Source organism: Dreissena polymorpha, chromosome 8, assembly GCF_020536995.1.
Source record: "Dreissena polymorpha isolate Duluth1 chromosome 8, UMN_Dpol_1.0, whole genome shotgun sequence".
In the NCBI taxonomy this organism is placed as follows: domain Eukaryota; kingdom Metazoa; phylum Mollusca; class Bivalvia; order Myida; family Dreissenidae; genus Dreissena; species Dreissena polymorpha.
The window spans coordinates 93,360,046-93,648,403 of NC_068362.1; the positions used below are offsets into that span (position 1 = coordinate 93,360,046).

The 288,358-nt window shown below is 36.0% G+C and overlaps 5 protein-coding genes and 1 long non-coding RNA gene across 12 annotated transcripts; 2 read left to right on the forward strand and 4 right to left on the reverse strand.

Annotated features, from left to right (window-relative positions):
- Positions 1 to 18,258: 18,258 nt before the first annotated feature.
- On the reverse strand, positions 18,259 to 19,082 carry LOC127840738 (uncharacterized). The gene is made up of 2 exons (XM_052369154.1): positions 18,997 to 19,082; positions 18,259 to 18,697 (listed from the first exon to the last, which is right to left on the reverse strand). Exons 1-2 carry the CDS (start codon positions 19,080 to 19,082, stop codon positions 18,259 to 18,261), a joined length of 525 nt encoding a protein of 174 aa, XP_052225114.1.
- Positions 19,083 to 23,179: 4,097 nt separating this feature from the next.
- LOC127840739 (uncharacterized) lies at positions 23,180 to 25,956 on the reverse strand. Its single transcript, XM_052369155.1, has 3 exons — positions 25,946 to 25,956; positions 24,702 to 25,530; positions 23,180 to 24,569 (listed from the first exon to the last, which is right to left on the reverse strand). Exons 1-3 carry the CDS (start codon positions 25,954 to 25,956, stop codon positions 24,441 to 24,443), a joined length of 969 nt encoding a protein of 322 aa, XP_052225115.1. The 3' UTR covers positions 23,180 to 24,440.
- Positions 25,519 to 79,711, reverse strand: LOC127840741 (NACHT domain- and WD repeat-containing protein 1-like). The gene is made up of 25 exons (XM_052369156.1): positions 79,683 to 79,711; positions 75,112 to 75,260; positions 72,840 to 72,925; positions 69,158 to 69,274; positions 66,347 to 66,580; positions 65,823 to 65,943; positions 63,728 to 63,838; positions 60,175 to 60,346; positions 56,710 to 57,899; positions 54,232 to 54,302; positions 52,086 to 52,322; positions 51,330 to 51,797; positions 50,315 to 50,495; positions 46,063 to 46,252; positions 44,984 to 45,141; positions 44,030 to 44,097; positions 40,947 to 41,067; positions 38,408 to 38,541; positions 37,632 to 37,819; positions 36,422 to 36,606; positions 35,307 to 35,429; positions 33,385 to 33,455; positions 31,357 to 31,673; positions 28,937 to 29,087; positions 25,519 to 27,634 (listed from the first exon to the last, which is right to left on the reverse strand). The coding sequence occupies exons 2-25, from the start codon at positions 75,212 to 75,214 to the stop codon at positions 27,407 to 27,409; spliced, it is 5,025 nt and encodes a 1,674-aa protein (XP_052225116.1). The 5' UTR covers positions 75,215 to 75,260; positions 79,683 to 79,711; the 3' UTR covers positions 25,519 to 27,406.
- A 699-nt stretch (positions 79,712 to 80,410) lies between these two features.
- Positions 80,411 to 92,038, forward strand: LOC127842881 (uncharacterized). The gene is made up of 8 exons (XM_052372641.1): positions 80,411 to 80,578; positions 82,594 to 82,804; positions 84,216 to 84,434; positions 85,392 to 85,517; positions 86,610 to 86,751; positions 87,238 to 87,518; positions 88,914 to 89,160; positions 91,221 to 92,038. The coding sequence occupies exons 1-8, from the start codon at positions 80,529 to 80,531 to the stop codon at positions 91,595 to 91,597; spliced, it is 1,653 nt and encodes a 550-aa protein (XP_052228601.1). The 5' UTR covers positions 80,411 to 80,528; the 3' UTR covers positions 91,598 to 92,038.
- A 10,260-nt stretch (positions 92,039 to 102,298) lies between these two features.
- LOC127842884 (probable tRNA(His) guanylyltransferase) lies at positions 102,299 to 158,829 on the reverse strand. 7 transcript variants are annotated; one of them, XM_052372654.1, is made up of 7 exons: positions 158,712 to 158,829; positions 124,150 to 124,292; positions 113,024 to 113,200; positions 110,235 to 110,404; positions 107,648 to 107,736; positions 105,455 to 105,562; positions 102,299 to 103,247 (listed from the first exon to the last, which is right to left on the reverse strand). In XM_052372654.1, the coding sequence occupies exons 2-7, from the start codon at positions 124,251 to 124,253 to the stop codon at positions 103,029 to 103,031; spliced, it is 867 nt and encodes a 288-aa protein (XP_052228614.1). In that variant the 5' UTR covers positions 124,254 to 124,292; positions 158,712 to 158,829; the 3' UTR covers positions 102,299 to 103,028. The 7 variants fall into 7 exon arrangements, with proteins under 7 accessions (XP_052228614.1, XP_052228616.1, XP_052228613.1 ...); XM_052372656.1 differs by lacking the exon at positions 158,712 to 158,829 and adding an exon at positions 150,655 to 150,673; XM_052372653.1 differs by lacking the exon at positions 158,712 to 158,829 and adding an exon at positions 142,526 to 142,685.
- A 68,610-nt stretch (positions 158,830 to 227,439) lies between these two features.
- On the forward strand, positions 227,440 to 228,287 carry LOC127842886 (uncharacterized). Its single transcript, XR_008031960.1, has 3 exons — positions 227,440 to 227,523; positions 227,773 to 227,882; positions 228,244 to 228,287. It is a non-coding gene; the product is annotated as an uncharacterized LOC127842886 (long non-coding RNA).
- The last annotated feature ends 60,071 nt before the right edge of the window (positions 228,288 to 288,358 follow it).

Consider the following 288,358-nt stretch of genomic DNA (forward strand, 5'->3'; position numbering starts at 1 on the left):
TGGACGGAAAATTATATCCATGGACAATGTCCATGATGAAAACTGATAGCAATTGTCCATGCTGCCCATGGTCATTATCCAGGCTGTCCAAGGTCATTGTTCATGCTGTCCACGGACATTGTCCATGCTGTCTAAGGACATGTCCACCTTGATGATGGACAATGGTCATGGACAGTGTCCATGCTGTACATGGACATCGTCCATGGATGGCATGGACAATGTCCATGCTGTCGGGAGGCGATGTGTGGGTGTCTTGCCTCTCTCAAAAATGTTTTCATCTACCCTTAATATTGAAGTCCCACTGGTAACTAAAATAAATGTAATTTTCATCTTATGTCACACTTATGAATGAGCAATTTAGGAGATAAAGTGATAGCTTAGTCTGTAGAGCACCAGCCAAGTTAATGAGCAGCTCAGGTTAGCTTAAAACTAAACAAAATTATGACAAAATATATTTAACATAGTATCTTTTTATTTTAACTTAATTTGTTGGTATGATTAATAAAAATTAAATGTTGCTACAATTAGAATGGTAATTGTATTGGTATGAAAATGCACAGTGAAGCCAAAAACATTATTTATTTATAAACATTAACATCATCAACCCATTTATGCCTAGTGGAATCTCCCATCCTTCAAAATTAGATCAATTTATTTCCAAAATAAGGGATGTCTAATATTTTTATATTTAGAATATTTCTTACAAGAATTCCTGTAAGCAAACAGCGCAGACCCAGATGAGACGCCGCATCATGCGGCGTTTCATCTGGGTCTACGCTGTGTGCCAAGGCCTTTTTTCTAGACGCTAGGCATAAATGGGTTAAATGAGCATTGAGTGCTCATCAGCACACTGCACAAAACTCCCTTTAAGCCTCAGTTCCCTGGCATGATAAACACTAAACACATAATAGGTCTTATTACTTTCTTTATCAAACTAGAAACTGCACTGAAAATGTGTGTGACAGCAGCATTTAAATTAATATTTGCCATACTATAACTTCAAATATCACATCCAAAAATTGTCTAAAATGATGCCATAAGAAGCATAGATTTTAAGGAATATTTAGAAATATGAAAAGCACAAACCTTCAGTTGTTGTTCCATTCCTAGACAGACTGCTGAAACACTGTATGCATCACTCTTTAACAACACTTCATGTCACTTTCCAAATGATAAGATTCAATACATTATTATTTTAAGAAATTGTTGGTTATGTAAAAACTCATCTCTACTGTTTGTGAAATTACTTTTGCTTCATTTTAACAACAAGTTTAACCTGTATATTTTCTAACAGTCATGTGTACTCCAGTATTTCAAACTAAGAGGTTAAAACCATCTGTGTTTGAATCCAGGCAATCAGAAAAAAGGCTGTTATATGTTATAACCAATTAATAGCTTAGCAGCAGACATCTGGCATACAGACAGTGCTTATCAGATAGTGAGTTAACCTCCATTGTAGTTTGATATTCAGAGAAATCAGAGTGTGTAGACAACTTAAACAGTGTAAAGACATTTTAACTTGTAGAAATTGCTTTGAAAGTTACTACTACTACTACTACTTCTTCTACTACTACTACTACTACTACTGCTACTGCTACTATTACTGCTGCTGCTGTTGCTACTGCTGCTACTACTTGTTACTACTACTTCTACTACTTCTTCTACTACTACTACCACCACTAACACCACCACCACCACTGATACAACAACAACTACAACTACTACTGCTACTACAACAATAACTATAACAATAACAACAACAACTACTACTACTACTGCTGCTGCTGCTCCTCTTGCTGCTGCTGCTGCTACTACTACTGCTACTGCTGCTGCTGCTGCTACGACTACTACTACTACTACTGCTACTGCTACTGCTGCTGCTGCTACTACTACTACAACTACTGCTGCTTCCTCTACTGCTGCTGCTGCTGCCACTACTGCTACTACTACTACTACTTCTTCTACTACTAATACTACTACTACTACTACTACTAAAAATGATTTTAATTTATATGAATTTCACATGTCATTTCCAGTAATTTGAAACCCAACATGAGCTTAAAATCCGAAGAAATAAGGCACGTATGATTTTTTTAAACTTTTTTCGTGTTTTGACACTTAACAGATTTTCTGCAAAAAATACACTTTCACATGATAGAAATACTCTAAGTATGAGAAATGAACTTGACCATGGACAATGTCCATGGTAAAATTGCTCCCTCTGGACAATGTCCATGCTATCCATGGACAATGTCCATGCTATAATTGCTTTCCCTGGACAATAACCATACTATCCATGGACACTGCCCATGGACAATTTCCAGTTACTTGCTTTATCCATGGCTTTCTTTGCTTTTACCATGGATATCCATGGATATCCATCCTAATTTCAGGACTGTCCATGGACAATCTGTAGCCGGGCATATACTTGAAAATTGAAATAAACAGTGACAGATATTGCCCAAATATAGCTCTTGGCATCTAGTAACACAGTTTATATTTAAGACATTAGAAGTTTATATGTTGTGTCCGGTATTTATAGTAAACTCTTCACTTGTCTGAAAACAAACAATTACGGGTGGTCTACAAGAATGGATCTCCCCATTGAGTTGAGTTTCTGGAGTTACATTTTCTTTAATAAGGGTCGATTGTTTGCGATATCACTAGTCTTTATAAAATAGACGTATTTCCTCTAAAAAAATCGTTCAAATACTTTAAGAGTTCATCACTAATTAAAGACATTTCGGGTAGTTTGTTTCACTCCATTGAGCCCATTAAAAGCATGAGTACTTATCATGTCGTTCCTTACTAGTGTATGGAATTCATGCAGTTTCCCGAAATGTTCATGCTTCAAGAATGTAAGTGAGTTATGTTTACTGGGCTAGTTCCTATTCAACTGAAGCCTTATTTGGAGTACTTTGGTTCACACTACGTTTTTTAAAGCAAATATAATAAATTCGAGTTATTGCAATATTGTCAGTGAGGTAAAACAAATTAGATGTCCAGCTGCACTATCCATGATAGATTCTATTATTGACGGGTGTCGGAAACAAAGTAGATAATAGTATTACACAATATGAACACACGTAAAGGCTGACTGGCATTTTTATCATCGGCTACCTTTTAACTGAAAAGTATAGCAACACCATTTAAAAGTTATACGATGTGTACTTATATTATCAGATGTCTATATTATATGTGAAGGCACTACAAACGGCTGTGTCTGTCTTGGGACTGTATTGTTTTGTATACAGTATTGTATATGTTTTGTTTGTCTTAATAACTTAGTTACAGTTCATACAACAGGGCTTTCTCTTCTGCCAGTGTCGTGATAGCTTGAATTCAACACAACAATTATTCAAGAAAAAAGGCGCAACGTTATTAATAGGTTAATGAGCTTATCTTATAGTTTGGAAATTTAACGAGGGACTCGATTCAACATAAAAGTGAAACAAGTATGAAATCAAATTGAGTTATCTGTATTAAGTGTTGCAATATTCTTATGAAATAAAGATGTACCATATGTAATATTGACATTGTTAATTTTGAATTTCGTGCTCACGGTATCTTTATTTTTATTTAAGTTTCACATTATTTTATTTATATTATGTGGCGGAACAATAAAATCAGTCTCAAAATAATGTTGCATGAAATTATTAATATACAGGGGCGTTACAAAGACAGTTTGGTTATATCTTCTTGAATTCGTTTGAGACTCGTCATGCGAAAATGGGGTTTTGCTGCATGCATTCGCACAGTCTCAGGGGCTTACATGTCTGCAGACCAGACTGAGCATTCGTACAGTCTCATGAGCTAACATGTCTGCAGACCAGACTAAGCATTCGCACAGTCTCAGGGGCTAACATGTCTGCAGACCAGACTGAGCATTCGCACAGTCTCATGAGCTAACATGTCTGCAGACCAGACTGAACATTCGCACAGTCTCATGAGCTAACATGTCTGCAGACCAGACTGAGCATTCGTACAGTCTCATGAGCTAACATGTCTGCAGACCAGACTGAGCATTCGTACAGTCTCATGAGCTAACATGTCTGCAGACCAGACTGAACATTCGCACAGTCTCATGAGCTAACAAGTCTGCAGAACAGACTGAGCATTCGCACAGTCTCATGAGCTAACATGTCTGCAGACCAGACTGAGCATTCGTACAGTCTCATGAGCTAACATGTCTGCAGACCAGACTGAACATTCGCACAGTCTCATGAGCTAACATGTCTGCAGACCAGACTGAACATTCGCACAGTCTCATGAGCTATCATGTCTGCAGACCAGACTGAGCATTCGTACAGTCTCATGAGCTAACATGTCTGCAGACCAGACTGAACATTCGTACAGTCTCATGAGCTAACATGTCTGCAGACCAGACTGAGCATTCGTACAGTCTCATGAGCTAACATGTCTGCAGACCAGACTGAACATTCGTACAGTCTCATGAGCTAACATGTCTGCAGACCAGACTGAGCATTCGTACAGTCTCATGAGCTAACATGTCTGCAGACCAGACTGAGCATTCGTACAGTCTCATGAGCTAACAAGTCTGCAGAACAGACTGAGCATTCGCACAGTCTCATGAGCTAACATGTATGCAGACCAGACTGAACATTCGCACAGTCTCATGAGCTAACATGTCTGCAGACCAGACTGAGCATTCGTACAGTCTCATGAGCTAACATGTCTGCAGACCAGACTGAACATTCGCACAGTCTCTGTGGCTAACATGTCTGCAGACCAGACTGAGCATTCGTACAGTCTCATGAGCTAACAAGTCTGCAGAACAGACTGAGCATTCGCACAGTCTCATGAGCTAACATGTCTGCAGACCAGACTGAACATTCGCACAGTCTCATGAGCAAACATGTCTGCAGACCAGACTGAGCATTCGTACAGTCTCATGAGCTAACATGTCTGCAGACCAGACTGAGCATTCGCACAGTCTCAGTGGCTAACATGTCTGCAGACCAGACTGAGCATTTGTACAGTCTCATGAGCTAACAAGTCTTCAGAACAGACTGAGCATTCGCACAGTCTCATGAGCTAACATGTCTGCAGACCAGACTGAACATTCGCACAGTCTCATGAGCAAACATGTCTGCAGACCAGACTGAGCATTCGCACAGTCTCATGAGCTAACATGTCTGCAGACCAGACTGAACATTCGTACAGTCTCATGAGCTAACATGTCTGCAGACCAGACTGAGAGTTCGTACAGTCTCATGAGCTAACATGTCTGCAGACCAGACTGAGAGTTCGTACAGTCTCATGAGCTAACATGTCTGCAGACCAGACTGAGCATTCGCACAGTCTCAGGGGCTAACATGTCTGCAGACTGGACTGAGAGTTCGTACAGTCTCATGAGCTAACATGTCTGCAGACCAGACTGAGCATTCGCACAGTCTCAGTGGCTAACATGTCTGCAGACCAGACTGAGCATTCGTACAGTCTCATGAGCTAACATGTCTGCAGACCAGACTGAGCATTCGTACAGTCTCATGAGCTAACATGTCTGCAGACCAGACTGAGAGTTCGTACAGTCTCATGAGCTAACATGTCTGCAGAACAGACTGAGCATTCGCACAGTCTCAGGGGCTAACATGTCTGCAGACTGGACTGAGAGTTCGTACAGTCTCATGAGCTAACATGTCTGCAGACCAGACTGAGCATTCGTACAGTCTCATGAGCTAACAAGTCTGCAGACCAGACTGAGCATTCCTACAGTCTCATGAGCTAACATGTCTGCAGACTGGACTGAGCATTCGCACAATCTCAGGGGCTAACATGTCTGCAGACCAGACTGAGCATTCGTACAGTCTCATGAGCTAACATGTCTGCTGACCAGACTGAGCATTCGCAGAGTCTCAGGGGCTAACATGTCTGCAGACCAGACTGAACATTCGCACAGTCTCTGTGGCTAACATGTTTGCAGACCAGACTGAGCATTCGCACAGTCTCAGTGGCTATCATGTCTGCAGAGTGGACTGAGAGTTCTTACAGTCTCAGGGGCTAACATGTCTGCAGACCAGACTGAGCATTCGTACAGTCTCAGTGGCTATCATGTCTGCAGACCAGACTGAGCATTCGTACAGTCTCATGAGCTAACCTGTCTGCAGACCAGACTGAGCATTCGTACAGTCTCATGAGCTAACCTGTCTGCAGACCTGACTGAGCATTCGCACAGTCTAAGTGGATTACATGTCTGCAGACCAGACTGAGCATTCGTGCAGTCTCATGAGCTAACATGTCTGCAGACCAGACTGAGCATTCGTACAGTCTCATGAGCTAACATGTCTGCAGACCAGACTGAACATTCGTACAGTCTCAGGGGCTAACATGTCTGCAGACCAGACTGAGCATTCGCACAGTCTCATGAGCTAACATGTCTGCAGACCAGACTGAGCATTCGCATACTCTCATGAGCTAACATGTCTGCAGACCAGACTAAGCATTCGTACAGTCTCAGGGGCTAACATATCTGCAGACCAGACTGAGCATTCGCATACTCTCATGAGCTAACATGTCTGCAGACCAGACTAAGCATTCGTACAGTCTCATGAGCTAACATGTCTGCAGACCAGACTGAGCATTCGCACAGTCTCATGAGCTAACATGTCTGCAGACTGGACTGAGCATTCGCACAGTCTCAGTGGCTAACATGTCTGCAGACCAGACTGAGCATTCGTACAGTCTCATGAGCTAACATGTCTGCAGACCAGACTGAGCATTCGCACAGTCTCAGGGGCTAACATGTCTGCAGACCAGACTGAGCATTCGCACACTCTCATGAGCTCACATGTCTGCAGACCAGACTGAGCATTCGTACAGTCTCATGAGCTAACATGTCTGCAGACCAGACTGAGCATTCGCACAGTCTCAGTGGCTAACATGTCTGCAGACCAGACTGAGCATTCGCACAGTCTCAGGGGCTAACATGTCTGCAGAGTGGACTGAGAGTTCGTACAGTCTCATAAGCTAACATGTCTGCAGACCAGACTGAGCATTCCTACAGTCTCATGAGCTAACATGTCTGCGAACCAGACTGAGCATTCCTACAGTCTCATGAGCTAACATGTCTGCAGACCAGACTGAGCATTCGCACAGTCTCATGAGCTAACATGTCTGCAGACTGGACTGAGCATTCGCACAGTCTCATGAGCCAACATGTCTGCAGACCAGACTGAGCATTCGCACAGTCTCATGAGCTAACATGTCTGGAGACTGGACTGAGCATTCGTACAGTCTCATGAGCTAACATGTCTGCAGACCAGACTGAGCATTCGTACATTCTCAGGGGCTAATATGTCTGCAGACCAGACTGCGCATTCGCACAGTCTCAGACACCACTTATACGTATATTTGTTGATAGCCAACGCTTATGCCATCCTGTTTGTACGTCCCCCTCTCCCTTTTCGAAGTATTGCACTCCCAGTTCGATTCATTAGCGATTTATCTGACAAATAATCTTGATATTTATGAGCAGTTGATTTGTCCTACCACACCTAGCTTAAGAACGTCTCCATGTCTGATGATGATTACTAACAGGGTAATACAATTGTTAGACAGATTGTTCTTCGTGTTTTTCAGTTATATCATTTAAATTGGTCGCCATGAATTTCAAAAATGTTTTTTTGCAGAGACGTTAAATTGTGACATTCGTTTTTTTTTACATATTGAAGAATGCAACTCGGCCATTCCGGTGTGTTTGTGTTAAAGTCATGGATCGCCCAACACACCATGTCAATGAAAATTAATGGCAACGAAAACTAAGTTTACAGTATATGTCGAAATGTTTGATATGTCAAGAGCTATGTAAAAGACACAAAGAACTATGTGCGCTGTTTAATTTTGTCATAAACCTCTTGCGTCTAGTCTAATAAAGTAGTTGAGTAAGCAAAGAATTCTACCTCGTTAAGATAATAATTCATTTAGCAATACAATTAAAACGATAACGCAATTTGTTTCATTTGAAATCATCTTAAAGTTCTGTTTTCCTTGAGAATGTATGTCTGTTTTTAATTATTTAAATATAAACTAATTAGAAAAATAAATGTACTTTGCCGAGTAATTTCATTAGAAATATATGTTTTGCATTTTTGTTTTATTTAAGCATTGTTTTGGAAATGAAAATAGGTTTCCTTTTTCGGATGTTTTGTATAAGATTGTTGGTGTGGAAGTTGTTTGTGTTGGTTAATGTAAATAGCAAATCGTTTTCAGAATGGCTTGCATTTCTTCAGTTACAGTAAATGGCATTATTGACAATGAATACGTCTCAAAATTGCCGAGCTAATATATTAATTTTAACATTTCAATCAGGCCAAATAGGTTTTGTTTATTTTCATATAATGGATTCTACTAAAATATGAAAACATTCAGCATATGCTATAGAATATTCGGATTTACAACATTATCAGATCATTCAACCAAGTGCGTTTAATTTATCATAAACTAGCACTTGTGTTCTATTGACGATTCTCTAAATTCCTCGGCGAGATGGACAATCGGTCAAATTCGATGCATGACTCTTTGCTGTATGGTATGAAATGAAGAAAAAAAGTTAAAATGATTACTAAGCAGGCAATTGTAATGTGTAATTTTTTATAGGTTTCATGAATTCATCTGACCATGCAAGCACATATTGTTTATATTGCTATTCCCACACCTAGTATAATATGTGTAATATTTTGCATCATCTGTTCATAATCATGCACTTATATTGATATTTATCGAATTATTCGAGTTTTCGCTATTAAATTGTTCTATGAATAATACATGTACTCGAACGCTTCTTAGTTAATGTTTCAACTTGAGAAAAACGAAAAACGACGGGAGCGTCTCATGTATGTTTGCACTTATACATGGTTCACACCAACGGCGCTTTGATGGCGCTTTAAAGCGGTGTGCAAAGCGGCATTAAAGCGTAACAAAGCTTGATTCATGCGTTAGTGTCGTAAAATATCGTGGGAAAGCTTGAAGAAAACCGGGACATCCGGCAAGAACGCCAACAAATTTTAAACTGTTTAAACATTTTGGGCGCTCTGTCACGAATTGATTAAAGCGCCGAGATCGTATCAAAGCATAAAAAATCGTAACAAAACGCAGCAAAGCTTGACTCAAATCGTAGGATAGCTTAACAGAGCTTTGTTCAAAGCAGGGACCCCAGTTTTCACGGTCTGTCACCACTTGACATGCTTCGTTAAGATGTCTCAAAATTTGCTACGATCTGACATGAAGATCTGACACGAGGTCAGACGCTTTCATCAAAATCTGACACGCTTTGTTATGCTTTGTTAAGTTTTCATGAAAGACTCTCCCGCTTTCCCACGAATTGAGGCGCTTTGATCTAGGATTTAACACGTTTTGTTAGGCTTTGTTACACTCGGCAAGTTTGCTCACGCTCTCTCATGCTCTTTCACGATCTTCTACGATACCCACGCTATGTCGTCATCCCGATCAATTAGCCTCTGACACATTCCTCTCTTCAACTGCAGCAGGAAGTACAACATCAGCCATTCTTTGCTGCCAGTCAACAACACCCACTGCCACTGGAGAGACAAAGTAGTCTCTGAGACGATCTCTCTGATGTCTGGCATCCACAGACGCGATGTCCCCCCCCCTCGCATGTGGCTGTGGAACATCTTCCCATTGACGTCCATGTCTCCATGCCCCTGGTACGAAGTTGTGCTCTTCATCCTAGTGGTCCACCTCATTGGCTGCCATCACCACCGTATGCCTCAACAGATTGTGCAGCACCACAGCAGTCTCCACCAAATTTCTGACGTTCTCTACATTCTGTTCCAGTGTTCCCAGCAGGCACTTGAACCTGTTGGCCAGGATGACAAAGGCATTCTCCACCACTCTTCTACCCCTTGAGATCATGTGGTTGCAGATTCTCTGTGCATCTGTTATTCCTCTTCTACTGTATGGCTTCATCATGTAGCTCTTTAGGGCAAAAACATCATCACCCAGAATGAAGTATGGAATATCTGGCTCAGTTTCCTCAGGGAGAGGGCATGGTGGGGGCAGCCCCTATGGACCCATCTTCTAGGCATTCAAAGAGCTCAGAGTCTGTAAATATCTGGGAGTCAGACATGTGTCCTTTACCTCCCAGCTCAATTCAGATGAACTTGTATTCTGCATCTACAAGGGCCAGCATTGGTATGGAGAAGAACCCCTTGTAGTTGCGGTAGAAACTGCCTGTGTTTGCTTGCTTCGTGATGGCAATGTGCTTTCCATCAAAGGCACCAACCCTCCTAGATCAACAACATTCCATCTCTGTTCAAACTGCTGGGAAAGGTGTCTCCGTGCTTCAGTGGTTATAGGTGCGTTGAAAAACTCATCTTTATACAACTGTACAATGGCCATGCACACTTCTGGAATCAGCTCTGATATGGTGGAGATACCACATCTGAATCCATATGCCAGTGACCTGTAGTTGTCCCCAGTGGCCAGATGTCTCAAGGTGATTGTCAGCTTGATGCCAGCTGAGAGGGGGTGCTTGTAGCGTGGACGAACCGGCTTTCGAACCCCTTAATATAAGATGCAATCAAATAATAGTTTTTATTACAACAACAACGAAATAAACAATTCCTCCAAAAAAATATAATATTTAATACATACCTGAATTGATTTAAGTGTGCATATCCCAAATCATAACATTGAAATATACTATGTAGTTTCCATCACCCTTTCACAAAAAATCCAATATGGCCGTCATCTAAGAACACCAGCTTTTGAACTGTGTACACTAATACAGTATAGTTCATAACTTTTGGTCCAAAACAATAAAATTTGAAACAGTTAATAACTTTAAACATTTAACAACTTAAACAGATCATGTTTATACTGACGCTTTTATTCTTTAGTGCTTGATTGGCCATGACAAGGGCAGATGAATATGTCATTGCGCCGAATGACTCGCTCCTTGCAGCAATATATGAGATGTGTCCAATGTTTGCAGCCAGTGAGGTCACACTGTGCCCATTTCGTGATCACAAGGGACACACAATTTTTCAGTTTTTCAGGTTGAAACTGCTTGCAAACGCAGCACTTATCCTCGTCAGCAATATCAGAGTCAGAGTCATCTGAATATGAATCTGACTTAAGGTTTAAGTTTATGTGTGATGGACCAGGAACAGGTTCTGGAATGAGGTAACAACAGGATTGTTTGTTTTTTGTGAGCTGACAGACGTTTTACAGATTTTCAGGTTGGAATTATTTTTGCGCTTCTTGGGTGCTGGCGGTTCACATAAAGGCTGGGACTGTGCTTTGCTGAAAATTTACTGACATATGTATGATCGGGTAATTTCTTGCCCGGAAACAACACTACTTAGTGTTTTATTGATCGCCGTTTTATTATATTCTTTCTTTTTATCAATAACAGACTCTGCAGCCTTGAAATAGGAGTCAACGTCAGACTGTTCAGCAGCTGAGACAGGTGTAGGGTCTAAACCGACATATGGCTCGGAGGGCTTGAAGTTGTCAACAGGGACTGCTGTTCTGTCGAGAGGATATATACCAGCTTTCTGAAAAGACACTTTTAGATTGCTGTTAGAAAGTGCTTTGACATATGCATTTGAAGCCAGTGCAGCTACATTGAATTTAGTGATTTTGGAAGATGGGTTGTCCCTCACAAAATTTTGACACATGTTATCATAAATCTTTTGTAATGGACCAAGGCATCCAATATCCAAGGGTTGTAGGCAATGGCTTGTATGGGCAGGAAGCACAAACAAAAGCACATTATTCTATTGTGCCCATTCTAGTACAGAAACATTGATATGTGACTTGTGTCCATCAAATATCAATAGGATTGGCTGACTTGCATTTTGCCTTTGAATGTAGCGTACAAAATGGCGTTCCAAGTACTCAAGGAATATGGTAGAATTCGACCAACCACTTTTAGACATAGTGCCAGCAAAGCCAAGTGTTGAACCTTGAAACAAGTCTTCATTCATGCGCTGCCCCTTGAAAATAAAAAATGGTGGAATTTGTGTTCCTAGCGCATTGCCACCACCAATGATTGTGGTGATTACTGACCTTGATGAGGTTATGGCCGGGACACATGCCTTGCCACTGACAACATATGGGGGAGAGTGTTCAGTTTGTATACCTTTCTCATCAATGTTGTATACACATTCAGGCTTATTTAGTAGATTATTATTTTTGATGACAGTTTCTAGATTGTATTTCAGGCCAACGTCGTCTGAAACCATGAAACCACTTGACTGACAATGGGTTGTCATGGGTTCGCTTCTTCAAGAACACTGCATAGTCAGTTGCCTTGGCTACAACCTCAGTTATTGTGAAACCATACCCAAGGTTTGCCATATATTTAACATGGTCGACAAGTTTCGCTTCCTCTTCAGTGGAGAATAATGGACCCTGTCCTGCGGATCTACTCTGCCCTTCACTCTATCTCTTAGGGTGTTATGTGGTACACTGTACTGTCTAGCAGCAGTTTTTACTGGTGCACCAGTTTCCATTACCATTTTATATGCATTCATCACAGCTGATGGTGAGTATCCTTTGTGTTTTGATACTCTTTTTTGTGGAAACACCTGAAACATAATTAAATTGCTACCAGAAAAGAGGAGAGAAAAAAAGAAATGTTTCTCTAATGTCAATTTTTGCAAAGTGGATCAGCTATGTTGAACTTCACACTAACTTTACTGTGGTGTAACCTATCGCAATGTGATTTACCATGGTCACGTGACACTTGACGCAGACCATAATGTGGGTCATCTGTCAAAAAATTAAGTTAAAAATCATTATGTATCTGACTTTATATATATATATATATATATATATATATATATATATATATATATATATATATATATATATATATATATATATATATATATTTATTTTTATTTTTTTTTTAATTATATTAAAAATGATATTTTTGTTTAAAATTTGTGAAAATTTACCTGTTTATATCGCATTTTAACGATCGATAGCTACGGTCGTCTGGTTTGTAAACAAAAGCATCGGTACACACAGATTGATGACGCGTACACGCTCGCGCATGCGCGGTAAACGGAAAATAGAAAGAGGTTCGAAAGCTGGAGGGGTTCGAAAGATGGTAACTGTACGATAGTTAGTCTGCTGCACCTCAGGGTTTGATCTGGTGAAGTTGCTGAAAGCAGCAGCCAGCAGGGTCTTCTAATCTGAGTTGTGTGTCCAGGAGGCTAGTGTTATGACCATGTTGCTGTCTTCTTTCTTCAGTGAGCCATCGCCTGGTCCAGCAGCTTCTGATAAATGGTATTCTCCCTCCTGCTGGTAGATCAACCCCCCTTGTCTTTGCTGTTCTTCCTCCCTCTCATCCGCCTCAAGGACTAGGATATAGTTATACAACAGGGAGACAAACGCCATGTCTTCTTCAGATAGATCATGCTCTGGTACATCTGGAATTTCTGAATCATGTTGTTCTGTCATCGTGTTCTGGAGTCAAAGATGCAATGATTGTGTGGATCTGCTGCATCTTTAGGATCAAGAGCGGCATAAAAAAAATCGGCGATCTTTACATTTTCCAATACAAACAGAGCGTAAAATGCACACCAGAGCTTGATAGTCGTATCTGAGCCTGATTTAAAGCGTCATAATCGACTCAAAGCGTAATAAAGGGTAATAAAGTTTATCAAAGCGTGATTTCAAGCGTAACAAAGCCTGATCAAAGCGGTATAAAAGCGAGAGGAATCGTAACAAGCCGGGAAATATTTCGTCCCCATAGCGGCAACCTATTCGTATTAGAGCGTATCAAAGCTAATCAGCGCGTTAGAAATCGTGCTATTTTTGGAAAAGTGAACAAAAATGACGGCGCTTTGCTCGCTGATTTAAAGCGCGACATTCGCCGTTGGTGTGAAGTAACCATTACCACCGTACTATGTGACTGGCTAGATGTAATATCAATTTTATTCGCACGATAAAATCAACAACCACACAATTGCGCGAACACTCACATATACATAGGCATTTAATTAATAATTTCCCAGCTTCGTATAATAACATATAAGTCCATTGGAATTTAACTAAAGAAGTACCGTAATCAAGTTTTCTTAGACGAGTAATTGGTATTCAGAGAAAATATTTTTCAGATAAAATTCTAAATATTTAATGAGAAAAATAATTTACATAAAGAACGTGTAAATGAAATTAGCGTCAACAGAGACTTAAAATTATTTCGAAATGTCATATTGCGTGTTATAACTTCCAACGCTACGTCAATATTTTAATTCAATTATGCAAGTGCTTTCTTCGAGTAAAACACTGTTACTTCAAAATTCCAAAAAGAACGCCAGTTTTAGTGATAAATCACACAGGATTTCGCCATGTGACTTGATAAAACGTTTAATGCTCCGACGAGTTTATAAAGGTGTTTTATGTTGTGTATGTCGATATTAATATTGTCAAGAATGGTAAGAAATTGACAATGATTTTGACAACCTTGTGTATTTACAATTCAATCTCTCTCTCTCTATTACATTGATTTTTTTTCAAAACCGTTTTTTTAGAATCAAGAAAAGATGCAGTTTACTAATATGTATTAATATTTTCAAACATTCAATTTTTAAGTAATGTAACATTAGCCGTAATGTTCATTTATCAATAGGGCTATTTATCTATATGTTTTGTGAGTAGTACGTACTTTACATAGGCAACACACAATTACTATTAGTATGACATATATGTTTACTTCTTTACAGCATTTTCGAAGAGAAATATGTTCACATTATAACTATATATTTACTTTAATTCACAGATTATTCGACGAGATATGTATTATGCGACTGTTTATGGGCAACAACTTTTATTTCATGAACATCAAGCGAGTTGTAAATAATTATCCCAGCTCTTGCAAACAAAAGTCGGATTCGTTCGTTATGATGTCAAACTGCATCCACATATTGATTTGTATGGTCCACATATTAGAGCTTTGTTTCAGATACAAGTAGGCTAATACCAACTTGAATTCTCCTTTTGCATATTATATATGTGTATCAAACGTTAAGGAACGCATCCAGTTAATTGGGCTTATAATTATTTCGTTAAAATTTCCATGTACAGAGATAACTAATAAATCGATTAATGATCGAAGTTAACCAATACGTCCACGTAACCAACACGCACTTTTACTATAATACAAGAAAACGTCATGGAAATCACTGACAACGACACGCTAATTCACAAATAATAGAAAGCATTCGCATCAGGCGAGTTCTTCTAAAACCATTATTGTTGTTAACGACCGACACGTCTTCGAAAATTCAGTGACTGTAAAAATAGTCGATCGTCGCTTTAAATATGTCTTTTCTACTCGACCTTAAAATACTTTGGCTTGATATCAACGTATTATCATCAGCTTAAAAACTAAATTTCATCATCATAATCATCATCAATCCCTTGACCGGTTTGGCCGTTGTGTGTGTGGGGGGGGGGATTAGAAACGATAATATAAAAATCCTCCTCCAGTCAGGTATGTTGTGTGCTGCGAGAGTAACTAAACCACGGGAAGGGATGTCCACTTTTTAAAAATGTCCACCCAGCTTTTCTTCTGACAGTCTCGACGTCGACCTCCCTCTAGAGTGCCCTGGAGAGCAGTCTTGCAAATAGAGTCTTGCCTGGTGACGTGTCAAAACCAAGCTAGCTTTTGTCGTTTAACGGTCGCCATTAGGGGCTTTTGTGGACCAACAAGTATGTCACCACTTGACACGCTTCGTTAAGATGTCTCAAGATTTGCTACGAAATGGCATGAAGATCTGACACGAGGTCAGACGCTGTCATCAAAATCTGACACGCTTTGTTACGCTTTGTTACGTTTTTTATGAAAGACTCTCCCGCTTTCCCAAGAATTGAGGCGCTTTGATCTAGGATTGACACGCTTTGTTAGGCTTTGTTACACTCGGCAAGTTTCCTCACGCTCTCTCATGCTCTTTCACGATCTCCTACGATACTCACGCTATGTCGTCATCCCGATCAATTAGACTCTGACCTATTCCTCTCTTCAACTGCAGCAGAAAGTACAACACCAGCCATTATTTGCTGCCAGTCAACAACACCCACTGCCACTGGAGAGACAAAGTAGTCTCTGAGACGATCTCTCTGATGTCTGGCATCCACAGTCGCGATGTTCCCCCCTCGCATGTGGCTGTGAAACATCTTCCCAGTGATGTCCATGTATCCAGGCCCCTGGTACGAAGTTGTGCTCTTCATCCTAGTGGTCCATCTCATTGGCTGCCATCACCACCGTATGCCTCAACAGATTATGCAGCACCACAGCAGTCTCCACCAAATTTCTGACGTTCTCTACCTTCTGTTCCAGTGTTCCCAGCAGGCACCTGAACCCGTTGGCCAGGATACCAAAGGCATTCTCCGCCACTCTTCTACCCCTTGAGATCCTGTGGTTGCAAATTCTCTGTTCATCTGTTATCCCTCTTCTACTGTATGGCTTTATCATGTAGCTCTTCATGGCTAAAGCATCATCACCCAGAATGAAGTATGGAATATCTGGCTCAGTTTCCTCAGGGAGAGGGCATGATTTTTTTTTATTTAATATAATACATACAATGTATACATGTGTATGATCATACAACATAGTGATTGTACAAAGCAATAAAGTTCAGACATGTTATACAAGATATGCTAATATATATATTTTTTAAAGAGAAAAGAAAAGTACAACAGAAGAATAGTTATGAAAAATGATGAGTTGTATAAAGTCGGAAGAAAGCATACTGCACTTGTGTGTTTTGTTGTATATTCACATTGATCTTATAAGATTGAAAAAAAAATATACAAAAATATTTTAGAAAGATAAACTAACATTAGAGTGAAATGTATATAAGTGGACAAACATTATGAGAATTTAATCCGATTCCATTTTTGTTCAAAGATTTGTAATGTGTTATTACTGAGGGCTATTTCTTTCTCAATCTGGATTTTTAGTTTAAGACTATGGACAAAACAATTAAAATTTGGTACTTGTTTTTTTGTACTTCATGTTAAAGATAAAATATTTCATCAATATAAGAATAAAATTCACAATATTATTACAGTCTATTGATTTCAATGAGTAGATTCCGAAACTTACATTTAAGAATGATAGTTTAACGTTAAGTTGTTGTTGTTCAAGAAAAGATACTAATTGTTTCCAAATAGGCTGGATGTGTTTTTACTCCCAAAAAAGATGTTCTATAGTTTCGATGTTTTCACCGCAGAAGTCACACAGATTTGAGTGAGATAATTTGCATTTAAAGAGATATTTATTTGTAGCTATAATTCTATGGATGCATTTATTTTAAATTTCTCAGTGTGCTTTCAATAGTTGCTTTATATGGCATGGTAAATATGTGTTTCCAATTAAGTTCATGTTCTCCGAAAAGGACTTGCCATTTATTATGGGTTTTGGAGATTTCTGTAGGGTTTTTAATTTGTAGTGTGTAAAATATTTTATTCGTTTTGTTTTTTCTTCCAAGTATGTTTTCTACGAATGTTGTTTGAGTACATGGTGTATTATTTGTATTGATTTCAGATTTAATATGTATGGGTATGCTTTTGATTAGTGTGTAGTACTTCAGAAAATTTTTGAAGGTATTCCGTATATGTAGCATATATCATCAAAAGAGTAGAAATCCTTAATTCTGTAGTCATATAATTGGTCGACATAGTTAATGCTTCGTTCAAACCAATCTTTATAGAAAAACGTCTTATTGTTTGAAGTTATGTTTTTATTGTTTCATAAAATAGTTTTACTGCTGGTTTGGGTTTCTAGGTTATGAGTGACATCACTCCATGCTGATAGAACATCAGACAGAAATATGTTTTCGTTTGCAATTTCATGTAAGATAGTATTGCTGATGTTACATTCAAAGAGTGAGGAGTCACCATATTTTTTAGGATTTTCTGGTAGAATAATTTCCATTTACTCGTATTGGTATAATCTAGGTATCTTTTAACCCAGCTGCATTTGATTGCATTCAAGAATGAGTCAATGTTCGTTAATTGGATACCTCCATTTTCTGCAGATTGAATTAACTGAGTTCGTTTTATTTTATCAGGCTTACCGTCCCATATGAAATTAAATATTGCTGATTTTATATCGTTAATAACATCATTTGGTGGATTTGGGAGAACTGTTAATACATAAATTAATAGAGGGCATGATGGGGGCAGCCCTATGGACCCATCTTCTAGGCATTCAAAGAGCTCAGAGTCTGTAAATATCTCGGAGTCAGACATGTGTCCTTAACTTCCCAGCTCAATCCAGATGAACTTGTATTCTGCATCTACAAGGGCCAGCATTGGTATGGAGAAGAACCCCTTGTAGTTGCGGTAGAAACTGCCTGTGTTTGCTTGCTTCTTGATGGCAATGTGCTTTCCATCAAAGGTACCAAATGAATGGGGGACATTCCACCTCTGTTCAAACTGATGGGAAAGGTGTCTCCGTGCTTCAGTGGTTATAGGTGCGTTGAAAACCTCATCTTTATACAACTGTACAGTGGCTGTGCACACTTCTGGAATCCGCTCTGATATGGTGGAGATACCACATCTGAATCCATATGCCAGTGATCTGTAGTTGTCCCCAGTGGCCAGATGTCTCAAGGTGATTGACAGCTTGGTACCAGCTGAGAGGGGGTGCCTGTTGTTAGTCTGCTGCACCTCAGGGTTTAATCTGGTAAAGTTGCTGAAAGCAGTAGCCAGCAGGGTCTTCTAATCTGAGTTGTGTGTCCAGGAAGCAAGTGAAATGACCATGTTGCTGTCTTCTTTCTTCAGTGAGCCATGGCCTGGTCCAGCAGCTTCTGATAAATGGTCTTCTCCCTCATGCTGGTAGGTCAACCTCCCCTTGTCTTTGCTGTTCTTCCTTCCTCTCATCCGCCTCAAGGGCTAGGATATAGTCATACAACAGGGAGACAAGCGTCATGTCTTCGACGTCGACCTCCCTCTAGCGTGCCCTGAAGAGCAGTCTTACAAATAGAGTCTTGCCTGGTGACGTGTCCAAACCAAGCTAGCTTTCGTCGTTTAACGGTTGCCATTAGGGGCTCTTGTGGACCAACAAGTCTTGCAGTCATATTCCGGACGTACTCGTTGGTATTGTGCTCCGTATAAGAGATGCGGATCAGTCTTCGGAGACATTTATGTTCAAATAACTGTATCATGCGTTCTGTTTCCGCGTAAAGCTTCAAGTTCTCGCAGCCGTAGAGTAAGATGGAGACTACGAGGAACTTGTACAGCCTGTAATTTGTGGAGATCTGATGGAACTGCGTATCCACAAACTGCTCAGTCTGGCCATAGCTGCGGTCGCCATGGCAATCCTTATTCGGTCCCCAGCGGCATTGACACCATCTTTTGACAAGGTTGCGCAAAAGTATTTGAAGCTGGTCACTTCTTTTAGCTTCTCGCCGTTCATGGTGATATCTGCACTGGTGTTGGTCGTGCTGTTCAACATGATCTTCGACATCTCCGTGCTGACTTCCATCCCGTATTCTCCTGCTCTTTCATAAAGTGTGTTGGTGACACCTTGAACCTCACTGCTAATGCCACTCATGAGGTGGTGTGGTCATGGAGAGTCACCTGTATTATGTTCATAAGGAAAAAGGTTGAACAGAGTCACCTGCATTATGTTCTCAAGGAAAAGGTTGAACAGAGCGAGAGGGACAGCAGACATCATGCCACACGCGGTCGAAAGCATTCTTAAAGTAAATGAAGTTGTGGAAGAGCTCACGTTGGTTTTGCATGTGTTTCTCAATGATAATTCAGCAGTTGAAGATATGTTCCACTGTGTTCCGCCCAGCTTTGAATCCAGCCTGCTCTTCGGCCATCAGTTCATCAGCCTTACTTTTCAATAGATTGGGAATGACGCGTAGCATGACTTTGCTCGGATGACTGATGAGGCTTATAGTGCGGTAATTCTCGCTAACTGTACAGTTTTTTATTCACGTCAGTATGATATTAATAAGCAACGATGGACACCATGCGATCGCAAACTAAGTGAATTGTTCTTATATATTAAAAACAAAAATAATGGCATGATTTACTCGCAATATTCTGGAAGCAAAATTGGACATCCAGTTGTTCTTCTCATTTATAAACTTAACAAAAATGCTTTTTTAACTGCAATACGTAAAATAATGGAAACAAATAAATACAGTGTGTTATGTTAAATGAGCTGGCAGAGGCAATAGAATATTTAATATTAAACAATGCATATTTATGAGACTTGAAACAATTACGCAACACTTATTCTGTAATTGTACACATACATTGAACAAAACTAACTTAATTTAAACATAACTTAATAATATTCCTCTCTTCGAAATTATCAAACTTAGGTATTTCATTAAGAATCGCTACGGATTTCGCAACTTTTATGTGAACGAAAAAGTAATCGTATACTCATTGTAAACAAATATGATGTTATATTTATTTAAAAAAACGTTATAAACGTTATTAAAAGAAAGTATTTTAATAAACACGTCATATGTTTAAAAAAAACAAGATCGCGTTGAAATTATTAATAAGATGGTATGCTTTAAACAAAATACAAGGGGTCCGAGATGATCGGTAATGCGACTTCTGTGATCGCAGAAAATGTGCTCAATTCAATCGGCGCTCAATATTGACGCTGCATAAACTATCGACAAAAATATGTATCAATAGTAAGCATCGGCAGCTGCACCAAATAAAAATAGATCATTATGCATTTATCGTCAAAATAATGTGTACAGTGTAACAACGTGTCCAACATGTGAACGAGAATTATGTAATGTTTTGTTTGGTTATAAGGCATGCCAGTACGTAAGTTGATATTAACTATTACATTCAAACAGGATAATACCAGTTAATTGATGCATAGTCTGCCATACCATGGCCCGTGTACTGCGTTCCCGAATGGATGAGTTCGTCTAAATCGGGCTGTTATTGACGACCGATACAATTTTCACAGACAGTTATGTCTGACATGGTACATCATTTACATATTGGTTTAATATATATGGACACTTTTTGACCTAATGACCTAGATTTGGGATGCACCTGATGATGACCCAGATTCTAAATTGACCACCATATTGTTGAGACAAAAGTGCGATGGGCTCTCATGCGCTTACCAGTGGCCCGAAGAAACTTAATAATTCTGAGAAGTCGAGTTGAGAAGAATAAAAGTACTTTTTGAAACGTGAATATTTAATTTCTGTGCATGTTTTTGAGGCATACTTTTGTTTGTCTAAACTAATTCAAACAATAATAACTAATTATTAATAGGGTACAACTCTACTGGAACAAGCCAGATTTGCTGGTTTTCTCTCCTGCAAAATATGTCGTCAAAAAAGGTCCACAAGGTTAAAAGAGGGATTGCAGTTAATTTACAAGACATACCCTTTAAATTTGATGGAAGAAGCAAATAATTTGATGGAAGGAGCGAATAAGATAAAACGGTGTTTATTGTTTTACTGTGTTTACCACTACAGGTTATTGGCGTAAGGCTATGATATTAATTAGTAAAAACATCATTTTGAATAAAAAAAAATATAAAATTATATTGAAAACTCAACTTCTCTGAAATTTTTTTTTCACTATATATATATTTGATAGTGATTTTTTTTCCCCAAAAAAGTAGATTTTTCGTTTTAATTTGATTATTTTTCATTCAAAATGATGTTGTTACTTATTAATATCATAGCAACACAGTCACCACCTTTGTTTACCAGTATGTGATTTTCTGGAAAAAAAATATAAATAAATTGAGGTTATGAAACTTTTTCGAGTATCTCACTTTTTTATGAATCCATTAACGGTATCATCCTCAACTTCAACATGACACTATCATGGTATCTCTTGTTGTAAGCATCTTTAGAAAGAAGCAACTTCAACCAGTGTTATAAGGTTGTACTTAAGCCAAAATTAAAAGCTAAACTATATCAAACTATATCATTTTCGACCTCAATTGCGATATCATTAAAACAAAAAAATTGAGCAAATTTCATGAACATAGGAAAACATGACACTTGAGAGAGTTTACTAGGTTTTGATATAGCTTTAATAAGGAACACTCTCCCGCCCCCTAGCGGCCATTTCATTCGACAGACTGAAACCATTTTTTACCTCGGCCCAGATATATTACAACTAATTTTCTAAGCAAGTTTCATGAGGTTTGAACAAAAATGGGACTTCAGTGTTGCCAATGTTTCACTCTATCCATATGATATCATGAAACTGCCCTCATGACCATGTATGTCAACGGATTGCAACAATGTTTGTACTCAGTCCAGATATCATTAGAACAAATGTCCCCACCAAGTTTCTTGAAACTTTGTACCATGCTGCAATTATTGCAAGATATATTGATATATACATTGTACAAACATATTCTAGAGACAAAAGCGTTTGTTTCCCATGTCATGCCAAATTGAGTTTCTAAAAGAAGTATCAAAATGACTGAATGGCCCATATTCCCAACACAATTCTTTGACTTAAGTCTAAAATAAGGAAAATTGGCATTTATAACCACCTGCATTTATATATTTTTTCCTGTACATGTATAACATTGTTTGCATGGGATATTCAAGTGGAAACATGTATGTACATATTCAAACGCTGAACATATTTGTATTACTTCTAAGTCGAGTGTTTATTCTTAAGTATAAGTTGTGAATCCTACCCCAGCAAATAAACTTAACAAGTTTGAATGTATAGTAAAAAGCATGTTAAATTATTATATATGTTAACTACTTTAGTGTAATGCCTTCGTTTGTAAATATAAACAAGAGGATAAGGAATGATCCTGCATAAAAGAAACAAGAGCTGTCTCCATAGGATGACATATGCCCCCAACAAACGCTTTGATAGAAGTTATGAACATTTTTCGAAACCTAAACGCATTTTTCGAGACCTAAATGCGGACCCTAAGTTAAAGGTCAAAGGGGTCAAAATTTGTGTGCGTATGGAAAGGCCTTGTCCATATACACATGTATACCAAATATGAATGTTACATCTGAAGCGACATAGAAGTTATGAGCATTTTTCAAAACCTAAACGCAAAGTGTGACGGACAGACAGACAGTGCGATCACTATTTGCCCTCCTTCAGGGGCATAAAAATATGAAATTCAGATATATATTTCCCCATGTATTAAACATAAAAGACCATACACTTCACATGAGTGCTCATTTTTTATTTGTGTAAATAAAACGGTTTACAAACATATAGTGTAAGTTTTCAAATAAATATATTATCATAAGCAACAGAAATGTAAATATATTGCAAAACAATTGAATAGAAAAAATTAAAATACATGTATAAAGAACAAAATAAATATTAATATAAAGAAAGATCATCGGGGTGTATAATCACAGGTTACACATAAACATAAGAACAAGCGATGTGTTTGTCAGAAACACAATGCCCCCTACTGCGCCGCTTTTAATATTATTTTTTTGACCATGAAGGATGACCTTGACATTGAATCTTTCACCACTTAAAATGTGCAGCTCCATGAGATACACATGCATGCCAAATATCAAGTTGCTATCATCAATATTGCAAAAGTTATGACCAATGTGAAAGTTTTGGTTAAAGTTTTGGACATACACACAATGACAGACACACACATACAATGACAGACAGGCCAAAAACAATATACCCCCGATCATTCGATCCAGGGGCATAAAAAACATGACATTGAGTAGCATTAACAGACCAGCCTCCCAATGTTGCAAGACAGCACTTCCTCTCCTTTACGTCCAACAAAGGTCACTGTCAAGGTCAAAGAGGATATAAGCAGTATGGGTAGACAGTATAGTTTAAAGCAACAATAGTTTTAATATATAATATGTGTTGTAAATAGTGATGGTTTTGCGAATACAACAATTAAATCTTGTTACCTCATATAAAATGACAATACAAGGCACTGGATACTGACATTGCAATTTCCAGGCAATAATCCAACAATAAAGCATCATTGGCATTCATTGTGAGGTAAGTCATAATGATAATTATTTTGTGTAAAAATTACCAAAATAACAAATAAAATCTAATGCCTGTTACGCTTATACATGTACGTGTATAGAAATTCACACAAACACTTAATGTGTAATTCGTACACTCCAATCGCATTACCTCACATTGGCTTAGGCATAATGTCTTCATATATATATCATTTTATAGATTAGATTTTATTGGTTAAATATCTTGTGTTGACACAAAAAGGTGTGTTTAAATATTGCCAATCAAATAAATCTATCACAATATGTAAACTATAAATTTAAACTGGCCTTGCATATGTTGATAGAAACAAATGCTGTCATAAACATTAGGTTACACAATATGTCAACTAACATACCATTGCCAGTAACCTAGCTAAATAAGGTATATTTCAAGCTAGACAAAGGTAAATAATCCGACAATCGTACATCTAACAACTGACAGACCTTTTACACAGGGTGAAAACACACTGTACTCGTAAACTTGACAGTAGATAGTATGAACTGACAGACCTTGTACACAGGGTGAAAACACACTGTACACGTAAACTTGACAGTAGATAGTATGAACTGACAGACCTTGTATACAGAGTGAAAACACACTGTACTCGTAAACTTGACAGTAGATAGTATGAACTGACAGACCTTGTATACAGGGTGAACACACACTGTACTCGTAAACTTTACAGTAGATAGTATAAACTGACAGACCTTGTATACAGGGTGAAAACACACTGTACTTGTAAACTTGACAGTAGATAGTATGAACTGACAGACCTTGTATACAGGGTGAAAACACACTGTACTCGTTAACTTGACAGTAGATAGTATGAACCCTTGTACACAGGATGAACACACACTGTACTCGTAAACTTGACTGGCCTTGTATACTGGGTGAACACACACTGTACTCTTAAACTTGACAGTATATAGTATGAACTGACAGACCTTGTACACAGGGTGAACAGACACTGTACTCGTAAACTTGACAGTAGATAGTAGGGACTGACAGACCTTGTACACAGGGTGAACACACACTGTACTCGTAAACTTGACAGTAGATAGTATGAACTGACAGACCTTGTATACAGGGTGAACACACACTGTACTCGTAAACTTGAAAGTAGATGGTATGAACTGACAGACCTTGTATACAGGGTGAACACACACTGTACTCGTAAACTTGACAGTAGATAGTATGAACTGACAGACCTTGTACACAGGGTGAACACACACTGTACTCGTAAACTTGACAGTAGATAGTATGAACTGACAGACCTTGTATACAGGGTGAACACACACTGTACTCGTAAACTTGACAGAAGATGGTATGAACTGACAGACCTTGTATACAGGGTGAACACACACTGTACTCGTAAACTTGACAGTAGATGGTATGAACTGACAGACCTTGTATACAGGGTGAACACACACTGTACTCGTAAACTTGACAGTAGATGGTATGAACTGACAGACCTTGTATACAGGGTGAACACACACTGTACTCGTAAACTTGACAGTAGATGGTATGAACCGCACTCTGGGAAACTACGGCTTGATGCGGGCTTTAAGTATGGTAAATTAAATAATGATTAGCCTATCCCTTAACCTAACCATTTTATGGATGGGTTTAATGAAAGTATAGTCTAGTCGGAAAGTGTCATCTCTGATGAGCCAATGCAGAATTCTTTATGCCATACTTAATGTACATGCATTAGGCCATATTGTCCAATAGAACTGCTCTGGTTATACGGAGATCATTTCAAAAGAAGATATAAAACTTATTACTGCACCTTAACACCAGCAAGATGTAAATTATGGACAGAAAAACTAAACAAACAGCGCACATGACCACAGCAAACTACTAACAGAGAAAACATGGAGCCAGTATCTCAAGAAATACAACTAATTTTTATTGTATTTTACTTCTAGTAAGCATTGAATATACCATTCACATGTCAAACATTATTTCTTATATACAATGTCGTGTTCAACACATAAAACATGCAATATTTTATTTTATCATATTTTGTATTAGGACACAATGTTCAATGAATCTTCATATCATTTTTAGCAAAGATTCTGGTTCAAATAACTGCAAAACTAAACAGTATGTCAGATCAAAGATTCAGATAATGTTAAACACATGTACACTGTCACATTTAAATATATGCTCAGGTAGAATTAATAATATCACATCCTCAACTTAAAATAGTGTACTTTGTCTGCAAAATGTTAGCAATGTTGAGAATTGTTTAAATACCATGCGAATGCATATGGACTGAGTATTAACAATAAAATACACATTCAGTAGACAATATTTGTGCAACAATAAACAAGGAAATGACATCAGTACAACTACTAAGCCTTTTAACCGAATATCAACAGGCTAAGTTGAGTAGAAGAACGAATAAGCCACATGAGAAACAAGAAATGTGTTTGTCAGAAATGTCCCCTTCTGTGCCGCTTTGATTTTTTTTATCATTTGGCAGGTTCAGATAATTATCTCCCTTTAAAGCTTATTACTTCCCTTGGATTTGTTTTTTTGACCTTTGACCTTGAAGGATGACCTTGACCTTGACCTTTCACCACGCAAAATGTGCAGCTCCATGAGATAAGCATGCATGCCAAATATAAAGTTGCTATCTTCAATATTGCAAAAGTTATGGCAAAATGTTAAAGTTGAAGCAAACAAACAAACAAACCAACCAACAGACAGACAGGGCAAAAACAATATGTCCCCCACTATAGTGGTGGGGGACATAAAAATTAGCCTTGTTCTAAAAAAACAGGCTTAAGGCCTGTGCATAAAGAGTGGTCCATGGTTAGCCTGTGCAGCCTCACTGTGTCTACACTGGATTTTCAGTGAGAAGAGTTTTCCTTAAAATGAAATCTGCCCTTCAAGCAGAAAGTCTCGTCCCTAATGAGCCTGCAGACTTCACAGGCTAGCTTTGATTACACATTATGCTTTGAGCCCAGTTTTCTCAGAACAAGGCTTGAATGATGAATGTTTAGGTCAGCCTCCTACACTGCTTGAACTTGTATTCTTTAATATGTAAGGAAGTGCATGTTTCTTACTGATTATAATCACTTAGTAGGCAAATTATTATCAGAAAAATATGGACAAAATAATAATATTTTAACACAAAAGAAAATCTGTGAAAAATTTTGTCCACAAAATATTTATTCTCATTAAAGTATTAACATGTCACGGGCATCATGATTTTTAACATTAAAAAAAAAGACTTACATGAATATCAATGTACATATGAAAAATTATTTTAATGTTTATACCTCTTTCCTAACTATTTTTTATAAACTCTCCGAGAAGGTAAAACACTACACAATATTCAATCTGCTTAAATATTTTTTTTTTTAAGTGTTTTATTCCGAAATAAAACCCCAAAATATATATTCTACATGATTTCACATGACTTGCTGGCTTTACCAGGACCATTAGCAGGTGAAAGATTGGAGAAAGTCTGAGCCAACGCCTGCATTTGTGTTGGAAGGTGTAGTGGACGGGGTTTTCCTGCCAGAGTTTCGAGGGTGGTGTGGTTGGGTTGGAGGATCGCCAGGTCTGATATTCCTTTGGGAATGTACGCAATCACAGTGGCTCCAGACGAGATGTCAACGGCTTGGACCTGGGTCAGATTGAGGAAAAAGATGGGTTTTTTAGACAGTTTTTTATCAAGAGAACATTATTTTCCATTACAGCAGCAGCATCTCATAATAATTTACTATTTAATTTGCCTGTATGAAGCCTGTATGATGCCTGTATGAAACCTGTATGAAGCCTGTATGAAACCTGTATGAAACCTGTATGAAACCTGTATGAAACTGGTATGAAACCTGTATGAAGCCTGTATGAAACCTGTATGAAACCTGTAAGAAGCCTGTATGAAACCTGTATGCAGCCTTTATGAAACATGTATGAAACCATTATGAAGCCTGTATTAAACCTGTATGAAATCTAATGAAGCCTGTATGAAGCCTATATGAAGCCTGTATGAAACCTGTATGAAGCCTGAATGAAACCTGTATGAAGCCTTATGAAACCTGTATACATCCTATAAGAAGCCTGTATGAAGCCTATATGAAACCTGTATGAAGTCTGTATGAAACCTGTATGAAGCCTGTGTGAAGCCTGTATGAAAGCTGTATGAAACCTGTATGAAACCTGTATGAAGCCTGTATGAAACCTGCATTAAGCCTGTATGAAACTTGTATGAAACCTGTATGAAGCATGTATGAAACCTGTATGAAGCCTGTATGAAACCTGTATGAAGCCTGTATGAAACCTGCCTTAAGCCTGTATGAAACCTGTATGAAGCCTGTATGAAGCCTGTATGAAACCTGATGAAACCTGTATTAAGCCTGTATGAAACCTGTATGAAGCCTCTATTAAACCTGTATGATGCCTGTATGAAACCTGTATGAAACCTGTATGAAGCATGTATAAAACCTGTATAAAGCTTTATGAAACCTGTATGAAGCCTGTATGTGACCTGTTTGAAGCCTGTATGAAGCCTGTATGAAGCCTCAATGAAACATGTATGAAACATGTATAAAGCCTGACGTATGAAACATGTATAAAGCGTGTATGAAACCTGTATGAAACATGTATGAAGCCTGTATGAAACATGTATGAAGTCTGTATGAAACATGAATGAAACCTGTATGATGCCTGTATGAAACCGGTAGCTATTGCCTATGAAATAGAATCAGGCTAATTTTAAATCAAAGGCATAAATAACTTGGCATTAACAGTTTTATATAAAAATAATTGCTCAACATATAACTATTTTGGCATCAGGTTTAATAGTTTGATTATAAATTTTTATGTTCCATTCAACATTTTGGATTCTTAATAACCAGTTGGCAAATTGGAAAGCTGTGAACATGCTAGTCTACAAGTTAAGGTTAAAACTCAATTGCTCACTTACCTGGCAGTTTGCTGGAAATGTTGCTATGGAAACACGTCTAGTGTAATCCCATAATACCACTTGCTTGTCACGTGATATTGTCACCAAGAACTGACCAGTTGTATCAAACTTCATGTCATTCACAAAGTCCAAGTGTCGGGTAAGCTTGTACCTGGCAGACAGGTAGAGGAAATATTTGAGCCGTGTTCTGTGAAAAATAGGCTTAATACAAGTGTGTTAAGTGTCGTCCCAGATTGGCACAGGCTTAGTAGGGACACCTTTCACTGTTTCATTTAAATGAAGTCTCTTCTTAGCAAAAATTTAGTTTAGTCGGAAAGTGTTGTCCCTGATTAGTTTGTGGAGAATGAAGAAGCTAATATGGGACAACACTTTACACACATGCATTTAGCCACTTTTCCCAAAACGTAGCTCATTTATTGTATTGGTGATGTATATGTGTTTTACTTTAATATTAATTTTATGTTGGAAATATAAAATATTGACATACTAAAATCATAAACTTCAGAAACATGATCAGAAGGCAATTTCCTTTTGTATAGTTGTGTCACTGTAAATTTATTTGTAAAGTTTTGATATCAGAGAAAATTGTGGTATAAGTATATGATAAAGAACAAGTCTATCATGGATCCTTGTATGTTGTTCATATAAATATCAATGATTAAATCTACAAACCATTTGAGATTGAGTATGTCATGTAAAATCAACTATTCAGGTTCAACCTGTAACAACCCTATTGCACATAATTGCTTTAAATGACCCAAATCATGTGAAGATGGGTCTTATGCCTTATGCAGCCAGTGTAGCTCCTATGGGTCTTATGCAGCCAGTGTAGCTCCTATGGGTCTTATGCAGCCAGTGTAGCTCCTATGGGTCTTTTGCAGCCAGTGTAGCTCCTATGGGTCTTATGCAGCCAGTGAAGCTCCTATGGGTCTTATGCAGCCAGTGTAGCTCCTATGGGTCTTATGCAGCTAGTGTCGCTCCTATGGGTCTTATGCAGCCAGTGTAGCTCCTATGGGTCTTATGCAGCCAGTGTAGCTCCTATGGGTCTTATGCAGCCAGTGTAGCTCCTATGGGTCTTATGCAGCCAGTGTAGCTCCTATGGGTCTTATGCAGTCAGTGTAGCTCCTTTGGGTCTTATGCAGCCAGTGTAGCTCCTGTGGGTCTTATGCAGCCAGTGTAGCTCCTATGGGTGTTATGCAGCCGGTGTAGCTCCTATGGGTCTTATGCAGCCGGTGTAGCTCCTATGGGTCTTATGCAGCCACTGTAGCTCCTATGGGTCTTATGCAGCCAGTGTAGCACCTATGGGTCTTATGCAGCCAGTGTAGCTCCTATGGGTCTTATGCAGCCAGTGTAGCTCCTATGGGTCTTATGCAGCCAGTGTAGCTCCTATTGGTCTTATGCAGCCAGTGTAGCTCCTATGGGTCTTATGCAGCCAGTGTAGCTCCTATGGGTCTTATGCAGCCAGTGTAGCTCCTTTGGGTCTTATGCAGCCAGTGTAGCTCCTATGGGTCTTATGCAGCCAGTGTAGATCCTATGGGTCTTATGCAGCCAGTGTAGCACCTATGGGTCTTATGCAGCCAGTGTAGCTCCTATGGGTCCTATGCAGCCAAAGTAGCTCCTATGGGTCTTATGCAGCCAGTGTAGCTCCTATGGGTCTTATGCAGCAAGTGTAGCTCCTATGGGTCTTATGCAGCCAGTGTAGCTCCTATGGGTCTTATGCAGCCAGTGTAGCTCCTATGGGTCTTATGCAGCCAGTGTAGCTCCTATGGGTCTTATGCAGCCAGTGTAGCTCCTATGGGTCTTATGCAGCCAGTGTAGCTCCTATGGGTCTTATGCAGCCAGTGTAGCTCCTTTGGGTCTTATGCAGCCAGTGTAGCTCCTATGGGTCTTATGCAGCCAGTGTAGCTTCTATGGGTGTTATGCAGCCAGTGTAGCTCCTATGGGTCTTATGCAGCCAGTGTAGCTCCTATGGGTCTTATGCAGCCAGTGTAGCTCCTATGGGTCTTATGCAGCCAGTGTAGCTCCTATGGGTCTTATGCAGCCAGTGTAGCTCCTATGGGTCTTATGCAGCCAGTGTAGCTCCTATGGGTCTTATGCAGCCAGTGTAGCTCCTATGGGTCTTATGCAGCCAGTGTAACTCCAGCCCAGCATCTGCATGCACACAGTCTAGTCAGGAGCAACACTGTCTCATAATAAGACAATGTAACTTTGAATGATATTACAGCAGACAGCATAGCTCCTGACCAGACAGCGTAATTGCGCAGGTTGGGCTGGATCTATACTGGACAAACACGGCACAAGAGTGACTTTTCGCATGATACAGGTCCATAAATACTTGTACAAAGTTATTGAATCAAAAGTAGCATGATTCACATATCAACAAACTGCATAAATATATATTGACAACTGACTGAACGTACATGCAAGTGCCATCCACAGTTGACCACACGTAAATTGTCCGATACCCGGCCGACAACAACTGCACACCGTCAGTAGCAAACACAAGGCACACAGCTGATGACTTTTGTTGCAATCGAAACAAGTACTTTCCTGTCTCCATGGCAATAACTCGTACGGCACCATCTGTTGCGCCCATAGCTGCCATTTTGTCATCATGGCTGATTGCACAACTGCATGCTCCAGTCATCATTATGTCCATACTTTCCATGTCAACTCCCTGCTGTGTGCTGTTATCAATGGAGACCACTATGGGGAACTCAAACATGGATGACACAATCTGAAATATAATATCAAGATAGACCATTATGGGAAACTCAACCATGGATAACACATTAAATATGGTATCAAGGGAGACTACTTTGGAAACTCAAAGGAGACTATTATGAGAAACTCAAACACGGAAGACACAACCTGAAATGTAATATCAAGATAGACCACTATGGGGAAACTCAAAAATGGACAACACAGTCTGAAATGTAACAAAAAGGGAAACTTATTTTTACTAATTGAACATTTTCAAGTCAGATTTGGACTTCAATTTATTTGTAGTCCTAAAGAAAATTAGTTTACATTAAAGAACTTTCTTACTAGATTCAAGTATTAAAGGCTCCATTTCCAACTCTGAAATAATCATGAGCAGCAAACAGCATAACACATGAAGAGATAGTGAGTTACTCGCAGGCTGTTCTGGTTTGATGCTGGTTAACTAAATGTGTTAATGAACTTTGAAGAGACATGTACAAAAAATATTTGTTAAAGGTTTTAACCTCTTAACATATACCAGTTATACCTGTCAGCATTGATTCAGTTTATAAACAAGAGCACCGCATAACAGGTGCCACCCTCGGCTGCAAAAGCTTGTCAGAATTTTTTAAAAGGTCACAGTGATCTTGACCTTTGACCTAGTGACCCAAAAATGGGTGTGGCGTGTAGAACTCATCAAGGTGAATCTCCGTATGAAGTTTCAAAGTTGTAGGTGGAAGCACTTTGATTTTAGAGCCAATGTTCGGCGGACGACACGATGAGCTGGCTATGATAATAGCTCGGGTTTTCTACGAAAACAGCCTCGCTAAAAAAAACATCTATCATTTTAAAGGTCTTCAAAATAGTTAATAACAATGTGTCAGTCAATTATTCAAACAAACGGTGTGTAAAAGCCTGATCAGTTTAGTCTTGAAGGAACTGAAGTCCACGGTGCATGATTGAAAGGTTTTCTTATTGTTCTACATTATTGTTCCCAAGATAATGTTGAAAATCATCAGCAATTTAGAAACAAAACTTCCAATCATGCACCATGGACCTCCGTTCCTACAAGACTATGTAGTTGTTTGCAGCAAATACTTAAAGCCAGTTCATTATAGAAACCCTAAAAGTGTGTCATTGCATCCCATCTTAAGATTTTGTTTCATTTTTTTCCATTTAAAACAACACAGTCAACTGATACATTGATACATGTTGGTGTGCTTACAGCATCCATGCTGAAACTAATCATGTTAACATCCCATGTTTAAATGCTCAGTTTCATATAAAATCATTTCCTCAGGACTTGTTCACAGTTTGGTAAAGTGACAATTCCAATATAATTGTTAAAAGTGTAAAAAAAAAATTATGCTTACATTATGTTAAAACAAGGGAAGCAAAACTCCTTACTACGAAAAATGTTTAAAATATTGGTTCATTTATTGATAAGCATCATAACAAAATCGGTAAAAAAACGCATTTGTGATGCTTTTTCTTGATAATTTGGAAAAAACTTGAAGTACTCACATAGCCTTTATTATTCATAGCTAAACTTTACAGCTAGCCAGCGTAGGGCACCAGTATCATGCTAGCTTTTGCATCAAGATGGCCCTGGTTTGAATCCCAGTGTGTGCAATTTTTTAATTGAACTTTTTTCCAAGCTGTTCGTTATTAGTTAAGAATATACTCAGAACAATAAAGATTTGTTAGCAAGATGGCTTTTTTTTAGATCTAAAACACTATATTACCTTTGTTCCAGAGCTATTGATGGCAACACAGTTCAATGAATACAGCAGCTCAAAGTCTTTTAGGATCTCACCTGCAATACAGATATAATGCGACTTCCTAGGTAAAAGTCATATATAAGAAATAGTGACCTGCAATACAGATATAATGCAACTTCCTAGGTAAAAGTCATATATAAAAAATAGTGACCTGCAATACAGATATAATGCGACTTCCTAGGTAAAAGTCATAAATAAGAAATAGTGACCTGCAATACAGATATAATGCGACTTCCTAGGTAAAAGTCATATATAATAAATAGTGACCTGCAATACAGATATAATGCGACTTCCTAGGTAAAAGTCATATATAAGAAATAGTGACCTGCAATACAGATATAATGCGACTTCCTAGGTAAAAGTCATATATAATAAATAGTGACCTGCAATACAGATATAATGCGACTTCCTAGGTAAAAGTCATATATAAGCAATAGTGACCTGCAATACAGATATAATGCAACTTCCAAGGAATATAGGTCAAAGTGATATTGAAGAAATAGTGATCCACATTCATTGAGACATCTTATCAGAACTACTTGTTGTTCTTTTTTATCTTAGGCACTGGACAATGTAACACGATGTTGGGTGAACTAACTTGTATTTTCACCTTTAAGAGCATGTGCAGTATACATTACACATTTTTTAAAGTATACCCACATTATAACCACATATTTTTTGTGCGATTTCTATACATAGATATTTTTCAAGTAAAAAATCAACAATTTACAGGATAATTTAATGCTATAAAAGCTTTCATTTAAGGTAAATATTTTTGCTTGGTACAAAAACATGATTAAGGTCAATTGTTGTTGTTAAGGTTTTCTACATTCTTTCATTATAAACTTGTTCAGGTTATCTGTGCCTTTCATAATAAACGCAATAGTTTTTGCAAAATGTTGTTTATCAGCTATAATAATGGTAATGGGCAAATCACTTAGAAATGTGAAGATAACTGGTAGAGAAAATATTTCTTTAAAATGTAAATTTCATGGTGATGACATTGTCAGAAATCACTTAACTTCATGGTGATGTAAATTATATTTAAAGTTTAATAAAAGTAGAGGTACATGTAATTTGCCCTTATATTTAGGAAAACCAACCAATCAACTTGTAAACCTACAAACTGAAAAACCTAACAACCTTCCAACACAGCTAAGAAAACACTGACAAACCAACAGACTGTAAAACCAGGCAACTTACTGACAAACCAACCAATCAACTGAAACACCAACCAACAGACTGATAAAAAACAATTGACTTAAAAACTAACAAACCAACAAACAGACTGACAAACCGACCAAAAGACTGTGCAACCAACAAACATACAAACCAACAAACAGACTGACAAACCGACCAAAAGACTGTGCAACCAACAAACATACAAACCTACCAACAGACTGACAAACCTACCGACTTATTGACCCAAATATACATTCCATATCTGAGAGATATTATAAAGAAAACCAATGAGCCTTGCTCTGGGAACACTGGGTTTGATGCATATGTGTAAAGACTTTTCCCAGATTAGCCTGTGAAGTCTGCACAGGCTAATCAGGGATGACACTTTCTACCTGAGCTGGATTTTAGCTAATAAGATACTGCACAGGCTTATCCGGGAAATACTTAACACACATACATGAAGCCCGGTTTTCCAAGAGCGAGACTAATATTATTCTTAGAAACAGAAGGACAATGCAAAAGTTCTCATACCCTATAAAAGGTCTATATGGCTTAGTGGATATGGTTATGGCCTAGAACCAACAGGTCACGGATTCAATCCCCACAGTAAGAGTTTTCTTAAGATGTCCCCTCAAACACTAGGAACTTGTTCTACCATGGACATTTACACAAGAGCTTTTATAAAGTATTTTCAATGCAGTTACCAGTGACGATGTTCCAGACACGAGCCTTGGCCTCCATCCCTGCACTTCCTGCAACCAGGACATGGTTGGCCTCTGCCATACAGGTCACCTCACCCCTCGCCTCCAACACCCGACGAGCTTGGGCTACAAATAAATATTTTAGCCTCATTTTGGGTAAATTTGGCAACATGCACTTTTTGCTTTAAAAGAATTTCGGGGAAGAAGAGCCTTCCTTTTAACCAAAAATACCATAAAGCAGAAAGTTTCTTCCCCTCTTTAGCCTGTGTTGACTGCAGAGGCTAATTGCCATGCTGCAACTTAATGTATCATTGAACATATTTAAGATAAAATTTCCTCAAAATATTTTACCAGGATAGATTAAATACATTGCAAACAGTACCAAAGTGTGATATTGAATCAACTCAATCTTGCAGAGATAGTGTTAATAAACAAATCAACAAGTTGATTGGCAAGGGGATAACAATTGTCGGATGGAATGATTTGAGGACTTGATATGTCAAAACATGTAACTCAACACTTTTTAAGCATTTGACTTGGTTATCAAACTTTGCTTCAATAGTATGCTTACATATATTCGTTGAATTTGAGACTGACTCAACAACATTAGACATAAAAATCAACCATCTTCAATGACCGATAATTGAATGATCACCACTGGATTTTTAAGCATTAATTCACATAGAAATCTCTCACACAAGTACCATTTACAGAGTTATAATGTGTCTTACAATATGTTTGACAACAAGTAACCAATGTGTCGACAGAACTTCAACTTTGGATGAATTTAATTATTTAATTGATTTAATTATTAATTTCAAATAAAAAGAAGTTTCACTGACAATCTGGATGAAGTTGTTTTCAAAATGTGCGTTTATAAACTATAATGTATGCACCATTCATAATAACCTCAAATCCATATATGGCTAGTATTTATGCACTTTTCGTTTATGTGCTACTGTTCATATTTTAATCACGTTTATATATTGATGGAAATAAGGTGATATTTAATTTTTAAGTTTTAGCTGCACTATTCATAATTATCTCAAATCCAAATATGACTAGAGCAGTTTGGATTTGATTTTTAAAAACATTCAAGACAGTTGTTTGCCTCATACAATATAAATCCTCCACATGGATATGTCGATTTCCCGCCACTATCATGTATCGTCCATCCCTCGACAGCTCCATCTTGGTCACATGACCAATCTCAAGTTTCAGGTCCAAAGACTGTTTACCGGTGTCTGTTTCATACACCTGCAGACGTCCGCCTTCAGTTCCCACATACACACTCTCGCCGGACCTATACAAAAGAAGTAAAATTTGTTGAATGGATATACCCAGCAAAATAAATTTTGTTAATTTATGGGTGCATAATATAGTTTTAAAAAAGTTCTTTACAAAAGAGCCTTAACTCTCATTCAAGAAAGTGTAAGGTTATGTTTTTTTGCATGGCACTTCTCTGCATTGATGTCTCTACAAACATGAAGTTTTATGTTGAAATCTTATATAGCATGTGAGAAATAGCGCTGAAGATTTTGTGACAGATGGACGGCCGGCGGACGCCAAAACTATATCTCTCCACCTTTGACGGGGGATAACACTAGTAATACTGGAAGTTTTATGTTGAAAACAACAGCAAGATTGAGCTTTGGGTCACAATTTTTTATTAATTACTGGAATAAATTTTGTTATTAAAGCTTTATAACAACAATTTTGCAACTAACCCACTTCTATGTTAGCCATGTTCAAGGGCAAATCACTCAGAAATGTGAGGATCATTTAGCATAAAAACAGATCTGCGCATCAAAACTTCAATTTCAAAGGCTCATGATGTCTAAAGAGTTTACATTGTCCTGAAGACACGTCAACACAAAAGCATATCTTAAAAATAATTATTTAATATATTTCTTGATTGCTTTTTTAAAGACGTCTGCCATTAAGAGAAAAGGATGTCTGAAACTCCATAGTGGCGTGAGAAGAGGACTGTCGCCGAAATCAGGCTGTTGAAATATTTTGTTTATCTATTTAAGTAAAAGACATGAGCCCTAGCTCTTATAAAATGGGGATCAATGCATGTTCCTAAAGGGTCTGCCAGAATAGCCTAAACAGTCCACACAGGCTAATCAGGGACAAAACTTTCGCTTTTATGGAATTTTATGTTTAAAGGAAGTGTCTTCTAAAGACAGTCAGGTTAAAGGGGAAAGTGCCGTCCCTAACAAGCTTGTTCAGACTGCAGATGCATAAAGCCCCATTTTGACAAAGCAAGGCCAAAGTTAACTAAAAGATTTGAAAACGTTCACAGTTGTTTAGAGCCAATTTTGTCACCTGTTTAGAGCCAGTGTTGTCGTCTGGTACTTCATGGTGGCAACACCTGTTGGCTGGTAGAGCGCCGCCACGTCACGTAGCGTCACATGGTCCTCACCGTTCTCTAAGACCGCAGATTGGCGTAGTGCCCTCTCAAGCACCTGCATCTCGCTACGGAACTTGTGCAGTATTGCCTTGAGGTCCCAAACCTATCAGATAAAGTGAAAGATAAAAAAAGTGACACCATAACTGATTTCCCATACCAATAAGATAAAGTCAAATATAATGCTTCTCGTTATGGAACTTGTGAAAAATTGCTTTCAGGTCCCAACCCCATTATATAAAATAAAAGATTTGCACCTGCATCTCCCTGTGGAACTTGTGCAGTAACTGCCTTGAGGTCCCAACACTAATACATGTAGTAAAGTGAAAGTTTATACCCTACTGAACGTGTGCAGATTCGCCTTCAGGTCCCAAACCTATCAGATACAGTGAAACATTTCCTAGAACCTGCATTTTGCTACAGAACTTGTGCAGAAATGCTTTGAGGTACCAATCCTATAGGCTAAAGTGAAAGATTTAATAAAAGTAACACAATTACACGCTTTTATTGTATGCTTTCCAGTGGTTTATATAGAAATATCAGGGATTTAAAACTGATTATTCACTTTTTCAAACAGATGTATGGTCTTTAGATATGTTTTGCTGTGTACGGTCCAGATAATTATTTGCATATATCCACTGATATATGAGGGCACAACACCCTTATTTAGGCCAGACTACATCCATAGTCTTACCTTCACTGTGTTGTCAGCTGATAGAGTTATTAACAGCTCCAGACTGCTGTCTACAAGGGTATCTCTCATTGGTCCATTATGACCAATCAGAACATGGATCACAACTGCCTCCTCTAATGGTTCATTTACTGTGCCTTTGAAATATAACAGTAAATCATAAATTCAAATATTCCGCTTGAATGGCAAAACCCAAATCCCAACAAGAGTTATTGTACGCAAACATTGACTAAATTTTCTTATTACAAAAAGTACATTTATGGGTATAATTCAGAGTTATTTGCTTGATGACCAAAAATGATGATCCTGAAGATGAATGTGAAGTTTTGAATGAATAAGTTACAGAGATATGTACTTTTTGTATACAAACTTTAACCTCAATTTCAACTTGCACAAAAACCTTAAACTGACCTTTTTGAGTTCAAAAAGAGGGCGTACTACTGCTAAAAGGCTGATCAAAACTTCAAATTGAATATCTGTAGTAGTTACCGAGATGTATTCTGAATCTTCAAACTGAATTTTAACTTGCTTGCAAACCTTAACCTGACTTGTTTAAGTACAAAAGGGGGCATACTCCTGCTCAAAATCTGGACACCATTATAGGCCATAGCCAGAGTTTTTAGAATATAATCCCCAGAGTTGTGGGAATATAAGCCCAAGAGGTGGTGGAATATAAACCCAAGAGGTTTGGGAATATGAGCCTAGAAGTGTGGGGATATAATTACCAAAGCTGGGGAATATTAGCTCTAGGAATATATAACGCAGGTATGTGGGAATAAATACCCCGAAGGTTTGGGCATATGAGCCTCAAAGGTGTGGAAATATAAACCGAACATGTTAGGGAATATAAGCCTCAGGGATGTGGAAATATAAACTCCAGAGGTTTTGGAATATAAACACCAGACAAGTGAAAGTATAAGCCCAAGAGGTGTAGGAATATAAGCCAAAGACATGTGGGAATATAAGCCCAAGTGGTGTGATAATATAAGCCCAAGAGGTGTACGAATATAAGCCAAAGACATGTAGGAATATAAGCCAAAGAGGTGTAGGAATATAAGCCAAAGACATGTGGGAATATAAGCCAAAGACATGTGGGAATATAAGCCCAAGAGGTGTAGGAATATAAGCCAAAGACATGTGGGAATATAAGCCAAAGACATGTGGGAATATAAGCCAAAGAGGTGTGGTAACATAAGCCAAAGACATGTAGGAATATAAGCCCAAGAGGTGTGATAATATAAGCCTAAGAGGTGTACGAATATAAGCCAAAGAGATGTGGCAATATACGCCCAAGAGGTGTAGGAATATAAACCCAAGAGGTTTAGGAATATAAGCCCAAGAGATGTGGGATTATAATCCACAAAGGTGTTGGAATATAAGCCCCAGAGGTATAGGAATATAAGCCCAAGAGGTGTGATAATATAAGCCTAAGAGGTGTATGAATATAAGCCAAAGAGATGTGGCAATATACGCCCAAGAGGTGTAGGAATATAAACCCAAGAGGTTTAGGAATATAAGCCCAAGAGATGTGGGATTATAATCCACAAAGGTGTTGGAATAAAAGCCCCAGAGGTGTAGGAATATAAGCCCAAGAGGTGTGAGAATAAATGCCCCAGATGTGTAGGAATATACGCACAAGAGGTGTAGGATTATAATCCACAGAGGTGTTGGAATAAAAGCTCCAGAGGTGTAGGAAAATAAGCCCAAGAGGTGTGGCAATATAAGCCTTAGAGGTGTGGGAATATAATCAACAAATGTGTTGGAATATAAGCCCAATATGTGAGGGAATATAAGTATAGAAGGTGTTCGAATAAAAGCCCCAGATGTGTGGGAACATATGCCATGGAGGTCTGGGAATACAAGCTCAGAAGTGTGGGAATATAAGCCCATATATGTGGGAATTTAAGCCCAGAGGTGTGGGAATATGTAGAGGTTTGGGAATATAGACCCCAGATGTGTAGGAATATACGCACAAGAGGTGTAGGATTATAATCCACAGAGGTGTTGGAATAAAAGCTCCAGAGGTGTAGGAAAATAAGCCCAAGAGGTGTGGCAATATAAGCCTTAGAGGTGTGGGAATATAATCAACAAATGTGTTGGAATATAAGCCCAATATGTGAGGGAATATAAGTATAGAAGGTGTTCGAATAAAAGCCCCAGATGTGTGGGAACATATGCCATGGAGGTCTGGGAATACAAGCTCAGAAGTGTGGGAATATAAGCCCATATATGTGGGAATTTAAGCCCAGAGGTGTGGGAATATGTAGAGGTTTGGGAATATAGACCCTAGAGATGTATGAATATATGCCCAAGAGGTGTAGGAATATAAACTGGGAAATAATAGCTCAAGGAGAGTGGAATATAAGGATCAGAGGTGTAGAAATATAAGCCCCACAGGTGTTTTATATAAAAGCTCCAGAAGTATGGGAATATAAGCTCCATGAGTGTGGGAATATAAGCCACAGAGGTGCAGAAATGGAAAGCCCAATTAAGGTTCTAAACTGACCTTAAGATGTAAGTGACCCATTCATGACCATCCTACCTGCATAGCAGATGGAAACATTGGGATTGTTCCATACACCTACAGCATAGTATATGTCCTCTGTACCGAACACTCTAGCGCTCGAGTAAGGACCTTTATAACCTTCTGGTACCTTACCAACCTGAAAAATGACAGTGTAGGGTAATGCGAGTGTCAGCACAAATAAGCCCGTGCAGTCTGCTTAGGCTAATCAGGAGAGATGCGTTGAAGATAGTCCATTCTTACTGAAAATGTTGTTTTGGCGGAAAGTGACTTCCCTGATTAACCTATTCGGATTGCACATGATAATCTTACACACCAATTTACGCACATGCATTAATAGACTTTTTAAATAAATAAAACATTGACAGTTTCAAAACTTAACAAGGGCTGTTTGTAAAATATGCATGCCCCCCATATGGGCTCTCAGTTGTAGTGACAGCCATTTTGTAAATATGTTTTTTGTCACTGTGACCTTGACCTTTAACCTAGTGACCTTAAAATCAATAGGGGTCATCTGCCAGTCATGATCAATGTACCTAACAAGTTTCATGATCCTAGGCATAAGCGTTCTTGAGTTATCATCCGGAAACCATTTTACTATTTTGGGTCACCGTGACCTTGACCTTTGACCGAGTGACCTCAAAATCAATAGGGGTCATCTGCGAGTCATGATCAATCTACCCATAAAGTTTCATGATCCTAGGCATAAGCGTTCTTGAGTTATCAACCGGAAACCATTTTACTATTTCGGGTCACCGTGACCTTGACTTTTGACCTAGTGACCTATAAATCAATAGGGGTCATCTGCGAGTCATGGTCAATCTACCTATCAAGTTTCATGATCCTAGGCATAAGCGTTCTTGAGTTATCATCCGGAAACCATTTAACTATTTCAGGTCACCGTGACCTTGACCTTTGACCTAGTGGCCTGAAAATCAATAGGGATCATCTGCGAGTCATGATCAATCTACCTATCAAGTTTCATGATCCTAGGATAAGCGTTCTTGAGTTATTATCCGGAAACCATTTTACTATTTCGGGTCACCGTGACCTTGACCTTTGACCTAGTGACCTCAAAATCAATAGGGGTCATCTGCGAGTCATGATCAATGTACCTATCAAGTTTCATGATCCTAGGCGTAAGCGTTCTTGAGTTATTATCCGGAAACCATTTTACTATTTCGGGTCACCGTGACCTTGACCTTTGACCTAGTGACCTCAAAATCAATAGGGGTCATCTGCGAGTCATGATCAATCTACCTATCAAGTTTCATGATCCTAGGAATAAGCGTTCTTGAGTTATCATTCGGAAACCATTTTACTATTTTGGGTCAGTGACCTTGACCTTTGACCTATGACCTAGTGACCTCAAAATCAATAGGGTCATCTGCGAGTCATGATCAATGTACCTATGAAGTTTCATGATCCTAGGCCTAAGCGTTCTTGAGTTGTCATCCGGAAACCACCTGGTGGACGGACCGACCGACCGACCGACAGACCGACCGACAGACCGACCGACAGACCGACCGACATGTGCAAAGCAATATACCCCCTCTTATTCGACGGGGGGCATAAAAATCCAACAATCTTGAAACACTATTATTCTGTTATGCACAAAATAAAACAATAGCTAGAAATCAATAGCTCTAGCAAAAGAAAATTATATTTGGCTACAAATTTGTCTGTATCAAATCCAAAGAAATAGCCAAAATATAAAAAATTGACATAGTCAAGTTAATTTACTGAGGAAAATGTAAAGCCAGGGAGGAGCCCTGATAAATAGACTTTTAAAATTGTAAAGTAATGACTTATCAATTATTTTATTATTGATATTTTCTGCAGTTTGGAATGCAGCTGATTTAATATTAAGTGTCATTAGTCGAAAATATCAATGTTAAATATTAATTATTAAATTTAAATAAGAATTAAAAATACCAAGCCCTTATTAAAAAATATATGAAGACTATTAGTAGATCTATTTTAGTTTAAGGTATTGATACATGGACATATAATAGTTTTCTGTTAGTTATTCAAACACTAGTTGAATGCACAAAAACATGATTTCAAACCATTTCTGCAACTTTTAAACCAAAAGTCAGTACAGGTACATTTTCTGTTCTGATATTAACAAAGCTATCGCTACTTTTATCTGCTGGGCTTTCCTTTCATGACAAAGTGTATTTTTGTATGTATTTGTTGTGAACTAATGTCACTTACAACAGCCTAGCTGTTGGGGTGGCTCTTAAAGTGAAACAGTTTGAGTGTCTGGTCATCACTAGGGAGACCCTAATTACTACCCATTGAAGCTCAGGATTGTTCTAATTGATGGAAACAAGGCAAACATAAACTGTTAATAAGTAAATGGGTCTGATATAAAGGTTGCCATGGCGTAGTGAATATGGTGTCTGCCTAGCAACCAGAAGGTCATTAAGTTCAATCCCCACAGTGCGAGTGTTCTTTAGATCACTCCCAAAGACACCAAGTACTGGTTCTAGTCCAAAGACACCAAGTACTGGTTCTAGTCCAAAGACACCAAGTACTGGTTCTAGTCCAAAGGCACCAAGTACTGGTTCTAGTCCAAAGACACCAAGTACTGGTTCTAGTCCAAAGGCACCAAGTACTGGTTCTAGTCCAAAGGCACCAAGTACTGGTTCTAGTCCAAAGACACCAAGTACTGGTTCTAGTCCAAAGGCAACGGACTCGAGAGTATTTCAAATAAGCCTTAGACTTTTGATGCAATCCAGCTACAATAAATAGGTTTAAACTGGGTCTAAGCTTGAGACATTAAGAGGGTGAGGAATGTAGTACAATAGGGTCACGTTGAACAGCCTTGCTCTTGAGGAAGCTCTTGAGCAATGCAATTAAAGTGTCTGATCATCACTCGGGAGACCCTGATTTAACCCCCAATGGAGCTCAAGAGTTTTCACATTCTATTCAAAAATATTGTGTAATCTTTTGGACATTTGCCATAAATAAGACTTGTTGATGGCAACAGATGCATCTTCTGACCACAATTATTGATGTTTTCACTATATTTTAAAATAAATCAATAAATATATTTAATAAAAACAGTTATTAAACGATCAGGACCATTTTCTTACCATTTTTCCGTTATTGATGTCAACCAGGCCAGCATACTTGTTTTCCACCCCATTAGTGATGCCTGTATCTGAGATGGAGATGAGGGCGTAGGTTTGTGAACAGTGTAGATAAAGATCAGAAATCTCATACATGCTGTTAGCCACTACTTCATGCAGAATTTCACCGGAACAAAGATCACAGACAAATATTGTCCCTGTGCTTTTGTAGTCAGCCCCACATGATAACATTATATTTTTTGTAGTAATAACAGAGGACCACCGAGTAATCTTCATCTTTTCTAAGTTGTGTAGTTTTTTCTTCGTTTTCATGCTGTACACAAACCCTTCTGGTTTTGCGTTGCTCCATAAATCCTTAGGCCCACCGCCCGTGACAAGATAGTTGTCATCAGGGGAGATAAGCAAGCAACTCACTGGATGCTCATGGTCCTTCATCATGTGAAGCAGCTGAAGAGTAGTTTCCCTTTTGTATATGAAGACCTCACAGTCTGTGTTAAATATAAATGTGTAATTTAAGAATGGTATCTCTGTTGGATAAGAATACCTCGCAGTCTGTATGCAATATTAATGTGTGATATAAGAATGGTCTCCCTTTTGTATATGAAAACGTCACAGACTGTACTCAATATAAATGTGTGATAAAAAAAATGGCTCCCTTTTGTATGTTAATATCTCAGAGTCTGTATGAAATATAAATGTTTGATTTCATACCATCTCTTACTTCACAAACTCTGATTTAAAGTTATATGCACCTAACCATGTGGTTAGCATGCATATAAATTCTTTACACATACACCAAACATTATCAGTAAAAGAAATGATAAATCTAACAACTTAACAAATTATCATGAAACACTGAACAACTTTAGCAACAAAATAACAATATCAGTATTTAACAAAGTAAATCATTAATTAAATAGTGTATCGATATATACATAAAGCCTTACAATGGCTTACCATTTGAGCAGACAATAAATTTCCCCTCGTTCGAGACCACAATACAGCCTACTGGGTGGGGAAACTGTATGGGTGCAGAAGTAGATCGTTCATACAACCGGTGTTCAGACTCAGGAGAATACCGGCTTACTTTTGTGTACACATCCAGAAGTAAATATCTTAAATATAATAGAGAACCGCTCTTAGAAAACTGGGCTTACTGTATGTGCATAACGTTATGTCATAGAATAGCCTGTGCAGTCAGCGAAGGCTAATCAGGGTCGACCCTTTCTACTTTCATGGTAGTGTTTATTTAAAAGAAGTATTTTCTTAAAGAAAATCCAGTTGAAGCAGAAAGTGTCGTACCTGATTAGCCTGTGTAAGCTGCACAAGATTATCTGGAACAACACTTTGTGCACATGCTAAAAGCTCCATTTTCACCAAGCAAGTATAGTATTCATAAATTAAGAAGAAATTAAACAAAATGTCAAACACAGATGTTTGACAAACATTTATATTATACAGCTTCACCCCATTTTTTCAAAGTTGACAGAGATGCCTTACCTAAAACCTAAATGTTACTCAACTGAGTTTTAGAAGACAAGCATACGTCTTTCATATGTCATGAGTCAGTATGTTCACCCGCATATTATTAAACTTAAAATAGTCTTAAAATAATACAAATATTACTAAATCTTTAATATCCTCATAAAAAAACAATTCAGTTGAGAATTAAATGACATAATTACATCATTTTTATGCGAACAATGTTTTTATGACAATTGAAACCCTGTATATATTTAAAACTCTGAGGTATTGGTTCTACAATCCAAGTCTATTCCAATTGAGACACACACTTGAAAACTAGGCTTCATGCATGAGCAGACTTATCGGGGATGACACAGTTAACATTGACTGAATGTTCTTTAAAAAGAGACTTCCTTTAAACCAAACTTTCCATAAAACCTAACATGTAATGTTGCCCTTAATGCACAAACTAATCTGAGAAAATACGCATATACATTGAGCCACATTTTTCCAGACAATGTCTCAAATTGTATGTGCAACAATTGGTTTGAAAATATGGGCCCAGTACATACTTGCTTCCCCCCACAAACTGTATATTTCTAATGAACATTCCAATATCGTCCTTGACGATGCAGGACCCGTTGTCATGGAGATCAAACACACAGATGCGGTCACAACGCTGCGATGACCTCTGTTCAACAACATACAACTGACCAAGGTCATCACGCAGGAACGCGGGTCTGTAGTGAGGATCTCGGTCCTCTGGAAAAAATATAGAAGTAGTCTTAGACAAGAGATGTGTTTGTCAGAATTACAATGCCCCATACTGCGCCGATTTTTTTTTAATTTTTTTTTCATTTGGCAGGTACAGATAATTATCTCCCTTTAAAGCTTATAAATTCCCTTTGATTTGTTTTTTGACCTTTGACCTTGAAGGATGATATTGACCTTGACCTTTCACCACTCAAAATGTGCAGCTCCATGAGATACACATGCATGCCAAATATCAAGTTGCTATCTTCAATATTGCAAAAGTTATGGCCAATGTTAAAGTTTTCGAACGGAAGCACAGACTGACAGACAGATTGACAGTTCAACTGCTATATGCCACCCTACCAGGAGCATAATAAATTGAGCATGCTCTGTGAATATTGGGTTTAAATGCATGTGCGTTAAGTGTCATTCCAGATTAGCCCAAATAGGCTACTCAGGGACAACACTTCCAGCTTGTATGGTTTATTTTGTTTGAAATATGTACCTTTGTAGTGAAAATTCCTGGTATGGCGGTAACTGTTGTCCCTGATTAGCCTGTGTGGACTGCACAGGCTTATCTGAGACAACACTTTAGGACCATGAATTAAACCCTGTAATCTCAGAGGTCATCACACAGGTACGCCTGTCTGAAGTGATGATCCCTGTCCTCTCCTATTAACCTCGTATATTATACAAGTTGCGTCATTTTTAAATGGGTTGTATGCCATTATGCTGTTATAGCTCCAGACGAGCCAGTGCAAACACAGAGTCTTGTCATGAGCTGTCATGTCTGCGACCAAGAAACCTTGCATGTCATAATAGTTGCCAGCGTAGCTCCTCACCAGACTGTGCGATTGGATAGGCACAACAATCTGGCCATGCAAGAATTGAAGAGATAATTGTATTGTGAACAATTACACAATATACACATTAATTCCATGATACTTATTAATGTGTAAGATGTCATAAATACACACAATTTAGACAACAGCTATAATTTAATTACAAAATACATTTAATGACATAAATTAAGATGTTGAATTCTTTCATTTAGTTTTAAATCATAATTCATTTTCCCAATTTATTGAAAATGTCGATAAAATTCCCGATTTCAAACCCATGGGCGATCTTCCCAAAAAACTGGAAAAAAAACTGAATTGAAATTTTCAACAATGCAAAAAACTGTGAAAAAGTCTCTTGCATGGGCGCTAAATGTCATCCCAGGATAGCATACAGTTCACGTAGTCTAATCAGGGACAACACTTTACCCTTAAACTGGATTATAGTTAAGAAGAGAAGAAAAAAATCCATAAAAGTGGAAAGTGTTGTTTCTGATTAGCCAGTGAGTGTCTTTAAAGTGGACAGCATAGCTCCTGACCAGTGTGCATGATTGTGGGGGCTTTAAAGTGGACAGCATAGCTCCTGACCAGTGTGCATGATTGTGGGGGCTTTAAAGTGGACAGCATAGCTCCTGACCAGTGTGCGTGATTGTGGGGGCTTTAAAGTGGACAGCATAGCTCCTGACCAGTGTGCATGATTGTGGGGGCTTTAAAGTGGACAGCATAGCTCCTGACCAGTGTGCATGATTGTGGGGGCTTTAAAGTGGACAGCATAGCTCCTGACCAGTGTGCGTGATTGTGGGGGCTTTAAAGTGGACAGCATAGCTCCTGACCAGTGTGCGTGATTGTGGGGGCTTTAAAGTGGACAGCATAGCTCCTGACCAGTGTGCGTGATTGTGGGGGCTTTAAAGTGGACAGCATAGCTCCTGACCAGTGTGCGTGATTGTGGGAGCTTTAAAGTGGACAGCATAGCTCCTGACCAGTGTGCGTGATTTTGGGGGCCTTAAAGTGGACAGCATAGCTCCTGACCAGTGTGCGTGATTGTGGGGGCTTTAAAGTGGACAGCATAGCTCCTGACCAGTGTGCGTGATTGTGGGGGCTTTAAAGAGGACAGCATAGTTCCTGACCAGTGTGCATGATTGTGGGGGCTTTAAAGTGGACAGCATAGCTCCTGACCAGTGTGCGTGATTGTGGGGTCTTTAAAGTGGACAGCATAGCTCCTGACCAGTGTGCGTGATTGTGGGGTCTTTAAAGTGGACAGCATAGCTCCTGACCAGTGTGCGTGATTGTGGGGGCTTTAAAGTGGACAGCATAATAGCTCCTGACCAGTGTGCATGATTGTGGGGGCTTTAAAGTGGACAGCATAGCTCCTGACCAGTGTGCGTGATTGTGGGGGCTTTAAAGTGGACAGCATAGCTCCTGACCAGTGTGCGTGATTGTGGGGGCTTTAAAGTGGACAGCATAGCTCCTGACCAGTGTGCGTGTTTGTGGGGGCTTTAAAGTGGACAACATAGTTCCTTACCAGTGTGCATAATTGTGGGGGCTTTAAAATGAACAGCATAGCTCCTGACCAGTGTGCATGATTGTGGGGGCTTTAAAGTGGACAGCATAGCTCCTGACCAGTGTGCGTGATTGTGGGGGCTTTAAAGTGGACAGCATAGCTCCTGACCAGTGTGCGTGATTGTGGGAGCTTTAAAGTGGACAGCATAGCTCCTGACCAGTGTGCATGATTGTGGGGGCTTTAAAGTGGACAGCATAGCTCCTGACCAGTGTGCATGATTGTGGGGGCTTTAAAGTGGACAGCATAGTTCCTGACCAGTGTGCGTGATTGTGGGGGCTTTAAAGTGGACAGCATAGCTCCTGACCAGTGTGCATGATTGTGGGGGCTTTAAAGTGGACAGCATAGCTCCTGACCAGTGTGCATGATTGTGGGGGCTTTAAAGTGGACAGCATAGCTCCTGACCAGTGTGCATGATTGTGGGGGCTTTAAAGTGGACAGCATAGTTCCTGACCAGTGTGCATGATTGTGGGGGCTTTAAAGTGGACAGCATAGCTCCTGACCAGTTTGCATGATTGTGGGGGCTTTAAAGTGGACAGCATAGCTCCTGACCAGTGTGCGTGATTGTGGGGGCTTTAAAGTGGACAGCATAGTTCCTGACCAGTGTGTGTGATTGTGGGGGCTTTAAAGTGGACAGCATAGCTCCTGACCAGTGTGCGTGATTGTGGGGGCTTTAAAGTGAACAGCATAGTTCCTGACCAGTGTGCATGATTGTGGGGGCTTTAAAGTGGACAGCATAGCTCCTGACCAGTGTGCATGATTGTGGGGGCTTTAAAGTGGACAGCATAGCTCCTGACCAGTGTGCGTGATTGTTGGGGCTTAAAAGTGGACAGCATAGTTCCTGACCAGTGTGCGTGATTGTGGAGGCTTTAAAGTGGACAGCATAGCTCCTGACCAGTGTGCATGATTGTGGGGGCTTTAAAGTGGACAGCATAGCTCCTGAGCAGTGTGCATGATTGTGGGGGCTTTATAGTGGACAGCATAGTTCCTGACCAGTGTGCGTGATTGTGGGGGCTTTAAAGTGGACAGCATAGCTCCTGACCAGTGTGCATGATTGTGGGGGCTTTAAAGTGGACAGCATAGCTCCTGACCAGTGTGCATGATTGTGGGGGCTTTAAAGTGGACAGCATAGCTCCTGACCAGTGTGCATGATTGTGGGGGCTTTAAAGTGGACAGCATAGCTCCTGATCAGTGTGCATGATTGTGCGGGCTTTAAAGTGGACAGCATAGCTCCTGACCAGTGTGCTTGATTGTTGGGTCTTAAAAGTGGACAGCATAGTTCCTGACCAGTGTGCATGATTGTGGGGGCTTTAAAGTGGACAGCATAGCTCCTGATCAGTGTGCATGATTGTGGGGGCTTTAAAGTGGACAGCATAGCTCCTGACCAGTGTGCTTGATTGTTGGGTCTTAAAAGTGGACAGCATAGTTCCTGACCAGTGTGCATGATTGTGGGGGCTTTAAAGTGGACAGCATAGCTCCTGACCAGTGTGCATGATTGTGGGGGCTTTAAAGTGGACAGCATAGCTCCTGATCAGTGTGCTTGATTGTTGGGTCTTAAAAGTGGACAGCATAGTTCCTGACCAGTGTGCGTGATTGTGGGGGCTTATCTTGGACAACACTTTACAAAAATGCATGAATGCCAGTTTTCTTAGAATGACGTTTCTAAATACTTGCCCCCTATAAGGGAGAGGTCCACAGATATTGAGTACTGTTGGTTCCCTGTAGGTTTTGACATGCACTCTAGAACCGGAACCAGCAGAGGAGAACGAAAACCGGAACACCAGTCCTGACAACGTCTGACAAGACCTTCAATGTATTCATTTCCGGAGTAGTCTGGTCCAAACTGAGCTAGAAGCTGGAAAAAAATATATCTACTGTATGATTTATTTCCTATAAATCCCTTCCACCTCTCAGATACGCATTTTCCACCAATTGCAATTGCTTAGAATATCTTAAATTCTACACTTTTCATAACAGATTCAAGTTTTAAAACCTTCATTTCCAACTATAAGATACTGATGAGGAGCAAACAGCATAAAACCAGAACAGATTCAACTTACCCAGGCTGTTCTGGCTTTATGCTGTTGCACATAGCCATTTTCACTTTATTTCTAAGTGGAAAGGTTTAAATAGATTGTTTTGAAAGGGTCCATTTATAAGGCTTAATATGTTGGGGTGGAGGGGGGAGGGGGGGTCTGAATAAGAATGAAACAAAATCTCAAATATGGAGTGATGGCATTTAAGAAATGTCCCAAGACATCTACTCAAATATTCTTCCCCTGTAATGGTATGATGTGCATTAATCTATTTTTGGCATTCCCATATTATCAGTGTGTATTTAAACAGCATTTATTTCATAGATAATGTAAATATAATATGTACTTTGATTATGTCATGGCCATCAAATGTTTCATGTTTTACCAATTTTAAAGGAAAATATAACAAGCCATTGTATCTAATTGAGCTGCAACCTGGGAAAACTGGGCTTAGGGCCAGGCTTATCAGGAACAACACTTTCCATCTAAACTTGATTTTTTATAAGAAAAAAAGTTGATTAAATTATAAACTCTATACAAGCTGAAAGGGTCGTCTCTCGTTTGCCTGTGCAGACTGCACAGGCTAATCTGGAACAACATTTTACGCCCATATAGTCACCACAGTTATCCCAGAATGCAGCTTAATTTCATACCATCACTGGCAGATTGACTGGATCCTTCCTTATACTGTCAGCTGCTAAAAGAATCATTCTTGACACCAAGCGAATTCCTTCCAGAACTTTCCTTTCCGTCTCCAAGACAACCTCATCTTGCGTATTTTTCTGCTTCCCTGAACTTGACGCTTTAATTCCTGCCATTTTGGATCTCAACAATTCATTGCAGAGTGCATCTGCAAGCTTCAAATCTTCCATGACAGAGGTCAAGGTCAGAATCAAGCACTTGGCATAGAGCCAATCTGGGTCACAAAAAAGCTCATTGAGGACTGTTTCAAACTGGCCACTGTTGATAAGATGGTGGGGTAGCTCGGTCAGCTTTCGCGTGTTGTACAGAGTCTCACTGATTTTGATTGGTTGGGATGGAACCTGTCTCACAGCTTTCGTGTAGCTGCCCTTTTTTCCTTTTATTAGCTGGAGGGGTTTACACTGTGTGCTCCAGATTCCCTTTAAGAAACACATACAATCACTAGCATTTTGGTCCACCACGAACACATCTGTTAAATGTTCATGTAAATTCGCTTGTAATGGCCATCATTAAACAAAGAGAAAGGACATAAAGAACTTTGATGAATCTGTGTTTATATGAGAAAATTAAAGGCTATTTCATTAATAAGCTTTAGGTAAAACAATTCAATTCCTCACAGTGATAAAAGAATTCACAAAAGCCATACTATGGAGGAAATTCTTAGCCCAGTTTAACTGAATGGGACACACGATGAAACCTTTGCTTACCTGAAAATATTCTGCGAGAGCCTTGTGTAGGTGTTGTCTCACATCTTTATTGCAGAACCTCTCGTACGCCACCTCCGAAAATTGCCTGTGGTACCAGCCAATCACCTTGCGCCCTCCAGACTGTCGCTCTACAACGTACTCTCGGATGTCAAACTGGACTCGTTTCCATAGTAATGGTGGAAGGCGTATCACCTCAGGGTCAGGGGGAAGATGGTAGATGTAGGTGTCTTGAAGAACCTGCAAGGATAGTTTTTTGTGACCAGTGAGATTCATATTATCACCGGCAAGGTGGGGCATTATCATCAATGGAAATGGAGATAAAAATATCATACAATGGCAAGGGATATAACAAATATCATCAATGGCAAGGGATATAACAAATATCATCAATGGCAAGGGATATAATAAATATCATCAATGGTAAGGGATATTTCAAATTTCATCATTGGCTAGGGAGGTAACAAATATTATCACAAGTAAGGGAGACAACAAAAATCATCACTGGCAAGGTATATAACATATCATTAATGGAAATGGATATAAAACAAGAGCACTACATAACGGGTGCCAAGCTCGGCTGCGAAAGGTTGTCATAATTTTTTTATTTTTTTTAGGTCACAGTGACCTTGACCTTTGACCTAGTGACCCAAAATGGGTCTTGCGTGTAGTACTCATTAAGGTGCATCTACATATGAAGTTTCAAAGTTGTAGGTGGAAGCACTTTGATTTAAGAGCCCATGTTAAGGTTTTATCACGACGCCGGCGGACAGCTGACGGCGGACGGCTGACAGGGGGCGGCGGATGACGAACAGGCTATGGCAATACCTTACTAAAAAGGTATATACTACCTCGCTAAAAATCATCACTGGCAAGGGATATAGCAAATATCATCACTGGCAAGGGAGATAACAAATATCACCGGCAAGGGAGGCACTTAATATCATAACTGTCAAGGGAAATAACAAATAGAATTACTGGCAAGGGATATAACAAGTATCATCACTTGCAATGGAGATAACAAATATATTCACTAGTAGGGAGATAACAATATGTTCACTAGCAAGTGAGATAACAAACATCATCATGGAAAGGGTAATAACATATATCACTGCAAAGATTGATAACTAATATCATCACTACAAGGGAGGCAATAATAATCATCACTAAGAAGGGAAATTACAAATATTATCACAGGCAAGAGAGAAACAAAATATCATCGTATTCAAGGGAGGCAACAAATATCACTGGCAAGGGCGATAACAAACATCACATTTAAGCAAAACTACAAATATCATCACTGGCAAGGGAGACTACAAATACAGTTACTGTCAATGGGGGAAACAACTATGTATCATCACTAGTAGGGGAGATAACAAATATAATCAATGGCAAGGGCAATAACAAACATCATCACATTTAAGAGAGGCTTCAAATATCATTACTGGCAAGTGAGATTACAAATTTCATCACTAGCACAGGAGGCAACATATATCATCACTAGTAGGGAAGATAACAAATAGCATAACTAGCATGGAAGGAACAAAATATCATCATATTTAAGGGAGGCGACAAATATCATCACTGGCAATGGAGTTAATAATTATTATTTCTGCCAAAGGAGATAACAAAAATAATCTCTTACAAGAGAGGCAATAAATATATCCGCTAATAAGGAAGATAATAAATATCATAACTAGCATGGGAGGTAACAAATATCATCACTAGTAAGGGAGGTAACTAATATCATAACTAGCATGGGAGGCAACAAATATCATCACTAGTAAGGAAGGTAACTAATATCATCACTGGCAAGAAAGCCAACAGTCTACACAGTCTAATATGGGATGAGACACTCCGCTTGGACTGGATTTTTGTTTAGAAGAGACTTCTTTCAAACATAATATACAATAAAAGCTGAAAGAGCAATCCTTGATTAGCAAGTGCATTAAGCATTAAACGAAAAATTCCATAAGAACCAAAAGTGTAATCTCTTATTAACCTGTGTGGACTGCACAGGCTAATCTGGGACAACACTTTTCGCACATACATTAAGCCAGTTTTTCCAAGCAAAAGGATCATAATAATTGTTTACAACTGAAATTTCTTATAGCCATTATATGATCTTTGTTTACATTGGCCCACATACCTCATCATCCAATGACAGGAGGTCTTCTATTTCGATCTCTGACAACCCATCTCTGGCCGCACACAGGTACCCTAGCAGTAGACACATAGAGTTAACCTATTTAAGGCTTATTAAAACGCTCAGGAGTCCGTTGCCTTGGCAAATACTTGGTGTCTATGGAGAGATCAAAAGAATGCTCTCACAGTGGGGATCGAACCAGTGAACTCTCTGTTGCTAGGCTGACTCCACAACCATTATGCCAAAGCAACCTTATAACAAGTAGACACATGCAGCATCATTACAAATAACTAGGATCTAGGGCTTAAGGTTTTAATGATTTAAAAGGTGAACATAATTACATAAAAGGTTGCATACAATTTAAACACGTGTACAAGGGCATTTGTGAATATAGACAAAGAATTCATGATATAATATGTAAAACATTTATATGATCATATATCACTGTAATCATAAATGTTGTATCTAATTTTTGTTAAATAAATATGAGCATCCCTCTGGGAAAACTGGGTTAATGCATGTGCAAAAAATGTCATCCCAGATTAGCCTGCACAGCCCATACAGCCTAATCAGGGATGAAACTTTTTGCCCTAAACTGACTTTAATTTTCCTTAGAAGAGACTTCCTTTCAATGAAAAATTCCATACAAAAGGAAAGTGGCATCCCTGATTAGTCTATGCGGGCTGCACAGTCTAATCCATGACAAAACTTTACGCACATGCATTAAGCAAATTACTCCCAAACACAGCTCAATCTAGGGTAAGGGTTCATTCATAACAAAGGTGAACATAATTATATGAAAGGTTGCATACCATTAAATACATGTACAAGTACGTTGGTGAATATAGATATAGAATTCATACAAGTGTATGTACTTGGACAATACATTTTTTATAGGATTAAAAATAACTGTACATATTGTAGTGTCCGTCAGGATGGGTTTATTGGTTTTCTTTGTGAGTTATATTCTTACAACAAGACTGGCGGCAGTTTAAATATATATATTTACTTAAAAGGTTAAATATGTTATTTCAAATATAGACAAGTTTGGGTGGACACTTTCTCAAAAGTACTTTTTAAAGTTATTTATAGTTACCCAAGATGTTTTACTTACTTTACTGCCCAGTCAAGTGGAGCTACCAAGATGGCATTTGTGCTAACAATTTTGAAATCTACCGCCCTTATATACTTTCTCAAAAGTGCCCACGTGACCTTAACTGACCAATGACCATATGACAGCCTGCCAGCATCATCCCAATCAGCCAATAGGATTCTGACAGCTCGTAAAATCAACCAATAACAATCTGTCAGCCTGAGCTGTCAGAATCCATCATGATGCTGGCAAATTCGGCGTCCTAGCGGCCACGACAGGTCAGATTTATTCATAACATTTACATACAAATGCAGAAATATGGCCTGTCTATAAACAACAGGAACAAATGGAAACAGTTAATGTCATACTTGGTGTTCTATTCATGCACTTTATAATTCGTTATAATGGAAAAGTAATGGAAAAGAGATGGATTATAGTGTTAAAGTGATGTAAACAAAGGACATAGCCAGCCTTACGTGAAAAACAAGGTAAGTGCAATTATTATTAGTATTATCATCATCATCATCATCATCATCATTATTATCATTATAATTATTAGTAGTATCACTATGAAACTGCATTCCACGTAAGTATAAACATGAAACAAATAGGCGTATAATGACCTGACTGGGTCATTACAATATAAATATTATGATGAAAGTTTCCCTCAAACAAATATGAGCCCTCTGGGAAAACTGAGGGCTGAATGCATGTTCTTAGAGTGTTGTCCAAGATAAGTCTGTGCAGTCTGCATAGAGTAATCAGGGATGACATTTTCTGCCTAGAGTGGATTTTGGCTAAGAAAATAATTTCTTTAAATAACAAGAGATGTGTTTGTCAGAAACAAAGCTTTGATTTATTTGATTTTTTTATCATTTGGCAGGTAAAGCTAATTATCTCCCTTTAAAGCTTATTACTTCCCTTGGATTTGTTTTTTTACCTTTGACCTTGAAGGATGACCTTAACCTTTCACCACTCAAAATGTGCAGCTCCATGAGATACATATGCATACCAAATATCAAGTTGATATCTTCAATATTGCAAAAGTTATGACCAAGGTTAAAGTTTTGGGACACACACATACAATCAATGAATAAATGATAAACAGACAGGCCCAAAACAATATACCCCCGATCATTCGATCCAGGGGCATAAAAAAACAATATTCCCCCAATCATTTGATCTGGGGGCATACAAAATTAAATAAAAGTGGAAAGTTTCGTCCTTGATTAGCCTTTGCAGACTGCATATGCCAAAGTGCGACGGAACTTAACTCACATGCATTAAGCCCTGTTTTCCGAGAATGAGGCATAAATATTTAAAGCCTATCCCATCAAAATTAGATTTGGTATTGAGATCCTGTACGCACATATTAATGAGGCACTTACCCAAGCTTTTTCTGACCAAAACCTCTCCATGAGCCTTCTCCAGATTGTTAAAAAGGAATTTGATCGCCTCTTTGATGCTTGAACCCAACGACCCAGGGTCTAGGTCAGTGTAGGAACGCCATGACAAGGACATATCTACCAGCACTTTCAAATACAGAGGCAGACAGCATTTGGCAAACTGCTCCAATACAAAATTCTTCTGTTTCTTTGACAGGTGGCGGTGTTGTGCCTTATTCGTCATGTTGATAATATTGTCTGCTACCCCTCTGTCTAGATCAGTTATCTCAACAAACCGATCGACAAATGGGAAAACCAGTCTGATATTGGTCAAGCAGTCAGTCCTATCCGTTACCAAGGAGACTATCATTCGCACAGTGACTGGTAGCTTGTGTGGCAGCCAGTTGAACAGGTGGGCGTGGTCGGCCACGTTCAACTGGTCGGCGGAGTCTAGAATTATCGTGAGTGGCCTGTTGGTGGTATTTATCCTCCAAAGCAGTGATGCGAAGTAGCGAACCAGAAACTGGTAGTCGGATTCAAAATCTAGACCAAACGGGTCCTGAACTTTGTAAAGGGTCCTGATTTGCTCGCACAGAGTTATCAGTGTCTCTCGTATGCTCGTACTCATTGTCGATGTCCCTAAAAAACGTACCATAGTAATGGATTTCAAAGGGGACAGAAAAGAAGGAGAGGTCTGAAAAAGTTTTGCCATTATGGCTGTCTTACCGGAGCCAGATTTCCCGATAATAATCAAAGGTCTATTAAACTTTGTGTGAACTGGAATCTCGGTAAAAGTATCTCGAGGGTTGTGTTTTGAATCACTCTCCATATCAGTATATTCGTCTCCAACAACATATGTCACCCCAATAGACTTTAAGTAGGCAGACATAGCCAGTTGTTGTTGTTTAACTGCCTCCTCCATTGCTTTATTCATGTTGAGAACTGCATCTTCTGTTTTAACCTCAGCAATATCATCATCTAAAGTAAAGGACTTGTTCACTTTATCATGGACTTCTTTAATGAGGTTGTCTCTGCCACAAAATGTTGTACATTTGGTTTTGGCAAAGCTGACATGATGAAGTATTTCCTCAAACAGTGGGGTCCTGAATCTAGCGGTCTCAGACTCATTTAGTTCATGTTTGATAATTTCTTCTAGGCTCGTAATAAAGTCTTCCCCTAGCTGATTGATGTACCTGAAGTAGAAAGAACATAATGTTTGATGTTCATGAAGTAGAAAGATCAGAATGTTTGATGTACATGAAGTAAAAATGATGGAATGTTTGATCTAAATGAAGTAGAAAGATAAAAATGTTTGATGTACATGAATTAGAAAGAATGGAATGTTTGATGTACATGTAGTAGAAATAATGGAATGTTTGATGTACATGAAGTAAAAAGAATGAAATGTTGTATGTACATGAAGTAGAAATAATAGAATGATTGATGTACATAAAGTAGAAAGATCGAAATGTTTGATGTACATGAAGAAGAAAAGAATGGAATGTTTGATGCACATGAAGTAGATAAATCGGAATGTTTGATGAACATGAAGTAGAAAGAATGGAATGTTTGATGTACATGAAATAGAAAGATAAGAATGTTTGATGTACATTAAGTAAAAAGATCGAAATGTTTGATAAACATGAAGTAGAAAGAATGGAATGTTTGATGTACATGAAGTAGAAAGATAGAAAAATTTGATGTACATGAAGTAGAAAGATCGAAATGATTTGATGTACATGAATTAGAAAAGAACGGAATGTTTTGTATGTACCGTATTAGAAAAATCATAATGTTTTATGTACCTGAAGCAGAAAGATTGGAATAATTGATGTACCTGAGGTAAAAAGGTTGACATACCTGGAGCAGAAAGCAGAAAGATCAGAATTATTTAAGGAATAACGCATTATTGGATTAGTCATTACATAGGCAAAAAGTTAAATTTTGCGTAAACTGTTTTAAAAACACCTTGAAAAATCTGTTAAGAACTGGCACAAAATTTTGGAATGTCAGAAAAGAAAGAAATATCAAAAGCTGTAATGGCGAGTTTATGAAGTGGAACCTCGTTCTAGGAAAACTAGTCCTTATATATGTGTGTTAAGTGTCCAACATAAGCCTGTGTGGACTACACAGGCTTATTAGGAACAAACATTTCCGCTTAGACTGGATTTGTGTTAAAAAGAGAATTTCTTTAAATGAAAATTCAATTACTGCGAAACTAATGTGGGACAACATTTTACACACACACATGACGCTCGTTTTCCCCAGAGCCAGACTTGATGCATTCAGTATAATAAGATGACTTTCATTCAAATTGGTGTTAAGATTAAGGGAGGTTGCATTGTTTTAATTTTACACATAATTCAATTCACATACGTATGCATACCTAATTAGAAAACCTTCATGGAGTGATTATGATGGCTATTTTGCCAGTGACACTAAAATTTCTATAAAAAAAATTATTAATAATAATAATAAAAAAAATAGATAAATACTGTTTATAAAACTGTTTTATCAAAATTTTGTATCTGAAATGTACATCTTTGCACCATGCATCTTATTAAAATAATTTACCATTACTAAACTTTTGATAATTACCAATAGTACCTTTACAGATATTTTTGAAAGTCATTTTTAGGAAATTACTGATAAATCAGTATAATTTGTGGAAAATTAAATTTCATTAAATGTGTAGGTAAACCAATCCTTGAATTAACACAAACACATTGGAAAATGACAGACGCAGCATTAATCATTTTTTCCTCCAAAATCAGAAATCCACAAATGTACGTGTGAACCAAAGGGTCTTTATTTAAAAGCCTACTAAATTTCATACTGACAAATATAAATCATTGTACAGTAAGAAACATGCAGAATTGGCCTAGTTATGCGCTCACCTCTGATGCTCCTCCTGTACATAGCTGACTTACCTGTTCTTTTGAATGAAAACCAAGCCTACGGGGAAAGTGTTGTCCCTGATTAGCCGGTGCAGACTTCACAGGCTTATCTGAGACAAAATTGTCCACGTTATTGGAAAATCCAGTATAGGCAGAAAGTGTGGCAGGCTCGTCTGGAGTGACAATTTACGCACTTACCTTTCATGCTCTTCCAGTTCCACGCTGACTCCCTTGTTCCCGTGCCATGGTAAGGTATATTAATAATAATCACATGTTCCTGAACATATGTTTTTGACAGTCATTTTAAGGCAATTACAGTGAAATCATATATACTTATTTATCAGCCTTACATTTTTGGGTTTTTCAAATAATGACTTTTTGGTGGACGCATAAATTATTCAATGTCCGATTCTGGAGAAAAAATGAGGACTTTGCGTCTGTCATTTTTGGATGTGTTTGCGTTAAATTCATTAATTGGCCTACCCACAAAATCAACAAAATTAATGTCCAATGAAAAATAATTATTTTGCAGTATATAACAGGAAGTGATAGCCTTGTAATGCCAGCTGACCTATTTTGATCTTCGTTTGCAGTGCTGACTCCCTTGTTCCCATCCCATGGTACGGTATAACGGTACAGCTGACTGGGCGGTATAACAGATGGTACAAGTTCCATACACAGCCTCTCTCTCAGTTCCTGGGCCTCCAAATCAACACCGCCATCTTTCAGGTCTGTGAACCGGCCTGCAAACATTCAATTTAGCCTCGCTCTGAGAAAACGGTATTAAATGTGTTAACCAGTTTGCAAACATTCCATTGAGCTTCCCTCTGAGAAAACAGGGTTAAATGTGTTAACCAGCCTGCAAACATTTAATTGAATCTTGCTCTGAGGAAATGCGGTTAAATGTATGAACCAGCCTGCAAACATTCAAATAAGCCTTGCTCTGAGAAAACGGGGTTAAATGTGTAAACCAGCCTTCAAACATTCAATTGAGCCTCACTCTGAGAAAATGTGGTCAAATGTGTTAACCAGCCTTCAAACATTCCATTGAGCTTTCCTCTGAGAAAACTGTTAAATGTGTTAACCAGCCTGCAAACATTGAAATGAGCCTTGCTCTGAGAAAACATAGTTAAATGTGTTAACCAGCCTGCAAACATTCATTTGAGCGTCGTCTGACAAAATTTGGTTAAATGTGTTAACCAGCCTGCAAACATTTAATTGAGTCTCCCTCTGAGAAATTGATTTTGTGTATGAACCAGCCTTCAAACATTCAAATGAGCCTCGCTCTGAAAAAACGGGGTTAAATGTGTTAACCAGCCTGCAAACATTCAAATAAGCCTTGCTCGGAGAAAATGGGGTTAAATGTGTTAACCAGCCTGCAAACATTCAAATAAGCCTTGCTCGGAGAAAACGGGGTTAAATGTGTTAACCAGCCTGCAAACATTCAAATAAGCCTTGCTCGGAGAAAATGGGGTTAAATGTGTTAACCAGCCTGCAAACATTCAAATAAGTCTCCCTCTGAGAAAACTGGGTTAAATGTATGAACCAGCCTGCAAACATTCAAATAAGTCTTGCTCTGAGAAAACAGGGTTTTACTCATTTCATACGAATTTCTTATCTCTAGAAAACCCTTATAAGTCAAAGTCTTATCTACCCCTAAATAGTCAGTACCCTTTTTAGCTCTGACAGCATGGTTATTGTTTGTAGAGAGAAATAGGATAGGGTGTTTGTAGGTATTTTATTGTTATTATGTTGACTGATTCTATTACACATGTTTGGCATTTTATTATTTTATTGCCAATTAAGAAAAAGAATATGGTAACACGTGAAAATCTTGTAAAACTTATTAATCAAAACAACAACACTGGAATATTTGCAAAACAATGTATCGATTATAATTATTATTTATATATACACATTTTACAAATAGAAAGTCGTTTTTACAAATATTAACAGTAATAGAAGTTTGTTACAAAACAAGAGGGCCTGAAAGGCCCAAAGTCGCTCACCTGAGATAAAAAGAAATGACCTGTTCTTTGCAGCCCAAGATATCAATGGAACAAATGTTCTAACCAAGTTTCATGAAGAATGAACAACAAATGGCCCCCTGGCGGCCATGTTTTTTAACAGACCTGAACCATTTTTGAACTCTTCCAAGATATGTCCAAATTTCATGAAAATTGGGCAAAAAAATTGTCTTCTAAACTGTTCACATGTTTTCACTATATACTAGTACATATAAAGAAAACTGCCCCACCCCCTGGCGGCCGTGTTTTTTCACTGATCACGACCATTTTCAAACTCATCCGAGACATCAACATAACTAATGTTTTGACAAAATTTCATGATGATTAGGCAAAAAATGTGACTTCTAGAGTGTTCACACGCTTTTTTACTATATAAATATAAGGAAAAAGACCCCCCTGGCAGCCATGTTTTTTTACCGATCCAAACCATTTTCAAATTCAATTGTCGTATCCAGGTGTGGTAGTGTGGTCTCGTTCGCTAACGCAGGTGAACCTGTCATGGGACGGTTACAAATTATGTAACTTTGTGAGCACTTACGTAATGCGGAAAAATTTATTCGACGATTATTTCCGGTCAGGATGACACCACTGACTGGTTGTAATTCAATTAACTAAAGGCATCCAGTCAGATATGCCTGAATACACACAAAGAATTAATCTATAAGTGAAAACCAAAGCAGCTTTTACGAAAATAACTAACTTTTATTCCAAGAACTCGGAAAATGAAGAACAATGACAGAGAATTAAGAACAGGTACAAGCCGAGTCTAAAGAATCTAAGTATCGTAAAAAAAATGAACAAAATACAGCAAATACCTTAATGAATGTAAAAAAAAGTTCACAATCTGTCAAAAAAACTGATATAAACATATGTTACTGTAAGCCTAGAAAATGCTTCAAAAATCTAGTTTAGAAAATAGGTCTAACTAATCTAAAGAACAATATTTATGGAGATGAGGAAACTTCAGTGAATCAAATGTAAAAATAAGAAGAATTTACTAAAGTTATTGAAATAAAATAGAGTCTTTCTAAATTTAGAAAATACCAAATAAAAATAATCTAAATAATAAGAATAATTTAGAAAATAATGCCAAAATGTCTTGATGCTGGTGTTACAATAATTTAGAGTTTAATTATTTCAAAATTCCAACCATTTTCAAGAGCTGTTACCTTTTCAAGAAAGCATCAAGAGGCGATTTAATCAGCCAAAACAACTTATTTTATACAGTTCTGAGAGCACTGGCAGAAGAGTCTATTTTCCCGCAGAACAGTCCATTTATCAATGATCAATATCTTCCCAAATTACAGAGCAGAACTAAAAATAGATTACTGAACCAGGTTAAACAAGGGAGATAAATACTGCAAAAAAAGTATGTACATGTTAAAGTTTTAAAATTTAAACGACATATTTTTAAGTCATTACGCATTAACAGCTATATCCAAAGTTAACGCATATTAACTACGCTAGAAATTCACACTGTAGATTATTGGACACATATATAAGACACTAGGAACTCCACTGTAGATTATTGGACCCATATATAAGACACTAGGAACTCCACTGTAGATTATTTTATGCATATTATATAAAATATATGATGCTAGGGCTGAATGGATTGTGTGTAAAGTGCCGTCCCTGATTAGCCTGTGTAGATTGGCGTGAGAATGTTCAGCAGATAAAACAGTTTTGCTCTTACCTCCAATAAGGGTCTACTTGAGCCAAACTCTGGGACACCCGTGATTAATGCATTTGTGTACAGTATCATCTCAGATAAGCCTGTGTAGTCCGCACCGGAAAATCTTTTATGAAAGTTTTCATTTAAAAAAAGTTTCTACTTGACTAAAATCCAGTCTAGGGAGAAAGTGCTGTTGTCCCAAATTAGCCTGAGCAGTCTGCACAGGCTTATCAGGGACGACACTTTTTGTTTTTATGATTTTTTTTGTTTAAAAATAGTCTCTTCTTCGCAAAAATCTACTTTAGGCTGAAAGTGTTGTCACTGATAGCCTGTGAGGACTACAATTTATGCACATCATTTAACCCCCTTTTCACAGAGGAAGGCTGAAATGTTTAAACTTAAGGAATTAAACAAGTACTCACCTGAAATATAGTGTGTTGGTTCAATGCCATCTAGCCTGCGTATAAAGCAGACTGCCTTGTGTTTAACCTCCACACCTGACAGAAGACCTTCCTGGACCTCGCTTTCTGTCACTGAAATGTGTTTGTTGTTTGTTTTCTATAGTTTTCATTTATTTCAAGATTGCAAACAAATACATGTTCAATGCACACATGAAAAATAACACTACAATGTAATGCAATATGTCACTGAAATATTGAATAGAAATCAGGTCATGAGCCGCCTTCTGAGAAAACTGGGCTTAATGCATGTGCATAAAGAGTCGTCCTTGATTAGCCTGTGCAGTACCCACAGGCTATCAGGGATGACACTTTTCACTTTTATGGAAAAAAAATATTTAAAGGAAGTCTCTTCTTAACGAATATCCAGTTTAGACGAAAAGTGTCAACCCTGTGTGGATTGACAGGCTACTCTGGAATGACATTGTACGCACACATTTTAAGCCCAGTTTTCCCAGAATGCTGAGGCTCATATCTCTTACATACTATCTGATAATCAAAATTTGAAGGCACTCCATTCAAGGCTGTAAAATACCTCTTGCCTACTCAAATCTGTGATTTCAGATTGCTCCTGGTATATAATTATGATGCGTAGATCATACTGTCTAACAGTAACCAGTCAATTTATGTTTCCTGTGGCTTTTATTTACATTGACACCATTCATTTTCCACTTCAAATATTACACAAGCTTGTTTAGCAATTTATTTCAAGAAAATAATGTAATGGTTATGTAATTATAAACAACAGATGTGTTTGTCAGAAACACAATGTTTGTTTGTTTGTTTTTGTTTTTTATCGAGTGCACCGGGATTGTTTCCATATGGCCATCGCCCCCAGAAAGACGTGCTAGTTGGTTACGGGGAATAGTGCAAGATACAGGAGACACCCCGTTCCAGAGGTGACCCTGGGTCTTTTTAGTGCCCGGTGTATAGCACCTAGTACACTGCACCTCGGTTTAACGTCTCATGCGAAAGACGAGTTAGTAGATTAGGTGCAGCGGGGGATCGAACCAGCGATCTCTGGATTGTGAAGCCAGTGTGTTACCACTAGACCACGGATCCGCTACCAGAAACGCAATGCCCCCTATGGCACCGCTTTGAAATAAAATTTCAATATATCATTTAGCAGGTTTATAAATTATCTCCCTTTTAAAGCTTATTACTTCCCTAAGATTGTATTTTGTTACTTTTGACCTTTCACCACTCAAAATTTGCAGCTTCATGAGATACACATGCATGCCAAATATCAAGTTGCTATCTTCAATATTGCAAAAGTTATGGACAATGTTTTCGGACGGAAGAATGGACAGACTGACAGACAGTTCAACTGCTATATGCCACCCTACCGGGGCCATAATAAAGTGTTGCAATAACAGAGGATGACCTGATTTTGTCATTTTGAAATGATTTGCATCACAATAATTATAAAATTAACCATAAATTTAACATCATTATAATTATCATCATCACTTATATTATTTATATATTTATATTATATATATATTACAAATTCAATGCTAATAAGATGTAAGAGATGAAACAAAACAAAGTCAAACTACATAACAATTACATATTGTAAAATTCATACATTACACATGTAAACATTTTCTTAATAACTCCTTTAAAGACAACTATAAAATATGTTATAAACCTGTGAAATATAGTGTAAACTCCAATACTAACATGGGTGAAATGTCATAGCTACACATTTGAACACTAAGATGATTATTTACTGATCAAGGTGAAAATGTGTTACTGATGAACAGCACTCTGGGAAAACATGGCTTAATGCATGTGCGCATAGTATCATCAAACAGTTAGCCTGTGCAGTCAGCACAAGCTTATCAAGGACAACCCTTTGTGCTTGTATGGTTTGTTTCGTTTTAAGAATGTCTCTTCTTTGCAAACCTCTAGTTGAGACTGAAAGTGTCACCCTGATTAGCCTGTGTGGACTGCTAAGGATTATCTGGGAGGACATTGTATGCATGTGCACGAATCCCAGCTTTCTCAGAGCACAATTCTGACACCAATTTGTTTGTTTCCAAGGAAGTCATGTTACCTGACATGAAATATTTGTGCCTCTGTGCAAAGGAAAGCTTCCCCTCAAAATGAAGGCTATCTGCGGTGTTACGGAGCAATCCAGTAAGTTTCTCCACTGTGTTCCACCAGTCTTTCTGTGCCTACAAAAAGACACCGGGATATATCTGGTGTGATTGGTATGAGTATTTCATGTATATCAATGAAGCTTCCTTATATCTCCAAATCTAACGCCAAAACAAACAGTAAGCTTTGTCAGTTGGTTTTGTAAAGGTAAGACGTTCATTGTGCTTCATTTACTCTCTAAATATTTGAAAGCAGTTCATGGTTGATTGCCTGCTACTTACCTGTTGTCTCAGAATGGAGTTGGCAGGGGTCATGTCAAAGTAATGTGAATATTGAGAGCTGATTGGCTGAAGGAAGTTCATGGTTGGTTTCCTGCTAATAACCTGATGTCTCAGAGTTGGCAGGGATTATGTCAAAGTAGTATGAATACTGAGAGATGATTGGCTGAAAGAAGTACTTGGTTGGTTCTCTGCTACTTACCTGTTGTCTCAGAATGGAGTTGGCAGGGCTCATGTCAAAGTAGTGTGAATATTGAGAGCTGATTGGCTGAAGGCAGTACATGGTTGGTTCCATGTTGTAGTCACACTTGAACCAGGTCAGCAACAATGCAGGATCTTGGCCCAGCTTCAATGCTGCGTTCTTCAATAGTTTAAACTCCTCCTCTTCTATCTCGGAGGGAAAGGGGCGGAAGCCATACTTGTCTCCCAGAAATGCCTGGACAATAAAGAAAACAATGTAATAGATTTATTTATTGATAGCCTTGAAAAACAATTGCCATCTTTGTATTGTAAGAATTAAGATTGACTCTGATATAACAAGGGCTGTTTGTAAAACATGCATGCCCCCCCATATGGGCTGTCCGTTGTAGTGGCAGCCATTGTGTGAATACGATTTTTGTCACTGTGACCTTGACCTTTGACCTAGTGACCTGAAAATCAATAGGGGTCATCTGCAGGTCACGATCAATGTACCTATGAAGTGTCATGATCCTAGGCAAAAGCGTTCTTGAGTTATCATCCGAAAATCATTTTACTATTTCCGGTCACCGTGACCTTGACCTTTGACCTTGTGACCTCAAAATCAATAGGGGTCATCTGCAAGTCATGATCAATCTACCTATGAAGTTTCATGATCCTAGGCGTATGCGTTCTTGAGTTATCATCCGAAAACCATTTTACTATTTCCGGTCACCGTGACCTTGACCTTTGACCTAGTGACCTCAAAATCAATAGGGTCATCTGCAAGTCATGATCAATCTACCTATGAAGTTTCATGATCATAGGCGTATGCGTTCTTGAGTTATCATCCGAAAACCATTTTACTATTTCGGGTCACCGTGACCTTGACCTTTGACCCAGTGACCTCAAAATCAATATGGGTCATCTGCGAGTCATGATCAATCTACCCATGAAGTTTCATGATCCTAGGCGTATGCGTTCTTGAGTTATCATCTGGAAACCATTTTACTATTTCAGGTCACCGTGACCTTGACCTTTGACCTAGTGACCTCAAAATCAATAGGGGTCATCTGCAAGTCATGATCAATCTACCCATGAAGTTTCATGATCCTAAGCGTATGCGTTCTTGAGTTATCATCCGGAAACCATTTACTATTTCGGGTCACCCTGACCTTGACCTTTGACCTAGTGACCTCAAAATCAATAAGGGTCATCTGTAAGTCATGATCAATCTACCCATGAAGTTTCATGATCCTAGGCGTATGCGTTCTTGAGTTATCATTCAAAAACCATTTTACTATTTCTGGCCACCGTGACCTTGACCTTTGACCTAGTGACCTCAAAATCAATAGGGATCATCTGCGAGTCATGATCAATGTACCTATGAAGTTTCATGATCCTAGGCCCAAGCCTTCTTGAGTTATCGTCTGACAACCACCTGGTGGACGGACCGACAGACCGACCGACAGACCGACCGACCGACAGACCGACATGAGCAAAGCAATATACCCTCTCTTCTTCGAAGGGGGGCATAAAAATGAAGAAGTAATAAAATAATAAAGTAAACACAATGTTTTTAACAGGTCTATGCCAAAGTTGAAGAGCAGTCACTAACACTTTTGAAAATAAACTTATCTAAGACATACATGACTGTAAGATGAAGTGTTGCAGTGTTTTTTTTAATTTCTTTTTGACATTAAAGTATTGAAAACACATTTATATCATATGTTGGAATCATTTAAAGATAATAAAAAAAAAGATTCAAAGCACAGCCTTTAGGGATGTAGTGGTAAGCAAATTTAATTCAAAGTGCAGCCTTTAAGGACATTGTGGTTAGCAAAATTGATTCAAATCACAGCCTGTAAGGATATTGTGGTTATCAAATTTGATTCAAAGCACAGCCTTTAAGAATATTGTGGTTAGCCAATGAGACGAAAAGCACATCCTTTAAGGACATTGTGGTTAGCAAATTCGATTTAAAGCACAGCCTTTAAGCATATTATGGTTAGCAAATTAGATTAAAAGCACATCCTTTAAGGACATTGTGGTTAGCCAATTAGATTCCAAGCACAGCCTTTAAGGACATTTTGGCTAGCCAATTATACTTTAAGCACAGCCTTTAAGGACATTGTGGCTAGCCAATTAGATTCAAAGCAAAGCCTTTTAGGACATTATGGTAAGCCAATAAGATTCAAAGCACAGCCTTTGAGGACATTGTGGTTAGCCAATTAGATTCAAAGTGCAGCCTTTAAGGACATTATGGTAAGCCAATTAGATTCAAAGCACAGCCTTCAAGGACATATTGGTTAGCCAATTAGATACAAAGTGCAGCCTTTAAGGACATTATGGTTAGCCAATTATATTTTAAGCACAACATTAAAGCAAGTTTCAATATAATATTATTTTAACCCAGTAAATAAGCAAACTTTTTAATGAACAAGCATACAATTTCTGTTTACTTACATCAGTTCCTTATGTATTGTCTCTGTTCAAAAACAATGTGTTCAAACCATAAAACAATAACATACATGGTATTGAAGAGGCACCAGCCAATTTGTTACACATGACAAAAAAAGTCTGCCATGCTATGAACATAAATTCTTGATTTTTGTCCAAGGGATTGAACATGTTTTTATGACATTATTGTTTAAGTAATATCTTTCATTCGGTTTACAAGGGGGAGGCGGTAGTAGTGGGGGGGATAGTGACTTTGTCTGGTGCTGAAAACATGTGGGTAAGGCATGTACCTACCACAAAGTTAGGCCCGCGTGATATTCTCTGACACTCATGGATGGCATGCAGACACATTTCTGTGGGTAAGGCATGTACCTACCACAAAGTTAGGCCCGCGCGAAATTCTCTGACACTCATGGATGGTATGCAGACACATTTCTGTGGTCCTGTGATCATCAATGGCATCTTCTCGAACACCCCACCGCATGTCAGCAATCTGTCAAGTGTCAGAGGAAAAACCAGGCTTGAGGACATGCGTAGTGTTGTCACAGATTAGCCTGTGAAGTCTACACAGGCAAATATAGCTTTATAATATTTTTTGTTTGAAAAAGTCTCTTCTTAACAAAAATCCTGGAAAGATGGAAACTGTTTGTCTCATTAGCTTAAGTTGACTGCACAGACTAATATTGGACAAAACTAGAAGAAAAACATTCTCAACGACCACCTTGTAATTACAATCAAATTGCTAAGATGACCAGCATTTTTCAGTCTATATTTCCTTCTGTATTTCAATTGTCATTATACTCACTTATCTGATCAACCTGTAAATCAGCTATTACGAACACTTGAATCAGTACCAATCAACAAAAATGTTCTAAACTGACACCCGCTAAAGGACCAGTAATTTTCACGCCTTAATTGATTCAGTGTTATGGTTCGATCGGGTTTGCGTACGAAGCCATTGTCACCCAATGAACGGCAACATTTGAGTTTGACTATTTACCATTTGTATTATCTTTCAATCAAAATTCATGAAAACTCAGCATTAAGACCACCTCACTATTAAGACCTCTTTTCCATAGTCCCACAGGTGATCTTGATAGCGAGCTTTCAATGTATATGAACATTCAATAAGCTAAGTTTTCCAAGAATGTCAATTGGTGTGGCTATTATAAAACATCAGGCAATCAAAAAATGTTGCTACTAAAAAATGCATTGTTTCCCTTTTTATGATACCATACGATTTGATACAATAACCATTGATTGCAGTTGATAATTTTAATAGCATATTTTGTTATACCTGTCCACAAAATGTCCATGATTAACATGCTTGACAAATCTGACTTCAAGATCTGATAGTACTCAGAAACATCTGATAAGATCACCACAATATATTGTGGTTAAGACCAAGATTTCAATCAAGGTGCCTTTCCTCACACTGGGTATGCGGATACTTTGATAACAGATGGTACTTGGATACCAGATAACAACAAAAGCCACGCGCGAGAGGTAAGTTCATCAGTTTTTTAAAAAGTTATATGATAAAGATTAGTTTTTTAGACAAGGCGCATGGTCGAGTTTATAAATGGTGTATCCTTTTCTATTGCAAAGAAAAACATCACGGAAGAATGGTAGATTTTTCCCCAATAAATAGAAAATTCGGTCGAAAAACAGCATAAATTGGATGAACAGTAAACATTTCAACAAAATAAAACTACTTAGAAATATTGCAAGAAATTGTTTGATATTCCAGCATGTAGAGTAATCACTGTGCTTCAAATACTGAAATTTTGATAGTATTCGATGAAATACAAACGAAGATAGATCATGTTTAAATAGGTGGTATTCATGAAGTTGCGGATACTTTGATTCCCGATATAGGACACTTCGGAGACTTTTAACAAATTGGGCACTCTGATAACCGAGTTTTATCTTCTACCTGAAATGCATTTATGCAGTGCTCCAGCTAGGATTTGAAAAGGGCAGGGGGCTTTTTTGTCAAAAGGGCTCTTTCAACGCGCAGTATTTTGTCAAAAGGGCACTTTCGACGCGCAGTATTTTGTGAAAAGGGCACGTACGAGCGCGCGGATGTTTCTGGAATGCTTTCTATTGCATGTTAATTTATATGTTAAAAATAATTGTATAATTCCCATTATTATTAAACCATTCAAATATAATGTCTACAATGAGGATTAAAGTAATTACAATGTAATAAGAGAGATTTATGAATAATCATGTTTTTTTGGGGGGGGGGGGGCAGGGCGGAGGTTCGGGGGGGGGGAGGGGGGGGGGGGCAGGGCGGAGGTTCGGGAGGGCAGGGCGCGGCGCCCTTCGATTTAGGCGTAGCTGGAGCTCTGCATTTATGTATATTATGGCTATTCTTACCAAACATTTTGAAGTACGAATCAATTTGCATTGTCAAGCCCGACACATGGGGAATCTATGCATAACGTAATTACATACACATGTTAAATATAACCAATGGCATTGTTCGTTTTCAAAAATCTTATTACTATTAATTTATAAAATTAATATTATAAGTGAAATTTTTTAATAAGATTCAAATGCTCATTTCTAAAGTAATATATTTCAAGTGACGACCAAAAATAATTGCTAAATAATTAACTTGTTTGTAAGTAGTAAATTGAGATTAAGAGAATTGAAAATACAACGGATCATGTGGATCAACACGACTGTGTTCAATTGAACTTATAGCAGGACTCAAGATAAAGGGAGCAAGGGGTATTAAAGCGGCCAATACACCTCATAAAATCCTTTGTCAATGGTGCTGATTAGAATCGCATCATGAAGACGATACTAATGCGTAGCCACAAAATTGAAGAGATTTGAAAACTCCCTTTATATTGAGCTCTACTTACAGGAAGCACTTCCCTTTACACTTCCCTTTCCCTTTTATTATCATATTCCAAAGGGATAAGAACATGTTTCGGTAATTCGTTTTTAATTTACGTCAGTACATATATTTGTATTTATTGCCTGCTTACTATAGCAGTATTCCACAGCGAATTCTGCATTTCTGATTCACTAAATAGAGTGTGTTATATCTGGTAAAAAGTGTCGAGTTATCTGGAATCGAAGTGCCATTGTCTTTAAGATGATCGGTAAAAGAAGTGTCCATGAAAATTTGGCATCCGACTCTTAAAACATTTGAATTTCCTCAAATACGTTATTCAACTAAAATGTAACTTGTTGTAACATTAATGGACACATTGATCTTTTATTTCGATTAGTTGCACGTTCTTGATTTAATTCCAAGTATTGTTATTTTGTTGAAATACGTACTGATCATCGAATTCATGACGATTATTGATGAAATTTTATCTCTTTTTCATAATCCACTGTTTTTTTCACGTCTTTCTTGCTCCGCAATACGAAGTACTATACCATTAATCGACCAAACAATGTTATATGTTTGAAAACCAAATTAACAGAACATAAATGCAAAAAAGCTGAAGAATTCAACTCCCGCGCGTGGCATTTGTTGTTATCTGGTATCTAAGTGCCATCTGTTATCAAAGTATCCGCATACCCAGCATGTTCCTGAAAGCAGGTAAGTAGCATAAGGTGCCATCTGTTATCAAAGTATCCGCATTCCCAGCGTGTTCCTGAAAGCAGGTAAGTAGCATAAGTGTAAATGAGCCATTCAGAATAGATATGTCTGTTCATAATTATATTCATTACAGATCAAAAGCATTATGATCAAACCATTCATTTAGTTTTCAAATATCGCTGGTATACAGTTCCATGAGTACAATAAGATAGACAATTAAACCATGTTCTGGGATAACTGACTCATATGCATGTGTGTAAAGTGTTGTCTCAGATTAGCCCATGGAATCTGCAGAGCCAAGTGTGGAAAACACTTTCTGCCTAAACTGGATTTAAGTTTTTAAAAAAAAAACTCTTTAAAAGAAAAAATCCATAAAAGCGGTAAGTGTTGTCCCTGATAATTGCCTTTGTGGACTGCACAGGCTAATCTTGGATGACACTTTATGCCCATGCATTAAGCACTGTTTTCCCAGAACGAGGCTTAATTCTACCTGAAAATCCAGTCCCCTTTCCTGACAAAATTTTCTCAGCCTTGGCACTGCATGTTTCATAATCCAATTTCGCTCTTCTTGAAAATCTATGAAAAATACAATAAGATGAATGCTAATTATATGACCATAAATAACAAGGGATGTTTGTTAAACACGCATGCCCCCCAAATGGGCTGTCCGTTGTAGCTGCAGCCAGGTCACTGTGACCTTGACCTTTGACCTAGTGACCTGAAAATCAATAGGGGTCATCTGCCAGTCATGATCAATGAACCTATGAAGTTTCATGATCCTAGACTTAAGCGTTCTTGAGTTATCATCAGGAAACCATGTACTGTTTCGAGTCACTGTGACCTTGACCTTTGACCTAGTGACATGAAAATCAATAGGGGTCATCTGCCAGTCATGATCAATGTACCTATAAAGTTTCATGATCATAGGTGTAAGCGTTCTTGAGTTATCATCCCGAAACCATTTTACTATTTCGAGTCACCGTCACCTTGACCTTTGACCTAGTGACCTGAAAATCAATAGGGGTCATCTGCCAGTCATGATCAATGTACCTATGAAGTTTCATGATCCTAGGCGTAAGCATTCTTGAGTTATCATCCCGAAACCATTGTACTGTTTAAGTCACCTTGACCTTTAACCTAGTGACCTGAAAACCAATAGGGGTCATCTGTCAGTCATGATCAATGTACCTATGAAGTTTCATGATCATAGACGTAAGCATTCTTGAGTTATCATCCGGAAACCATTTTACTGTTTCGAGTCACTGTGACCTTGACCTTTGACCTAGTGACCTGAAAATCAATAGGGGTCATTTGCCAGTCATGATCAATGAACCAATAAAGTTTCATGATCCTAGGCATAAGCATTCTTGGGTTATTATCCCAAAACCACTTTACTGTTTCGAGTCACTGTGACCTTGACCTTTGACTGAGTGACCTGAAAATCAATAGGGGTCATCTGCCAGTCATGATCAATGTACCTTTAAAGTTTCATGATCCTAGGCCTAAGCATTCTTGAGTTATTATCCGGAAACCATTTGGTGGACGGACCGACTGACCAACCGACCGACCGACGGACTGACCGACATGTGCAAAACAATATACCCCCTCTTCTTCGAAGGGGGGCATAATAAATAAAAACTGTTATTAACACGTGGTAGGTTAAGTATTCATCCTATTGAAGGTGTATTTAAAACAAATGTCTTTTAATTAAAGGGAAAACTCCTGTTAAAGTTTAAAAATTAACTATTTGTATTCAATTTATTACAATTGGAAAATTGTCCTAAGCATTTACCATTGAACATTGCCATATAAATCAAATCAAAGCTACCTAAATAATGAATCATTATAAGCAGTTTATCAATTGTAAAGCGATTTATAATCAATTGTGGTCTACAATAATACCAAAGAATGCAAAATGTTCATATTTTAAACCATTCATTTGCCTGCAAGGCTCTTTCATGTTTTCAACAAATATGGAAATGTGTGAGGAATTCTATCTTATCAACAAACAGATGCACTTTAAATAATTGCACAACATCATTGAAAAAAGTGTGCATGTTAAAACAGTGTGTTGAAACAGGTTTTTTTTTCCTCTTTCAAGGGCGTTATATAGGCCCCTTCCCTCAAGAGAAAGGCCTCTTTCCCATAGAGAATTTCTTACAATTTTTCCTATATTTCAACCTTACTTAGGAAGAAAAAAATCCCCTTGCTCAGTTTTTCGATATTTTTTCCCCCAAAATGGAAGGCCTGGCCCTTTCCCCAAATCAAGAAAAAGTCCTGTAAAATGGATTTCTTGTGTATTGGCATTCTAATTCTTGCAGACACGACAACATAATATTGAATACATGTAGAAAGTTCACAACTAATATGGTAAAGTATCAGGTCTAATCCGTATAAGAAACCGGGTCAGACATCAGACATTTTTGTAATACCACATTGTCGGCACATCAGTTTTAAAATCATTATTAAAACCAGTGATTTTATTGGCTTTACATTTTACAGCCTGTTACTCTCAGATTGGAAAAAAATAACGTGAAACGTAACGTTAACCATGAAATTGTGAAAGATGAAACATTAATATGATAATAAATAACAGTATTCCATTTGTTAATAAACAAATTAATTAAATTATTTAGTTTATTTGAAAGGTTTGGCATCTTTTAGGGTAATTTTGGTCTGACATTTGAGAAAAAAATATATATTGGGAAATAACCTGTAAGAGGCTGTCTTGGAGGCAAAAAAATTAACTGAGACTAGTCTACCTGTGAACGTTGAGCTGATGAAGACCTGAACCACATTGGACACTTGAGCAGGAAGATCCTCCATGGACCCAGAGAAAACCCTCTCTGTTACCAGTGCAGCCATGACTTTTCTGATGTACTTGGTTTATGACATGTTTCACATTGCTAAACTGTAAACAAAATCTTCAGGATTAGTTACAAGGTAGAATGAGAAGGATAACAAAAAGTCTGACACATTCAATGGAACATACTATCGGCCGAAATCTATAAAAAAAAGCAAGTTTGCATAATTATTTTAGATAACAACACAATATGAAACTATTTTTATTTAAATAAAACTTAAAGTTTACTACATTTGCCAGTTTTTACCTAAGACATTAAATCCCAATCTAAACTCCTGCATCATCTATTACATTTAAGTACAGGCCACTATTATTACTTCTTGCTTTCACCTACAGACTTCAGTTAAATGAATAAACATGATCCGGGGATAATTGTGTATATTCAAAGATTGAATCTGTTCAATCTCATCAATTAAAATGATGCATTTCCTCTGAAAACTAACTGACTGAGAAAGTTTTTAAAAAAGTTTTAAATTGAGAGGCTGTTGTAAATGGGTTTGAAATGAATATATTATGTGCTGGTTTAAGTCATGGATGCATCCAGAATTGAAGTGATATAGTTCAAATACTTATGAGCCGTATCAGTGATTTTTTTGGCTCAAAATTACCGCCGATTTTTGGCTGCTTTCCAATCGCAAAATTCCATGTTTTTTCCCAAAAATCTGACAAAAATTTCCAAAAAAAAAGCCCAATTTCGAAAAAAAAAAAAGTTCTTTTGAAGAAAGAAGTCTCTTATGATTTCTTAACTCTAGATCTCGACTTTATTTTTTAAACACCCTACAAAATATATCACTTTAATTTAGTGCTTTTTGTAGATTAATAATTCCCAAACTTGCCACTTTTATTGATTAAAATAAAAAAATCCCAATTTAACCAGACCTCTTTGCCCAAAACTGTTAGAAAACCCCCTGAACATGCACTCAAAAACAATATTAATTCTGTTACTTATAATCATATTTAGAATGCTTAATTTTTCCCAATTTCATTGTTAATCGCGCTATTTTTCCAAATTTCACTATTTATCTCGCTAATTTTCCCAATTCAAATGGCACAGGCTGTAACACATAAAAGCAAAAAAAACTAGAAATGGCGCGGCAGAGGCCGACGCGTATCCCCACGCCGAATGTTTGACCTAGGTGTGCCCCAGGGTTGGTAATGGGGCCATGCATAGCTGAGATTGACGGTATTGTCATAAGAGAAGTTCATCATCAATTAGAAGTGAATTGGTGTAGAAATGAAGAAGTTATAGTAAAAGGCAATTTTGGGTGGGTGTGACATATGTGGGCAGGGCGCCCCAGGGTTGGTAATGGGGCCATGCATAGTTGAGATTGACCGTATTGTCATAAGAGAGGTTCAGTATCAATTTGAAGTGAATCGGTGTAGAAATGAAGAAATTATAGTAAAAGGCAATTTTGGGTGGGTGTGGTCTATGTGGGCGGGGCGCCCCAGGGTTGGTAATGGGGCCATGCATAGTTGAGATTGACTGTATTGTCATAAGAGAAGTTCAATATCAATTTGAAGTGAATCGGTGTAGAAATGAAGAAATTATAGTAAAGGCAATTTTGGGTGGGTGTGGTCTATGTGGGCGGGGCCCCAGGGTTGGTTATGGGGCCATGCATAGTTGAGATTGACCCTAATGTCATAAGAGAAGTTCAGTATCAATTTGAAGTGAATCCATGTAGAAATGAAAAAATTATAGTAAATGGAATTTTTTGGTGGGTGTGGCCTATGTGGGCGGGCGCCCCAGGGTTGGGATTGGGGCCATGCATAGTTGAGATTGACCCTAATGTCATAACAAAAGTTCAGTATCAATTTGAAGTGAATCCGTGTAGAAATGAAAAAATTATAGTAAATGGAAATTTTTGGTGGGTGTGGCCTATGTGGGCGGGGCGCCCCAGGGTTGGGAATGGGGCCATGCATGGTTGAGATTGACCGTATTGTCATAGGTGAGGTCCAGTATCAATTTGAAGTGAATCGGTGTAGAAATAAAGAAGTAAATGTAAAATAACCTAAAAAAATGAGTGATAATTTCTGACGCGGCCCCACCCCAACCCCTATAACTTTTGACCCAGGGGTCAGATCAAAATTCCAAATAGTGCAGGGTCGCACATATGCTCATAGCTACCATGTGTGTAAATTTCAAGGTTCTAGTGCTTTTAGTGTAGGAGGAGATAGTGGCCAGGACGGACGGACAGACGGACGGACGGACGGACGGCGGAGATCACCACAATATCCCCACCTTTTTTTCAAAAAGCGTGGGGATAATCACTGCGTATGTAGAAATGGAGTATCTATACAGGTATGAAAACATCATCGAAAACTATTAACAGTAAACATGCTTTTCAGCGCTTGAAAAACCATTAAAATATTTAGGGCTGCAATATGCCTAATGAAGGAAAATGTTCCACCTTTTGATTTGATTCTTAGGCCGTAGGGACATTATAGTTATCAATAATATTGCTACTTGCAGTGCTACCTGTAAAAAGGTTAGAGAACTGGACCTCTTCATGCAAAAACTAATTCACTACACTTTTAAGCAAGCAGACTTTTGAATTTGAATATTTATTTAAATGTTATTTCAGAAATACATGTTTCTGCTTAAAATACGTCGAATGAAAAGTGTTTATTTGATTATTCAGCTTAATTATCCCCAAGCTTTTTGAAAAGTTGGGGATATTGTGGTTATCTCCGCCGTCTGTCCGTCCTGGCCACTATCTTCTCCTACGCTATTAGCACTAGAACCTTGAAACTTACGCACATGGTAGCTATGAGCATATGTGTGACCCTGCACTATTTGTAATTTTGATCTGACCCCTGGGTCAAAAGTTATGGGGGTTGGGGTGGGGCCGGGTCAGAGATTTTCACTCATTTCTTTAGGTTATTTTACATTAACTTCTTTATTTCTACACCGATTTACTTCAAATTGATACTGAACCTCTCTTATGACAATATGGTCAATCTAAACTATGCATGGCCCCATTACCAACCCTGGAGCGCCACGCCCACATAGACCACACCCACCCAAAATTGCCTTTTACTATAATTTCTTCATTTCTACACCAATTCACTTCAAATTGATACTGAACCTCTCTTATGACAATACGGTCAATCTCAACTATGCATGGCCCCATTACCAACCCTGGGGCACCCAGCCCACATAGACCACACCCACCCAAAATGGCCTTTTACTATAATTTCTTCATTTCTACACCGATTCACTTCAAATTGATACTGAACCTCTCTTATGACAATACGGTCAATCTCAACTATGCATGGCCCCATTACCAACCCTAGGACGCCCCGCCCACATAGACCACACTCACCAAAATTGCCTTTTACAATAATGTCTTCATTTCTACACTGATTCACCTCAAATTGATACTGAACCTCTCTTATGACAATGCGGTCAATCTCAACTATGCATGGCCCCATTACCAACCCTGAGGCACCCCGCCCACATAGGCCACACCCACCCAATATTGCCTTTTACTATAATTTCTTCATTTCTACACTGATTCACTTCTTATTGATACTGAACTACTCTTTTGACAATACGGTCAATCTCAACTATGAATGGCCCAATTACCAACCCTGGGGCGCCCTGTCCACATAGACCACACCCACCCAAAATTGCCTTTTACAATAACTTCTTCATTTCTCCACCGATTCACTTCTAATTGATACTGAACTTCTCTTATGACAATACGGTCAATCTCAACTATGCATGGCCCCATTACCAACCCTAGGGCGCGTGGGGTTACGCGTCGGCCTCTGCCGCGCCATTTCTAGTTATTTTTCAGATATGAATTGATGGTTTGCAATAAACAAAAACATATTTTTAACAATTTGTATAGTCAGCAGTTACTGTGCTTAATCAAATAAAACGCATACATTCATAATTTTAAATCTTTGATTATTTTTTTTATTGTCATTTTGAAAAACTGCGAGTCCCTTCATACATTGGGACATGTTTTTAACAGTGTTTTTAAATTCCTTTAATTGTTAGATTTTAACATATTAACTCGTAAGCTCCATTATAGAAGCATTATAATAACAAGAATAGGATATTTTTAAAGAAATTAAGACAAAGGTTTTTTCCCTAACAAGGAATTAATCAGTGTTATTTGGATTAAAACTTAAAGGAAACCACTTTAATCACTTGGCCAACTTATATTATAATAAAATATAATAAGTTGTCACATATTTATACGTTATTTAACTTTTTTCGGAAATTTCATTTTTTAGAAAGCATAAAATATTCGCATGACTTATCCGAATAAAATATCCGAAAATACATGCATGTTATAAAATTAAGTGTTTCAATTACATTTTCAAACTAGAATACAATCAAAACAAATGTTGATCAATAAAATGATTTCAACGCATTTGTATTGAATGATTGAGCTCATATTTCTGCTTTTAAGAGTAACAGTTATTTAATTTACTAAAAACATGTATTACTTTGTTTACCTTAGATATTGAAACAGCATTATTTTACAAGTACCGGCTACACTACACTACAAACATCTAAACCGTATTCAATCGGTTACCGCAGTAGTTGGCGCACTCTCAGTAGTTATCACACGTGCTTCTCACTTCAGGTGCATGTCAATTTGTGGTCATCATACCGGACAGAAGGAGTTTCCTCCGGTGAAACCACAGTATCGAACAAAGAAAATAGCAGTGAAAATGCAGCTATACTTAATCATTTGAAGTTGGTCTCGACTTTCATAAGTAAGGTTAATAATATAGGGCTACTGGAATACACTCAGGTCCGGTAGGATAAACATTCCTTCGACAAAACATTACGCTAGTTTGCAAAACGTTGCCATTGAAACACACCCAAAACATATACAAAGTGAAATAGGCGTTCCCTGAAGTTGAAAGATCGAAAAGAAAAAAATGGTATTTAACGAAAATGACGATTTCTGCGGGCGTCCATTCATAACAACAAAACAGCACGTATTTATGTTATATATACATATATTTCTGAATGATATTAAACGTGTATTAGGCGTTGAATCTTTTATTTTGTAAATAGGTAAATCAGTCTGTATTTATTGTATTTATTAATTGTATTTTTTACTTTCAAAATGTACGCAGTGACGCTTTAATTCATCACTTTTGACGCGTGGACCAGACAAACTACAACAAACGTCAACGTCATGAGAAATAATTACGCCAACAACATGCGCAACGTCTATGACGTCAACTGCGTTTGCTTCCAAGAGCAACGGGTAAACAAAATGGCGGTTATATTGTACACGGCTGTTCATTAAAAATAATTGATATAACCTTATTTCCTTGTACATTCAGATGACAATTAAAGGTCAGACGCTCGAATTGATAGCAAGATGCACTAACTGGTAGGTTTTGTTTACGATTTATTGCAGTAATTGTACAGCGTAAATGTTGTATGCCTAAAGAATTGCGAATAGTATCAATAGTATTTTATAGTAGCACCTTTATACGAACTTCGTCTGTATAGATGCTGTTCAGTCCATAAATATGTTTTATCATCATTGTATGAGTAAAAAATGTTTACTAAAATTTGATGAACGATTACAAAGTAAGTTGCTTATCGACCATTTATTTTCCTTAATGCACGTATCAATTTTATGTAAATTACCAGAAGTTAGGTTATTCATGTTAAACAAGTGAAGCTATGTTTTATTCACACAACAAATATGAGTGATTGTTATTAATGTTTAATCCTAGAAGGTTTCATAGTGTCTGAGAAGTCATCTCAGTGCGAATCGACACAATCTGGGTTTAGAGAAGTCGAATAAGCGAGTATCTTGTTCTTATCTATTAGATATTTACGGACGAAATTGTGATCTATAAATTTGAACGCCGATTTGTTTTAAAGAGGTTTCTTGTTCTTCATAATGTCAAACTTATGTAGAACTTTAACTATATCCACAGTTGTTGCAGCGGATGTTTGGTTGAATCTAAGCGCACATACTTAAGATATCGAAACTTTTTCAGAAGACTAATTGACGGGTCTTTCTGAACATCAAATATTCAAGATGTTCATTTTTAGAAGAACTTAAACAAGAGCAATACTCGAACTTTCGTTGCAGGTACATGATTCTTCAGATTGACTCATAATTCGGCATAATTTTATGAAAAACAATATGTCTCGCGAGTTTCCGACGAAATTTCTTCAGTCTATATATGATTGAATATTATGCTTTACCGCGCACAAGTTCTACAAATTATTTTCGAATCGACAGTATTTTATGATTAAATTTTAATTCGAAGTGGTCGTGGATTATTCTAAACGTGTAAGTAACATAGATTCACAGCACAAGACTTGTATGTATACAGACAGTATTATATTATAATTTATTGAAGTTTTATTTCAAAGATTTGGAATACTTTTCAATAGTCACACTCATCAAACGATATAGGAAATCACATGGCAAGTCATCAAGAGGGCTTTTAAAAGGCCATGGTTTCAACAAGACCTAGGGTGGCTCTCGACGGGCTTACTGGAACAAGCAGAACACCCTCAATCTGCGCTGAAAGCGTTAAAAATGTTTATAAAGTTTATTGTCTTTCATTTTAATGACAGTCTGTTGTTCATTATTGTAAATAAATCAATACATTGACATTTATTTCTAATACAAATGTTTTTCAATTGAAAGGCCACAAGTAGCGTTAAGTCGATATCTGAAGCGGTTATCTTTTGCCGCCTGGAAACTATTTAAGCGATGACATCTGAAGCGATTTATCATTATCAATAACATGATATCGGTGCATTTGAGTTTATATGTGTGTGAGAGAATTTCGATCTTATGATGTACTTCGGCGCCTTAAGAAGCGTTAATTATGTGCGATTTCCAGATTTTTAGTTTGTGTTGATAAATAGTAATATCTCGTGCGGTCTTGTACATAAGGGGGGGGGGTAGAGAGAGAAACCAGGTATACTTATGAATCCGAGATATTGGAAAGAAGTCCGAGCACCAACCGCTACGCTAATCGGGCAGCTATGTATTGCGCTCGATGGTAAATGGCCTGTAAACACGAACCCAGTTTTATTGCAATTCGCCCACCATCAGCATGTAATTTAATAATATGATAGTTGTTTGTAAAATAATATATTTGAGCATCGCTCTGGCAATGCCGGGCTCAATGCGTGTCCGTAAATTGTCGTTTAGTTAAGAATTGCAGTCCCCACAGGCTAATCAGTGAGGATACTTTCAGAATACATTTTCGCTAAGAAGAGACTCCTTTAAACGAACAATTCCTTAAAAGCGGGAAATGTCGTCGTGCGGACTGCACAGGCTTACCGGTAAATGTGGCGACAATTTCTTCACATGCATTAAGCCCAATTTTCCCAAAACGATACTCATATTTATGAATACCGTTTTTATAGTTACGGCGACAGTCCAAAGGCGTTCAAGCTCGCGGTGACACAGCCGATGGCCAAGTGCACCTCCGAGTACCAAGCCGCCTACAAATACACGACCTGGCAACCGCCTCCACAGAGTCTCAAACCGGAAAACGAGAAGGTGAAGAATTACAAGAAGCGGACCGCCTACATGGAGCGCAAGACGACGTACGGCTTGGACTTTGTCAATACCTCGGTTAGTATAATACTCGGTTGTGTGTTGATGACGTTATATATGTGGCGATCTCTGTGAAAACGGCGTTAAATACGTGTGCGTTAATTTCGTTCCCGATAAGCCCGTGAAGTCCGCTATCTACAAAGATTGACTTGTATGAACCCTGTTGATATGATAGACAACATGCGCGTCTCACAATTCACTAATGACGTAATGTTGAAAACACTCCCTAATTCTGTAATCACACACGACCTTTTGAGTGTTTCGTTCTAATAAAAAGATTTCGCAGTAAAATCTGTGGCAATTAAATTAGCCATTGAGACGAACGTAATTTGCACTTATGGTGAATATGAGTTTACCTGCTAGACGAAGCAATCGGATGGGGCCTTAACGCTATATATATTACTATTATACACGTGTTTTCCAATGGGTATGACACAATCTAGTAAGAAGCCCTTAGCTCACAAACAACTTGAATCACATAATGTGTAACCATAGTAATTGAATTGTTTGTTGAATCTCTATCATATCTACACATGTCACGGAGGTCGTACTTTTTCGAATGAAGAGCCCATGGCATTTGTCCTATTTTAAAAATACTTACTTAAGTCAAAACGTTCACATATTAATAATCTTTCACATTAAAAAAAAGACAATAACTGTGATTACTTGAATTGTTATAAATATAGGGAATGGATAACCCACTCATTGATAAAGAGAGGTATGTGTCCGTCTTGGGGAATGTTTTCGACTCGTGGGCGGATTAGATTGATACTGATAATCCTTTTTTTCAATGAAACTATGCTGAGATCCATAGTTATTTGAGAAAAGATTGATTGAATATGGTAATACAACTCTGTAGAAATGGGTCTCTGCTTTAAACCAAGAGTTTGTTATTATTGTATCGTTAACCTATCCAACTCAAGGGCGAGTTACCACAAGGATATAGATTTTCGACCGACAATATGGCAAATTCGGCCCGCCTCATATCATGCCATGATACCAGACATGTCCACCTGAATGTGTTACTTTTTATAGTGACACACGTAATACACATCAATATAAATAACCAAGATGGCCTTATGCCATGCATTTATGTTCTTCTTATTAACATTTACATATATTTCAGAATTGTTAATTGGAATTTTTCTATTAAAAAATTGCACTGTCCGACTTTAAAATCTTTAGAGAAGAACACGTGTTATTTTATTAAATAAATCGCTTTGAAAATTAACGGATAAATTATTAAACTTTTAATACGGAAAATGCCGGTATTGGTTGCTTGCTGAACAATATGTTGATTTGTTTTAACGAATGAACATACGTTACGTATGAATATTTATCAAGAATTGACCACAATATCTTTATTGAAACTTACTTACGTTTCTTGTACAAGTTGCAATCCGTCAATTGCTTGTTAAACTGTCTTAAGCCAACTAAGAAGCACGCGCACAGGAAGTCAAAAGCAACCGCCAACTCCGACGGCGACCAGAGATGTCCGGTGCACGAGTGTACGTGCGCCGTTGCCACGGAACCCACGCGACCCACCGCAGGCATCCGTCCCCGTCGACCCAAGAGTCCGCCGATTGAAAACTCCATGGTGATTCATCCAGATATGGACCAACGATTCGTTGACGATACTATCTACGGGGTAATTTTCGTTATTAAGTGTAAACCAATTATGTTAAGCTCGATTGGATCGAAATAATTATTAAGAAGTTATGAGTCCTTTTTGGGGAAAGAATCCGTCTGTCTGTCTGTCTGTCTGTCTGTCTGTCCGTCCGTCCGAGCGTTCGTCCGAGCGTTCGTCCGTCCGTCTGTCTGTCTGTCACGCAAAATGCCAAATGTCAACTATTTGAGCTTGCATTTAAATATCCACTTTATATATCCAATATACTTTGAAGATTTTAACATAATAAACTAACGTGCTTAGTGAGCAATAAACGGAACGTTCATGTGGCACTAAAATTTGAATTTTATAAAGTATTTTTTCTTAAAGTATTCTTTATTGTTCGTACTATTTACAAGATTTTTATCAAATGTGTCTTCAATGTTTATATTAACATTGTGGCATTGCACAGAATGTACAATTAAGTCACACTACCTGATTGCCAAGGTCACACTACCTGATTGCCAAGGTCACACTACCTGATTGCCAAGGTCACACTACCTGATTGCCAAGGTCACACTAACTGATTGCCAAGGTCACACTACCTGATTGCCAAGGTCACACTTGAATGTCAAAAGGATAACGGCAGAGTTTATAGCCTAACAGTTGATTAGACTTGTTGTAATTATTTTGGTATTGATTTTGTTCACATGAAGTTAGCCTCGTTCCGAGAAAACTGGGGCTAAATGCATGTGCGGAAAGTCATCCCAGACGACACTTTTCGTACTGTTGGGTTTTTTATTATAGAAAGTCTCTTCTTAACGAAAATCCAGTTAAGGCGCAAAGTGCCGTCCCTTATAAGCCTGTGCAGACTGAACAGGCTAATATAAGATGACACTTTACCCACATGTATTGACTCCTGTTTTCTCAGAACGAGGCTCAGTTGTTTTGTTGTGTTGTTATTTACATTGCACCATATGATGCACGTCTTTGCGCCAGGACTCGTACCCAGCGTACAGCCAGGCGGTGATGCAGACCTGCCGACAGCAGCCCATCAAGGCCAAGGACAACATCGAGGTTCCGGCAGTGAGCGAGCGCAGACCGTACGGAAAATCCACCGCGCAGGTCAGGACGCGGTGCCTGGGTTATATGAGCCGCGTACTTGGTAAACTGGGCTTAATGAATGTGCATAAAGTGTCATTCGAGATTAGTCTGTGCAGTCCGCACAGGCTAATCAGGCACGAAACTTTCCGACTAGACTGTATTTTGGTTTAGAAGATATTTCCTTTAAACGTAAAATTCTGAAAAGCGGAACATGTCTCCCTGATTAGCCTATGCGGACTGCACAGGCTAATCTGGGACGACACTTAACGCACATACATTAAGCCCTGTTTTCACAGAGCGTTACTCATACGTTTGAATTTTTGGCCGTAATTATATTGATCCGAATAAGTTACAGTTAAGTCATATAACGACGAATAAACATGATGATAAGTAGAAGATCTTTGTTTCGACCTAGCTGTCTTACCCAGGTTTTGACCTTTATCGATAGCCAATGGAATGTTGAAAAACATTCCCGCCAATAGACTCGAAATAATACATTCGAACAATTTATTATAGGGATATCATATCAAACATTTGCTACCTGTTGTTTTTTTAGACATTTGTTCACTATTTCCTAATGTGTTTCGCCTAATATAGGCTTTTCCAAATTTGTTTTTGCTAATTGACTACATTTTTTGTATGTAACTCACTCAAACAATTGTATATTTACTTCAATAAATTCTGATATAATAATATATGTCATCATGGCTTGTGTTATACAGTTGAGTGCGTCAGTTTCCAAAAATGTAATACGATTGATAATCGGTCAATGAAAAATAAGCCAATAAACAAAACTGTAATGGTATCTTAAACGTGACACCTGTACTCGTTATGGTTGAAATACGCGGGTATCATGGTCAATTGATAAAATACTTCACGAAGTTTCATAATTATTTCCTATCCATTGTTTTGTAATTTAACAGCTCAACCTCAGATTTAAGAATCAATAATGTTGGGTTCCAATTTCTTTCAGAAATTTGTTTTAGAACGGTGAAAGCTTTATTTTGAGTATATAAATACAAAAAAACAAAGATTAAGCTGAACACCATGTTGCATGTTCACAAGTATATAACAGTTCAATAAAAGTCTTTATTCCTACGTTGACCTGCCCAGACCGACTTTGTGCCGCATGAGAACGTCGAGCGACCAGAACTGGTGCGCCCCCACGAGAATTCTGTGCGCGCCACGGGGCCTATGGAGGGTCGCACGGAGTACACCGACTACTTCACCAGCAAGGCCAAGGACGCGCAATTGTGTAAGTCAATGTAGAATTATTCAATGTGTATCACATGGCTCTGTCGCAGGTCAAGGAGAACAAACACAATAAATAACATCGATTGTCACCGACATCAAACTCAAAATTTGTGACATGACGTTTTGACGCTAATATTCCAGCAAAATTCTCCCGTTAATCCATTTTAAAATGTTATCTAACGGTCTAATAAAAAAAATACATGTATAAATTCGAGAAATTTTTTATTTTCTAAAGTGTATCGATTTTCCATCCAGTTTTTTTATAATGAAATTCAATCTTGGATGAGAAACGGATAGAAATAATTATTGCTCTGATTATACATGAACATTTTATTATCTGAGGACCCAACATATATCGTCTTTATAATATATCATAAGCAATTTATAGTTTCACGCGACTGTTTTGAAGTCGTGTGACTTGATACAGATACTATTTACTAGATGCTATTTTAATAACCAAATCAAGTAAATAAACGAGCGTTTTCAGGCAAAAACAAAGATACGATGCACGAGGAACCCAAATTTGACGCAATATCCACCGCTATGGCCGACTTCATCACCCCCAAGAACGTGGAACGCCCGAGGGCCTGTTACCCGCCCGTTTCCGGTCATTTTGTGCCGCAGGAACCTGCCAAGTTCGACGGCGAGACGACCTCGAGCGCCGCCTACAAACAGTGGCCGGTGCAGCGGTACGAGCTGCCCATCTGGGCACAGAAGCCCCGATACAAGCGGCCCGAGGGGGGCATCCTCGTCACTAGCCTCTATATGGTATGTGATGGTGGCATAATCGCCAGTAGGCTCTATATTGTAAGAGAGAGTGGCATTATCGCCAGTAGGCTCTTTATGGTCAGCGAGGGTGACATTATCGTCAGTAGCCACTTTATAGTAAGGGAGGGCGGCAATATCGCCAGTAGGCTCTAAATGATTATGGTTATGGAGAGTGGCAATATCGTCAGTAGCCAATCTATTTTAAGGAATGAATGTGCTACGGCGGCATTAATTAAATTGAAAACAGACGACGGAAAAAAATTAACAAGTCATTCTGCTCTGTTATTTTTGCGGTCTATCAAACTGACTATGAAACTTGTATTACATAAAAAAGTAGTTCAATAAAACACTTAGTAAACTTCTCAAACCGTATCATTTCGATCATACACCGAAGGAAACACGTTTTTATGCATAAGTATTAACTTGACTGAAGTGACGCGAGAGTAGGTTAAACATCACACGTTTTGCAAATCGTAAGTCTTAACAATGACGTGATCAGTTGCTTTGTTTTCGTAAGTATATTAAGAAAAAAAGTTTAATATTTGTGCTGCGTAGAACTTTAATGATAAATGTGTATATTTTTTTCCATATAATATTTGGTAATTACTTGGTTGTGAATTTACTGTTACGGGAAGACCGATGTTGTTGATGGAAAAATATTACGATTGTGTTGGTGTTGTTTTTACGCGCGACTGAAAAATATATAGTGTTATATATTAATATATATCAATTTACTCATTTTCAATGAAATTATGATTTCAACTTTTAAGCATATATTAAAACACGACCATTTCACTCAGTGTAAAATATAAACAAAATTGCTTATAGTTTAAACTTATTTTTTAGTTTGATGAAATCAAATGCCTAAGGCTTATAGAAACGCTGTCGAGTGAGTTTCTGGGGTAGAACAAGTACCTCGTGTCTGTGGGGGAACGCTGTCGAGTGAGTTTCTGGGGTAGAAAATGTACCTTGTGTCTGTGGGGGAACGCTGTCGAGTGAGTTTCTGGGGTAGAAAATGTACCTCGTGTCTGTGGGGGAACGCTCGGCGGACACCATATCTATAACGCCACGGTGACCTTCAAGAGGTTATTCCTTTCCCTTTTCCAGAACGACTAAAATGATAAATTCTAATAAAAAGCATATAATAAAAAGCACCTGACCATTTTACTCATGATGAAATATATTTGAGCCTCGCACTAGGAAAACGGGACATTATGTAGTCCACACAGGCTAATTAGGAACGACACTTTCCGCTTTTAATGAATTTTTCATTCAAATGACGTTTCTTCTGAACGGAAATGAAGTCAGGACAGAAAGTGCCATCCCTGATAAGCCTGTGCGAATTGCACAGGCTAATATGTGACGACACTTAATCACATGTTTTCCATATGCAAGCATGACTACAAGAATCCCAAGGTCATCCAACCTCCGCGGAAGATCAGACCTCATAATAACAGCAGGAACGACATCATGCACTTGGACGAAGCGGCGGAGGCCGGATACTCCCCGCAGACCACCTACAGCCAGGACTTCCGGGTGTGGACCGGTTCGCACTGGCGCGAGTCGTACCGCACTATCGATATGTACCAGCCGCCCAAAGAGAAGATGGTCTTTGAAACGAACCATCGCTCGCAGTTCACAGGTCTGTAATGATGACGTACGGTTTCATTGCTCGCATTTCACAGGTCTGTAATGATGACGTACGATGTCTGTAATGACTGTAATGACGTACTGTTTATGTAATGAATGTAATGGCGTACTGTTTCTGTTATAACTGTAACGAAGTACCGTGTTTGTGGTGATGCAGGGTGTATGTGATGACCCTGCGTCATTATTGTTTACGTAGTGGCTTCATGATGCTATACTATCTATTGCGACGTAGTTTGTCTGTTATTACGTACTGTAACCGTAATGACAACGTGTATCTGTAAAGGCGTAGTGCGATTGATACCTCCTATAGATTTCAAGATTTTCAAACGATCGAATTGATTTTTTTATCGTTTTTGTTTTATATTTTCATGAAAGTGTGCATTCGCAATTATGCAATATTTGCAAACATTTTGTAATAAATAATGCTGAGGGTTAGACAAGTTTGCATGCATATATCAACCGTTTCCAAGTGAAATATTTTGCTATTATTGATTGAATGGAAAAATACAGTAAATGGTACCTAAATTATACCTGCATAAAGCAATATTTACATAATGAAGCACGATGAAGACGGTTGCATTGTAAATGAAAAAGGAATCAAAAGGAAGAAACAGTTTAATCAAGGTTGTGTTCGATAACAAATACTAGGTTCACATAATTATTTTACCACCGACCACGCGTTTGCGTCCTTTTCTGGAATTTAAAATAAAGTGTATATTCTTTAGGCAAAAATATAACTTTGTGGAAGGTCAGCATAGTGTGGAAGGATATTACATGTTTTAACAAATATCTATGTATAGTTGTTTTCACTTCGAGACAATATATTGGCCCCGGCAGAGCTATGGCAACGCCCCGGTTTCACCCCGTTCGTCACCGGTAATGCCCCGGCGGAGCCCCGGTGAATGCCGGTGGCGTTCCGGTAGAGCGCCGGTTTTCTTATATACCGTAGCTATGCCGGGACTCTAACGGCATTCACCGGGGCGTTGCCGTAGCTCTGCCGGGGTCTGTATGGGACCCGGTGGAGCTACGGTGCCGTCCCGGTTGTTCCCGGTGCCGTCCCGGTTGTTCCCAGTGCCGCGCCGGTCGTTGCCGGTCCTTCCCGGTGACTCCCGGAGGTATTAAACATTTTAATATTTTCCCGATCGATCCCCGGTTTTTCCCGGTTCATCCCGGTCGTCCCCGATGGAGCCCCGGTTCATCCCGGTAGAGCCCCGGTTAATCCCGGAGATCCCGGATCACGTCCCGGGGCTCCGCCGGCATCATAGTGAGACTGGGCCTTTACCCTGATAAAGAACGGTGTACAGGTTGTGTACGTTGTCTCACGTAGAACTTTTCGCGCTCGATTTGCGCGCTCGATCTGCGCAGTGAAATATCATATCCGGTAACTTCGTATATTTCCGAGAATGATAATGAATATTTGTTGTTGTTTTTTTTTCATTTTCTTTTTTCTATGTCGTAGCCAATGCTTAGCAATTTTGCTTCAATAATATGTTTTTACACGTTTTATGACTCTGTCATGTTATATAGTGATTTTCTGTATTTACAAGGCGGGTTATTGAGATCTGCGAAGAACTTCTTTGATTCCGCATGAATTACCGCCAAGTGGTAAATCGGACATGTGGGAATTCATTCATTCGTGGGTTTTGACAGCCAGCCAATTCTGACTGTCTCAGAAATTTGTATCATTGCTATGGCCTTAGGGCTACGCCCCAGGCCAAAAATCACTAACATTACGGACAAAACTTATTCAAGTAGAAGCAAAGTTACGATTTTGTAGAGCGTCGAAATGGTTGTAACAAGAAAGCGAGACTTCTATGCGATGGATTTAATCTGATCTTCCATAACGATATCTGATTTATCTACGTCTAGCATATGGATTAAACATAAACAGAAATTGAACCCTAAATCTCGATAAGACATTTTATTATTGTTGTCCGGATTTTAAAAAGTTAAAACAGAAAACTAAATTTTCACATACAGTATTCTTCATTTCGTTAGCAAGTATATTGAAATATAGGTCCAATAGCATTCACTGAAGAAACAATATTTCAGGAGAACGTGTGGAGAAACTCAAGCCGTGTCGCCACATTTCTGAACATAGAAAACTCAACACCGATAAGAAGATGTTGTTCTCTACCACATACACGGATAACTACAAGCACCAAAGACCTAAGAGCACGCCTTCCGCGGCGGTTTCAGGAACATCCGTTTCCGGTAAGGTTCGTTCCCAGTCCGCACACCCGGTGGTCAAAATATCTCCGTCCACGGTCCCTCTCGTTTCCGCCGGGAAAATTCCTATCCCAGACTTGACCGTCCCGGAAACACAGGCTCCGGCGAAGAACAATTCTGCTCAAGATTCGATTACATCACCGAAAATTGCGAACATCTTGACTTTGGAGAAGGGAGACGCTACCATGACACCTGCATAATAATTTGCTACCATTATTTATTATACGAAACGTTTGGATAAGTTTATTTTGATAATAATATATCTTTGAAAATTCACGTATATTTTACATTATATTTATAGCAATATATTTAATTTACACACTTGTTTCAATAAAGACGTGTTCTTATTTCCTGCTAGCCTGAAATCCGGTATTCTCGCGGTATTAAAGAAATACTTATTCGCGTCTATACAACATGTTTATATATCGGATGAATGATTGAATAGAATTGACATTACTGTATTTAATCATGACTAACAACACCACTGTCCGTCATTCTTATTTATTATCTGTAAGTGGTTTATTACGGGAATATGACATTGTTACCTGTAGGTTGTGTATGAGGGGAACATGAACTAGTTACTTGTAAACATTGTTACCCGTAAATGGTGTATGATTGAAATATGAAATTGAAACCTCTAAGTGGTTTTGAAGGGAATATGAGAATTTTACCTGTAATTGGTGTATGACTATGAGGGGAAATAAGATTGTGACATGTAAATGGTTTATGTGGGGAACTCAAGATTACTACCTGTAAGTGGTTGATGAGGGGAACATTATATTGTTACATCAAAGTGATAGTTCAGGGAAACGAGATAATTTTACCTGTAAGTTATGTATGAGGGGGACATGAGACTGTTATCTGTAAGTGATATATGGGGGGAATGTTTTCATTGAGCACGGGTAAGCTCCCCTTACATATTTCTTGTTTTGTTTTTTTTTGCATGAGACGTAAAACAAAACAAAAACTATCGATGTCATCTATGCAACTTTACGTTTCATTTCATCCACATTATCCATTACAATCTATAAATCAAAACTTATGGGGGCGATGAATATATTCGAGAATCCTGGTGTACTTCTCATTCAGCTGTAATTGTTGTTTAAAGGTCTGCTATTTATTAGACACACTAGATAGAGCTACCATTCTTCTTAGCAAGCACTTTCAAAGGAGGTATGAGATGACGCAAGACGAGATTGTTGAGCACATTTTTCTACATTTCTCAGGCGATGAATTGAAACTTGACATGTACATATGTATCACTATCTTTAAATGACCTTGCGTACTTGAAGTAAACCATGGACATGGCTTCTATGACATTAACTGTTAAAAAAGGGATGGAAACGCATGTTCCAAATTCGAAAATCGGCCCTAATATTCAAATCCATCTGTCGTCAACTATCAAAAGGATAATTGACATACATGAGAGTGTCTGGAAAGGGTAGTACATTTTGTATCTTTAATGATTTTATCTGTCAGTTAATGCACCATGTCCAATATCATTGACACGCTTTTTACACAGTTCATCATCTCGCTATTAAGACAACCGAGAAGACCTGACTAGCGTTACATTCACTTAGAAATTTATTTTAACTTACAACCATTGTAAAAACCATGATATTTTAGTCAGAATTGAGTTACTCAAATATTAAAATATCAAATACTCAACTACATGCTTGCAATGAGAATCAATTTATTTAGGCTCGAGAGCGCTCATTTCAAACTAGCTAAATCTTCTAGATACATCTAAAATGAATATTGTCACTTCAATTTAGTTAAAGGGCCCTTCTCACAGATTTTGGAATGTATTGAAGTTTGTCATTTAATGTTATATTTATAAATGTAAACATTGGATCTAAAAAGCTCCAGTAAAAAAGGCAAGAATAAAATTAAAGAAAGAAAAAAGTAACCCTCAACTGGGCTTGAGCCACTGAACCCTGGAGTAAGTATATTGCTTAGACCACTCGGCCACCCGCGCTCATACAATGAGTGGTTAATTTTATACTATATATAAGCCATTTTCGTAGTATCACAATATATAACGACAACAACAAAACTCTCGAAATTAGTCAATAATTTCGCGTTGCAACGCTTTAAAATTTTCAGGTTTTTAAATCATTAAAAGATGCATATAATGGATATTTTAGAGCATGGCAAATGTTTTCTCACAAATATTTGCGAATCTGAAACAATTTTTTAATTTTGTCAATTTACCGAAACGTGAAAAGGTCCCTTTAATACTACATCGACCAAATCGTGTTTCATACCGGGTAAAATACCTAGATAAAACATTTATAATACAAACTTCACAAAGTCTCAACATAGCAGGTAAGTTTCTACATGTCATTTTTGGAGGACCGAGGGCCAGTTGACCCTCTTGATGTTTTTTTTTTATATAAAATAGCTACCATGTCAACTATATAAATTAAAAATTAATGTTGATTAACACAACATGATTTAAAGAACAATTTACATTTTATACGAAAAACTATATGTATATAAACAAAGGCATATTGCTGCAATTATACGTGTTTTAATGCTCATCAGCATATTGGCAGTGTACTTGATTAACAAAACAAGTATACAAGTACAAGGTAATGCACAAATCACCAAGTTGTTGTTAATATCATGTCGATCCACACTAATGGAGGCTCTATTGCTTTAGTAGCCCCTTCCGACTCTGATTGACCGGCTTCCTCCTTTATTCAGTCTCAGTTAATGTAGCCGTATCTAGCCAAGGTATTGGTAGCCGCTTGTGATTGGTATTGTTTGAAAAGTACTATTGTCTCCTCTGGCACTAACAGTGTATATGTTGACTGCAAAACAGAGTAATAACAAACTATTTAATTACTGCAAATGTTAAATATTTTAATAAATATACTGCAGGGATATTATGTAACAGATGTGATGTCATTAATTATAGACAAGTTGTTTGGTAAGTACATGTGTTCCCCCACCCTGGTGCATACAGCACACATTTGCTATGAACAAACAGAGTAATAACAAACTATTTAATTACTGCAAATATACTGGAGGGATATTATTTAACAGATGTACTGTCAATAATAGAGAATTACTCGTCATACATATAGAAATGGAATCGACTATTGCTAAATATGTTGGTGTCCTGAAGGTTCTGTATCAGTTTATTGTCTCAATAATAGACATATTCATATGCCCGCGGTGAGCCTAACAACATGTACATACATGGGAACCAGTCCACAAAACAACATGCATTGACATGTTTACGTATTATTAGAAAGTTGTTAAATCTTCATTATTAAATAACATACATAATTTTAAACATTTCTTTGATTTAAACGTTAACACTTTAAACTAGTAATTATTGTTTACTGTTATGAAAAAAAATCCATATGTAAAACGTATTATAAATTAATAATTATTGCAGTACCACAAGATTTTTAAAACCTGGTAAAAAATGTGTCTTTCGCAGGAACTCAGTTTTGAATTATAGAAATGTATCGATTGTCAAAATACATGATTTATATAATGGTTTTTATTGATAAGCAGCACTGATTATCCTCCCTTTGCTGTAAAGATAAATTAAAACATGTAAAATCTATTTTATATATTGATATATGGTGTTCTATTAATTAATACTACATTTTATTAATGCTATCATGATGTAAGCCTTAAAGTAGAGGAATCCAGCATGATTCGTACCTGTTAAACCTCCTGATGGATCCGCAGTTAGTTTGCGACGTAAATAACAAAACGCAAACACGCTGTGGGCATATATATTTATACGCACGAACTTTTTTACGAACCGAACAGAAACTTTTACATTAAATGACAAAGTGACATATGTTGCCAAACACTTTCAAATGGCCTTTTCGACTTTTCCCATCACGCAAGCATATACTAGTAAATAGAGCCCGCTCGCTTACATTTCCCAATGTTGCACAGAATCTTTGGACAACAATAGTGAAACGGTCGGACATCATGCTGTCTAATATCGCAATGTGCCTAGGTATTTGTTTGATTGCTGTGGTGGTTGTGATACCGACAGCCGAAGCTGCCTGCTACAAAACTGACGGATCAGGTGAGTGGAATATTTTATTTTAAATAATTCAATAGCTTGCTTGATGTTATCCCCTATAACGTTTGGTATATGTTCGAACTATGGATTTAACTCACGAAGATGATGTTTCTATTGTTAGGACTTTATTATTTTATGATAGAGTGCTTCTTGTAATTTCTACATGTAAAATAATGTGCACAACATAAAAATACGAAAAAAATGTTTTTACTTCACCTGATATGAAATATCAATTACTGTAAATATTTGTTTTATAATTCAATTGGTTTACATATGTATTTACTGTCAGTTAGTTTGGGTGTTCTGAAAACCATTCTATCAAACTTAATAAGTATTAGTGATATTATCATGAATGTACCAATATGTATTAAGAATAATTTTGTAATTATTGAAATCTTATAACTTTGGATTTGGGTATGTGTGCTTCACTCGAATAAATGACTAATCCTTTAAGGGACCGATCTTGTTATGTTATTACTTCGCTTTCAAAATTGCGTGAAATGCTTGCATGTACATGTATAAGCACAGTTTTACATCGTTTAAACGGTTTCCATGTTTCCATAGGTTATGATTCAAGCTGTTTTATTGACGGTGTCGTAAGGCAATCGGGCGACACGAAGAAGACCGCGGCCCCTGACTGCATGGAATGCACGTGTTTCAATGGGGTTGTGGGTAAGATATAGCTATATGACAGAGTGACGATAACTTGCTGTGGGTAACGTATCGCTATATGACGGAAGGGTGATTCTATTTTGCAGGTAAGATATCGATAGATGGCGGAGGAGTGATTCTATTACGTGGGTAAGATATCGATAGATGACGGAGGATAATTATATTTTGCGGGTAAGATACCGATAGATGACGGAGGATAATTATATTTTGCGGGTAAGATATCGATGGATGACGGAGGATAATTATATTTTGCGGGTAAGATACCGACAGATGACGGAGGATGATTATATTTTGCGGGTAAGATACCGATAGATGACGGAGGATAATTATATTTTGCGGGTAAGATATCGATGGATGACGGAGGATTATTATATTTTGCGGGTAAGATATCGATGGATGACGGCGGATAATTATATTTTGCGGGTAAGATATCGATAGATGACGGAGGATAATTATATTTTGCAGGTAAGATATCGATGGATGACGGAGCATAATTATATTTTGCGGGTAAGATACCGATGGATGACGGAGGATAATTATATTTTGCAGGTAAGATATCGATAGATGACGCAGGATAATTATATTTTGCGGGTAAGATGTCGATAGATGACGGAGGATGATTATATTTTGCGGGTAAGATACCGATAGATGACGGAGGATAATTATATTTTGCGGGTAAGATATCGATGGATGACGGAGGATTATTATATTTTGCGGGTAAGATACCGATGGATGACGGTGGATAATTATATTTTGCGGGTAAGATATCGATAGATGACGGAGGATAATTATATTTTGCGGGTAAGATACCGATAGATGACGGAGGATAATTATACTTTGCGGGTAAGATATCGATGGATGACGGAGGATTTTTATATTTTGCGGGTAAGATACCGATGGATGACGGTGGATAATTATATTTTGCGGGTAAGATATCGATGGATGACGGAGGATAATTATATTTTGCAGGTAAGATACCGATAGATGACGGAGGATAATTATATTTTGCGGGTAAGATACCGATGGATGACGGAGGATAATTATATTTTGCGGGTAAGATATCGATGGCTGACGCAGGATAATTATATTTTGCGGGTAAGATGTCGATAGATGACGGAGGATGATTATATTTTGCGGGTAAGATACCGATAGATGCCGGAGGATGATTATATTTTGCAGGTAAGATACCGATAGATGCCGGAGGATGATTATATTTTGCGGTTAAGATACCGATGAATGACAGAGGATGAGTATATTTTGCTGTTAAGATACCGATAGATGACGGTTGGTTATTATATTTTGCGGGTAAGATGTCGATAGATGACGGAGGATGATTATATTTTGCGGGATATATATAGCCATGTGACGATGGGGCGATGACATGGTGTCGATAAGATATCGATACGTGACGGACAGGTGACAACAAAGTTAAGTATAAACGATTGTAAAAAACATCAATCACAATTGCTCTGACATCTGCTAAAGAGTATCAATTTCAACCAATGTAATAGATTTAAATTTTGAATACTTGTTATAGATTCTAATCCTTTAATGACCGGCGTTCTCAACTGGTGGCAAATGCTGGCTTTCACTTGACGTAGTTTCAGCAAAATCTTATAAACAATCCAACCCGTTTCAGACAGTCCCAGTGCACAGACCTGGGTGCACGAAAGGCATTACGTCGACGCCAATGATCATTACTCGTCCTGTTCCTCCTACTTAAGTGTATACTGCAGTAAGGAGTGCCACCTCACCGTAATGATGACCAGAGACCTCTTCATATATTATTATTATCAAGCGCAATAGTATTTTAGACCACCGAAAAGCACTCAATTTCTCAATAGATATACATGAGGTAGTTTGCCAACACAATGAATATGTTGCCCAGCTCTTACCACGTGGAGGCCACCACTTGTAAGAGCCAAATGTTGAATTTCATATTACAAATAACAATACGCCATCAGCGGCCGAGCGTAGAATACGCTACAAAAATGGTGGATTGCTTCAAATTAAAGGTCAAATTCCGAATGCGCTTTATATATAACAATGTTTTATTATTTCTTTCTGGTTGAGAAAAAACACAAGAAAAAACCAATATATAATAAATAATACGTGTACGTAATTAATAAAAAGAAATATAATGATACGGGTTATGTTTTATAATTTTGTTAAGTGCGCGTGCCATCGAACGTTGAGCTAAGCGAAGAGATGCGAACACATTATTAAAAACTGATAAAAATGACATCTAACATAACGCCAGCAGACCCGAATTAATACACTGTGTATTAGCAACCTGCTGTGGTGATCCCTATCTTATCAGATTAATACACAGGCACCTGGCTACTGTATTGGAACAATGGGATTTACGGCCAAAATAAATGATTTCCTTTTTTGCCTGAACAAATCCGTTGAATAAAAAAATACTTACTGATTAACTTTGTATTCCGTTTGATGTACCATATATTATAAATAAGACACATTTAAAACATGGATACAATATATGACATATTTGAATCTTTCATTTCATTAAAAAAACAAACAAGGGCGTAGTGATAACATAGTTGATAACATACCCCACTCTCAATATTTAACAAATTATTAAGGCATATCAATGTTAACTTTTATATTAAAAAGTGTGTGTGAATGTCAGAGTTTATCTACAGGTCTTTTTTTTCCATTGTCATAAAATTTTGCAGGTCTTCACGACTACCTTATGTGCTGACCTGCTTGTAGGAAAAAGAAGCGAAAAATTTATGAATATAAGAAGCAAATATATTGGATAAAATTATTATTATTATTATCTGATACACTTTAATTAAGGTTTTTCCAACTAATTGTATAAAAACATACATTAAAAACAAAAAAAATCATGACCTAAAGATACACTTTTAAAATATAAATTACCTCCCTTGATTAGAATATTAATAGGTTGCAAGCTTGAATATTTAATATTAACACTTTGCAAACATCTCCTTATTGATAACATCAACTCCGTACATTTTAATCAGGTAATTTAATTAGTGCCAAACAACTCAATTAATGTACATGCTTATCGACTAAAGGTGCGATAATCCCTATTTATACCAATTTACCAAAACCTCCACGGCATTGACTATATAAATCCAATTTACCGAACTCGACATTTACCGAAACCTCCATAACTCAATGGTACCACAAACTGCGACACCTGTTATTCAAATAACCACATTGATTACATCAAAGCAAACGAAAGGATATCGCATCTTATTTATACCGTGCCTTCATGTTTACATTTAAATATAACAGCATTACGTTGATATTGAAAATAATCATGTAATTTGAGACACACCTACATAAAATAAAATTTGACGCATTAAATAAATATTAAATAAATCATAATGTCACAGGATAGTAAAAATACAAAACCTGGTACATACACATAGGAACCAGCACATACATGAAAGACACGACCCGCGGTTCTTTATATTATATTCACTTGGCATGTACTCTTTAATTTTGTAAGTTCACAACCATTTGAAAATATCTGTTAATTTTCAAGATTGTTGCTGATATCAACAATCACTCTGTTTTAGCACCTCTTTTCGTCAATTTCTCAGTTTTCTTACAATGTAATTGGAGATCTTAAGCTGATTTTATTGTTGTTAGAACCTTTAACTAAACGTGGCCGGATTTGGCTAGATAAAACAGCCAACAACGAAATATCTTGACAATCATGTTCAGCGGCATGTGAATTAACGCACCTGGGTATCTTGGTTAATATGTGTTTATAATAATTTTATATTTCTACTGCGCATAACTCGAGAAATATTACATATAGAAACTTTACAAACATGTAAGCCATATTGTAGTTTTGGTTCAGCTGTAACACAACTTTTTTCCTTTTTTTTGCAAGAATATAATTGTTTGCACTTGCGCCGTACTTAACTCTCAATGTATTTTTGATACAGTAGGAAAATGTCTCTACAATATTATTCAGCATGTAATCTGGATCATTTGAGTAAAAATGATTAGTTGAAGCAGTGTTATACCATTTGATAAGCCAAAATAAGACATCCTCAACCTGTGTCCACATAACTCCGCTACATTAAACACTTAAATAAAATACACGTTTACATACCAGTGTGTAATTTGTCATAAATGTGTAGACTGAACCAGTAACAAATTCAACAAGAAACCGTCGGAGATGGGCGATGCTCCCCAAAGTTTTTTTTTGTCACAATATTGCACTATATATTCAGATAAAAGGAAACGTGTTGAGGGGCATAACTTTGCACAAAATAATACGATGGATGGTTTAGCAACTTAAAAATTTCAAAGGGCCATAACTCTGTAAATAAATCATCTAATCAGAACCCACTAATAACATGCACATCTCCTCAAGGTAGTTAAGCTTCCCATAAAGCTTCATTGTATTCCAGTCAGTAGTTGGGGAGAAATAGCCCAGACAAGAATTGCACTATATGTAGTTTATAGAAAATTTCAAAGGGCCATAACTCTGTGAAAAATCATCCGACCATAACCGGCTGATAATATGCACATCTCCTCTTGGTAGTGAAGCTTCCCATAAAGTTTCATTGAATTCCTGTAATAAGTTGCTGAGAAACAGCTCGGACAAGAATTGCACTATACGTACAATGGAAAATTTTAAAGGACCATAACTCTGTGAAAAATCATCCGACCAGAACCCGCTGATAATATGCACATCTCCTAGTGAAGCTTCCCATAAAGTTTCATTGAATTCCGGTCATTAGTTGCTGAGAAATAGCCCGGACAAAAATTGTGCACGGACGGACACACAGACGGACAGACGAAGCGGCGACTATATGCCCCCCCCCATTTTTTTTGGGGGGGGAGCATAATAACAAATGCTTTACCAGTAAAATAACTGAATTCAATTTGAGATGGCTAAACAAAAGGAATTCAATGTGATGAGATTGAAAATCAAGAAAGCCAACATTTTGTTAAGAAACCATTACATAATTCAATGCCATACGATTTCAGATACAGAAAGGAATTCAACATGAGTTGCCTGAACAGCATAGCTGTCCTTTGTGATGTGATTGAGCAATGAAGTAATTCAATAACAAGAGCACCGCATAACGGGTGCCACGCTCGGCTACGGGTGGAGTTTTGAACAAGGGCTGTTTGTAAAACATGCATGCCCCCCATATGGGCTCTCCGTTGTAGTGACAGCCATTGTGTGAGTATGTTTTTGTCACTGTGACCGTGACCTTTGACCTAGTGACCTGAAAATCAATAGGGGTCATCTGCCAGTCATGATCAATGTACCTATGAAGTTTCATGATCCTAGTCATAAGCATTCTTGAGTTATCATCCGGAAACCATTTTACTATTTCGGGTCACCGTGACATTGACCTTTGACCTAGTGACCTGAAAATCAATAGCGGTCATCTGCGAGTCATGATCAATCTACCTATCAAGTTTCATGATCCTAGGAATAAGCGTTCTTGAGTTATCATCCGGAAACCATTTTACTATTTCGGGTCACTGTTACCTTGACCTTTGACCTAGTGACCTGAAAATCAATAGGGGTCATCTGTGAGTCATGATCAATCTACCTATCAAGTTTCATGATCCTAGGCCTAAGCGTTCTTGAGTTATCATCCGGAAACCATTTTACTATTTCAGGTCACCGTGACCTTGACCTTTGACCTATTGACCTCAAAATCAAAAGGGGTCATCTGCAAGTCATGATTAATGTACCTATGAAGTTTCATGATCCAAATGCTTCTTGAGTTATCATCCGGAAACCACCTGGTGGACGGACGGACCGACAGACCGACATGTGCAAAGCAATATACCCCCTCTTCTTCGAAGGGGGGCATAATAAATGAAAGCTTGTCAGAATTAATAAAAATAAAGGTCACAGTGACCTTGACCTTTGACCTAGTGACCCAAAAATGGGTGTGGCATGTAGAACTCGTCAAGATGCATCTACATATGAAGTTTCGAAGTTGTAGGTGGAAGCAATTTGATTTTAGAGCCAATGTTCAAAACCCTAACAAAATGTTAAGGTTTTAGCACAACGCGGACAGCGGACGACGAAGTGGCTATTGCAATACCTCAGGTTTTCTCAGAAAACGCCGAGCTAAAAATTGCTTTCGAAGTTTCAGCTCATCAACAACACTATCACTACAAATTGAACAACTCTATTTTATGTTTCTTTATTGCCATTAATTATAATTAAACATTACAAAAGAGAAATCAGAAACAAATAAATCAGAAATAATATTGCAAAGCAATCATATAAGTGAAATAATCCGATACCATACATTTAATTTTTATGTATAACTGCAAACATTCATATGTAATATCATTCAAATGGAATACATGAATTGTACATCTATTAAACACATATATCATACACCAAAAGTGACTGCTGTACCTTACCATAAATTATGCACAACAATGTACAATTCGCATCCAATTTTGTAATGCAAAACATTGCTTCTATGATTAATGTTAAGGATAGCCCAATGATTTCTTTGGAAATAAGCACTCCAAATAGCATTGTTTTAATGTATGACATGCATATTGGGATTAAATACATGGTATACACAGTATCAGTGTACTATTGCTAAGTCTTTACTTCCCCGCATGTGCTTAAAGCGTCTTCCCATGTTAATCTGTGCAATCCACACATGCTAGAATATCATTGGGACGAATCTTCTGACCAAATTTCATGAAGATCATACAATCAATGTGGCCTCTAGAGTGATCATAAGGCAAATGTTGACGCCGCACAACAAATAAAAGGTGATCACAAGAGCTCACCATGAGCACATTGTGCTCAGGTGAGCTAAAACATTAATAATCAAAGGTATCACAGTCCACCGTCAATTAAAGATCCCCGACACTCAAAACGCATGACCTTCAAGCTATCTTTTTGGTGGATCTAAAATTTCTGGGAAATCGGTCCAAAACTGGTCGCCTATAAGATCTATGTGCAGTCTGTCAATGTTTGGTCGCGAGTTTTTACCCGCCCTGAGGTTTGAAACCACTCTCTGTGACTTTGCACTTTGACCTCCGCGAGCTGTGGAAGACCCTGATGGGATCAACTGTAAACCAAGGTCTAGGTCACCATTTATTTGGTCGTTCTAAAACAGAATAGAAATATATTTTTACAGTTTACATACAATCAACATTGTGCTGTTAAAGAGCTTTATATTTGAATGATTTTAACAATATTGAACAAGAGTACCCTGAGGATCCTTAAATGCTCACCTGATATCAGTGGTATAATACCAAGACCTCTGGTTTGGAGCTACTTTTGATAACAGGGTGAGGAACATAATTATCTTGCTATCGCTATACAAGACATTCAATACTATCACACGGGTGTGGCAAAATTTAACCCCAGAGACATAATTTGAACAAACTTATGACCACAATCAGATGTTACATATGAAATATGACACCTTTGTGCCTTGTTCCTTAAAACAAGAAAATTGTTAAGTCATTTCTCTTATATAGTCTATCTTAAAAATACGACGTCTTGAGCATGGCCAGTTTTGACCCCATGGAGATAATTTTTAACAAACTTTGTAAAGAACTGCCACTGTTACATACTTTATAAAAGCGTTCTAGAACTTCTTGATGCAAAAAAACATTTTAAAAGTTGTGGCTTACAGTGTCAATTTAATAAATGTGACCCATGTCGCATGGTCAGCTTTGACACCTGGTTTATGTGATGATCTAACTTGGTAAACAATTCTACTTTCTAAACATGAAATCCATTGGTTGAGAGGTATTTACACAATATTTTTTAAGATTTTCCCAATATACGTCAAGACAAAACTGATGAATCCGAGGGCAAGGCAAATGTTGATCCCAGGAGCATCATGAACAAAGTAAAGTTTGCAGAGAAACTCTTAAGTATACCAAATACCAAGTATGAAAAGTCATTGGCTTTGCAGTTTCAGGCAAGAAGATTTTAATGTTTTCCTTCTGTAAGTCTTGGTAAAACTCATAATCCCTTGGTGGTGCCAATTTAACCAATGGCGAAATTTAAAAAACTTTGTAGAATACCTCTAAATGTGTTACACATTATATATAAAAACCTTTTGGCTTCAGAGTTTCAGACAAGATTTTTAAAGGTATTCCCTATATAGCCTATGTAAAGCTGGTGACCAAAAGATCATTATGAACAAACTTTGCAGAAGACCTATAGATGATATCAAATGCCAAATATGAAAACCATGCTTGGCAGTTTCAGGCAAGAGTTTTTAAATGTTTTCCCTACATAAGTCTACTTAAACTTGTAACCCCTGGGGCTGGGCCAGTTTTTGCCACTGGGGAAAAATTTAAAACACTTTGTAGAGGACCTCTTACTGATGCTACATTTTAAATATAAAAGCCTTTGGGCTTATCAGTTTTAGACTGATGACGGACATCACTGTGTTCCACAAGCTCACCATAAGCATGTTTAACAACAAACTGAAAAGTCACATCAACATTCATGATTCAGCACCCTGTTTACTGTACTTGTCAGTTAACCGATATTTATTGAAACTGAAATACCATTAACTTGCATGATTTGTTCTCTGTGTTAATCTTTATAGCAGGCAATGGTGTCTTCTCCTGATCCAACAAGATTTGATTGGTCAGATTGAATAAGCTCTGGTATTGTGATGTGGTCATTCAATTAGGGTAAAGTGTTGTCATTTATAATTGAAACATTAAGGCACTTTGCATTCAAAGCCAATTTATATGTACTGCATTTATTATAAGTGTAATGTATATTATAAGTGTAGCGTATATTATAAGTGTTCTGTACATCTGTATATTATATCTGTAATGCATATTTTAAGAGTAATTAATATTATAAGTGTAATTAATATTATAAGTTTAATGTATATTATAAGATTATTGTATATATTATAAAAGTAATGTATATTTAAGTGTAATGTATATTATACATGAAATGATTATTATAAATATAATGTATTTACACTGTAAATCCAATATAACACACTCTGTTGCAATGCAGAATCAAATATAAAGCAAGCAGGTTATTGCTCCTGTTTATTTCTTCAAACGTTCTATTTCTGTCTGAAATATTTTCTTGAAATTCCATTATTGTGGTGCCCACCACACCGAGAGATTTATTACTCTCATATAATCGCTTAGAGCTAACCCATACAAGGGCATTCAACATTAAAAAGGTCATAAACTATTCTTTGATGCAAATAATGGTGTGAACAATAGTGTTGCGTTTATCAATGTTTCACCTGGGCATTACGGACAGCTTTGTGCATGATTGGTATATGGTACATGATTGGTATTGTGAAAGTGTCCAGTGTACCTTGGCTCGCAGTAGGATTGTTCCCTTGCGATGTACAGCACTGAGGTTGTTGTAGTTAATCTCAAATTCCTTGAAGAGTAGCTCATTCTTGTCACTGGACATGGTACCCTGAACATAGAACGTGATCCACTAAACACAGAACATGGTACCTGCACCCTGAACACAGAACATGAAACCCTGAACATAGAATATAGTACTCTGAACATAGAACAAGATCCATTGATCACAGAACATGGTTCCCTGAACATACATTTGGATACTTTTCTAACACAACACTTTTTAAACTTGAATATCTCTGTTATGAGTTAAGATTTTGATTTAAAATTTTAAATGTGATCATTTGACTACATTTTGAGCAACTCACGACAAAATCATCTGTGACGATTGGACGCTTTAGCACGTGGGGTATGTATAGTTTCATCTTTTTGCACATGGAAATGCGGAAACGCAATGTTATTATAAATTTATTCTGATTTCATCATTTAAGGTGGGTTCTTACACCAGAAAAACATAAATTTAATTTAAAAAAATGTACAGCTCATATGAATATTCAGAGGCGAAACCGAGCATTTTGAAAAATTGCATGATACCCACCCCTGTGATAAAGTGTCTGATCATCACGGATGAATGATTTTATCGTTTGCTTGCGCAGATTGTAGTCAAATGATCACATCTACAATTTTGAATGAGAATCTTTACTTATCACAGAGATATTAACAGAGATATTAAAGTTTGAAAAGTGTTGCGCAAGAAAAGTGTCCAATACACTTGCAGGTAACCTGCAATAGGTCATTATGCCCGGTTGCGCTCTAATTTATTCATATGAGCCATACATTTTTAAAAACTAGTTTTATGTTATCCTGATGTAAGAACCCACCTTAAAAGATATTATTCTATATCCAATAAATTCATCCAATCGGCATTCTTCATATGTACCACGTGACCGTCCAATATATTCCGGTATTGGATCAAAAAAGTCAATTATAACATTTTAAGATAAAAATTAAAATGAAACAAAGAGCTGAAGAAAGGGATATAGAATAAAAACTAATAAAAAGCATATTAGACGTTTAAACTGTACAATACGTGATATATTTGGACTCGCACACAGTTTGAAGTCATATTGGACTCGCCTAACGGCTTGTCCAATATGACGTCAAACTGTGTGCTCGTCCAAATATATCTCCGTATTGTACAGTGAAATGTCTAATAACCTATAATTATTCTATATCCAATAAATTAATCCAATCGGCATTCTTCATATGTACCACGTGACCGTCCAATATACATGTATTCCGGCATTGGATCCAAAAAGTCTGTATTTTATCCATATTGGACAGTTGAGTACAAGTGCACTAAGCAATTGTTTTATAACGATAAAAGCTGTTACCGAGAAAAAGTATCCGAATGTACTATAATCGACTCACACAGGCGCATGTCTTGAAAATAGCATAGATGCAATTAAAGCATTTTAAAATCAAAATTAAAATGAAACAAGATCTGAAGAAAGGGATATAGAATGAAAAGCTTATTAGACGTTTAAACTGTACAATACGTGATATATTTGGACTCGCACACAGTTTGAAGTCATATTGGACTCGCCTCACGGCTCGTCCAATATGACGTCAAACTGTGTGCTTGTCCAAATATATCTCCGTATTGTACAGAGAAACTTCTAATAACCTATAAAAATTGAAACAAATTTAGAATAATATTGCGTTTCACCATTGCCATGTGCAAACAGATGAAACCATACATACCCCACGTGCTTAAGCATCTGATCGTCAAGGATGAATGATTTTACTGTGAGCTTGTTTAGAATGTAGTCAAATGATCACACGTAAAATTTTAAACCAAAATCTTAACTCATAACTGAGATATTCAATTTTGGAAAGTGTTGTGTTAGAAAAGTCTCCAAGTTTAGAACATGGTACCCTGAAAATAGAACATGGTCACTAGACAAAGAACATCATCATTGGACATAGTACCATTAACATTAAACATGGTATAAGTGGAACATAGAAATAGAACATGGCTATTGAACATGCCACTCTGAACAAAAAATATGGTCATCATACATCCCTGAGCACAGAACATGGGAACATGGTATTCTGAACATGGTATGCAGCAACATAGTCACTGACCATGATAACCCTCAACATACACAGTAGTAACTGACCATGTTACCCTTACCTTGAGTCTCTCCTGTGACTCTGCAGGTGTCAACCCCTTCTCATGTATAAGCTTCCAAAAGCATGTGTTGTACAAGTTGTTAATGTGACCTGAAATCACACCATGTGTTCACTTACAATAACAGCATGTTAATTTACAGTAACAGTGTGTTTATTCACAGTAACAGTGTGTTAATTTACAGTAACAATGTGTTTATTCACAGTAACAGTGTGTTTATTCACAGTAACAGTGTGTTTATTCACAGTAACAGTGTGTTTATTCACAGTAACAGTGTGTTAATTTACAGTAACAGTGTGTTTATTCACAGTAACAGTGTGTTAATTTACAGTAACAGTGTCTTAATTTACAGTAACAGTGTTTATTCACAGTAACAAAGTGTGTTAATTTATAGTAACAGTGTGTTTATTCACAGTAACAGTGTGTTTATTCACAGTAACAGTGTGTTTATTCACAGTAACAGTGTGTTAATTTACGGTTACAGTGTGTTCAATTACAGTTATTCACTTACAGTGTTTTTCCCAGGAGGGCAAAGGGGCATGGAGCAGTACATTCAAAAAGGGCATTTTAACGCGCAGTTAAGGCAAAAAAATCAGTGAAAACCTGGTTTTAGGAGGAACATTAAATCTCATCAGTGGCAGTTGTGGGAAAAACATAAAAATATGAACAAGCACACTGAAGTGTAATTGATGTATTTAACTTACTTCAATTAATTTTAATATATTTAACTTGCAATGTCTTCCATTTAAGTTCCATGCTGTTTCAATTAACTGTACAGCTTAGCAAACATAACAAGAAACCGTCGGAGACGGGTGATGCCCCCCAAAGGTTTTTTTTGGCACAATTTGCACAAGGATTACATTCGGTTTTCATCATTAGTCTCCTAAGTAACTCTCCATGATTTAATGTGGAGGAGTACACATTACCGACCGATTAGTGTGCTTGGTATACTAAAGCTACTACAAAGTCATTGAAATTATCATCTGAAATTGAGATGGGGTTATAAACGCATTACTAATTCACAACCACTTGCACCTTCGCTGCCATGACGCCATACTCTGATACTATAAGGCTTAGAAGGTTGGTCAAGGGGCAATTAAGATGTTATCAATTAAGGCTCATGAAAGGGCATAGTGGTGGTTCAGAACTGCGGCATGCCGCAGTAAAAAAGTGTTTATTTACAGTAACAGTTTGTTCATTGGAACCACTGGGTGCCACTTATTGACACTGTATATTCACTTACAACAGCAGTGTCAGCTTATGCTAAAATTGTGTTCACTTATGCTATTAGTGTACTCATTTATGCTAAGTGTGTTCAATTATGCTAATTGTATGTTCATTTATGCTAATAATGTGTTCAATAATGCTTTTATTGTTTTCACTTGTGCTAAAAGTGTGTTCACTTATACTCATTGTGCAGTTGCATATGCTAATAATGATTTCCCTGTGCCAATTGATTGTTCACGAATACAAATATAATTTTACTTATGCTTGCATTGTATTTACTTATGCTAATTGTATGGTCACACTGTTTAAAGAGTTTTCACTTATGCTAATAGTATGTTCATTTTTTATCCCATCATCAGACGTGCATTGTCGAAATAAACCACTGTGGAATAAATTTTCCTCTATTTCGGCAGTGCTGAAATATAGCTGTCACGCGCGGCGGAGAATGGTCATATTACTCGGAATCAACTATAAAGTAATCATTTTTAGTAAAATCGAATCAGATTCAACAAAACAAACAATTTGATACCAAGATGTAATACACATAATGCAACTCAAAAAGCAAAAAAACATTATTTACAAATATTAAGTGCGCGTACTCGTGACGTCATTATTAACACGTCATACGACACAATGCACGTTCTTTCACGCGTAAGCTGCAGTTGTTTAGTGTTGTTTTTTTCATTGTTTCTTTAAAAATAGGGGACGTCGAGGTATGATAAACAGGAAAACAGGTTAGTTACTGATCTTTTTGTAATGTATTAGGCTCGGCACAATTAAAATAATGAAACAATGTTTGCTTAAAATAACTTTGGGATTTTCCGTGAAGTTCGATTTTCCTATTCTATTTTTAAAGAAATAATTTACGACTAAGAAAATTGATGGGATAAATCGAATACTAGGTCGGTGCCGAATAAAGCAAAGTTTATTTTGCTCTGCACGAAAATCTGAACCACTCGCCAAGGCTCGTGGTTCAGATTTTCTAAGCCTCGCAAAATAAACTTTGCTTTATTCGGCACCGACCTAGTATTCTCTATTTGTTATTACAAATGTATTATGTTTATTTGTGCTAAAAGTGTGTATATTTATCCTGATAGTGTGCTTACTTGTGCAAATACTGTGGTGTTCACATATGCTTAAAGTGTGTTCACTTATGCTGATAGTTTGTTCACTTAGGCTTGTAGTGCATTCACTTTTTCCAACAGCACGTTCACTTTTGCTTGTAGTGTGTTCACTAATGCTAATAATATGTTCACTTATGCTTAATGAATGCTACATGTGTAAAAGTGTGTTCACTTATGCTGATAACATGTTCACTAAGGCTTACAGTGTGTACACTTATGCTAATAGTACAATCACTTACAGTCAGCCTGTCTCCAGCTGAGGTAATCTCGCAGGTTCTTGTCTGAGGGGTAGAGGACTGTGCGCGAGTCGAAGGCAGGAGGGTATTGCATCATCTGCGTTCCAAAGTATCGCGGCCAGTAGTAGACAAATGATGAGGCAAACAGGCTCACTACATTGGTGGCCAACTTGCTGTAAAGTAAAGTGGAAGCAGAGTGCAGGTAAGTTTTATTGAGTCTAAATGCATGTGCATAAAGTGTGGTCCATGATTAGTCTGAGCTGACTGTCAAAGAAAGAATCTTTTATCAAAGATTATGCGTTGGATTCCATCGTTGTTATTTTCGATTGTGTCAGTTAAAATCTGCACACAAATTTAACCAATAAAACTTGTTTTTTAACACAGATGTTTTAATACTTTAATGCATGCGTGTAAAGTATCAAAACAGAACAGAAAGTGCGGTCCACAGCCACTAATTAGGGACAACACTTGCCTCCCAGACTAGATTTTTTTTATATAAGAGACTTCTTTAAACTAGAAATAAATCCATATAAGGTGAAAGTGTAATGTGTGTCCTGAGCAAACTGCACAGGCTAATCTGGGATGAAACTTTACGTAAACACATAAATCCCAATTTTCACAGCAGCCGGCTCATTTATCTTTCACATACTGTTACTGTAAACTAAGGACCCCCCAAATGGATGACCTGTAATTGACTTTGATTTATAGAGAGCAGTGAAAGGACACGATGATATGAGTCGCGTTCTGAGAAAACTGGGCATAATGCATGTGCGTAAAGTGTTATCCATCCCAGATTAGCCTGTGCAGTCCGCACAGGCTAATCAGGGACGACACTTTCCACCTTAATGGTATTTTTCGTTTAAAGGAAGTCCCTTTTTACAGAAAATCTAGTTTAAGTGGAAAGTGTTGTCCCTGATTAGCCTGTGTGGACTGCACAGGCTAATCTGTGGTGACACTACACACATGCCTTAAGCCCAGTTTTCTCAGAACATGACTCATATAAAACTGAGATACCTAATGAGGAGGAGGCATATAGTTTTAAGAGCAACAACTGTCAATTAAGGGATCAAAGTGGTGTTGGCCTAAAACAAAAAAAGCCAAATGGAATCATTTATGAAATTCTCAATCTAACACAAATCAAATATACAGCCAATTATGAACATATTAAAATATAGGGGAGCTACAATGTATATGGGTGGAAACATTTTACAACAGATTATCATCTATTAAGTATATAGTTAATCTTTTTTTTCATTCTTTATGAAGTACTGGAAAACAACATTTTCAATATGGGGGAAAAACTAAAAATTTCCAAATTTCTCTCCAAAAAAAATCCCAATTGAAAGTATCCAAAGAAACAAGAGATGTGTTTGTCAGAAACACATGCCCCCTATTGCGCCGCTTTGAAATAAAATTTCAATATATCATTTGGCAGGTTTACAAATTATCTCCCTTTTAAAGCTTACTACTTCCCTTGAATGTATTTTTTGACTTTTGACCTTGAAGGATGACCTTGACCTTTCACCACCCAAAATGTGCAGCTTCATGAGATACACATGCATGCCAAATATCAAGTTGCTATCTTCAATATTCAAAAAGTAATAACCAAACTTTAACGAAGGTTAAAGTTTTGGGACACAACACATACAATGAATGAATGACAGACAGACAGGCCAAAAACAATATACCCCCAATCTTTCAATCCAGGGGCATAAAAAGAAAACAAGAGATGTGTTTGTCACAAACACAATGCCCCCTATTGCGCCACTTTGAAAAAAAATTTCAATATATCATTTGGCAGGTTTAGAAATTATCTCCCTTTTAAAGCTTATTACTTCCCCTGGATTGTATTTTTGACTTTTGACCTTGAAGAATGACCTTGACCTTTCACCACTTAAAATGTGGAGCTTCATGAGATACACATGCATGCCAAATATCAAGTTGCTATCTTCAATATTGCAAAAGTTATCGCAAAACTTTAACCAAGGTTAAAGTTTTGGGACAGAATGACAGACAGACAGGCCAAAAATCAAGTTGCTATCTTCAATATTGTAAAAGTTATCGCAAAACTTTAACCAAGGTTAAAGTTTTGGGACAGAATGACAGACAGACAGGCAAAAAACAATATGCCCCCGATCATTCGATCTGGGGGCATAGAAAAAATTGTAAATAAAATGCAACATGTAGTCAATTTCCCTATGTAGCACAATGCTTGAATATGGGTAGTAGTTTTTATCCCATTATTTTTTAAGAATATGTTTTAAAACATATATTACAAGCCACACCTTTGATTTTTAATCTCACAGACATTTTTCAGAATAAGTCTTGTTCTGATAGAACTGGTCATAATGCAAGTGCAAAAAGTGTATTTCCAGAAAAGACTGTGCAGTTAGAACCTAATTAGGGAGGACACTTTTCGCCTACACTGGATTCTTAATATGAAGAGACTTCCTTTAAATTTAGCCCTGTTTTCCCAGAAAAAGGCTCATTTTATAAACATAAATTGCAAGCCTCACCTTGAATGAATCTCACAGACATATTTTTATATATAATAAAATTATATTCACTACAAAGTGCATTCTTAGACCTTGCCTTGATGTTATGTAATGGATATGGTGTTTGCCTAGCGACTGAGGGATCACTGCTTCAATCCCCACTGTGGGAGCTTTCTTTAGATCTACCCCCGTGACACCAAGAACTACCCAGGAGACAGACACGGGGATGTTTCAAATAAGCCTTAGATTTTTGATGCAAATGAGCTAAAACAAAATAAAGTGCACTCCCAGCCTAACCTGGCCCGTCTATTGTAGACGTTGGTGTTCTTCTTGAACACAAAGCTGTACTCGTCGCTCTGTCCATACGCGAGCACAATGTCCTTGAACTCTTCCATGATGGCCTCCGCAGCTCTCGACATCAGGTCAAGCGCGCGATCATCGTTGGGCTTGATGTAGTTGTGCTGCTCTGAGAATCTGGGGACAGAGTTTGATATCATTAATTCCTGAGCCTTGCCCTGAGAATCTGGGGACAGAGTTTGATATCATTTATTCCTGAGCCTTGCCATGAGAATCTGGGGACAGAGTTTGATATCATAAATTTCTGAGCCTTGCCATGAGAATCTGGGTACAGAGTTTGATATCATTAATTCCTGAGCCTCACTCTGGGAATATGGGGCTCCATGCATGTTTATTAAGTGTCATTCCAGATAAGCATGTGCAGTCTGCACAAGCTAAAGAGGGACTTCACTTTCTGTGTGTATGATATTTTTCGTTCAACAGACTATTGTCCTTAGCAAAATCCAGTAAAGGCAGAAAGAGTCTTTGATAATCCTGTAAAAACTGTTCAGGTAAATCTGTTACGCCACTTTACGTACATGCATGATGCCTTGTTTTCCCAGTGAGAAACCAAGAACAACTTTTTGTTGTTGATGTTTATTTCCTGCATATATAATAATGCAGGGCTTCCCTATGAGCAAACCAGACATACATGTTCGTACAATGTTGTCCCACCTATAGCCCGTGCGGCACTATGATACAACACTTTACGCCCATGCACTGAGCCCAGTTTTTCCAGAGCAAGGCTCATTTGTATGCAGGGATATTTTTCTTTCCTTATCAAGTACCCGTAAAAAGTACTTTCCCATTCAGAAAAACTTCAAAGTTCCCAATTGCAGTCTGAACAATTCCAAAAAGGAAGGAATATTTCATCAATTTCATTCCAAAGTGAATTATCTCAAAAGTGAACGAATGCAATTAGGACTGAAACTGAAAATTTCAAGCCAAAATGCATGCAAACGCAAATTTAATTGGCTTTTGCAATTTATACAAAGCACATGTAATTTAAAGACCCATCATTCCTATACTGAAGATTTCACGACGCAAATTTTGCTTATTTCAGGGTTTATCACGCTAATTTTTCCCAATCGATATATATAGTACCTGTTTTTTTTTCTATTAGGCAAAACATAACACTGGTATGTATAGGATCTGACATTATGTTGTTTCATAAAATTTTCTTATAAAAAAATCAGCAATTTAGTAATGATGCCAGCCTTTGTTGAGGTAAGCAATTTTCTGCAGAAATTTAATACAATACAGATAATGTTAAGGAAGGTCACACACAGATAATGCTACAATATTTAATTGGACGAAAATGTTATAAAAGTGTTATTTATGTAAACCATTTATACAAAATGTATGTACCAGTCCTTCATAACTCTTGCTACATATGAAGACTATATCAAATACAAGTATGTGAGATTGACCTTTAGGAAAGCGCCATGTTTCATCCGACATGTCTTCAAAACATGAAAGATTTTCCCAATAAACTATAGATAGAACTGTCAGCCACAAGAAAATCTATTATAACTCTAACCATAGAGACACATTGTCCAGATTTTATTTGTGCTCATTTATTTCAAAACCCTTATTGACAATATAAGGAATAAGCACAAACTCTAGCACCATGGTTTTTGCATGCCACACATTGTTTTGATATGATGACCACTTGCACACATTTATAGTGTAGTCCTTTCATACATTATAAAATAATGGCCAGGATACAAACAAGTATACAGTATATGCCAAAACTTCTTCAAATGTCCACCCTGACTATGACCTTGAAGCAAGTGACATGGTTATGCATGCGACATGGTTTGAAGATCATTTGTAACAATGTATTTTTACAGCCACATCCCATCATGCACAACAAAGGTATGAGCCAGACACAAACATGTACTTTAATTAATACATATATAAGATTTATGCAAATCTCAAAAAGCACTACACAATTATGAGCGGATATGAAAAATCCAACACAAAAAAAACAACACACAAACACATGGAGGGGGAAACACAACATGCCTTACTGCCATTATTATGTCAAGGGCATAGCAATGTCAATTAGGAAGATGGTTGCAACTTATGATAACTTATTGCAAATGCACAGAGTGGATGGTGAAAAATAAATGCTTTTGAAGAGTTATGATTCTAAGACATTAAAACAACACAGGTGGGATTTCTGTTGGATCTATATAAACATATTGCTGACAGTTCTACATGAAATTAAATTTACCAATATTTACTTACTTTTAAAAGTTTGTGTTGAGCAAAAATCTATAAATGACAAATTTACCATCCTGTTATTGATAAAAAAAATAAAGGAATAACAACCTTGATTAGTGAAAAGTGCACTTCACACAAACAACATCTTGAAAATAATAACACATCATCATGAATGTTAGCCTTGCCACTTTAATTTTATGAAAAGTGCATTAAATGTCAATGTTACTGACAGATATTAAGAAAAAGAATATACACTAAACAATATTTTTATAATAAGTTGAAATGTTAAATGGTATTTAATAACTTTTAAATAAAACAATTTAATTCAATCTTTGTTTTGTATGGTGAACTACAATTTACCTCAATAATATTTACACGTGTTAATATCAATTTTGTTGAATGTTAATTGTGTTTGACAGATGGAACCTAAATCACCCGCACAATCACCCCCACAATCACCCAAACAACCACTCGCACAATCACCCTCACAACCTTCCGCACAATGAACCACACAATCACCCGCACACTTGAATCACCCACACAATCACCCACATAATCACCTGCACAATCACACACACAATCACCCGCACAATCACCCACACAATCTTCCGCACAACCATTCACACAATCACCCACATAACCATCCGCACAATCACCAACATAATCATCCGCACAATCACCCACATAATTACCCACACAATCACCCACATAATCATCCGCACAATCACCCCCACAACCATCCACACAATCACCCGCACAATCACCCGTTCAATCACCCGCACAACCACCAGCACAATCACCACACAACCACCCACACAACCATCCGCACAATCACCCGCACAACCAACAACCATCCACACAACCACCCACACAATCACCCGCACCATCACCCACACAATCACCCACATAATCACCCACACAATCACCCACATAATCACACACACAACCATCCGCACAATCACCCACATAATCACACACACAATCACCTGCACAACCATCTGCACAACACCCGTACAATCATCCGCACAACCACCCACACAATCACCCGCACAATCATCCGCACAACCATCCACATAACCATTCACACAATCACCCGCACAACCATCTGCACAATCACCAACATAATCATCCGCACAATCACCCACACAATCTCCCTCACAACCATCAACACAATCACCCACACAATCACCCGCACAATCTCCCACACAACCATCAACACAATCACCCACACAACCATCTGCACAACCATCCGCACAATCACCCACACAATCTCCCACACAACCATCAACACAATCACAAACACCCGCACAATCTCCCACACAACCATCAACACAATCACCCACACAACCATCCGCACAATCACCCACATAATCACCCACACAATCTCCCACACAACCATCAACACAATCACCCGCACAATCACCCGCACAATCTCCCACACAACCATCAACACAATCACCCACACAACCATCCGCACAATCACCCACACAACCACCCGAACAACCACCCGCACAATCACCAACACAACCACCACTGGCATATTCACCCTCAAAACCACCCGCACAACCACCACAAAACCACTGGCACATTCACCCACACAACTACCCGCACAACCACCCACACAACCAACATACAACCACCCTCACATTTTCCAACAAAACCAACCGCACAACCACCCACACAACCATGGTTCCACCCACAGACAGTACAATAATAGTTTGTGACATCCTTTAGGAACATGCTTATAGATTTAAACCATGTGTACTTGTATAGTAGTATGAACCTCGTTCTGGGAAAACTGGGCTTTATGCATGTGTCATCCCAAATAAGAATGTGCAGTCCCCAAATGCTTATATAGGACAACACTTTCTGGCCATACTAAATTTTTGTTAAGACTTTCTTTAAACAAAAATAATCTAACAACAAAAAGCAGAAATTATTCCGTCCTTACAGGCTAATCTGGGATGATCCTATATTCAATAGTATGAGTCTAGTTATTTGAAAAATGCATGCACACAAAATGTCCCCACATTCTAATCAGAGACCACACTCTCGCTTGCACTGGAATTTTGTTTTGAAGAAACTTTCTTTAAACGAAAAATCCCATAAAAGTGAAAAGTGCCCTCTTTGATTTATCTGGGACAACACTTTACGCACATTCATTAAAACCAGTTTTCACAGAATGTTGCGTCTATAATAATGCCAATAATTACATTTCACACGTACCAACCCAAACCAAATTGTCATTGAGTTACAAACCATTGGAAGTTCATCAGCCAGCTGGCCATCGTGAAATTTCCTCATAACTTTGACAAATTAAATGTCTGAACAAATTCAAACTGTCAACATCTTGCCTGGCCGAATGACACATATTTCTAGTAGGATAGAAATCTCGCATAATTAAATAATTAATGCAAGGATTTATGTTTTTGCACTAAAAATCTGATTTTTTTAACGTTTTGTGGTCTTAAATGTATTTTTCTTTAATGACTCAGCCATTGTTTGTGGGTCATAACAAACTGCTTATGAAGACTATTAACCTATCCTTATGTCATTTTTGTTAACTGTTCAGTCTAAAGTATTAACAAATATAAGTAAGAACCCATTAACAACACAATTCTGAAATCAACAGTGAATTGTAACACAAATTTTATAAACACTATTATACTACTATAGTAACATTACAAATCTATTCCAGGTCCATACCATATATTAATCTAAAAAATGAATAATGCTGTATTTAAATATTTGACAAGTTTTTTAAAACCATAGTTATGTTTAATTTGTTAGTTGCTAAAAAAATTTTTTTTAAACAAACCCCAAAGATCAGCCACTTTGATTCATATGAAGATATTATTGCAATTAAATAAGAAACAAGAACATGCATTCAATAAAATGCCAGAAATAGTGACATTGCTTTCATGACAATATAATATCTTTTTTGTATACTGAATATATGGCTGAACTTATGCCTGAAAGTAAAATATTGTCTGATGGGTGCATTTCCTGCAAAAATCGGTAGAAGAGTAACAGCATCAACTAATTATTTCTAGTTGGATTTTTTCGCCATTATAAACAGTGTTTCAGCCATAAAATAACCAAAAAAAAACTGAACAATATACATGTAGGTAACTAATTACAGGATATAGTTCTAATATAAACAATATTTTTGTCTCAAGTTTTGTAAAGAAAATAAGTTCTCTCTACCCATTTAACCTATTTTAACTTAAAGAAATTTAAAAAGAATGATTTAAACACCCATACATCAGTCAATGTTGACATTTTTAATATCACTTCAACTAGTGGAATGAATAAAGGACATGCATTGACAGAGGTTTTTTGTACTACATCATGTATATCAAACTTCAGTATATGTTGTCTTTCTTTAACTCCGAATTCGGCATTGTAACAAATATTATATGAAAAGAACCTTCAAATCCTTTACATCAAAACTATAATAATTTCTCGAAACAAAACTAATGTTTAGCAATGTGTTTAAACCAATTAACTTTCAACACAATAACACAATTTTAACACTTGTAAGCTTTGATATTATCTTGGCCAATACAGTGTAATAAAAAATTACTTAAATAACAAGTAGCAGTGGTCTAATGGTAGTACGCTGGCTTAGGTATTGAGAGGTCCCGGGTTCGAATCCCACCCTGGCCACTGGAATTTCCTTGAGCAAGAAATTTATCCCACATCTGCTCGTCTCCACCCTGTGTATAAATGGGTACCTGTGAGGGAAATAAGCCAATGTGCCGCGGCTGCATACTGCGCCAAGATGTTAACGGACGACTTATGACCCAGTGATCAGGGAAAAAAACACAAATGTAAAGCGCCTTTGAACGCACATCTCGAGTATGAAAAGGGCGCTATATAAATGTGGTATAAACAAACAAAAGGAACCAGTGGCTTGTGTTTTTACAATATAAATAAACCTTTATGCAATCAGAAGCAAGTCAAACCAAACAAAAAAAAACAACATGACTTTTAGGAAGATTGTGACCTGACCTGTGAAAACATTTCTAGCCATCTGATAATGCAATCCTTGAGAATTTGAGCCATCCAAAATAAATTTATATGAATATATAGCAATACAAGAGGGCCTGAAAGGCCCGAAGTCGCTCACCTGAGATAAAAAGAAATGACCTGTTCTTTGCAGCCCAAGATATCAATAGAACAAATGTTCTAACCAAGTTTCATGAAGAATGAACGACAAATGGTCCCCTGGTGGCAATGTTTTTCAACAGACTGAAACCATTTTCGAACCCGTCCAATATATTATTGGGAGAAATCTTCTGACAAAGTTTCATGATGATCCAACAATAAATGTGACCTCTACAGTTGATAACAAGGCAAATATTCATGACGCACAACGCACAACGGACAAAAGGCGATCACAAAAGCTCACCATAAGCACATTGTGCTCAGGTGAGCTAAAAACATCTTTGCTTAAGGCAGAGTTTCAGCCAACCCAAATGTCTAGCCACGATTCGAGCCATTGGGTTTTAACTGTATATAATTGAATACCACTTTCTATGACTCCTTGAATTTAATAATGATGTCCTTTTCCTAAAGTCATTCACATTTATTTATTTCAGGATTATATTGTATATATTATTATTAATTTATATTGTTAATAAATGCCAAACACTTCTTTTTATGTTCAGTCCAGTTGTAACTTAAATTTGTTGTAAGACAAGGCCTTGGTTCTCAATTTATTTGGAGACCAACTAATCTGATGTGGACCTCACTGCTTCCCAACACATTGACAATACATGCAACAAATTTTCTGGCAAAATTTTAAGATTTTGTTACAAGAAAGGCCCAAAGTCGCTCACCTGAGATTCAAAGCAACTGACCTGTTGTATGCAGCCAAAGATGTCATAAGAACAAATGTTCTAACCAACTTTCATGACTAGTGAACACCCTGGCAGCCAGGTTTTTCAACAGACCAGAACCATTTTCATACACATCCAAGATATCATTTAAACAAATATTCTGACAAAGTTTCATGAAGATTAATGAAGCCATATAGGGAAAAATGCCTCGCCCCCTAGTGGCCATGTTTTTTTCAAGCAACTGGAACCATTTTCAAACTTGTCCAAAATATTATTAGGACAAATCTTTTGACCAAGTTTCATGATGATCGGACAATAAATGTGACTTCTAAGAGTGTTAACAAGGTTTTACTATAGCTTTATAAGGAAAAATGCCACGCCCCCTTGGCGACCATGTTTTTCCACCAACCGGAACCATTTTTAAACTCATCCAAGATATCATTGGGACAAATTGTCTGACCAAATTTCATGATGATTGGACAATAAATGTGGCCTCTAGAGTGTCAACAAGGCAAATGTTGACGCCGCACGCAGCACAACGGACAACAGACAAAAGGCAATCATAAAACCTCACCATGAGCACATTGTGGTCAGGTGAGCTAAAAATAATTGGAATATGTGACCTTGATTTGGGGAACAACTAAAAACTGATCTCTCATTTCATTCCATAATGATAATTTTAAGACGAACTGACAATGAATTTTTTTTTTTTATTCATAAATTTCCCCTATTTCTGAAGCAACCAGTAGAGTGAATTGTGAGATAAGATTCTATATGCTATTTAAAAAACTGAAGTAGTTGACGTCAAATCAGGACATAAGTTAGACATAAAATCCAAATTGTTTTTTTAATGTTCTTTTTTTTTAACAAATCCAATCAACTAAGGAATATAATAATAAGTTGGATGCAAAATATTCAAACTATTTTTTTAAGTATGATTCATAACATCATAATTATTTTTCCAAGAACAATCAGTTGTTTTTCAAATTAATAAAAGACTGGAAAAAACGTAGTTACATCAAAATGATAGACAACCGGCATACAGGCCCTGAAGCTTGTAAAACATCATTATGAGACAGGTTCACATAAAATGGTTTTGAATATAAAGGGAAGTTCGTCATTTAACAACATCAATGTCACAACATGAAAAAGAATAAAGAAACATTGTACCTTAGTATACATTCTTTTGCATAACAAAATGACAATTACTCAAGAGTGAAAACATTTAACAAAACTGAGCCATCACCTAAATCTCACTAAAGGACATTTATATTGGTTATGTTGATTCCATTGTTTGGCAAAACTTACAAAGTTTGTTAAAAATATTGTAAGGTCAATTTATTGGTGCTCTTTCTGTTTTGCTGCTCTACTTATTTACCACACACACAAAACAGTTTTATATAGGTGTAATTATATGTGGGCCTGAATGTAACCAACTGATATCACCTCACTTATCCCTGGATCTCAGTCATATTCACAATATGACCAGTCATGCAAAAATGGGTCTTAAGCAATATCTGGCAAGCGTCTAAGCTTCAGAACTATACCATGGACCACTGTACAATTTTATGTACCAAATACTACACCTAGCACATTGTGGTTTCGGTTAAGATGTGTATTGTCATTTTTGATAGACAAGGCTTTTGATTTAATATTTCATATACAGTCTAATACAATCATTTGAGGCCTGACACATCTCTGGTTATGATGTCTGAGGAATGATTTCAACAAATGGGCCGTGCTCTGTGAAAAAGTGGTGTAATGCATGTGCGCAAAGTGCTGTTCCAGATTAGTCTGTGCAGTTTGCACCGGCTTATCAGGGACAACACATTCCGCTTTTATGATATTTTCATTTAAAGAAAGTCTCTTCTTAGCAAAAATTAAGTTTAGGCAGAAAGTGACGTCCATGATTTACCTGTTGACTGCACAGGTTTATCTATGATGACACTTTACGCACATGCATTAAACCCTCTTTTAAACAGAGCGCATCTCAAATATAGTAGAGGAGAACTTTACACTGCTCATTCTACTGTTATAAGTCTGGTCCCTGTGGTTTCAATGTTATGTTTGCGATATTTTGCCAATAACATCTACATCAACTGAAATCATGTTACAGAAATTCAAAGTTGAGAAAGGTCCAAAACAGTATGTAATGCAGGATAATAAACAAAAATCCATGCACAAATTCAGATTATTCCTTAAAGTTCAATCAATTCTGCACGCTTATAACTGGAGGAGAATTTCTGACGATATGGTGTCAATAAGGGGGTTGTCAATAAGTGGGTGTGTCAACAAAGGGGGCATAGAAATTACTTTTTTTTTAGCAGCAAATATGATTTCTGCAATTTTTGATTTTTTTAAATGTCTTTTACAAACTATGTTAAATTATGAAGCAATATTTATAATGTAAATTAATATCACTCATAAGATTATAATTTAAATGTGATCAAATAAATTTATTTAAATTTCCATTTGATAACTTCCTTTAAAATTATATTTAACATTCATTGTGCATTTACATATTTGATAATCTATTCAACATATCCATCATACAATAATGATCAAGTATTCATTTAACAACAGTTTAATTGAATATTTGACAAGATCAGCAAATATATATATAATAGAGGAATATGTAATCAGATAATAGAAATGTCAACATCTAATTAAATTGCTGACAGACAATGTGCAGGTTTAAGATCATAAATACCAGTACAGTTTTCACAATGCACCTTTTGTTGTTGAAGACACTTGTTGATTGAATAAAAAATCAAACCCTATTTGCATCATCAGATTTGAGAAATGATAAAATTTTATTATCACCATTAAGTATCTTTGTTTAGCTGAACCATCATGATAACAAGGATTGTTTCACCATGTTTGTTATGTGGTCTTAAGCCCCTCAATTTGTGAACAAAATGAGTCAAGAACTTTAAAAAATTATGAAACAAGAGCTGTCAACATAGGACGACTTATGTCCCCTATAAACGCTTGATAGAAGTTATGAGTTTTTTTCGAAACCTAAATGCAGATTTCGAAACCTAAACTCGGACCCTTAAGTTCAAGGTCACAGGGGTCAAAATTTGTGTGCGTATGGAAAGGCGACAAACAGTGCTCCAGCTAGGCCTAAATCGAAGGGCGCCGCGCCCTGCCCTCCCGAACCTCCGCCCTGCCCCCCCGAACCTCCGCCCTGCCTCCCCCCCCCCTTAAAAAAAAAAAAAAAAATTTTTTTTTTTTTTTTTTTTTACATATGATAATTCATAAATCTCTTACTACATTGTAATTAGTTTAATCCTCATTGTAGACATTATATTTGAATGGTTTAATAATAATGGGAATAATACAATTATTTATAACATATAAATTAACATGCAATAGGAAGCATTCCAGAAACACCCTCGAGCTCGAACGTGCCCTTTTTACAAAATACTGCGCGTCAAAAGTGCCCTTTTGACAAAATACTGCGCGTCGAAAGTGCCCTTTTGCCAAAAAAGCCCCCCTGCCCTTTTCAAATCTTAGCTGGAGCACTGCTTGTCATTATACACATGCATGCCAAATATGAAATTGCTATTTGAAGCGACATAGAAGTTATGAGCATTTTTCGAAACCTAAACGCAAAGTGTGACGGACAGACTGACAGAGGGATGGACGGACGGTCTGATCACTATTTGCCCTCCTTGGTGGGCATAAAAATGAGTCAAGAACTGTTTTATATGGTGAAAATTTGTGCCATGAATTTCTCAAAATTGTGAAGAAAAATAAATTCTCTAAGAAGGAAAAAAGTCCTGGATACAAATATTAAGAATGATAAGAAGGCAAAGGAGGACTTAATAGAATTTAGGCATTTTCCCTTGCCTTTTTCTCTTACTTGTAAATCCCTGGCCCATTTTCTCTTACTTGCAAATTCCTGGCCCATTTCTCCTTACCTGTGAATCCCTGGCCCATTTTCCCTTACCTGTAAAATCCCTGGCCCATTTCTCCTTACCTGTAAATCCCTGGCCCATTTTCCCTTACCTGTGAAATCCCTTGCCGTCAATTCTCACAACGATCCAGCAGTTGGGCAGCAGCCTGTCCTCCGTCTCAAACTGCTTCACATACTCAAACTTGCTCTTAGCCATGGTCGCAGTCCCTCTAGCTGGCCAAGGAATACCTCAACTCTAGAAATACAAGCAAACAGTCCCTCTAGCTGGCCAAGGAAAACCTCAACTCTAGAAATACAAGCAAACAGTCCCTCTAGCTGGCCAAGGAAAACCTCAACTCTAGAAATACAAGCAAACAGTCCCTCTAGCTGGCCAAGGAATACCTCAACTCTAGAAATACAAGCAAACAGTCCCTCTAGCTGGCCAAGGAATACCTCAACTCTAGAAATACAAGCAAACAGTCCCTCTAGCTGGCCAAGAAATACCTCAACTCTAGAAATACAAGCAAACATGAGCCTCGCTCTGGGAGAAATAAAGGATTTATGCCTGTGCATAAAGTGTTGTCCCAGATAAGCCTGTGCAGTCAGGAAAGGCTAATCAGGAACAACACTTTCCACATAGACTGGAAATTTGTTAAGAAGAGAATGCCTTTTAACGAAAAATCAAAAATATTTGTCCCCGACTACCCTTGGCAGACTGCACAAGCCAATATGGGACAACAATTTGTACACACGCATTAAGCCCTCTTTCCCAGAGCTGTGAGGCTCATACTGCTGTTTTTGTTGGGATTGTGTTTGAATGATTGAATGTACTATAACTTGCTCTAATCCCTCTAAATGCCCACAGCATTCACTGAATACAATCACTCCCTATCCAGTTATCATTATCAGGCATAAAATACACACAGTTTTTCATATTCATTTTAGAAAATAATAATTTGCAGTTTTTGCATAACAGGATACAGTTTTTACCAATGAAATATTATTAAAAAACCTTTAACTAATGTACAGTATTATGTAGCAACTTTACACAATATATGCAATAACTGCATTACAAATAAAATAATAAATTTTATTTAATTACATTAAGTATCTATTTATAATCCATATTCACATAAGAATCAATGGAATTCAAATCAACACATCATTTTTTATCATTTCCAATTTGTTTCCCTTTCAATATCCACCATATATAACATATTCAAAACTTATCAAGTGTTTTCTACAACACTTGGATCTATTCAATAGCAAACAATCAGATTTCAATTTTACTTGCCGCACACTTACAGATATATGGACAAATCATTTGCGTTTATGGTACACGGTCCACTTATGAGATATAACTTCACCATATAGATCGGCTAATAAATGGTATTTGGTGGCAATTATATTGACACTAAAACAGGATGTGGGCATGGAGAATTTTCAAATTAAAATTCCAAACATTTTTTATAGAAACATTCTCATGAATTGTTCACTCATCACTAACTATAAGTATAGTGACATTCAACACTAACTATAAGTATAGCGACACCCATCACTAACTAAATGTATAGTGACACTCATCAATAACTATAAGTATAGTGACACTCATCACTATCTATAAGTATAGTGACACCCATCACTAACTATAAGTATAGTGACACTCATCACTAACTATAAGTAAAGTGATACTCATCACTAACTATAAGTATAGTGACACTCATCACTAACTATAAGTATAGTGACACTCATCACTAACTATAAGTATAGTGACACTCATCACTACCTATAAGTATTGTGACACTCATCACTAACTATAAGTAAAGTGGCACTCATCACTAACTATAAGTTTAGTGACACTCATCACTAACTTTAAGTATAGTGGAACTCATCACTAACTTTAAGGATAGTGACACTCATCACTAACTATAAGTATAGTAACACTCATCACTAACTATAAGTATAGTGACACTCATCACTATCTATAAGTATAGTGACAGTCATCACTAACTATAAGTATAGTTACACTCATCACTAACTATAAGTATAGTGACACTCATCACTAACTATAAGTATAGTGACACAAACGATGCCCAGAGTCTGTGCTCCGAGTTGATGTAGTTTCCGTATCAGTACTATTAAAGATTTAGCCATAGTTTCAATCACAAATAAAACTTTTCTAGTCAATTTTTAAATGTCCGCTTATAAAATGTATTGTTTAAGATTATATCACTGTGATTGATGTTTTTTTTTATTAGCTGACATTCAGATACATGCAGTCTTTGAAATTAACATTTAACAAGGGCTGTTTGTAAAACATGCACGCCCCCCATATGGGCTGTCCATTGTAGTGGCAGCCATTGTGTGAGCACGATTTTTGTCACTGTGACCTTGACCTTTGACCTAGTGACCTGAAAATCAATAGGGGTCATCTGCGAGTCACGATCAATGTACCTATGAAGTGTCATGATCCTAGGCAAAAGCGTTCTTGAGTTATCATCCGAAAATCATTTTACTATTTCGGGTCACCATGACCTTGACCTTTGACCTTGTGACCTCAAAATCAATAGGGGTCATCTGCGAGTCATGATCAATCTACCTATGAAGTTTCATGATCCTAGGCAAAAGCGTTCTTGAGTTATCATCCGAAAACCATTTTACTATTTCAGGTCACCGTGACCTTGACCTTTGACCTAGTGACCTCAAAAACAATAGGGGTCATCTGCAAGTCATGATCAATCTACCTATGAAGTTTCATGATCCTAGGCGTATGCGTTCTTGAGTTATCATCCGCAAACCATTTTACTATTTCGGGTCACCGTGACCTTGACCTTTGACCTAGTGACCTCAAAATTGATAGGGGTCATCTGCGAGTCATGATCAATCTACCCATGAAGTTTCATGATCCTAGGCGTATGCGTTCTTGAGTTATCATCCGGAAACCATTTTACTATTTCGGGTCACCGTGACCTTGACCTTTGACCTAGTGACCTCAAAATTGATAGGGGTCATCTGCGAGTCATAATCAATCTACCTATGAAGTTTCATGATCCTAGGCGTATGCGTTCTTGAGTTATCATCCGGAAACCATTTTACTATTTCGGGTCACCGTGACCTTGACCTTTGACCTAGTGACCTCAAAATCAATAGGGGTCATCTGCTAGTCATGATCAATCTACCCATGAAGTTTCATGATCCTAAGCGTATGCGTTCTTGAGTTATCATCCGAAAACCATTTTACTATTTCGGGTCACCGTGACCTTGACCTTTGACCTAGTGACCTCAAAATCAATAGGGGTCATCTGCGAGTCATGATCAATCTACCTATGAAGTTTCATGATCCTAGGCGTATGCGTTCTCGAGTTATCATACGACAACCACCTGGTGGACGGACTGACCGACCGACCTACCGACCGACATGAGCAAAGCAATATACCCCCTCTTCTTCGAAGGGGGGCATAACAATAACATGCCAGTGGCAACATACATGTATACCTGAAGATAAATCTCACTTTCCTGAAACAATTACATCATGGACCTTTTGTACATCAAAATTTAAATCACACAACAATCACTTCATTCCCTAAAATAACAACACATTAGTTTCTCCATACTACTTTCATTGATATTTCACACTTTTTATTTAAATAACTACAACACAGAATGATCAATTCTTTGGCATTATTTGTTTTTCAATTGAAGTCTTGATAGTATGTATTTGAAGAGGTTTACCAAATGTAGCCCGATCAACATACTTTAAAAATTGATGAATTAGTTGTCATTTATTGACTGATATGATGTGAAAAATAAAAGAGTGTATGTACTTGATAAAGTTAATTAGTTCATTCAAAATAAGAACAAGACACTAAGCTTAAAAATGGAATAAATTAAATGTACAAGTAGTCAATTATGATGAATGATCATAACAGGCTTAAAAAAAAACATATACCATACCGTAGTTGTTCTCTAGGACACTTGGTAAAATTGTATGTGCAAATATTGCATTACTACCCAACTCTTGGTCCTTTTTCATTAAACAGTAAACACAGATTAATTGATCAAATCCAAGACACCATTATTTGCTATGTATAACTGGATGCACTGGGTAAATTTTCATTGCATTTTTGTTCACTGGAGCTTGTGGAAACAGGGCTTAATGCATGTACAGTGTTGTCCAAGACTAGCCTGTGCATTCCACATAGGTTCATCAAGGACTACACTTCGGCTTTAATGGTATTTTTTATAACATGAGGTCTCTTCTTAGGCTAAAGTCCAGTTTAGGCAGAAAGTGTTATCTGTGATTAGCATGGGCAGATTGCACAGGCTAATCTGGGACAGCATTTTAAGCACATGAATTGGGCAAGGCTTACCTAGAGCAAGGCAAAATTATCATTTGTTAATACAGAGAAAATCAATTGTGTCCTATATGGATCTCTTTTATGCAAAAAATTAAAAACTAAGAGATAACATTACTTCAGGGCTTTAGAAAATTAAGTATACACAAGTTATTTAAGATAAAAGAAATCCTTAAATCATAAATAACCTGTATTGTTAATATAAAGCATGATGCTTTAGATAACAAGAGATTAATATTCAAACACTTCAATATCTGAGTTTGTACAAAATCACTTTCGCAGTTTTTGATTTCTTGCACAAACTCTTGATAAATCCTAACTAAAATATTGCCCACTCATACTGTAATGATTAAACATCTGGCATAAATAGCCGCTATATACAAACACATCATTACTTCAATGAAATTGCTTCTGTCAAAGTATTATAAGAACAAACTCACTGATTTACAAACTTCATTAAGGTTATTTCAACTTGTTCATGATACATGACTTGTATAATTGTTTTTTAATTAAAGGTGTCTGAGTCCAGATGTTCATGTATATCAAGCATGTATATATGTTTTGTGTGTGTCTTATTTATGACCTTGTTATGTTTAGTATGGTTTTTTTTCTATTGAGAAAAAAACATGGTCACCTTAAAGGGACCTTTTTACAGATGTTGGCATGTATTGAAGTTTGACATTAAATGCTTTTAATATGTTAAATGTCAACATTGAAACTATTGCAATAGCTGCAGCAAAAACAAACAGGAAAAAACTTAATGAAACATAAAAGCAATCCTTAACAGGGCTCAAACCACTTACACTTGTAGTAAAAGTCTAGCACTTAAACCACTCGGCCACCTGTGCTCATTTAATGATTGGTGTATTTTATAGGTCATATAAGCAATCCTTTTAGTGTCACAAAATATAACGATAACAACAGAACTCTCCAAAACTTTCAATTGATATGCGTTTTAACACTTTATACTTTTCAGGCTTTTCAATTGTCAAAAGATGCAAATAATGGATATTTTAGAGCATGGTAAATGCTCAGTATCATGTTTCCTCACAAATATCGGTCATAACTACAACGAAAATTTGCGATTGTGAAACTTTTTTTAATTATTTTGTCAATTTATCAAAACGTGAAAAGGCCTCTTTAAATAATTACAAAATCACTAATTTAGTACAGGAACTTCAACTGAAATTAAACAGAAAGAGCCTGCTGGACCACATGCCAAAGCAATGTGGTTTATCTGCAAGTCATGAGTTTACAATGATGATGACATTACTGAGTAATAGTAGATAAACAAGTTATTGATCATATTTAGGATTTACAGTGCATGGAAGAATAAATATGCATTAGTAATGCATTTTAGTGTATGGAAAATGTATTCGATATTTTTTTCAAAACAATTTGTGTGAAAGTGGTCTGTGTGGCAGCACGAACTCAATATGCTGCCTGCCTGACTATACTGTAGTGAGTATATATCAGGAGTTCAATTGTTATATCAACAATCAGTAATCTTCTGGGTCTTTATCTACCCTGTCCACTTAATTCACTGGTTTTTGTCTCTCCAATACCTGTCCAAAGTGAATGAAGTATCAATATTTGTTGTGGGATTCACATTAAAAGATCATGGATATAAATGCATTTGACATTTCTCAATTCTGTTTCAATATCAAGATATCGTAATACTCTAGGATACAATATTCCAAAGCAGGATTGCCTGAGTTTACTATAGACTTATCATTTCTTACTAAATTGAACGGTTGAAAGGTTGTCCTCGGTTCTACACTGATGTTTAATGTACTAAACAGGATTAGCATGATAATCAGGCAACAGCAGCAGTAACAGCAGCATCAACATGATCAATATCAGCATTATCATCTGAAGAACAAGCAAATTTATTGAATTGATATCCCCCGCCAATATACTTCTGGACACAAATATTTCTAGACTGATGGATAACGCCAACATGCATCATCCTCTTATCCATTTATATACTCATACCAAGTTTCAATGAAATCCGTCAAAGCTTTTCAAAGATATGGCTCCGGACACAAAAGTGCCGGACGGACTGACGAAAGGACGGAAAGATGGACGGATGATGGACGGACAACGCCAAAACAATATCCCTCCACCTATGGCAGGGGATGATTAACAACAGTACAATTACTATCGGCAACATTATTATAATCACTGTCATTGCCGTCATCATGATCATGGTGGTGGCATTATCATAAGCAATAGCATTTTCATCATCATGTTCTTAGTAATAACATTTACATCATCATTATCAGCAGCAGTAACAGAAGCATAATCACCATCACCATTAATATCAGTAGAATAACAAGAGATGTGTTTGTCAGAAACACAATGCCCCCTCATGCGCCGCTTTGATTATTTTTTTTTACCTTTGACCTTGAAGGATGACCTTGACCTTTCACCACTCAAAATGTGCAGCTCCATGAGATACACATGCATGCCAAATATCAAGTTGCTACGTTCAATATTGCAAAAGTTATGAAGAAGGTTAAAGTTTTGGTTAAAGTTTTTGATTTTTTTTTTTACCTTTGACCCTGAAGGATGACCTTGACCTTTTACCACTCAAAATGTGCAGCTCCGTAAGACAGTACAGCCAAGGCGGTACAAACATAATCCGCGGCTACACAACAGCCAGATTATTAATACGCGGCGGCCGAATCGTGTGTTCACGCGGCGTATTGCTGTGGCACTCGGCATTGATACGCGCAACGATGCCGAGTCTGTTTTAACCTCGCATACTTTCGCAGAGTAAGTCCGCCGCATACGTACGCGGCGGATCGAGTGAAAAGATATCCACCTACATGTACATACATGTATGTGTAGCGTAGAATTAATTACGCGCAACTGTTAATGTTTCGTTAGATTATCATTATTAAATTTGTAATCCGAAACACACTTGCGAATTTTAATGCTAACGAGACCTTTGGCAAATTCTAGCGTCAAATAAACTGTACTAAAAGATCCTTTGTTTCATAAAAAGCGCGCGAAAATTATGCAGACATGTAGAACGTCGTTTGGAAAGTTTGGGTGTATTTTGTGTTGTATAAATACATGAACATCACGTCAGGCGTAAATCGTGTGTTCAGTGGGGAAAAAAAAACGCCCCGATTAGACGTTATTTCATCATCTCTATAAATAGTTACGAATGCCAAAATGTATTTGATACTTAAGGAAATATCGAGAATGTTTGTGTATCTTAAATATTTACCAGCATTTGCTTTAAAACTGGAATATACGGGATTTTTGGGTAATTAGTAGCGATATTAACTGTATAATATGAACAAAATAAAACGTGTTTATATACGCATATTCAAACAATAGTAATAATGAGCTGATAATTAACAAAACAACAAATACGTCGTCACCGTCTCGATTATTGATGTGGTTTCAAACTGCTAATTTTCTCAGCTTAAATATAAAAGCAAAATCAACATGCAATTAATTTATAAATCCACCATATGCTGGAGCCTTGACCACTTGTATGTGTGAAAACATAATTACGTGACCTTGTTTATGTGTGAAATACATACACTACAGGCGGGAAACAAACTTAATTGGCCAGACACATTAACTATGCTTACATGTATATGCTAATACAATCCGCGCACAATACATTTATTATGATTTTAATTATTATTATAATTGTTCTTTCAAAATTTCAAAACTACATGTAACTAATCATTTTTAAATAATTGTTTAATTCATGATGCGCATCGACTCTGCATCATGTCGCAGATCGCGGCATGCCTCGGCGGACAGATGCAAAGTTTCGCGGCGAAATGCGACCGCATACTGACACGGCTTCAACGACTGACGCGGCATCGACTCGTTTCGCCTTGCTGCGGCGGATCGCAAAATACATTTGTTCCGCTTTGGCTGTACTGTACACATGCATGCCAAATATCAAGTTGCTATGTTCAATATTGCAATAGTTATGAAGAAGGTTAAAGTTTTGGTTAAAGTTTTGGGACACACACACACACACACACACACACACACTGACACATACAATGACAGACAGGCCAAAAACAATATACCCCCAATCTTTCGATCCGGGGGCATAAAAACAAGACAGCGATATCAAAACCTTCAAACCCTCATTACCATCATTATCATCATAACTATGATTCACATTTATCTTGTACAGTCATGAAAACAACCACCACTTCGTTCAAACCCTATAATCAACCAATGACGTGCCATAAGCCTATTATTGAAATCATATACTCATTATAATTGTATGATTAACAAAAGTCATTGTCATCCTGAAAGCAACGTGAAAACAAATTCCACTATTATCAATATCATATTTATCTTAACATGATACTGATATGAAAACAGCATTAAGCTACATGTACCTAACCCATTAAATGATATAAGCGAAGACTTGCAAAAATGATCTCATTCCATATAAGCGACCAGCATAGCTCCATTCCACACTTTGGTAAGGAGCTATATCTTATTTTGCTAGCTAAAGAAGGAAAAACAAGATGTGTTTGTGAAACACAATGTCCCCCTAAATAACGTTTGACCTTGTAGGATGACCTTGACCTTGACCCTTCACCACTCAAAATGTGCAGCACCTTGAGATACACACGCATTTCAAATATAAAATTGCTAGCTTCAATATTGCAGAAGTGACATTACATGCGCAATTTTGACCCATATATTTGACCTTGAAAGATGACCTTGACCTTTCACCACTCAAAAAGTGCAGCTCCATGAGATACACATGCATGCCAAATATCAAGTTGCTATCTTCAATATTGCAAAAGTATTCATACAATAAGCGATTTGGGCCATATATATTTGACCTCTGACCTTGAAGGATGACCTTGACCTTTCACCACTCAAAATGTGCAGCTCCATGAGATACACATGCATGCCAAATATCAAGTAACTATCTTCAATATTGCAAAAGTAATCATAAAATAGGCGATTTGAGCCACATATATTTGACCTCTGACCTTGAAGGATGACCTTGACCTTTCACCACTCAAAAAGTGCAGCTCCATGAGATACACATGCATGCCAAATATCAAGTTGCTATCTTCAATATTGCAAAAGTATTCATAAAATGAGCGATTTTGGCCACATATATTTGACCTCTGACCTTGAAGGATGACCTTGACCTTTCACCACTCAAAATGTGCAGCTTCATGAGATACACATGCATGCCAAATATGAAGTTGCTATCTTCAATATAGCAAAAGTTATTGCAAAATGTTAAAGTTGGCGCAAACCAACCAACCAACCAACAGACCAAAGATGACCTTGACCTTTCACCACTCAAAATGTGCAGCTCCATGAGATACACATGCATGCCAAATATCAAGTTGCTATCTTCAATATTGCAAAAGTATTCATAAAATAAGCTATTTGGGCCACATATATTTGACCTCTGACCTTGAAGGATGACCTTGACCTTTCACCACTCAAAATGTGCAGCTCCATGGCATACACATGCATGCCAAATATCAGGTTGCTATCTTCAATATTGCAAAAGTATTCATAAAATAAGCGATTTGGGCCACATATATTTTACCTCTGACCTTGAAGGATGACCTTGACCTTTCACCACTCAAAAAGTGCAGCTCCATGAGATACACATGCATGCCAAATATCAAGTTGCTATCTTCAATATTGCAAAAGTATTCATAAAATGAGCGATTTTGGCCACATATTTGACCTCTGACCTTGAAGGATGACCTTGACCTTGACCTTTCACCACTCAAAATGTGCAGCTTCATGAGATACACATGCATGCCAAATATGAAGTTGCTATCTTCAATATAGCAAAGTTATTGCAAAATGTTAAAGTTGGCGCAAACCAACCAACCAACCAACCAACAGACCAACCAACAGACAGGGCAAAAACAATATGTCCCCCACTACTATAGTGGGGGGACATAAAAAGCCCTGCAGTATACTGTGAAGTATTTACCTATTTTATTTTATTTGAACAATATATTTAAAACTTTAGTAGCTTCTAAGTAACACACACAAACCTTGCACAGTTCAAATATTTTACAAAATATTTTCAATCAACATATTTAACAAATTTCATAAAAGGTAAAATGGCTATGAAATACCAGCTGACCAGAAATGATCACAGTCAATTAAAAGTTGTTTATATTCTGAAACATATTGATAACATTATTTATTCAATCATTCACATATACTATTCAAACCTTTATATGAACATTAATTACTAAGATTGCCAAATTAAACTACCAACAACAAGCCAACAAAATAAGCCCTACTGTCTTTTTTGCTTTTCCTGTAAGTTCCTGTTAAATTAAACTCAACTTGTATTCCGTCAAAATCAACAAAATTCAAATTGTTTGCAATCAAAATCAACAAGTTGGCACTTCAGATTATTTCACAGATACACACCCACTATGGTAACGATCGCATATCCATGTGCTAAAATCAAGTCAAACATTCTTGAACCACGATCAAATATCCATTTTGCCTATTGGATGATTTTCAGGCATTCCACAACAGTGTTAAATCATCAGTTTAAAACTGAATAAAAATATCTAGTTATCAGAATTTTCATCTCAAATGACATCGTGCCAACTTAAGCAAAAAATGTCATTAACTAGTGTGCCCTTGGGAATACCATTAAGCAGAGTACTTATATCTATAATAGATTTCTCACAACCATTTGCCAAGTTTATTAATTATCTTTAACAAAACAAATTGGATAAGTGTCTATAGATGGCTATACCCTGATTATGTAGAGCAGCCTTACAATTACAGGCTTCAATACTTAGCACTCGTAATTACAAACATTATTACAATTTTTTTTTTAAGGTCAAACTTATTTGCATGAGTTTAGTGTATTTGCTTTTAATGAAATCTTTTATTAATAAGAGATTCTTTATATTCACTCAGCCATACAAACCTATATAAAAATGTTTTGGTAGCAGTTACAATATTAGGGTGAGACTTTTTTGTGTCCTTCAGTGCTCACACTGGCCTTCAGAAAATAACAGCCATCATTTTTTCCTTAAAAAAAAAAATAGCCAAAACAGACGCGGACTTTTCCGCAAAATGGTACTGAAGGCAAAAAGAAACAAGAGCACCGCATTGCGGGTGCAGACCGCTCATCTATTTTCTTTTTAAAGGTGAAGGGACTCTCATTTTCAATCACAAAGGAGGGAGGGGTGGAGTGAAGAGGGGTGCATTGTGTGGGGGTGTGGACATTTATTACATTATGTTCCAAAAATGCAAAAAAAAGGAAAAAAAAAATCGGGGGGGTGGGGGGGGTGGTGGGGGGGTGGGGGGGGGTGGGGGTGGGGATTCTTGGGTGCGATGGATGGAGGGTATTTCAAACATAAAATAATAAAAATAAATATTTGTGTTTTTTAACAGTTTCAAAAAAAAATTGGGGGGGGGGGGGTGAGGTGGGGGGGTATAGTGTGAGGGTGTGGTGGTAATTTGTGAGATGATCTTACAAAAAAAAAAAAAAAATTAGGGGGGGGGATTTGGGTGGGGGGTGGGGGGAGGGGGGGTGGGATTCTTGGGTGCGATGGTTGGACGGTATTTCAAACATAAAATAATCAAAATAAATAGTTTTGTTTTTTAACCGTTTAAAAAAAAAAAAAATTGGGGAGGGGGGTGGGGTGGGGGGGGGGTATAGTGTGAGGGTGTGGTGGTCATTTGTGAGATCTTAAAAAAAAAACAAAAAAAAAAAATAGGGGGGGGGGGATTCGGGGGGGGGGGGGGGGCATGGGCGATGGTTTGGGTGGAGTCTATTGTGGTATGTCAGGTAAGAGTAGTTTTGTCAAAGTATCAATCAAATCTAATCATAAATAAAGAAGTTATGGCAATTTTAGCAAAATTTAATAATTTGACCTTGAGAGTCAAGGTCATTCAAAGGTCAAGGTAAATTCAACTTGCCAGGTAAAGTAACCTCATAATAGCATGAAAGTATTTGAAGTTTGAAAGCAATAGCCTTGATACTTAAGAAGTAAAGTGGATCGAAACACAAAATTTAACCATATATTCAAAGTTACTAAGTCAAAAAAGGGCCATAATTCCGTAAAAATGACATCCAGAGTTATGAAACTTGTCCTTTTACTGTACCCTTATGACAGTTTGCGAATGTTCCAAGTATGAAAGCAATATCTATGATACTTTAGGGGTAAAGTGGACCAAAACACAAAACTTAACCAAACTTTCAACTTTCTAAGTATAAAGGGCCCATAATTCCGTCCAAATGCCAGTCAGAGTTACATAACTTTGCCTGCACAGTCCCCTTACGATAGTTAATAAGTGTTGCAAGTATGAAAGCAATAGCTTTGATACTGTAGGAATAAAGTGGACCTAAACACAAAACATAACCAAATTTTCAATTTTCTAAGTATAAAAAGGGCCCATAATTCTGTCAAAATGCCAGTCAGAGTTACATTACTTTGCCTGCACAGTCCCCTTATGATAGTTAGTAAGTGTTTCAAGTATGAAAGCAATAGCTTTGATACTTAAGGAATAAAATGGACCTAAACACAAAACTTTACCAAAATTTTCAATTTTCTAAGTATAAAAAGGGCACATAATTCTGTCAAAATGCACGCCAGAGTTATCTAACTTTGCCTGCCCAGTCCCCTCATGATAGTAAGTAAGTGTACCAAGTTTGAATGCAATAGCATTGATACTTTCTGAAAAAAGTGGACCTAAACGCAAAACTTAACCAAAATTTTCAATTTTCTAAGTATAAAAAGGGCACATAATTCAGTCAAAATGCACGCCAGAGTTATCTAACTTTGCCTGCCCAGTCCCCTCATGATAGTTAGTAAGTGTACCAAGTTTGAATGCAATAGCATTGATACTTTCTGAGAAAAGTGGACCTAAACGCAAAACTTAACCGGACGCCAACGCCGACGCCAAGGTGATGACAATAGCTCATAATTTTTTTTCAAAAAATAGATGAGCTAAAAAACAATGAATCTCATTTTGTCTATGTGTTATCAAATGTATATCTATTGGATTTAAGTTCAAATATATACTTAAAAACAAGCATAATATCAGTGTCATTTTCTTATAAAAATATTATCATGGCTTTACAATAAAGAATACAATCAAGGTTGTGGGTGTGACTTAACAAACCAGACATCAGCTACAGTTACATACATATATACTTTAAAACAAAAAGATGAATACTTTTATTAAAGTACTTTTAATAAAATAAGAAAACTGCCCTTTCAAATTGTTAAATTTTTAAAGTCTGTCTAGGTGCAAGTTCTGGTTAGTACAATACAAAATATTGTCAACCAGACCATCCGTAACACCGCATTTGTATTCATCATTCTATAAAAATGTTATAAAGAACGCCGAAAGTAAATTAAAATCGACAAACCGTACCGTATCCGAAAACGACTGTCCCAAAACATGTCAAGATACCTATTTTGCACATGAAATAAAATATGCATATCGTTTGACTGCAGAAAATAAAAATCCGTAACCTTGCGAATACACAATCAATATGGGTTGAAATATTGTTTTAAATTGTTATACATAATTAAACATGCGTACGGTTTTCAGAAAGTAGAAAAAACGTGAATAATTGCAACATTGCAAAACTCAAATTTTTATACTACTTACCTTTGAGAAGTGTCAAATGTTTTTAACAATAATTAGTATTTTGAGCAACAAAAACACATGAATTATCGAAAATTGACAAAATCGGTTTCTTTATTACAAAGAAACATTAAAGCAGACAACAATTAGCGCCTGCTGACTTTAAAGCAATTACGTATCATTTGAGCAACGAAAACAAAATCATTAAAAAAAAAATGGAAATCATTATCACACATCAAGAAATGTTGAAGCAGACGACAAATAGCGGTAATGACGGGGATAATTAGTTGATGCTGATTTAATCAAGAAATGTTCAATGTAATCTAATTGCAGAAAAAAACAGCGTGAAAATACTAATTTATTACTATACCAGCCGACAATATTCGCGGCGATTTTAAGTAATGACGCTTAAATAATAATTGGCGAAAAAATAACGAAAATCTAACAGTTACCGATAATTGGTAAAGCACTGGGAGGTAAAAGACGTTTTTTTCCGAAATATATCACTTCTGTCAGACACCGATTCAGAAAAACGCTCTTGGCCACGATGTCACAGAAGTTATTGACGCGTGTATGACAATACACGGGGTCGAGTGTGTACACAGGTAATCTCATTATCCATTTTTCCTGCTTGATGGCCCGATTTACAGGCGTTTCGCATTCGCCGGAAAACTTGTAGAGGCAAATTTATTTTTGATGTACATGTAGGCCGATAAAATAATCGCCATTTTTTCTAGAGAATTTTAAGAAATAATAGCCAGTTGGATTAAATAATCGCCAATGGCGATAATGTCTGGCAGCAGCGTGAGCACTGGTCCTTTATTGGGTAGTGTAATGACAAGGATGACTTTGTTGTTTTGGCATTTTGTAAAAAGAAAAATCAGAAATAGCATGAAAGCAATTCGATTAACTTAGTAAGAACGAACACTTCTAGCAACATCTGTAAATTAAATGGACCTAGCACCTTTTTACTTTGTTGTGCAACTCACAAATGCATTTATCTATAAATAAAATATTTTACATTTAAGAAAACTCTTCCAACACAGACGATTCGCATTGATCAGTAAAATAATCTTTGAAAACATTATTAATTTATTGTTGGAAGCACTTTAATGGAAGCTGTTGCACTGTGCTTCATAGATATTACAAATAAGTTTAATGTTCATAGCTGATCCTGTCTATTTTTCAATCATGTATTTTTATTATTTTTTTTTAGAGCTTAACAAATGTTGAGGATTATAACTATAGACTCTGCCTAGTTTGATTACATATGAGCCAATTTTTGCCGTCCAGCACTTTTTAGTTACATCTAAAAAAAACATGTAAAATATAAATTTCAATATTATCAATTAAGGTTATTTCTTGGATATATAAAACTTAAAAAAAAGGCACAAACCTATACAATTTTCAGTCAGACAATCATTATTTTTTATGAATGGTGACGTAACAGTTCGTGTGCAATATGTTACATCTTGAATTCAGATCTCAAACTGTTTTTACATAACTTGTGAAGGGTCTACAAATGTTTTTATACAAACAACGATGAGGTTGAAACGCCGTGATGAAGAATCAATGCCGTTTATTTCAACGAGAATATTTAAAAATTTCGTATACAAATCATGTTTGCTATGTGGCGTCCAATCTGTTACATCATTGACTTTTAACCAATATAAATAGTCTGTTTTTGCAAAATGCATTAACATATTTTTTTCTTCAATTTATTAAATCGTAGGCATTCCTTCAACTCAGCACTGAACAAAAAATTTGTGGTAAACACACCAGCCTAAAATTCACGAAATGTTGGACATCAAGCTATTTATGATGTAACCAAAAAGTGCTGGACGGAAAAACCGGGCTCATATAACTCAAATCATAACAGATGTACAAAACTTATTACAGTAGTTCTTGTAGACTTCAGCAGTACATATTCAAATCTTTATATATTGCCAATATTGAAATCTTAAATACAATAATCGGGCCCAGTTTTCATCCTTGACTTGACAACTTTCCATGACTTTTGCCTATATGGAGATTCTACTGTCACTCATGGTGGACAAAATAAGGATTAAGTATACATAGATTTTGAATGATTTCAGGTTGTTGTGGCATAATAAGGTTCGATTTCAGGCCTTTTTCTGGCATATCTAAGTGTCAAACAGCCCCTTTCCCAAAGCAAATTTTATAAAAACAAGGATATCAGTAAAACTGATGGATGCTCCCCAATCATGCTTTGTCGATGTATGGGTTAATTGTGTGGAAAAAAGTGGGACCTTGAGAAAATCTTATATTAGCCTCAGTGACCTTGACCCCAGTGACCTCAAACCTCATCAAAAGGTAGAGGTCCATGCAAGGTACCTACATGCCAAATATGAAAGAGATCAGTAAAGTATTGAAGGTGCTTTGAGAAACTGTAACAAAAGTGTGACGGAAAAATCTATTATTACCTTGGTGACCTTAACCCCAGTGACCTCAAACGTCAAAAAAAGGTAGAGGTCCATGCAAGGTACATGTATCTACATGCCAAATATGAAAGAGCTCGGTAAAGTATTGAAGGTGCTATGAGAAACTGTAACAAAAGTCTATTTTTAGCCTTGATGACCTTGACCCCAGTGACCTCAAACGTCATCAAAAGGTAGAGGTCCATGCAAGGTATCTACATGCCAAATATGAAAAAGATTGGTAAAATATTGAAGGTGCTATGAGAAACTGTACCAAAAGTGTGACCGTAATGAAGTATGGAAGTGCGGAAGGAAAAACTGGCAACTATATGCTCCCCATATATATATATGGGGAGCATAAAAAGTTCCCCAGATTTTTTCCAATAATAAAGAATAAATTGTTACAGGAAAAAGCTCTGTCTGATGAGTGTTATACCTCAATTTTATTTCAAATAAACCTACATACAGTACACTCCACGCGTTTTCCCCAAAAAACGCGCTCCCTCCGCGTGTTTTTTCTGCTAGTGAGTGTTCACGCGGTGTTGAGAGAGCGAGGTGAACTCGATAAAACGCTCCGCATTACGCTGCGTTCGCTAATTCAAGCGGCGTGTATTACTTTAGCCTAGTCGGTAAATGCAGACAATATCCGTTCTTATCAGTGACCGCCGCGCAACGCCGCGTTAGCAGTGTGCTACTGGGCATGCCAAAAAATAAAAACATTGTTATAATAAATTGTTTAAATACTGTAGTACATGTATAAAAAAGATAATTGTATAGAAAATTAATACGTATAAAAATTATGTTTTTTAATTCACAGGTACATCTACAATATGAATGAATATAAGACATTTGACAAATTAATATTTAAATCATAACACATATAAGACAAGAATAAATGTTCCGTAAAATTTCCAAATAAGAATAATAATTAGTAATCCGAAACACACTACGATTTTTAATGTTAACACGACGTTTACAAATGCTTCCAATATACATTCATCTTGTATATTTCCCGACAAAAGCGTGCGAAAATTATGCTGCAATGTACAAGGTATACTCCTGCAAAGCGTGCGTGTATCGATTTGTTTGATACAAACTTTATAGCGCAGAGAACATTGAATTTTGTTGATTTCCGTTAAAAGTTTTTTTGGTATTTTTTAACAAAATGATATCGCGAATAAGTTGATATTTCCTCCAAAATAATTTCAAATCATACACTCCGAATCTTTATCGTTACGGTATTTTAGTAGAGTAATTATTTTAACAGTAATTGTACTGTAAACTGATTAAAGAAGACATCTGGGTGGAACTGGATTTTAAGTGTTTGACGTTATGAAAACACGCAAAGCTTGTCTACTGACCTATTGTGTAGACTGCTGTCTGCGGTGTTTTGACAAAAGGGATTAACATGTGTGAATGTCACTCTGCCGATTTGGTCCATAATTACTGGTAAACATTGTTTTGAATGTCGACGCAACAAGAATACAACAGTGAATATTAAATGCAACTATCAACTCAATAGTTACCACCTTCTTTTAGCAATCAATGGAATAACCTAACTTCAAAGAGAAAATAAATGCATTAGCGAGCAGAGAATTGACTTTGTTCCGACAATTAAAACCATTTCTTATGCATTCGTTGAACGTGTTTACTTGAGTAAGTTATGCCTTTAGACAGGAAGCGGCTTTTCTTTGATTACGTCAAACTGTCAATTCACCCAGATTTGCGAGATTTTTAGGGTCCTTGGTCATTTGTTTACATGTAAAGTATAGAAAATCACCTACTAACATGAAAACTTTGGATTAAATTATCAAAATAAAAACAATGTTGCAAACTGTGTTTATATTAATTGGTAAGTATAAGTTAAAAGACGACGTTTTGTTTGTCGTAAATCAACGAGTTTTCTATACAACAACTACTTCTACAACCACGTCGGGATGGATTGTTATGCCGTATAACAAAGAAAACAAAGGTTATAAAAGTTTCTGTACTTTTACTTTCAGTTTCATCATTATGATCATTGTCATAACAAAATCATATATCAAAATATCGTATACAAACAATAATACAAATATTCGTACCTGCATCTCACGACTTTTCAAACCCTTTTAAAATGTTGATATTAATCTGAAGTAGTTAAAGTATCTTTTTAATTTTGATCTTTCTCCGTTTAAGCTGTATTCGAAAGTGAAACTTGTTTACGTTTGACCCCGCTATTTATACTAAAACCGTCGTGACGTCAATGACATGTGACGACCGTTAAAGTAAAAATACCTACCAATGAACGTCATACGAAATGGCGGATTTTAATGAATGAATAGGATGCAAGCGCGAACAACAATAATAAGTTAAATCGTTGACAAATACACAAGTTTAACAATGGTATGACTTTAAATAAATTAATAAGATATTTATCTTTAATGTTACATATAAATTCTTACTTTGATTATTATATTTAATGGAAACGAACCTTATTTAAATTACGCAATACAATAACAACTGGGTGGGGTAACGGCCTAGCAGGATCTATCTTGGTTGTTTGTTTTTTTTATTGTAAATATTATACTACATGTACATGTATGTACTTGTAATAAATGTAATTTTATTTGAAAATCAGGAAGTCAAACAAAATTAAATTGATCGTTATCTCGTAAAACGCGGAGTTTCCCCCGCGTTGCCAACACCGAGGGCCCCCGCGTCGGCTTATCAGTTTTGCCGATCGTTAACCACCGCGTCCAAAATCATGCAAACGCCGCGTATGGCGGGATTTTCTTAATCTCCCTCCAGGTCAATCACAGCGGAGGGAAATTGGGGAAAACGCGTGGAGTGTACTGTACTATATTAGTTTAAATGATAACATTCTGTTATAATGTTATTAAAATTTGAATCATACTAAAGAGTAAAATTGAAGTAGTTTTTCCCAAATCAGTCTACTTTTTGCGTGAAAAAAATCCCAATCTTGATTACTTGTAAAATTTGCAACATCTCAATGTTTAATACCCAAATAATTACGAAAGCGAATTCTTAAAAGGTTATAATGAGAAATACACAAAATATATAAATAAGTTTTTGTTGGTAACATAATTTTTATTTGGAAATATCCATCAGCATATGAGTATAATATAATTCATGAGACTTTACCTTGCCATTTATTTTCTTGGCTTTTTAACTCCTTTGTAATTTTGAAACAATAATGAGCCACCATTAGAACACAATTCTTGCGGGGCCAAGTGAAGGCATAAGCATTGTTTTTTCTCACCCTCATGGGAATGGGGCCAGATCCTTTAAGATTTGGAAATATAGCGCCCTTTTGACTAAAATTGGGAAATTAATGTTGTTGATTTTATGCTTACAAATACTTTAAATTGATAATAAAAGTGATTCCAATATTATTTTTTCTTAGGTTCAACTTATATAGCTGGATTTGGAGATTAACAACATGTTTAGACTTTAATATTAAACAAACAAACAAAATTTGGAAACCTTTAATTGGGATTTATTAGGTCACATTTGAGACAAGGGCTGTTTGTAAAACATGCATGCCCCCCATATGGGCTGTCAGTTGTAGTGGCAGCCGTTGTGTGAATATGTTTTTTGTCACTGTGACCTTGACCTTTGACCTAGTGACCTGAAAATCAATAGGGGTCATCTGCCAGTCATGATCAATGTACCTATGAAGTTTCATGATCCTATGCGTAAGCTTTCTTGAGTTATCATCCGGAAACCATTTTACTGTGTCAAGTAACCGTGACCTTGACCTTTGACCTAGTGACCTGAAAATCAATAGGGGTCATCTGCGAGTCATGATCAATGCACAATGTACCTATGAAGTTTCATGATCCTAGGCGTAAGCGTTCTTGAGTTATCATACGGAAACCATTTTACTGGTTCGAGTCACTGTGACCTTGACCTTTGACCCAGTGACCTGAAAATCAATAGGGGTCATGCAAAAGACAAAAAAATCTTACCGGACATGAGGTCCTATAACTTTTAAAATTTACAGGACCTCACCAGATTTTATCGGACCTTGTTTTTCTTTAACCAAACACAAGAGAATACCTTTTATAGAATTTACTTTTATCATTATTTCGTTCGCAATGTTAAACCATTCAAAATACAGTAATAAAACAACTAAATGTAGACCAGTTCTTTTTAACACTGGATACAATGTGAATGATCAATGCAAAAACAAACCACATTACAAGTTCACATCATAACGTCACTATTTTATGCATGTAAATTCACTATGAATCGTATTCGGAATCTGTTTCATCCGAGTCCAACTGCTTTTCCGCACATCCTGTAAAGGAATATTTAAACATTCAAAAGAAATTAAGAACAAGAAATTTAAATCATGTAAATTGATGCTTAAGTTTTATGTTATAATAATCAGTCAAACATGATAAATAATTTGTTTTTGTTATATTTTTTGTGTCAGTTAATAATGATTAAAAGCTTATTACCTTCTTCCTCAACATCAGAGCCTTGGCCATCACAACTAAGTTAAAGAGAGACACCGTCTTGAATATGTTAGCCTTCTGTGACCATGAGGTTTCATAGCATCACCCTAAAATAAGTATAATAGGATTATATGTCATGCATTTAACCTCTGAACATTTGGTATAAAGTAAAAATTTGGAAAATAAAATACCACATTAACAGCTTAATCGTCATACCAGCCACTTCTCAACAGCAGGCTCAGGATTAAAATCCTTTATAGCTGGCAGGGGTTGAAGAATCCACTCGACCGCTCGCATATGCGAGTGAAGTTAACGGTCGGGCGAGTAAAATTTGTTAAATACTCGACCGACCGGACGAGTGCTGTTTTTCAAGTTTAGAAATATAAATTCAGTTCCAGAACTCCTTCCACATCGATACCAATTGCGAACAATTTTTCGAACTAACAAAATATACGTTTAGTACACAAAGAAACTGCACTTTCGTTTTGACAATGAAAAATGACGTCACGGGCACAGTAAAATAATTCTCGAAATTGGCTGCGCTCTTTTCGTCGTTGTCAGTGCTCTTAGCTAATCGATTAAAAGTGAATAAAACTGTTAAATATATTGCAGTCCTTTTCGGTTACTCCTTTCTCCATAGATTCAACAAGAATAGGGCTAATCTATTTGACTGTTCAGGGGTCATTATCAAAGTGGTGTGAAACGCTGATCACTGTAAGAAGTGGTAACATGATGGTGGCCATATCTAATTACAAGATATTGGTGTAGAATGCTGAGAATTCAGAGGGTTAAACATTGCTCACACACTAAATGAATAATTTGATTGTAGAAAAATACAGGGGCATGCATTTTAATAGGTATCAAAGAGTTAATATTAATTAACTAAAGCACATTTTAATAAAGAGCATCGTGCTTGTATTTGAATGATGGATTAAAATATAAAGAACAGATCAGAACTTGTACATAGTTTATTATTGAATTGAACAACATATTAATTAATGTTAATTAAACTATGTTATGGAAAGTATATATATACACACTTGGGGACTTTTCTAACGCATCACTTTTCAAACTTGAATATCTAAGTTATGAGTAAAGATATTGATTTAAAATTTTACATACGATCATTTAACTATATTCTATGCAAGCTCACGATAAAATCATTCATCCGTGACGAATGGACGCTTTAGCACGTGGGGTAGGTGTGGTTCCATATTTTTGCACGTGGAAATGTTGAAACGCGATTTAATTCTAGTTTTATTTCAATTGAATTAATTTAAGTGGGTTCTTACACAAGGAAAACATAAAATTAATTTACAAAACAATATAGCTCGTATGAATTTTCAGGAGCGCAATCGCGCACTTTGCATTTTACAGACTACCTTTCCCACTTGCTAAAGCGTCCGATCGTCACGGATGAATGATTTTATCGTAAGCTCGCACATATGGTAGTCAAATGATCACATATGCAATAAAAATATTTACTCATTACTGAGATATGTAAGATTTAAAAGTATTGCGTTAGAAAAATCACCAAGTGTAGTAAAAGGCGATATACATGTTATTCCAATTTAATTTCAATGTCATAATTCTAGGTAAGTTTTTACACATGAAAAACATAACATTAATTAAAGATAAACAATATGGCTCGTATGAATATTCAGGAGCGAAACGGCTCAATCGGCATGTTGCAAGCCGGTCAGTTATTAATACATGTAAGTTTATGCGTTTTACTTTTCACATTGTTATTATTTAAAGTTGTACGAGTTTGCGAATTTGACTTTTGAAGTGACGTATTTAATTTGTTAAGTTTTATATTTTGTTGTTTTTCAATTTCAATTAAATTTCCAGGAATAATCAGATACATGTATGTGTTGAATTATTCTTGGTCCAAATTTCAACACAAGCCGTTCAAATTTAAGGGAGCTATAATATTGATCTGATTAGGTGATGCGTTAGAAAAGTCTCCAAGTGTATGCGAACAGTATGTAATGATCTCAGAGCATAATTATAATTATGTTATATATTATCAAATTATTCAGAAGAAACAAATGAATATTCCTTATTTTTTCAATGTACAGCTATTAATGTTCATATAAACAAGTTTAAATCGCATAAATAGTATGCCACATAAACTTTATAGAATTCTTGTCAATTTATAATAGAAATTTATAATTTTTATAGAATGATAAGCTGCTATATACATGTATATTTAGTACTGTCATGATTGTAACCCAAACTTTTCTAGCAAGGAAATTTCATGGAAAAAACATAAATTTTTACTCCAAATACTTCACCTTTGTAATTCACATAACAAATGTTCACATAATATACATACCGGGTAACTATCTTACTAATTGTAAATTAAAAAACAATTTTTTTAACAATCAACTTTACAGGAATTATCAACATGAGTATCCAGCATGATATTTGCTAGTGGAGTGTTGAACTGGTCTTAAATTATTTAATTAAATGAATTAATGAGATGTAGTCTCCTGTGGTTGATACATATTAAATACCAAAATGTCATCAACATGAATTTTCCAGATATAACACCTGGGTTCATTTATTATCGCCAAGCAGGTTGTTGTCAGCCTGACAGGGGAGTGTGCTTTATGACCACAGAACAGTTCACACTCATTAGTTCTGCTGATAAGCCGATGGCTAAAATCTAGCCGTCCTTGGAGTAACTTGGTAGGGGTGATTGGTCATTCTGTGAATTTCAATGTAAATATCAATAAAACAATAATACATCACGGTTAATTATAATACTTCTTATATTAAATTAAAAATAAACAGAAAAAATAATTATTAATAAACATAATAATTCCGAATTTTGTGATCAGAAGCCTTAGGCAAAATTTACCATATTGTAACCGTTTGTCAATCAAGCGTGTCTTTCAGTAAAAGTTCGTCTGAAATATTAAAATGGAAAAGGGTTCTATTTTAAAATATCTGCAAACAGGTGGCGACAGGGAACAGAAAGAATTAGAAAGGTTGTCAAAACAAGGCGGAAAAAATTGAGAAAAGGAAAGAGGTGCAGAAAACGTAAGGAAAGCAAATATAATCCATCAGATAATGTAGTTAATTTGTTCGCAGTTTAGTGTCACTATGTAAAGTAGGTTTAAAAGGTTCTGGTTGATCATAACAATAAATATAGATATCTATTTTTTTAATGCAGGGCGAGTAGATTAAAGTGAAGGGCGAGTAAATTGTCAGGCCTACTCGCCCTGCAGGGCAAGTGGCTCTGGAAAAATTCTTCAACCCCTGGCTGGGGAACACAGTTAGCCCCGTCAAAATAACGTAGCAATGAAAATGACATCCTGAGTAGGAGTCTGACAGTGACACACTTAACAGCTTGTTGATATTTTACTAAAACTTTGAGTGTTTAGTTAAACAAATAATAATCGGGCTCTGAAATTAATAGATTAGGACTTTACACAAATAAAAGGTACTGCAAAAATGTAAAACAGTTACAATATGAAACAAAATCACCTGATCAAAAATTCACGTATTCGCAATCAGTTGAAGTGCTGATTTTCGCTTTCAATGTTGACACGGAACAGGCAAAGGTCGTATGGTTCCCCGCTTTCGCTTTACGATCATCACGAGGATTGAAACCAATAAAAATCATTTCTACCAATCAAAAATTTGTTGTGTCGCCTACGTCACGAAACAACGCGCAGTATTTGACAGTTCAAAGAATAGTACTATGAGTTTGTTACGTCACAAGCAAAAATAGCAAGCTCCACTGGTTTGTAACAAACCTTTTTATTTCATCGTCAAACCATATATCAAAGTAAATCAGTTCATGCCAGTCATTATTTGTGTTGACATATGAATTCGTAGTTTCGTTTTTATTTCCAACCAAAACATAGTTTAACTTGTTTTTTTTCTTGTTGGAGGAACGCCAGTTTCGGGAAAGATACTGGACCTCAGCAAATTTTATCGGAAATGTCCGAGGTCCGACGTCTTTCGCATGCGTTGGTACCTATGAAGTTTCATGATCCTAGGCGTAAGCTTTCTTGAGTTATCATCCGGAAACCATTTTACTGGTTCAAGTCACCGTGACCTTTGGCCTAGTGACCTGAAAATCAATAGGGGTCATCTGCAAGTCATAATCAATGTACTTTTGAAGTTTCATGATCCTAGGCGTAAGCGTTCTTTAGTTATCATCCGGAAACCATTTTAATGGTTCAAGTCACCGTGACCTTGACCTTTGACCTAGTGACCTGAAAATCAATAGGGGTCATCTGCGAGTCATGATCAATGTACCTATGAAGTTTCATGATCCTAGGCATAAGCGTTCTTGAGTTATCATCCAGAAATCATTCGGTGGACGGACCGACATGTGCAAAACAATATACCCCCTCTTCTTCGAATGGGGGCATAAAAATATATACTTTTCCATTGGGAATGTGTCCACATATCAGACCCAAATTTGAACAACAACAAGAGATGTGTTTGTCAGAAACACAATGCCCCCTATTGCGCCGCTTTGAAGCCATAAATTTGACCTTTGACCTTGAAGGATGACCTTAACCTTTCACAACTCAAAAATGTGCAGCTCCATGAGATACACATGCATGCCAAATATCAGGTTGCTATCTTCAACATTCAAAAAGTTATGACTGAACTTTAACAAAGGTTTAAGTTTTAGGAAAGAAAAATACAATGATATTTGACCTTTGACCTTGAAGGATGACCTTGACTTTTCACCACTCAAAATGTGCAGCTTCATTAGATACATATACATGCCAAATATCAAGTTGCTATCTTCAATATTAAAAAAGTTATGACCAAACTTTAACGAACGTTAAAGATTTAGGAAAGAAAAATACAATGATATTTGACCTTTGACCTTGAAAGATAACCTTAACCTTGACTTTTCACATCTCAAAATGTGCAGCTCCGTGAGATACACATGCATGCCAAATATGAAGTTGCTATCTTCAATAATGCAAAAGTTATCAAACTTTAACCAAGGTTAAAGTTTTAGGACACACACAATGAATGAATGACAGACAGACAGGCCAAAAAATATACCCACGATCTTTCGATCCGGGGGCATAAAAAGTCCACATAGTTGTCCAAAAAAATCCCAAAACAAAAGTTGCATCAATTTTGTTTGAAAATCACGAAATCTGCAAGTGAACAAATAAAATAATTAGATGCTGTTAACCACAAGCACTTTTAGTTTGAATAAAGCAGTTTAAATGAAGTGTGTTTGATCAATGAGGGAATTTCTGTTTTAATCAATCTTTCCATTCCAAGTTTTTATCTTTTTTACTTTAAAAGAATGTATTGCTGAAAATGAGTCACACTACTGTTTATTTATACACTGTAACTCCAATAAAACACTGACAATGGGATCCAACCCACAAAACAGCAATATATAAAGATCCGCATTATGATAAATTAAGCATAAGATCTGAATTCGTTTATTGCCATATTGCGTTGTCTTTCACAAATACATGAATATAAACCAAACCATATTGATAACTATATACTTATCGCTTTTCTAATGTGCATATATATCTGATAATCCAATATATTACACCTCAGAGATATTGGTCCTTCAGGTTTCAGTCTGTAAAATGCGATAGAGAAACCTAAGAGTATGGACTGTTCGGGTTTACACACCACTAAATGTGCACTGTGTTGAAGCATATTGAACAGCATTGACACTTTTTCAGCTTTAACAAGAGTAAAAAAAAAAAAACTTAATTTAGAATAAAAGACAGGCTTACCTCAATGCCAACCTTTATCCAATGTTTAAAACAATAAAGTCTAAAAGATATTCACTTCCATTTTCTATTCTTCCATCCCTTTATCGAAACTTAGTTTAAACCACACTATTTTATGGTATTCTTATCGAAGTTTACATTTATGCATGATAAACCTGCAATCCGAAATACTTTTTGCATTTGTTCGATGCTTTAAACAAAAAGTTTAATGTTAAGAAACACCTCGTCCAACATGTCCTTAAATTCCAGATAGTTTACATAAAACTTTTGCGTTTCGTCACAGAAATGACGTCACACTATTTACTACGTAATACATTTCAACACTGTATTATGTGAATTGGAAATAAGACATCAAACTGGGAATGGGCATCATTTTGGTGATTTTCTCAAACAAAACTATTCATTTCATGATCTGAATTTATTTTTGTACTATTTAGTATTTGATCTATAGTTCAAGCAATAAGCAATTTACTATGACTTTTTCATTAACAGTGATTTTTTTAAATAATTTTTACTGTATTTTTAAACTGTGTTCATGTGCCGCATGGACACAGTTTCCTTTTATTAGGATTTAAAAAAATCAATAAAAAATCCAGTTTTGTAGTAAAATCAATTTAAATGATGTTATTATATATGCAAGTTTATATTTTAATAAAAATTTGTAAAACTACCGGGTAAATACAACTTGTAAAGCTGCATATTATGCGCTGTTGAAAAAACTCAATTTATGACCAAATTGATGTCTTATTCCAACTTCACATAATACTGTGTTATTTCGTATTATGAAATCAAAGCACTGAAGGCATTTCAAAATGATTTAAGCACTATCTTATGCAATCGTATGATGATGTTTCTATTAAAATTAAATACAAAGAAGTTTGTAAATACAGAATAGGGCTTTATGTTATTCTATTGTATTTTGGCTAAAGGACAAATTGCAGTTGTTTGCTCTTTTCACCTTTGTTAATATTATAGTAACGGGAAATGAAGTTCTACTTTTTAAGGACGCTTATTGAGCAGCCACAAAAATAAAAAAAAATATGCAAGCATTATGGTAACCATCAAATCATGCACATAAAGAATGGGCTTTCAATTTGATTTGATCTCCCCACTCATTCCATCCCGCGAAACCTTTAATTTTCCTAAGCAAGGTACAGTACACTCCACACGTTTTCCCAAAAAAACGTGCTCCCTCAGCAGGGTTTTTTCTGCTGGCAAGTGTTCATGCGGCGTTGGAGAGCGAGGTGAACTCGATAAAACGCTCGGTGTTACGCCGCGTTCGCTAATTACCGCGGCGTGTATTACTTTAGCCTAGTCGGTAAATGCAGACAATTTCCGTTCTTATCAGTGACCGCCGCGCAACGCCACGTTAGCTGTGTGCTACTGGGCATGCCAAAAATAACAAGAGGGCCTGAAAGGCCCAAGGTATCCCCCGCAACATATGCTTTGTTTGAGGATGGGTGCAAATTGGACGGATGAACATAATGATAGATGGACGGACGGAAGACAATAACACAAAACTAAGACAAAGGAAGGTTCTTAAGCCTTCACTCTGGCGCGGATATATATTCATACCAAGTTTCAAAGAAATCCGCCAAAGCGCTTCCAAGATATGGCTCGGAAACAAAAATGCCTATAGTAAAAAGCATTTTTTCAAGATACAAAGGGCCATAAGTCTGTTTTTAACAGATGGTGTACAATGCTATTTGGCGTGCATCATCCTGTTATGCATATATATACTCATACCAAGTTTAAATGAAATCCGCCAAAGCACTTCCAATATATGGCTCCGGACACATAAGTGCCTATAGTAAAAAGCATTTTTTCAAGATACAAAGGACCATAAGTCTGTTTTTAACAGATGGTGTACAATGCCATTTGGCGTGCATCATCCTCTTATGCATATATATACTCATACCAAGTTTCAATGAAATCCGCCAAAGAACTTCCAAGATATGGCTCCGGACACTAAAAAGCATTTTTTCAAGATACAAAGGGCCATAAGTCTGTTTTTAACAGATGGTGTACAATGCCATTCGGCGTGCATCATCCTCTTATGCATATATATACTCATACCAAGTTTAAATGAAATCCACCAAAGAACTTCCAAGATATGGCTCCGGACACAAATGTGCCGGACGGACGGACAACGCCAAAACAATATCCCTCCGCCTCTGGCGGGGGATAAAAACAATGTTATAATAAATTGTTTAAATACTGTAATACATGTATAAAAAAGAAAATTGTATAGAAAATTAATATATGTTTTAATTCACAGGTACGTCTTCAATATGAATTAATACGCCAGGTGATCGTTTAAAGTTTATAAGGATAAATGTTCTGTAAAATTTCCAAATGAGAATAATAATTAGTAATCCGAAACACACTACGATTTTAAAAGTTAACACGACGTTTACAAATGCTTCCAATATACAGTCATCATGTATATTTCCCGACAAAAGCGCGCGAAAATTATGCTGCAATGTACAAGGTCAAGGTATACTCCTGCAAAGCGTGCGTGTATTGATTTTTTTATACAAACTTTGTAGCGCAAAGAACACTTAATTCTGTTGATTTTAATTAAAAGCTTCTTTGGTATTTTTAAACAAAATTATATCGCGAATAAGTTGATATTTCCTCAAAAAAAATTTCAAATCGAGCACGCCGAATCTTTATCGTTACGGTATTTAAGTAGAGTAATTATTTTAACAGTAATTGTACTGTAAACTGATTAAAGAAGACATCTTGGCGGAACTGGATTAAGTGTTTGACGTTATGAAAACACGAATAGCTTGCAGTGCTCCAGCTAGGATTTGAAAAGGGCAGGGGGCTTTTTTGTGAAAAGGGCACTTTCGACGCGCAGTATTTTGTGAAAAGGGCACTTTCCACGCGCAGTATTTTGTGAAAAGGGCACGTTCAAGCGCGCGGTTGTTTCTGGAATGCTTTCTATTGCATGTTCATTTATAGGTTATAAATAATTGTATTAATCCCATTATTATTAAACCATTCAAATATAATCAGGGTCTTCCCCAGGCAATTTAAGCGCCCCTTGCCGGGGCGCTTGAATTTCGAAATCAGAGTCCCCGGGGCGCTTGAAATTTTCCGATCAGTGTATTCTTCAGTAAAAGAAAGTGGAGATTGTCCAAAAAAATCAAGGTTTCCCTATCAGTGTATCAATATTCCCTGTTTTAAAAGAGCACTCGGTACCTACTTTCACAAGTAATCGCCATAAACACCACATGGGGTAATGGATAATCCACTGATAAGAGAATAGCATGACGCGCCTATCGATTATTCTAGCCACATACACGGTCATTTAAATGATGACAAGGATGTATCTGGTAACTTTCCAGTCGTCAAACTGTGAAGTTCATCGTCCAATCGGTTACGCGAATGCTTATGAGGGCGGGGTTAACTATCGACCATTATTTTTGATTGACGTCGGGCATGAAGTAAGAGTTTATCGCAGCTTGATTAGCAAGAAGTTGTACCATTTCAGTAATATAAAACCGGTAATTAGTACAGTACAGAACATTAAAGACGGTTTCGGGCATCATCATCACACCTTTTTACTGTAAACAAGTGTTACCTATGACTCATAATTAATACGTGAAATTAATTGCAAGTGGTAAACAAGTAATTATTATAGCGGTTACAATTATGTGATAACAATTTATTTAATTCCAGTACATGTATATTTCAACATGTCCATTTATAGAACTGATTCACCTCGTTTTTCTGACATTTATTCGACACGTAATGCGCTTTAACAAATTTTCGTTGAATTAATTACGCACACTTGTAAATGTTTCGTCCGATAATCGATAGTTAGAAGACTGATGATGGCAACCGGCCGTGATCCTCGTGGACAACGTGAATTTCATGCATAATTCCGTCAAAACATTTATTTGACTCGTAAAGTGTGTAAACAAATTATCGTTGAATTTATCACGCAACGGTTAATATTTGTTGAAATCTCAAATGGGAATAATTAAATTTGTAATCCGAAACCCATTACCGTAAGTCGATGTTAACGCGTTTTTAATCCGAAACACACTTCCGAATGTAAATGTTACCGCAACGTTAAATATTTTTGCTTCAAATTAGCAGTGCAAATTTATTTTGTGTCGAATCTTTTTCTCAATTAAAAAGAGCGCGAAAATTATGCAGCATGTACAACGTCGCGTCTATTGCATACACATGGCGTGTATTGAGCGTTTTAACAAGCACACAACAGGTCAGGGGATTGACGCATTTTCAGAGGCAATATTTCATGAAATCTATTAAAAGCCACTTAAAAAATGGCAAGGTTTGTGTTAAAGAAATAACTGAAAGCTTTTATCGTAAATATTTACCAGAAAGAGATTGATAAAAACGGAATAAACGGGATTATCGGGTAATAAATAGAAACTTGAAAAATAGTAAGTATACAGTAATAGAGTCGGGTTGAAACGGATGTATTGGGGAATCGTTCGAGTCGGCATTTTACTATCTGTGCGGAAAAGTTTTAAAACAATTAAACAATATAAAAAAATATATTTTTAAATGACTGGGGGATTTTTTTTTAATAGTCATAGCGCACCAAATGACGTCTTTTGACGCTGTTTTTCTTTGAGTTATAACGCACCACAGAACGTGAATTGACACGTTAAATTAAACAAGAAATATCTTTAAAAAAGATATACGGCGTTGATAGTTCAATGAATGAGATCAAGGATAGCGAATGTCTTTTTTTCTGTGCAGTTCTTAGCTGCATCACACGCAGTACGGGATGTTACGCGGAGTTTTCGCGGCTTATTTGACATTATTACGTATTGCTGGTCATAAACCTATAGATACAAAACAGAAAACCAAAAGAAGAATGGAAGTGAAATTAACACATACGAGTCAACCGGCCACACGAGAAGTATCCGTATTTATAGGCGCGTTCTTCGAACAAACCTGTTTTAGTGGTTTGTCGGGCATTGCTATTTGATTCGATTATTAACAGTATCGATAATCATCGCGCTCATGCTTAATACATTGGTCAATATGGTGGAATAATTATTGTTAAATTAATCAAAAATAATATTTATCATTGTATTGTTGAAAACCCATTAAGAATCTACATATTTCTGGTCTAAAGAAAATTCCAGGTCACCTAGTTCACGGATAGCGTATTTATTATATAACTATTATTTTACTGGCCGCGAACTCCGGTGATGACCTGTATATAAACTCTGACATCCATACACTGGCCGCGAATTGACCCGGGTTGAAATGCAATGTATTAAAGTGAGGCCTCGCTTCCACTGCTCTTTATACTTTTACATGTTAACATGTTGACAAGAATATGGAAGTAAGTACTAAATATGAGAACATAGCCTTTAAATATAAACGCGTTGCGCTGGTAATTCTCTGAAAATAAAAGGTGTACGCACAAACTGTATTGATGTCGAGAATTGAGTGTAAAACTGTTCTATCTATTAAGCCTTTTCATTAGGAATAAAATTGTTTCATGCAGTTAAACAGTGTTACAAAGACGCGGATATGTTTCCAATGTTCTGGTGGAATACTCAAATCAGCCAATGGAATAAATGAAGTGTATTCATTCGTACCTAGCCGCGGGAAATTTTATTTGAATTTTATTGGACACTTACAAAGGTCAGGAGAGGTGAAAAGCTGGCTTAATACAGCTTACGCCGAAAAAAAATCCACGTCGGGAGGGGACATCCCTCCCGAACCCACCCCCGGGGCGCCTGAACAAATTCCTGGGGAAGGCACTGATAATGTCTACAATGAGGATTAAACTAATTACAATGTAATAAGAGATTTATGAATTATCATATGTAAAAAAAAAAAAAAAATTGGGGGGGGGGGGGGGGGGCAGGGCGGAGGTTCGGGGGGCAGGGCGGAGGTTCGGGAGGGCAGGGCGCGGCGCCCTTTGATTTAGGCCTAGCTGGAGCACTGGCTTGTCTACTGACCTATTGTGTAGACTGCTGGCTGCAGTGTTTTGACAAAAGGGATTAACATGTCTGCCGATTTGGTCCATAATTACTGGTAAACATTGTTTTGAATGTCGACGCAATTAGAATACAACTGTGAATATTTAATGCAGCTATCAACTCAATAGTTACCACCATCTTTTAACAATCAATGGAATAACCTAACTTCAAAGAGAAAATAAATGCATTAGCTAGCAGAGAATTGACTTTGTTCCGACAATTAAAACCATTCCTTATGCATTCGTTGAACGTGTTTACTTGAGTAAGTTATGCCATGAAAACTTTGGATTAAATTATCAAAATAAAAACAATGTTGCAAACTGTGTTTATATTAATTGGTAAGTATAAGTTAAAAGACGACGTTTTGTTTGTCGTAAATCAACGAGTTTTCTATACAACAACAACTACTTCTACAACCACGTCGGGATCTATCTATCTTGGTTGTTTTTTTTAATTGTAAATATTATACTACATGTACATGTATGTACTTGTAATAAATGTAATTTTATTTGAAAATCAGGAAGTCAAACAAAATTAAATTGATCGTTATCTCGTAAAACGTGGAGTTTCCCCCGCGTTGCCAACGCAGAGGGCCGGCGTGTCGGCTTATCAGTTTTGCCGATCGTTAACCGCCACGTCCAAAATCATGAAAACGCCGCGTCTAGCAGGATTTTCTTAATCTCCCTCCAGGTCAATCACCGTGGAGTATGGAGGGAAATTGGGGAAAACGCGTGGAGTGTACTGTACTTTAATGTATTAAATGACCATTGAACTACAACTTTCTTACAAGGCTCTGAGCATTCAGTTGCCGATTTTGTGATTGACGGCCCTGGTATTACTTCTGTTGCTGTTACATTTTGCTGCGTATCGTCCGAGCCTGTCTGTTCAGGGTTACTCGCGGCAGTAATTTCGGATTATTCTGAGCTTTTCGAAAACATCAATGATATCGTTACACATCCTTTAGCGTCTATTTTTGTGCTTTTTTAATGTAATATTTACTAATGTGCGAAGCCATGATTGAAAATAAGCGTCTACAGATATGGTATAGAATGTGTATTGTGCGGCTCTATATACTCTTGTATAATGCGGAACAGTTCGAACGTCATCGCTGAGAGTAAATGCATCCGGAAAATACACCAAAAAATCTGTGTCACTAAAGGCTTTATTACGACGCGAATGAAGGGAAGTCACTCTTTCGATATAAATTATTTTTACTTTTTACAATTTTGGAAGATTTTATTTTTTGAAATTGGGAACACTGCAATCAAAATTCGATTGGGAACGGGTCCGTTTGCTTTTGGAATGCCTCTGTTTCCAGGAGGCGCAGACAGTGCTGAAAAACCCCTGTTGTGCGACATTTTTTATGAGACACCTGACGCGAGCGTCAGAATAACACTGTAAACGGTGTAGACATACTTTATTCCCCTTCTGAAAAGTAGTATGAAAACATGGATCGATTTAAAAAAAATCCAAATATGGCTAAATTATGTTGTTTCACTGATTGTTTAAAATTTATTTTGAGGGGGAATTTTTAATCTCATTTGGAGGAAAAAACATACATTTTTGATGGGGGAATGCGGCCGAATTTCGGCCATGAATTATACAGATAGAGGGCCCTGACATTAAACCCTTTAATAAAGCCCGTTTGTTGTTTGATTGCTCATTAACAAAATATTCAAAAGTTCATTACCTTAATTTTTATACCAGTCTTTACAAACCCTACGTTTTTCTTCTAGGAAGAACCTTTAATAATTAATTTAATTCAAATATTATCGTTATTAAAGTTTTTTGTTAGTTTCTTCTATTAAACATTAATAGAGCTCGCTTTGAGGCTTTGCCTTATTTCATATTATTTGGTCGATTAGCTAAGATTTATCCGTTGAAAATACAAACATCACATAACGATAAAAATTCACCGTTAAAAGTGTAATATTAAAAAGCACTCAGCCTCGCGAAATCGTGTGATATTAAATCATTCAACGTGATTACAGTTGAAGTTAATAGTTGTAAAAATCAATAATTACGCTTACAAGATTGTGGTCGTACGGATACAAAAACATACAATCCAAGACTTACTGAAAGACGTTGCCTCTTAGACTGTAAGCGTCTGTAAGCATTTAAATCGCGAACACATTGGTTTGTTTACATCAGAAAAATAAACGAACATTTAAATCGGCATGGCGTGAGGTTACACTCCACTGACACTGCAGGTTAAATATGTCCTGTTCTGTTTTGTTCCTATCTGTGTCCCGTCCAATTCTGTCCCTTTGTCGGTATGTCGATGGGCTATTCTGACAATCCGTCCGTCCGTCCGTCCGTTCCTTCGTGCGCTCGTTCGTTCGCCCGCCCGTCCGTCCTTGTCTGTCTGTCTGTGCGTCCGTCCGTCTGTCCGTCAGTCTGTCTGTTTTACGTGCATGCATTTATCCACGTATACCCAGACCGAGGCTAAACAATATTAACAAGGGCATTATATTAGGTTTACAGACTGACGTTTTATCAATGTTCGCATACAGAATAACAACAATGACAATTTCGACTGGTACTACTGAACATAAAGTGGTTTTGTTAAGGCATATCATATGAGGACATTGCCCTTTGATTGTCAGGTATAATGACACGCAAACAAGCGTGTTGTAAATGATAACTTATATACACATTTGCAATTAACCGAAACATGACATGATATAAATCATATAAACAATTATTGTCTAGAGTTTTATTTATTGATAAAAATATTATTAATGTCATTTATAAAAAATAAATAACAAATAAAACACACACATTTAATTGAACGTCAATACAATACAATGTCGATGACAGGTTTCTCAGTTACATTTACCCAACCTAAACGATTCAATCTCTATTTGGTAAGAGAATTGTTGGTCTCCGTGTTCAGGTTCTGGTAAGGCGAACTAGATCAGCACAGGAAAAGAATAAAAAATGTTAAAACGGCGAAAACCGGTAAATGGTGCGTATTGTATGCATATTGACGTCACATTGACATATAAGTCGACGTACAGTTCATGAAAATTAATAACGTGCACTTACATGTACGACCTATAATTTCCTGTAACCGACAAAGTCATAACTGGTGCATTTATTTGCTGCATAATTAATTATACAAGAACTATGAAGTAGATGCCACTTATTTCCTTATTCGGATTCGAACATCAGATTGGAATTTTATGACTTTCTGTCAGTTTGAATCTTTTAACGCCAGTTTTTGTCATGTTTATCGACGCATGTTGTCATAGTTAAAAATAAATTAAACGCGATATCTAAATTTATTTTTCAATTAACAGTTGTTAACTCAAAAGCGCCTTTCTCTCAAATACACTGCCCATTTCATCGTTGCACATGCTCGCGTTTTTTGTTTTACAATACTAACACAAATAAAATTAGTGACTTAAAATCGCACTGAAATGGCAAGATAATCTCTTTATGACGGAGCTAAAACGGCGCGTGTTTAATTTACAAGAATTAATAAATAAAGAACATAATCCTGTACGATAATGAAAAATCTTGTCATTAGCTGTCAAGCTATGCTAACATTAATTAGCATGTTAGAATATTAATTCCCTGTACGTGTTTAACTACATGTATTCTTAACGTAATAAAACGTTAATTACTAGCATGCTTCGTTGCAGCATGCCAGTTCAACTCTCTAATAAAAAAATAATAAAAAAGGAAAATGGGCATAACTCACGCAAACAATGCCCGATTATAAATGCAATGAATCATATATTTAATTTTTTTGTTCTAAATTTCATAAAGCTGTTGTACGTTCTCTTAGAGAGAACTCTCGGTCTTTCGTGTTAGCTTGTCCTTTTAACGGACACACTTGGGCAGCTTTTTACTGAATCAATTTGGCGAAAGATGTGTCGCCACTCTGGATCAGCAGAAGATTTATTGCTTAAATGATGTTTCGCCTTCAACGACCAACCGTGATTTGTCGACTATCTCTAGAATCATCCGTAAGATAGATTGTTTTTTTGCAATTAATCGTCTGTTGATCCAGAGTACATCAACAAAATGTCTTGTCACATAAAAGATTTGGAAGCAACATAGCCTTCTCTTTATGCCTTTAAACACTTACGTTATTTTCTTTACGCCCAGTAGTTATTTTTTATATATAGAAAGTATGAGCTTATCATACAACAATGAGTGGTTTTGCACTGGAAATGCTTAAACATGAATAAAGTGACTATAACTGACAATTATTATAACATAGGTGCTTAGTCATGTATTGGATATAATTGTACAAAGGTACATGTAATGGCACAAAACATGTCTACCTGCGCAAACGATCCTTGAATTTCTGTATAAAACGTGTGAGTCAATATTTGACCGAATACCTAATTTGTGTTTTCTGTTTGTGTATGTATGTATGGACATCTTATGTCCTATAATAGAAACCAACTGAACATGTAATAAAATAAAAACTTACTGGACAAGCACACACAAATTATCATTTACATCACCTTCCACCTCTTTAAATTATTAAATTATGCACTTTTAATGTAAAAGGGCTAAACAATAAAGACAAACGCGTAATAATCGTCAAATGGTTAGACGAAAAAGTATATGCCTATTACAAGGAAGTCACTTGACACATACTTTAGCACAAACCTAAAAAGATGAATGGGACGGAGACATCTATCTAAGTGGACAACATACTAATAAACAAGGCATTGCCTTTCTGATAAAAAATAATATAGGGATCACAGTCGATAACTTTAACGAAATAATAATTGGCAGACAAGCAAGTATAGATATCAAAATACACGAAACACAATAAACATTAATCAACGTTAACGGCCCTAAAATTGATGATTCCAATTTTTACGAAACATTACAATCCTTTATAATTAATAACCAAGATAAAAACATTATAGTCGGTGGTGATTTCAATACTGTCCTTAACCCATTAATAGATAAAAAAAAATAGGGAAACCTTTATACTAATCCTAAAAATAGAAACATTTTAAACAACATAATTGAAAACTACAATATGATAGACATCTGGTGTACGGTATATCCAAACGAAAGCAAATTCACCTGGCACTCACACACGAAACCGACAATATTCTGTAGATAAGACTTTTTTTTAATATCTGAGTCACTTTGCAACATTATTGACACATGTAGCATAAAACCAGGATTTATGACCGACCACTCTCTAGTTGAACTTAAACTACACAATATACAACCTGAAAGAGGCCCAGGATACTTTAAAATAAACAACAGCATCTTATTAGATACACAACATCAAACGCAAATAAAACAAGAAATATTCAACACAGTTCAAAATAATAAAGATGCGAACCCAAACACCTTATGAAAAGTAGTTAAAGTAAATATACGTAACACAACAATTAGATACACATTATTCAAACATAAAGAAACACACAAACAGACTGAAACTATCAAAATCATTGAAACACTTGAAAAAACAATTACATGAAGCAAACACAAACGATACCAAAGCCATTGAAAAATAAAATAACATTTAAAAAAAAAACAAGTATTAGAAGGAATTTATCATACACATCTAAATGGAATAATACTACGGGCACGTGCACAGCATGTTGAACCCAATGAAAAAAATACAAAATACTTCGCAAACATAGAAAAACGTAGAAGTGAACAAAAAACTGTGCACAAATTAGTAGTCAATGGCGAAGATATAACAAATGGAACTCAAATACTAGAAGAACAACGCTTATTTTTTCGAAACCCTCTATAAACGAAAACATGTTGAAAATAACACCCTTTTAAAAAATACACATCACGCATTAAATCAAGAGGAAAAACTACTGTGCGACGGATTACTAAATGAATATGAATGTGGATTAGCACTAAAAGAAACGCAAAATAACAAAAGTCCAGGATCTGATGGCATCACAATCGAATTTTATAAAATATTCTGGAATGATATTAAAACACATTTAATTAATTCACAAAACTATTCATTTAACCACGGAAACTTAACTACGTTGCAAAAACAAGGCATAATATCACTCATTCCAAAACCTGGAAAATACTTAAAATCCTTATCAAACTGGCGCCCGATTAGTTTACTGAGCAAGGATTATAAAATTGCAACTAAAAGTATCAAACAGAATTTAAAAAAAATATTTCCATCAATCATTTCAAGATCTCAATCTGGTTTTATTAAAGGGATCTTTTCACGCTTTGGTAAATTGACAAAATTCAAAAAAGTTGTTTCAGATTCGTAAGTTTTCGTTTTAGTTATGATATTTGTGAGGAAACAGTAATACTGAACATTAACCATGCTCTAATATAGCCATTATATGCATCTTTTGACGATTTTAAAACCTAAAAATTATAAAGCGTTGCAACGCGAAACGATTGAATAATTTAGAGAGTTCTGTTTTTGTCGTTAAATTTTGTGAAACTACGAAGATTGCTTATATAAGGTATAAAATACGTCAAGAATGTGTACTCGGCGGAATAGCTCAGTAGGTTAAAGCGTTTTTACTTCAGGACTCTGGCAGGACTCCAGGGGTCACTGGTTCGAAACCTGCTCCGGGCAATGTTCTTTTCCTTTTTTTATTTTTTTTCTTGATTTTTTACTGGAGCTTTTACGATCCAATGTTTACATTTATCAATATAAAGCATTTAATGAATAAGTTAAAAAAATGCCAAAATCTGTGAAAAGGCCCCTTTAAAGGACGTTACATTGGTGAACACGTACGTCTGATACAAGAATGCATTAATTATTTCAACAAACCAAACAATTCTGGCCTCATTTTCTTTGCAGACTGCGAAAAGGCTTTCGATTCACTAGACCATTCGTTTATCTTCTCTTTCTTAGAAAATATGAACTTCGGTGAAAGACATATTAAATGGGTCAAACTATTTTATACCGATATTAACAGTATAATAATAAGCAATGGCTTGTTTCAAACAGTCTTAACATCGAACGAGGGATATGTTAAGGATATCCACTTTCATCCTCGCTATTTATTATATGCATCGAGTACCGTTCACACTATATCCAATAAAATAAACATATAAAGGGAATATCGCTAGAACCTGACGAAGAAATTAAACAGTCCCTATTTGCTGACGATGCAACTTATTTCTTAAATGACAGTAGTGACTCATTCAATAATCTTATAGAATCGCTAACCCTTTATGGAATGACATCGGGCCTTAAACTAAACAAAAGTAAATGCACTGTGCTACGAGTAGGTACATTTAAACAAAGTAATATTCATCTTAAAAAAGAAATGAAATTCAACTGGACATCAGATGAAGCAACAACGTTAGGAATAACCTTTACAAACAATGAAAATGAAACAATTCTAAACAAGAGATGTGTTTGTCAGAAACACAAGCCCCCTATTGTGCCGTTTTGAAGCTATAAATTTGACCTTTGACCTTTAAGGATGACCTTGACCTTTCACCACTCAAAATGTGCAACTTTATGAGATACACATGCATGCCAAATATCAAGTTGCTATCTTCAATAATGCAAAAGTTATTGCAAAACTTTAACCTAGGTTAAAGTTTTGGGACACACACAATGAATGAACGAATGACAGGCAGACAGGCCAAAAACAATATGCCCCCGATCTTTCGATCCGGGGGCATAAAAACATATTGCCTAAATTACCAAAAATAAAAAATTGTTTAAAATCATGGCAGCATCGTAAACTTACACTAATCGGAAAAAACACCGTGTTGAAAACGTTTGCACTTCCTAAATTTATTTATACACTAACACTTCTCCCAAACCCACCAAATGATATTATTGAATATATAAAATCAGAAATATTTAATTTCATATGGGACGGTAAACCTGATAAAATAAAGCGAACTCAATTAATTCAATCAGTAGAATATGGAGGTATCAGACTAACGGATATAGATTCATTCCTGAATGCAATCAAATGCAGTTGGGTTAAAATATATTAAGATAAAGCCAATACGAGTAAATGGAAATTATTCTACCAGAAGATTCTTAAAACATATGGTGAATCCTTACTTTTTTATTGTAATATTGAAAATAATATCTTAGATGAAATTTCAACCAAAACATATTTCTATCAAATGTTCTATCGGCATGGTGTAAAGTTACTCATAATTTAGAAACCAAAATAAACAGTGAAATCATTCTTTGGAACAATAAAGACATAACTACTTACAATAAAACGTTTTTCTATAAACATTGGTTCGAACGAAAAATAAAATATGTAGATCAATTGTACGACTACAGAATAAACTACTTCTATTATTTAGATAACTTATGCTACATATTCGGAATACCAACAAGTAATTTCCTGATGTACTACACATTGATCAAAAGTATACCCATACATATGAAAGCTGTTACCAATACAAATAAATAACACACCATCTACTAAAAAAACATTCGTAGAAACATAATTGCAAAACAAAACAAAACGAACAATATATTTTGTTATATATATATATATATATATATATATATATATATATATATATATATATATATATATATATATATATATATATATATATATATATATTACACACTTCAAATTAAAAACCCTGCCGAAATCTCTAAAGCTCAAACTAAATGGCATAACCTTCTTGGAGAAAAAGAATTAAATTGGAAACAAATATTTGTCATGCCATATAAATTAACTACTGATAGCACACTTAGAAATTTTCAATATAAATACATCCAGAGAATCATAGCTACAAATAAATATCTTTTTAAGTGCAACCTATGTGATATGTGTAGTGAACATATTGAAACAATAGAACACCTTTTCCGGGAGTGTAAACATATTCAATCTCTATGGAATTAGTTGACAACCTTTCTAAAGAAACAACAATCAAATGTTAAACTATCTCTCTTAGATATCAGATCAGGGGTAAATACCTTCAAAATACAAGTGGTTAATACGCCGTAAATTACATAATTATAAAAATGAAATATTTTATAGTCAGCATGAAATACAGAAAGCAAATACCTACAATGAACTGTTTTATCAATTATTCAAAACGGAAGATTCAAATTGAAAAAGAAATAGCCCTAAACAGTGATACACTTCATATATTTGAACAAAAATGGAAACACATTAAACAATTAAGTCCAGTATGCTTTCTACCCTATTTATGCAACTCATCCTTATTAATAACTATTATTTTTTTCTTTTCTTTTTTTAAACACCTATCACAAACAACGAAAGAAACAAAAATACATATTAACCCCTTTTTAATCTAAAGGAAACCACAAGGTCAAAAAAGTAAATATATCAGCATATCTTGTATAACATGTATTATTGCTGCTACATGGAACCGCTTTGTTGTATGATCATATACATGTATACATTGTATGTCTTATATCGAATAAAGTAATAAAAAGGAAAAAGGAAATTGACCGAAACGTCAAATTGACATCATGTTTGCATCTGATTAAAATATTACCACGCCGCCCCTTGGTCTCGGCCTTTTACTTGTAGTACTGGAAACAAACTTTTTACTAGCAATACAACACTGTCCTTGAATATGGCGTTGCAATTGTTTTGTTGACATTTATTTGGACCTTTTCATTTTGTGTTAATGTGCTTGTTCATATATTTCCTTTTAGAATCTTGATTTTGTTTTGCATTAATTTTGTTTATTCCAGATATTGCGCTACATATGTCATTGAAGCCATGGATCACGTTTGTCGTTTCTGCTCATGGTGAGCTTTTGTGATTGCCTTTTGTCCGTCGTTCGGCGTGCTGTGTCAACATTTGCCTTGTGAACACTTGAGAGGCCGAATTTAATGTCCGATCTTCATGAAATATGGTCAGAAGATTCGTCTCAGTGATATCTTAGAGGAGTTCGAAAATGGTCACGGATGTTTAAAAACCATGGCCGCCAGGGGGCGGGGCATTTGTCCTTATATGGCTATAAATGGCTACAATAAACAATTGTCAACAAATTAGAGGCCACATTTATTGTCGGATCGTCACGAAACTTGGTCAGAAGATTCGTCCAAATGATATCTGGTTTGAATCTGAAAACGGCGGGGCATTTTTCCTTATATGGCTATAGTAAAACCTTGTTACGACTCGAGAGGCCACATTTATTGTCTGATCATCATGAAACTTGGTCAAAAGGTTTGTCTCACTGAGAACTTGGACGATTTCAAAAATTCCAGTTGGTTGAAAAACATGGCCACCAGGGGGCGAGGCATTTTTCCTTATATGACTATATGGTTAGAGTAAAACCTTGTTAACATTCTAGATGCCACATTTAGTGTCCGTTCTTCATGAAATTTGGTCAGAAGATTATTCCCAATGATATCTTGGACGAGTTTGAAAATGATCCCGTTTGGTTGAAAAACATGGCCGCCATTTGGTTGGGCATTTTTCCTTATATGGATATAGTTAAACCTTGTTAACACCCTAGAGGCCATATTTATTGTCCGATCCTCATGAAACATGGTCAGAACATACGTCCTCACCTTTTCTTTGATAAGTTCGAAAATGGTTCTGGTCTGTCGAAAAACATGGCCACCAGGGGGCGGGGAATTTTTCTACATATATGGCTATAGTAAAACCTTGTTAACACTCTAGAGGCCACATTTATTGTCCTATCTTCATGAAACTTGGTCAGAAGATTTGTCCCAATGATATCTTGGAAGAGATCAAAAATGGTTTTGGGTGGTTGAAAAACATAGCCGCCAGGGGGCGGGGCATTTTTTCTTATAAAGTTTTAGTAAAAACTTGTTAAAACTGTAAAAGTCACATTTATTGTCCAATGTTCCTGAATCTTGGTCAACACATTTTTTCTAATGATGTCTTGAACGTTTTCGAACATGCTTCCGGTTGCTTGAGAAACATGGCCGAAATGGGGCGGCGCATTTTTCCTTATATGGCTATATTTTACTACAGTAAAACATTGTTAACATTCTAGAGGCCACATTTATTGTCTGATTTTAATGAAACTTTTTCAGAAGATTTGTCCAAATGATATCTTGGACGAGTTCGAAAATAGTTCCGTTTGGTTGAAAAACATGGCCGCCAGGGAGCGGGGCATTTTTCCTTATATGGCTATATTAGAAACTTGTTAACACTCTAATTGTCACATTTATTGTCCAATCTTCATAACACTCGGTCAGAACATTTGTTTTAATGATATGTTGGATCAATTCGAAATAGTTCTGTTGAAAAACATTGCCGCCAGGGGTCTGGACATTTTTCCTTATATGGCTATAGTAAAACCTTGTCGCACTCTAAAATTACATTTTTAGTTCACTCTTCATGAAACTTGGACGGAACATCTGTTCTAATGATATTTTGGGTCTGCACTGAGCAGGTCAGTTTCTTTGTATCTCAGGTGAGCGACTTTGGACCTTTCAGGCCCTCTTGTATAACATGACGAGCAAGTGTACTCATGTTTGTACCTTGAAGAGCATTTGTACTCATTTTTAATACGCGACGTTGAAGTGTTCTCAATTTGTTTACGTGACGAGCGAGTGTACTCATTGTTATTCCGTGACGAGCAAGCGACATCATTTTATTACGTGACGAGCAAATGCACTCATTTTTCTTCCGTGACGAGCAAGTGTACTCATTTTTGTTCCATGACGAGCTAATGTTCTCTTTTTTATTCCTCAACGAGCAAGATAACTCATTTGCATCACGTAACGAGCAATTAAACTCACTTTTATTACGTGACGAGCAAGTGTACTGATTTTGTATTCATTGAGGAGCCAGTGTCATCACTTTTATTCCGTGAAGAGCAAGTGTCCTCAATTTATTCCGTGACGAGCACGCGTACTCATTTTTATTCCGTGACGAGCAAGTTTGAACATATTTTATTACGTGACGAGCAAGTGTACTCATTTTTTTACGTGACGAGCAAGAGTACTTATTTTCATCTCGTGACGAGCAATTTTTCTCATTTTTATTTCGTAACGAGCAAGTGCACTCATCTTTACCACGTGACGATAAAGTGTACTCATTTTGTATTCCTTGATGAGAAAGTGAACCCATCTTCAAAATAGATTATGATTTTACGCCATACAATTCCAAATGTATGTCACCATTAATCATGCCCCACCCCGTTCAACGATATTGTTGTATATTAATTTGCAAATGTCCGTCAGTTGGTCGGTTAGTAGCGTTTCCACACTATTCACTATCTAGAGGACGCTGGACCTACAGGCATGCACTTTCTGACGATGGTTACTCGAGAGAAAAGAAAGAGGCTTATAGATTTTGAGGTCAGCGGGTCAACGACCAAGGAATTTGATAGGAAAACAGTCATTTTCATTTTAAAGGGGCCGTCCAACAGATTTTGGCATGTATTAAAGCTTGTCATTAACTGCTTTAAATGCTTTATATTGATAAATTTAAACATTTGAACTAAAAATCTCCAGTAAAAAATCAGAATACAATTTAAAAAAAGAAGAAAAACGTTAACCTCCACAGGGCTCGAACCACTGACCCCTAGAGTCATGGAAGCTTGGAGTAAAATGTCTCCCGACTTTACCACTCGACCATCCACGCTCATGTCAAATGAGGAGGTATTTTTAGCTATATAAGTAATCCTCGTAGTTTCCCAAAATGTCGATTCGCGTTGAACGACGCTTTAATCTGTTGGACAGTCCCTTTAAAGTACCGTTAGCATCCATAAAAATATCCCTTAAGGAAACTTGCAAAATTATGATGAAACACTATCTGGACATAGCTCAAATCCCGATTTTATTTTAAAGATTTAATGTAGTACTGATAGATGGAAAAGTTTCAAGAATTTTATCTTTATCATCTCCCTCTTAATACAAGGGCTGTTTGTAAAACATGCATGTCCCCATATGGGCTGTCAGTTGTAGTGGCAGCCATTGTGTAAATACGCTTTTGTCACTGTGACCTTGACCTTTGACCTAGTGTCCTGTGAAAATCAATAGGGGTCATCTGCCAGTCATGCTCAATGTTCCTATGAAGTTTCATGATCCTATGCGTAATCCGGCAACCATTTTACTGTTTCGAGTCACTGTGACCTTGACCTTTGACCTAGTGAACTGAAAATCAATAGGGGTCATCTGCCAGTCATGATCAATGTACCTATGAAGTTTCATTATCCTAGGCCTAAGCGTTTTTGAGTAATCATCCGGAAACCATTTTACTATTTCGAGTCACTTTGACCTTTGACCTAGTGACCTGAAAATCAATAGGGGTCATCTGCCAGTCATGATCAATGTACCTATGAAGTTTCATGATCCTAGGCCTAAGCGATCTTGAGTTATCATCCGGAAACCATCTGGTGGACGGACGGACCGACGGACCGACGGACCGACATGTGCAAAACAATATACCCCCTCTTCTTCGAAGGGGGCATAATAATGTCAAATTACTTTTTGTGGACATTCTGTCCTCTCTAAAGTTTGCATTCACTAATGCAGTCTGATGCAATAGTTGTCCAATCAAAAGCATACATTATTCCGAAGCAAGATTCTCATTGGTTATTACTACGAAGCCTGATAGAGATCGCAAAATTACAGAAAACGCTTGCTTTTGCCAAGGCCTTATAATTTATGCAATTCCATTAAATAGGATCGAACATAATTCCAACCTGGTTAGTTATAAAATTGTTGTCATTTATTGAAAAAAAAACACACTTATTTTGAAAACTGTTCAAATTAATGTAATTATTGTGATATTCATTTTATTCATATTTTATGCTAATTAAATGTTTGTTTTGTTTGTAAAATTATGATTGTTGGCATTGTATATGTCTTTTTGTTATTTGAATATATGTTCCCCCATCACACTCCCACTAAATAGTGTTAAAAAACCTGTTGCAGCCAGTTTCAAAATCATAATGATTTTTATTTATTGCTGATGATTAAAATCATTTGCAATCAATAAGGATAAAGCTTGGCAGAGGGGGGGGGCATTCAATTTCTTGCAAACACATCTTGTTATTATATATACATATATATAGATAGAATTTCAAAAAGAGTTCGTATACATATACAGACACTTGTTCAACAACACTTCGCATCATTAATAACACCACATAATGAACACTTATTTTTTTATTAAACGATTTCGCATTCTGGTCTCAATTCGGGTATACTTGGCAAAAAGGAATCAAATGCAAACCCTAACGTTTGTCATTCAACATTCAAACATGCAAACATCGACTAATTCAAGTTTTCGTTTAACAAGAACAATAAAATACATCAACTGCACAATAATAGCACTGGTTCACAATTCATACCCTCTCAAACACTGTTTAACACGTCTGGACTTGATTATATACTAAGTTTGTAAATGGACAAACGTCTTAAAGAATAATACTAGTTATACAAATGATGCATATAAATACACACATATAATACATGTTCACAATATTCAAAATATTTTAAAATCATGGAATAAATACATATAAGAAATGCAAGTCAAGTAATCGTTACACTTTTATTGATAATCCCATAGATGAGTTTCAAGCTTGCTGTATCATCAGGCGCTTAGTGCACAATTAAGTTCTATCAATCAAATATGTTTTTCAGCGACTATTATTTATCATTTTCGAAATTTAAAACTGTTTAGAAACCAACAATTATTTGTGCATTGATGTTAAACCTGTGAGTAAAACAGTTGCCATGTATTTTTAAGAGGGTATCGTAAGGTAGCCGCAGAAGAACGCGAGAGTTATTAGAATCGTAAGATAGCCCCAGAAGAACTCGAGAGTTATTGGTATCGTAAGATAGCCGCAGAAGAGTTATTGGAATGTAGCCGCAGAAGAACTCGAGAGTTATTGGAATGGAATTCCATGATGATTCGGGTCTATTTGTAGGTTAACTTAACTTGTAAGGCCTATGTATGTGCATATTCTTGTAGGTTAACTTAACTTGTAGGGCCTATGTATGTGCATATTCTTTTTAATAGACTGTGCTGCATATTCATGTATATTGTCGCACGTGTTCATTATTTGTTTGTAGCAGGCTTATTCATAAATATTAATTAGATCTTGTTCACATGTATTGAAATCATGGCAATTAATCTATACGATTATATTTATATATTCGAATTTTCAATTACTTTAATAACCATCTATACGAATATAAATTGTTTTAGGTAAACCATTTTAAAGTAACACATGTACAAGTCATGCATAATGTCCACCGGTAGACGACACGAACGTTTTTGCAGAAAAAAAAAACTGGTGTAAACAAATCTCATTATAATTCTGTGATTCCTGGCGCATACTGACACAATTTCCTTGGTAACAATAATTTATGTTCTTTCTCATCGGTAGCAATTTTGTATCTTCATTCTCCTTGGTAACAATATTGTATCTTCGTTGGCATTGGCCAGGCCTTTTCTTCGGACTAACGTGAGACTGTGTGTTAACCATCGATGTTGTAAGAGCAGTCGTTAACAATGTTGACAACTATGCGTCGTAGGGCCTTCCGAAGTCGACTTTAAATAAAGAAAACAAAAACATATCAATAATTGATTGACCATATCAAATATATCGAGAATTGATTTAACATATCAAATATATCAATAATTGATCGACCATATCAAATTTATCGAGAAGAATTGACCGAACATATCAAATATATCAAGAGTTGAGTTACCATATCAAATATATATATATATATATATAAATAAGTATATCGGGTGGATACAATAATTATTCTCCTGCCAATCTTGTTTCCCTGTATTTTGTACATATGTTTACTATGAATATGTACCAAATAAATGGGAACGAACTCCATGAGAGATACGTTCTTGCTAAATGTTATAGTTAAACACGTTTCCGTCGCGCTCGATCTACATGTATTACAGTTTGTTGTTGCATCGTTCGAAGACAAAACTTGCATTTAGGGAAAATGGATTTCAATAAATTAGAAAAACAGACAGTCAATTGACCCCTTGTTGAATTTTTTAGAGGTCAGATGAAATATTCAGGCGCTAAAATTCTGAGGCGCAGAGTTCTTTTGTTTGTGCGTACTTAATGTAGTTGAATTCTCTGTAATTGTTTCTTAATATTTTTAGTAAAGTACTGTGCATTTTGTATATTATAACATATATTGTTGATTAACGTTTTGGTAAAGTTTCCATAAAAAATTAAACAAGGCCGATAATATGAAAGCCGAAAATGGGAAAAATGCAACATGCTGGAAAAAAATGTATGGAGCTACGGTGGCCCCATATGACAAAGACCCATTTGAGCACAACGTGGCTCCTTTCTGGAAATCTCTGGATGTACATAGCGCTCATAAGTGGAAAAACGTGTAAGTAATTATCATAAGCAAACAGCAAAATCACAAGCTAAACGTGTTCACATATAATTAAAGTTTTACAAGTGTATGCAAGCCATGTGACAGGGTTTTTAAAATGTAACACGGACTGACAGTATTAAAATATTATTCGATTCATACTTGCGTTTGAACAAGCACAATTCTATCATAAAAATGACAAGCTTATGATTAGTGAAAATTTCATAATCGAAAGGCAAAAAGAAAACTCTGTACAAGATATCTGAAAACATTTCATTATTTTATTCAATTCAAACGTATACTTACTGTGCTATTTATGGCTATTGCTATTGCTGTTACTGTTGCTATTGCTCCAGTTAGATGTATTGTTTTTGTTCCTGTTCGCAGAACGGCCTCCAATGCGTTTTCCTATTGACGCGGGGATGCTCGAAACGCTTGCAGGAACATGTGGGAAACCATGTTGATCCGGCATGCTGAAAACCCCTATGACGTCGTTGGGCTGGACTTCAATCGAGCCGACGGGAGCGCCGACAACGCCGACCGGTCCGTGACCGCCGTGTGGCGCTGCATCGTGATGCGCTGCAGCGTGTGGCGGTGCGTCATGGCCACCAATAGCAACCTCTGTCTTGCTACTGGATGTTTTGGTCGTTTTCGTAGACGACGACTGTGAGGATTCCGATATGTCAATCTGAGTCGCTACCTCTGCAGCGGTTGCGGGAGCGGCGGCGGCTGATGCCGACGCCTTAACAGGCTGACCAGTTGTGCCGTCAATTACGAATATTTCGGGTATCGCAGCACTAGCGGTATTTGGAGCGCTTTGAGCCCCTGCGGCCAAAGTTGACGTGCTACTGCCGCGAATAATTTGATCTAAAAAAGACGGACTGATTTCTTGTCCGGAAGCAAGCGCTTGTTCCAACTTGGCATAAGCCGCGTTGTCTAATGTCAAGACATCGACATCGGCGGAATGTGTAGGCACATGTAAGTCATATGCGCCATTCGCCGCAGACCCGGTCCCGGATTTAGCGCCAACGTTGGGTTGGAACTGTCCGAAACCATCAATTATTACGACATCTCCATTTCCATTAGGTATAGGGGCATCAAAATGCGGTAGACTAGCCGCGTGTGCGTCAAGACCGGGCCCGATTAATTTTGCTGTCGCTGCTTCTCCGTTTTGCTGAGTACTTGCACTAGCATGCCCTGCCCAGCTCCCAGCACCCGCTCCAAGATCGATTGAAGTTCCCACTAATCCAGTTGGTTCTTTTAAGTTATTATTATTATTATTATTGTTATTATTTTTGTTATTGTTTTTATTATTAGCGTTCGAATGTACAATTTTCGACGCCCCGGCTGCAGCGCCAATTCTGTTGGGCGCCCCTACAGGATCCAGAATGGCATCAGGGTTTCTCCGCGGGAGTCCTGCATGTGCAGGTTCGTTGCTCACACCCTGAGTACCGACGCCCGATAAATCTATCGTGCTGGGTATTGCCGACGGTTCGATCCAGTCCGGTCTTAAGAGCGAACCGGAAGAAGAAGCTTGCGACGCAGCTGTTGGATTAGAAAAGTCAAGGGTTTGACCAGATAAATTCTTCCTTTGACCACGGTTGTTGTTATTGTTTGAGTTTCTGTTATTGTTGTTTCTATTACTATTGTTGTTGTTGTTGTTGTTGTTATTGGAAGCAGGATTTCCACCTCTACCAATATTAGTTTCCCCAGTATTTCCTGGAATTGGAACTCGATTATTTGAGTCGACAACCTCCCTCAAACGTGGAGCACCGAATGCATCACCACCTCGTCCAATCCCTCTATGACCTCCTCCATTATTATTGTTGTTGTTGTTGTTGTTGTTGTTGTGCCCAAAGTCTCTTGAGAATCCACCTCCGCCACCACCACCAATTTGTCCTTGCCCGGAGTCCATATGTCCCCCTCCACTTCCACTTGCGACGTCAATAAACCACCCTTGACCTTGTCCGAAGTTTCCGGCACCATTTCCACTTGAACCAGGTCCAGGGTTAATTGGTCCACCAACGCTTTGACCACCTCCGAAATGTCTGGCTCCACCACCACTTGAACCAGGTCCAAAATCGGTTAGTCCACCAACGCTTTGACCACCTCCGAAATGTCCGGCTCCAACACCACTTGAACCAGGTCCAAAATCGGTTGGTCCACCAACGCTCTGAACCCCTTCGAAATGTCCGGCTCCACCACCACTTGAACCAGGTCCGAAATCGGTTGGTCCACCAGCGCTTGAACCAGGTCCAAAATGTCCGGCACCACTACCACTTGAACCAGGTCCAAAATCGGTTGGTATACCAGCGCTTGGACCAGGTCCAAAATTTCCGGCACTACCAACACTTGGTCCCACGGCATCAGGGCGGCGTCCGCGCGATCCGCCACTACCAGAGCCCGGCCCAACGGGTCCTTGACCGCGGCCAAAATCTATAGGCCTGTCCGGAAATTGCCCACCGCGTATCTGATCAGCAAGCGGTCCTTCAATTACTATACTTTGCCCACCAACGAAATCCCCGCGACCTTGGTTGCCAAATAAATGAGCACCCGACATAACTTGTCCACCAGGTCCACCGACACTAGGGCCACTTCCGGCGCCTGGGCCTCCAATAGCTGGACGCGACAAAAACTGCCCGGTAGATACCGGAGTTCCTGATAAACCACCTGACATCATCCGTCGTATAACCAGTACTTTCCGCCTTTTTTTCTCCGCGTGGTTAAGAGTTGAGAGCATTTGACCGGAAATCGATGGCGCCAATTGAGACTTCTGCAATTGGTGATGCAACGCAGCCTTCGACATTGCTGGGTGTGTAAGTGGAAGGTAACCGCTGTGACCCACCTGCGGCATTAAAGGGTGCGGCTTCAAAAACATGCCGGGATGTGGGCCTGGCAGTTGACCAGGGTGAGGGCCAGGAGGGAACATTCCCTTTCTGATATGATGAGCAAACGGGTGACCCATTGGCGGCGTATGAGGTGGCAGGAATGGAGGTCCTACATGGTGCGCTGGATGGCCGAAATGAGGGTGAGGGGGAAAGAAGGCACTGGTCACTCCGAAGAGACTGCTGAGCGCAAATGCCAGAAGACAGACCATCATCTCTGCAATACTGCTGTGCAGTCGCTGTAATAGAAACAGTTTAAGTCGAAACCTATTTATCTAAGTTCGATTGCATCGGAATTAAAATTCTTATTGCAACGCTCTCAAGTCCATTTTCCTGGGTGGACCCAGTACGTGCTACATGTATGTTTGGGGAAGATATAAAGAATGCTCCCACATTATGGATCAAAATCGTGATCTCCCGCTTTCTAGACGGACACCATATCCAAGAATGATTAGATCGCGGTCTTTTATTTATCGCAATAGCTGACCAGACTGACGCAATAAGAAGGCACCAGAAATAGCATTAAACAAATGCACACAAACCAATACTGTACACTTATTTTAATCGCCGTAGCGTGGTGGATGTTGTGTCCGTCTAGCGACAGGGAGCGCACGCCTTCGATCCCCGCCGTGAGAGCGTTCCTTAAATGTCAATTTAAGACACCAAGTACTTGCCCTAACCAGGCAGCGGACTCGAGAAAATATTTGGGGTTTTAACCGGTTTATAATAGGCTCAAATACTCACACATTGCACAGAGTGATTCACATTTTAGTGTAAATAGAAACTTACCTTATATCGGAAGTATTCAAATCGAATACCGATTAGACATAAAACATGCATTAACTTCTCAATAGTCAAATGAATGCCTTATTTTTTAAATAAAAAATAAATGTGTATGTGTCAACAATCAATTTTCGGCAATAGATTCCAATTCTGTGAGGTATTTCTGATTTATCTAAATAGTTTTTTTTTTTGATTTTCAATCGTTTGTTGAAGTTTTATACAAACATTGTGTCACTGTTAGTACATTTAACTATATTTTCATTTTTTTTGGAGATGTGCTCATTCAATTCGTATATAAAAAAGCCTAATATTACAATTACTATTATTTTTCTATAATTATATTTTTCACACGATATGTTATTTATCTAATGCGTTGGATATTTTGGAAAATAAACTCTATTCGTTATACTTCAAATGAATTCATTTAAAATCATAACAATTTACATTATCACATAAACGGCTGACAAAGGAATGAAAAAGAAGTATTGAAGATCTTTGTTACCAAAAAACTAATAACATGTTCTAAAGCGATATAATAAAAATAGAATCCAATATCAATAAACAACAGTTGTCGCACATATCAGATGTTTCAATTTTCGAAAAATATAATTGGCGCACACAGGTTACGAGATTTCTTTTTGGCTTTTCACTGACACTATCGTAACTTACAATAAAACATCAATACAAACATTAATGTTCAAATTTGTTTTTTGGACAGGTTAAACTCATAAGGGAGGAAGTGAATTTAACAGCAAAGTACTCATTTAACGATGGCATGGCAAACAAAAGATACATATAAAAGTTAATACCCATGATGACATAACTTTAAATTATATCTTCTGAAGTTGCTTTGACTCACAATACCGATTAAATCAAAAGCCCAACTTAGACTATACTAGTATAGTAATCGACCAGTCATCTGTAGGTTTCACAAAACAAAATAGCTATCAGAAAATATGAGCCGCGCTAAGGGAAGATCGGGCGAATGCATGTGCAGAACGTATCGTACCAGACTAGTAGTTGGTGCAGTCCGTAGGTCTAATCAGGGACGAAAGTTTCCATTTTTTAACACTTTTTCGTTGAAAAAAGTCCCGTCTTTACAAAAACCCAGTCTAGGCGGAATATCTCCTTCTTGATTAACCTGTATTTGTTTAACTGTTTTCATGTTTATCATGCTTTATATGTTTGCGTATTTGCACAGCAATTTTATGACACGCCTTTGTCTGCTCACGTCCCAACATAACTCATTATGTCGACTTGCCACAACAAACTCGCTATTGTTTTACAAGATGTACAGTAATTGTGTTGTGATTAAAGATTACATATTAAGAATGTGAAAATCATGTATAAGTATTATGCAAAGCTGTATGCATAGCTTACTAAAAACATCTTACTTACATTAAGCACCAATTTTTTGTAAAACCTAGTTAAATGTATACCTTATACAATCCTATTAAAAGAATATTAGATATTTTGAACTAAAAATACATGACTAAAGGCGGCATTTTATTAAAGTAAAACACGTGTTCTTTCATTTAAGGGGTTTAAACACTAGTTTATACAAAGAAATATTCATTGTTATTATTGAAAAACAAATGTTGTTAAAACATAATCCAAATATGGTAACTAAAATAAAACAAATCCAGCAATCTTACGTATAGTGATTTTTGTTTGAATATTTTATTTAAAATTTCGTTTGCGTACGTCGACGCTTGTACTCAGTTTATTTGACATTTTTAAAAATTGACCTTAAAGTATTAAAAAATAATCCATTAACCAACCTAGTTGGTAATTTATTGTTCCCTATTGTTGATATTTTTTTTAAAGCGATTACTTGCAACAGCTTGTATATCGCAAGCATGGTCTGATTCTTACCTTCCAGTATAAAATAAGTCCTCGCAGTTTGGGATACAACCCACAAATGCGTCAACTGAGACGCGAGGAGAAGTGTTGAAACAACGACACCTTTAAGTAACGCAGACTTGACGTAATCTGCCACTTACCACCTTACGAACATGAATATTGATAGCTGAATAACGTAAGAAATTATAGTCAATTTAACGTTAATTAATTCCACACGATTTAATTTGACAAGAGAGTTTACTGTGTCATGACGTCTTGGCTTTACATCAACTGTCTAAGGGCAAAGTAGATATAGCTGCTTAATCTCGACCTGTTTAACCCTTTGCATGCTGGGAAATTTGTCGTCTGCTAAAATGTCGTCTGCTGAATTTCTAAAATTAGAATTTTCTTCGATTTCTTTCAAAGAAAAGTATCAGAATAACAAACAGTTTGGATCCTGATGAGAAGCCACGTTCTGTGGCGTATCATCTGGATCCAAACTGTTTGTAAAGGCCTTCAAAGTTCGGTTCCAGCACTGAAAGAATTAAAGTTTACTTAAAACATCTGCAAGATAAATACACTGATGAAACGGATTTCGATAACATGTTGCCTTTTACACAAAACAGTAACTGGACAAAGCATCAACAAGAAATAGAGGTAAGCAATAAAATATGTAAGATGTTTATCGAGCATTGCTGCTAGTATAATCAGTAAAAGCTGAGTTGTTCATATGTGAAATCTTATTAAGAGTACGAGGTCTCTTACAGTGGCAGGTGGTCGATTGCGCAAACACCACATACACTAACATTAAGGAATAAAATGTGGGGTCTCAGCCTTGGCAATGTTAAACGTTTTTAAAACGAAAATCAAACATAGCATGTAAACAATAAAGTAATTACCTTTTTTTTTACTGTACTGAGATTGCAAAATTAAGTAGGTTATGGAGCAATTTGCAATAAACCCAAAGATGTCTTATATTCAATTATTACTGTAAATTTCACACTCACTTACGGTACCTGGATATCATGATTATACTTTGTTAGAAAGACAGTAATTGTGATATTGACAATATTAATTTAAAATATTTAATGCCGCCACTAGTTACCAAACAGTACATTGATATGCCAAAAAATTGTGAGTTGTATTCAATAAGCAGCACCAAAATAATTAAATATGACGGAATGTTTACAAATGAATGATCATGTGGAAAATCGGATATGTGGTTGGCAGACGAATGCCGCGAAATGTGTACTTTTCCCGATGCTATGATTAATCTATCTTTTATCGGCACAATTTTAATGATTATCATAAAATAACGTTTAATAACATGTTACCGTTAGTGAACATGTGCTTGGCAGAAGTGGGCGCATAAGTGCATTTTCCTGTTGCGATAAATAAGTAGATAACAACAATGGTTTTTATTTGCCATATGACAACTTGATATATGAAATAGTTTCTGAAAATATTCAATTGAGCTAAGTGAATATGAAATTTGCAGCCATGTACTACCAAATTGAATAAATGATAGCATTTATGCATAATTAATGAACGATGGTCGCATATGATTGACAGGCTATAAGGGATACGCCTTCATGGTTTGTTAACCACAACATGCACAAAAAAACGTGTCCTGACATCACAAGAACGCTGCATGCGGCTAAACCTAAAATTGTATACAAGAAAATGTTTGTAAGAGTGTGTTTGTTCTGTCGGTTTGATTCCAGATATTTTCTCTTTGTGGGCAATTATGTCAAAATTGAGTATTACAACATCTTCGACGTGTTGGTTAAAACTGCGAATGCTTCTATACTTAATCAGCATCACAAATCAAAGTTTGATTTAAGAATAAACACATTAATCTGAATGACTTATATCGACAAGCGCAACATCCAATTAGAGCAAATATGATAAAACAAATGCTATCGAGGACAATCTGAATAACAAACTTGCGCACGCATGTCTCTTATATAGATTATTTCTTAAAACATTTTACATTCTTGTTTACATTCCTCTGCATCAACACGAGGTGTTCGCATTTGAATTTGATGACGTGAACAAGTGCATGCAACAAAATAACTGGAACTGAAAGGACTTAGGGACAATTTACAAAAAAGGCTTCATAACAGAGTTGTTATGGGGAGTAAATACTTACTAAAAGGTAGTCAAATGTGTTGTAACAAACTGGTAAAATGTGAATTACTGAGAGTTGGCTTTTTAAATTCTGTCACAGTCATTCCAGTTTCAATAAAAAATCATGACGATACGACGTTACCTTGAACAGAGTATTTTTTCTTCAAAATGAAACGGATTTCCAGCAACCGGCGCTATATTCCTTGCGGAAATGATAATTCCAAGCGTTCGAAAAGAGTCAACAAAGATCGTGACCGAATATCATTCACTAAATCACTAAATAATACCTTTATGACCTAGGTCGTATCTTGCTATATGCATTGACGTCTTTATATCCTTATTGTTCTGTTCATTTAATAAATCAACCATTTCGTTGAACATGCTTTTCCTGCGATAAATTATACTTTCAATTATAATTAAAATGTGGCAAAAGTGCAGTGTTTACCGTCTGTGGTTAAATCAATCACTGTGTCTATATAAGAACATATTGTTCTCCCGGTCACACATTTAGTTATTTACATAACGTTATTTTACTTGTATAAACGTTGTGGTATTGAAATGTGACAAGAATAGCATTTTACATAAATTGACTGAAACATAAATAAAACACCATACAGTTAACATGTGCTGGTTTTAGTAAATGTTAAGGTGGGTTGAAGGCACTAAACAAAGTAAATATTTTCGGTGGATCATGTAAAAGGTAAGTGGCGGACTTCATTCCATCGTGGCAGAGAAACAATACAGGTTTAATTGTATTAAATTATTTATTTCCTCTTTTATTTCTGATAAATTTAATAGCAATCTGTTAGGTTCTTGCTAATTGACAATTGCGTGTTTTTTAATAAATATTTGGCTGAGTGTGAAGTTCCGCGTGTAGTTGATATAGGTGTAAAACACCCGATGCTTTGCAGGGACCGTTCCAAGGCAGTGACCCTGGATGTGTTGTATTGTCTTGTCCTGTTTGTTGAAGGCAATTTAATTTTTCTAAACTGAATAATTTTCAAAAGGTGTCAAGAGATTTTCTACTGGAGACGTCTCCGGGTTTTCAATTTGTTGCACCATGTATAACAATATCATTAACATTTTGAAAAACATCATTAGGGATTTTAGTCGCATAATTAACCCCAGCACTAGACATTAATTTACGTAGCTAGTGCGTTATAAAACACATTCCTTTTTTTAGTTTTAATGCGAGGACAAAAAATTAAGCATATATTCAGTTTAGATGATAAACCACGAAGATCTACAGCTATATTTTGTGTTCAAATGCAGATATAAAACATCAAATGATAAGTTATTAATAAGTAACAGCGATTTATTCATGGGCTTTAAAAATAAACCTCACATAAAAAAAACTGTGCATTAAATTTTGCAGAACAAAGGAGAGTTTACAACTGCCGTAACTTTTCTGAGTGATTTAGGATTGTTTGGTTATACAACGTGAGTCAAGTGTCCTTTTCTAATGTCATCTTCAAATAAATAATAAATAACATCTTGTTGAAACAGTTACATTCGTTATAAACTTATTAATAGTGAATGTATTTAGCATAAGATATTCTGAATACGTCATAAAATTACGTTAACAATGTTAAAACTATTTTTAAAGAAATACAACGGGTTTTCGCCGTTTTTGGTCACCATATCATTTGGTCATCTCTCTATTGCAGAGCACTTTTCACATAAGTTTGTTTTGGTCATGCCCGGATAGAACATATTTCCCTAAATTTCGTTCACAAAATGCGTAATAGGAAATTAAAATATAAAACCACAAACAGAAATACAAAATTTTCGTCAAATATTGCGTTTTGAGTACTTCCTTATTTTAGTTAAGTAGGCATGAAAACCTGACGAAAGCTACGCAAAATTGCTAAATCTAAATTATATGGTTTAAAAGTGTACCAAACATCTCATGACTAGTTGTCAGGTTTTAACACACTTATCTGAGTACAGGAAAATACTACAGGAATTGACGTTTATACCATATGTCTAAATACGGTTTAAAAGGAAATGTCAAGTGTCAGCCAAGTACACAGTGCATTGCACATGTACTTTATTTATATATAGTATCTTGATTTATTCTGGTTGCAAAACAAAAGCAAGATGTGTAAGTGTATAATTTTGGCTATTAATGTCAATTCTGGCAATTCTGAAACAAATTAAATATTGGATACAATTATTCGTTAGGTAACCAACCGACAGAATCAACGAACGTTAAAGGGGCCTTTTCACGTTTGGGTAAATTGACAAAATTGCAAAAAGTTTCAGATTCTCAAATTTTCTTTGTAGTTATGACATTTGTGAGGAAAGATTAATACTGAACATTTACCATGCTCTAAAAGAGCCATTAGACAGTATGCATCTTTTGACGATTTAAAAACCCGAAAATTTTAAAGCGTTGCAACGCGAAACGAATTTCTAATTTGGAGAGTTCTGTTGTTGTCGCTATATTGTGTGGAACTACGAGGATTGCTTATATAAAGTATAAAATACATCTAACATCTGTATTCGGAAGGATTGCCGAGTGGTCTAAGTAGTAGACTTTTTACTCCAGGACTCCAGCGGTCAGTGGTACGAGCTCTGCTGAGGGTTACCTTTTTTCTTTTTTTTTTTTAATTTTGTTCTTGATTTTTTACTGGAGCTTTTTATATCCAATGTTTACATTTATCAATATAAAGCATTTAATGATAAACTTCAAAACATACCAAAATCTTTGAAAATGCCCCTTTAATATACCTCGAATAGAAATTGTTTTAAAGTAATATGCCCTGTGCCCAGCAGACTTGTTGCATGGAACTGTCTTAGTGGCGGTGCAACCGGGTCACTATGAACATTTTTCTTGCGATTTTATGTAATAATTCACTCTCTGGTTTGTATTTCTGAATAACACATTGGTTTTTCGGCGTGCTGTATTAAGCCAGCTTTTCACCTTAGCCTGACCTTTGTTAGCGTCCAATAGAATTCAAATAAAACTTCCCGCGGCCAAGTACAGATGAATACACTTCATTGACTGCATTGGCTGATTTGAGAATACGACCAGAACATTGGAAACATGTCCGCGTCTTTGTAACACTGTTTTACTGCGTGTTCAGCATGAAACAATTTTATATCTAATAAAAAGGCTTAATAGATAGAACAGTTTTACACTCAATCTCGACATCAATACAGTTTGTGCGTCCACCTTTTATTTTCAGAAGATTTTCAGCGCAAGAACGTTTGCACTTAAAGGCTATTTTCTCATATTTAGTACTGACTTCCATATTCCTGTCAACATGTTAACATGTTAAAGTATAGAGAGCAGTGGAAGCGAAGACTCACTTTAATGCATTGCATTTCAACTCGCGAGGTATATCGGGTCAATTTGCGGCCACTGTGTTTGAATGTCAGAGTTTACATACAGGTCATCGCTGCGTCTCTACCCTATGTGCTGATCGGAGTTCGCGGCCAGGAAAATAATCGTTACATAATAAAGACGCTATAGCGTGAACTAGGTGAACTGGAATTTTCTTTAGACCAGACAGATGTTAAATGAAGATACCCAGCGATATCATATGGTATGTCAATAATAGATTCTTAATGTGTTTTACAACAATACCATGATAAATATTATTTTTAATTAATTTAACAAGAGTTATGCCATCATATTGACTAATGAATTAAGCATGAGCGCAATGATTCTCGATACTGTTAATAATCGAATCAAATAGCAACGCCAGACAAACCACTAAAACAGGTTTGTTCGAAGAACGCGCGTATAAATATTTAAAATATATACGGATACTTCGCGTGTGGCCGGTTGACTCATATGTTTTAATTTCACTTCCATTCTTCTTTTGGTTTTCTGTTTTGTATCTATACGTTTATGACCAGCAATATGTAATAATGTAAAATAAGCCGCGAAAACTCCGCGTATCATCCCGTACTGCGTTTGCTGCAGCTAAGAACTGCACAGAAAAAGACATTCGCTATCTTTGATCTCATTCATTGAAGTCTTTACCTTTCATTAACTGCAACCACAATCAACGCCGTATATCTTTTTAAAAGATATTTCTTGTTAAACGTATGTTTATTGTTTGTTCAACGTATATGAAGATGTATACGCTTGTGCATCGTTCTAGTTGTCAAGTATATATTTTTCGTTTGATGTAGCATACAAATAAACTTCAACAATCAAAAAATATGGCATCTTACACCCACCGATACGATTTCTCCCAGGAATTACATAACTACATGCACTGCATGGCGATAATCGGACAATTTAATTATACACTCAAAAAAAATTCTAATCGGTCAACTGGTAATTAAATAATAGACTCAAAACCTTTTCTGATTAGTCAACATTTATTTTTATATTTTTTTCTCAAAACGAAATCGATGAAATAAAAGGATATTTTGCCATTTCAATGTATCGATGTATCGTATTTTTCGATCGCTACATAAAAATATTGCTGAATAGATTTATTCACTCTAAATTAAAACATGTAAATGTTTTATTAGGTACCTCACAAGCGTTATTTAGCTGCTCGGAATAAAAGAATTTCTCAGCTTTTTCGAAGACTTGACCATGTGACCTATTTTCTAACCTATACTGATCCTGACAAAAATTGTGCCAACATATTGTATACCGACTAAGTTTAATCAAGATTGATTTATAAATGTGACTGCTATAGTGTAAGAAGTTGATTTTAAGATTTGATCTGGTGACCTAGTTTTGGACCTCACTTGAACCAGATTCTATCTCGGCCTAGATACTGTTAAGATTAGGTTTCTGGCAAAGTATCATGTTAATTGTGTCATACACGTGTCACCAACAGTAGTTGTCTGTAACACTTCCTTACATCACTTTGAAATTTAACGTTTCCGATGGCCCAAGTTTCATTCATTTATGTTATTTTTTGTCTTTTGGTTTGTAATATGTCTTAATGAATGGAATTTGGTCACTTGTCTCAAATACCGAACCTTGCAGCTACGAAAAGCATGATCTTGCACTCGTTCAGCTTCAGTTTCACTTTGTTACCGTCTGGTAAAAAACAAGTTTAATGACCTAATAAACATTTATGTGGCATTCTTCAAGATTCAATAAAAACACCTGTTTGGATTCACTTTCCTCGATGACTTCAATATATTGTTTTGTATCGAAAACAAAACAAACATGTATCTTGCTTCACTCAAAATGCTCTCACTCGACAGTTTCATAGCGTCATTTATGTTATCGCGGACAATCACAATGACAAACTTGAACACATACTGCCTCAAAATCTTTAATTGTACATTAGACATTTGAATTATTATTATTTACAATGTGGTTGCTATTTAAGTGCTGTAGACCGTAATCACAAAAGAAAAACATATATCAACATGTATAAAATAAACTAATGACAATTGACAAACATGCCATATAAAAGCAGTTTTAACGAACTGCCATACAGCATTGCAAAAAGTTGTTTATGCATACATCATATATTGGGAGCCTGAACATAAGTGTCGATCACTACGAGTTGACTTAGATTTATTATGTAACTGGCATCCAAGGTTAAGCCTACAAAAAGTGACCAGAGGACACGCATTTATTAAAAGGCATTGTTTGACTCTATTATGGAATAGATGATCAATATATATTTTTCTAGAGTCTGTGCTAAAAAGTTTCAAGCGTCCTTAAAACGGTTAATTAATATACGTGAAACTGTACCGACCTTTCTGACCTTCGGAAACCTTTTCTTGCTATTAGCATGGCCTTATGTCATTATTTGTCTTCTAAATTTCAATTTATTTTGACAATAAAAGGGTTTTAATGTGGGAAACTTGTTGTTGCGACACACGATTATTGTTAATGGTCGTTAAACGACTCTGATTTAATCGATCATGGTGTATTTCATAAAACTTATTATTTGCCCGGTCGCTCCTATTTTTTTCTAAAATTTTAGTTTGCAACAAATGTGGTATTGAAATCTATCAGGTATCTCTTTCGAAGCGAAAACCAAACCAACCCGCATTTATTTATTTCAACATGTACATTTATTATGGTGCTGTCAACACGTTCTATAAAGAAGTACTCGATGGTGTGATGGCTCGTTGAATAGTCATGATTTGAGTCCTTCATACATTTTAAAATACTGTGGGAATATGTTTTGCTGGTTTTGTTTTCAAATCGTGTCAACAAGACGGAATTTAGCTATTACTTGGTTCGTTTAAATGGTTAATATAAAGCCTCTCTGTTGGTTGTGATGGATGTTATTTATCATTAGTTATTTAAAGAATAATAACATTGGTTTGATGTCCATGCCGTTTTGCATTGTTGTATGGTTAATGCATATTCTATACTTTAAACTTATTCATTCTACTATTGCAGCGCTCGTTCAAATGCGATTACATGAGTTAAAATCACTTTTGTGCGTTGAATTGATGCATGTCTTGTATTTGTCGGATCAAAAACACGCACATTTTAACAACTTTAGATAATAAAGCAATACACTCCACAGCTGTGATATATGTGCAAATGCAGAAATGACAAATTAAATGTAAGTTTTTCCACAATAACTGTGATTTATTTATTGAACACGTTATCATAAAATTAAAAAAAAACTAAGAAAACAAATTGTTCTTTAAATCTTTTAACACACAAAAAGGTTACCTTGTACCGTAAACGTTTTCGAGTGATTTACGATGTTTTGATTATGCAACATAATGCAAATGCCTAAAACCTATGCAATCTTCAAACAAATTTTAAATATAGTAAAATATGGTATCATGCACAAACGAAGAAATAATTAAGAACACTACAAGGTTGTTATACACTATCGTATGCAATTTAAATGTTATTAGTATTTAAGTATTTATGTAATTAAGTATTACTCATCATACTGTAAATTGAATTAAGTACATCTAACAGTCGTGTGAAGGCTTGGCATTTACTGGACTAATTTTATCAATTATTGAAATATTCTTAAAATTAGCCTTTTTGTGAATGACATTTACACTAACAAAAACACGGATGTGCTTTATCACTCAAAATGCTCTCACTTAGCAGTTGCATAGCGTCTTTTATGCTGTCGAAGACAATCACAATAACGAATTTAAGTTTATACGGTGTATAAACGCTTGTATCCTGCCTCTGTTGCAAACATTGACCAAATAAAGCAGAGTCGAATAAATTTTCCTATCTCCGGTCAACAGGAAGTAGTGTATTCCTACGCACGCTTTGACGATTAACACGTTCTAATATTTGACCTTTGAATTTTTGGGACGCATAATGAATGTTATCGTTATATTATATATCATCCTTTTTTCTTCAATAAATTATATTACCGAACCAGCTTTCCGTATTAATTTTATCATTTTCATTTACTTGATATAGATAATAATAGGTTGGTGACGTGGATGGAGAATGGTTATCTGGCAAGTCAGAGGAAGTTATCGGGTGAGCCGTAGGCGAACCCGATAAGATCCTCCGACGAGCCAGATAACCATTCTCCATCCACGTCACCAACCTATTATTCTATTTATCCTGTCACATTTACAACATTCGTTAAAATGTTTTTAAAATATCTAGTTTTCGTGTATTTTGTGAATAAATATTTAATATGGGAAAAAACACGCGCTAACAAACACACTGTGACGTCACGTCATGCAAAACACTTAGGCTAGCTTCTATCGTGTTAAACAACACAGAACTCAGTCAATCGTTATTAATTCAATACACAAAGACGAAATTATGCTTTTAAAATAATTATGTTTAAACAAACAGTACTTACATGTATTTTGTACTTTGAATTGTAATTTATATTTGTAATTGAAAACAAATATATTTTATTAATAGAAAATAGTACAGGCATGCGCATGCTCGGAGAGTAACTGATGGATATTCGAGGTCACGTGGTCATCTTGCCTCATATCTTTTGGGATATTAGGTTACCTGGTTATCGGGCTGATTTAAATGCATGTGACAGCATAATACGCAATTTATAACGTATCTAGTGTGACGTCATTTCTCAGACGAAACATATATCACCCCCGGAAACCCGACATGCTGTGAGAAGTTGGACATGCTAGGAGATGCAGCCGATATATTTCAAAGAATTTCGGTAGGGTAAGTAAATCCAGTTCTATAATTGTTTAAAGGCATTTTTGAAATAAAATATATTTTGGTGCATGCAAAGGAGGTATTACAATGTATGTTAGAAAAATCCTGGTTATTAATATTCAGGATTTATTGAAATATGGCTATTTAAAGTCGATTATGCAGGAATTTGTCCCATATTTAGCACTTTATTTACAAATTTCTTTAAAGGTATGCCACTGAAAAAGTTTTTTCACCGACAATTATATTAATCAATGTCCCCGAGTAACATATCCGCCAGGGTTTCTTAAAAAAGTTCGTATTGTTGAAAAAATTCGACTTTACATACAACGTGTTGATGAAAAAAGGATATGACATGGTGCTGTACAATGATGTCGAGATATGACATGTGTGAAGTTCATTTATAAACTTAAAAGCTCACTATTACAGCAGATTTATGCCCACTCTGACGCATTGTAGATCATTTTCATTGAACTTTGAGGTTTTATAATGATATCCGCTCTGAAGCTAAGTTAATTTCCAGCTTATTTGTATCTTTTGTTATTGTTTGAAAATCATTGTAAATGTAAAGCAATTGATTCATACAGGTAAAAATATACGTCCGGTAGGCAATCTAAACATTTATATTTTTTGCCTATAGTCCCAATTAAGCTCGATTGGTCATTGTCGGCTCGGGTACTACTTACAAGTACCTCGGGTACTCTTAAGTACCCCGGGTACGGTAAATATACTAAAACGTACCCGGTCGATATTAGACTGTACCTGAGTTGTATTCCCGCCTAAAATCCAATGTCGTAAAACGCGCTACCGATTACCGTAAAACGATTTTGTTTATCTAAAACAAACTTCTCTGTTAAAAAAACTGCTTCAACATGCTTTTTGAGTATGAGTTTCGATAATATAGAGGCCATTTAACAGAAAATTTGATATAAATGTGAACATAATTAGTTAAAAAAAAACAGCCGACAACGACCGATTTAGCGTTCAAATTCCCGGGTACGTTTTAGTATATTTATCGTACCCGGGGTACATGTAAGTATACTTAAGAGTACCCGAGGTACTTGTAAGTAGTACCCAAGTCGACAATGACCAATCGAGCTTAATTGGGACTATAGGCAAAACATATTATTATAAATGTTTAGATTGCCTACCGGACGTATATTTTGACCTGTATGAATCAATTGCTTTACATTTACAATGATTTTAAAACAATAACAAAAGATACAAATTAGCTGGAAATTAACTTAGCTTCAGAGCGGATATCATTATAAAACCTCAAAGTTCAATGGAAATGATCTACAATGCGTCAGAGTGGGCATAAATCAGCTGTAATAGTGAGCTTTTAAGTTTATACATGAACTTCACACATGTCATATCTCGACATCTTTGTACAGCACCATGTCATATCATTTTTTCATCAACACGTTGTATGTAAAGTCAAATTTTTCCACCAACACGAACTTTTTTAAGAAACCCTGGCGGATATGTTACTCGGGTACATTGGTTTATATAATTTTCGGTGAAAAAACTTTTTCAGTGGCATACCTTTAAAGAAATTTGTAAATAAAGTGCTAAGTATGGGACAATCCTTGCATCGTCGACTTTAAATAGCCATATTTCAATAAATCCTGAATATTAATAACCAGGATTTTTCTAACATACATGGTAATACCTCCTTTGCATGCACCAAAATATATTTTATTTCAAAAATGCCTTTAAACAATTATAGAACTGGATTTACTTATCCTACCGAAATTCTTTAAAATATATCGGCTACATCACCTAGCATGTCCAACTTCTCACAGCATGTCGGGTTTCCGGGGGTTCGGCCCGAAAAAGTAAAATAGGACTCGCCAAAGCTCGCCCTATTTTCTTTTTCTAAGCCTCACCGGATAAACTTTCTCCATCTCGGCACCAACCATGTATTCTCTATATTTATGCATAAGACTGTATACACATTTTAGTATATTAACATGTAGTGCCAATACGACATGGTTGCCTTTTCAGTGCTGCAAACTGTAACGTTCTCTGTTGAATAGTTACGAATGTCCGTTAAAAACGATTAATGAAGGTACTTGAATCATTAACGAGCATAATGCTAATTCAAGCTTCAGACTTCCGAAAACCTTGGTCGTTTCTTGCTATAAGCACTGATATATTATAATCATACACTTCTTTAATGGTTGAAGATTCACTTGCAATTTTGCAGTATTGCTGGGCCACCATGCTAAGATTAAAGTTGTGTTGTTCGTCTGTCGATTCGACGAGGTCCTCTCTTTTCATCTAAACCTTGGGTCTGGGACTTGTTTTGTCTGTGTGTGCGCAGATGGCTACTGATGCCGATCCTGGTACCAAATTTTCTTGAACAAAACGGACATGGAATAAGCGGTACGTTTCGATGAGGGTTGGTAGCACGTGACTTTCGGGCTTGCCTCTTTTTTCTCTGTGGGAGTTTTTCTTTTCTCCCCATACGTCTTTGCACTTATTGATGGAAGAACGCTATGTGTTGCGATACATTGTAAACGCTTTAAGTGAGGCTTTGAGTGTGTCTGTGAAGCGTTTCTTTTGCCTACCGTCGGGCAACTGGCCTTGTGTCTTGTGATCGTATAAAAGGAAGAACACGTTGTGTCTAGTTCTCAATCTATTTCAAATATAAATGTCTATAAACAACGAACTCACAGTTATGACGTTAACGTAACGTGACGTTCCGCGCAATGGCGCGAAAGCGTCGTAACATGTACAAATTCCCAACATACTCGGGGCCACAAAATGTGAATAAACATATAGAAATACATGAATATGCACTTAAAATATCGAAGCACTAAACAAATAATTTTATAAATTAAACATAAATGTTATATCTGGGACGAAAATACATTTTAAACAAAACGTTCTTAGCACGATTATTGTCTTTCGCAACAAGATTTATCAGTCAATTTATGACACTGTTACGTCTCCGACCTCCAATGGATATAGTTTGGTAATTGGGCGATTCGTAATTCCCCCGTCTGTCCGAATGTTTGCGGCTCGTACTCGTCCATCGTTGCCTTGGATGAGCGCCTCGACCCTTGCCAATTTCCATCGTGACCGTGGACCTTCATCGTGTACCATGACGATGTCGCCGACTTTAATCGTCTGTTCATTACGCCCGGAAATCCGCTGGTTTTCGCGTAAAGCTGTGAGGTATTCTCTTCTCCATCTGCAGCGGAAATCGTCGATGAGTTTTTGCTGCATTCGCGCTCGTTTGGAAATATTCTCTCTGGTGACGATATTTTGAGAATCCAAATCCACGTCACGGCTGAAGGGTAGCACTGTGATTCGGCGACCGGAAACAAGATGATAAGGTGTCAGCGGCTGCAAGTCACTCTGCGCGGTACTGATGTAGGTCAGAGGTCGATCATCTATAACAGCTTCTATTTCAGTGATCACAGTCGATAACGTATGGTAGTCAACGGCTTCTATAAATCCACGTTCTCGCTGTTCATTTATAATATCGTCGTATTTCTGGAACATGTACGGGTCTGTTCGTAGACGATTTATAATGTTCTGCGTACGACTGACGGCTGCATCGTAATTCGTTGGTAAAAGTGGGTGGTCTTTTTTCAATGGCAGTTTAACACTGTATTGGTTATCCTTGTAATATATGCAGGTATCCATATATGTCTGAAGTTCTTTCGGACCGGAAGTCACCTCCACTTCCGGCGTGTTGCCTATGGACTCTAATTTCCGAAATCGCTCGATGTCAACGGTGATCAAAGGTGACGTCATAACGTTCAGCATATGGTGTATTGTCCCTGCGCTTGTATTTGGCAGCGGGCCAGAAAGAAGATACCCAAGTTTTGATTGTACTGCCGTAGGTCCGTTGCCTCTAACAACGTGATTCTGAACTATCTTCCAGTAAGCATCTGCACCAATCAGCATTGCAATATCAAACGTCTCATGAGCAGTAACTGGGTGTGCTAATTTTAAACCTCGTAGGTATGATAGGGACGTGATGTTTTTCTGCAGATTCTGAAGCGGGACGGCTATGGTGGACGTAATTAGGACGTCAATCGGGATCCGTTCCTTCCAGTCAGTGATAACGTGCACTGTGGCGGTTTTCATTATCTGCACATTTTGAGATGAATGACCAAATGCTGCCAAGTAGATTGTCTCTGTACCAGTCTCTTTAACATTTAATTCATTCGCAAGTTTCTCTGTGATAAAAGATCTCTGAGCACCTTCATCGAACAAGATATTTGCTTCAATAATACAGTTGTCGGAACTTACTTTGCCAACGGCGGTCTTCAGGAGAACATTAGATCTTGCCTGTGTGGAAGAATGAAGAATTGTATGTGCCGTAGCGCTGCCTTGGAATGGAGAGGCATCAGGATTCAGGGAAGAGTGCGTATTCCTCTGCTCACAGATGGCGGTATGATGTTTTCGCTGACAGTTGCGACATCTGTTGTGGGATTTACACAATGCTACTTGGTGTGAGTTTGACAGACAGTTGAAACACAATTTCTTCTGTTTAACAATTTGAACCCTGTCGTTGGTTGTCTTGTTACAATTTTTTGCAAAATGTTCTCCATCGCAGAAATGACAGGTCACCTTCCGATGTTTAATGTCTTCGTTTGATCTTGACGGCATGAGTTTTTTCCTCGGATATCTACTTCCGGTATGGAATGACGCAGTCGGCATGTGTGCGCCGTAAACCGGAAGTTCCCGTGTGTCGCCTTCTCGCATGATGGCAATCTCTTTCTCGATGGCACATCTTAGGTCGGGAAGCTTCCAGCGATTGGTCCCATGATCACGTGCCATACTTTGACGTACTGCGGTCGGTAACTTGTCTCTTATGATAGGCACCAACAGATTCCCATATGTCTCTTGGCACTCTTCTAGTGATTCTAATCCTCTTATGCTGGTCTCTAGTCTATCATAAAATGCTTGAAGACTATCAGGAGTGTTCTTTGGTGGATCTAATTGGATCAGCGATTGCATCAGCGCCTCTACTATCTTTTCTGGCTGTCCGAATCGTTGTTTTAGTAGCTCGATAGCTTTCATATAGTTCACGTTTGTTAACTGGAATCCCGCTATACATGAACTCGCTGCGCCATGAACTAATGCACGAAGATATGCAAATTTCTGCACGTCTGATAGTGCCTGGTTTTGGTGTACAGAACATTCGAAACTGTCCCAGAACGTCTGCCACTCTACTATATCCCCGTGGAACGACGGCAGAGATAATTTTGGCAACTTTTGAAACGAAACACTCTGGTTGGTCATCTTCTTCGTGGTAGATACCTCAAGTGTGTGCCGATTCAATTCCGGAAGACCCGGCTGTATTTCGTCTAATGCGCAAACAATGTCTTTATCGGGTTCCGGTTGCCCACTGTTGTTTTCGTCTTGTGAAACGTTCGATGTAATTTCTTTTTTGTTTCCGATACGTTTATTCAGATTATCTCTAAGTCTTTGTATCTTTAACTCTAGGTCGAATGAATATGATTTTCCCTCGACCAGTTCCGATGATAAATCTTCGATATCGTTATGGTTGACGATCTTATCGTTCAGCGTTCTCACTTCTTCTGCTTCTTCCACAATCATGTGAAGTAATCTCTCGTACTCTGATGTCGTTAACTCGGTTGAGTCGAATCACTCTAGTTCTCTGGATATAAGGCGACGATGACCGTCGCGCATCGCAATGAGCTTGTTCAGCTGCATATTTCGACTCTTGACTAGTTTGTCACGGCACCAAAATGTCTTGTGATCGTATAAAAGGAAGAACACGTTGTGTCTAGTTCTCAATCTATTTCAAATCTAAATGTCTATAAACAACGAACTCACAGTTATGACGTTAACGTAACGTGACGTTCCGCGCAATGGCGCGAAAGCGTCGTAACATGTACAAATTCCCAACACCTTGCTTCAGCTCAACAGTGAAGTTGGGAATGTATCAAGAGGCGAAGATGCTGGAAAAGCCTGCCTTAGCCAATATTTATGTGACTGGGGTATTGTATTGCAACTTGATGCCGAGTCTCTTCATGAGTAATTACGTGTGAACATGGTTCATACCCGTAGCAAGGGGGGGGGGGGGTGCGTTTGGATTGTTCGCACCCAACATTTTTTGACAAATAAAAAATATGTTTTACTATAAGTTGCACCCAACTTTATTCGACACAAAAACGTTATTTATCTTTTCCCGGGACCCAGTGAGTCTTCACGTTTAAGTGTAACAATATTAATAAATGTTGAATTCAATAGGCTACCGACAGGTCACCATATAATTAATTTCTCGATGAAGTCATTTCCAAGATAGCGCGTGATTTTTAAACAATTTTTTAACTGTAGAATTGTTGAAATCAACAGATGTTTCGACATCAAAATGTGAGAAGATCTCAATCGACCGATCTTAACGAAGGTAGGTTAGCTTACATAGTTAAATAAGAATTAATGTTGTATTAATACATAGATGAAAAGGTAAATGATGATTTTCATATCAGTAATGTATGTTAGTGTTTTCTAGTTTTATGGAAATGTTTTACAAGTTTCAATAGGTTTCTTTGTCATTTAATTAGAAAACATTATACTGTTTATCCACTGAGTCAACTTCAAACTGCCTGAAAGCTATAATTGTAAATAAAAATTACCTGATTGTGGGTGCTATACATTTGCTGAGTTACTCTTCCTTGATATAAATTTGCCATAAAAACAAAAAATGCAGACACCAATGTCAATCGATTTTTTCATAGATAATTTCACCACCATATACATCTGAGTTTGGTAAGTATTTAACATATTTATTTATTGTTTGTTAAAATATTACATGTTATGCTTATATGTTTGAAATACTAAGATATTTTCTCAAAGATCATTTCAAGAACAAATCATCTGCAAAGCCATACAGTAGGTACTTATTCATCACAGAATTTTCCCCAAGGCAGTTCAAATAATGAAAAAAATATATTGTGCGATAATTTGAAACCCTTATCTGAAACCTTCTTTGAATTTAATATTCAAAGAAAGGAGTGCTAATTATGTTTTGTCAAGACTTGAGTAGTACTCGGATGAGTAGTACTCGGATGGGTACTAGTTAGCGGACGTTTTTCTTTCCTTTTATTCTCTTTTGAATTAACTATTTTAAAAAAAAAAGTAATATTTTTTCTGCTTGTTTGGTATATTTGTATAGGTATTGTAAAACTACAGAACTACATCAGTACAGTATATTGAATGGAACAAAGTCTTGGAAACACGAGGGCTACATCTAAAATTGTTCATTAAATATGATTGCTAGTAAGATTTGTTTCTTCTTTAAAGAGTTATTATGTTGATTCATTGTCAGTTATTATAGAGATGGTCAAATATAAATGTATCGAAATTAGTTCTATAAAAATATTATACTAACTAATCTCCCCCCCCCCCCCGATTGCAGGAGGTGGACACTCCCTCCCACACCGACCCCCTTCGCCACTTCGTTGCTCAATAACAATTGTGATGGGAAAATTCGCACTCCCTTTTCAAAACCCTGGCTACGATTACCTAACATGGTATTGATACACTGTCCATGTTTCAGATGCACAGAGCAGCGTAGAGAGCACCACTGCACTGCATACTTTCAGCTTGGTCTGGGTGGTGCTGCATCTTCTATTCCAAACATTTGCGTATAGATGCAACGTTAGGCTTTCCAGGCGCTGGGTGATTGAGGACTGATCGTAAGACCAAAGTTTATGGAGGCGCTGGAAAACTTAGGCATGCAGGCGTTGATTATCGACTTCTGAGAAAGCGTTAAGGGCGAGGTAATCAGCAAACAGCGGAGTTTTCTAATAACTGTATTAACCTTGTTTTTTTCTGATGCCTTCGAAGTTTAACAGTTTGCTATCTATGCGGCATCGCAGATTAAAACCGACATCCTGGTCTCAGAAGGCGTCTGTGCGCATGGCGTAAAGCATGCGGCTAAACAGTGTCGAGGCAAGGGCGCAGCTTTTCTGACCCCGTTTGTAACTGGGAATAGGTCAGATGATCCTCCGCTGTCCTGAACTCTTGCCTGTATTCCCGAGTTACTATAACGTACCAGGGTAATGAATTTCCTTGGGCATCCGTACTTAGCCTTGATCTTCCACAGACCCTGTCTGTTGACAGTGTCAAAAGCCTTGGTCATGTTGACGTAGGTGGAGAACAGATTAGTGTAATGTTCCTGATTCTCCTTTTTGAGCTGCCTCGTCCAAAGCACTGGCATCTTATAGACTAAGTTATCGTGAGAAAGGACAGGTAGGATGTACGGGTTACAAAGTCCTTGTGCGGTGCCGAATGCTGATCCTTACTCTGACGCTATCCTATGAGAAAGGTTACATGTGCATAAAATACCTAAATAGTCTTATAATCCGTTATAGCGTCAGTATGTTATATATTTTTTCTTATCAAAAAGACGTATTATTTTAAATGTTTAAGTAATATAACAATAAACATCGAAGCAAAAATATCAAGTGCACACGCAGCAATAACTAATTAAATGTTAAGTTATTCCAAAGCAACAACGATTTATTATTTGAACAAGTTAGCATAGAGTTAAAACGTTAACTGAGAAATACTACATACGCATTAAATCTTACAACAAACAAAAAAGGTTACTTTGCATGTTAAATGTTTTCGAGCGATTTACGATTTTTTTTTGGTTATGCATTACAATCCACATGTCTTTATCGCATGTCATCATCAAAGGAATTGTAAATAAAGTTAAATATTTTATTACATTTTGTATGTAAAAATCAATTTGTCTTTACAATAACATAACATGCAGACATTTTAATAAAATAGAATGTTTTATTTACATAAATTTTAAGGTTTATTTTGTAATTTTCAAATACTTCAACATATATCTACATCGCATAGTGTCAACGTGAATACACTTCGTGTAGCTCAATATCCACGGTGCCTATACCACGTGACTTTTTCGGATCTGTGTTGGGAGAATAATGCGCGACCTATTTAACATTTTTAAGGATCTCTTTTTGAATATTTCATCATTTTATTGGTATAAAGTGGAGAGCCTGCTCATTCGGAAGAATTTTCTATAGGTATCATGATCTTTATAAACAAATAAGTATTTGTTCAGTAAAATGCAACCGCAAGTTTGAACGGTTAGAAAAATTTCGGATCAGTGTGGGGACTTCATATTACAAACGCGCGGTTGCACTTTACTGAAAAAATACTTTTTTTTGTTAAAAAATATCATTATTACTATAGAAAACTCTCACGAATGAGCGGATTCTCCACTTTATCCCATTAAAAATTGTGAAATATTTAAAAATGTACATCATTCAAAAATGTTAACTCGGTCGCGCATTATTCTTCCAACACAGATCCGAAAAAGTCACGTGGTATAGGCACCGTGATATCATATGTATGGCGTTAAGTTTATCATTAATGCTATCATAATATGGTTGTCAATCATAAAATATAAAATATGCATTTATAATATAAGAGCTTTGCTCGACTTAAACAGATGTTGAATACAATTAATTTAAATACTAAATAATCCCAACAAATTCACTACATTGATGAAAAAAGTAATAAACATATCAAAGGTTGGCCCCGTACATTCCTGTAAATTGATTAATCTGTCAAATTTTTGTCGCGTTATGAGAATTTCCAAATTTTTGACTAGCATGACGGCCATAATTTATATGAAAGAAGATATACCTACGTTCTCACAAAGAGTTGGCAAGTTTAAGCACGTCGATGTGAGTCCCGAGAGACACTATATGGTATGTCGCTTATCCCATGAAGCGTAGAGATGTTTGAAGTCCAAAGTCCAGTACTATGGAACGCCATTACTGACTTCATATGACTGTTGTCGTTGTTTGCAGTACATTAATCATTATTTTCAGTGGAATATACATTATGCTTTGTGCAATTTTCTTTACGATTGGTACATTCGTCATTGTATGCAGTAGTTAAAGCATTACGCGAAGTAGTAACAACATTATGTTCTGTCCAAACTTCTTGACGTTCTGTACATTCAACATTATGTGTGGTAGTTTTATCATTATGCGCTGTGCAAACGTCTTTACGTTCGGTACATTTGTCATTAAGTGCAGCAGTTACATCATTATGTGCAGTAGTAACAACATAACGTGCTGTGCAAACTTCTTTCCGTTCGGTACATTCGTCATGACTCATTATGTGTAGTAGTTTTATCATTATGCGCTGTGCAACCGTTTTTCCGTTCGGTACATTCGTCATTACGTGCAGCAGTTACATCATTAAGTGCAGTAGTAACAGCATTACGTGCTGTGCAAACTTCTTTCCGTTCGGTACATTCGTCAGTATGTGTAGTAGTTTTATCATTATGCGCTGTGCAAACGTCTTTACGTTCGGTACGTTCGTCATTACGTGCAGCAGTTACATCATTTTGTGCAGTAGTAACAACATAACGTGCTGTGCAAACTTCTTTCCGTTCGGTACATTCGTCATTATGAGTAGTAGATGTATCATTATGCGCTGTGCAAACGTCTTTACGTTCGGTAATTCGTCATTACGTGCAGCAGTTATATCATTATGTGCAGTAGTAACAACATTACGTGCTGTGCAAACTTCTTTACGTTCGTCACGAATGTACCGAACGTAAAGACGTTTGCACAGCGCATAATGATAAAACTACTACACATAATGACGAATGTACCGAACGGAAATCGCGTTTTTGACCAACAGTGACAGATTAATAAACTCCATTGTATCCACCGTTTTTAACAAATTCAAGTATCTATAAACAGATGGTTAGATATTATATTTAGATAATATATAATATAATATCACTAAATTTTCATACAATAGTAAAATGTACGTTTCAACAGAAAATTCTTCATAATAACTATCATATTCCATATTCATTTATTTTTCTTACAAACATTGCAAGAAATATCACATCCAAAGCCCTATAATGCCGGTTCGTTATAGCGGGCGGATAAACACGGGTCCATATTGCTTCACGAGCTGTTTGAATGACAATTGCGAGTAGATCGGAATGTGTGAAAGTTCGCGACTTTGTCATATTCGTTCTCGTTATTAACATCGTCATTGAATCGAAGCGATGTGCGAGCACGTTTTTATATGCAGTAAATTCGATAGATACAGGGTTTTCTAGTGTTTTAAAAAGTATGGCATTTCACCTTTAACTGTCTGGTGTGCATATCTGAATAACGCACATCGTTTAAAAACTAAAATACATGTAAGCTTATTTGTTTGTTCAAATTTTGTTTGATGTTGTGCACAGTATTCCTCTTGAAAAATATATGAATGCCAGTGATGCTTACTTCGGTTTCATATAAACATATACGATCTAAAAAACATATACAACAAAGCTAAGATCTTAATGTTAAAATCCAAAACTATGTTTTGTTCTTAAACTGTATGAAGAAAACCTTAAAATTTAACAAAATCAAATTTAACAAAATCATTTTGTATACATACTAGTTTGCAGTTCAATAACTGTAAACTGTTCTCAAATAAGCCTTGGCTTCTGTATGTTTGCCTGATATGTGACATGCCATTAATGTAGTTTTTTTTCACCAACTGATCGATCCCATTTGTTCCCGCTCGGAATTATGTTGGCTAACTAAGAGCATCATTTCAAAGACTGGAAAGAGCACGTTTTGTGTAAACCCAAACAGTTGCGACAACCGGGAATAGAAGTTGCTGACATCGATATATTTCTATAACATGACAACAACATAATTTTACAAGCAACGAATTTAAACTAATAATATTTCCAGCAATTTACAATATAATAGACATTACAAGTCTTGTCTGAGCAAATTTTGACATGGAAATTTGCTCCGTGCTGAAAGAAAGTTGTGGGAGCTTTCTGTAGATCTACCTCTAACACCAAGAACTGGTTCTAGGCACAGGAAACGGACTCGAGAGCGTTTCAATAAGCCTGAATCTTTCAATGCAATCGAGCTAAAATAAACAGGTTTAAACTAAGTGCATGGTTGACTACAAGACTTTCAAGATAGTTTAATTATTAAAACGATTGTTAGCACTACGGCCATTCCATCTACCTCTGATTTAGACATTAACGGAAATAGCATCTCAACCCAATATAGGCACACCGGATGTCAAGTCAGGATCTTATTTTTTAATTATCCCTTTCCGAAAAAGATTATAAAAACAGATTTTAAATCCACTACTCTAATTATAATCTTGGTTCAGATATATTCATTCTAAATGGAATATTTAATTGTTTTGTCTGTGATTGAACCTGCCTCAGTATGAACATATGACTGTCAATATATATTTTCCGAGTTACTGGTTGGACCATGTTAACGCTTTTAAATTGATTTTACGAGAAAATAACGCTGTAAATTATAGCTCTTTTATATCCCGTTATAACAAATGATTGACAATTACGTTGAAGATAACGACACATGTCATCAAGAATGCATAAAGCTAAGGGTGATTCCTAGTCGGTAGCTCATTAACCAGGTTTTTCGAAGAAAAAAACTTATTATTAGATAGGCAAATGTCGGCGGGCGGGCGGGCTGGCGGGCGTAACAAGCTTGTCCGGGCCATAACTCTGTCGTTCATAGTCAGATTTTAAAATCATTAGGCACATTTGTTCACCATCATTAGACGGCGTGTCGCGCGAAAGAATTACGTCGATATCTCCAAGGTCAAGATCTCAATTTGAGTTTGAAGGTCAAAAATGGCCATAAATGAGCTTGTCTGGGTCATAACTTTGTCGTTCATTGTCAGATTTTAAAATCATTCGGCACATTTGTTCACCATCATTAAACGGCGTGTCGCGCGAAAGAATTACGTCGATATCTCCACGGTCAAGGTCACAATTTAAGTTTAAAGGTCAAAAATGGCCATAAATGTGCTTGTCCGGGCCATTTCTTTGTGATTCATTGTGAGATTTTAAAATCATTTGGCACATTTGTTCACCATCATTAGACGGTGTGTCGCGCGAAAGAATCAAGTCGATATCTCCAAGGTCAAGGTCACAATTTAAGTTTGAAGGTCAGAAATGGCAATAAATGAGCTTGTCTGGGCCATTACTATGTCATTCATTGTGACATTTTAAAATCATTTGACACATTTGTTCACCATTATTTGACGGTGTGTCGCACGAAAGAATTACGTCAATATCTCCAAGGTCAAGGTCGCCACAACTAAAAATAGATTGATTTTGAAACAACCATGTAACTATGAAAAATCAGTAACAATGCACATTTTGATTTTGAGTTGTCTCTCTTTATCAGACTTTTTTTATGCCCCCCTTCGAGGAAGAGGGGGTATATTGTTTTGCACATGTCGGTCGGTCCGTCGGTCGGTCCGTCGGTCGGTCGGTCCGTCGGTCGGTCCGTCGGTCGGTCCGTCGGTCGATCCGTCGGTCCGTCCACCAGATGGTTTCCGGATGATAACTCAAGAACGCTTAGGCCTAGGATCTTGAAACTTCATAGGTACATTGATCATGACTGGCAGATGACCCCTATTGATTTTCAGGTCACTAGGTTAAAGGTCAAGGTCACAGTGACTTGAAATAGTAAATTGGTTTCCGGATGATTACTCAAGAATGCTTACGCCTAGGATCATGAAACTTCATAGGTACAGTGATCATGACTGGCAGATGACCCCTATTGATTTTCAGGTCACTAGGTCAAAGGTCAAGGTCACAGTGACTCGAAACAGTAAAATGGTTTCCGGATGATTACTCAAAAATGCTTACACCTAGGATCATGAAACTTCATAGGAACATTGATCATGACTGGCAGATGACTCCTATTGATTTTCAGGTCAATAGGTCAAAGGTCAAGGTCAAAGTGACTCGAAACAGTAAAATGGTTTCCGGATGATAACTCAAGAATGCCTATGTCTAGGATCATGAAACTTCATAGGAACTTTGATCATGACTGGCAGATGACCACTTTTGATTTTCAGGTCACTAGGTCAAAGGTCAAGGTCACAGTGACTCGAAACAGAAAAATGGTTTTCGGATGATTACTCAAGAATGCTTACGCCTAGGATCATGAAACTTCATAGGTACATTGATCATGACTGGCAGATGACCCGTATCAATTTTCAGGTCACTAGGTTAAAGGTCAAGGTCACAGTGACTCGATATAGTAAAATGGTTTCCGGATGATAACTTAAGAATAATTAGGCCTGGAATCACGAAACTTCATAGGTACATTGATCATGACTGGCAGATGACCCCTATTGATTTTCAGGTCACTAGGTCAAAGGTCAAGGTCACAGTGACAAAAAACGTATTCACACAATGGATTCCACTACAACTGACAGCCCATATGGGGGGGGGCATGCATGTTTTACAAACAGCCCTTGTTTTCTAATTGAAATCAAGGTCAATTTTACACAAGGGGGTTAACAATACACATTTTGAATTGTCTCCCTTTATCAGACTTTTTTTAACTGAAAACCTGGTTTTGTGACAATTGTGTCCCTTGTTTTAGTGTTGTATAACCGTTTTGTGTATTCACGGTGCCTATACCACGTGACTTTGTCGGATCTGTGTTGGGAGAATAAAGCGCGATCCAGTTAACATTTTTAAGGATCTCTTTTTAAATATTTCACCATTTTTAATAGGATTAAGTGAAGAGCCCGCCCTCGTAAGAGTTTTCTATAGGTATCATGATCTTTTTAAACAAATAAGTATTTTTTCAGTAAAGTGCAACCGCGTTTGAACAGTAAGAAAAATGTCGGATCAGTGTGGGGACTTCATTTTACAAACGCGCGGTTGCATAAATCAGTTCGTTTTAAGTTAATATTAAAGTTATAAGCAGCAATCCTTAACGTCTAATTCACAATCTGGTAAATGCAAATTTGTACATGAGACTGAGTATCAAAAGACACTCAGTACAAACGTAAACAATGCTATGTACAGTGGTTAGTTAATTTGCTACTCAATGGCATTTTTTCACATCAGCCAATTTAATTCGTAGACTTACTACAAACAATACAAAGTGCCATATATTTATGTATGATTTAGTACGTTTCACAGCGACTTGCATGTTCTTCTTTATGCATCAAGAAACAATAGTATGGTACAAAATGTTGTACCTTTTTTCTTAATGCATGTTTCTATTAAAAGTGCACAAGAGCTTTCCACAGGTTATTTAATTTAAAGGAAACGACATTAAAAGTTTTTTTTTATACGGACATACATTTTGTCATCTTTATTGTAAAACGAAATCACTAATAACACATTACAAAAAGAAGGCAATATGCTGCTCACCCGAGACTTTGGGGAACTGAACTGTTCTGGGAAACTTTTGTAATGTTTCCGAAACCATTTTCGAATTTGACCGGGATATCGTTAGAACACATGTACTGAGCAAGTATCATACAGATTGGGCAAACAATGCGACTTCTAGATTGATCACAATTTTTCTCTATAGCCATATAGGGAAAATTGCACTTCATAATTGTCTTGTTTTTCAACCGACAGACAGCTTTTTAAATTAGTAGGAGGTACAATAAAACAAGTTAACCCGAAAGCGGCACACATTTTGACCCATAGCTCATGACATGAAAAAATAGGACCACTATTCGATATTTATTGCCAAGTACCTAGCCTAACCTCTGTGGCTTTACAGTGTTCAGTGTATACATATCGCAAGTACCCTTCAGGGCGTGACAGTTTTGACCCCAGTTGCTTTATATGATTTTTTTTTATTAGAGAACCACATTACGATGCTAAATGCCAAATACCAAACACCTGAACCGAGTGTTATCAAATATGTTTGCAGTTATCAATAACTTTATATTAGGCCAATTTTTTACTCCAATGGTATGATTGAAAACACTTGGTAGCGGACCACCATATGCTATTACATGGACATCACAGACATGTTGGCATTTTCTGTTTAGAGAAGATATTTCAATGTTTCAATATAAACATCAAAGGGAAACAAGATTGTCCTAGAACAGGACCAATTTAAAGCACGTAAAGCATGTTTTTAAGAAACATGGTAAAGGACCACATTATGAAGTTACATACCAAATCTTAAACATTTGGGACTTGTCGGGTCAGAGACGATTGTTTTAAGTCAAATTGCTATAAAAGTATACATACATAATATGTCCCCAGGATGCATGGTAATGTTTATTGAAAGATCTTTGAGGAAAGAGTGTGCTAACGGCGTTTCTACGGCGTTTCCACAGCATTAATTTTAGCGCGCCGCCGCGGCGATATTTTTGAATAAGTTCAAAATGATCGCCGTGATATGGCGTTCCATGAGATTGCACAGCGTGCACTTCGGCGTTCTGCAAGCAAACGGCCTCGCCAGTGGGACGGGGGTTTTACTTACGCAAATGTTATGACCTTGCGTCATTATTTAATATATTGATTAACAATTTTGGACAAGGAAATACCCGAAATATATAATGGTTATCGTAAAAAATAACGTTTTATGGAACATATTTCAAGAAATTTACTCATAATTTGTTGTTCTTCTTTCAGATATTTTAATACATTTATAAATGTCAACGCTTCATGTTGTTTTAAATGTCGTTCATTATCTCATTATGCCCGAGTTAAAGAATCGAGGACTCGTTTGACACCTCCGTCATCTAGGAGATGCTCAGGGTCTTGCGCACTGTCTACTGACAGTACAAGACATAAGAAAGACAATTCATATCCAACATATCGACCTGACCAAACAGGACGAAGAAATCATGGTGAAGTGGTTAAAGGGGCACCCAAATCACTTCTGCTTTTTTAGCGTACACATGGCGATCGTGCGGCGTTCTTGACGGTTGGACGCCATCGGAATGCATTCTCACGAAGACCTCATGAGTCGATGTGGGAGCTAAACGGTGAACTAATAATCGACGACGAAATTTTTCTTTCGAAATCGCTTATATAAATTATGCATTTATTTTTCCTAATGTTTCAGATTAATTTATTTTCAAAAAATAAAATACGTAACCATGTATTAATTAAATAAACAAAACAAATTCCTAGCGATGCGATGAGTCTTCATAAAATTTCAATTTATAATTATCACGTATTATTACAACGGATTTAAATAAAACAAAAGTGATTATTATGAGCAGCAATTTTGTGACAACGGGTTTGTTGATTACAATGAAATGCTTAACGCATAGCAGGCATGTTGAATTTCTTCGCATTCGTACTCGTAAACTTAAATCCCCATCCAGTTATGACAAAACTGACAGTACTGGTGTGACGATGCTTTTGAAGAGGATGGATATAAAAGCATCAATTTAAGTTGATCTACATCATCACAATTGTGTATGTGGGTACGAAAAAAAAATTTGGTACGATAATTTTGGGAACGAAAAAATTATGCCAAAACAAATTTGGTTACGAAAACAATTAGAGTACGAAAAAAAAATGCGTACGAAAAAAAATTGGGTACGAAAAAAATTTGGGTTCGAAAAAGATTTGGGAACGAAAAAAAATTGTGTACGAAAAAAAAATTGGGTACGAAAAATGTATGGTTCGGAAAAAAAATTAATTCGACGTTCAGTCTTTACTGACCCTTAAGTGTTAGCCAATCAGAAGACGCCTTACATCTGTTGCTTTTAGAGATATTTGACATTGAACATTATTATTATTATGTATACCAAATTATGCAACTATCGACCGCTAACTAATAGAAATTGTGCGTATTTATTGGTCTGGCGTGGCGGAATTAACCTCTGACTTATGCAAATAATGGTTAACACAAAATACAACCAAACCAGGCTGGTTATTATACATTTTTAATCCCGTAATCGTTTGGTAACTGTTTGGTTACCGTTGGGAATTTCCTAGACAGTAATGCGCTGGACCATGATATTCCGCCCCGCATGGTCAAAATAATACTCACAATATGCTTGATAATTTTATTTAAAAAAAAGGTATACTTGAATCTTCTTCAAATGGGTATATAATCTATTTCAATGCATTAAATACTCGAAACTTCTTTGTAAAATGTTTTTTTTTCAATTTTGATATTTGTATTTATTTTGTCCTCAATTAAAAAAAGAGATTTTAAACATTTATTATGAATAAATCTGAAGGAAAAGCGGCTCATGAGACAAGTGTTTTGATCGGCTGTTAAGAAAATGTGTACGTCGAAGTACAAACATGTACGTCGAAGTACAAATTGTACTTCGACGTACTTATTTATACTTTGAAGTGTATTTCATTTTGCACGTGGAAGTACAATTTTTGTACTTCGACTTACATATTGTACGTCAAAGTACACTTCTCTTGTCACCAAGTAGGTCTTGTTGACTTTCGACCCAAATGGTACGGCATACACATTTTGTAATGCGGTCCTACTTTTGCACGTCAAAATTAAGCGAAATATGTTAACAAAGTGGTAGCCTGTCAGGAATGTTTGAATTAATGAAGAAAATCGTGTATTGATGTAAGTTTATTGAAGAAATGTACACAAAATATGTTAAATAAGAAATAGCGATATTTTTCTCAGCCAAATAATTGTTGATAGTTTGATATCACGAAATGAAAGTGAAAGTAGAACTGTAAAACATGACAACCTGTCAATGTGTTGTTTTTGCTGGCACGAGAGGGCGATTACACTCAATGTGTTCACATTTTTTACCATAGGCTTTGCCAATGACCTTTATAGTATGGGTGGCTTTGTTATTATCCATTGCTATCATGTAACTGCATGATTGTGTATATGTTTACAATACACAAAACATAAATAATGATATAAATATACTGATTGAGCTTATACTAATCTGATAACTATAGCCAGATCAATTCAGTACATAAAATACAATTTTTTGTCCTGATTTCATGAAGACTAGAGATATTTATGCACATAGATATGGGTTGATCCACAAATGAAAAGTATTTTTGATCTGTTTTTGGTGCAGGCTCTTTTTCCATGACTGTGAAATTTAAATGTTCATGTGAAAAGGATGTCATTTTTTTTCTGAAGTATTTCATTCAACCATTCAATAAAATGAACTGTTCTGCATAAAATTTTCCATTTGATATGTGTTTGTTAGGTGATCAACAGGAGATGACCAGGGTGCCAGAGAAAAGTGATAAACATTTGAGATCTGATCAGGGCTTCATATAAAAGTGGTTAAATGGTATACATTTTATATCTGGCCAGTGCTCAAGAGAAAATGTGTACATTTCAGAAAGTTTTACCATTTAAAAATGTTAATAATAATAATAATAATATAATAATAATAAAATCTTTATTAAAAGAAGATAGACTTGTTAAGAAAAACATCAGATGAAATTACATAATATGCAATTTATATAATATATTTCTTATTTTCAACAAGGTCTTCTAACAAGATACAATTTACAACAAATATATCATATTTCATCTTGAGCAATAAGAACAAAACATAAAGAATCATATATGCATGCACATATAATGATATATATTATAATTAAAAACAAATGACAGACATAAAACTACAATAACCATTTATGCAAGAACAGTATTTAAACATTAAACTAATGTTATTTACTAAAACAACATGAAGCATGTTCAGTTTATTTCATAAAGTGTGGAAGAAAGATAAGCTTTTAATTTTTTCTTAAATGTAATTAAATTGTTTGTTTGACGTACAGATTGGGGTAACGAATTCCAAATTGTTTTGCTAGAAAATTCAAACGATTGTTTGAAATAGTTTGTTTTGGGTATTCGCACTAGCTTTAAATCCCCCTTTTCGCAAGATCGCAAGTTATAGTGATTTTTTGTGAAGGTGTCAACAGGTCACGTATGTATGTTGGGGTTTGATTGTGAAATGCTTTAAATACAATAACTGACGTGAAATAGTGATAACGCTGTTCGAAAGTCAACCATTTTAGATCTTTAAATAGTGTTTTTGAATTAGTGCTGTACTTTTTATTTAAAATATGTGCACCACAACGCTGTTGTATTTTTACTATTCTATTAATTTCCGTTTTGGCCGCTGAAATCCAGGTAACGCATGCGTAGTCGGATATAGGTGAGATATAACCATTATAGAAGAGCTTACGCATTTCAAGGGTTATATATGGTTTTTGTTTTTGCAAAAGAAACATTCGTGATGACATTTTTGAACAAACGCTGTTAATGTGTAGTTTCCATGATAGGGTATTGTCAATATAAAGGCCAAGAAGTTTTTGACAATTTACTGTTTTGATCACTATATCTGAAATTTTAAGTTTTAGATCTGTTATGTTTTGAGCTTTCCGTTTTGACCCTAATACCATACAAGTAGTTTTTAGTGGATTAATAATCATGTTATTAGTTTGGCACCAATCATTTACAATTGAAAGATTTGTTTGTAGCTTATTTTGAAGTGTTTGAATATTTGTTCCCACACTGTGGAATGTTGTATCATCAGCATACATTGCAGAATCACATGTAAGATCTAGCGAAAGATCATTAACGTAAATAAGAAATAGGAGAGGTCCTAAAATAGATCCTTGGGGAACACCAGCAATGATGCTTTTACAAGTAGAGGTAGTGTTTTCTGCTTTGATAAACTGAAATCGATTGCGGAGATATGAAGAAAAAAGGTCGCATGACCTATCATTAAAATGATAAAGTTTTAATTTGTGTAAAAGAACCCTATGGTCCACAAGATCAAATGCTTTTTAAAAATCTAAGAAAATTGTACCTACCAGATTTCCATTACCAATTTGTTTAAGCCATGAATCAACTATATTAATCAATGCTGTTTGACAAGAATGATATTTGCGAAAACCCGACTGAGTTTTGTTTAATAGACCTGTAGATTCTAGATATATATGCAATTGTTTAGCTATATGCTTTTCAAATATTTTAGATATAGTAGGTAAAAGTGATATTGGTCTATAATTATTGGGATCTTCTACCGATCCACCCTTGTATAAAGGTATTACGTTTGCAATTTTAAGCATGTCGGGAAAGGTTCCATGTGATATACAGTTATTTATAAGAGCAGTGATTGGTTGTATAATGAATTCTTTGCAAAGTTTAATAATGCTGGGCCCTGTACCATCAGCCCCAGCAGATTTGTTTGAATGAAGTTGATTAATTAAAGTACTAACTTCTGATGTAGTAATAAACTGAACAGAGAAATGCTTAGATTCTAGCTTAGCATCTAGATATGTTTTCAGTGAGTGAAATCGTGTTCAGCAAATTTAGTCTTTTTAATAAGTTTCGAGATGTCAACAAAGTGGTCATTAAGTGCATTAGCTACATTTGTTTTACCAGATATTATCTGATCATCCTTCCTTATTACATTTGGCAAAATAAAGGATTCTGTGTGTTCATTTGATGCTAATTTAATAGTTTTCCAGAGCGATTTTGCACTTGTTTTGTTTTGTTCCGCATTCGAAAAATATTCTTTTTTAGCCATTTGATTGCACTGTTACATTTATTACGCCACAACTTATATTGTGGCCAATTAGATTCACGTTTATATTTATCCCTTAAAGACCTTGCTTGTTTTACGTTTTCGTTGTACCAACCAGGTTGTTGTAATCTCTTCACTTTTTTATATTTGATAGGGGCATTCTTATTAAGGACTGAGTTTAATATGTTATAAAATACTTCAAATGCCTCATTAGCATTCTCTATTTTTTAAACCATATCAAAATTAGCATTTGCTAAGTCATTTTGAAAATTGATTTCATTAAATTTTTTAAAACATCTGTACTTAATAATTTTATGATCATCTGTTTTAACAATTTTACCTTTGACGCTTAATGTAAAAACTACTGGGTAATGGTCACTTATGCCTATTTTTGTTATGATTACCTCAGAAATGTTGTCATATTTTGAATACAAATGGTCTAATATTGATGATGAACGTTCCGTAACCCTTGTTGGAAAAGACACGTGTTGTTTTAAATTAAAATCAGTGATAAGTTTTTCCCATTTCTTATTGTTAAATATGTTTTGGCTTAAACAGTGAAAATTAAAATCCCCGGTTGAATACATATTACAATCTTCCGTGTCTGCCTTATTTAACTGTAATTTAAATGAGTCAATCCAAGATTGAGGGCTATTTGGTGGGCGATAAACAAAGTTAATTAGATATGGTTTGTACTTAACAATGTTGATTTGTAGCCAAATTGATTCAATATCGTCACTTTCTAAATCATGTCTACGTACAAAAGAGATGCTATCTTTTATATAAACTATTATACCGCCTCCAGCAGAAATAGCCCTATCACGTCTTACAATGCTGTAACCGGAAATGGATATTGTATTAATCTCCGTTTTTTCATTTAAAAATGTTTCACAAAAGCCTACTATATCTAAAGAACTATTTTCGTGTAAGTAAACACGAATTTCATCCAATTTAGGCAATAAATGTTGGATATTCAAATGCATAATATGCAAACCTTTATATGTAAATGGAATATAATAATCATTATTAATGTTACATTTTAAAGTAGATTGTATGTGAGATTCCATAAGAACGTTACTATCCAGGGATGATATATCAGTGTCTAAATTATTTATTGTGCTACATTTAAAATTATTCAATCTTAAGCAATGTGGTTTATGTTGATTTGTATCATCATTAGCAATAATTAAACTACACTTACATTTGTGCGAGTCACATTGGTTACATACCGACGAAAGAATGTCAAATTTATTTGTGCTATATAACGATGTACTACGTCTGTCATCAGTAACCTATTGTCTTTTGGTTAGTCTGCAGTCACGTGTTACATGATTTTGACGTCCACATTTCGTGCAGTGTCGACTGTTTTCATGATTGACGTGTCGACGAACGTACCGGAAGTCACGATTTTCATTATGACAATCCTGATACTCACTCCGGGTGTCCAGGTGTGCGTTCCTTAGATCATGCTGCCTGAAAAAGTTATGGTGCCCATTACGGAAGTCATGATGCCCTTTCCGGAAGTCATGATAACCGTTCCGGAAGTCACGATGCCCGTTCCTAAAGCCATGAAGCCCGTATTGGAAGTTCGGTTTAGCGCTCCGGTATTCACGATGCCCGTTTTTGAAGTCACCGTTAGAAGTACGCCTCCGCTGATTTTGATCAAGTTGACGATGTTGTTGTTGTTGCTGCTGCATTCTTTTCTTAGTTATATGCACTACTTCATTGATTGCTGCCACAAGTGAACTTGATCCATAATTACTTGGGTGAATTCCATCAGGTCTGAATAGTCGATTCCGTTTCCGTACACAAAACAATTATAACAATCGATCAGCTTTACCGGAAGTTCGCTTGATACATCTTCTAACATTGAGTTGAAATCGCGTACATCAACATCACGTCGAGGACTTATTTTACAAATAAATATTTCACAATTTGTTTGATCTTGAATGCATTGCGAAGTCTGCAAGATTACATCGTTGATTATTGAAATTGGCTGGCCATTCGAGACATCATTCCCACCAGCATATATTATTATTTTTGATAAGTCAGAGATATTTATTTTTCGCAGCTTTTCACAGATATCCAGCATTGTCTTCCCTGGCAAAGTGCATATGTCCACAGATTCGCATAATCCTCGCTTATTTATGCCTCTCAAAATTGAATCTCCAATCAGTAACGTCTTCGACGTTTGTGGCGTGATGTTCGATCTATGCTCGCCTTTATTGGTTTTTTCTTCAAAATGCACAGTACTTTCTTGTATATCGGAGATCGCTTGTGGGCGAGGCTCAAGTGTCACTTGTTCGGTTTCTAGTAATGTGTCATTTTCAACGGGATCATCGGACATCCGTTTACTTGTTGCTTCTACAGAGCCATTCATATAACCTTTGGAAAGAACACTTGGTAGGGAGTTTGCCTAAAGTATATCTCCGAGCGATTGAAATTTTTTCTGTACAGATATATTTAATTGGTCGAGTGTTTGCTTCAGGTCTTGAACGTTTTCCTGTAAACAATCGCATTTGTCGTCCGTACCTCGGGAATTCGTTGTACTATTTACCTTTACACTATGGATTATGTCTTTCATCTCATTGAATCCGCGATTGGTGTTAAAGATGTGCTCACATACATCTTTGCGCATATCACTTAGAGACTTTTGAATTGTTTGAATCAAACAAAAAAGTGTTTCAAAATCAAATTCAATCCCGGTGCTCTCCGTTTGAGTACTTGCGTCAATGTTCACGTGTTGAACTTTTAACACCGATTCAAACTTTTCAGGTTGCTTGGTATTTACCATGAAATTAAAATCATTTATTTCCGGTCTCAAACAACATACATCTTTTTCTTCAGTTTGTTTATTTGTTAACACTAGCATGCATTCCTGAAGAATTTCTTGAAATTTTGCATTCACTTCATCGACGGTCAAGTTTTCTGATATTAATTTAATTAAAGTGAGTTGTATGATTTCTAATAAGTCACTTTCCGCAAACAGATTCACAATTTTCCCATTAACCAGACACGAACATTTTGTGTGATACAAGTTAATTGTATACACACCATTTCTTCCGGATGATAGCCTGTATTTAGTTTCCACTAAACTACCAATATTATCATACACTGGTGTTTTTTGACATTTAAATTTCAAAGTTTCAGACTGGTAAAACTCATCAGCACAGCTTTTGAAAAGTTCATACATACCAGCACTAAATTCGATTTTCAGCCCACCACCAGTCACCTTGACAATCGCGTGGTCCCTTGTGGTCGCATAGAGTTTCTTTTTCATTGCCTTTTCACTATTTAACTCGTAGTCTCTTGTTTCCATCGGTCCACTTGTTGTTTTAAGTCCGGATTTTTTTTGTAGCGATCAACGCGCAATTCTGTATCCGTTCTGCCATGTTCAATTGGTATCAAAATGACCGCTGTCAAATACTCTATTATTTACATTAAATTTCACATCGAAAATACAATTTTGTAGAAAACGGGCGTGTAAACTGCTTTTCATGTGGTTCACCGCTAACTTCTTGAGATGTAAACGTGGATCTTCAGAAGATGCCATTGTACGATAGTCCGATGCTATAATTAAATTAAATAAATCGTAAAAACACGTCACTGTTTATTAAAATGTCTTTGGTACTAAACATGTTTCGGCCAAAGCCTTCATCAGTAGTACATTAATATAAACAAATACAAAGGATGTTTAAATACCGCTTGACTAAGGCTCTTTATTCATCTAGCATGAACACCTGCACTAAATCTTTTTAAAACTAAAAATAATATTTAATATACAAATTTAATCTACCAATGTGTACAGATACTACTTAACATATATTTGACTGTATTAAATGTAAAACTAGCTAAAACTAGCTAAAATATCCATTAGAAAAAAGATCAGGGGGTGAAATATTCATTGCCTGAAGCTCTGACGCTGGAGCTATGTTTATATACCTTTAAGCACACTGATTAAACAAGAGCTGTCAGAGGACAGCGCGCTCGACTATTCAAGTGCTTGACAGTATAACGTAAGCCATCATGGAGAGGGGGTATAATGTGGGTGTGTGGTTATTTAATAGATGATCTTTAAAAAAAAAAAGAAATTCTTTTTTTTTGGGGGGGGGGGGGATTCTGGGGTGAGGCGTGGGGGATAGTTTGGGGGGAGTCCATTGTGGTATGTCAGGCAAGTGTTGTTTCGTCAAAGTATGAATCAAATCTGATGTTCAATAAAGAAGTTATGGCAATTTAAGCAAAATTTATTAATTAGACCTTGAGAGTTAAGGACATTCAAAGGTCAAGGTCAAATTCAACTTGCAAGGTACTGTTACATCATGATAGTTAGAAAATATTTGAAGTTTGAAAGCAATAGCCTTGATCTTTAGTTAAGTAAAGTGGATCTAAACACAAATTTAACAAAATATTGAAAGTTACAAAGACAAAAAAGGGCCATAATTCCTACAAAATGCTTGATGCAGTTGTCTGCTCTTGTTTATAGGTTGGGGTCATGTTGGTAAAGAAGTATGCAAAATATTAAAGCAATATGTCAAGGGACATTGAAAATATTTGGGGTGGTACGCAAACTTTAACATTTGCACGCTAACGCCGACGCCGGGTTGAGTAGGATAGCTCGACTATATATATTTCATATAAAATAGTCGAGCTAAAAAGTAAAACAATACAATGATACAACAGAGGGAAAATTATCCCCTCTTAACAACATGATACATAATTATGTATAACATTTTGGATCTGAATCTAGATTGGTACACAGTAGGACCGTTAGGTATGCGCGCTGCGGGAAAGAGATTGGAGTGACTTACATTTTGGATTTAATTTAATCACTGAAATTCATCACTGAAGTTTCAGTATGATCTCATTTGATATAGATGTACATGATTGTATGAAGCAACATAATTAAATAATTATCAGTATACAGTACTGTCATGAATTCAGTATCATTTAAATGATTTTAGTCAAGTTTATCATTCATATACATTAATTTTGTAAATATTATCAATATAAGTATACTAGATGCAAACATATTTGAAATAATACAGTTTGATATACTGTATATAATGTAACATCCATGCAGTCCATCAAACCATTGCCACAGAGCCACCTGGTGTGCCAATGCACCAGCAGACAAGTCAAATGCCTTCTGACTTAGTGCATTTTACTATTTATAACATCTACATCAGTTACAGATACATGATTACATTTGTATGTGTTTGAAAAAAATGTATAATCTTTAATGACATCATCTGACCATGCATGTCCTAGATTTCAAAATCAAGGCCCTGGTCTGACACATTGGTAACATTAACGTTGAACTGTTATTGTCTTCTGAAATTAATTTTTATTGAACTATGTAATGAAATCTAAATAGGGCACTGATCTTTCTTGTTTTAAAACAGTCTGACATAGATCAGTTGTGGCCTCTCGGTAATTACCCATTTTACTTACTTGTTAAAACCTTAAAACTTTCCACACTTCTATAATAGAAAATCTGGATTTAGGTGATCTTCAATGGTACATTTACACTTTAGCTCTGTCACAAGAGTGCTGGTAAACTCAAGTCACATATTTCAATATAATCCATGTCAAACTCAAAATGTCAAAGTCAAATGAAAGATGCGTTCATTAATTATTGTCCCATTGTTTACTACTGCTGTGAGTTTTTATATAATATAACTGATGACCATCATGTGAGAGAAAATTCACATTATCTTATTATATCATGTTTAGCAGCCTTTAAGATAACAAAGTTGGCTAGTTTTCAATGTCGCTTCTGGGGTTCAAACCTGCAGCACAACCATCTGCAATCAAAGACGACACTCTACCACTAGACTTTTAGGAAGAGTCTGAAATTTTTCGATCCCTCGTCAGAGCAACCAAACCAAAACTCAAGTCAAATATTGCCGACTCGGTATTATTGAGTCAGTTCATGGGAGATAATGGAAGATGCAACATCTCTCACGCCCCAAGCATCGCCTTAAGCAGTATTCAATTCTCAACACGAAAGTGCCGGAGTCATTGATCCCGAGGGACCAGAAAAAAACACTTGATTAATGTTCGAAATAAAATCATTTGATTAATGACAATTCTATTATTTGAGCCAGGTCACAGGGAAAGGGCAGTCTAATCAGTATCCAATTAAACTATTTGTATTTGTCAGAAAACCGCTTTTAAGCAAACAGCTTTCAAGCAAATGCAGGCTGATCTGGATCCAAACTGGCCACAATCGCCTTAATGTCTCTTTTACTGTGACACAGTTCATTGACTTTAAAATGATATCAAATACTAAAATAGAAAGAAGAAACAGAGACGTAGATGTTATCTACGTCTCTGGAAGAAATAATACAAACCAGTAATTTGAGTAAAAACTTTGTTATCAATGTTTTCAGGACAGCTTGGTGATCTGCAAATCCCATGTGATATGTTGATATCGGGTATCATAGTCATTCAATAAGTCGCAAAATGCTCGAATACAATTTACAAAGCAAAGTGTGACTTAAGTTGATAACTAAAAATACTAGTTTTGCCGTGTCAAGCTGTCAAGATCCAGAAAGTCCTGCATTCATATCGAATATATCCTTCGAATTCAATCCATTGTTGACATTAGCGGTGATTTAGTTAATAAATAACTCATATATCCTCAATGACAGTTTCTAAATAGCCACACAGGCCGATGTATGCTGTAAGAAAGTTTTGACACGAATTTGAACAGTCTCTCATGGGCGCGGCCATTGTTGTATGTTGAGGCACGAACGACAACTCTGCTGGATAATGTTATCAATGCTAATCAGCGAGATATGCCGATTAGAAAAATCGAAAATTAGTCAACTCTGTATTTGTATAAATACGTAGAAGCAGTTGGAAATTAACATAACTCACTTGAATATTTTTCTGCAGTGAATTGTATTCTTGTTTGGCAAGGTAGTAAAAAATATTTAAATGAACGTTTTTTTTTCTGCTACTACTCATTGACTTGTTTAAAAGTTGTCAGAACTTAACATCATACAATTTTTTAATCATCGTATTGCATCATTACAGGGTGTGAAACACGCACGTTCCTCATGCAATAATTAAAACAGTTAAACAATAATCCAAATGATACACATGATACAAAACACCGATTTCATGTACGCACATACGAAGAAATAATTATAAACAGTACAAGGGTGTCTTACATGATATGATGCACTTAAAAATTAAGTTAATTAGTATTACTCATCATAATGCAAAACATCGTGAGGGCGTGTCATTTATTATTATAGGAGTTATTATTTAAGTTAATATGGAAATATTCATAAAAAAAACATGTTTGGGAATGACATTAACAGCATCACATGCGCGCATGTGTTTTATCGCTCCAAATGCTCGCAGTAAGCAGTATCAAAGCGACATTTGTGTTGTCGAGGACAATCACGTTAACGAGTTTGAGCATATACTTGTCTTAAAATTAATTGTTGTATGAGACATTTAACATATTATTATAAACGACGTAGATGCTATTTGAGTGTTACAAACGTAACTGGAAAAAACACATTAATCAACATATCTTCAAATGAAATGAACTGGTGACAATTGACAAAATGCCGTATACAACCAGTTGTTATAAGTTGTAAGGAAATACTGCAAAACGTTTAAATGCATGCATCATGAATTGGAAAACTGACTATAATTGCAAATCATTAAGCTAACAGTTGGCTAACAATATTTATATAACATGTATTCAAGGTGAAGCCCAAAATCGGGCCCATTAGCTATTTAGCTATTCAACAATAAAAGGGTGTTCATTTGGGAAATTAGATATTGTTGTATGTTAATTGTAAAACGTCGTTTAACAACTCTGGTTTAATCAATCGCGGTGCCTCCTTCCATTCAATGTATTGTTCGCCCGGTTTGCTCCTTTTTTTACAGAAATCTTCTCTTTATTTAACTAATGTGGTATTAAAGGAAATAGGTATGGCTTTCACATATTAGAAAGAGAAAACCACTATAGAACACATTAATTGCATAAGCTTGTCTTATAGTTTATTTTTGTATGAGGCATTTTACATATTATTATATATACGATGTGGTTGCTTTTTGAATGCTGCAACAGTAACTGCGAAAGAAAAAACATCTATCAACATATCTTAAAATGAAATAAACAGGTGACAATTGACAAAAATGCCGTATTAAATCAATTGTTACGAGCTGCTAGTAAGTATTGCAAAACGTTTATATATCATATATTGAAAAACTGACTATGATTGTCAATCATGAAGCTAACAGTTGGCTAACAATAGTTATATAACTGGCATTCAAGGTCAAGTCTAAAATCGGGTCCATTAGCTATTTAACAATGAAGTGGTGTTCGTGTGGGAAATAAGTTGTATGTTAATTGAAAAACGTCGTTTAACGACTTTGGTTTGATTAAGCACGTTATCCCCTCTCCTAAAACCTATTGTTCGCCCCGTTCTCTCATTTTTTACAAAAATCATTGTTTTAACTAATGTGGTATTAAAATATAATAAGTATGGCTTTCACAAATTAGAATAAGAAAACCACTATAGCTTACATGTATTGATTATCATGATCACTTGTATGTTTATGAGAGCGCTTTCAAAACGTTTTTGTATACATGGAATTGTATTGATATTTATATTGTTATGTTTTAATTGTAGCTTAATGGCTGGATGGTTATTTATGTATACATACTTTTCTTCCATGAAACACTGAAAATGCAATATATATGTTTATATATGTAAATATGTTTTAATGGTTTGTTTTCAAATCTTTTTTTCAACAAGCCGGGATTTTGCTATTACCTGGTTTGTTTCATTCTTATTATAAATTAGTAACTCTATTGCTACTTGTTAATGTTACATCATACAGTATTTACCTTGTAAGATTTATTGTACCGTAAACGTTTTTGAGTGATTTACGATGTTTTGATTATGCAACATATGGAAAATAAATGCCTAAATACCATGTCATCATCAAAAGATTTTTTAGTAAAGTAAAATATTGTATTTTTTTATTGAAATTATTTGGTCACACTAAAATGCTTATTTCAGAATTACTCAGAGACTCCAACGGTGGAGAAATTAAAATTAATGTCATTTATATATTGTTAAATATTTGAACTCGAATACCCAATTTTCATGTTGTGTTCTTTCTGTGCATACATGTATTTCCTATTGCGTTCGCAGTATCCACCCAAAATCAAAGTTAAACAAGTATGTACCGAGTGATTAAGGATTCTCAGAAATTTCAAAGTGCCAACCTTCAAACGGCTCCGACCCCTTCATAACCATTTACTTACAACATTTAAACTTTAAGCAAGACGTATTTGCTATATACCTAAAGATAAGTGCCCCTTATATATGCATTCATTATAGGAAATGAGGGGGTAACAAGTGGAATAAAGAAAATATGAGCTCACAGATGTTGTTATCTTCCCTTAAAAAACCAGGAAAATACTAATCTCTAGTCGTAAATATATGCAAAAATAACTCTTCAAAAAATAACGGCACAAGACAAATACTAAGTTTGAGCATAGACAGTTGTCCGATGTATTCTAGATCGAAAAATAGAAAAGAATTTTAGTTTCACCTCACAAATTATATGCTCTTACTTCACTTGCATGGGTACCCACGTTTGCACATAGGGATTTGAAGAAACTATACTGCAAATGACCATTTTATATTCCATAAATTTATAAGAAATATCGTATTATTTATAGAATTATCATAACTTGCATGCAAGTATGAATAACATGTAGAACATCATTTGTAAACGAAATATATCGAGCTCGAAATAGTAAACATTCATCGCTTCATATCTCTCTTCTTCTCATTGATATTCGAATAACATGTTTAAAGCAGTGGGAATTTCGACTTGAGAAATAAATGGAATAGTTCACACTTTTTTCAATTTCATTAAATGTATTAACCTACAACACTATACTATTTGAAAATGTCTAAATTAAGTATGATAGCAAAAATAAACGTTGATTAATGCATTTTTCCTCCCGCGTGAATCGAACTTGGGACTTAACCGCGACATCATTGAGGCATTTAATTAGTTAAGTAAATATTAGAACAAATATCTTGTTTTGAATTTCACCAAATTTCGTACTGTAACGAACATACTCTGTGACCGTTCGGTGTCACGGAAAAGTTGTCTTATGCAATACTAGATAGACTGAATATGCTAATACATAAAAGAAAAATAAAATTATTTGTCAAATGGTGGTCGCGTACTGCGAACTTGCCAATTGTTGGTTATTATGAAGAGGAGAACCGCAACAAAGCAGTTACTAAATATAATAAATATAGAAGGTAAACCTAAGTTCTCGCAAGGAATTGAGACGTTTAAACACGTCAAAGTTAGTCCCGGAAACTCTGCACGGTGTAACGCTTATCCAAAAACTCTTTAGGATTTTTTATTGATACAGTCAAGTTCCCTAATTTTTACTTTCTTTGATTTGTAGATTTGTGTTGTTTGTATCGTCCTATGTTGAATAGGCAACGGATCACTCGCCTTTAATTAACGACATGTGGGGGTAAAAATAATTTATCTGGAATTGAATTGCCCTTATGTTAGAAAAATAACAAGACTAAAGTTGAAGCATTACAAAAGCTAAGAATGAAACTCCATAAATTCTACTAGGATAGAGCAAAAACACAAACGCGACGTACGAAGTCATGTCTTTACATCATAAACCAATGTTCTCGTACGTTAAAGACAGTAGATGAGCTGACAATTCTAACAAAACAACTAGCCCGTAAGACATTGTGTTACATTGGTTTCAATATTTCTACATAAAAGATAATGTAACTGTATCTGAGCAGAGCAAACATGTTGCGACTTTGTTAAATAATAGAACACATGCATACCAATTCAGTGTCTCTGATACAAGTCAACATAAACACAAACGATCAAACAATTTGTAAATACTTATTTTAGTTCTTAAAGGAAATCACATATAATATGAGAACACATGAGTAAATTAAATAAAATTAAATTTCCTTTCAGTAACAAAAGCAAACAATACTAGCAATGACACGCATAAGAAAAGACTGGACAAAATATCAGTTATGAATAATGAATAAATTCTCCACCGTGATTTGATCTGATTTATAGGGATCTCGTTCAGAAATTCAAATTTTGAGCCGCGTTTTGGGAAAATAAGGCTTTCTGCAGTTAGAATAAGCCTCATTGGCGACAATTTCAGCTTTCATAGAATTTGTCGTGTAAATGAAGCATCTGAACAAAAATCTAGTCCACACAGAAAATAATATCCCTGATTAGCTTATGCGAACTTCACAATATAGTATAGGTACGATTTTAAGCGTTACAAATAGTTGAATATTACAAGTTGTGAAAGATTGCTGCTGGTGTCGTCTTAAAAACAATGATATAATGTAGAGAGGGTTAGCCATATATATTAAACAGTTGAATTTCAGTCTGATTTTTTAGTGACCTCTTTACGTTTCTATGTACATGGTCAAATTCTCATTTTAATTGCAAAAATGAATTGCTTATGGAACTGGGTCAAGATAAAATTGATGTTTGATAGAATAATTGCCTACAAACTTGGATCAAGGTTATTTTCACATTGATGTCCCATACAAAAACTGCTTGTTGAACTTTTTCATTTCATAAATTGATTGTGGAACAAGATTTAAGGCCAATCCCAAATATATATTCCACTGAAAAAATGATTGTGACTTATATATTCTTTTCAATTAGTTGAATCTGATTTTTTAAGTTGTGAGAAGCTGGTGTGGATGTGTATTTAAAATGGATCTTTTTACAACCAATCCAAGGACACAATATCTAGTCAATCAATCCATCACAAGGTCCAATAATATATCCGATCATATGGTGTGGAACATCTAATCCATTCTCACGGTCCCAAGACAACCCATCCAATCAGACGGTCTATTAAGACCTTACTCTGTGACTTCTCTGATGCGTTTCAAGTGCCAGTCCACTACAGCCGTGTCCACAGTGAAGTGACTGCGGTGGTATAGCTGTAATAGCTGCGTGAACTGAGGCCCCTATAGCAATGAGGGGTCCCTTTTCCCTGTAACATGGGGTAAACTGCGTATGCGTAAAGTGTCGTCCCAGATTAGCCTGTAAAGATCCCAGATTAGCATATGCAATCCGTACAGGTTAATCAGGGACGACCCGTTCAGCTTTAAATACATTTTTGTTTTAAATTAAAATCAATCCACGCAGGTTAATCAGGAACTACATTTCCCGCTTTAAACACATTTTTGTTCTAAATTAAAATTCAGTTTAGGCGAAAAGTGTCGTCCCTGATTGGCCTCATCAGACTGCACAGGCTAATCTGGGACGAAACTTTACGCTCATGTATTTAGCCTCTCAGCAATTAGGTACAGTATTTTCTGGAACATGAAGCTAGTTTATATTGATGGTCTCGCAATCTACAAGCTAAACAGTTTTATCAGATCCTAACCAAACAAAATGGCACTTTTTGGGGCTATTTCATGATGGTCGGGATTTTATGTAAATTGGATCTAATGTATTTGAAGTGAAGTGTGCTTGATACAACCGGGTACAAGGTATGTGAGTAAAGCGTCGTCCAGATTATTAACATATTTTATGAGGACACATACGAAATATAATTAAGAACAATACAAGGTTGTTATGCCTTATTCTGTACATTAAAATGCTCTTTGATCAGGATTACCCATCGTTATGCAATTTTGCTTAAATACATCTTGATGACGTGACATGTATTATTAGTGGAATTATTATCCAATTATTATTATTCAATTAAATACTGTCATTTTCATAAAATGAATATGTTTGTGAACGGCATTATCACTCAAAATGCTTTCACTCGACCGTTTCAGAGCGACGCTTATGTTGTCAACGACGATCACATTGACGAACTTGAGCTAATACTGTGTATAAAAGCTTATTTGTGTGTGTAGTATACACTTTAAATATTAAAATATAGAAACACGATTTTCAATACGATATGGTTGTATTTTTATTGCTGCAAACTGTAACGCGGAAAGAAAAGGACGTATCATCAACATATCTTAAAATGAAATAAAATGGTGACAATTGACTAAAACCTTTTTAAAACAGTTGTAAAGAGCTGATGTGAAGTAATGCAGCAGGTTGTTTTTATGCATAGATCATACATAGCAGACTAAAACTTATTGTCAATCACTTCCCTAAGAGTTGGATTACACAAATTATAAAACATATTTTCAAGGTTAAGCCTTAGATCGCGACCAGAAGACATTCCTATAACAAAAGTCAGTGTTTTACATTTTTATTGAACGGATGATCATCATAAGTTTCTCAGCATTCTATGTGGAATAGTTCCAAACGTCAATAAAACGGTTAACGAATATATTTGAAACTGTATCGAGCAATTTGCTAACTAGGTGGTCAGGTCTATTCTTGCTATTAACATTGAGATCATTATGTCCTTATTTGTCCTGCGATTTTTTTTTACAATTAACAGATTGACATATCGTAAATTAAGTCTTCCTGTGGCATATGTTAATTGTTAAACGTCGTTGTACGACCCTGATTTATTCAATCATCGAGTCTCATCAAATAAAACCTAGCATTCGGCCGAGCTCTCCTTGTTTTTACAGATCTTTCATAACAAATGCGGTTTTGAAGGGTAATAAGACTGGCTTTCATAAAACAACACACATTAATTGATAATTATGATCACTTGAACATTTATCATGGTGCTGTCAAAACGTTCTCGCTAAAAGCGGTAATGCACTGGTATTTCTATTTTTCATTTTTTAAATGGCTTGATGGCGCTATAGTTTGTTTTATTATCATAGTTTTCTTCCCTTAATTTTTGTTAAATATTGTGTGAATACATTTTGCTTATTTTTTAAATCTTGCGAACAAGACAAGATTTACCTGAAATGTATTATAGTGTTACAAGAAAAGTAGAAACTCTGTTGCTATTGGTGAATGTTAAATTAGTGGGTAGTTAAAATATAATACAATTGGTTTGATTTGTTCAACGCCGCTTTTCTGTGCTATGAGATTACTTATCTGTTTTTGATATTGGGTTATATATTGATGCATATTTTACTGTATGGAAATTTTAATGTTGCAGCTTCACTTTCAAGTTGTAATATTTCTAGGACACCATGCTACGATTACATTACCTGTACATAAACTTATAAAATAGGTATACCAGGGTGCAGAATCAACGGGGTTTTCAGGGGTTTACACATGGACTGGACAGAATGTAATCACACCGTTAATAACCAGCGTCGAAGCCACGGTGAGGCACATCGAGGCAGTTGCCTCGGCTAACATTTGCAGAGCAATGTTGAGATTACAAGGAAAAAAAGGAAAATTAATGTAAAAGAATAAAATTTATATATGAAATTGAGGCAATTAAATGAATTTTAGGCACTATGATATTCACAAACAAATATTATTATTGAATTCAATTTGTTCAAGTTGAGGCAGATAATTATTTTAATTTAATAACTTCAACTGATGCCAAATGGCTCAGCAAAATGATTAGGAAAATCCGTATATTAAACAAAGCGTCGCACTGTACACTTCGATGGTATAATCATGGTGGACATCGGAACGTACCGAGCTAGAATCGGTGTTTTACGGCCAGGTCTGGGTCTATTTTGGATCTAGACACACTTCGGGTGGTTGGTGTTTTCGGCTTTATTGGTATTCTCCTCTTAATGGTCGGCGTCGAGTTAGATCTGGGACCGTTTCAGGTGGTAAGAATCTTTGTTTACATTAGAATTTTTAAATTATGATATCCCGCGTATTAAACTTTTTGGATATAAAGAAGTTCAAGTCTTTTCTTTTTAATAGTCAATGTAGTTGATGATAGACCAGACAGAAAATGATGACGCAGTGCTAAAACAAAATTTTACACAAGACAATTGAAAGAAAAATGGCCAGAAGAAACTTTACTGATTTAAGTTAAATATTTGTACTCCTAACGATAATCAATACGTTCATGTGACGTAATCGGTAACGCGTCAGACTCTGGATCCATTGACCACTATTATATTGTCACTGCGTTGGTTCGAACCCCAGTAGGTCCGTTTTTTCCAAATAACTTTTTCATCAATGATCCTTTTATATGTGCCTATGATTGAAAAACTATTTTGATTTAATGTATTTAAACAATTTTTTTAATCCCTATGGTGATTTCAAGCTCTTAATTGAAAAAAAAATCGTCCATGAATTGTTTCACGGTGAACTTGCCTGAACTACAACAGCAAGTTTGCGGAAGCTGATTTGATGCAAACTCAAAAATAAAAATTAAAAAAACAACTCATTCCGAATAATATCTAAAGTAAATAATTATAATGTTATTATATAGTAGCATGTCAATGACATCGCTTGAATTTTTGTGCATAAACACATTCCAGTTGATCGAAAACAAATTCTTCAAATGTGGGATTCGACTGGAGACAGGAGAGTTGAATTAGCGTTCAATAAGATTGATATTTAAAAGTTGAAGAATAATAAAACATGTTAAGACAGTGAAAAAGGTTTTCATAATATATGAAACATTATTCGCTAAACTGTTTGATAGATCTGTTTTCTTCATATTATAAGATAGATCTGTATTAGTTTAGTATTTCAATAATAAATATATAAAGCATTCTATTATCCATATACATATTATGGCTTGTATGAGAGAGCTGTGTCTCATTTTTTTTCTATCTGACTTCAAATGAATTATATGACTATTCTGTAGTAGAGGTTATTACATCATTGTCACTTCAAACACCGTTTATGGTAACATAATCTCAAATTGACAATAAATTACATCATTGTCACTTCAAACACCGTTTATGGTAACATAATCTCAAATTGACAATAAATACGGTCATATGTAGCGTCCACGATTCCGATAATAATTCCCGAACCCCCTAGAATGACCTAAGATACTGCCTCGGCTAAAATTTGGGTCTGGCTACGCCACTGATAACTATATTTTGGCAAATATCTCAAGTTATTGAAATACATTTGTAAAAATCTTTAGTGCATTAAAGACAGTTTTTCTTGCAGTTTGTGCCGAGGTCTTAAGGTATAAGAATAAATCCATTAATACGTCTTAAATCGTTGACAAAATTTCACGTTCCGTGAAACATAACCGTGTAGTGCAAATCGAATTTTGAACAAGAACACAGGCTTATTAAATAAAGTAATTCTGATGTAAAAAAAAAAAAATGCCAAACGCAGCATAAAAACCTGTCTTTTATGCACTAGTTGAAATTCTTAAGAAAATTCGTTATAAAAAGTTATTTGAAATAAAGCATCACTAAACGTCGTGTTAAACCCATTGAAGTTAAAAAGGTGGAACCCCACAAAGTCGCGTGATCCTTTACCCTGTATACGATCCTGTATAGTATCTAGATAATGTATGTGATCATAAAAACAACCATAATAAATAGTTGTGATACTATAACAAGAAACACCACAGCTGTGCTATTTTTGTAAGTACAAAAAATAATGTTAAGTTATTCCAAAATAATAAGGATTTATTCATTGAACACGTAAGCATAAAGTTCACACGCGAACTTAGAAAAACTAAATGTTAATTAACGTTTTGCAACTAACAAATAGTTTACATTGGTTTGGACGATGGTAAATTGACAAAATTGCACTTGACAACTTTCAAAAATTAAAAAAAATAGTGTTAATTAAAAATGTGTTACACGCAAAATATGTTTGCTGAACATTTGACCACATTCATGAAAGATTAATTAATATGTTGAAGGTTTATCGCGTACATTCAAACAAAATAATAAGATCAGTAAATTATTGGTCGAGCACTGCAAACTACCATATTTTTGGAAAGTATAATGAAATGAGGAAATACTCGCAAAATATATGTTACTTAATATGATAAATATGGAGGTGTAAAAATATCTGACACAGAGTTGTAAAGTTTGTACACGTCAATGTTAGTTCCGGATGACCCAACATGGTGTTACGCTTATCCTAGAGATGTTTGATGTCACAGTCCAGTTTCAAACATTTTAACTGGCTTTTCATTAACCGTTTCAATGTGGTGACCCTTTGATTTGAAGTCTTATGTTCTATGTAGTTTAAGCAACTGATCACTTGCCTTTAATGTGGGGCTTTCGGATTGTAGCAAGAATTTATCAGGATTTTTTTTTAATATATGAAAAAATACTGTCTCCATCCCAGCCAGCACATCACTATCGGATAGATATCGGTAGCAAAACGGTATATCGGTAAATCGGCACAATGTCTATCCGATGTTAATCCGTTTCGCCGCCCGATATATGTAACTACCAAAAAAGTCATTTTACAGGCAACGTGTTTAATGAAATATTACAAAATTCATATATTCGTACCATAAAACATAAATATGGTCAATAATTAATATGCAACTTGTGCTTGTTTTTGCCGATAGCGAGCCGACAACGGCCCGTTGTGGTTGTAAATGTTTTCGTTCAAAAACGATAAATTCGTTCGGTTAAGGAACTGGGGACCCATTTTTTGGCGGCCAAGTTAAATGAGGCGTTCGAACACAAACATTGCGTCTTGCGTTTTGTTTCGGAGATCTTCATTAAAGTTCAAGTTAGAATTTGTTGATTATAATATATAATTAACTTTTTTACGCACAGGTAGATTTGTTCGTAAATAACGTGATGGTACATGAAGAATTTGAATTATCGATTCGTAATATATATTCGCGAGGTAGTTTTTACCGCGCGTTCATACTTTGCTGTTTTTGTTACTTGTACACTCACTTAAATTGGATGTGTATACAGTTTAAATTTATTTGTACGAATTAAGAATATTTATGTTTCGTTGTTTCATTGAAAGATTTACCACTATTGTTGACAAGACCCAGCCCTCAACAGCCAACCCACATTTCTAGTGCCGTGGGGAATCGGCAAGGTTGTCTTCTGACAGACCACACATGATAGTTCCAGGTAACGTCCTATTCCTGAAGTTTTTTCTTTGGTTGTTAACAATGCTATTTGTATTACGTAAAAAGTACACTTTTATAACAGCATAAAGTACTAGTCAGCAGTAGTGCAATACTTTATGCAGATAATTTAAACAATGTGTTATTCTGGTGACTATATGAATCAAACTGCCATATAAATTTGAGGTTTTAAAAACAGATCATCAAAATTAAATAGCACTGTATATTTGAAAAGTTATCAATAATACTTGTCCATGAAAAAAGTAAGCGAATATCATGTTTTTATAAATTAAAAATCTTGGGATATTAAAGCACATGTATTTAAATGATCATATAATAATAAACCTAAACTTGTACTTTTTCAGAAGCCGTCAAGCAAGTCTTTCTGAACACAAACAGTTACATGGAGATTTTCATAATAGAATTGCTTCGAATGCCAGTGGCTGCCATAAGGAAGGTAGTTGCAGTAATTCGACTCTCAGCTTTATAACCCAATGGTTAGCTGATAGTTGCAATGCGCCGGCTCTTGCCCATGGGTACAAAATTTAATCAACAATGTAATGGTTAAGGAACACTGAAACTGCAAGATCTTATCAACGTTTACCTGTCTTAACCACAAACTCATACGAATGGTACCATTGAAACAATAAATAATTGCTTTTTATTGACTTAGTTTTGCTTCGTACGCTGTATCCGCCATATTGGAAAATTGGCTAAATATTGGTTAGGTCGCAGTATACCAATATTTTGCACGTCGGGTTATGTGTTGGAGCCTACAAAGTCGATAACGATGTGTTATTCGATACAGAATACACTGTTTCAAATTTAAACATGTCAGCGAGGAAAGCGTGTTGAAACATCGTCGTGTTTTTATAGGGTACATGCAAAGGATAACATCCGTAGATTACCGTTCAGGTAAATTTAACATGTTTATGAAGTTTATTCATTATTTTCCTTAATTTGTCTCGAACGACGTCTGTTTAGTGAAGCGCACGGATTCTCTGCGCTGAACTGCACCCATGTTTATGAAGGGGTGCATATGGACTGCCAGAGTCGCCATAGCAAAAATTATCAAAGGCTCTGGCAGTCCGTTTATATGGACTAATGAGGGAGGGTGCACCAAGCCTTCGACGATGACATCAGCCATGGCCAAAGAACATGATGATTAGTTAACTTTCTATATGACTGTTAATTGTGTTAATAGTTACAACTAATAAGGTTTACAGTTTTAATCTTACCTTATACACTTTAAATTATGGCTTTATGGTGTCATCCTCAAAATAAGACTGCCTTTGTTTCATTATATATATATATATATATATATATATATATATATATATATATATATATATATATATATATATATATATATATATATATATATATATATATATATATATATATATTCTTAAATATTAAGGCGTTATGTTAATATAATAACATGAATAAAATTTAAAATAGTTAAGTGTTAAGAACAACGTTTGCCGTTATCGAGACTCGAACCATTGTATGTCATTATATTGATTAAACAGTTATTGCTGTTACCACTCGGCAATCCGGACAGCTATACAAAGTCTGCTTTTGATACTTTATTTATATAAGTGATATACGTGTACTGTTGTTACACAATTTAAAGGAATTATCAGAAGCTAGCTACAGAAACAAGCTATTCCAACATATTCAATCGTTTCGAGTGTGTAACACTAGTTTCGAGTGTGTAACACTTTATAATTTTATCAATTTCAAATGATCACTATTCATAAACTAAACTTTATTTCCATCATCATTCTACGCCATATAGTGTCATTTTGACAATCTGTGAACAATGCCCTTCAAGGCTTTCCTTTCTTTAGCCAAATTTGCATCAATATATATTATACAATCTTGTAACTTTTGCTATTTTATGATAAATGGGTTTTAATGAAGAAAATGATGCAGCCAAATATAAATTTCTTAAACAAAATGTTTCAACTTGCAGTCGTTGGCTAAATTTGGTGAATGGCAGAGTTAGCCCTGCCCTTTTTGGCTGCATATTGTTCCAAATAGGTTGTTGAGATTTGATTGTGGGTGAAAAGTGCATTTTTATACTAATTATGTACATTTTGTTAAAATTAATTGTCCTTAATTCCTGCTTCATGCAAGCTGTGTGTTATACTTAGTTACATACAGTCGCCTATTTACACATTTTATACATCAGTACGTTTAATAGGTTACTTTTAAACTGCTAAAAATTAATATTTCTAATATATCAGCAGGATTGTTTTTGTTCCTTTTTGTATTTAATCCTGTTGTTGCCTAAAGAAGGCACATTGTGTCAACATATTGCTGTTTTTCAATTTCAACTATACCTGAATATTTGTCATGTAAAAAAGTTTCGATTAAGTTTATCAAAAGTATGCATTTTATCATATAGATTAAATATTGAGACAGGTAGATGGTTAGACCTATGTCTATTCCATTAGATCAAGACACCTAAACAATCAGTGTTTCATATAGGTATAGCCACAATTTCAACGCAAGATGTGGTATGATTACATAGATTTTTGTAGATACAAAATGCTCGTTTTAATTTATTTGTGACCACAATTAATTCTATTTGAATTTACTGCAAATATATCTATTCATATGACACACGAACACCACGTTAGTCATTGCGGGAAATTAAAATGGAAAAACAACGAGCATTGTGTATCTACAAACATCGATTTTATTTGACCACATCTGGCGTTGAAATTTCGGCGATTGCCATAAGGAACACTAATTTTTAATTGTTTAAGTTTATTTTAAGAAATATTGTACGAAATTGTCGTTGATTTTGAGTTGTACTGTTACTTTAATAAAAACAATTGGGCTGTTATATTTATCACTCTTCAGGTTCAATCAAATTATTCCTTTGTACCATCAACTTAATGTATTCGGATGTGTTTTGTACCGCATATATCTTCCTGTTACTGTTATTGTATTTGTTATGTACAGCATATATAATGTTGTTACTTACACATTATAAAGTGGGACCCAATGTGGACTTTATGGATTGTTTGCGATTTTAAAACTGTAAAAACATACTTGCTGTCAATTATTCTTAAACACCTGTATCAAGAAGGATGTTATATAATCTATGTTCTAATCTTATCTTCTGAATTGCAGTGTAGTAAGCCTCAAGACTGTTTATTGTTTCGTTAAGGATAGACAGTCTAAACGTGGCGTTAATAGACAACATTTAAATGGTTGCGATTATTTTATTTATTGGATATTATCATATATATTTTTTGCTTTACCACTGTCGATCGTATAGAATAGATAGTCTAAAATAAGGCGTTAACATCAGTTTATAAACATGTTATTGCTATAAGTAGGGATGGCAACGAATACCGATTTCGGTATTCGAATATTCGGTCACCCTTCCGAACGAATATTCGGATATTCGGTCAACATTTGTTGAAAAAAGTCAACTTTGTTTACCGTACCATTACTCCATGAAATCTACTTTCGTTTTTACCGGAAGTTAACCGGAAGTGACTAAATATTGACACAGAGTTGCCGTTGCTAATTCGAAGCTGATTTTGTTGATTACTTTTTATTGTTAAAATTGAATGACAAAAACTGTTTTTAAACTATTAATATTGTACATCAACAATAGAACGAGAAACATAATATTACATGACGACAAAATTATTACATGACAAAACAGTTAGATCTACATATAATTAAAGCTGAACTTAAACGAATTATGTACATAGCCACAACACACTTTGAACCTGTTTAACAGACTGAACAGTCAGTCTTTTGAAGTTGCCACGTTTAAAAGACACTTGGATCGGCGACTTCTTATCGGATGATGTCGTGAAATACTTCCAAGCAGCGGAAGGCGTTGGTGGCATTTTGCTTGGACAGATATTTACTTTATGCGTGTAGCAATTATAATATTTCAATTAAATGAGGGTTAAATACCAAAAACATTTCTTTAAGTATAATACCTGATTGAATATTGAGTAATTAATTAATGTTTGGACCATACGATACGCAAATACTCATAAGAGGTTGAGTAAATTATTTTCTAAAAGCTTTTTTGATTGGACAACGTGATTATAACCATACGATCTGTTTTGTTTTTCACACCAAGTCGGCTCTTTCTTTACTCATTTAATCTTTGATCATTTTAAATGTTATTCGAGTTATTAGATCAAGACGGGTCGGTGTTTTAATTGCCATACGGTCTTATTTGTTTTTTTACACAAAGTTGGCTTTTCGTTTACTCATTTAATCTTTGATAATTTTAAATGTAATTCGAGTCATTGGATCAAGTGCAGGTCGGTGTTTTGATTGTAGACGCGATTTGCACCTATCATTATTTTGACACAAAGTGTCTGGCTTTAAGTGGGATTTATGACCGGTATACTGTCATCACCATAGCGACGCATTATCGCGCCTACCGGAATAAACATTATGACACGAGGAACAATTTTTTGACAATGTTTGAAGCAAATTTTACGAATACAAAGTCTTTGAAATTACTCGATTTTTGATTTTTTCTTCCGAATATTCGATTCGGAAAACAGTATCCGAATATTCGGTCCGGGACCGAATATTCGGTTATTCGTTGACATCCCTACTATAAAGTATAATATGATACGTGTTCTGTATATTGTTTTACCCCTTATAGCTGCGCTGATTATTGAAAAAATCATTCACTTAGTGATGCGAGCATGAAACTTGGCATACATTACCTTTAGAAACCCCTTTCTTTAAAAAGCACGTTAGCCACTTGAAAAATCAAAATGGCGGCATTTTTTCAAGATGGCCGCCAATACTCTGTTTTTAGCAAGAATTACTAGCACGGTCAATATATGAAATAATACCTTCATCCAGCAAAAACTTGCTACAAAGGGTATTTTAACTGATCCTGGTAGGGTAGAAGGTCTTTTAACACATATCAAAAGTTTACCACAATCGGACCTCCGGAAAGTTAATTTTTTCAAGATGGCCGCCAAGATGGCCGCCAATAACCTATGAATGATCATGACTATGTAACTATACGATCAAATTTGATGAATGTGTTGTCTATACCTAAGTTTCAAGGGGCAAAGAACACATAAAGATCATCAGACATTGTTTAAGTTTACAATAGTACACACAAATCCAACATGGCGTCTAAAATGGCCCTTAAGATGGCCATCAAAACCTATAAATGAGCATGACTATGTAAATATCTACTCAAATTTGATTATTTTGGTGGCTATACATAGGTTTAAAGGGGCAAATACACATTAAGATCATCATACATTGTTTAAGTTTATTGTATTACACACAAATCCAACATGGCGTCCAAAATTGCCGCCACGATGGCCACCAACATATTAGTGATCATAACTATCTAACTATCCACTCAAATTAGATGAATTTTGTGTCTATACCTAGGTTTCAAGGGGCAAAGAACACATAAAGATCATCAGACATTGTTTAAGTTTACAATAGTACACACAAATCCAAAATGGCGTCTAAAATGGCCGCCAAGATCGTTGCCAAACCCTATTAATGATAATTTTATTATTTTGGTGGCTATACATAGGTTTCAAGGGGCAAAGAACACATGAGAGATCATCAGACATAGTTTAAGTGTATTATATTAAACACAAATCCAAAATCTCGTCCAAAATGGCCTCCAATATGGCCACCTGAATCTATTAATGAAAATACCTTTGTAACTTTCACAATTGATGATTTTGGTGTCTATACCGAAGTTTCGAGGGGCAAAGAACACGATTGTCAGACATAGTTGAAGTGTATTATGTTACACTGAAATCTCACATTGCGTCAAACGACACAATACGAAGGACCACACGTCCATTACTTTTGACGTGATGCTTGTTATGTGAAACGCCATAGTTTGGACCTGCTGTGATTTTTGGATTTTGACAAGAGGATCGATATTTTTCAGCTTCAGGCAACACTGAATTTGCAGGGAATGGTGCGTATCTTGAATCAGAAAATAAAGTACTCAGGGCTGCAATTGTCATTCAAATTCTTGCCTATGATTTATATGTACAGTGGGGACAAAGCGTACATTCTGTCAACATAAGCCTTAGTTTGCAACCTCGCCACAACCTTCACACCATTGTTGTAACGTTTGACCAACCCTTGTATTGGAAGGCTGCCGAAATCGTCACTGATGCGCCACAAAGTAGTTTAAAGTGTTGATTAAAATTAGGGATGTTTCATAAACGTATTAGCTTGCGGGGGGGGGGGCAAAGGATCCCTCATGGCAGAAACCGCTTTTGAAAATACACTTGTGGCAGTCTTTAGAGAAAATGCGCAAAGTGTGCACATTGTGACACGAACAATTGTGGGCTTCACGGGACCATCTTCTTGTTGAAAAGGGCATACACAGCCAGCCGAAATGACCCAGGAAGCATAAAAACATATCGTACTGAGTGTAGGCTGATGCATTAGCAGGCAGTGCCCGATTTGCTATCCATCTTTGCCGCAAATAAGCAACCTAGAGGAAACGCACCCAGACGTTTATCAAAAGTTCGGTATTGGTTTTCACGTTGTTCGTAGGAGCCATCAATGCTATGCTGGGCAAGAAAGTGATCTTATCATTGAGCACACATTGATGATGTGTTTATAGAGCACATGTGGTCTAACTCGCGGCAGTGAAATTGCCGAAGAAATGCAACCCCCTTGGACCCTATCTGCATCATCCGAGCACAACAATGGGATACAGGATTTCACAGATCTAACCTTTACTTCGATTCCACAACACAAAGAATTCAACTGAGGGGTGCATCAAAGGGGATTCTTTTGATCTAGAGAAAATGCAGACACAGATTACAACCTGCTCTCCATACACAGCTAACCTTACTCTGAGAAACATGGTCAATAAGATAGTGGCTGGGTCAGATGTGAATGTTCATGCAGTTGATGCGTTTGAGAAAACGATCATAAAAGATATCATAGGAAACTCGGTCTTTGCTTATAAATTCACGAGAAAATACAGAGCCAAAGCTCTTGGGAATAGCTTGGCTGTTAGGATCGCTTCTGACCGTGCTTTTTATCCTGCTCTTCTGTTCCAGCGTTTTCTGGTGGTGTAAAAATCTGGAGATCCTTCCCTTGCAGTCGTATCGTCTTTTGAACTGAGCTCCCTTCCTGCTGCCTTCTTTGAAACCAAGAACATACTGTGTACAGCAGATAAGCCTAAGATCGCTCAGGCAAATTGAGAGTATGCTATAGACAAATCATGTGAGGCTGAGATGAACTGTATTTATGAAACAGATGCATGATGGTGGCACTTTGCTGATTCCTTGACCATGGAGAAGGGCGACTTATTTAACGCAACAGCCGAGTCTTATGTAGATTCATAGAAAATGCATTACGGACAATCGACAGTGGGGTTCGATGGCTACGAAGACGGTCATTATAACAAAGACAACACGCACCGTAGACGATGAAACAAACGTGAATCATATTGTGAGTTTAGGCAAAGATACAAAATACATATGTACAAAAGGAAGACTTTTTGTCTCGTGACAGAAAAACGGCCGGCATGATTGCTCTGATCAGCACAACTCTGTCTTAAATGGGATGCTATATTGTTCTGTCTTCAGTTGATGCAGACGTTGAAATTGTTAAAGAAACAGTATAACGATCCCGTCGTAGCACCACACAGTTGTAGGGCGAGGATACAGATTTGCTCATCTAGATCCTGCATTACTCCGAAAGGGACAATAAAACCATCTACTTCTGCTTTGATGTAAATAAATTGTCAAAGGAACACACAGTGTATAATATTAATCTTTTAAAAGAACTCATGCTTATTCAGGCTGTAATTAATATTCAATGATTTTCAGCAACGGTAAAAAATGAAGTCTACAGAAGTTAGTAAAACCTGATCCTATTTTGAAGTCATGTGCTAGTTCATTCTCTGTTCCAAATGCCATTAATTGGAGTTTATGATTATTCAACTGCTTAATGATAACCTCAACTCGATTAAAGTGGTCCTTGTCTCTTAAACTATGACGTTTTACATAACAACCATAACTTTTAAGTAACAAGTTATGGACCTGTAGTCCTTCGTATTGTGTTAATGGCCATTTTGGTCGCCGTTTTGGATGTTTGTGTAACATAATTAGCTTACATTTTGTCTGACGAATAAATGTGTTCTTTTCCCCTTGAAACCTTGGTAAAGGCACGAAATTCATCAAATAGTTACAAATAGTTACAAAGTTATGATCATAAATAGTTTTTTGCGGCCATCTTGGCGGCCATTTTTGAAGCCATGTTGGATTTGTGTGTACTTTATTAAACTTAAACAATGTCTCAATTTAAATTCAAACTAGTCAAATTGTTGTGTACGAAATCAAAATCAAGTCATATTCACAGCATAAAAACCTTTCAGAGAATTTGTTTCTTTTTTTTCATTTTTCAATCCTGACGGCGGCCATCTTGAAAAGGGACGCCATTTTGAAATTTTGTAGTGGCTTACGTGCTTTATCAAATCTTTAGTGACTGAAGAGTATATGTGCTTGCATCACAAACTGAACGATTTCTTGATATAAAGACTTAATCTGCTGATCTATTAAGTATTATGGTACATAATAAGTAACATTTCTTCATCTAGGTATTTCTATTAAGACTCTTTGAAATAACAGATAATTTAAGAAAACTTTATCTGTGATTGCATTGAAATGAATGTTAAATATGAAATACAATTGATATCCTACACTGTCATTAAAATTATCAATTTGTAATACCCGACTTTCAGTTGTTTGTCCATAGTACATTCTGAGGATAATTTAGATTTTTATTTTGTTAAGATTTTAGTTGCCATATTTAAATTGTAAACGCAAATGTATGATATATGTGTGTTCATATGTTTTTTATTTGTAAACACTGATGTAAAACTTTGTCCATTTGGGTTATTGGCCTTCTTGGTAGAATTTGTTATAAACCATAAACCTTATATGGTAAAGTAATAAAAATAATCATGTATGTGAATAAATAAAATAGTTGTTTTAATGTTATTATGACATAATGCCTTTTCAAAGTAAATGTTTATAAGATAAATCAGTGTTGTTTGTTATATACATGGCAAAGTGCTGTATTTGAGGTATTATTGAGGGTGTTACATATAACCGACGACGGGCCGACGGCAGGCCGATAAGCCATTTTGCCGATATCGGGCCGACGACGGGCCGATAAATAATTTTGCCGATATCAGGCCGATCAAATGCCGATGGGCAAGCCGATTGCGGCCCAACATCGTTTACGATATCGGCCCGATATAAAAACTATATCGGGCCGACGGCGGCCCGATATAGGTTTGCTTGCTGGGATGACGTTCCAATTCGGTAATCAAGCATATATCGTGCCTATTGATTTTGATAGTTTACTGTCAGGTGTGCATTTCTGAATAGCATGGCCCGTTTAAAACTGCAATACATGTACGCGTATTTGTTCGTGCAATTTGTATTTAATGTTGCGAAGATTATTCAATGTTAGTTAAACTTACGTTCAAGATGAATATAAAAGCAGCCATGATTGACGTCAGATCCACAATCTGGCACATTCTAATGTGTACATAAAATGACTATCAAAAGTCAATCAGTACAAAAATAAACAAGACCATGTACGGTGCTTAGTTTATTTATTTCTTCATTTATTTTTTATCACAGAAACCTCGTTTAAAATTGTCATATATTGATGTATGATTGGCAACGTTACACAGAGACTTACAATACGATAATTCTTTAATTTATCGATTATACCATAAATATGTTACTCTGCGGACATATCGTATGTCATCTGACACTGCAAACCGAAAACGCTGATAACATATTACAACAAAAAGGCGAAAGGCTGCTCAGCAACGTATGTGTTTCCGAAACCATTTTCGAACTTGCCGGCATATCGTTAGAAAAAAATGTATTGAGCAAGTTTCATAAAGGTTAGACAAAAAGTCAAAAAGTTTATCTAAAGCCGTATAGGGAAACACTTGCACTCTTGATGTCAATGCTTTTCAACTGAAAGCAAACTTTTTCAAACTCCGAAGAGATAGCATTTAAACTCATGTAAACTAGTAATGCGGCACAAATCGTGACTCTTAGTTCATGAGTTGAACAAACTTGGTAAAGGAGAACAATTTTGGTTTTGGTATAAGATTGCAAGTACCTAATATCAGTGCCTTTCAGTTTCTGAGGTGATTTTGCAAGTTTGCGGTACATACTGTATCTCTATGGCATACGTATCACAAGTAACCTCCAGCACCCGATTGTATAAACGCTGGTTAAAGTTACCGCTCGGTAACATTCAAACCTTGGTAAGTTTGCGGTTATTCAGGTATAGTAACCTTCAAGGTAACTCGATTGCATTAACACAATATACCGCAAAGTAACCTAAACGCGCATAGTGGAATTTAACCACCGGTAACTTTAACCAAAACATTCCCACAATGCATTTTCTAATGACATAATTTTCGCGCGAAGTGTCACGCTTATAAACATCGACATGTATTTTTTTTATCAAATTCATTTACAAATGAATTCACAATAAAATAAAGTGTAAATTTTAACTATGAGTTCATCAAAATGACCAGGGACAAATTGATAATGATGTCGGGATTCGCATCATTTAGCGGAATCCCTGGTGCTTCCAACCTGCAAGAGAGTGCTTACAAAGACGTCTATTCTTATAGTTGTTCTGGATGTAACATAAAAATTATACATGGTCGTCGTAACATGTTAGACTATTCTTCTAATTTGGCTTATGTTTATAATAAACTTACTTACTTTCTTGTACAATAAGGGAATTTACCATAGACAAATAAAACATTGTTCAAGTTTATATATCTTTGTATGCAGAAATCTGCAAATGCAACCGAGTTAACCAACGGCTATTATTTGTGTCGTGTTCTGATAAAACTGGACATAATGCATGTGCGTAAAGTGTCGTCCCAGATTAGCTTGTTAAGTTCGCACAGGCTAATCAGGGACGACACTTTCCGCTAAAAATTGATTATGCCCATTTTTCTCAGAACACGACACATTTGAAAAACTGCTCCGGTTCATTTTAACTGCAGTAATGTACATAGAGTACATGACGTAGCGTGTGACGAAGAAGAAAGTTTATTGAGTTCTCATTTGAATATAATGATATGATGGCATAAGGGTCTTTATTTAACTATGCTAAAATAATTATCAAAGACCCTAGATGCAAACTTGTCAATTATTGAATTAAATGGATTATTTATGGATTTTAAAGGATTATTAAAGGTAAGATACTAGTTCGAACGTGTTTTGTTTTTTGTTTGTACTTTTGTCGTTTCCTGTTCTCGGAGAAATGATTTTAACATGGGCGCCATTGATGCATCGGATCACACACGGCATACCCATAACAGAATATAAGAAACACGTTCTGTGCGTCCTTAAATTCGTCGTCCGAAGTCGGAAATCGTATTGCCCTGTAAATTAAGTCACATAAAGTGTCAGTCGCTGCAATTTGTTGTTTACTCGTCGAAATTGTGAAGGTCGTCGATGGTTAGCTTTTATAATGTCGCGCGCCGCGGCCATTTTGTGTAAGTTACCTCTTGGTTACTTGTACTTACCCACCTAGGGAAGCAGGGTATGTTTTAACTGGGTTTTAACCGATCGGTATAACTAACCAGATTTTATACAAACGCTTACAGACAAGTAACCAACATGTTACCGACTTTTAACCGCCGGTATGTGTTTAACCGCCGGTTTAACTGTTTATACAATCGGGTGCAGGGGTATGCTTTGAACAAAATTGGTAGAGGACCACCGTAAAATGTGACATGCGAATACAATACTTCTATTTGTTTTCTTTTTAGAGAAGAATTTTGAAGTTTTCACTATTTACATAAACATTGAAATAACGACCAAATTTAATCTAAAGGGCATGCTTTGAACAAACTGGGAAAATAATTACATTATGAGGTTACATGCTAAATATTACACTTCTTGACCTTCTCTTGTCAATGACGATTGTTTCAAGTCATAAAACTATAGACGTGAACATGAATCACAAGTACCTGGAATGCATGGTCATGTGTATTCATAGATCTTTGTTTCAATTTATTGCGACGGAGCCAGAGCGAACTGACGGCGCTCTAGATGATTATACAGCGTTGTTTCGGCGTTTTCACAGCGCTGATCATAGCGCGCCGCTGCGGCGAGTCTTTGAATATGCTCAAAGAGATCGCCGTGATATGGCGTTCCGTGAGATTGCAGAGCGTGCACTTCGACATTCGGGACGCGATCGCCTTGTGGTTTTCCGTACGAATATATTATGACCGTGCGCCAATCAGTTAATATATTGATAATAATGTTGGTCAAGGCAATACCCTTGTAAAAAAATTCGTTATCGTAAAAAAGAACGTTTTTGGAATATATTTCCATGAAAATACTCAGAATTTGCATTGTCAAAAATGAAAAAAATATATTCTAAATTGGTGGTCATGATTGGCATTTACTCATTAGACTGAATCAAACTGATTTATATGCATTAAATAAAACGGCAATCCTGTCGTTGATAATAAAGTTTTAAAATAATGAAAGCAAAAAAAATCTGTCAGAGTCAGTGTAAACTATCTTTTCAGTTCATTAGAACATTGACATTAAATATTCCAAATAAACAAGATTATAAAAGTCTTTTTGTTCCTGCGGAAATTTCAACTCAGGAAAAATGTAAACAAAGGAATCTTTGTTAAATATATTACAAGAGGAATTATGGTTTCGAATGTAGCATTCGCTAGTCTTCACTCGTTTCGTACATTTTCGAATTCATTTGATACAGTATAACATCCTGCAATCTAACAATATTACTTTAAAATGGATAACATTGGAATATATGATATTTTCCTTAACATTGTCAGATATAGATATACATAGCAATTTATATTCATGTGTATGATAACCCCTAATTTCATGTATGCTTAGTAAAGTTTGACATTTCTATTTACGCTCAAGAGCAAAAAGTACAAATAATGTCAATTAGGACGCAAATAGAATTGGCCAGTGGTTGGTAGCATACAAGTGGACAATCAATCCTCAATTGGTTTAAACTATTTTTTAATTATTGTCCCGGGATTTTTACAATTAAGTACGGTCCTAGTGAAATATGGAGGCCAAAAGTTCAACAGTTTAATCATTGCACCGTCACACCGGTCTTTGATCCTCACTATGGCCAAATCAGTCAGATTTTAAAATCGCAGATAGCTGTAGTAAGAACACTAATTGTTTTGTCCTAAAAAATCGAATGCCGTCAATCATAGCGCCAAGGGTCCTTTCATTCGTTGTAATTGCGTTTTCGCGACGTTCCGTTCCCATAACGTAATGAAATATTTCCATGCATTCATACAACAATCCCTCCGCCTTCCATCGGCGACCATCGGTGACGTCACGGCTTCACCACAAATTACTATCTACGAATCTACTGAGACATTCACCCCAGGAAACCCGATACCTTGTTAGCAGTGTAAAACCATTGGAGCAGTGCTCGTTATTTTAGCATGAACTTACATAGGGTAAGTAAATTGGAAAAAAATAAAATTTGCAAAGTCCAATTCGAAACAACTGTGTTTAACATTGATAGCAAAGTTATTGGCCTACATGTAGAAAAAAATCCTGACAAATGTTCTTAAAAAATGAGCGAAATGTGGCTCCCTGAAGTAGAAGATCGGGCAAAATGAGCCATGTTCAGGCATTTAGGGGGGGGGGAACTGCTTTAATTTGCAAGGCACTACAATAATTAAAGGATTTATACAAACTTACACATGTCTGCCATAACCTCTCAGCGGGGTTTCTCCAGAAAACTATTTATTGTGGAGAAATTTGCATTTTTATTTTTTTTCCAGCCATTTTGTTGCAATTTCTTTGCTTTGTAGAGGTAAAGAGTAAGTGTATGTGGTTACATATGCATAAAAATGTACTTTTGAATGCCTTATGCATTATCAATAGTGCCTTTTCAACATTCTCGTGTTTTATTTCTTTTTACCAACACTATTTTGGAAAATTTAAAAAAGACTTGACTGCTTTGTCACATAAATTAATTGGTTAAATTAATTGAAGTTTTCTACTTCAGGGAGCACCATTTCGCTCATGTTTTAAAGAAAATTTGTCAGGAATTTTTCAACATGTAGGCAAATATCTTTGTTATCAATGTTAATACACAATTGTTTCAAGTTGGACTTCGAAGATTTTTTTTTCAATATACATACCCTATGTAAGTTCATGCTAAAAAAACGAGCACTGCTCCAATTGTATTACACTGCTCACAAGGTATCAGGTTTCCTGGGATGTTAACATTTGTATTTCGTCCATATTAAAACCTACCGGGAATTTCACGTAAGCAAGAATTAGTGTGTGTGCTGTTGTTTGAAATTCACTAGCTCAGCCTTATGCCAAAGTTTAATGATAGGTAAGTACAAGACACCGTCTTCGTCTCCTTCGAGAGGCCAATGATCGTTCACACTGTCTACTGGGAGTGCCAGCCATAAAAGCACATTATACGCCAATGAAGCGACCTGAAAAAATGGACGAAGAAACAATTATAAAGTTGCTCAGATAACACACGCAACTCTTCTGCGTTTGTTTCGAAAGCTTAAAGCTAGATGCGTTCTTGATGCTTGGACGCCGTCGGAATGCATTCTCACGACGACCTCCGGGGGTCTTTGGGTCGCTGAAGAAACAAATTAGAAGACCTAACCGATGTTACGGGGTTTCCAAATAAAAATGATCTGATAATGATGCCTACTAGTAAAACGGTCTGCAGTATTTAATGGATACACTTCCGCATTATTGTACAAAATGCTTGTTAAATGTTGACCGTTAAATGACTCACTTAAAAGTATTTGAAAAAAGATACTATTTTAACAATATTTCTATTCGTTAGATCTCACCTTTTGCATTAAGTAACCCATATCAAAGTCTTCAATAGACTAATATAGGTATCATGTTTAGTGCTAAGGGCTAATATCATCGTCAAAAAGCTGTTTAAACGTGCTTTCGAAGCTTAGCAAAATAACGTTTTATTACATTTAATAGATACACATCAACATATACTACTCAAAATTTGCGAAGGATCACTGTTTATAGTATGTGTAATTTGAAGTTCACCCCTAACTATATTCAGCAAGCGTCACGCTTCAATGATAAATCAATACATAAACATAAAATCAAAAACACACATTCTAATTTCAAAACCTGCGAAATACCAATTTAAATTTAATTAAATGATATTGAAGATAATGTGAAAATAAAAAGTGATCCTTAGCAAAGTTTGAGAAGTATAGTTACTTATTATGCTATTTTGCAACCAATAATACAGATTATCATGGTATTGCATAACTATGACAAAAATATTTAACTTTATCTCTTAAGCTTATAAAAATAGGACGAAAAGAAGTTGATAGCTTTTCATGTTTCATTTCATCGTGTTTAAATGGTAATTAGATTTGAATCGTTATGTTTTGGTGCGAACATTTATTTACAAATACTAACGCATTTTTATACATAAAAAAGGGCCAGGAATGAGGCGTTGGAGCCGTTATACAAAGTTTAAATCCCCAATGCTATGTTTGCATTGACGTTTGTAAGACGATTACCCTGGCTTTACTATGTTGTGTATATTTTTTTCATGTGTTGTTATCCTTTAAATTAATGTATGGAAATTTGTCACTTGTCTTAAATATAGGACCTTATAGTAATGATAACAATAATCTTCTGCTCGTGCACCTGGGGTTTGACGTTGTTCACGTCTGTTAACAAACACGTTTTATAACTTTATATACATTTTTTAAGGAGTTCATTAAGATTTCAATATACATATATTTTGATTGACTTTCGTGGTTGAATTCAATAAATTGTTTATACCGAAAACAAAACAACAACATATCTTGATAAAAAAAGGAATGTTTCATTTGATAAATTGTTGCCATAATTCAATAATGGCATATTAAGTATAAACAAAAATGGTAACGTGTGGTTATGATCTAATGCCGTAAATTACCTTACGTTCTTCTACGTAAAAGCAGTACATGGACTGACAAAATGTTCGCAAAATAACTAGCCCGTAAGACATTGACAGATTATTATTACATTTATGGAAAGCGTAGCTGCTTTTCACAATAAAAGAAAGTCGACATGACAACAATACGTTTTTGCGGTCAATATGTATAAACCTAATGGTAATTTTGAGGTCAATGGGTTAACATTTAAATGATTATGTGACATACTGTATCCTTGTCATTATGTTTAATAAGATTTAAATGAAAATAGTAATTATGTACATTACGGAAAATCATGGACATAAACAAACGTTGTAGAATAATGCGTATTTTGCAGTACATACTGAATATTGTCTGTATAGGCCATGCGCTTTAAATAAAAACGTGTCGTTGCGTGTATTGTTCATTGAAACATTTGAATAATTGTGGATGTTAATGCTAATTTATTTTATCTTTCCACTATCATATTATTGTTAGTTTAAAGTAATGTATAAAATACTGTTTCAAGTAAAATTATCAAGAACAACAGTAATATGGTAGAATCAGTGTGGGCAATAAGAATGGTTTAAGGAACTCTGGTCGTTTTGCGAAAGATCGTGTCTCTGTGGCTATCGTATCACCCTGTCTAGGATCCAGATTGTGTTGAATCAAGTTCACGTAGTTTTTTGGCAGACCACAAACGCCTTATGAAAACCATGGTTTGTGAACGAATATTGTACTTTTGCACAGTATGATATCCAAATGTATCTTAACGTACCTTAAGGTATATAACCAGTTGCCTGTTTTTGCTGTATTAATGTTGCATCATAAATACAGGACCAGTAGCACGTTTATAACGTTGTACATCTAAATTCTTACACAGAAACACTTAGTCTTATACTTAACATCCTTCTTAATTGGCTCGATTTATTTCCAAAATTAGGGATGTCTATTATATTTATTTCTATATTTATATTATTTATTACAGAAAATCATTTAAGCAAACAGCGCAGACCCTAATGAGACGCCGCATCATGCGGCGTCTCATCTGGTTCTACGCTGTTTGCCAAGGCCTTTTTTCTTGACGCTAGGCATAAATGGGTTAATATGTTCATGGTTTATATGCATTATGCACATTTCTGGGCTATACTTGCGGTTCATGTATCCCTAAACCAGTATAAACTTCCAAGGTTTCACATACGTTTCCAAGGCTGTGACCTTTTTACTGAACAATTAGGGTGTACTGTGCTGTTGTTGGTTTTTACCACCAATTAAGGACTGTGTGTTAAGTCAATCCGTCAAAACAAATTATTGTATGCCTATCAATATTAAGTAATATTCGCTTTTGAACATATCTTACTAGTATTAAAGGTAACAAAATAAATTTAAAGTGCTTCTTGTTGTATCAAATGTATCCTAACGATACAACTGCAATGCGAACATTTGTCATACGGTAAAGCACGATAGTAATTTATGTATTGCCCAAGGTCAGGGGGTAGGTGAATGACATAAAAAAATATGTTGTCATAAAATGTTATAAAGATGAATGCATACGTCACATTTATTTTTTCTTTACCAACATTCAAATAACACATCTAATGCTGAAAGTCAATTTTGAAAATATATTCATAATTAGGAAAAAAGCACTCCAGAATAATAATCAGATTTTTTTCTCCGATAGTCTATTATTAAAGGAAAATAACGTACTGACTGGGAATTTATATCATTGTAAAGGTACACCAAACATCCTACTTACCAGAGTAGTGATCACTTTTTGTAAATTTTAAGTCAAATGAGACTTAACTGCAACTAAATTGGGGTTACTGATTTTTCTTTATGTCGATATCATTTACGTGAAGTCGAGTATTTAATGACGCCACTTATTTTTTTGTATTTAAAGATGGACGACAGATAACCGAAGACGAGCACTTATTGTGGCGTTGCCAATATAAATAATGCATATATCCTTCTTAATGTTTCAGATGTACTACAAATAAGTAAAGTGAGTGTTGGTTAATCGTATGCACGTCCATAACCATTTTATTTATTGAATAAACAAAAATGCGAAGAGATGCGAAGATTTTGCATAGAATTGCAATGTATAAATATCACGTGCTATAACTGCGGATTTAACACGAATATTTCAATTAAAAATAAGATATTTATAAGCAGCCGTATGTGTTCTATGCTTCATTTAATTACAAAGGAACGCGGATCTCATAAAATGCCCCTCACGTGTTGAATTTGTACGCATGCACGCTCCTTAACGACAATCCTCCGCCAATTATGCCATTACAAATGTAACAAAAAGCGAGTAAACGGTTGTTTTTTTTAAACAAATACTTATTACAATATGCTGGAAATTAACAGATCACGTTGTAATGTGTTTCTGAGATAAATTGTTATCTCATTTCTCACATTCTTATGTTGCAATATTTTACAGTTTTTATTTAATTATATGGATTTATCGGTTGATGGGTTTCGTCGGGTGCTAGTCCTCGACCAGTAAATCTATTCTTGTTAAAGAAATGTCAGAACTTAACATCATATAGTACAAATTCTAGATTATCGTAATGTATTTCAGGAAGAATAAGAATTAAAGGGTGTAAAACACACACGTTCTATGAGCATTTATAAAAACACCAAAAAACCAAATCAAAATTATGCAATACATCCATAATGTTCATGCACATACAAAGAAATAATTAAGAACACTACAAAGATGTCTTACCTAAAATGATGCACTTAAAACATTAGTTGATTAGTATTGCTCATCGTTATGCAATTTGAACTTAATTCATCGTGAGGACATGACATTTATTATAAATGCAATCATTTAATTTAATATTGAAATATCCATAAAATAAACATGTTTTGGAAAGTCATTGCCAGCATCACAGGAACGGATGTGTTTTATCACTCAAAATGCTTTCAGTAATCAGAATCAAAGCGTCATTTATGTTGTCGAGGAAAATCACGTTGACGAATTTGAGCATATACTTGTCCAAACATTTATTTTTGTATGAGGCATTTTACATATTATTATACCGGGTATAATGTGGTTGCTTTTTGAATGCTGCAACCGTAACTGCGAAAAAAACAAACATCTATCAACATATCTTGAAATGAAATAGACCGGTGACAATTGACAAAAATGCCGTATTAAACTTGTTGTTACGAGCTGCTAGTAAGTATTGCAAAACGTATATATATCATATACTGGAAAACTGACTATGATTGTCAATCATGAAGCTAACAGTTGACTAACAATAGTTATATAACAGGCATTCAAGGTTAAGTCTAAAATCGGGCCCATTAGCTATTTAACAATGAAATGTTCATGTGCGAAATAAGTTGTTGTTTAACGACTCTGGTTTGATCCATCACGGTGTCTCCTCTAATAAAACATATTGTTCTCCCCGTTCGCTCCTTTTTACAGAAATCTTTTTAAACGTTGTATTAAACTATAACAAATATGGCTTTCACAAATTAGAAAAAGAAAACCACTATAGCACACATTAATTGATAATCGTGATCACTTTTATATGTAAGAGAGCGCTTTCAAAACCGTATATGTATACGTGTAAATGCAATTGTATTTATATATATATATATATATATATATATATATATATATATATATATATATATATATATATATATATATATATATATATATATTGATCTAGCTAAATGACTCGATAACTAGTTATATAATCATTTTTCGTTTGCTTCAAACACTGTAAAATACCGTGTTTTGCTTGTTTGTGTCCAAATCTTGTCAACAAGCCGGGATTTAGCTATTACTTGTTCATTTCATCGTTTGTATAAATTAGTAATTCTATAGCTTCTTGTTAATGTTACATCATAAGGTATTAACAAGACAATACAACTATTATGGTTGTATTTGTTCATATAATTCCGTTGTGCAATAATTGTGTTAGAATCTAACAAAACAACAAACCCGTAAGACACTGAGTTACAAGGGTTTCAATATTTCTGCATAAACGGTACAACTTTATCTGAGCATAGCAAACATGTTGCGCATTTGTTAAATAATAGAACACATGCATACCAATACAGTGTCTCTGATTCAAGTCAACATAAACACAAACAATCCAACAATGTGTAAATACTAATATAAGTTCTTAAAGAAAATCACATACAATATGAGAACACATGAGTAAACTAAATTTCCATTCAATAACAAAAGCACACAATACTAGCAATGACACGGATAAGAAACAAACAGGAAAATATATCAGTAAAATTATAAATAAATTCTCCACCGTGATTTGATCTGATTTATAGGGATCTCGTTCAGAAATTCAAATTTTGAGCCGCGTTCTGGGAAAATAAGGCTTTCTGCAGTTAGAACAACCCTCATGGGCGGCAATTTCAGCTTTCATAGAATGTGTCGTGTAAAGGACGCATCTTTAAAAAAATCTAGTCCACGCAGAAAATATTATCCCTGATTAGGCTATGCGCACTTCACATAATAAAAGCTACGATTATAAGCAAGTTGTGAAAAGAGTTCTGCTGGTGTCGTCAAGATTATGAAACTGGGTCGAGCTAAACTTGATATTCCATAGAATAATTGCTTTTAAAACTTGGATGAAGGTAATGTTCAGATTGATATTCCATACAAAAATTACTTCTTGAACTATTTCATTTAATAATAAATTGATTGTGGAACGAGATTTAAGGTCGATTTCACATAAATATACCAGTGAACATATGCGTGTGACTTATATAATTTTTTCAATTATTTTAAACTAATTTGTGATTTGAGTTGTGAGAAGCTGGAATCTGGTTTAGATCTATATTTTAAATGGATCTTTTGGCATCCAATCCAAGGACACAATATCTTAGCAATCAATCAATCGCATGGTCCAATAATATACACTCTTGCAGCATCCAACCCGATCATATGGTGAGTAACATCCAATCCATTCACACGGCCCCAAGACAGCACATCCAATCAGATGGTCTCAATCTGACCTTGCTCTGTGACCTCTCTGAGGTATTTAAAGTGCCCGTCCACTACAGCCTTGCCCACAGTAAAGTGACTACGGTGGTGTAGCTGTAATAGCTGCATGAAATGAGGATCCTTCTTGCAATGAGGGTCAGGATTTCCTGTTACATTGGGTTAACTGCATATGCGTATAGTGTCGTTCTAGATAAGCCTGTAAGAATCCCAGATTAGTATATGCAATCCGCACAGGCTAATTAGGGACGACACTTTCCGCTTTAAACACATTTTTTTTAAATTAAAATCAATCCGCACAGGCTAATCGGGAACAACACTTCCCGCTATAAACAGATTTTTGTTCTAAGTTTTAAATTCAGTTTAGACGAAAAGTGTCGTCCGAAAAGTGACGAAACTTTCCGCTCATGCATTCAGCCTCTCAGAAATTAGGTACATTATTTTCTGGTACATAAAATGAAGCTAGTTTATATTGATGGTCTCTCCTTCTACAAGCTACACAGCTTTTATCAGATCCTAACAAAACAAAATGGCACTGTTTGGGGTTTTCTCATGCTGGTCGGAATTTTCTGTAAATCGGATCTCGAATATTTGAAGAGTGCTTGATAAAACCAGATTCAAGGTATGTGAGTAAGCACTCTCTTACACTGCGGTTCATTACATTCACATGTATGTTGAGGCACGAACGACAACTCTGCTAGGAGAATGGTGAGTAAAGTGTCGTACCAGATTGGCCTGTGCAGTCCACAATCTAGATCATAGTTTGCAATTCAGGAAGCAGCAGTATAACAGGGTGTGATACCCACAAAACATTCGTGTAATTGTTTAAAGGCGTACAAACGAATTCAAATGATTAAAAACAGAAACATTAAAAGGACATATACGAACAACAATTAAGAACAATACAATGTTGGTATGCCTTATACTGTACATTTTAATGCTGGTTTATTAGGATTACTTATCGTAATGCAATTTTATTTAAATACATCGTGAAGACGTGACATGTATTATAAGTGGAATTATTATTCAATTGTTATTCAATTAAATATTGTAATATTCATAAAATGAACATGTTTGAGAACGGCATTATAACTGAAAATGCAATCCCTCGGCAGTTTCTTATCGACACTTATGTTGTCGAGGACAATCACATTGAAGAACTTGAGCTTATACTGTGTATACATGCTTATTTGTGTAGTAGACTCTTTAAATATTAAAATATAGAAACACGGTTTGCAAGTTGCATTTGCATTGCTGCAAACTGTAACGCGGAATGAAAAGGACGTATCATCAACATATCTTAAAATGAACTAAAATGGTGACCAGTGACTAAAATGCCTCTTTAAAACAGTTATAAAGTTCATATATAGCAGACTAACAATAATTGTCAATCACTAACCTCAGAGTTGGATCACATACATTACATAACATATATTCAAGATTAAGCCTAAAATCGTGACAAGAAGACATTCCTATAACAAAAGTCAGCGTTTTACATTCTTATTGAACGGATGATCATCATTTATGTATTGTCCTCGGTGGTAATGAAAAGGTCATTGACCGGACGGACTCGTATGACCTGAAGGAAAGAACAAACACAATATTGTTGATTGAAAACGGGCATTTATTATAAAATGCCATAAAAAAGATAAAAATAGAACAGATTCTTTCCAGAAAGGCATAATGGGTGGTAAAAACACGCCACGCGTATATACACATACAAAAACATGAATTTGAATGTGATGACGGCGGGAAAAACACGCCCAAAATAAGTATAAAAGAAAAATATTTGATGCGTATAACAGTAAAATAAGAAACAAATGTGTTTTACACACAGGTAAAAACATACATAGTACGGGAGTCAAAACCTTATGGCGGAGAAGGGGTGGAGGTGGGTTGTTAATTTCGACCATATTGGATTCCTCGTTAGTCTAAAAGGATACAAAGGGCCACAATGGCCAACACTGAATTTGATTGGTCAAAAGAGCCCATGTGACCCCACACTGAGGTTATACACAAGTAATTAAATATAAGGCTTGAACCAATATAATGTCAACAATTAAGAAATCGTACAATGACATAAAATCTTTTATGTGTGCATAAAATATTATTTATGTATTGTCCTCGGTGGTAATGAAAAGGTCATTGACCGGACGGACTCGTATGACCTGAAGGAAAGAACAAACACAATATTGTTGATTGAAAACGGGCATTTATTATAAAATGCCATAAAAAAGATAAAAATAGAACAGATTCTTTCCAGAAAGGCATAATGGGTGGTAAAAACACGCCACAAAGGGGACCGGAACGGGAACCCCGCCGCCCATGAAGTACGGGAGAGGACCGCAATTCGAAAAGGGGGTAGTTGCCCCTGAATGAATATAAACGTAGCCTTACGATTAAGGTCAGGTAATGTGAAAATTAAGGACAAATAAGCATTATAAGCTTTGATTTGTTAAGAGCCCCTAGGCTTAAATCATCCATCTGCTAATTAATAACAAATTATAAAACCTAGTGAAGTAAATTAATTGAAAACAATAGGATTGGTGTTCAACGATCACTAGAATAAGCATAACTTAATTATATGTGTATGCTCCATAAGAAAAACACTGCCAGAAAAAAGCAGTGTTAATAAGAACTGCTTAACCTAATTGTCAACAAAATTGACTTAGACCTATATGTAAATAATTGGAGCTGCGACCTTAACCAGTCAGACATAAAACAACCAATATTTGTATAAAGTAAAAGCGCTAGTAAAACTTGTGAAAGACTACCTGCAGCCTTTAACTGTCAGGGAAACGTAACCTTTACAGCAAAACAACAAAAGTAAAGTAAGCAGATGCCCACTTAAAGGAGTAAGCAATCATGAAGAAAAAAAAAACAACATGTATCTGCGGCCTTAAACTGTCATACAACATAGGGGATATATCCAACAAATAATGGCTTTAATAAACAGCCTTGTTAAAAGGTGAAACGTTGCTTGCAGTCTAAAACTGTCAGGTAAACATAAATTGTACGGCAAAGCAACACACCATAAAATAAGACAACGTACCGGTAAAAGAGTAGGCAATCAATAATATAGTATAATCCCCGATCCGAGCACTAAACCGCCAGACAACATAGGAGATATAAGCAACAGATACTTGCCTTAAACAGCAGCCTTATTAATAGATGAAAAATTACCTGCAGCCTTAAACTGTCAGGTTAACATAAATTGTAAAGCAAAGCAACGAAGATAAATATAAAAAAGATGTAACGGTAAAAAGTAGGCAATAATATAGGAAAACAATGGATCTGTGGCCCTAAACCATCATGCATAGGAGATATATACAACAGATATGGCCCTAATTACAGGCCTTTGTTATAGGTGAAAAATTACCTGTATCGATAAGAAAGTAAACAATAATATGTTATACAATGGAGCTGCGGCCTTAAACCAACAAGATGACCAAACAGATGTATACAACAGATTTTGGAATTAAGACTAAGTACAGGTACCTGTTAAGAGGTGAAAATGAATGTGCAGCTTTAAACTATAAGATTAACCTTAAATGTACAAGAACCTGACGAAGCAAAATATTAAAATGTAGTGGTTAAGTAGTATGATATCATGAACCCAGTGTAAAACAATGTAGGGGCTGCCCTTAACCATCAGACAAGATATGAAAAGTATTTAACACATATTGGCTTGAATAAAGGGTATTGGTAAAATTTTAAATACAATCTGCACCCTTTACCTATCAGGTAAACATAGATTGTACAGCAGAACAACAAAAGTAAAAATATGTACCCATACAGGAGTAAGCAATCATATAGTAAAACAATGGAACTGCATTCTTAAACTATCAGACAATGAGATAAAAAAGACAAACATTGCCTTAATAACAGACCTTGGTAATAGGTAAAAGGTTACCTGCGGGGTTAAACTGTTGGTTAAACATAAACAGTCAAGCAACACAACAAAAGCAAATTAATAATTGTAACACATAAACAGGGAAAGCAATAATGTACTGTGTAGTACAACTATGGAGCTGTGGTTTGGAACCGACAGACAACCAGCATTGGCATGAAGTACATGTACCAGTAAATGAGTAAAAGACCATTAGAACAATAAACTGTCAGTTAACATATATACATAATATGAAAAACCTTGACAAAAGTAAGATTCGGAATGTACTTGAAAAAGAGCGACCAATCAAAAATTAATAAACAATTGGGCTGCAGATGTAAACTGGCAGACAGTTAAAGAGACATATACAACAAATACCAATAATCCAGAGGAATATCTGTGGGAATAACCATATGGAACAGCTCGGGTAACAAGCCCGTGATTTAAAACGTGAAAGAACTGGGCTAACGATTATAACTTATGAGTAAGCAAAGTAAAAAGGGTAATGGATTATGATGGAAAATATATATGTAATGGCTTTCGAGGACAAAACCTAGGAAACGTATTGATCTTACTTGGTGTGACTTAGTGGAGCATGATTATTTACATAGGGATGTGGCAGATCCCTGTGGGGCGACATTCCCTTTAACTCAGAGATATGAAAAACTAATATGCCCAACGGTAGCTTCAAAATCTTAGACCCAGAAGCATCTTTTGGGACATGAAGATTATCGGGCAGAAGGCAATTTTATTCGTATAATACGCCAACACACAGGTTTATAATGGGAAAGATGTGTTGACACTAGAACTGTTAGAATAACTACCCGTTAAGATTGGCATATACGGTAAAATTGGCACATACCAATAAGAAAAACAGGGAAAATAAGTTAAAAACTCTGGTCATAAGAAATAGAAATAAGTTTAGTTAGAGGGGTAGAGTAAACCCCAACGATGCCTGACTGGGCAGAAATTAAAAGATAAATATATGCATGGCATGTCAAGATATCTGAATCAGACGGAACATGTAAGTACATTCATGACCTGATCTGGTACCCAACTTAGGTAATATAGCTCCTTCGAAGAGAACTATAGTATCAATATCAGCCTAAACTGAATAACTAAAATCCTGCAGAATATTGAAAAATATAAGCATGGACTGAACTGAATAACTAAAATCATGCATAAATTTAGTTCCTTCGTAGAGAACTATATCCTCAATATCGTCCTGAACGGAATAACTAAAATCAGGAAGAATACTGAAAAATATAAGCAAGGGTTGCATAAAACAGTTCCTTCGTAGAGAACCATAACATCAATATCAGCGTGAATGGAATACTGAAAATCAGTTTGAATATAGAAAAATATATGCACAGCCCGAATAAATATAGTTCCTTCGTAGAGAACTAAAATCTCAATATCGGCCTGAACGGTCCAACTAAAATCAGGCTGAATATTGTAAAATATAATAAGCAAAGCCTGCATAAACATAGTTCCTTCGTAGAGAACTAAAATATCAATATCGGCCTGAACGGTCCAACTAAAATCAGGCTGAATATTGGAAAATAATAATAAGCAAGGCCTGCATAAACATAGTTCTGCGTAGAGAACTAAAATATCAATATCGGCCTGAACGGTCCAACTAAAATCAGGCTGAATATTGGAAAATAATAATAAGCAAGGCCTGCATAAAAATAGTTCTGCGTAGAGAACTATAACATCCATATCAGCCTGAACGGTATAACTAAAATCAGGCTGAATAATGGAAAATATAAAAGCAAGGCCTGCATAAACATAGTTCTGCGTAGAGAACTATAATATTGTTCTGCGTAGAGAACTATAATAACAATATCAGCCTGAACGGCATAAGCAAAATCAGGCCAAATATTGAAAAATAAATAAGCAAGGCCTGCATAAACATAGTTCTGCGTAGAGAACTATAATAACAATATCAGCCTGAACGGTATAAGCAAAATCAGGCCAAATATTGAAAAATGAATAAGCAAGGCCTTCATAAACATAGTTCCTGCGTAGAGAACTATAACAACAATATCAGCCTGAACGGTATAAGCAAAATCAGGCCGAATATTGAAAAATATAATCAAGGCCTGCATAAAAATAGTTCCTTCGTAGAGAACTATAAAATCAATATCAGTCTAAACTGAAAAATTTTTAATCAGGCATATACATACTTACTTCGGAGAGAACTAAACCATTAGTATCAGCCTGAGCTGATAACTATAATCGGACATAACATTAAAAATGTATAAGTATGACATATAAAACTAAAAAACTGAAGATCACTAGATAAAACACAATGTTCTGAAGAGTGAAGTCTTCCTGTTTCTAGCCGTAATTGTTCGTTCTGGTCCTTCGTGGGTTAATGTAGTGTTCGATAGGAAGAGCTGAAAACGTGCCTTATCGTCCCATTGTAGTACTTGTACAGGAAGTGCCAGCCAGTGGACAGGTCCTCTGTATTGGGGTGTTGAGAGGTAGGCAGGTTTAATGTAGTGTTCAAAGGAAGGGCTGGAAACGTGCCTTATCGCCCCTTTGTAGTACTTGTACAGGAAGTGCCAGCCAGCGGACAGGTCCTTTGTATTGCGGTGTTGAGAGGTAGGCATGGCCTGAAATGATAACTAACAGCGTGCATATATTATAAAACCAGCAGCATACAGAACAGATGATTAAAATGATTTAAACTTGGTATAATCTTGAAAATATAATGACAGATAACAAAAATTACATTAATATTGCGAAAGAGATTATAAATAATTGTCTCCAAAATCCTATTGTAAAATATACTGTGAGTCGAAAACATAATCAAATGTTAAGAAGAGCCGCTTTTTTTATAATTCATACAGTATATAACCCACGAGTTCAAGATTGTGAATATGATTCACATTGTTCATGACTTAAGTACATAAAGACACATACCGGTAAATGATAGTATATTAAATAGCGAGCATGGCTTTTAGTGACAATAACACTAGAGTGTGTTTTAGATAGATAAAAATACATATGTCTTGCTTATAATGAGCACAAATGTTATACGTACACAAATACTTGAAACCTGAAACTTGCTTATTTGATGAAACACCTATGTATATAATTATATAAATCAAAATGTGTTTACAAAACATATACCTGTACATAAAATTGATATAAAAAAAATTAAAATTGATAGATATTACACTTATGAAGCATTAATGAAAGTATAATAATGGAAAATAGTTTGATAAATAAAAATGTAGAAAGAAACTTCAGCAAGTTTTTTGCATCATAAAGACACGCTTTTTCATTAACTGAAAGATACGTGAAAGGATATTTCTGTTCTCTGGCTCGGGCTGGGGGATTCTGCAGCTACCGGTCACATTTACGGACACTCCTTGGGTATAACCTTATGTGAACTATTGTGACTACAAGTCACAAATAGACTGACCAGATGTGACTACAAGACAAAACTTGAAGGTTAAAATTACATTGTGACTATAAGACACACCACACCACATACAAATAAGATATATATATATATATATGAATATGAAGCTTTTAAGAATATTAAAATTACTTATAGTTTTTAGTAGTTACAGACTTAACAAGGATATGTTAATGAAAATATTACGACCAAATAATTGCCATAAAGAAAACATGAACAACAATAGCACAACAAAACACATCACAATAATTTTAAAATACACACGTTGACCATATAAATGAGGTATGGTAATATAGACTAAAATGAAAGGGTGTTTCATTGTTTATTTCATAAAAACGTGAAGACATCTGTTAATGTGACAGTGGGAAACCCAGCTAAACTGACAATACAAATGTGTCGTAAATATTCATAAAGTATAAGCCCAGGCTGAACTTTAAATTAAATAAGACAATAATAAATATACAAGATATATAGAGCTGACCCGAATTGATCATCATTCTTAAAAAGGCAGAAAAAAGAATAATTTAAACAGCCAGAACTTAAAGTCAGGCACAAACGTTAACACGATATTTGAATACTTATCTGAACTGAATCAGTATGACTGATACAGGGCAGCGACAACTGTGTAGCTGATCAGCATAAAAAAAAAAGTGACTGGCGATATGCGCTAATTACGCTGTGGGGGCCGCCATCTTGGAAACCTTTCACGGTAGACTGCGTATACGTCGGAAAGTTTTCTGCACACGGCACTGATAGTGATAAGCATGTGTACTCGTTCAACTGCCCTTTAAACTTAGTATCACACGGGATAACACCATTGGTGTAAGTCTTCGTACAACGAGAGATAATCCTTCACATAAACGGAATGCAACGGCATCATATCCTATTAAAATTAATCCTTGGAAGTATCGCCTAAGAGCGTAATTGTTAATTTCGACCATATTGGATTCCTCGTTAGTCTAAAAGGATACAAAGGGCCACAATGGCCAACACTGAATTTGATTGGTCAAAAGAGCCCATGTGACCCCACACTGAGGTTATACACAAGTAATTAAATATAAGGCTTGAACCAATATAATGTCAACAATTAAGAAATCGTACAATGACATAAAATCTTTTATGTGTGCATAAAATATTATAAGTTTCTCAGCATTCTATGTTGAATTGTTTCAAACGTCAATAAAACGTTTAACGAGTATAGTTGAAACTGTATCGAGCAATTTGCTAATTAGGTGGTCAGGTCTATTCTCGCTATTAACATTGAGATCAACATGTCCTTATTTATCCTGCGATTTTTTTTACAATTAACAGATTGACATATCGTAAATTAATTCTTTGTGTGGCTATTTGTTAATTGTTCAACGTCGTTGTACGACCCTGATTTAATCAATCATCGAGTCTCATCAAATAAAACCTAGCATTCGGCCGAGCTCTCCTTGTTTTTACAGATCTTTTATAACAAATGCGGTTCTGAAGGGTAATACGACTGGCTTTCATAAAACAACACACATTAATTGATAATTATGATCACTTGAACATTTATTATGGTGCTGTCAAAACGTTCTCGCTAGAAGCGGTAATGCACTGGTATTTCTATTTTTCATTTTTAAAGAGGCTTGATAGTGCGATGGTTTGTTTTATTCTCATAGTTTTCTTCCCTTCCCTAAATATTTGTTAAATATTGTGTGAAAACATTTTGCCTGTTATTTTATAAATCTTGCGAACAAGACACAATTGACCTGAAATTTATTTTAGTTTTACTAGAAAAGTAGAAACTATGTTGCTAATGGTGAATGTTTAATTAGTGGGTAGTTAAAATATAATAAAATTGGTTTGATTTGTTCAACGCCGCTCTTGCAGTGCTATGAGATTACTTACCTGTTTTTGATAGTGGGTTATATATTGATACACAATTTACTGTACGGACATTTAACTGTTGCAGCTTCATTTTCAAGTTGTACTATTTCTAAGACACCATGCTACGATTACATTACCTGAACATAAACTTATAAAATAGGTAAACCAGCGTGCAGAATCAACGGGGTTTTCAGGGATTTACATACGGGCTGGACAGAATGTAATCACACCGTTAATAACTTTATTTTTGCACAAATCAAAAGTTATTGAAACGCATTTGCAAAAATCTTTAGTGCATAAAAGACAGTTTTTCTTGCAGTTTGTGCCGATGTCTTAAGGTGTAAGAATAAATCCTTGAAAACGTCTGATATCGTTGACAAAATTTCACGTTCCGTGAAACATAACCGTGTAGTACAAATCGAATTTTAAACAAAAACACAGGCTTATTAAATAAAGTAATTCTGATGTAAAACACATGCCAAACGCAGCATAAAACCCTGTTTTTTTATGCACTAGTTGAAATTCTTAAGAGAAATAGTTTAAAAAGTTATTTGAAATAAAGCACCACTAAACGCCATGTTAAATCCATCAAAGTTTAAAGGGGGAACCCCACAAAGTCACGTGATCCTGCACCCTGTATACTATCCGGTACAGTATCATGTATGTGATTATAAAGACGACTATAATAAAAAGTTTAGATAATATAACAAGAAACACCACAGCTGTGCTATTTTTGAAAGTGCAAAAAATAATGTTAAGTTATTCCAAAGAAATAAGGATTTATTCAATGTTGTTAGCATAAAGTTCACACGCGAACTTAGAAAAACTAAATGTTATTTAAATTTTGCAACTAACAAATAGTTAATACTCGTTTGGATGATGGCAAAATTGACCAAATTACACTTGACATCTTTCAAAAAATAAAAAATAGTGTTAATTGAAAATGTGTCACACGCAAAATATGTTTGCTGAACTTTGACCACATTCATGAAAGATTAATTAATCTGTCAAAGGTTTGTCGCGTACATTCATACAAAATAATTAAATCAGTAACTTGTTGGTCACGTACTGCGAACTACCTTATTGTTGGAAAGTATAATGAAATAAGGAAATAATCGCAAAATATCTGTTACTAAATATTACTTATCTCGAAAAAACAGGTGTAACAATATCTCACAAAGAGCTGTCAAGGTTTTACACGACAATGTTAGTTCCGGATGACACAACATGGTGTTACGCTTATCCTAGAGATGTTTCATGTCACAGCCCAGTTCCCTACATTTAAACTGGCAATTCATTAACCATTCCAAGGTGGTGACCCTTTGATTTGAAGTCTTATGTTGTATGTAGTATGTATTGTTCTATATAGAATAAGCAACTGATCACTTGCCTTTAATAAATAGCTTTCGGATTGTAGCAAGAATTTATCAGGAATTTATTTTTTTAATATATGAAAAAAATACTGCTTCCATGACGTTCCAATACGGTAATCAAGCATATATCGTGCCTATTGATTTAATAGTTTACTGTCTGGTGTGCATTTCCGAATTGCATAGACCGTTTAAAACTGCATTACATGTACGCGTATTTGTTTGTGCAATTTGTGTTTGATGTTGCAAAGTATATTCAATGTTAGTTCAACTTAAGTTCAAGATGAATATAAAAGCAGCCATGATTGACGTCAGCTCCACAATCTGGCACATTCTTATTTGTACATAAAATTGGCTATCAAAAGTCAATCAGTACAAAAATAAACAAGACTATGTACGGCTTTTAGTTTATTTATATCCCCGTGTAAGTTTTTATCACAGAAGCCCCGTTAAAAAATTGTCATATATTTATGTATGATTGACAACGTTTCATAGAGACTTACAATACGATATATGACCGTTCTTTACTTCATGAATATTTATATGGAAAGTTAGGGGAGCTTTCGACAGGTTCTTTAATTTAACGATAATACCATAAAAAGGTTACTCTGCGGACACATCGTATGTAATCTGACACTGCAAACCGAAATAGCTAATAACATATTACAACAAAAAGGCGAAAGGCTGCTCAGCAACATTTGTGTTTCCGAAACCATTTTCGAACTTGGCCGGCATATCGTTAGACAAAATGTAAAGAGCAAGTTTGATAAAGGTGGACAAACAACGCGACTTCTATTGTGTTCAAAAAGTTTCTTTAAAGTCGTAAAAGGAAACACTTGCACTCTTGATGCCCATGCTTTTCATCTGACAGATAACTTGTTCAAACTCGGAAGAGATAGCATTTAAACTAGTAATGCGGCTCAAATCGTGACTCTTAGTTCATGAGTTGAACAAACTTAGTAAAAAAGAACAATTTTGGTTTTGGTATTATATAACAAGTACCTAGTAGCATTGCCGTTCAGTTTATTTGGTGATTTTCCAAGTTTTTACTACGTACTGTATCTCTATGGAAGGGGTATCACAAGTAATCACCAGGGCAGGTCAGTTTGCACCACAGTTGCATGAAAACAAAATTTATTAGAGAATCACACTATGATGCTAAATACCAAATATCAATCATCTTCACCAAGCGATATCAAAGATTTTTTAACTTTCACTATTTACATATAAGGTAAAAAGGGTCATACATGTAAGGCTTATTTCGACACCAGAGGTTGGATTTGAACAAACTCTGTAGAGAACCACCGTAAAATGTGACATGCGAATAAAACACGTCTTTTCGTTTTCTTTTTAGAGAAGAATTTAGAAGTTTTCACTATTTACATAAACATTATAATAACGACCAAATTTAATCCCAGGGGCTTGCTTTGAACAAACTGGGAAAATAATTACATTATAAGGTTACATGCTAAATATTACACTTCTGGGCCTTGTCTCGTCAATGGCAATTGTTTCAAGTCATAAAGCTACAGACATGAACATGAATCACAAGTACCTGGAATGCATGGTCATGTGTATTCATAGATCTTTGTTTCAATTTCTTGCGGCGAAGCCAGAGCGTACTGACGGCGCTCTAGATGATTTCACAGCGTTGTTTCGGCGTTTCACAGCGCTGATCATAGCGCGCCGCAGCGGCGAGTCTTTGAATATGCTCAAAGAGATCGCCGTGATATGGCGTTCCGTGAGATTGCAGAGCGTGCACTTCGACATTCGGGACGCGATCGCCTTGTGGTTTTCCGTACGAGTATTTTATGACCGTGCGCCAATCACTTAATATATTGATAATAATGTTGGCCAAGGCAATACGCGAACTAAAAAATCGTTGTAAAAAATTGTTATCGTAAACAATAACGTTTTTTGGAATATATATCCATGAAAATACTCAGAATTTTCATTGTTAACAAGGGAACGAATATATTCTAATATGGTGGTCATGATTGGAATTTGACTGAATCAAACTGATTTATATGTATTCAATAAAACGGCAATGTCGTTGATAATGCAGTTTTAAAATAATGAAAACAAAAAAAAGTCAGTCAGTGTAAACTATTATTTCAGTTCATTAGTACATTCGAATCAAATTTTCCAAATAAACAAGATTATAACTGCCTATTTGTTTCTGCGGAAATTATGATTCAGTGCCAATGTAAACCGAGGAATCTTTGTTTAATATTAGGAGAGGAATTATGGTTACGAATGTCCGCTAGTCTTCACTTTTTTCGTAGATTTTCGAATGCATTTGATAAAGTATTACATTCTGCAATATAACAATATTACTTTCAAATGGATAACATTGGAATATATGATATTTGCATTAATATTGTAAGAGAAATGTATCTTAGCAATTATATACATGTGTATGATAACCATTAATTTCATGTATGCAAATTATAGTTGGACATTTCTGTTTACACTCCAGAGCAAAAAGTATAAATAAAGTCAATTCGTACTTAGATAGAATGGGCCAGTGGGTTGGTATCAGACAAGTGGAAATCAATCCTAAACTGGTTTAATTAATTTGTTAAATATGGTCCTATTGAAATATGGAGGTCAAAAGTTCAATTGTTTTTCATTGCACAGTCACACCGGTCTGATGGGTGATAAGTTGGTTCCTTTTTCTTAGTTCCTTATTCTTTTTTCGAATAAGGAATAAGGAACTGTTCCTTTTTCCTATTCACGCGTAACATATTTATTATAGGGTTTAAAAGAACTATAATGCAAACATTTTTTAAAGTTAATCAAAACAAAATGACTCGAATACATTTACTGTATGTATAACGTTATATATGATGTTTCTTCTACGCGCGTGTATAGGATTTCTTGTTTAAACAAAACCTAACGCATATACTATCATTTTACATGTATGTGATAAAATCAATCTTGTACATTTAAACATGTTTGTGTTTATTTATAATCCAGTTCCTTATTCGAAACTGAATAAGGAAAAAGGAACCAGTTCCTTATTCCTTATTCAAGCCGAATAAGGAACTGACATTTTCTTACTTAAACATCAATGAAATTGATCCAAAATTAACCACATATACATGAACATATTATTTATATATTGGTCGTTTATGTAAAATTCTTATTGTAATACATTTCTACTAAGTTTTAAGTGATGATTATCCAGTTCCTTATTTAGTTTGAATAAGGAATAAGGAACTGGTTCCTTATTCCTTATTCCAATCGAATAAGGAACTGGAATTTTCTCTCTATAAATTATAAGTCTAAACGAACCAACGAGACGAATAACTCAACGAAACTTATTGTAAATGTATGTCGGGTGTAACAAATATTAATTGCAGTACATTTCTACTTTGTTTTAGTTAATAATAGCATAGTTCCTTATTCGGTTTGAATAAGAAATAAGGAACTGGTTCCTTATTCCTAATTCAAATCGAATAATAAGGAACTGGAATTTTCATACAAAACAAAATATAAAAATGAACCGAAGGGACCAATAAATCAATGAAAATCATTGTAAATGTAGGTTGGGTATCAAAAAACATTAATTGCAGCACATCTATATTAAGTTTCATCAAATGATAACATAGTTCCTTATTCGTATTGAAAAAGGAATAAGGAACTGGTCCTTATTCCTTTTTTCAAATCGAATAAGGAACTGGTATTTCCTACTAAACAAACTATTAAAATGAACCAAAGAGGCCAATAAATCAATGAAAATCATTTTTAATGTAGGTTGGGTATAAAAACATTATTTGCAGTACATCTCTAATAAGGTTCATTTAATGATATCATAGTTCCTTATTCGTATTGAAAAAGGAATAAGGAACTGGTTGACACATTGAAATCGCTTTGCAACCTTAATCATATCCGCTTGTTACTGTTTAGGTATAAAAAGAATGGGATAGCTAAATAATGACTGGTATTCAGTTATCGGAAAATCTTCTCTAGAAGTTAGGGTCAGAAAAAAATTCAAGAACTGTAACAGACATATAAATTAAAAAATCTTACATTAAAATAGCCAATAATGTTCAGTTTAAGTTTCAATAATATTTCAATTATAACGAATATATAGCTGTGTTCCTTATTCCTTATTCAAATCGAAGAAGGAACTGGCATTGTCATACTAAACAAACTATTAAAATGAACGAAAGAGACCAATTAATCAATGACAATCATTGTTAGTTTAGGTTGGGTATCAAAAATATCAATTGCAGTACATCTCTACTATGTTTTATTTAATGATAACATAGTTCCTTATTCGATTTAAATAAGGAGTAAGGAACAAGTTCCTTATTCATTATTCGCATTTAATAAGGAACTGTGTTATTATTAAATAATACTAGGTAGAAATATATTGCATTAAATGTTTTTAACTTCAAACCTACATAAACTATGATTTTCATCGAAATTTTATATTATTTGGTTAATTTATTTATGTTTGAGAAAGGCAATACCATTTCCTAATTATCCTATTCATAATACATTTCAGTGTGTATAGTGACAGAATATAAAAAAGACCTGTGACAGAATACGTCCATTTAACATATTCAAGCTAAAGTAACCCACACACCATCTGAAATATAACATATCCGAAAGTTATCGTCAGGAATACAGGCATCCGAATAAGGAACTAACTTTACGCCCAATTCCTTATTCAGAGGCCATAATTTCGGATACTTTAATTCGGATCATTTTAGAAAAGCGCAGCTATATATTCGTTATCATTGGCGATTATTTTTAGAAGATGTGTTACTTATAGCTCTGGTACAGTTCTTGAAGTCTTATCTGGCCCTGAACTTTGGTCAAGACTATATAATAGCTGAAAACTAAACATGTTTTAGTTATATTGTTCCGTTTTCATACGAAAACTGTTAAGAAAGGATATGATTAAGAATGCAAAAGGATTTCAACACGTCTCCATAAAAGAAAGACTGCACCGGAAGCAGCGGTCTAAGTGCCTCTATAGGTCTGAACAGTTTCATCGAAATGCCTCAATATTTTATTTTATTTTATAATTCAAACGAAAAAGCGCGCATCCTAGCTGTAAAAGTGTGTTTTCATCAGATATTTTTAGTGAGAATGCGCGTTTTCTCGCTAATGCAGACCGACGGTACATTCGGCGACTTTCAGCCTCGGCACAAGACAAATGCCACTATTCTGGACAGAGTTGTCATCAGTGCGATGGCACTGATTTCACAATAAAGCGAGGCTGAACCGGAAGCAGCGGCCACGGCGCCTCTATTATACTGGAAAGTTTCATCGAAATTCCCCTGTATTTCGTTGTTGCTGTTGTCGTTTTTTTTTAATTAAAAACCAAAACTTACATAGCTGTAATTGGGTGGTTTTATTACAATAGATTTTCTATCTCGGAAAGCGGGTGTCCTCGCTCTATGATGCCTACGTTACATCCGGCCACCTTCAACATTGGCGCACGATTAAAGGTCGTGAGAACCGACAACATGGCACTGTTCTCGGTGGTTATAAATGATATTTTTATTGCAACTGGTTACGCTTTCCATATGCAGCCGCGAAAACGGCACTATCATTACACATGAATACAAAAAAGAAATGTACTGTAATAAATACATATGTTTTATTCCCATCCTACATATACAGTGATTTTCCTTAATTTATGCGTCTCGTAAATCATATTATTTTATTTATTAAGTAAGAAAATACCAGTTCCTTATTCGATTTGAGTAAGGAATAAGGAACCAGTTCCTTATTCCTTTTTCAATCCGAATAAGGAACAAGGTTACCATTAAAAGAAACATAGTAGTGATGTACTGCAATTTATTTCTTTGATACTCAACCTAAATTTACAATGATTTTCATTAATTTATTGGTCTCTTTGGTTCATTTTAATAGTTTGTTTAATATGAAAAGCCAGTTCCTTATTCGATTTGAATTAGGAATAAGGAACCAGTTCCTTATTCCTTATTCGCACTGAATAAGGAACTGTGTTATTATTAAACAAGAGCACTGCATAACGGGTGCTACGCTCGGCTGCGGGTGTGAATAAATGAAAGCTTGTCAGAATTTTTTATTTTTTTAGACGTCACAGTGACCTTGACCTTTTAGCTAGTGACCCAAAAATGGGTGTGGCATGTAGAACTCATCAAGGTGCAGCTACATATAAAGTTTCAAAGTTGTAGATTGAAGCAATTTGATTTTAGAGCCAATGTTCAAAACCTTGACAAAATGTTATGGTTTTAACACGACGCGGACAGCGGACACGACGACGGACACGACGACGGACGTGACGACGGACACGACACGACGAGCTGGCTATGATAAAACATCGGGTTTTCTCCGAAAACAGCCGAGCTAATAATACTAGGTAGAAATATATTGCAATAAATATTTTTAACTTCGAACCTACACAAACTATGATTTTCATCGACATTTTATATTATTTGAATAATTTTAATTTATGTTTGAGAAAGGCAATACCATTTTCTTATTATCCTATTCATAATACTTGCTTTCAGCGTGTATAGTTACCTATAATACAAAAAGAAATGTGACAGAATACGTCCATATTCCATAATCATGCTTAAATAACCCACACTACATCTTAAATATAACATATCCGAAAGTGATTTTCCGAAATTCAGGCTTCCGAATAAGGAACTAACTTTACGCCAATTCCTTATTCAGAGGCCATAATTTCGGATATTTAAATTTGGATCATTATAGAATAGCACAGTTATATATTCTTTATAATTGTAATATTATTGAAACTGAAACTGAACATTATTGGTTATTTTTAATGTAAGATTTTTTAATTTATATGTCTGTTACAGTTCTTGAATTTTTTTCTGACCCTAACTTCTAGAGAAGATTTTCCGATAGCTGAATACCAGTCATTATTTAGCTATCCCATTCTTTTTTATACCTAAACAGTTACAAGCGTATATGATTAAGGTTGCAAAGCGATTTCAATGCGTCAACCAGTTCCTTATTCCTTTTTCAATACGAATAAGGAACTATGTTATCATTAAATGAATCTTATTAGAGATGTACTGCAAATAATGTTTTTATACCCAACATACATTAAAAATGATTTTCATTGATTTATTGGCCTCTTTGGTTCATTTTAATAGTTTGTTTAGTAGAAAATGCCAGTTCCTTATCCGATTTGAAAAAGGAATAAGGAACCAGTTCCTTATTCCTTTTTCAATCCGAATGAGGAATTATGTTATCATTTAATGAAACTTAATAGAGATGTGCTGCAATTAGTTTGTGTTGATACCCAACCTACATTTACAATGATTTTCATTGATTTATTGGTCCCTTTGGTTCATTTTAATATTTTGTTTTGTATGAAAATTCCAGTTCCTTATTATCCGATTTGAATAAGTAATAAGGAGTCAGTTCCAAATTCCTTATTCAAACCGCATAAGGAACTATGTTATTATTAAATAAAACAAAGTAGAAATGTACGGCAATTAATATTTGTAACACCCGACATACATTTACAATAATTTTTGTTGAGTTATTCGTCTCGTTGGTTCGTTTTGACTTATAATTTATAGAGAGAAAATTCTAGTTCCTTATTCGATTTGAATAAGAAACCAGTTCCTTATTCCTTATTCACACTGAATAAGAAACTGGATAATCATTACATAAAACTTTGTAGAAATGTATTGCAATTAGAATTTTACATAAACAACCAATATATAAATAATATGTTCATGTATATGTGGTTAATTTTGGATCAATGTCATTGATGTTTAAGTAAGAAAATGCCGAAAGTTCCTTATTCGGCTTGAATAAGGAATAAGGAACTGGTTCCTTTTTCCTTGTTCAGCCTCGAATAAGGAACTGGATTATAAATAAACACAAACATGTTTAAATGTACAAGATTGATTTTATCACATACATGTAAAATGATAGTATATGCTTTAGGTTTTGTTGATGTGAAGCAAGTATTCGAATTAGAAAATATCGGTTCGGTTTAAACAAGAAATCCTATACAAGCGCGTAGAAGAAACATTAATATGTAACGTAATACATACAGTACATGTATTGGAGTTATTTTGTTTTGATTTACTTAAAAAATGTTTGCATTATTGTTCTTTTAAACCCTATAACAAATATGTTACGTGTGAATAAGGAACAGTTCCTTATTCCTTATTCGAACAAGGAATAAGGAACTAGGAAAAGGAACAAAATTATCACCCATACCGGTCTGTAGTGCAAAATCAGTCAGATTTTAAAATCGACGATAGATGTAGTAAGAACACGAATTGTTTTGTCCTAAAAAATTCGAATGCAGTCAAACATAGCGCCAAGGGTCCTTTCGTCCGTTATAATTGCGTTTTTGCGGCGTTCCCATAACGTCATGAAATATTTCACTGCGTTCATACTACAATCTCTCAGCCTTTCATTGGCGACCATCGGCGACGTCACGGCTTCACCATGTCTACGAATCTAATACGACATTGACATTTGCACTTCGTCCGCATTAATATATACCAGGAATTCTTTATCGATGCCTACGCTTCACGTTGTGAAGAATGGATTTATGTATTGTTGCTTGTAATTCACTAGCTCGGCACTATGCAAAAGTTGAAAGATAGACGTAAAAGACAGCGCCGTTGTCTCCTTAGAGAGACCCATGGTCGTTCACACTGTCTACTGGGAGTGCCAGCCATAAAGGCATAGTCAACGGCAATGAAAAAACAGAACGAAGAAACAATGGAAAAGTGGCTCAGATAACACACGCAACTCTTCTGCGTTTGTTTCGAAAGCTTTTAGCTGGACACACGATGCGTTCTTGATGCTTGGAAGAGGTCGGCATGCATTCTTACGACGACCTCATGGCGTCTTTTGGTCGATGTAGGAACAAATTAAATAGATCTAACCAATATGTAACGGGGTTTGCGTATGAAGACGATCTGATAATGGTGTCAACTAGTAAAAACGGCCTGCAGTATTTAATGGATACACTTCACGATCATTGTAATTTTTTACTGTTGACCGTTAAATGACTCGAATGAAAGTATTTAAAAAAAAAGTTACAATGTGACCAATATTTCTGTTCTTCAGATCCCACTTTTTGCAACAAGTAACCTGTATCAAATTATATCTTCTATCGACTAATATAGGTATCAGGTTTAGTGCTAATGGCTATATATCAGTTGTCAAAAATCTGTATAAGCGTGCTTTTGAAGCTGAGCAAAATTACGTTTTATTACGTTTAATAGATACACATAAACATAGGTACGTGGTAGGCTTTTTTGCAACCAATAATACAGATTATCCTGGTATTGCACAACTAAGATCAAAATATAAATCTTTATCTCTTAAGCTTATAAAAATATGACGAAAAGAAATTTATAGTTACTTACGTTTCATTTCATCGAGTTTCAGACAGTTACTATTTAATTGTAATTAGATGCGATGTATCGTTTTGTCCTGTGTTGTTGTCCTGTAAATTTGTCACTTGTTTCAAATATAGGACCTAATTATTATGATAACAATAATCTTCTGCTCGTGTATCTGGAGTTTCGCTTTGTTTACCTCTGATAAAAATACGCTTATAACTTCATGTACATGTTTAAGGAGTTCATTAAGATGTCCATAGTATAAAAACATACTTGGATTCACTTTTTCAATATTTTTCTAAACCCAAAACAAAACAACAACATATCTTGATAAAATAAGGAATGTTTCATTTGATAAATTATCGCCATCATTTTATTATGCCATATACAGTTGAACAATTTTTTTTGTCACATGTGGTCATGATCTAATGTCATAAATTACCTTACGTTCTTGTACGTGAAAGCAATACATGAACTGACAAAGTAACTAGCCCATAAGACATTGACGGATTATTTTTACAAGTATTATAAGCGAAGCTGCTTTCCGAAATGAGAGAAAGTCAACATGACAACAATACGTCTTTTTGCGGTTCAAGCTGTATACACCTTAAGGCAATTTTGAGGTCAATGGGTTAACATTAAAATGATAATGAGACAAACAATGTTACCTTGTCATTATATTTAATTAGAAAAGCAGAGATTGGAATGAACATAGTAAGTATTTACATTACGGGAAATCATGGTCATAAATAAAGACAACCATGTTTTTTTTTAACGAATATTGTATATTTGCACATTATGATCAGTATGATCTCTATTATATCTATTTAAAGTACCTTAAGGCATATTACCAGTAGCCTGCTTTTGCTGTATTAATGTATCATCTTAAAAACAGGACCAGTAGCATATGTACAACGTTTTACATGTACCGTCACATTCTTATAAAACAGCACTTAAAAGCAGCATATACTTAACATTTCCAAGTTTTTTTATGCATTATGCATTATACTGGGCTATAATTGCGGTTCAGGTATCCCTAAACCAGTATAAACTTCCACGTTTCACATACGTATTCAAGGCTGCGACCTTTATTTGATCAATTATGGTGTACAGTGCTGTTGTTGGTTTATAACACCAATTAAGGACTATGTGTTAAGTCAATCCGTCAAAACAAATTACTTCATGTCTATCAACATTACATAATATTCGCGTTTGAACATGTCTTACTAGTATTAAAGGTGACAAAATATATTTAAAGTGCTTCTTGTTGTATCAAATGTATCTTTATGATACAACTGCAACGCGAACATTCGTCATACGGTAAAGCACGACAGTAATAAAGGTGAATGCATACGTTAAATTTATTCTTTCTTCACCAACATTCAAATAACGCATCTAATGTTAAAAGTTAATTTTGAAAATATATTCCTATTTCGGAAAAATAAAACTCCAGAATAATAATCAGATTTTTTTTCTCCGATTGTCTATTCTAAAGGAAAATAACGTACTGACTGGGAATTTAAATCATTGTAAAGGTACACCAAACATCCTACTTACAAGAGCAGTGATCACTTTTTGTTAATTCGAAGTCAACTGAGACTAAACTGCAACTTAATTCGGTTTATTGATTTTTCTTTATGTCGATATCATTTACGTGAAGTCGAGTATTTAATGACGCCACTTATTTTTTTTTGTATTTAAAGATGGACGACAGATAACCGAAGACGAGCACTTATTGTGGCGTTGCCAATATAAATAATGCATATATCCTTCTTAATGTTTCAGATGTACTACAAATCAGAAAAGTGAGTGTTGGTTAATCGTATGCACGTCCGTAACCATTTTATTTATTGAATAAACAAAAATGCGAAGCGATGCGAAGATTTTGCATAAAATTGCAATGTATAAATATCACGTGCTATAACAGCGGATTGCCGTATGTGTTCTATGCTTCATTTAATTACAAAGAAACGCGGATCTCATAAAATGCCCCTCACGTGTTGAATTTGTACGCATGCACGCTCCTTAACGGCAATCCTCCGCCAATTATGCCATTACAAATGTTACAAAAAGCGAGTAAACGGTTGTTTTTTAAATAAATACTTATTACAATCAGCTGGTAATTAACAGATCACGTTGGAATGTGTTTCTGTGATAAATTGTAATCTCATTTCTCACATTCTCATGTTGCAATATTTGAAAGTTTTTATTTAATTTTATGGGTTTATCGGTTAATGGTTTTCGTCGGCTGCTAGTCCTCGACCAGTTAATCTATCATTGTTTAAGAAATATCAGAACTTAACATCAGAAAGTACAAATTCTAGATTATCGCAATGTATTTCAGGAAGGAAGAATATGAATTAAAGGGTGTAAAATACTTACGTTCTATGAGCAATTATAAAAACACCCAAAAAAAAAAATCAAAATTATGCAATACATCCATAATGTTCATGCACATACAAAGAAATAATTAAGAACACTACAAAAATGTCTTACCTTAAATGATGCACTTAAAACTTTAGTTGATTAGTATTGCTCATCGTTATGCAATTTGAATTTAATTCATCGTGAGGACATGACATTTATTATAAATGCAATCATTTAATTTAATATTGAAATATCCATAAAATAAACATGTTTTGGAATGTCATTGACAGCATCACACGAACGGATGTGTTTTATCACTCAAAATGCTTTCAGTAATCAGAATCAAAGCGTCATTTATGTTGTCGAGAACAATCACGATGACGAATTTGAGCATATACTTGTCCAAACATTTATTTTTGTATGAGGCATTTTACATAATTTTTATCATATAAATGATGTGGTTGCTTTTTGAATGCTGCAACCGTAACTGCGAAATAAAAGAAACATCTATCAACATATCTTTTAATGAAATAGACCGGTGACAATTGACAAAAATGCCGTATTAAACTTGTTGTTACGAGCTGCTAGTAAGTATTGCAAAACGTGTATATATCATATACTGGAAAACTGACTATGATTGTCAATCATGAAGCTAACAGTTGGCTAACAATAGTTATATAACAGGCATTCAAGGTTTAGCCTAAAATCGGGCCCATAAGCTATTTAACAATCAAATGGTGTTCATGTGCAAAATAAGTTGTTGTTTGTTTGTTAATTGTAAAACTTCGTTTAACGACTCTTGTTTGATCCATCACGGTGTCTCCTCTAATAAAACATATTGTTCTCCCCGTTCGCTCCTTTTTACAGAAATTAAACTATGACAAATATGGCTGTCACAAATTAGAAAAAGAAAACCACTATATCACACATTAATTGATAATCATGATCACGTGTATATGTATGAGAGCGCTTACAAAAAATTCTATGTGTAAGTGGAAATACAATTATATTTATTTATATTTTTAATGTAGCTTAATGCCTCGATAGCTAGTTATAGTATCATATTTTTGTTTCATTCAAACGTTGTAAAACACTGTATAAATATGTTTTGCTGGTCTGTTTTCAAATCATGTCAACAAGCCGGGATTTAGCTATTACTTGGTTCATTTCAGCGTTTTTATAAAGTAGACATTCTATTGCTTCTTGTTAATGTTACATCAAAAGGTATTAACAAGATAATAAAATTGGTTGTATTTGCTCATTTAATTCCGTTATGCAATGCTTTGAGGTTAATGCAAATTAACAGTACTTAATCATCAGTTAGGTTGATCCTAGTATGGTGGAGTACTGTTATCACGAAGAAGAACCACAACGTAGAGTATCGCGAACTGTTTAAGGCTTTAAGATGCTTTAAAACTCATTTCTACCGCTGCAGTGCTCGTTCCAGTGCGATAAGTTCATAACCTCTGTGTACGCTCCTTTTTACAGAAATTAAACTATGACAAATATGGCTGTCACAAATTAGAAAAAGAAAACCACTATATCACACATTAATTGATAATCATGATCACGTGTATATGTATGAGAGCGCTTACAAAAAATTCTATGTGTAAGTGGAAATACAATTATATTTATTTATATTTTTAATGTAGCTTAATGCCTCGATAGCTAGTTATAGTATCATATTTTTGTTTCATTCAAACGTTGTAAAACACTGTATAAATATGTTTTGTTGGTCTGTTTTCAAATCATGTCAACAAGCCGGGATTTAGCTATTACTTGGTTCATTTCAGCGTTTTTATAAAGTAGACATTCTATTGCTTCTTGTTAATGTTACATCAAAAGGTATTAACAAGATAATAAAATTGGTTGTATTTGCTCATTCAATTCCGTTATGCAATGCTTTGAGGTTAATGCAAATTAACAGTACTTAATCATCAGTTAGGTTGATCCTAGTATGGTGGAGTACTGTTATCACGAAGAAGAACCACAACGTAGAGTATCGCGAACTGTTTAAGGCTTTAAGATGCTTTAAAACTCATTTCTACCGCTGCAGTGCTCGTTCCAGTGCGATAAGTTCATAACCTCTGTGTACAGAATTTGCGATAAATGTGTGTATATCTTGTTAACGCAATAGAGAGTAAATAGAATACATCAAAATGCATTTATCTGTCAAAGGATTTTCTATCAATATATTACAGTACATTTTAACTGTCTTTGTATTAACCGTTTCAATGCGGTTACCGCTTTTTGTTGTATCTATCGTCCTATGTTGTATAGGCGACAGATCACTTGCCTTTAATTAACGGCAAGCGGAGAGTAGCAATAATTTATCTATACTAAAATTACTCATATGTCGCAAAAAATAACAAATACATATATGTATATATAAAGCAATAATTTCTATCCTGGATGAGTTTATAGAGTTTCATAAACCGTTATATATAGAGAGATATATATTATCTACCGGTATATATACACTAAAAAACACACACACAGCGACATTAGAAGGCACAACTTTACATAATAAAATAAATCAACGTTCTCATATTACATATGTAAACGACAGAAGATGGGCTGACAATTCTCACAAAACAATTAGCCCATAAGACATTGAGTTACACGGGTTAAACATTTTTACATATTTAATTAACGTGGTGGCTTTGATTAATGAACTAAGGTCAAGACGACAGTGTTATGCTCTATGCGGGTCACGCTAACCATGTCTTTTTAGATTGTGAAGGTGAGCTGGTTACACCATCAAACGGAAAAGGTAACGTATTAAATTTAAGCCAATGTAATTTGTAAATTGGTTAAACAGATGTTGGATGGAATAATAATAAGCTACATCTTGATTAAGGAGAGCCGTTGTCATTACTACCGGGAGAACTTGCATATAATTGACTTGGTACCACGTGTTTGTATGGATAGTTTTTGAATTTACAACTTAACCCAATGACGTACTTATATGGAGGCATTGTGGACTGGAGTCAACTTTTTACCAACAGTCGAAAAAATAAAAGACCCAAAAAAAAAATATAAATCACTGGCTAACGGGGCGAATGATACAATTAATCCATTGAAAGAGATCGATTAAAATGCCATTCGTTGTCATAAAATTTATGCGGATTATGGAAATGAAACATAAACTGTTTTTATCATTACAAAAATTAGCTTTCTAAGTCTGGAAATACATGTGCACAATTCATGTCGTGATCATAGTGTCTTGTGCACCATGCCGCCTTTCGAAAGAAAATAACTGGAATGGAGAGTTCATATATTAAAACAACTTTCAGCCAAAAAAAATACACTAATGTTTTCGCTGTGTCGTTACTGTTGAAGTGGGAAGAGTGTTGACGGCCACATCTGCATGATAAATCGGTAATTTTTTTAACAAGTTGTGACCAAGTCCAGTATTTTTTCATGGGCCTATTCCATGTTTAAGGTATTGTGATACTACTAGCACTGCATGCCAGAACCACGAGCCCAACTGTATAAAACGCACAAGTACAGTAAGATGTGGATGTTTGCAGAGTATTTTCTTGTGGTGCAGTTTGCACAGTAACGTTTGGGGGGGGGGGATCTTATCCTGCTACCATCTCTGCGGTCCGTCCAAAATCTATCAAATAAAGCATTAAATGGGTGTATTTAAATTATGTGAGAGATTTACACTTGTAATTAAAGTTTTAGAAATAATTACAACGGTCACCACGTGGCATCGATTCATTGTAAAAGTATTGTTTTTCAATTAGATGAACATAGATTGTATGCATGTAAGTACCGGTTTATATGATACTATCTGCTACAGTTCAGTTTCAGATTAAAACGTTTGTTCGTCTTTTTTCAATTGTGACTTACATATTCTGACATGCGAGCTTGCAACAATGTCCAGACATTTAAAACATTCTCCAGTGAAGGGAAATTACTTACCACCAGCATTAACCCTTACATACTACATGTGTATCTGTAAACTAAAATGTATGCAATCGACATTAAAACAAGAGCTGTCTCCATCGGAAGACATATGCCCCCGAAAAATGCTTTTTTGAAACCTAAACGCAGATTTCAAAACCTAAATGCGGACCCTAAGTTCAAGGTCAAGGGGGTCAAAATTTGTGTGCGTATGGAAAGGTCTTGTCCATATACACATGCATACCAAATATGAAGATTACATCTGAAGGGACATAGAAGTTATGAGCTTTTATTTTTCGAAACCTAAACGCAAAAGTGTGACAGACAGACGGAAAGGACAGACGGACGGACGGACGGAGGGACAGTGCGACTGCTATATGCCACCCTACCGGGGGCATAAAAACAAGAAAAAATAGACAATAAGATTGTATTTATGTTTAATAATGTTTTATTCAAGACATTTTCAATATTCAAGTCACATATATTGCATGGTTATATAGTACTTCTAGAATGGCTCTGGTCGACAATATAAAACAAGAGGGCCATGATGGCCCTGAATCGCTCACCTGACTAACCTCGCTACGTCAACTTTGATTCTATTAGACCCATATACAATCCTAAGCTAGATTTTATGAATTAATAAATTCTGACAAAATTTCATTAAGACGTGATGAAAACTGTCACCTCTTTCATCTACACAAGGTTTTACTAGAAACGGCCCGGTGATCTAATGTTTGACCCCAGATGACCCATATACGATTCAAAATTAGATATTATCAAGATAAACAATTTGACCATATTTCGTTAAGATCAGATAACAACTATGACCTCTATTGTCTACATAAGGTTTTTCTATGATTTGACCTAGTGACCTAGTTTTTGACCCCAGAGGACACAAATACAATCCCAACCCAGATTTCATCAAGATTAACATTCTGGCCAAATTGTTTTACGTTTGGATGAAAACTGTGACCTCTACTGTCTACAAATGTTTTTTTTTAACTTTGACCTAGTGACCTAGTTTTTGACCCCAGATGACCCAAATTCTATATCAACCCAGATTTTAACAAGACAAACATTCTGACTAGGTAGATATATGAGAAGCATGTGCATGTCAACATGAGCACTCTTATATTGTTACTGCATGGTGTGGAGTAAATAAACGGCTGAAAAGGGGCCATACATGGTGTTCCTTTGGATTATTTCTTGTGGTTATTATATGCGGTGCTGGTATTACAATCTTGGACAGTCATTTCTTGGCATATAGACATGCTGCAGGTTTACCTTTGACCTTTAAGTATGAACATGAGATTGAAGGTAGCCACATGGTTCTCAGACTTGAAAATTTGTGCCATGTGATTCTTAAACTGTTATAGAGACGACAATTTCTTGACAAAGTCCAATATCTTGACATTAAACTAAGTTTTGATATTGTCAGTGAAAGTGTCCACGTGTGCATGTATGTCAAAACTATAGGTAATCATAACATTTTTTAAAATGGCCCCGCTATCTAACAGACAGGACCTTAATTAAGTCCTTATTTAAATTTTATAGTTTGACCTTGAAGGTTGGCGCATGGTTCTTGCCTGGAACACACCATCTCACATACAAAGTAAAACATATTTTAAAATCCTTCAATGCATGCTAAACTAAACCCTTTACCACTTAGATACATATTTTCACGCATTTGTAGTCCCTTAGTAAGTTACATTTTATTAAAGACCTTTCTGGCTATATTTAAGTTTTAAAGGCTTCCTTTCCAACCCTCAGATACTGGTGAGCAGCAAACAGCGTAAAACCTGAACAGACTGCGAGTTCCTGGCTTTATGCTGTTTGGCATAGGAAAGTAGGAAAGGGTTAAATAGCTGACAACAGCTATTATTTTGTAATTCAGTGCTTTATATTTACATTTCATCTTCAAGTCTAACCCTGAATTGCAATACAGAGGTCCCTTACTACCAAAAGTGTGGTAAAACAAAACAAACTCAAACTTATTAATAACATTTTTATTAAACTTGCCTAATAAAAACAATACCAAACAAACTGTAAATACACACAAAACTGGGAAAGTAAATAGTCCTCTACTGCTTTAAACAACATACTTCAACATAATGTAAAGAACAACATCTGACACAATATGTGACCTTATTAAAAAGAAATAGTGCTTTGTTTATGCATACTTTAACTGTATGAACTCATATCAATATTTAAGACATTGTAAAACATGATAACGTGTTAAAAGTGTTCCTTACACTCAAACAAATACAAAAACATAATATATCTTATAAAACAAGATATGTGTTTGTCAGAAATACTATGTCCCCTTCTGCGCGGCTTTGAAGCTATAAATTTGACCTTTGACCTTGAAGGATGACCTTGACCTTTCACCACTCAAAATATGCAGCTCCATAAGATACACGTGCATGCCAAATGCTTGAAATGACCTCGTGACCTAGTTTTTTGACCCGGCATGACCCATATTCGTACTTTAACTACATATCATCTAGACACAACTTCTGACCTAATTAGGTGAAGATTGGATGAAAACTACTTCAATTAGAGAGCGGACACCATGCTTAATGCTTAAATTGCACTAAGTGACCTCGTGGCCTAGTTTTTGACCTGCATTAACTTGACATTCATATCATCTAGACACAACTTTTGACCAAATTTGGTGAAGATCAGATGAAAACTACTTCAATAAAAGAGCAGACACAATGTTTAATCCTTGAAATGCATTAAGTGACCCCATGATATAGTTTTTGACCCGGCATGACCCATATTCAAACTTGACCTAGATATTGTCTATACACAACTTCTGACCAAGTTTGGTGAAGATCGGAAGAAAAATATTTGAATTAGATAGCGGACACTGCTGTGGACGCCTCCCGCCACCCTCCAAGGGTTAAACTATAATACTTCCAGTTTATAATATCCAAATAATCATTTATTCATATTTGAAGTTACATAAAAAAAATTAATGTTTTTCTATTTATTGCGGGATCCCAATTTTGCTGACGGGTATACACTAAATGTGTAGTCCTTAATAGCAAAAATTAGAATGGGACAAAAATCAGCTGGGAAGTTTCAAGGGTCAATGTTATATGTAAGACATAGTCAGTCATTTGGAAGAACACTTGTAGAAATACATTCAAAAAGTAATCGTGCATGATACATTCAAGGTTAAGGCATGAAAAACATCAAAACAAACATACATATTAAACAGTACACATGTAACTATCATGAAAATACAACACATATTTACATATGAAAGCAAATGAGCTTCAAATTACCTTTTCAGTTCGCTAGATGCAGTCTTAAGACAAATATCAAGAAACTATTCTGTCAGTGTTTATGAGGAAACAGGCAGTATTTTTATTGTGACAATTTGGTAATGTCAATGTTTGACTAAATAAATTACAGATGATACAGTATTAAATTCTGAGAAATAAGTTTTTTTTCAGTCTATCAATTGTAGTCATTGTGGTTTTCAAATGTGCTAAAATGATTTTATGGTGTTACTAGTGTTACTAGCAATAATAACATAATTGTATTTTTTTAAAACTAAAAAGTGACAATTTAGAGGACCATAACGCTATTACCATACATGAGATTGTAACCAAAACTTAACTTGATTTTGATATAATGTAAATAAATTTCAAGTATTAAAGTTTCAAAGCAAACACTTTTCATAGTTGACAAGAAAAACGCTTACTAGATGAAAAACTTTTAATGTATGAACTGAACAATAACTGTTGCACTGTAAGATGATTTTTGTATTTTTATTTAAGTATATTATGATTTATAGATACTTTACATACTTATGTCAGAATGAATACACTACTTGAGATACTGAAAGCAAGAAACTGGTTATTATATTCAAAAGAGCAAAGAAAGCCATGACATTTACATCTGAAGCTATGAGAATGTTATGCAAAAAGATGCACAATCAGATATGCCTGAAACAGCAAGTGTGAACAAAACAGTATGAACAAAAGCAACACATGAAAAAAAAAGGATCAGTACATTTATGTTATTACATAAAATAGATAAAGAACACAAAAAGACTGATGTTATATATTATGAAAATTAGCTATGGAACAATTTTTTCACCTAACAGTTGAACTAAAAATGGTATCACTGGCATTGACAAGAAAACTAAACTTTATTTTTCAATCAGTTAATAAACCAAAACAAGATCTTATAAATAGTCTCATGAAATCTTTGCCACTTGAATGCATAAATGAATATTTTGGTATACTATACAAGATAACAAAATAATGATGCATTATCAATTTTTTTCAAAGGCATTTTAAGTTTGAAACACTAGTACATGTATGTATTATGCATGTTCAATTTCAACAGACAATAGTAAAGGTATTCTCAATAAAAAAAAAATAAAGAAAACACAATATCACTTTTTACACCAAAGGAATATTTAAGTACACAATTAGGGTTAGGCGACATGGGAGGCAACTTTAAAAGTCTTAATTGATTCCTAATTCCTGGTATACAGGCGTTAGTTTGAGTACTGGACTGAATTCTACTCAACAAGATGTGGCTTATAATGATAAAGCACTTATTCATGTCTTGAGTGATCAAATTTTCAGTTTTCGCTCTGAATCTTCAGTTCTTTTACTATATCATTTCTTCGAAATGGGTAACAGTAACTTTGTTGGCAAGTAATGGTGCATCCTCTATCTAAAAAATTATACTTTCTGTCAAGCATCTTTGAAGGCTACAAAATTACTGAGACGACCTTCCTCACTGCACAACTGAAAATTTAGCATTCTTGAGGTAACTAAACTAGCTTTCTTTTGCTTACTCTTGCAATGTGAGCATTTGATCAACTGTGGTAGATCTTAAACCATTTCAATTGGTTTCATACAATGCAAACATTTGCATGAAATAGTTCTCGTAACTTCACAAGTTGGTACGTTGTGCACTTCTTGTGAACATACTTCTCGTAGGTCTGTTATGGGGACAAATTTTGTATCATGTGTTGTTCCAACTTGCATGTGTCCAGCAAACGTCGAAGTAAGTAAGTTCTGCACACTGTAAGACTGACCAGGTTTAACTTTGTCGATATTAGTTTCTTAAAGGGGCAATTTGATAACCTTGTTGTCATCCGCAATAATACCCGTTCTTAGTCTTCTGGGTCCATATTCCGTATTTCAACTTCATCTTCAAAATCAAGAACTTTCACATTTATTGTTCACTGAAAGAAATAAAAGATTTTCATAGTTAAGTAAAAACAATTCCATAGGACACAATGTTCCACGCACAAATCATACATTAAAACACAAATACAAAAAATATATCATGAAGATCCATTTAAATGGTGCTATAAGTTTTGCAGTTGCGTAAATTTCGGACATAAAATTCGGATGCGGATTTGGAAATAAAAAAAAATCTTTAGGGTAGGCGGTTAAAAGACAGGTTTTGTTGTTACCATTTCTTGCCGACCCTAAATTAATGTATTGTATTGTACAATATCATAATGCAGAACTAAGTACAGGGCGAAATGACAGAATGGTGAACAGGCGCAAGGGGCGAAACGACCCGACAACGTAAGAGTTTAAGACAGAGATACAAATCTTTGCATAACTCCAGTCAAAAGTAATCAATATTTATTCAAGTTTTCGTGGATAAGTATAAAGAATAAACAATCGTTAATACTAAATTGATAATTACCTGAAGCTTATGTAACGTAGGAAGTCACAATCCGACGTCTGCTGGAATCCGTCAAAGTATTTTGTATCTTCTTTTCCCTTCTTCGTAGGAGAACCATGCAGGTTCATGTAGAGTTGTAATATTGTTAACACCGTCCACCAATATATTGTACACAATTAATTTGTAAGCACAATATTCACACTAAGATAACAATATTGTTATTTTGTGTAGAATTTTATTAACGCTTTTTCTGTTCAGGTTATTTTCTTGGTAATTTTCTGCTTAGAGGAAGATCTACTGGTATGGGAGGGTAATTGCCGTGCCAAGCCAGACAACAAAACCTTTCTAGCGCAATCAAGACCAAATAGCAGACGGCTACAGTGCTTTTCGAACACATAAAGTTCAGGATTTCTTGGTGTCCTAAGAAAGGGACCTAATAGTGGCCAACAGTTTACGATCGCTTGAGTTTTAGTAGCAGCATCTAATATGCTAAAATCACTATTTGAGATATTTGTCCAATGGTGTGCGATGTCTGGTAATACAGATTGTCTTACATTGTCCAATAATGAACACTCGAGGAGGAAATGACTGGTTGTTTCTATTTCTTGTTGACACAATTGACATGTCTGATCGATGCCGTATTGATTTAAGTTTTTACGTGTAGATTGTAAGTAGTAAGTACCGGTTTTAAGCCGCAGTTTAACTTTCATACGGTCTGAGTCCTTAGCTGTGAAATCTGGAGAAAAAAAATAGGTAGCACCCTCCCTTGTCTGAATACTTCATCACACAAGCACGTAAGATTTGAATACATCTTCAAGGAACCATTGATCTTAGTTGTCCAGTATGCATTCACTGCTTTATCTTGAAGCATTTTTTTTGGATTGTTTTAAATCACTTGTATACTGTACGTACATTATTTCAGAAGCATGGTCTTTGCTTAATGCTTCGAATTTTCGTTTGGACATAGCGGCTGCCAGGAAATTCCTCGAATGGTGCAAGATTCTGCGATGATGCTGCTGGTTGACAGAGCGCGGGGAAAAAATAATGAGCTTCAGGTGTAATCGGGTCAGGTATAATCTCAGGATCCGGGACCCGGAAAGCCCAGGATCCCGAATCGTATGAAACATACATCAGAAATGTAAAGCTGTTCCTTTCTTAGTAATTAACAAGTCACAAATAAAAAATTTACATGATATAAATGAAATTATATTGCTTTGGCAATAAAAGTAAAGTACAAGTCAATAGCAAAATAGAAATTCATGCGCAGGATTCACAACAAAGATCTATATAAAAGCAGGGTGTAGTTTATACCCCTGATAAAAGTAGGCAAAGTGCTGGCATAAAAAAATAATCACCAAAAAAATAATAAGAAATACAATATTTCCTAAGTCAATTTTATGGGTTTTTATGCAAATTAAAGAAATACATATAGGTTTGTTTTTTTCAAGATAAAAAATATCAAAGAATGAATGCTTTGAGAATATACAATTTCAATACATAAACTTTGCATTTAAAATCAGAACATTGAATTATAATAACAGTTTAGAGAGCCAAGAGACACTAGATTTGGCAATTATTTAACAAATTTTTTAACACATTAATTAAAACAAATAATCTGAAAGTATTCAGAGTAAGCGTTATTCATAAGATTTCTTCTGCACTTAATAATGATATGTTTAAAACATAAGAAACACAAGTACATGTATATGTGCAAATTAAAAACCTGTTTTACAACAGTCAGTGTAAAAATACGGTAAACAATCAAAAAATAATTTTCTATTAACAAATCTACTTAACAGAAAAACTTATGATTAATGAAAATATCTATAATGCATTAGCTCAAATACTAATCACAAAAATCTCCAAGTTTGACCTAAAATATTAACAAATCTTAACTTTAAACCCATAACTGATGGATTGGTATTCAGTTCAAAAGTAGTTTCCTTTATTGCAACAATACAGTGAAATGCTATTTGCTGGGACAACTGCATTCTAACACAGTCTAGCTTGGTAAAAAGTGAATCATATAAAATTAGGAGGTATAGGGGTCAGGAAAAAAAAATAGTTTTAAGAAATAAGCATCATAAAAAGAGAACTATGATGGCCTTTAATCACTCACCTGAGTAACCTTGCAATATCAACTGAAATTCTAAGACATGCCATTAATGAAGTACTAATGGGCAAAATATCTACACCCTGGCTAAAACATAAAGGAAAAAAAAAGAAAAATGCTGTCCCCAGGGAGAGGGCCAATTTTCATCATGTGGACATCATTTGAACAAACTTGGTAGAGGATCACTAACTCAACCCTAAATATCAAAGCAGTAAACTTTGCTATTTTGGACTAGAAGAATTTTTAAAATTTTGCTACATATACTTACAGAGAAAACTCCTTACTCCCCCTTCCCCCTTTCTCCCCCCCCCCCTCGTCCTACCCCGGGAGGGGCCAATTTTCCATTAGGCAAAGTTTCACATCAAATATCTCAGCTCTACCCCTTGCAGTGTCAAAGACGAAGATTTTTCAAATTTTCACCACAGAAACCTGATGAACCCCATGGGCTGGGCCAATTTTGACTTCGCCGCAATAATTAGAGCAAACTTGGCATCGTCCAACTACCGTAGATGATGTTTCTTGCCAAATATCTAATCTCTAGCCCTTGTGGTTTCAGACAAAAAATTGAATTTCAGCATGGAAAATAATTCTTTAAAAAAAAGTTTGAAAGATCTTTATGCCAGGAACATTTGGCCAGGTTTAAGCAATATTGTCCCAATGGTTCAGAAGTAGATGTTGTTTAAATCAGGATGTTGATGCCTGGCATACCCACAGACGGTTGCACACAGGCACAGACAACAGATGACCAAAAGTGGTCCACCCCAATTGCTCACTTTGAGCAGGTGAGCTGAAAATGCACAATACGTTAAATAATGAAGAAAAAACAATAGGGAAGACAAGAGCACCGCATAACGGGTGCCACGCTCGGCTGCGAAAGCCTGTCAGATTTTTTAAGAGGTCACAGTGATCTTGACCTTTGACCTAGATACCCCACAAGAGATGTGTTTGTCAGAAACAAAATGTCCCCTACTGCGCCACTTTGAAATAAATTTTCTTTTTATCATTTGGCAGGTATAGACATCATCTCCCTTTAAAGCTTTATTACTTCCCTTGGATTTTGTCCAATCCAACCGGGGGGGGGGGGGAGGTCTGTAGACAGTTAAAAATGACCAAGTCAGACATCACTGACAACCAAGGCCTGTGGTTTATCAAAGAGATCATAGCCAGAGTTCATCATGTATGTATGGACATAAGTCCACTGGTATTTAATGAAAACTAGGATTCACAAATTAGAACAGGTAAGAAATGATAATTATATCAAGAGATGTGTTCGTCAGAAACACAATGCCCCCTATTGCGCCGCTTTGAAATAAAATTGCTATTTATCATTTGGCAGGTATAGAAATCATCTCCCTTTTAAGCTTATTACTTCCCTTGAATTTTGTCCAATCCAATCTGGGGTGGGGGGGGGGGGTCTCACAGTCAATTATGACCATGTCAGACATCACTGACCACCAAGGCCTGTGGTTTAAAAGAGATCATAGCCAGAGTTTTTCATGTATCTATGTACATAAGTCCACAGGTATGTAATGAACATCAAAGAAATTATAATTATATCATTTAAAAAACCTTTGACAAATTAATCATTTGAGTTATAAATAATCAAAATAATAAATCTGTACAGTAACCGTGAAAAGAACTTCAATTCTTGGTAAGGAAATATATAATATGAGATTTATAATTATTATGCCCCCCTTCGAAGAAGAGGGGGTATATTGCTTTGCTCATGTCGGTCTGTCGGTCGGTCTGTCGGTCCGTCCACCAGGTGGTTGTCAGACGATAACTCAAGAACGCTTGGGCCTAGGATCATGAAACTTCATAGGTACATTGATCATGGCTCGCAGATGACCCCTATTGATTTTGAGGTCACTAGGTCAAAGGTCAAGGTCACGGTGACCCGAAATAGTAAAATGGTTTTTGGATGATAACTCAAGAACGCTTATGCCTAGGATCATGAAACTTGATAGGAAGATTTACCATGACTAGCAAATGACCTCTATTGATTTTCAGGTCACTAGGTCAAAGGTCAAGGTCACGGTGACCCGAAATAGTAAAATGGTTACCGGATGATAATTCAAGAACGCTTATGCCTAGGATCATGAAACTTGATAGGTAGATTGATCATGACTAGCATATGACCCCTATTGATTTTCAGGTCACTAGGTCAAAGGTCAAGGTCACGGTGACCCGAAATAGTAAAATGGTTTCCGGATGATAACTCAAGACCGCTTATGCCTAGGATCATGAAACTTGATAGGTACATTGATCATGACTCGCAGATGACCCCTATTGATTTTGAGGTCACTAGATCGAAGGTCAAGGTCACTGTGACCCGAAATAGTAAAATGGTTTCCGGATGATAACTCAAGAACGCTTATGCCTAGGATCATGAAACTTGATAGGTACATTGATCACGACTGGCAGATGACCCCTATTGATTTTCAGGTCACTAGGTCAAAGGTCAAGGTCACAGTGACCCGAAATAGTAAAATGGTTTCCTGATGATAACTCAAGAAAGCTTATGGCTAGGATCATGAAACTTCATTGGTACATTGATCATGACTCGCAGATGACCCCTATTGATTTTCAGGTCACTAGGTCAAAGGTCAAGGACACAGTAACAAAAAACATATTTACAAAATGGTTGTCACTACAACTGAGAGCCCATATGGGGGGCATGCATGTTTTACAAACAGCCCTTGTATAAATTACTTCCCTTGAAAATAATTGTCTCTAACAAATCTCTATTTTTGGTAGCAAATAATAAAAAGCCACTACCGTGACTGTGGTTGACCTTTCGAATTGTGCAGCTCCATGAGATACACATGCATGCCAAATATATAAAGTGGCTATGTTCAATTTTGAATAATTATCTCCCTTTTTAAAGCTTATTACTTCCCTTAAATTTGTATTTTTTGACCGTAGACCGTAAAGGATGACCTTGACCTTGACCTTTTACCACAATGTGTTTGTCAGAAACACAATGCCGCCTACTGCGCCGCTTTGATTTATTTAACAAAAATATATACCTGGGCAGGTCAGATAACAATGTCCATTTAAAGCTTATTACTTCCCTTGACTTTATTTTTTCGACCCTAGACCTTGAAGGATTATGTTCACCTTGAAATTTTACCACTCAAAATGTGCAGCTCCATGAGATACACATGCATGCCAAAAATCAAGGTGCTATCTTCAATATTTAAACAGTTATGGCCAACGTTAAGGTTTTAGCACGACGCCTTCGGCGGATAGCGGACGTCGGACGGCGGACGGCGGACGTTGAGCTGGCTTTGACAATAGCTCGGGTTTTCTCCGAAAACAGCCTCGCTAAAAAATTAAATTTGTGCCCACCCACCAAAAAAAGAGCACCACACAATACCAGCTTCATTGATGAAGCTGGTATTGCAATCATCCAAGCGTGTGTTACTCATAGCAATACACTATTTTGTGATCTGACCAGTAGCATTCTACTGTACCACCTGAAACATCAGCGTTGAAAAAATATAAGATCTATAGCTGTTGAATTGTCAGTAGTTGGTTTATCCAAGATTTACCTGCATTTTAATTTGCTACATAGGTGTTGAATAATATCGACATGACCATTTGAAACATCAATATTGAAATCTTCAATAATGAACAATGGTGTAGATAGGTTCACATGTGAAAACAGCTCTTTCTCAAGTGCAAGCTTGAAATCTTTATCTGACATTTTTTGGTGATATATACAATATAACAATTTGCTTTTCATCCATTTCAACGATAACATTTAAAAAAATGAATTCCAAAGTGGGAGAGCTGAAATGTTTTTCAGATGAAATAATTATGTCATTTCTTAGGTAGACTGCTAATCCATGTGGAGGTCTAACACGGGGTGGAATCATTGCGACCATAACGCTCGTGTTGTGTGCGCAAATGTCGCAATGCAGCTTCCGTTGTGGTGGCAATTTCAAAAGATGGATGCAAACGGTGAGTACGCTTTTGTTTTTTACGTTTCCCGAAGACATACAGACCTTAATTTAAAAATCGGGGAATGCTATTCGATACCAATATTAATATTGTTTACTATTCTGGCAAAATTCTTGATAAAAATCCGATGTCCTAACCTCAAGGACTTTACAAAGGTGTGTTCATGTGATGTTGACAATTAACAAGTCGCATATTTTTACGAAATCATTACATTTTTGTACAGAAAATCAAATTGTATACTAGTATTCGTTTTTCTAATAACTATGCTCGGCTACAAAAAATATCGTAGCCTCTTCTGAAAAGAAGGCGTTGTACCCGTTGTTTTGAAAATGTTGTGGTCGCAAGCACATGTTGTGGTCGCAATTTATTGTTGTGGAGCTGATGTGAAATAAAACAGACGGATAATTGAGTCTTGATGTCTGTCTCTTTGTGTGTCGGTCTCTGTGTCTGTCTGTCTGTCTGTCAATCTGTCTTTCTCTGTGTATGTATGTCTGTCCCTCTGTCTGTCCGTCCGTCCTTGTCCGTCTGATTGTTACTCAATCTACATTTGATCCAGACTGGCTCATGTTCGAAATCTGGTGCTGGTGACTTGAGGAATCACTCTGCATTTCATTCAATAAATATATTGTTAAATATAGAAAGCAAATTACCGAATCCCTTAAATTGTTGTGTATATGTTCATCACTTAGTATGGTTATGAATTTCATTTATGTGCTCATCTCTATGTGAAGTCGAATAACAGTATAAACATTGCAATATTTGAAACGCACTTGATTACAGAGTTATTTACCTTAATAACAAATGCGCCATTGTATACACTGCTGTTTTTTTTATCTAGGCTCAATGAGATATCCAGAAGACAAAAGAGACTTTTAAAGTAAACATCTCCATTTTGTTATATCAGGTAAAGATGAATTACCTCATTGCCAGATCTTTTTAAACACGGCACAGTTTTACTTTGCTACTTATGTAGCGAAAACGCTGCCAGTCACTTAAATGTTTTCTTGGTGGCTTGTAACCTCAAATCCGGAAATTGATTGTCGTAAACCATTGTCGTAAATCCATTATATAAGTTATAACTGACATAGAATTCGGATAAAACGGAAACTTTTTCTTGAAAATAAAACTTATGTTAGATGGACTCAGGGACAAAGAATCTAGTCGTAAGTGTTAATTATTCATATTTTATTATCATCATACCATTCGTTACAGTTGTTAATCTGTTTTAGGTGATAAATCATGCGAAGTAGTAACTGACTGCTCCTTTGTTTATAAATGGATCTAGGACAAATAAAATACTAGAAATGCTATTTAATTATATAAAATTCTTTTCAAAACATGTCTAGATTGATTGTAACAGTAATTCACATGCCAATCGACGTTTATACATAGGGAATGTTGATTAAATTACACAATTAGCAACCAGAAAGTTGATCTCCCTGTCCAGTCTAAATAGACTTGACCCGTATAATGGAATCGCCCAGTAATTCTCGGGGTATATAAGCGCGGGTCGACAGTCATTTCTCTCTCTCTGAACGTAGCTGACGCTTGGTT

What these genes read in the sequence shown, in the direction of transcription:
- LOC127842884 (XM_052372654.1), bottom strand. Translation starts at nt 124,253, where the DNA reads ATGGCTAAGAGCAAGTTTGAGTATGTGAAGCAGTTTGAGACGGAGGAC. An exon ending in GTCTACAATAGACGGGCCAG is followed by an intron (nt 110,405 to 113,023) that starts GTTAGGCTGGGA and finishes TTTACTTTACAG; the next exon opens with CAAGTTGGCCACCAATGTAG. An exon ending in AGTCACAGGAGAGACTCAAG is followed by an intron (nt 105,563 to 107,647) that starts GTAAGGGTAACA and finishes TTCTATGTTCAG; the next exon opens with GGTACCATGTCCAGTGACAA.
- LOC127840738 (XM_052369154.1), bottom strand. Translation starts at nt 19,082, where the DNA reads ATGACTGCAAGACTTGTTGGTCCACAAGAGCCCCTAATGGCAACCGTT. An exon ending in TGGTTTGGACACGTCACCAG is followed by an intron (nt 18,698 to 18,996) that starts GCAAGACTCTAT and finishes TACTGCTTTCAG; the next exon opens with CAACTTTACCAGATTAAACC.
- LOC127840739 (XM_052369155.1), bottom strand. An exon ending in GTTTTCACCCTGTATACAAG is followed by an intron (nt 24,570 to 24,701) that starts GTCTGTCAGTTT and finishes TCTGTATACAAG; the next exon opens with GTCTGTCAGTTCATACTATC.
- LOC127840741 (XM_052369156.1), bottom strand. Translation starts at nt 75,214, where the DNA reads ATGGCTGCACTGGTAACAGAGAGGGTTTTCTCTGGGTCCATGGAGGAT. An exon ending in AAAGGGGACTGGATTTTCAG is followed by an intron (nt 69,275 to 72,839) that starts GTAGAATTAAGC and finishes GACACTTGACAG; the next exon opens with ATTGCTGACATGCGGTGGGG. An exon ending in CAGCTGACAACACAGTGAAG is followed by an intron (nt 37,820 to 38,407) that starts GTAAGACTATGG and finishes TTTATCTGATAG; the next exon opens with GTTTGGGACCTCAAGGCAAT.
- LOC127842881 (XM_052372641.1), top strand. Translation starts at nt 80,529, where the DNA reads ATGACAATTAAAGGTCAGACGCTCGAATTGATAGCAAGATGCACTAAC. An exon ending in TTGACGATACTATCTACGGG is followed by an intron (nt 84,435 to 85,391) that starts GTAATTTTCGTT and finishes TCTTTGCGCCAG; the next exon opens with GACTCGTACCCAGCGTACAG. An exon ending in ACGGAAAATCCACCGCGCAG is followed by an intron (nt 85,518 to 86,609) that starts GTCAGGACGCGG and finishes TGACCTGCCCAG; the next exon opens with ACCGACTTTGTGCCGCATGA.